This window comes from Episyrphus balteatus, chromosome 1, assembly GCF_945859705.1.
Source record: "Episyrphus balteatus chromosome 1, idEpiBalt1.1, whole genome shotgun sequence".
In the NCBI taxonomy this organism is placed as follows: Eukaryota; Metazoa; Arthropoda; class Insecta; order Diptera; family Syrphidae; genus Episyrphus; species Episyrphus balteatus.
This window is the reverse complement of record NC_079134.1, coordinates 59,619,840-59,908,197: the sequence shown is the minus strand read 5'-3', so window position 1 is coordinate 59,908,197 and position 288,358 is coordinate 59,619,840. Positions and strand designations below refer to the sequence as shown.

General features: G+C 33.9%; 8 protein-coding genes and 2 long non-coding RNA genes across 16 annotated transcripts in view; 4 read left to right on the top strand and 6 right to left on the bottom strand.

Annotated features, from left to right (window-relative positions):
* LOC129907745 (menin) overlaps positions 1-27,821 on the top strand; it is a 108,260-nt gene extending 80,439 nt beyond the window's left edge. For 2 of the 3 annotated variants that reach the window (XM_055984094.1, XM_055984095.1), the window contains 2 exons: positions 6,046-6,674; positions 27,091-27,821. In XM_055984094.1, coding sequence (XP_055840069.1) covers positions 6,046-6,674; positions 27,091-27,636 — 1,175 coding nt within the window. In that variant the 3' untranslated portion in view covers positions 27,637-27,821. The remainder of the gene's footprint in view (positions 1-6,045; positions 6,675-27,090) is intronic. The other variant, XM_055984096.1, reaches the window with a different exon arrangement.
* LOC129907750 (uncharacterized) lies at positions 14,617-16,380 on the bottom strand. Of its 2 annotated transcripts, none has more exons than XM_055984103.1 (2): positions 14,965-16,380; positions 14,617-14,921 (listed from the first exon to the last, which is right to left on the bottom strand). In XM_055984103.1, the coding sequence occupies exon 1, from the start codon at positions 16,238-16,240 to the stop codon at positions 15,197-15,199; it is 1,044 nt and encodes a 347-aa protein (XP_055840078.1). In that variant the 5' UTR covers positions 16,241-16,380; the 3' UTR covers positions 14,617-14,921; positions 14,965-15,196. The 2 variants fall into 2 exon arrangements, with proteins under 2 accessions (XP_055840078.1, XP_055840079.1); XM_055984104.1 differs by having other exon boundaries at positions 14,617-14,901.
* On the bottom strand, positions 16,514-18,281 carry LOC129907751 (uncharacterized). Its single transcript, XM_055984105.1, has 2 exons — positions 16,865-18,281; positions 16,514-16,801 (listed from the first exon to the last, which is right to left on the bottom strand). Exon 1 carries the CDS (start codon positions 18,138-18,140, stop codon positions 17,097-17,099), a length of 1,044 nt encoding a protein of 347 aa, XP_055840080.1. The 5' UTR covers positions 18,141-18,281; the 3' UTR covers positions 16,514-16,801; positions 16,865-17,096.
* LOC129907749 (uncharacterized) lies at positions 18,288-27,083 on the top strand. 3 transcript variants are annotated; one of them, XM_055984100.1, is made up of 2 exons: positions 18,288-19,693; positions 19,737-27,083. In XM_055984100.1, the coding sequence occupies exon 2, from the start codon at positions 19,920-19,922 to the stop codon at positions 20,970-20,972; it is 1,053 nt and encodes a 350-aa protein (XP_055840075.1). In that variant the 5' UTR covers positions 18,288-19,693; positions 19,737-19,919; the 3' UTR covers positions 20,973-27,083. The 3 variants fall into 2 exon arrangements, with proteins under 3 accessions (XP_055840076.1, XP_055840075.1, XP_055840077.1); XM_055984101.1 differs by having other exon boundaries at positions 19,757-27,083.
* A 122,308-nt stretch (positions 27,822-150,129) lies between the features above and the next one.
* On the top strand, positions 150,130-151,965 carry LOC129907756 (uncharacterized). The gene is made up of 3 exons (XR_008771144.1): positions 150,130-151,615; positions 151,664-151,793; positions 151,852-151,965. It is a non-coding gene; the product is annotated as an uncharacterized LOC129907756 (long non-coding RNA).
* A 96-nt stretch (positions 151,966-152,061) lies between these two features.
* Positions 152,062-154,442, bottom strand: LOC129907757 (uncharacterized). Of its 2 annotated transcripts, XR_008771146.1 has the most exons (6): positions 153,836-154,442; positions 153,179-153,745; positions 152,716-153,120; positions 152,498-152,659; positions 152,295-152,435; positions 152,062-152,191 (listed from the first exon to the last, which is right to left on the bottom strand). It is a non-coding gene; the product is annotated as an uncharacterized LOC129907757 (long non-coding RNA). The 2 variants fall into 2 exon arrangements; XR_008771145.1 differs by having other exon boundaries at positions 153,179-154,442.
* Positions 154,443-154,646: 204 nt separating this feature from the next.
* LOC129907748 (uncharacterized) lies at positions 154,647-156,826 on the top strand. The gene is made up of 5 exons (XM_055984098.1): positions 154,647-154,936; positions 154,994-155,393; positions 155,457-155,559; positions 155,618-156,153; positions 156,639-156,826. Exons 1-5 carry the CDS (start codon positions 154,751-154,753, stop codon positions 156,746-156,748), a joined length of 1,335 nt encoding a protein of 444 aa, XP_055840073.1. The 5' UTR covers positions 154,647-154,750; the 3' UTR covers positions 156,749-156,826.
* Positions 156,827-157,648: 822 nt separating this feature from the next.
* LOC129907753 (uncharacterized) lies at positions 157,649-165,790 on the bottom strand (the record flags this gene model as incomplete). The annotated part of the gene is made up of 2 exons (XM_055984107.1): positions 157,649-159,814; positions 162,011-165,790. A coding segment is annotated over one exon (1,434 nt), but the record flags the coding sequence as incomplete, so codon positions are not given.
* A 4,032-nt stretch (positions 165,791-169,822) lies between these two features.
* LOC129907747 (uncharacterized) lies at positions 169,823-280,296 on the bottom strand. The gene is made up of 3 exons (XM_055984097.1): positions 279,393-280,296; positions 230,717-231,050; positions 169,823-172,024 (listed from the first exon to the last, which is right to left on the bottom strand). The coding sequence occupies exons 1-3, from the start codon at positions 279,473-279,475 to the stop codon at positions 170,606-170,608; spliced, it is 1,836 nt and encodes a 611-aa protein (XP_055840072.1). The 5' UTR covers positions 279,476-280,296; the 3' UTR covers positions 169,823-170,605.
* On the bottom strand, positions 201,772-207,315 carry LOC129907752 (uncharacterized). The gene has a single exon (XM_055984106.1). The coding sequence runs from the start codon at positions 203,701-203,703 to the stop codon at positions 202,786-202,788; it is 918 nt and encodes a 305-aa protein (XP_055840081.1). The 5' UTR covers positions 203,704-207,315; the 3' UTR covers positions 201,772-202,785.
* Positions 280,297-288,358: the final 8,062 nt, after the last annotated feature.

The following is a 288,358-nucleotide window of genomic DNA, read 5'->3' as shown; positions in this document are numbered from 1 at the left end:
GGTATTTTTTGTTTATGGCCACCACGTTGGTAAATGACTTTAACACGCACACATTTATAGATTCACGACATTCACCACACATCCAACACGAGACAACGATAGATTGACGACATTCACCACACCTCGCAGCTTGTAGGCAAAAGTCAGTTGACCGCCGAGTTTCCAGTCTTGGTATTTTTTGTTTATGGAGTCGGCTCTCTAGGTATTCCTTCCTCTATGGCTGCAAAGTTACTCGTTGTGGGCCGCAAGTTTGACATGCATGCTTTAAATCGTTCGAAAACATCAAATAGAAGACTCTCGTTTTAAATTTTGTTTTTAGATCCGACCTCCGTTTTACGGCCATATTATTCACTAGTTTAAAAAATACATCTGGATGTAAACAATGTCAAATGTCAAAAATAAATCCAATTCCATAATATTCACTACTTAAATCCAATCTTAAATCCAATTTTCTCGTTAAATCCAAAAAAATTTAAACTGCTCTCTGGAGGTCCGTTTAACTTTATAAATCCAGATGTAAAATTCATTTTCACAGTGTTCAGTTGTTTTGTAAAGTATTTTGTGAAGGAAAAATAAAGATAAATGCAAATTATACAAAATTTATTGAATAATCACACAAGTTTTTTTTTAGTGAATAATATGAACAAAAAATTAAATCCTTGGATTTATGAAACTCAGATTTAATGGATTGGATTTAAAATTAACTTTAATCCAAACTAAATCCAGAGTGAATAATATGGCCGTTAAAGTAGATTTACGGCCATATTATTCACTAGTTTAAAAAATACATCTGGATGTAAAGAATGTCAAATGTCAAAAATAAATCCAAGTCCATAATATTCACTACTTACATTCAATCTTAAATCCAATTTTTTAAATCCAATCTCGTTAAATCCAAACAAATTTATACTGCTCTCTGGAGGTCTGTTTAACTTTATAAATCCAGATGTAAAATTCATTTTCACAGTGTTCAGTTGTTTTGTCAAGTATTTTGTGAAGGAATAATAGAGATAAATGCAAATTATACAAAAATTATTGAATAATCACATAATTTTTTTTGAGTGAATAATATGAACAAAAAATTAAATCCTTCGATTTATAAAATTCAGATTTAAGTGATTGGATTTAAAGTTAACTTCAATCCAATTTAAATCCAGAGTGAATAATATGGCCGTTAGAGTAAGGTTTAAATGTTTGAAAATTTGCGCTAAAGTATCTAAAATATAAGATCATAAGCCACCTCCTTCGTCCTCCATCTTTTGCGATCTGTATTTTCTCGAAGTATTTATGACAAAAGTCATGGAGCGATTATAATTATCAAAATTGGTAGTAAACAGTTTTGGGTGATTCTCTAAGAACAAATTGAAATTTTTATTTAGGACCAAAACTAACGGTACCTGCAATATAACGGAAATAGAAAAGTTATTTTGTTTTTCAATCTAACAATTTTGATTAAGATTTTTGTGTACAGTGGTACAAATAAGACCCAATATTTATTTGAAATAAAAAAAATTATATAAAAAATTATTTTTTTAAATGGTTCTAACGATTTTCAAAATTTTATTTGTAAAACAATTTCTCATATTTTTTCTTACATTTTTTTTTAAATTCCTTGAGAAATGTTCATGAAAAGCTTTGAAATAATAGCTTCTTTTGCCATAAGAGGAAGTACGTGCGACCCAGTGGTGCAATTATTTAATATGTTGGTGGGCATTTCTTTAGAATAGCTTTATAGTATAATCTGTAATAATATTACATTGCGAAAAACCCCTTAAATACGCTTAAAAAAATTTTAAAATTTCATCACAAGTGCCAACTGCGTCTCTACTGTAACTTGTATGAGTGAAACGGGACAGGTCATAAAATCCATTTTGTGCACATTTTTATATTTTTTTCAGAAATGGCTTGTTGATTAATTGATTGATATTTGGGGTGTAAGATGTACTGCGACCTGTAAGATCTATTGTACCCCCTTTTAAGCTATATGAGTTAGTACCTCATTTTATATCTCCTCCTCTAACCTAATTCCTTTCATGAAATTGACGATGACGATGGTAGCGACCCATGTGTTTAAATCTTTGGTGTATTAGTGCATTGCAACTACCAAGGATGTGATCTGGTGTTTCTTCTTTTTCGCTACAGAATCTACATGTTGCACTATTTACTAAGCCCAAAATATGTTGGTGCCTTCTTAACTTACAGTGGCCCGTGAGGAGCCCAGTGATTAACCTGAGATTTTTCCTACTAAAACTGATACATGATTTGAAACGCTCTCGGTTGTAGTTCCCGAGAAGCATTTTCGATTGTCTCAGTTTTGGTAGTTCTGCCCAGTTTTTTGCTCTCCTGGTCTCCTCGTCTAGTTTTATTTTATTTTTAATAGCATTTTCTCCTATTTCGCAATACTGTTCGGGTCACATTAAAGGGGAATTTGCCGGTTTTTGCTAAAGAGTCCGCCTCCTCGTTTCCCTGGACACCAACGTGCCCAGGTACCCAGTGGAGAGTGACTTTGTTTATTTTGCCAAGTTCGTTAAGTTTTCCTATACACTCCAATACTAGCTTGGAGTTGATTTCGTAGGATTTAGGGCAGCTTGACTATCAGACATAATGGCAATATTTTTGTTTCGGTGATTTAATTCGAGGTTTATTTCTGCACATTTTACAATGGCATTTACCTCAGATTGAAAGATACTTGGGGATTGACCCATAGGTACGGAGAGTTCGGTACTAGGCCCAAAGAGTTTCTTCAAACTTCCCACTGGCTAATATTACTATGTCATCAGCAAAACCGAGACATGTTATACCTAGGGAAGTTAGATTTTCTAGTAGTTCATCAACAACAATTTTTCAAAGCAAAGGTGAAAGAAACCGCCCCCCCCCCCCTCCCTGAGGACAGCCTCTTGTTGTGATGATAGTTTGTACATTAAGACCTGCCCTTACCTCAGCTGTTCTTGTGCTCAGCTTTTCATTGATCCATCTCACTACAGTGATAGGAACTTTCTTCCTTTCGAGAGCTTTGTTTACAGCGACATGTGAGGTGTTATCAAATGCTCCCTCTATGTCCAGAAAAGCACATAAAGCTGTTTCTTTTGCATCCAAAGCTCTTTGTATGGAATTTGTTAGCTCGAAAAGGGCAGTTTCCGTAGATTTTCCTGCCCTGTAACCGTTCTGGCGATGGTTAAGTGGCATATTTATTAAAACTTCTGATCTAATGAAGTTATCTATTACTTTCTCCAAAGTCTTAAGTAGAAATGATGTCAGGCTGATTGGCCTGAATGACTTTGGGTGGGTAGTATCTTTTTTCCCAGTTTTATGAATAAAAATTACTTTAGCTCTTCTCCACAGGCTTTGTACAAGCCCAAGTGCCATGCTACTACGAAGTACGCATGCCATGCTACGGCATCAGGTCTTCCGCCCCTTTTTGCAATAAAGCAGGGAATATACCATCGAGACCTGGTGACTTCAAAGGTTGAAAGGTGTATATCGCCCCGTCAATTCTTTTGCCTGAACAGATAGCTGTAGCTAACTTCCCGTCTGTTTTGTTAGGTTTGAAAGGTGTACTTTCTATAACATTTCCTGTCATTGGAAACGAGCGTGGGAAGTGAGTGTTAAGTAACAGAATTGACCTTTGTTCTTCATTTTCAGTAAAGCTACCATCATTGTATCTAAGCGCTAGCGACTTTATGGTTTTATCTTTCGCTAGAGCCTTGTGTAGTCTCGCTGCAGCTGGAGTAGTGGTAATATTTTCACAAAAACTCACAAAACTATTTCTTTTTGCTTTTCTGATTTCTTTGTTGTAAATTGTCAACTCTGCCGTATAACCCTCCCACTCAGCAGTTCTTTTTGCTTCATTGAACAGTTTACGTACCTTTGATCTTTGTTTCGACAGATTTTTGCTCCACCAAGGAGCATCTTTCTGACCTTTGATTGGTTTAATGGAACAACTGAGTTCAAATGCATTGATTGCTCCACTTAACTTTGTACTGCACTCTTATAAAGTTTCCAGTCGGTTTTCTTAGGGTTCCTTCCAGAGGTATTCTCTGTGAGAAGGCGTGTTATTAAGAATGTAATTATTCTATGATGAGATAGGGAAGGTTCATTGGATACTCTCCAACACATTATAAATATCTAGACATTTTTCAAATATAAAATCTAAAAGGTACTCACCCCTTTTGTTTATGTCGGTACTACCCCATGCTGTATGATGAGCATTTGCGTCGCAACCCACAAGCAATGGTAGTTTGTTACTTTTGCAGTAATCGACCAGCCGTTGTACCTCTGTCGGTGGAGTGTTGTCATCGTTACCTGGGAAGTAAGCCGCCGCTACAACAATCGTTTGAAGTATACCGTCACACTCAATTTGGGTCTGGATCGGTACCAGATCCCTCGTCATAAATTCTGAAAGACATATAAATTTTATATTATTTCTGGGCGAGTCGTGCCTCGTGTCCCATATTAAATCAGAGTTACTACTATTAAAACCTCTTACCTGACCCTTGTAGGTCCAGGGTTCTTGGATCAGTGCTAGTCCCAAATTATCCTTTGCAAACATTCCTACCAGGACGGCTGATGCCGCTTGTGCGTGGTGGAGGTTAATTTGGGCTAGCTTAGTGATCCCGCGTCTATTAATTTTTTGTTTAACAGATGGAGACCATTTCTCCCTCATCTGCTAACAGATGATTTTCTTCCTCCTCAGTAGGAACCGTCTGACCCTTGGTCCATGCCCTCTAACTCTTCGTCAAGACGAACCTTTTCCATACCCATTAGGTCCAGTGAATCTGCCTGGCTGCCGGATTGGAAGGATTGTTGGATGTTTTGGAGGGGTAGTAGTGAGTTTGTAAGAGGGGTTTCATTGGGTTGATCGGAATTTGTAGTAGGAAAACGGGTAGGACGTATAATGCTTTTAGGAATTGGGGCATCTGACATTTCTACCGCTTGGGTCCCTTCGGGTGCTAGGTTTTCAGGCTTATGCAAAGTAGTGGGCCCTGATGGTTTCTTTAGGCCTGATACACCAATTTTGCCGAATTTGTAGTGAAGTTCATGTTGAGCCTTCACTATAGCCTCGGCCGACTTGGCATCAATGCTGATCACCATCAGTTGCCCCTTTCCTTCTGCCGTGGTTTTAAGCACCTTCCAGGTCTGGATTGCCAGTCACTCATTTTGGGCTTGGGTAAGAGCCAATGACTTCCTGTCTTCTTAAGAAATAAATACAGCAAAAATTAAATATATGCAGCAAAGTTTTAGACCTACAAAAGAGTTCTCAGAATTGAATCTCTTACATTGATATTTGTCGATATAATAAGCTTAGATTTGTTCATATTCATAACTAGCGCTTTTCATGATTTTGCGACTACTATTAGCCCGGTAAAAATAGATTTTTTCAAGGAAAAATTTTGTAACAGGCTGATTTTTGGTTTACAGGGTTGTATTGTGGTGGCTAATAATCTGTGAAAAGTTCTGAAGTTTGCTCTGATAAGAGCATAGATAAATATTATTTTGAACTAACTTAGAGCTGAACTCATTCAGCCTTATCGTGAGTTTCACGTGGAAACTTTTTCACCTGGAATATTTTTGTTTACCCGGAATTTGAAATGATATTGCGAATTTCACTCCAAAGGAATTTACATGTACCGTCAAATTAGTTGCTTGTTCCCCAAAAAATTCAAAATACGTGGAGTGTACCGAACGTGAAACATTTTTCGCCTAGTACTCATAATAGAAGAAAAACCATTTCTGAAATATCACCTTTCCTGTGCTTTCCTGAATGTTTTCGTGAGCAATTGTTCATTATTAATATTTAAAAATACAATTACATATTGTGCACAATATGTAACAGGCTTATAGCCTGTTTTCACTACAGACTAAATGCGATAATTTAATAAGAAATTATTTCATTTGACATTCGAAATGAAATAATTTGCGAAATTATCTCATTTATGTTGTAGTGAAAACAGGCTATTACGATAAATTGGTGGAAAGCGCCCGTTATATTAAGATATCAAGGTTAAGATTGTTTTTAAATAATTACAAATTTGTTTTGTTTTTAAGGAAACCTTGGTGAACTAGAGGAAGTTAGTCCAACTATCGGAAGAAAAAGCTGTGAAGCATTATACATAGAGGCAATTCAATCGGCAAAAGTATTTTATAACAATCATCATGTGTATCCCTATACGTATCAAGGTACTTATTACTATCGCCTGGGCAAATACAGAGAAGCTTTTCGATCGTGGGCTAATGCTGGTGACGTTATACGATTGTACACTTACAGCTGTCGTGACGATGAAGAAATATATAAAGAGTTTGTTGATATTGCAAACGAAATGATACCGTATATAATCAAAACAGAGAGTTCGGGACATTCTGGAAGGTGTGTTTTGCGAGATTCGGAAGTTTTCGCTAATATTTTAAGGTTCTACGATGGAGTTTGTCAATGGGAGGAAGAAAGTTCAACACCTATATTGCATATAGGTTGGGCCAAGCCGCTTGTTAACACGATTTCAAAATTTGACTATGATATAAGATCACAAGTAGTGATAAATGTTTTGGATGAATGTGAAAATCCTAATTCGGAAGATATTAAACAAAACCTTACTTGTACCTATGCCATAAAAAGAAATACCTTACAAAATGAAAACAAGTTATTCGAAGGAAATAATAATTCAATCACATGCAGAGAAGTAAGAAATTCATTTAATATGTATCAATATTATTGTGTTTTATGTTTGACAGTGTGCGGTCAATGGCGCATACGCTTTAGTTAAACAAAACCTGAGTTTAAGTTAAAAAATAGGCAATTTAAAACCATTTATTAAATATAGACTGGATAAGAAAAATATACATTCATAGTACAGTCAAATTAGACAAAAAGATGGGTAAACTTCGCAATGAATGCTAATAGGCTATACTCTGTTCGATAAAAATTGGCAGTGCAGGGAAGATAGGGATATTTGCATCTCGTTCGCACTCTTTCTATCCATAAAAACCTTCCTCAAAAAAGCTCTAACAGGGTTGTCGAAATGAACATTTTGAATTTGAAAAAGCTGAAAGAAATATCTGCGGGGTTACCATTCTTCTTTTTTAGATTGATATTTCATTTCCTTTTTAATTATACATACACTGCGGTTCACATGAACAAAGGCACACATTTTAGAAAAGATAAAAGCATTTGGTACTGTGGTCAGGTAATCTAGCAGATTTTCGGTTTTGGATTTCCAAAAACAGAAACCGTTTGGCTACTAGTTGCGTTTTTCGCATTTCCTGACAAAACACTGTGTTTTGTTTGCCTCACTGAAATAAAGACAGGCTCTAAAATCTTGTAAAAATGATGAAAAAGCGTGGAAAAATTAGTTTTAATTAAAAGTGAAATTTTGTAAAAATTTGTGTATTTTAACAAAATCTGGGCGAAGAGCTACCATTAGATTCCGCAAAAAACGCAAAACTAGAAGCTAACATTAAAAATGCACTTCTATGCATAGTCGCTAATGGTATTTGTAAATACGCTACATATGTATGAGATCATTTTGAAAATAACGTAAACTAGTGATTAAATGTAAAAGTAAAATATGGGACACCTAAACAAAGAGCCAAGAGAAAAATAATTAAAAAAAAAAGCTACTCGCTCCATATACTTTGGTGTCAAAATCAAACGAAAAGTGGTGTTAGCTTGATGTCAGTGAGATGGTTTGTACATTCATTTGAAGATAAAAATGTGTACAATATTTAAAAAGCTTCAAAATGGTAAAATAAGGTAAAATAAAAAATTCATTATTTACGCTGGCATTTGAAGAAAATAAAAATGGGGTGATTAGTGGTTTTTGGATGGAAAACAAACCTATTAAAATGTTCCAGAACGATAAAATAGTCCTATTTCTTTGATTTCGAAAGAAGGTATATTTTTTGCATCAGCACCAGAGGTTGATAAAAAGTGTAATAGGGAACAGTACTTTTTTATGATATGCAACAATTAACTTTTAGTTACATATATGGCTCGAAAATAATCACAAACTTTGACAAACAAATAACATAAGAAGCTTTCGCTATGGTTAACACTATGGGTAAACAAACGTCATGAGCATTCCATAACGGAAATGCCAGTTTTAAAAGCTTGTAATTAATACTGTAATCAGTGGCGTAGATAGCTTTTTGCTAAGGGGGGGATAGATCTAGTTCGCAAATTTTTTTTTAAGTTTTAATAATGCTTCTTTGTATTGTTTTTATTCTCTTTAAATTGGAGAAAGTTCTTTCGGTAGTTGACGTAGAAACCAGCAGTGTAGCTAATATCTTTAATAAAATATAAATACCAGGACAACTTTTTTCGGTGCAGCTTTCGAGCGCTTTCAATGAGTTCATAGAGGAAGTATTTTTCTTTCAAAATTTTTTGTAAAAATTTCATATTTTTTCCAACTTGGCACTAGAACAAAAATTGTGACCAATATTTCTATAGTAAGTTGGAATAGGTGATCCCGTACATGATCGTATTTTTTTTATTAAAAAAACAAAACCGACTTCCATTGTCAAAACTGGGTTTTATGGGTTTTCTAATAGTACTGAACAGGCACCAGCTTTTCAATACCTACAAAAAGAATTATCAAAACTGGTTCACTCGGTCCAAAGTTATGAGGTGAAAAACACAAAAAAAAGTACAGACGAATTGAATAACTCCTCCTTTTTGGAAGTCGGTAAAACAGTTAGGAAATCCCGATTGTTTAAATAATATTTCCTTCTTGGATGAAAACTATAAGGAAATCTTATTGTTTTTGTTCTATTTTATGTGGTCTAGTTTTTGGTAAAACTCAACAGTTTCATTAAATTTTTTAGCTGCTTTGTCTATTTCAGACGAAGAATCCTTAGAAAGAACCGGAAACCCTTCTAGTGTGTTTTCATGGTTTGTACATTTTTCTCCAAGGCGCATTACATAGAAATCGAGAAAAAGATTGAAAACAGTAACACTAAAATATTCTTTACTGTACTTTGAACCGAAGGGTTCGAACGATTCTTTTGTCGCTTCACTATTCTCTTATGTTTAACGCCTATGTCAAGGATTTCTAATTTTTCCCATATACAAAAAACTTTCGAAAATGAGTCGTCTTCTGCCCGTTTAATTTTTAGTTGATCCCTTAAATCTTTAGCGAGCTCCATTGCTTGGACCAAGTCTAAATTCACTCTTTGAAATACCGACTTAATGGGGTTGGGTACGATTGACCGCATTTTAAAATCTTGTTCTTAAAACCTCGCATCTTAAAATCTCGTATTATGAAATCTTTTTTATCGAAATCTCGCAATTTCAAAATCTCGTTTACCAAAATCTCGCAACATTAAAATCTCGAAATTTATAATCTCGCATTGAAATAAAATATTTATTAATTCAATGCGAGATTATAAACCTACATGATATTGCTAGCTTAGGAAAGCCCAGAACCTCCCTCTTCTGTTTTTTCGTTTTGTTTTGAAGAGATAAATAGAAAAGGAAAAGGTTAGTGCACTGTCAGACGCCTATGCCAGTTTTTTAATAGTGTTCAGGGTCAACTGTTGAATGTTGGAGTCAAAAGGACTTAATGCATGTGAATTTGTTGTATTCGACCTTCTCTTTTCTTATAATCTTTTGCTTATACATTTTGCTGCCAAAAAAGCAATTTAAATTTAAGATACTTTACGCTCTTCTTTTAATGAGAGATTTTGATATAGAAAGAATTTAATGAACTCGCGAGATTATTTCTAAAATGCGAGATTTTAATATGCAGGATTTTGAAAATGCGAGATTTTGCTATGTGAGATGTTAAAAATGCGAAATTTTGCTTTGCGTGATTTTTGCAAAAATGCGAGATTTTGTTATAAGAGATTTTAGTTTGCGATCAATCGTACCGCTCCCGACTTAATGGCAACGAAAGTTGGTAAACCATATTTATAACATTTAAGCTAATCAAGAACTCGAAATCCATAGCGTTTTTTTTTTTCAAAGTGCGCTTCTTCAACTTATTTATTCATGACTGTTTATACTGCACAATTATCGATTCCAATGGGGGGGGATATATCCCCCTGATCCCCCCCCTATCTACGCCACTGACTGTAATTAAGTATGTTAACTGTTAATTTAAATTGGTTGCAAAACCAATTTTTGACCAACAAAAAGTCTCAAAAATGGTCCAAAACGGTTTGTTAAAATCCTTATAAATGGAGTTTTATTAATGGTATCGCCAAGATAAAGGTCTTAAAATTTAGGAAAAATTATATGGAATCAGGTTTAAAAAAAAAACATTAAATATGGATGCATGAAACAAGGTAGGCATTTTTAAAAACCTAAAATGTTTAAAAGGGGCAAATGTGTCAAATTTGCACTTAGTTTAAAAAAGGTAAAAGTTTAACCTTTAGGAAACATTTAATTTTATCTCTAAATATTGTGTAATAGTATCTCCTTACCAACATAGAAAGAAAATTATTTTTACGTTTAATTTATATTCAGATTCAACAAATCACTTTTTTATCTATAAAGTAATATTACTATATATACTATGTAGATACAACATCTAGTAGACAGTTTCATATCTCTATATCAATATTCCATAACAACTTTTTTCTAAGCCACTTCAAATTATAATAAAATTTAATTTTATCTTTGGGCTGAAAACTCTGAAGTCTAGAGCGCTGCTGTTAGTCACCTGGAAGGCTAATCAATTTTAAAACTATAAGAAAGACAATGGATATTGAATTTCTACATGATTCAGTTTAAAATTTCGTGTTTAGTCTAAATTGACTAAATACCCCTATGTGCGCCCGGTACGAGAATCTACGCAAAGAATCTTCTTCCTCAAATAAAATGGCTATGATTTTTAACACTCCATTTTAACCCTTTCGGACCCAGCGTTACTCTCATGTAACATATTCTTAAAAATTCGTAAAAAATATTCCATTAAATAATTGTTCATGTTTCGATGGCTTAGTTGAAAGATAATAATGCCTAGTTGCTGGATTATTACAAAAAGTTAATCAAATATCATACTTTTAATTTTTTTTAGCGAAAAAGGGACTGAAATTCACATTTTCTTTATATATGGTCATAATTTTGAAAAAAAAAAAGATGTAAAAAATGTTAATCCAGAAGTAGCATACATTACACTGCCCAACACACAAAAATTTTCCAGACCGTTGTTTATCAATTCTTACTAAATTTAGGGTGCTGATTTTGAAAATAACATTAGTTTTTTTCTAGTAGCTCTAGTTTTTAAATTATTCATACTTGAAAACGCATAGAAATTCATACAATTTTTTTTTGTTAAACATTTTTTTTTTTGTATTTTTATTTTACTAACTGAACCGAAATACATTACATTCGAAACAAATTTTTCCAACAAAACCTTAAGAACGCTTGTAATAATAAAATCTAAAAAAATAGTATGAAATTACCCCAAAAATGTGAAAAATTTAAATATCTATAACAATAGAGCTCCTAAAAAGCAACAAGTGTGATTTTTAGGCTTACTGAACCCAAATGCATTAGGTTCAATTAGAAAATTTCTGGAAAATGTTAACAAACAGTTAAAATAAACATAACTTTAAAATAAGTACGAAATAACCCCCAAAATGTGGAAAACTAAAATATTTCAAAAAATAGAGGTCCTAGAAAAAAATGAATGTGATTTTTAGGTTTATTGAACCCAAATACATTGAGTTTAATATAAATTTTTCTGGAAAATTTTAATAAAGGCTCAAAATAAGAAAAACTTAAAAATTAGTATGAATATTTCCCCAAATATTAAATATATTTCAAAAACTAGAGCTGCTAGAAAGAAACCAATATTATTTTTGAGCTTACTGAACCCAAATCTATAAAGTTTGATATAAATCTTTCTGGAAAATTTTAAAAAGTTGAGAATTGTTGGCTAGTGTTATTGTTCCATAAAAAGTTATTTTCTCAGTTGTCCGAATTTTTTGGTGGTCATAGGCAGTGCATGTTACTTACATGTAACATGAGAGTAACACATTAGTTTTACTATTTATTATTTTGGAAAATAACTTTTTGCTATTCATATTTCTTAGTTGTGATGTTTTTGACACGATAATACTGAAAAAATATTTTTTAATATTGATTTTCATAGCTTGGGTTCGAAAGGGTTAACTGATTTGCCAAACATTAAAAGAAATGCAAAAGCCAAAACACAACACTCATCAGAACTTTCTAAAAAGCTCTCAAGGCAAAAGCTCCTCAACAGAAACCCATTGAAAAAGTAAGAAAAAAATACGAAGTGAGTTACGAAGTTGAAAAAAGGCAACTCTGAAATCTGAATATGTTAAGTTTAATGAGGGTTGAAAAGCAACAGAGAATCAGGATCAGTGCATGCTCAAGTGTGTGCCAGGTCGTTGTGGGATGCCAACGAAAATGCATGGTAGTTTTAAAAAACTTTTTAAAGGAGTTTCCTTCAATTGGGTATGGTGTAAAAAATAGCACGCCACTGATTTTAAAAAAAGCTCTCCCATAAAACCTGTACTGCCAATTTTTATCGGACAGTGTATAATAGTTTCTTTTATATCATAAGTAGCTTAGCTAGATCTTGTTGTCTAAGAACGCTTGGTGCTAGAAGTGAAGTTCAGCATCGATCCCAATCCCAGCGCTTTTGCCTCGTAATAACGTAATGAAATTGTCCCGTGAATAAAAACAATATCTAACAAAAACTCTTATAGTCCAGTCAAAGCGTAATTTGACCTTGCGCACAGAGGCACTGTCAGTTTTTATTTCATGAATCGAAAGGCTTAAACCCAATTTCTCTCATTCTTTTTAGCGGATTTATTCACAAAAATGCATTTTTTGGGATATTTCACTGCTAAGCTAATATCTTTGCTCCAGTTTGTCGTAGACCAAAAAATGAACATACATTCTCTTTAAAAATTATTTCTATCTTCGTGACCTTCTTTAATATATAATATTAACTCCTATGTGGGCTTTAGGTCAAATTCATGTATCCTAATTTTTCTTCGACGTTTCGGTTGTGATTACAACCTTCTTCAGGAATCTATAATAAATATTCTTAGTCTATAATATAATAATTAAAAAGAAAATAAAAATCTATACTTACGATGTTAAGCTTAAAAAGTTTAAGATCTTTAAAATCTTTAATTTTATCTGGATTGGTTTTTTTGTTTTTGTAATATTTTAAAATTCAATTAATGAAGTCTTGATAAAGACGTTTCTATCAATCGAAATTTTAAAATAATGTAATCTAAATTTCACATTTGATAAGAAATTCAAAATTTTGAACTTCTAATCAAAAATGATCTTCAAAATTCAAGTCAAATATACCTAAATATTTAGCCTAAAATATTTCTATGCACAAACTGACTATAAATATTGCTCAACCCTTCGCAATCAGATCTCCTATTAACCGTATTATCTGTATTTAAAATATGTAACATTTCTAGTAACATACGTTTGCTATAGTGTTTTTCTGTCTGTATAATATCAACGTTATTGAAATCTGGTCTATGTCCTTCATCTATGCAATGCAAAGCTAATGCTGTCTTATGTGAATGTCCGCTATTAATATCTGATCTATGACCAGCTAAACGATTTTTAAGTTTTTGCATAGACGTTCCTACATAAACGGAAGGACAATTTATTATTCCATCACCTAAGCATTTTATCTTGTAGACAATATTTGATTTTTCATTTTTATTAAGTTCACCTTTTAAATTCGAAAACAATGAACTTCTTAGGATATTTGCCGATTTGAAAGCTATACGAACATTATCTTTATTTCTTATTGGAGCATTTAACATTCTATTGGAAAGATTTGGAATGTATACAATACTTTTGTATGAAAATGGAGTAACATTTGCTACTGAATTTATCTGAACCAATGGATTGAAATATTGATTCAGTAATGTTTTTATTATATTTAAAGGAAATGAATTGGAAAGTAACGTATCCATAATTATTTGTATGTTTTTTTGACGAAAGACAATGTCACTGATATCTAAAACTCTATTAACAAAATTTTTTGCTGTATTGATAATAACTTGTTTAGGCTGTTTAGAATTAAAATTAATAAGACGACCTGAAGATGTTGGTTTTTTGTACCAATCAAATATTAACCTATTATTTCTTCTTATTACTAACACATCCAGATATGGAAGTTTTCCATTATTTTCAAACTAAACTGTAAACTGAATTTTCGGATGAAACGAGTTTAAAGCAGTTAGAGTTGAATCAACATGACAAGATTTTAGGATGATAAAAATATCATCAACATATTTTGTAATTATTTTAGGCTTATAAGGAATTTTTTCAAAAACATTATCTAATAATGCTTCCATTACAATATCTGCTAATATTGGAGAAGCTGGACTTCCCATCGGAACTCCTTGTTTTTGTTGATAAAAAATTTTATCAAATTCTAAATAATTATTATCTATAACACAAAATCTTAAGATTTCTAAAAATTTTAATTTTGGAATTCTGGTATGATCTTTAATTTTATCCCAACTTTTTTCAACCAATTCTAGAACCAATGGGATAGGAATGTTAGTAAATAACGAAACAACGTCAAAAGAAACAAGAATATTAACAACATTGAAACATTTTTTGTTGAATTCTGAATAAATTCAGGAATTAAACCAAATTCCCTACATTTTAGAAGAAAAACTAAAGTATTTTTATGTTTAATATTACTTACCCCTATCTTGCTAAAACTTTTTAAATCTGAACATACTTGAAATCCGTATGTGTTTCTTACATATTCATAAAAATTCATTTTGAAAGTTTAAATACGGCGTGCCCTCCGTAATACAAATTATTTCTATCTTCGTGACCTTCTTTAATATATAATATTAACTCCTATGTGGGCTTTAGGTCAAATTCATTTATCCTAATTTTTCTTCGACGTTTCGGTTGTGATTACAACCTTCTTCAGGAATCTATAATAAATATTCTTAGTCTAAAATATAATAATTAAAAAGAAAATAAAAATCTATACTTACGATGTTAAGCTTAAAAAGTTTAAGATCTTTAAAATCTTTAATTTTATCTGGATTGGTTTTTTTGTTTTTGTAATATTTTAAAATTCAATTAATGAAGTCTTGATAAAGACGTTTCTATCAATCGAAATTTTAAAATAATGAAATCTAAATTTCACATTTGATAAGAAATTCAAAATTTTGAACTTCTAATCAAAAATGATCTTCAAAATTCAAGTCAAATATACCTAAATATTTAGCCTAAAATATTTCTATGCACAAACTGACTATAAATATTGCTCAACCCTTCGCAATCAGATCTCCTATTAACCGTATTATCTGTATTTAAAATATGTAACATTTCTAGTAACATACGTTTGCTATAGTGTTTTTCTGTCTGTATAATATCAACGTTATTGAAATCTGGTCTATGTCCTTCATCTATGCAATGCAAAGCTAATGCTGTCTTATGTGAATGTCCGCTATTAATATCTGATCTATGACCAGCTAAACGATTTTTAAGTTTTTGCATAGACGTTCCTACATAAGCGGAAGGACAATTTATTATTCCATCACCTAAGCATTTTATCTTGTAGACAATATTTGATTTTTCATTTTTATTAAGTTCACCTTTTAAATTCGAAAACAATGAACTTCTTAGGATATTTGCCGATTTGAAAGCTATACGAACATTATCTTTATTTCTTATTGGAGCATTTAACATTCTATTGGAAAGATTTGGAATGTATACAATACTTTTGTATGAAAATGGAGTAACATTTGCTACTGAATTTATCTGAACCAATGGATTGAAATATTGATTCAGTAATGTTTTTATTATATTTAAAGGAAATGAATTGGAAAGTAACGTATCCATAATTATTTGTATGTTTTTTTGACGAAAGACAATGTCACTGATATCTAAAACTCTATTAACAAAATTTTTTGCTGTATTGATAATAACTTGTTTAGGCTGTTTAGAATTAAAATTAATAAGACGACCTGAAGATGTTGGTTTTTTGTACCAATCAAATATTAACCTATTATTTCTTCTTATTACTAACACAGCCAGATATGGAAGTTTTCCATTATTTTCAAACTCAACTGTAAACTGAATTTTCGGATGAAACGAGTTTAAAGCAGTTAGAGTTGAATCAACATGACAAGATTTTAGGATGATAAAAATATCATCAACATATTTTGTAATTATTTTAGGCTTATAAGGAATTTTTTCAAAAACATTATCTAATAATGCTTCCATTACAATATCTGCTAATATTGGAGAAGCTGGACTTCCCATCGGAACTCCTTGTTTTTGTTGATAAAAAATTTTATCAAATTCTAAATAATTATTATCTATAACACAAAATCTTAAGATTTCTAAAAATTTTAATTTTGGAATTCTGGTATGATCTTTAATTTTATCCCAACTTTTTTCAACAAATTCTAGAACCAATGGGATAGGAATGTTAGTAAATAACGAAACAACGTCAAAAGAAACAAGAATATTAACAACATTGAAACATTTTTTGTTGAATTCTGAATAAATTCAGGAATTAAACCAAATTCCCTACATTTTAGAAGAAAAACTAAAGTATTTTTATGTTTAATATTACTTACCCCTATCTTGCTAAAACTTTTTAAATCTGAACATACTTGAAATCCGTATGTGTTTCTTACATATTCATAAAAATTCATTTTGAAAGTTTAAATACGGCGTGCCCTCCGTAATACAAATTATTTCTATCTTCGTGACCTTCTTTAATATATAATATTAACTCCTATGTGGGCTTTAGGTCAAATTCATTTATCCTAATTTTTCTTCGACGTTTCGGTTGTGATTACAACCTTCTTCAGGAATCTATAATAAATATTCTTAGTCCAAAATATAATAATTAAAAAGAAAATAAAAATCTATACTTACGATGTTAAGCTTAAAAAGTTTAAGATCTTTAAAATCTTTAATTTTATCTGGATTGGTTTTTTTGTTTTTGTAATATTTTAAAATTCAATTAATGAAGTCTTGATAAAGACGTTTCTATCAATCGAAATTTTAAAATAATGAAATCTAAATTTCACATTTGATAAGAAATTCAAAATTTTGAACTTCTAATCAAAAATGATCTTCAAAATTCAAGTCAAATATACCTAAATATTTAGCCTAAAATATTTCTATGCACAAACTGACTATAAATATTGCTCAACCCTTCGCAATCAGATCTCCTATTAACCGTATTATCTGTATTTAAAATATGTAACATTTCTAGTAACATACGTTTGCTATAGTGTTTTTCTGTCTGTATAATATCAACGTTATTGAAATCTGGTCTATGTCCTTCATCTATGCAATGCAAAGCTAATGCTGTCTTATGTGAATGTCCGCTATTAATATCTGATCTATGACCAGCTAAACGATTTTTAAGTTTTTGCATAGACGTTCCTACATAAACGGAAGGACAATTTATTATTCCATCACCTAAGCATTTTATCTTGTAGACAATATTTGATTTTTCATTTTTATTAAGTTCACCTTTTAAATTCGAAAACAATGAACTTCTTAGGATATTTGCCGATTTGAAAGCTATACGAACATTATCTTTATTTCTTATTGGAGCATTTAACATTCTATTGGAAAGATTTGGAATGTATACAATACTTTTGTATGAAAATGGAGTAACATTTGCTACTGAATTTATCTGAACCAATGGATTGAAATATTGATTCAGTAATGTTTTTATTATATTTAAAGGAAATGAATTGGAAAGTAACGTATCCATAATTATTTGTATGTTTTTTTGACGAAAGACAATGTCACTGATATCTAAAACTCTATTAACAAAATTTTTTGCTGTATTGATAATAACTTGTTTAGGCTGTTTAGAATTAAAATTAATAAGACGACCTGAAGATGTTGGTTTTTTGTACCAATCAAATATTAACCTATTATTTCTTCTTATTACTAACACATCCAGATATGGAAGTTTTCCATTATTTTCAAACTCAACTGTAAACTGAATTTTCGGATGAAACGAGTTTAAAGCAGTTAGAGTTGAATCAACATGACAAGATTTTAGGATGATAAAAATATCATCAACATATTTTGTAATTATTTTAGGCTTATAAGGAATTTTTTCAAAAACATTATCTAATAATGCTTCCATTACAATATCTGCTAATATTGGAGAAGCTGGACTTCCCATCGGAACTCCTTGTTTTTGTTGATAAAAAATTTTATCAAATTCTAAATAATTATTATCTATAACACAAAATCTTAAGATTTCTAAAAATTTTAATTTTGGAATTCTGGTATGATCTTTAATTTTATCCCAACTTTTTTCAACCAATTCTAGGGATAAAATTAAAGATCATACCAGAATTCCAAAATTAAAATTTTTAGAAATCTTAAGATTTTGTGTTATAGATAATAATTATTTAGAATTTGATAAAATTTTTTATCAACAAAAACAAGGAGTTCCGATGGGAAGTCCAGCTTCTCCAATATTAGCAGATATTGTAATGGAAGCATTATTAGATAATGTTTTTGAAAAAATTCCTTATAAGCCTAAAATAATTACAAAATATGTTGATGATATTTTTATCATCCTAAAATCTTGTCATGTTGATTCAACTCTAACTGCTTTAAACTCGTTTCATCCGAAAATTCAGTTTACAGTTGAGTTTGAAAATAATGGAAAACTTCCATATCTGGATGTGTTAGTAATAAGAAGAAATAATAGGTTAATATTTGATTGGTACAAAAAACCAACATCTTCAGGTCGTCTTATTAATTTTAATTCTAAACAGCCTAAACAAGTTATTATCAATACAGCAAAAAATTTTGTTAATAGAGTTTTAGATATCAGTGACATTGTCTTTCGTCAAAAAAACATACAAATAATTATGGATACGTTACTTTCCAATTCATTTCCTTTAAATATAATAAAAACATTACTGAATCAATATTTCAATCCATTGGTTCAGATAAATTCAGTAGCAAATGTTACTCCATTTTCATACAAAAGTATTGTATACATTCCAAATCTTTCCAATAGAATGTTAAATGCTCCAATAAGAAATAAAGATAATGTTCGTATAGCTTTCAAATCGGCAAATATCCTAAGAAGTTCATTGTTTTCGAATTTAAAAGGTGAACTTAATAAAAATGAAAAATCAAATATTGTCTACAAGATAAAATGCTTAGGTGATGGAATAATAAATTGTCCTTCCGCTTATGTAGGAACGTCTATGCAAAAACTTAAAAATCGTTTAGCTGGTCATAGATCAGATATTAATAGCGGACATTCACATAAGACAGCATTAGCTTTGCATTGCATAGATGAAGGACATAGACCAGATTTCAATAACGTTGATATTATACAGACAGAAAAACACTATAGCAAACGTATGTTACTAGAAATGTTACATATTTTAAATACAGATAATACGGTTAATAGGAGATCTGATTGCGAAGGGTTGAGCAATATTTATAGTCAGTTTGTGCATAGAAATATTTTAGGCTAAATATTTAGGTATATTTGACTTGAATTTTGAAGATCATTTTTGATTAGAAGTTCAAAATTTTGAATTTCTTATCAAATGTGAAATTTAGATTTCATTATTTTAAAATTTCGATTGATAGAAACGTCTTTATCAAGACTTCATTAATTGAATTTTAAAATATTACAAAAACAAAAAAACCAATCCAGATAAAATTAAAGATTTTAAAGATCTTAAACTTTTTAAGCTTAACATCGTAAGTATAGATTTTTATTTTCGTTTTAATTATTATATTTTAGACTAAGAATATTTATTATAGATTCCTGAAGAAGGTTGTAATCACAACCGAAACGTCGAAGAAAAATTAGGATAAATGAATTTGACCTAAAGCCCACATAGGAGTTAATATTATATATTAAAGAAGGTCACGAAGATAGAAATAATTTGTATTACGGAGGGCACGCCGTATTTAAACTTTCAAAATGAATTTTTATGAATATGTAAGAAACACATACGGATTTCAAGTATGTTCAGATTTAAAAAGTTTTAGCAAGATAGGGGTAAGTAATATTAAACATAAAAATACTTTAGTTTTTCTTCTAAAATGTAGGGAATTTGGTTTAATTCCTGAATTTATTCAGAATTCAACAAAAAATGTTTCAATGTTGTTCGATTTTGAGAATGGAGAATGTGATAGAGGTTTAAATAAAAAACTTTCTTCAACATCAAGAAAATATCATTCAAAATTACTCAATATTGCAATTTCATTGAAACAATCGCAAATCAAAAATCAAAATAGATTATTAGTTGTCTTAGAAAGTAAAATTAAACGCGTATTATTAGAAAATGAATACAGTTATTTCTTCAGGAGCCAAGAAATAACAAAAACCAAAATAAATGATAGTACAAAATTTTCCAAAAAGATAAAGCTTGAGTCATTAAAATTTAAAGCTAGACAAGAAATGAGGATCAATTTTAAAGAAAATTGGTTCGTCAATAAAACACAGGTAGAATTCCCAGAGGACACAAAATGGCTTTTATCTTTAGGACCAAAATTTGCGTTACCTATTAAAAAAGAAAACATACCAATATTTAAAATGATTGCCGATGGAGAAGAGTTAATAAAAAGTAAAGAACAAAATGAACAAGAACCTGCACGGTCATGTTTTACGCAAATATTACAGAATTATATGCGATTTGTATCAATTCCTTATTTGGATAAATATTTGAATAAAATATTTAGTGATACAAAAAAGTTCTTAAAACGACACCCAGAAATTTTGATTGTCCCAGCTGATAAAGGCAATGTTACGGTAGCTATGCTAAGAGAAAATTATTTTGATAAAATGAAAGATATGATGGCTGATAGGAATACTTATACAATTTTAAGAAACGACCCAACAAATAAAGTCCAAAATATTAATAACAACCATGTTAAATTCTTGTTCAGAAATAATTATATTAATGAATATGAAAAGAAATGTATGACGACTTATACAGGGGGTCAATTCCCGATCTGTGAAACTGTGAAGTGATAAAAATTATATCATTTCAATTTTCAAAACGTTTTTTCATTTTATCACTTCACAGGCAACCCTTTATGCGATTCTCAAACTCAATGTGTACTAAAAAGTACTAAATGAAAAAACTTTCATTTTTGAGGAAAATAGCTTATATGAACAAAAGTTTTCATAATAAACAAATTCGAATTAGCCTAGTGAGTAAGGCGGTTGCCTTTTACTCTACCGGCCTAGGTTCGAATCCGGGTGTAGTTGAAATTTTTAATTGTGTTTTTTATTTGTTTATTTGTTTTCACAAGAATATTGGGTTGTGATAAATAAATTTATCATGTGAAAAGATTTTGACATTTGTTTTATTTCTTTTCACAAATCAAGAATCGAATTTATTATGAAAACGTGATAAAACTTATCACTTCACATTTTCACAGATCGGGAATTGACCCCCAGCTAACAGTCCAAAAATTTACGGATTGCCAAAAATCCATAAACAGAATGTACCATTAAGGCCAATTTGTTCATCGCTAAAAGTCCCATGTTAGGAGTTGTCTAAATACATTGTTAAGGTTTTAAATAATATAACTGTTGACTCAAAATACAATGTTAAGAACGCATCATCGTTTATTTCAACTATTTCACCAATCATTTTAGAACAAGATAATATTCTTGTTTCTTTTGACGTTGTTTCGTTATTTACTAACATTCCTATCCCATTGGTTCTAGAATTGGTTGAAAAAAGTTGGGATAAAATTAAAGATCATACCAGAATTCCAAAATTAAAATTTTTAGAAATCTTAAGATTTTGTGTTATAGATAATAATTATTTAGAATTTGATAAAAATTTTTATCAACAAAAACAAGGAGTTCCGATGGGAAGTCCAGCTTCTCCAATATTAGCAGATATTGTAATGGAAGCATTATTAGATAATGTTTTTGAAAAAATTCCTTATAAGCCTAAAATAATTACAAAATATGTTGATGATATTTTTATCATCCTAAAATCTTGTCATGTTGATTCAACTCTAACTGCTTTAAACTCGTTTCATCCGAAAATTCAGTTTACAGTTGAGTTTGAAAATAATGGAAAACTTCCATATCTGGATGTGTTAGTAATAAGAAGAAATAATAGGTTAATATTTGATTGGTACAAAAAACCAACATCTTCAGGTCGTCTTATTAATTTTAATTCTAAACAGCCTAAACAAGTTATTATCAATACAGCAAAAAATTTTGTTAATAGAGTTTTAGATATCAGTGACATTGTCTTTCGTCAAAAAAACATACAAATAATTATGGATACGTTACTTTCCAATTCATTTCCTTTAAATATAATAAAAACATTACTGAATCAATATTTCAATCCATTGGTTCAGATAAATTCAGTAGCAAATGTTACTCCATTTTCATACAAAAGTATTGTATACATTCCAAATCTTTCCAATAGAATGTTAAATGCTCCAATAAGAAATAAAGATAATGTTCGTATAGCTTTCAAATCGGCAAATATCCTAAGAAGTTCATTGTTTTCGAATTTAAAAGGTGAACTTAATAAAAATGAAAAATCAAATATTGTCTACAAGATAAAATGCTTAGGTGATGGAATAATAAATTGTCCTTCCGTTTATGTAGGAACGTCTATGCAAAAACTTAAAAATCGTTTAGCTGGTCATAGATCAGATATTAATAGCGGACATTCACATAAGACAGCATTAGCTTTGCATTGCATAGATGAAGGACATAGACCAGATTTCAATAACGTTGATATTATACAGACAGAAAAACACTATAGCAAACGTATGTTACTAGAAATGTTACATATTTTAAATACAGATAATACGGTTAATAGGAGATCTGATTGCGAAGGGTTGAGCAATATTTATAGTCAGTTTGTGCATAGAAATGTTTTAGGCTAAATATTTAGGTATATTTGACTTGAATTTTGAAGATCATTTTTGATTAGAAGTTCAAAATTTTGAATTTCTTATCAAATGTGAAATTTAGATTTCATTATTTTAAAATTTCGATTGATAGAAACGTCTTTATCAAGACTTCATTATTTGAATTTTAAAATATTACAAAAACAAAAAAACCAATCCAGATAAAATTAAAGATTTTAAAAATCTTAAACTTTTTAAGCTTAACATCGTAAGTATAGATTTTTATTTTCTTTTTAATTATTATATTTTAGACTAAGAATATTTATTATAGATTCCTGAAGAAGGTTGTAATCACAACCGAAACGTCGAAGAAAAATTAGGATAAATGAATTTGACCTAAAGCCCACATAGGAGTTAATAATACATTCTCTTTCTTATAATATTTTCTATCGTTTAAATGTCATTTCATTTTATTAAGAGGGGTGTCCCGTCACATAAACGGCTCAACGCGTTGCAACGTTTTTAATTTGGTGGATAACTTTCGCATTTGTAAAGATAATCGAATGAAATAAATTTTATTATTTAGTTAATAAACAAGGCTTAAAATATTTGATCTTATAATTTCTAAATTTGAGCAATTGTAATTTAGAGAGCATAAAAAGCGACGTGTAAATTCACAAACGCATCAATGCAGAGCAGCGTTGCCGCGAAGAAAAAAGCAGAGAGGGCCATTTCGGAATTTTTTGAGGGCCATTTTACAAAAGTGTGGGCCAAAATATCTACAATTTATTTAAAATTGTGTTCATTTTTTTTTTGTTTGTTTAATGCATTAATGGCATGTTTTTTGTTCAGTTAAATGACAGTAGAAAAGAGTCTGCCACATATAGATATTTTTATTGCTTTTTTTAAGTCTAAGTGCTTTGTTATAGTTTACCCTACTATTCTGCTTCGAAACATAGATTTATGATAACATTGACTATTTTTTTAATTTAATATCAAAATTCGGGTGCGAATTTTTGCGATTAACAAAATAATTTGCAAATGAAATTTTCACTTTTAGTAAAAATCATTCATACGCCCTACGTTTTTATTTACTGGTTGTTAACATTTTTAAGAAATTTTTTAATTGAACTTAATGCATTTGGATTCACTAAGCCTAAAAATCACAATGGTTCCTTTCTAGAAGCTCTAATACTTTAGATATTTTAATTTTTCACATTTTGGGTGTATGAAATTTCATACTATTTTTTCAGTTTTTCTTATCACAAGCGTTCTTAAAGTTTTGGTGGAAAAAAATCATTTCATTGCATAAATAATAATTTTTAGCAAAAATAAATTGTTTTACTTTAAAAAATAATTTTGTCCAGGTTTGTGATCAAAATACTCCTATGCGTGAGAAAAATCAAATTACTAAAGGAGATAAATTAATGAATTGAGTATACAAATACATACCTATTTATTTGTAGTGGAAACATATTGTAGTTTCGATGCAAAGTGATGATTTATATTTAATTTTGTAAAGCCTTCTAATTATTACTAAGCACGATATGAAGATAAATCTACTAAAATTTGGATTCGTGGGCCATTTCTGATTGGCCCGGGCAAAGGGCCAAATTATAAAATAGGGGGCCAAATGGCCCGATCGGGCACTTTGTGGCAACGCTGCTGCAGAGATGATTTGCGGTCATTCCTGTAGCACGTTCATAAACGCAAATAAATAGCATTACTTAAAATGTCAATCGTTCATTATTGCAAATTTGGATAAACTGATGCGCAAATATCAAACAATAAAGCATCATGAATTTTCTTGATAAGTTGTTGATGCCGACGCGATTTGGAGTAAAAATGGAAGAAAAGGACAATGAAAAGTACATAATTAAATTCAAAATTGTTTATAAATTAAAAATTTGATGAAATTTTGGGAATAATATTTTAACAGCGCACAAACTAAAATACTAATAGAAAATTCAATTATGAAGGTGAATTTATGGCAGGCAGAAAATCGAAGTCATTATTGTGGAGGAAAGTTCTTTGAGAGATTAAATGTGTGGCTCCAGATTTTAATTACAACAAAGAGTTTTACATTTCTATCATTAACCAAAAATTGTTTTTAAACGAAAAACTTTTTGTCAATCAGCATCGCATCGTCATCAGCTGAGCAACGATCAGCATCGCAAAAAAGCAGTGATGCGTAATCACTAGCAAAAAATTTGACGTTAGTAAATTTACCCGACAATTTTGGTCGTTGTTTTAGTACGACCTATTTATTTTGTGTTTGTCTCTTAATCAGACTAAAAATTTTATTTTTCTTAATACTATTTTGGATTGAGATTGAATCAATCTAAGGAGTAAAGCTATTTTGAAAAACTAATGGCGTTTTTAATTGGCAATCCGGAATTATTCTTCGATTCGGAATCCCTATTGAACAGTTTTTTTTATTTCGAAGAATCTGAAGTTTGGTGTAAATGTATTGGTTGAGTTTGAAATGTGTCACATACAGGGTGTCCCAAAAGTAATGGATCAAACGAAATATGCTGATAGGCCAACTTTAGGGCTCTCAGAATTTGGTAACTTGTTCATCCCAAATCCTTACGGTTTTCGATTTAATGCAGTTTTTGTCAAATTTCGAAAAATCTCGACTTGGCAACAGTATTTTGCTTCCTCCGCTCATAATTGATTTTTGTTTTTTACAATTCCTTCACTAAAACATTGCCAAATAATAAGAAATAATTAATTTATCAAAATATTTTTTGTTTCATATGCCATTTTGCTGCAAATTAATTAACAGTTCCATGTTTTATAAAAACTCAATTTTGTAGTTTTATTTCAGAGCATCATCCCGAAAAAAAATTGTATGGTGTGACACTGGTTTATTACTTTAAAAACTTGCCGTGTTATTGCAGTTTTCAAAAATGTATACAAGTTTCCAAAGATGAAATTAGAACGAAAGTTATTACAATTTGAATGCAAAAAAACAATCGTTTTCAGAGCAAAATAACAAACAAAAAGCGAGGCTTTTATTCAAAAAGAAATAAACAAACAACAGCCGAGAAAATGTGTTTATTTTTCTTTGTTATTTTGCTCTGAAAAGCCCTGTTTTGTTGCATTTAAATTGTAATATCTTTAGTTCTAACTTCTACTTTGAAAACTTTTATACATTTTTGAAAACTGCAATAACACGCCAAGTTTTTAAAGCAATATACCAGTGTCACACCATACAAATTTTTTTCAATGTGTTATTCTGAAATAAAAGTATGAAATTGAGTTTTTATAAAACATGGAACTGTTAATAAATTTGCATCAAAATGGCATATGAAATAAAAAATATTTTGATTAATTAGTTATTTCTTATTATTTGGCAATGTTTTAGTGAAAGAATTGTAAAAAACAAAAATCAATTATGAGCGGAGGAAGCAAAATACTGTTGCCAAGTCGGGATTTTTCGAAATTTCACAAAAACTGCATTAAATCGAAAACCGTAAGAATTTGGGATGAACAAGTTACCAAATTCTGAGAGCCCTAAAGTTGGCCTATCAGCATATTTCGTTTGATCCATTACTTTTGGGACACCCTGTATATGTGTATTCGCGCTAAATTTAATTTGTTTTTTTGGTCAAGTGTGACATCTGACATTTAAACCTATGAATGTGTGAGTGATTCTGCTTCTGATTCTATTTTTAAAACCAGAAGAGAAATTCTCTTTATTTCAGAATCAGAACTGTCAGTATTGCCCAATTGAAAGCATTCAGATTGCTTCTTTTTGCTTCCAGATTGCCAATTAAAAACGCCATAAAACTTTATTTTGTATAGAAAAAATTAATTATTTTTCTTGACCTTGCAATGTTTGGACAGGTGTAACTTCTGCATGCATCAATATAATTCATAAAAATAAAAAGTTTTAAGAAGCTCAACTCAAATATTACTACCTTGATTAAAAAAAAATCTTAGTTTTTGAGAATTTTAGGGAAAAAGAAGTAAAATGAAGAACAAAATTTTTCTTTCTAAAAAAAATATTTAAATTATGATTTCTGAAAAAGTAAATATAAAAACTCCTTTTTAACATTTTTTTCTTTGTTTGATACCTTAAAACTTAATATTTTTTTTTGAAAAAAATCAAGGTAGTTTTGAGTATTATTTTTCCTAACATTTGTTTTCTTCGGCGGAGGGAATTAGTTTAAATTCGAACACATATTTTAATATTACTCTTCTAGGCAAAAGTACCTAATAGTTTTTATTTTTGTAATTTATTCTTCTATTAGAAATCGATCATAGCTGATTGTAAGGATGATGCAAAGTCAGAAATACCTACAACTTTAGCGGATCTTACAGCTGCTTGCGGGGAAAAAATTCTTAATCCAGATTTCCTTCTTCAAGGAGGTGGGCAATTATTTACTACTGATAATCCTAAGCACATTGGAGCACGTATCGACACAACCCAAACTGATGATGTCACAACTACACAAAATAAACCTAAACAAGTACCTCTTGCATTACCCAAACTTATATTACCTCTTCCTTTATCGTCATCTCCACAACATATTCTACAGTACGACGATGATTATGAGTTTATGCCCAAGAACCCTGTAATATTTCTACACAGCCAGAAGATGAAAGGCATCAAAGATTTACTCTTAAATGAGAAACTTAACACCCATGCAATTTCTTTACAAGTCACAGCTCATTCCGTTGTCTACAAGAAAGCCCGTGGGGCCGAGAAATCAAATTTCAACGTTGGATGTCAAGTCAGTGCTCAATCAACAGAATCTTATGCCGGCACAAGACCGAAAAGAGCACGAAGAGAATAAGTAAACTCAAAACACACCTATTTACTAATCCTAAATTCTAAAAAAAATATATAATAATGATTGCTTATTTATCTGTTCACTCTTTTCTATAAGAAAAGAGGAATTGCATCTATTTTGTTATAAGAGCTTTAAGCTTAAAAATAGCGTTTAAATCAATAATAAATGTGTATTGTACCATTACAAAAGATATGTTGTTTAAAACTTATGCCTTCGTTTAAAATCCAAGGTTTGTTAACCTTTTATATCATTGAAAGTCTATCGTTATATATTTAGAAAACATATGTATTAAATATGTATTTTTTTAAAACTTTTATTTTTACATTAACTTGATTGCGTTACCTAAAACTTATTTTATGTAATTTCTTTAGGGTATGTATTCATTTGAATTTATAAAGCTTAACTTCATGATGTCGAATCGAGTTTAAAATTGTTTTTTTTTTTTACTTTCTAAAGTAAAGAGAATTGATAACATGAACAATGAACATGTAAAATTTAATTGAGTGTGAATTGTTTAAAAAAAGCATCATATAGCAATGAGTAGACTACAATATATTAAATTTTATTGTAAATATATACCTACTATGTACTTAATTTATGTAGTATTTTTTGATAAATATGATCACTTTCTTTAACCGAATCCCGTTTTTGTATGTTTTTTTTAGCTTTCTAAAATAAGAAAATAATTGATAATTATGAGCAAAACAAAAATCCCAAACTAATGAACAATGGACTTGTAAAATTGTATTGAGTGTCATTTATTATATGGCTGGCTTTATAGAAAAATGTGCAGCTGAGAAAAAAACCTACAACGACAACCACTTTAATTTTTTTTTCTATTTTAAAATTTAATCGTTTGAAAAATACTTCCTTTGTCCTTTTTATATTTTATTGTAAAGAATTTATTGATATAAAAAACATAATATAGTACAGGTTAAATAGTACATAAAATCAAGAAATAAAAAAAAAAATTGTTACACTCATGAAACTTGACAAAAAGTTTGCTTTTGGGATAAGAACTTAGTACAAAAAAGTCTATAAAAAAAAGTTGGGTGGAAGGTTGTTTTTTTCGCGGACAAGAGGGAGGGGGTGAAGGTCAAAATATACTGAAAAAAATTGTTTGTCGAATATCATCATATGACACATGTTTTCAAGGTATTTTTTGATGCTGACATAAAAATAAAGTCAATACGATTGCTCTAAGAAAAGTTATAGCCGATTGAAAACAAGGGTGCTTGTTTTTTGACTTCAACAGGTAAAATATAACCGAAATCCGTGGGAAAAACATGCTACACTGATGAAATTCGGGATGAAGGTATACAACTTGCGTGTGCGATCGAGAACAAACAACAACATTTAACAACATCCATCAAACCCATTGTAATCCCGTGACCACGAAGTTTGAAAGTTCTATAAAAACGTCGGGGCGAAGAAATAAAATTAAATATTTCTTATAAATACGCGGTGAGTTTCGTAAAATTTAATTAAACTTAAAATGATTGATACCCGCGAAAAGCATAACTTAAAATCTTATATATTAAAGTTTGTTATAAAAGTCAACGTTGTAAAGTAATAAACTGGAACCACAAATTATGGCAATACTTCACGAAGATTTTTCGAAAATCAAATTTGGCTGCAGATATCTAATATGGTGTTTCTTAATTTCATTTATATCAAGTGAAAAAGTTGTTCGAAGGAGGTGGTTGTTCTTGTAGATGAAATAGGATTGCAACGTCGCGTCGCACAATGGGACGACCCATAGCAATAAATAAAAAATACAACTTTTTTAGCGCTACTTTTGATTTTTATTAATTGTTTAGTCTTCCTAAATATATGAGCAATCGACGGGTTAACATTGGTATTTTTCTCGGATTATTTTTTGAAATAAAAAATATTCGTGTGGTTATAAATCAATTCAACAATGGTTAATAATAGTAATGAAGATATCTTCATTAAAAATGGTTTATAAAAAAGTGGATTTTTTTTGTGGTTGTGTTTTTTTATGTCCATTTTTAGTGAATTTGTTTGTGCCTAAAAAAAACATCGTTCTTAACTTTAATAAGTATTTTCTAAAAATGGTCGAAAATGGGTCTTGGGTTCTTTTTTGTTTTATAATCAGCAATGTGTTCTTAAACTAAATCACGAAAAAAATCCTGCTCCAACTTGCAATTCTCTATGAAATTGAAATTTTATGGGATCAACTGCGTTCATCAAAAATGGTGACTTATTCAAAATATGGCTCGATTGTGAAAATTTCAAACTTTTCGAACAAAATTAGGCAGTTATTTGGATTGGAGTAGCTTAATGAAGGAGAAAATGCGAAATTTAAAGAAATTTCGAGGCTTGAGAACTTCAGACAAAAAATGGGACCTCTGGTGGACCAAACCTGGGTATGGCACAAAAATGATGCCAATACTTGTTGCGTGTCTAGGTATTGGCCACGGGGGCATCTCTTGGTGTCGGAAAAGAACTGTGGTACGCTTGCTCTTCGCTCGGCTAAGCTCGAAGGATTGGGGTTGGTTCTTGTGCTTTTCCAAACACCACCTACTCAGCAATCAAAATCTCATACCTGTTAAAAGGGATAGGTAAATAGGGAAGTAGATATAAGGATTTGGAATAAAAAGTTAAAGGAAGCGCACAGACTTAAATACCTATGCCACTTTATTGGTGAAAGGGTGAAGTCAATGTAGGATCTTGGTTGATAAAAAAAATACAAAAATCTAAATTTTCTTACTCTAACCCTAACGACAATCCCTTAGTTCTATATGTTTATATCAAATGTAGATATAATCCCTAAACTAAACTATAAATAATCCTAATCTAAATTCCTAAATAGATAATTTTTAAGAATCTGTAAGAATCTGTAACTAAAGGTAAGTGTATGTAGGTATGTAATCTAAAGGTAAGTAAGTCCGTAAAAATATGTATGTAAGCTAATGTATCGTCATGTCCCTAGGTAAGTATGTAGAAAGTATCTATGTAAGTACGTCATTGTCAAAGTCGCCCTATAAGTCTCGTATACTAAGTCAACCCATTGCTGCTTGATGAAATATGTTTTTTTCTTCCCACAGTTTATTCCCCCAAAACGCCAAAATTATCTCCCGTTGATCATCGCTGGCCCAGCCGAGCCCATCTCACACACCCTTGTTCAAATTTTAACACTCCATTATTAGATCATTAATAATTCAATAATTTTGATTCAAAATTTATTAATATTTTACCCATTTCTTATGCTATTATTATATAAATTCAGTTTTTATATATATATTTAATGAAATTATAAAAAAAAAGTAAAGAAAATCAAAAAAAGGTATATTTAAAAACTATAAATAAATCTTTCAAAATCTTCGTTTATATATTTTTAGTCAGAAGATAAATATTTTACTTTAAATCAATAAAGTAATTTAATTTCATTTTTTATAGCTGGATCAACTTTTGTGATCCAGAGTGTATTATTCTCTTTTCACTACAAAATTTTATCTTTTTAATATGACTAAGACAAATTTTTATTTTTAAAGTGGTTCAATTTTTTTTGCACCAGAGTGTATTTGTTCCTTTCCTTAACCATATATATATATATTAGGGTGCTTCTTAAAAATCAATTTTCGAAATTTTAATTAGACACCCTTTAATTTTGTTCTTCCTGCCTTAAATACAAATTGGGTAAAATTTGGTCCAGTTTAAACACGTCGCTACCACAATTCATAGTTTTGAAAAATACACCAAATAAAAAATACAGTGGAATAAAAATGAAGTTTAAATTTGAATTTGACATTTTTTTGTGTTATTCTGTAGAATAGAGTTAGTGATCTTTCTTAATTGAAAAATTCAATGATTTTATCTGATTGCTTATGAGCCTAAAATCTTTATTCGACAGACAGTTAAGTGACTGTTTATTAAAAGATTGAAAAATCGGGTCTTAAGCGTACTTTGTATTGTGACAAAAAAAAATTTGTTGAAATTGATTTTTTTTTTTTTCTTAAATTTTTATTGAATGGTAGCGACCCTTAAATTTTAATATTAAAATCGGAAAAAAATACAATTTACTATGCTTATATGGTAGAACATAATGCAGGGGTGTCCCATTAAAAAATCGAGTAAAAGATTTTTTCGACCATATAAGAAGCACCCTAATATACATATACATATATACATTTCAAATTAAAATGTAATATAAAAAAATCACTTACATTTCATGTCCCTCGTAGTTCTGCCGGCAGGGCGTTTCGAAGATACATTCTAGTTGTAAGTATTTTCTTATGAACGCAGTGCAATATTGTGCATTGTTTATTTATTATTCATCAAACAGAGATATAGTACTCTTTTTAGACTAAAAACTAAAACAACAATAGTAAAATTTAATTATAAAAATAAATAACAATTATTTATGTAAAAAAAAAAAAAAAAAATTCATAAAAATAATTAACAAATTAATAAATTACGAATTGATTATGCTTAAAACATATAGCTTGGAAGTATTTCTTGAACGACTTCTAAAAATATCGATCCTTAAACATACAGCATTAGTTTCCCTGATGCAACGAGAAATTGGCTCATTTAGGCCATAATTTGTTCTATGAAAATATTCGTAAAACAGATTTGATTCCCGAACATTTCTTTGAGGAACACGAAAGTGAATAAAATTTAATAAGTGGGGACATTTAATGTGATAGGTTAAAATATCTCTGACAAACATAACAGAGAAGCAAGCACGACGACTTTCTAGAGTTTTTATGTCAAATAATAAGCATCTAGTATTGTAAGTATTGTAAAGTTTCGCTGAACTTTTTCAATTCTATTACAAGAGTTTCTATAAAATGGATTCCAAACTATACTAGAGAATTCCAAAACAGATCTAACTAGAAAGTTGAAAAGTGACTTGAGTGCATAACGATCTTTGAATTCTCTTGTATTTCTCTTCAATAATCCAAGCATTTGGTTACCCTTACTAACCATATAATCTATATGTGGTAAAAATGAAAGTTTCACATCTAAAATGACACCAAGATCTTTTTTACGCTCAACTCTCTCAAGAATTACATGATTAAAGGGCCCAACCCATAGAATCCGTTGCGTCCGTTGCGTCCGTTCCGTCGAAGTTTTCAACTTTCAACTTATGGGAAGCGACCCATAAGCGACGGATCGGACGGAGACGGACGGATTCGACGGAAGAAGTTGCCCAACTTTCTACTTTTTCGTCCGTCGTATGCCTTGACATTAGGTGTGTTTTTATTACCACCGGTCTTAACTGGACAAAAAAAAACGCCTCGGGGCTTAACCTGAAATCTTGGCAGCACTGTATATTGAATGTTCCGAAAACAGCAGACACAACAAAAATTTAGAATTGTCATATTTTTCGCTTTCGTCATTTTTTTGTATTTTTCGTGTATGTTTTACAAAGAGATACAAAAATGTGTGCTAGCAAAACTATTTTAATACTTTTTGTCCTTCCAAACGTGAGTTTTCACGTTTTTAAACAAATTCTAAACAATTTATGAAAAAATTAGTTTGGTAGCACAGATTTAAAACTCTTCAAAAAGTTAAGCCCAGAGAAATCTCCGGGCTAAACAACTAAGCCCAAGGGGCTAAGGTGTTGTTGTATTTAACATGTAAATTGCTTAGCCCAGACTGCGTTTTTTTTGTCTAGCTAAGACCGGTTGTAATAAAAAACACACCTATTGGTTGTCAACAATAGATCTGTTCAATTTTCTGTTTTAGAGTGCACACCGGGGAATTTCAGAACTAAGAACTGTGTTCTTTCCTTCTCCGATTTTATGTATTGTGAACTTTAATTGTATATTTGTAAAGAAAATGTAATAAAAGTAACATTTAATGATATTGTAACGATGAATTACTGAACTACTTTTAAGATAAAAGTCTGAACACACTACCTACTACTGCAAAGGTAGAAATGTGTAATTAAGAAAAATATCTCACTGAACACATCTAAAAATATCCCACTGAACACATCTAAAAATATCTCACTGAACACATCTAAAAATATCCCACTAGACTGGAAGTATGAAGTGCCCCTTCCTGGAAAGGAAGTTTCGAGAGGCAGGGACGAGAGCCTTCGAGGACGTTCTCGAGTCTCGAGATTCCGGTATAAAAGGGCAACGTAGTCACCGACCGGGGACAGTTTAATCTTGAAAGTGAAAGAGTACAGTACAAAGTGAAATAAAGTGTTGCGAATTGTTAGTAGTAAATAAAGTGATTTAAAAGTGTGTTTGTTTGAGCGAATAATAAAAGTAAATTGAGTTGAAATAAAGTGTGTTCTTATTTGAACGGAAATATAAGTGGAAATTAAATAAGTTTTATTGTGAACCCGGAATAAAACATTACATTGGTGTCAGAAAAGTGGAATAAAACTTATTTATTTGTGCGAATCAGATAATTTCGCGAATAAAATAAAAAGTGCGCGTGTGTTTTAACAATAAACAAAGTGTAAAACATTTTGAAATAAGTAAAAGTGCTCGCGTTTTGAAAAGTTAAAATGGGTAAAACACTAAATCAGTTAAGTTTGACTGAGTTGAAGGTGGAATTGACTAAGCGAAGTCTTCCTACTGCTGGATCGAAAAATGATCTCATTATTCGTCTACAGGATTATTTAACCCAGAAAAACGAAGATTTGGATACATTTCAATTCGAGGTTGAAATGATAGAAGAACGAGTAAGTACTAGTTCCGATATGTCATCCATGATGGCTGTTCTCCTTGCAAAATTTGAAGAACAGAAAGAACAAATTGAGACACAACGCAAGGAACAGAGAGAACAATTAGAAAAACAACAGAGTAGTGTTCTCGAAAAAATTGAGACACAACGCAAAGAACAGAGAGAACAAATGGAACAACAACGCACAGAGCAAAAGAACCTTCTAGATGAACAGAAAAACCTCATCGAAGGTAAGTTTGATGCTATCGAGAACAAGTTCATTGCTCTTGATGCTTCCATCAAAGGTGTTGAAAAACAATCTCAAGAAAAGTTCGAGAAAGTTGAAGAAAAACTCGAAAAAGTAGAAATAAAATTCGATGACAAATTGAAAGGAATGGAAGTGAAAATGCAAAGTTTTACCGAAGAACTTGACAAGGTTCGAAAAATTAAGGTGCGAGAAAGTTCTGGTGAGTATTTAAAGAAGAAGGAAATGCATCCACCAACCTTTGATGGACAAAGTTCTTGGTCGATCTACAAGAAACAGTTTGAGGCAGCTGCCACAACAAATGGCTGGGATGACGAAGACAAATGTATAGCGCTGACTCTTGCCCTTAGAGGTCCTGCTGCTGAGTTGTTACAAACGTTACCACCAGAAAAGAATGGTAACTTTAACGCTCTTGTCCAGGTCATTGAAAAACGCTTTGGAGATGGCCATATGCAGGAAGTCTTCCGCGTCCAACTCAATACAAGAGTCCAGAAAAGAAGAGCAACAACTTCAAGCAGATATTGAAAGGTTGGCTCATCTGGCATATCCGACAGCAGGAGACGACATTATCAATCAGTTTGCGACAGAAGCCTTTGTACGTGCTGTATCTGGTATAAATCTTCAGCGAGCAATTCGAACAGCTGGAAAACGTTCCCTTCCTGAAGCATTACCGTTTGCACTGACTATGGAAGCAGCAGAACAGGCTTCTCAAGGCGTTCATCGGGTAAGAGAAGTTGCAGTAGAGGAATGCTCTTGTCAAAAACTCGCATTCCAAAGAAACCAGCGAGACGGAGCTGCTCGATGCTGGAACTGTAACAAAACAGGACATCTCCAGCGGCAGTTCAGGTTGCCACCAAGAAGAACTGCTTGCCAACACTGTGGAAACAGGAATATTGCCCAACAACAGGTAAGCGATACAACTAACACTCATGCTCAGATTGATTCCCATTCGGGGAAACGAGTAAGAACCAACTTCGAGGGCAGAAGCTGGTTTCTGGTATCGATGGCCCCAGAACCACAATTCAAGTCTCACAGACTAAACGCGACACCAAAAGTCTGACAGTGGAGGCGACCATAAACAACAAACAACACGTGGCTACAATTGACACCGGTGCCACCGCCTCCATTGTACGAATAACACCAACAGCTACCGTCTGAATTCCGCCACAGGAGAAGCAGCAAGAGTGTACGGAGAAGTTCGTCTTACGATCCGTGTAGCTGAACTAGAGTTTTCACATGTGTTTTTGGTGGCAGATATATGTGACGAGTGCATCATTGGAATCGACTTCATGAAGGAGCATGGAATCATTTTGGATATAGGTAATCAAGTCCTGAAATACAGAAATGTACAGATTTCAATGGTCTATGGCAACGAAAACTCGACAACAATTAGAACTGTCATCAAAGAAGACATGTGCCTGCCTCCTTCTTCAGAAGTTTTTGTGTGGACCAAGTTAAAGGGGAACTTTGGAAGCCATCGATACCTCATGGTTGAACCAGAAGTTGAGCAAAGTTCCCAAAACATCATCATCGGGAAGACTCTTGTGGCACCAAAGAACAACATGGTACCTGTACGGATACTTAACATCAAACCGTACCCAATCAAGCTTAAGAAAGGAGAAGTTGTTGGGCAATGTGAATCTGTGGCCGCAATAACTAAGATCAACGAGGTGGATACACAGATGACTATGAACTCGGAGAAACTAAAGAAACAAATTCTCAATTCAGACAACCTGAGTCAACATCAGCTTAATGTTGCGGGAAGGCTTCTTCATGAGTATGCTGATATCTTCACCATAGCGAAATTCTCATTTTTGCAGATGACATGAAAATTTATAAAAGTATCAAATCGGTTAATGATCGGAGGCTTCTGCAAGAGGACATTAATCATTTTTCTTTATGGTGTAGTAAGAATAGCTTAGTTTTGAATCCAATAAAATGTCAGACAATGACTTTTTCCAAAAAACGTGCTCCTAGTTTGTATGAATATAAAATATCCCAACACAAATTACAGCGTGTTCAGAGCTTTAAAGACCTAGGGGTTAATTTTAGTTATAACCTTGATTTTTCCGACCATATCAACGTCATCGTGAATAAGGCCTTCTCTATGCTAGGTTTTGTGAAGCGTTGGTCAAAAGAATTTCAAGATCCTTATGTGACTCTTTCCCTCTACAATTGTTTAGTACGCCCCTACCTTGAGTACGCATCGCAAGTCTGGACTCCTTTTTACGAGACCCATAATGTAAGACTGGAATCAGTACAACGTAATTTCATTCGTTTCGCCTTAAAAGGACTGCCATGGTCTGATCCTTATAATCTTCCTCCTTATGAACATTGGATTAATCTCCTTCAGATTCAAACTTTGGCTCAAAGGAGGGTTAACAATGACATAATCTTCATTCACCAGTTAATCACAGGCGTAATTGATGCACCAAATTTACTTAATTCTGTTGGTTTTAACTATCGAGGGGGTGCTTATAGCCTCCGATGCTTGGATTTAATGAATATTCCACCACACCGAACAAATTATGGCTTGCATGAACCTTTAACACGCATGTGTAAACTTCTAAATTTAAATTCAAACCTTTTTGATTTAAACTTTAATAAAAATAGATTAAAAACTGATGATCGGATTGGCATCCGTGAAACAGTACTGTAACTCTAGCCATGAAACACTTGGTGGTAGCACCTTCAAGATGTTGTTGTTCAAAGATTATAATGGAATTGACGGAACAAAAAGCAGTCAATGCAAAGTATGGAAACATACGAAAAAACTATTACTTTTTTGCCCAATTAAGTACTAAAAAATTTTGCAAGGCTCTAATTCAATGAACCGTAGTGTAAAAAAATGCACTACGATGTTTCGGCAAGTTATCTTAAAAGTTGGTGTGTTCAATTCTCTTTTCAAAATGGTAGGTATAACATTGTTGAGAATATTCCATAAATAACCGAGATCAAATTTTTTTTCTTGAGAAATCCCACTTTTAATAGGAACCTTTCAGAATACAAAAACTTAAATATGGAAAAATTACTAATGATACAAAACTAGTTTTTTTGGGCGTAGGCACCATAAGGAGAATATCAAAAGACCCTTGAACACAAAAAACTATTTTGGTATCATTAGTGCATAGAAAGTTCCTCACTCGCATCTTGGGCCAATCGTTTACGAGCTTAATCTTTTTTCCTATATGATTTTTCGTCAGTAATGGTGCTTTAAACAGACTTTAGGCTAGTAGTTTAGCTTCCAGCACATGTTTTTATGCCATAGCGATAGCGCTAACAGAAACTTGTAGTTAATTTTTTGGTTATTGGAGCCTTTTAAAGAATGATACTTTGACAATTAGCTAATTTGTCAATTACTTCGCTAAGACCTGATTCTTTTTAGATTACGTGTTTCAAGCTAATGTTACTATTTTGGATGTTGCTGTATTGCTTACTATTTCAACAGGGTATTCCACGATATCTCGGATGCACTGGGTAAGTTTTTTCCTCTTAGTAAAGTTTGTTAAATTGAACTTCGTGAACTTTTCATTTTGACAACTTTTGCAAATGCCAATTTAGGCTTAAAGAAGAATAACACTTAAAAAAAAATCCTTTACCTACCGAAAAAATAAAGACAGTGCTATTTAAATGTTCGGGCATAAACTAGAGTGTTTCAATAAATGCCTTATAAAAAGTTGAAAACCTTGGATATGATAACTAGGGTTCCCAAACGTACTATAATATATAGTATAGTACTATATTTGCGTTTTACGTACTATATACGGTTAAAGAAATATATAGTACGCAAAAATACTATATTTTAATGAGGTGAACGAAATCAATAATACAAAAAAAGTTGACTCCCTCTTAGTCGAACTTTCACGGGACTTGAAAATCGGTTCGAGTTAGAGGGAAATTCGAGGCAAGGCGAAAATGTTCGACTTAGAGGGAAATTCGACTTAGAGGGAGTTCGACTTAGAGGGCGTTGACTGTATTTCTTATGTTGATTGAGCTTTAATGCTTTATATTGTCCATGTATCTGAAATCGCCTAAACCTAGCCTACTAAGACCGTGTATCGACTGAGTTAGTATTTGGGTTAAAGTTTTCATCTCCTTTAAAATTGTAGCCTTCTCTTCATTAGGATACATTTAAACTTATTTTATTCACTACGCTAGTGTCAAAATTTAACCAAGGTTCAAATTTTAAAGCAATAACACCTCCTAAATGTTTTTTACTTGCTCTATAGGGCAAGTATTGGTTTCGTGTAGAAAAAAAAAATCGAGGTTTTAAGGGGGGAATTCCATAGCATTTTAATGGAAGATGGTTGACTAATTGTTGTATAACTTTTGCAGTTTATAAGATAATCTTATGAAACGTACTTTTTTGAAAAGGTAATAAACGTACAAATATTTTTGCATCATTTTAATTTTAGAAACATTTCTTGTGCGATTTTTATAAGGGTCGAAAATGATTTTTTTCCTGCAAATTTAGATTGAATCAGAATTTTGGTTGGGGCATCGCTTTTTATAAACTTTTTATTTTTTTTTTTTTGTTTTATAATGATTAAATGTGTTTTCATGCAATGCGTGAAACAGATTTTTTTTTTTTTTTTTTTTTGTTAGAAAAAAAGCTTCGTTAATTTGTTGTAATTTCATGTTTTTTTACTCACTCTTCTTAGAATAACTTTACCGTTTATTGGTGTTTTTAGATGAAACAAAAAGAAAACAATAAAGTGAAATTAGGAGAATCCAATAAAATTTCTAAAATTTAATTTGAAGTTAGTTCGAACGGTTAATTTGAAGGAAAGGTGTCAAAATGCACTTTTTTAGCATTTTAGTCGTGGGGCAAAGCGTGATTATTTTTTAAAATTTTTTTGTATTTTTTAATGAGAAGTTAATAAAGTTGTCCATGCAACCCGTAGGTAAATCATCCTAATAAGTTCGAATAAAAGCAGAAATATACTTTCTCTGATGTATTTCACATATAAATGCAATGTTTCAAGCAGATCCCCTGAATGGTTTAAGAGATATACTTCAGTTAAGTGTTCGACATCAATGGTGAGGTTTTGAAAATGATTTTGTGTAAGAAAAAAATAGGGGAAGCATTTGCAAAAACTAAGAAAATTGAGACCTGTTTATTGATTTTATTATAAAAGGAAATTGTTAGTTTTAAGTAAATATGATACATTTTGATAATTTATTAATAAAATAGTGAAAAAGTTTTTTTTTAATTATATTTTTTAGTGTCCGGATACTAAAACTAAAATTTAAGACTTTTTTTAGTTCCCGGACACAGTGTCCGGATACTGAAAATATGAGGGAAAAGGAAAAATCGTTTTTTTAGGCTCAAAAATTGTAGTTTGGAACATATTTTGGGTTTTAATGCAAGAGAATTGCATTTTTCTCTCAATGTTTCAGTATTCGGACAGGGTTTCCTTAGTTAAAATATGTGTGTCCGGATACTGAAAAACTGGATTCAGTTTCCGGACACCCTTGTTTTTAGTGTAATTTTAAGTGTTTTTGTACTTTTAAATTTGTTATCTTATAAGGAATGAATTAAAAAAAACATACCAAGGACCATAGAGGATACAAGGATTTATATAAATCCAATTCTAGCTTTGAGAGAAGCTGAAAACATTAGTAGGCAAGGAACAGCAGTTTTTAGACAAGAAAGCATTTTAAAATGGTTTGAATAGCTCTAAAATTATTTGAAAAGTGATGGCCAGGAACATATTTCCATTTATGACTCGAGTATGATATTGAATGGCGATGAAACCAGGGGTCGAATCACGGCACACGATTACGATCATACCTACGTTAATATTTTGACTATTTCTGTCTCTATTTAATTAGTAGAAAAAAAGAGGTACACATAGCTCCCATACGTTAACGAGCATGTGCCGTAATTCGACCCCAGCTTTTGTCTCTACCCAAATACTAGCAAAATTATATCACGGAAAAAATCATAACTTCTGGTATATTTAATCATAATATAGTTAAATATATTAGAAATTAGTAAAATGTACCAGAAATAAAGTTAAATATACCAGAAGTAAAGTTATCCCTTCGTTATTTTCTCTGTATAGCCTCCTTAGGCTACATAAATATTTATCAGACCACTACTGGATGAGGAGCGAAACCTTTTTTGATTATGTTGCAAACTGCGGACACAAACGCTTGCTTGATGACAAAGTGGAACATCCTGTGAAGGACATAAGTCACATTTAACACTAAAGTTGAGTGAATTTTGTTCCAAAAATCTAGTTATTTTGTACGCATTGCCACCGAAGACAACCCACATCATCCTGTCGGCTGACGTTAGTGTCTTTAAATCCCCCTAATCTGATTGGGAGATAACAGTTCATGATTAGGGTGCAAAAAATGTAGGCCAAGCACTTCCAAACTGAATTTTTCACCACTTTTAAATGAAGCAAAAATGAAAAATATGGCTATGGTGGTAACAATGTGATGTTATTGAGAAATGATGACCCCTTCAGTAATTATGAATTCTGGAAATATTCGTTCCGTGCTTCAATCTATCTCTAAGCCTACCAATTTTGACAATTCCTTCGATTCCGAACTCGTTTTAACATAAAGGTACCTAAGTCCTTATTTATAATAGTTTTAACGAAAAGTTTGCCAAGAAAAGTAGATTGTTACCCTTAGGTATTATAAGAACAATTTTTCGTTTGTTTTGTAGTTACCCAATGAAAAAAGTACCTACCTATCTATAGGATTTTTTTTAAACTGAAATGAATTATTATTAATTCTTTTAACAAATATATATGCTGTTAGTGTGTCCTTTTTGTTAATTGATTAGTGATAACTTTTATTAAAAACAATTTTAACCTTAAAAAGTACCTACCAAATAGTTTTCTTTCAACAATTAATTTTTTTAATAAACTTTTTTGTATATTAAAGTTATATGTTCATATTTTTTTCAAAAACAAAAGATGTTTTATTTCATAAAAAAGAAAAAAGAACCATAAATTCATATAAAATTATCGTGTCCGGATACTAAAATAAATTTGTCCGGAAACTAAATTTTGCGTCCGGACACTAGTGCAAATCGAACTTTTTTTATTATGTATTTTTATTTTTAATTACTAAAATGTTTTATTTAAAAATTATGTGAATGTAACATTATTACAAAAATGCAAAACTTTTAGAAACTACCAAAATATTTGCTAAAGCTTGAAAAACAATAAAACTATTCGACGTCAAAGTTCAAAAGTACCTTAACTGTCCGGATACTAGTGCCTTTACCCTATGTATGTGCATTTCCATGTCAGCCGGCACGCGCGAGTGCGAGACAAAAAATTTCTCAACGAAGAAAAACTCAAAAGTGAGCAAGAACCTGAAAATCAATCCTTCTGCGCATCTACTCATATTTTTATACAAACTACACAAAGGATACTGTCAAGTATATTATATCAATGCACCCATATAACACATCCTCTACCTGCTTCTCCGCTGAACAACTATAATTATTATTATAATGCAAAAAATTTCTCTGATACACAAAAAACTCAAATGCCATCCACAACAGCAACATGGAAACAAGTTTCTTTTTCATTTCAAAAATAAATAGATATACACTCCAGAAATCTTTCATGAAAATATTGAATTTCAAACCAGTTTTCGTCCACAAACACCATATCTATATAAAGATCTATGTATACCTACATCCACTTGCATGTCACCCCGCAAGCGTGAGTGTGATGGCGATCTCACAAAGAGACAATGAATGAAAACCATAACCAACATCCTGAGAGTAAAAAACCAGAGAATTCGATGGCGAGAGAGCGAAACACATTCACTAATACACACAAATGCTTTTACATGAGATTTGACTTTGCTGAAAAAGGGAACCCAGTCTTAATCAAAACCAACATTACGATGATGGAGAAGATCAAAAAAGTGGTTTTCGTCATGCCGTCCGTCGGTCTGTGCGTGTGTGCGTCTGTGCGTCCATCTGTACATCGAGCTAGGGCCTAAACGGGTGCTTGAAACTTGGTACAGATGATTTTTACGTAATTCCCTAGGTCCGTTTTTTTTATTTTTTTAATATCTCCAATTTAACGCATATCTCCCATATAACGTTTTCGAGGTATTTCAAATTTCTCGAAAACGGCTCTAACGATTTCGATTAAATTTGGTGTGCGCAGTACTCTTATTGATTCCAACAAAACTGCGTTTTTAGTTTTTCTCAAAAAATGCCAAGAGCGGAAATATGGCGTTGCCGTTTTTCAAAAATTGACATGTTTTTTAAGTTCATATATTTCATCAAAGCATAAGTCAATTTTTTCAAAATTTACAGACATCATAGGTATTGAAGTGTAAAATGTAAAAAAAAATTTTAAAAAAAAATTAAAAAAAAAGTTTTTCAAAAAAATTTTAAAAAAATTGAATTTTTTTAACTTTCGATTTTTTTTTTTGTTTTTATTTTTTTTTCTTCACAAAATCTTAAATTTCCAATAGATATTTAAGATAAAGATGCTTTGAACTACAAGAGCAAGTACGTGCGACCCAGTCGTGCATTTTATTTTAAATATCATTTCATTTTTGATACTAAGGCGTTCACAAAAAGAATGTTTTCAATGATGAACTCAAAACCGCGGAAATTGAAATATTGAATGTGGAAAACCTTATGATAATTTTTTGTCTACAAAAAAAACTACAACTACAAAAAGTTTTTTTTTTGGTTTTACAAATATTAATATGCAACAACTTCTTTATTTTCTTATAAATACTATATTTGTTTAAAAAGTAAGTACTATATTCTTTTACGGTTTTTCCTCAAAATACTTTAATCGTCCCCGAAAATGTAGGGAACCCTAATGATAACTGAGGTCCCGCCGAGTACAAAATATAATTTTAAACTTTTTTGCAAAGCAGCACTTTAAAAATATTTAACATTTTATGAAAATTGTATAAGCACTGCAATTTTTTGTTCACAACTGTAGCTAGGAGTGACACTTTTTGAATTTTGGAAAAACAAATTTCCACAACCACGCCCCCTCCGCCACCTTAAGCATCACCGAAAAACCATATAAATCTGGCACTTTTTTCACTTTTATGCCCATAACTTTCTTCTGGTTGCATTTTATTGAAAAAAAGTTGTTGGTAGAAAACAGAATTTCCTACGAAAATGACCTTGGTAGTATTTTTATGCAACCAAAAACAACGAAGTTATGAAGGTTCCAAGAACATACAAAATTTTGGATTTTGCAATATTTTCAGTTTCTTGTCACTTAACAGTGCTATAACTCTTTAACAATTGACTTTCACCCAAAAGTCTTCATAATCAATCTTATAGCTAATTTAATTACCTAAAATAAAATGCAAACCACTATGATTTTGTGAATCCAAATAACCGAGTTAGGGCTAAAATAGTAAAAAAGTATTTTTGATAGTTTTCGACACTTTTTGAATTATCCATTAAATGAAGGATTTGTATCGCACAAAAGGTCGGGTGGTTCTTATTTTATATTTAATCAGGTTTTAATGGTAGATTGAAAAAAATTCATAGCCACGCCCCCTCCGCCCCCTTAACCATACTCCAAAAACCAATTCAGCATTTTTTCAGTTTTATGCCCATTGCTTTCTTCTGGTCATTTAAATGTGAAAAATTAATATGCAAAATTGTAGAACACAAAATTTTCTACAACTTGCGATTTTCCGATTTTCTTTATTTTCAGTTGCTTACCTGTTTACAGCGCTATAACTTCCTAATTTTTTATTTTTAGCCAAAAATCCTTTTGTAGGGAATTCATTTTCATGAATACAACTTTTATCTTTTGATAAGAACCAGGTAATAGTAAGTGTTTACGCAACCTTAAATTAAAACCTTAAAAAACGATATTTGGCATCGCCAAATCTTGTCATCACCAACAAGTTTTTTTTTGTGCCAGTTGGCTGCCAGTTGGCTGAGAAAACAAAAACCAACAAGAAAAAGAAGAATTCCTCGATCAACCCCCATTTCTGTTACTTATCAGCAGCAGCATCAGCACAAGCGGCAACAGGTTGCATATCAGTTTGTCTTTCCAGACAAACAGTAAGTATTTTTATTTAATAAAAGTCATATTTCTTAAAAACCTAGTATAATATCTCATGCGCTTATAAAGCGGTGGGCTATGAGTGGACGAAGGTTAAAGAATTGGGGTATGAGGGGCAGGGGTAGCAGGTGGGGAAATATAGGAGTAATAGGTGGAGTTGAAGATGGTGAATTATGAGAAAAGTTGGCTTCGTTGAATTTTTCTTCAAATTGATCGATGATATCTGATCTTCTTCCACGTCATCTTCATAAAAAATTCATGTGGACGATTTTGACAGGATTGTCCACAGCAAAACTTACAGAATGTGAACATTTAAGTCCCTCTTTCCTGCTTCTGTCAGCTCCCATGCATCTAGGCAAACAGGTATTTGCATGACACAGCTTTCATCAATTTTTGGGGAGCAGGATCTTGCACAGCTTTAATGGGTTGCAATACGTGGCATCCTCTCGTCCAGCCCCATTCCAGAGGATTTTTCTCAATACCCATCCACGCCATGATCTGGTGATAGGTCCGGAGGAAATGAAAGTGTGCTGCATCTGTTGTAGGCGGTAGTTTGCACAAATTTAGTTTTGTTGAACTGCTCATAAATTTGAAATATCGAAGAGAGCTTAGAGATTGACCACTGTCCTCTCCATATAAAGCCAACAAGATATGTTCTTCCGCCTCCGATATTTTCTGAACTCTGGCATTTGGGTCCTTAATTTCTCTGCAGCTTCAATTGCAGAGGGGTTTTTGAAACATTTTGCAAAATTTGTTTTTTTCCGAAACCAAAGATTTTTGAGGTGGTGTCACATTCACTTATGGCATGAATGAGTAAAACGTTCTCCATAGAATTGAATGTGAAAAATGAGAATTCATCAGATAAATTGATCCTCCCAGGTTTTCCATGGTACACGTTCTCGACCCTAGGTATAGTAAATCGATGTCTTCCTCAAAAATCTTTGAAGCTCTATGGTACCTGCTTTAGATACTAATTCTGGCGCAACTGGAAGAACGCATATCCGTACGTTCGAGTTGAATCAGGGGTGGTTGTGGTTGAATGATAGTAGAAACTTCAAGTAGCTGCGCCTCGTGGTGACTTGATGAAAAGCCAAGGGATGTAATCATATCAATGACAAGCTTAGGACCTTCCTATACATATACACTTATTCCAGTTAGAAGGGGGTAAAGGAAGGATCGGGGACGAGCAGCAGCTATAACAGCATGGGATTAGGCCAAACATTTCCTTTTCCATTTATCCAAAGGGCCACTCTTATTCTTCAGTATTACAGTTTCAAAAAATAGATACAGTACTCATCTGTACTGTAAACTTAAGACCGAATGACTTCCAAAACTGTGCCTGCAGCTGCTTTGACTACTCTCAAGCTTTTAACCTTCTCCATACTTCTTAGGCAAACAGGATTTGACTGTTCTATTATCAATTTTATAATCACCCGTATTGTGATTTACAACTGTCAATCGATTGTTGATAAATACTGAAATTTGGGATTTTTAAACCAAAATTATAGGAAAACTGGTCAACTGGAATTTTGTAATTAGATTTCTTTATAACGACTAGGACCATTCTCTGCTTTCAAAACTTTTTTTAATTAAGTAATAAGATATTAAAATTTAATTTGTATCAACTATCGATTGATGGTTGGATATTAGGGTGGTCCTTATTTTATTCTTTATAGAAAAGTAAAATAATCATCTAGACTTAAAGATAAATTTATCAACTACTCCAATTTTCTTTATTCGGACTTTATACTTAGAACTGAAGATAATCTTAAATCTAATCCACAAAATTTTTGGAAATATGTTAATCGTAAAAGAAAATGTGATGGTTACCCAACTAATATGTGCTACCAAAATGCAGAAAGTCATTACCCAGAGGACATTGCAAATATGTTTGCCGAATATTTCCAGTCTGCTTTTGAAAAATCTTCTTCTTGTGATACTTATAATACCTCTACTGTTAATGAGTTTTCACATCTTAGTAATATTATCTTTTCTATTTGTGAGGCAACTATCTTAGAATATATTAAAAAATTAGACGATTGTTTAAATCCTGGTCCTGATGGTTTTCCCGCTTTTAAGTTAAAAAAATGTGCAATATATATGTCGTATCCGTTGTTTTTACTTTTTAACCAGTCTATAATTACCTGTAAATTCCCGACACTTTGGAAAAATGCATTCCTTGTTCCAACTCATAAGAAAGGTAAAAAAAATTTAGTTCTAAATTATAGGCCAATAGCTAAACTATCTGCTATACCCAAAATGTTTGAATCTATTATTTGTGATGTTTTGTCTTTTCACTGTTCCTCCGTTTTATGTGACAACCAACATGGCTTTGTTTAAAAGAGATCCACTATTACAAATTTGTTACACGGTTAAAAATTCTGTAGTATTTTTTAATACTTTTTGGGTTAAATATAGGTCTACACCAGAAATGTATTAAAATTTAATACAAGACAAATATTAAAATTTTTTAGTTAATAAAAAATGTATTAAAATGTAATATAGTTGTATTAAAAAATAATACAGTTTATATTAGAATTTAATACCAAATGTATTAAATTTCAATTATTGTATATTAAAATTTAATCTTTTCATATTAATTTCTAATAAGAATTTTATTAAAAGATAATACAAAAATATTTCAATTCAATACCAAATGTATTTAAAGTTAATAATAAGTTTTCTTTTCCTAAATTCATTACTCAAAATAAATATTAATCATAAATAATATAATAATGGTGATATTATTGTCTCTATTTTATATGTTTCACAAACTATGGCATGTAAAATCTTATTGCCGATCAAAATTCATCTGCAATGTATGTATTTTGCTTCGAAAAAACACAAAGCGCCTTCAAATTAGAACAAATTGACAAATATTAATTATATTTTTTTTTAGAAAAGGTACCTCAAACAATGAATTTTTTTCGTTTTTAAAATGGCTGCTGCTGACCACTGTACACAAAAAAAGGTAATATATTCCAAATCTTATTTCTTTTATTTACCGACGAAAAACGCACAAAAACTGAAAAACCACGGACACCACTAATTTGTTAACAATTATTCACCATTTTCCGCGAAGAAACACAAAGAAATTGGTTATTTTTTAATTTATAATTTTTTCAAATGACATTTTATAAATTAAAACAAAAACAAATTTCCTGTTTACCGCGATTAAAATATAAAAATTAAAGGCCGACCTTACAGATTGTTGGCCATTTTTGATAAACAACGTTCGGAATATATTACCTTATTATGTGTACTGTGACTGCTGACGTTTGATTAAAATTTAATATTCTCGTATTACAAATTAATACTTTTTATATTAGTTTTTAATAAATTTTTATTATATTTTAATACAATTATATTAAAATGTAGAATAATTATATTAAAATGTAATACAATATACTCAAATATAATACAAAAATATTAAAATCTATAAAACAGCGCTATTAAAATTCAATACAAGATTAGAATTTAACCCACGAAGGTTATTTTCTAATAAAATTTTTGTATTACAAGTAGTAAACTTAATACTTAAATATGGAAATTTAATACAAAAAAGATTAAAAATAATTTTAATATTTTGGAAGTATTAAAATGTAATATTTTTTGTATTGAAAATTGCTTTAATACAAGAGCTGTATTAAAAAATACTCCAGAATTTTTAACTGTATACAGTTTACTACATACTGTATTGACGCGTTTGAAAAAAAACAACAAGTTGACTGTATTTTCACTGACTTCAGCAAAGCATTTGACAAACTAAGCCACAATATAGTAAATTAACATTTACTGACCATTTTGACTACATTATTAAAAAAGCTAACACTCTTGGTTTTATCAAAAGATTTACTCGGGAATTTCGTGACCCTTACGTTTTAAAAACTCTTTATGTCTCATTCGTAAGATCCATTTTAGAATATGGTTGCGTTATATAGGCGCCATATTATGCGGTTCATATAAATAGATTGGAGTCCGTTCAAAAAAGATTTATGAGATTTTGCTTAAGATTTCTACCATGGTCAAATCGAATTAACTTGCCACCTTACGCTCAACGTATTAATCTAATAAATCTTCCATTTCTTACCAGTACAGAGCGTATCTACAATTTTGTTTTATTGTCGGGATAATAAATGGATCGATTTCAGCTCCATCGATCCTCTGTCGATTAAATTTCATTGCTAGTCAGTATAGCTTGAGAAGGCAGTTGCCAATTTCTAACATTTTCAGTAGATCAAACTACGGTGCTAATAGCCCTTTAAATCTTTTAATCAATATTTACAATAAAAATTCAAATATAAATAACTCCAGCATTGAAAATATAAAATCACTTAACTTTAAAAAAATATTCTTTATTCAAAATAACCCATAATGTACATTATATGTAAGTTTTTCTTTTAGTTTTTTAATAATATAATACCTATATATGTAATTTTAATTTTAAGAAAATGTACTTATGTATATCGTTAGTATTTAACGAATAAACTTGATAAACTTATCGAAAATTGAGTGCGACGCACGCCCCCTAGATTGGTTCCAAATCAGGAAAAAAAAATACCCTATTTATTTCAAATTTGTATCTCTGACCCTTCCGAGACGATATTATGTGTCCAGAGTTGGGTAAATGGCGAATTTTTGATATAAACTTCTTAATGAAATATGGTCAGGAAGAGCTAGGAATACAAATTTGAAAAAATTAGGGCTTTTTTTCCTGATTTGGAACCATTCTAGGGGGCGTCCCCAATTTTTTATTCCTAAGGACCACCCTATTGTATATAGGAATAAGGCTGAACATCCTTCAATCGTACTTGTCAACTCATCAACTCATGTATGAAACTTCATAAAACTGAAAAAATGCAGAATTGGTTTGTGGAGTATGGTTAAGGGGGCGGAGGGGGCGTGGCTATGATTTTTTTTTTCAATCTACCATTAAAACCTGATTAAATATAAAATAAGAACCACCCGACCTTTTGTGCGATACAAATCCTTCATTTAATGGATAATTCAAAAAGTGTCGAAAACTATCAAAAATACTTTTTTACTATCTTAGCCCTAACTCGGTTATTTGATTCACAAAATCATAGTGGTTTACATTTTATTTTAGGTAATTAAATTGTCTATAAGATTCATTATGAATACTTTTGCGTAAAAGTCAATTGTTAAAGAGTTATAGCACTGTTAAGTGACAAGAAACTGAAAATATTGCAAAATCCAAAATTTTGTATGTTCTTGGAACCTTCATAACTTCGTTGTTTTTGGTTGCATAAAAATACTACCAAGGTCATTTTCGTAGGAAATTCTGTTTTCTACCAACAACTTTTTTTCAATATTTTTCACAATTCGTTTATGACATTTTTATTAAGTGAAAATTAATTTAATTTTTCCATCCCCCTTTCACCCATGTTGTTTACATTTTATTCTGAGAAATTTCAAGGCCCAACTATAGCCCCGTTCAATTGGAGGTGGTAGTTTACTCACATGGGGCGCATTCACAAACCTAGCGGCTACGTAGTCGAATTTCAGCTAACTTTTTGAATGCGAATTTGCACTACAAAGCTAGGTGACAGATGCAATAAAAAAATGTGTTTTGAGTGGTTTAAATAGCTTTTTTTCTTTGAAATTCCTCAATTTCTTGATTTATATTCACATACTGCACAATTAACATTATTTTATATGCTTTTTTCATCAATTCCACCAAATTTAAAATGCAAATGGAATTTGTTTCCGTCAAACAGCTGACTGAGAAATGTTAGCTAACTTTGAAGTCGAAAATTTTTACACAACGTCGCACAGTGTGGTAATTCGCCAATCTGACTGGACAAAATAGAAAAAAAAAAGTTTAGCCACATGATTTTAAATCATGAGTTGAGCTTCTCAATACAATGGGTAACTGTAATTCATGTTTGGTTTTTTGGTTCCCATCTCGGATTAGCGTAAGCTAAGCTTGAAAGTTGGTTCTTGTCAACAGTTGGATGGAGATAATACAAAGTATTCTATTTTTCGCTTGAGTTTGGTTGACGATTAAAAACGCTGTGGTAGTTTTTTTGTTGTAATTGTTAATCTACATTTGGAGGTAAAGTATTATAATTTTTATTTATTAATTACATATTTGCAACTATTAAAAAAAAAATTCTGTAAGAAGGCTAGGAAGTGCAAAAAAAAAAAAATATCTTTGTTTTTCAATTAGAGGTAAAGTTAATTTTTCCGCATTTTTCCGGTCTGAAATTAATTAATTAATGTATTGTGGAGTGTTGTCATTGAGATTAGCTATTTTTACATGTCTCGCGTTTTCTCGACCGCCATACAACTTTTTTCACTTTTCAAAATGAAGTCAAGATTTTCAAAAAAACAAATTTTCGAAAAATGTGTCAAAACTGCCAAATAAGATCGAAAAGACAGTTTTTTTTATCTTTTAATGAGCAGGTATCATCTTTGGAACATTTTTGACAATAAAGAAATATTAAAAACATATATAAAAGTTTTGTGCTTCAAGTTAAGCGAAAAAAAAAAAAAAACAAAAAAGGTGGAAGACACTTTGGACCGCTTTTTAAACATGAATTTCATTTTGCTTGACCAATATTAGGTGGTAACTAATTAAACAAAATCAGTAGATAGTGAAACAAAGAAGAAAAGAATTTTTAAAAATAAAAAAACGGGAAAAATTTAACAAACGGAAGGTTAAAAGTGCACCTATCCATTAGAAATAGTTAAAATCAGTAGAACCGCTCTCCGCAAAATTGAAAAAGCATATTCCAATAAAACCGTAAAGGATTTATCGAAATTTTCTTTGAGTGAAGGATCAAAATGTATAAAAGATTAAGTTCTGATCCTCTGGAACCACTAAACCACTGGAATTTTCAACTAATGAGGCATTATCATTGATGAATGATGCTTTTCTGTCGGAACACATAAAACAAGTTAAATGCAAAAAGCAAGCAAGTGTAAAAGGCCAGAAATAGGGTCACGAAGAAATTTAGAGAATTATTATCTTGAAAAACATAGAAGGTAATATAAACACAGCTGTTTTTAATAGGCTCTTATGTTTCAAGTTTGCATCGCACAAAAAGGAGTTACTTTTTTAAATTATCTGCAGATATTTTTAAAGGTGATGTCATTTTTTATGATTGTGAAGCATATTTAATTAAAATCATTGCTAAAATTTTAATTTAAAGCATGATATTGAGAAAATAAATCATATATGTCACCTGTCAAAAACGTGTGTAAAAGTTCTATTTCTTAATAAAAACTAATTATTCTGCCTCTCTTTTTTCGTGAATAGCAATAGAGTTTTTATTTATTGAGATTTTTCAAGCGTTTTTTAAAATAATTAAGTATATCCAATCATAGAATATGTTTACGGAAACATAAATACTATAAAAATGCATTTTCTTCATCACTATTTTGACCCACTTTTTGCAGAAATTATAGATTTCTTTTTAAAAAATCTTTCTTTTTTATAGAATTTTATCTATTCACACTCATTTGTTTAAAACTGTTTAGAAAAAAAGTCGATTTAAAGCGAGTTATTAATTTTGTCCAGCTAGATTCGTGATTGGCCACACTGTGCGTCGGAGGGGAAATTTTAACTAATTTTTTAATTCTTTTCAGCCAATCAGAACGAGTCGACTACTTAGCACCTAGGTTTGTGAATGCGCCCATGGTATAAGAAGACAAGGTATGATCATTAAAGTCACCATTTTACAAAATGGAGTAATAAGTTTTTGACGTTTAATATGGCAAAGGCAAAAGCAACAACAATTTCCAAGACAAATTTGTTTACAACAACAATTTCAATGGGCAACTGTCAAAAACTTAAGAAGCCATTTTTAAGTTTAAGCAGTTCTCGATACAGAGTTTTTTCTAATGATCATACCTTCTCTTTTTATACCATGGTTTACTCATGAGTAGATCTAGTACTAGAATTAACACATGATCTTCTACTCGAGGAGATAGGAATGTGTAGTTGTAGTACTAGATTTCTACTCACGAGTAAACTACCACCTCCAATGGAACAGGGCTAATAGCGAGCAATCCGCTATTAGCGTTCAGTTTGTTTTCTTACGTAAACTCACTTTCCTTTCTCAATTTACGTCCGCAAATTTGACATTTCTTAAAAAAGAAAAATTCTTAAAAAAGAAAAAACTTTTAATGAAAGTTAAGTGAATTCATTTTTGTGTTGCACAAAACATTTATAAGTTTTGTTATTTTATCAAATAAATTTATTTAAAATATTATAAAAAAGATTCAGTGTGATAAATTTCTGCCCAACACCGCAAAAAGAATGTGAGATGGCTCCAAACGAAGCACCAAATAGGATTACGACTTTGTTTATCATTGGTCAATTCTCTGGTACACCAAAATAAATTATTATACAAAATAAACCTAAATCAATTCAAAATGTGTTTTTTCTATTTATTTTTACATACAATTTTTAAGTCTGAAAGAAAATGAAACATGAATTCTCGAAACCAAAAACAACTTGACATAATAATGCTTCCGTTCTGTTAAAACAATTATGGGTAAACGGATGCATTTTACAATCGGAAAGAAACGGTTCCTTCGGTTTTGACATTAGCTTCCGTCCCCGTCCGTCTTTTATAGTTGGGTCTTTACTCATGCCGTGCGCAGTGCCGGTTAAAGCACTACCCGCACCCCTGAGCAAGATTGCAAGTGGCGCCTCTCAAAAAAAAATTCATTTTAAAACAATTTTTTAAAATCACGAAAAAAAGCAATAGCTAATCTGCTAATATGCTTACTTCTCATATACTTGTTAATGCATTTATGTAACAATGTGCAGTTTATTAAAGTACATAAACTTAACTTAAAAAAAAATTAAACATTCATGTCATGTAGGCTCAATTGACAAGTTTAATACATTCCCCGCGTTAAACGCAGGCCACCTGAACTTAAGGTCTGAATTTTCAGAGGCTCTGATTGGTCAGATGTCATAAGAAGTAAGGTGGCATTTAGTTACGTTTTTTGACATTTAGTGACGATTTTCAGGTGGAAATTTTTATCTGAAAAGTCAGATGGGTGTGTTTGTGTTGGTGAAGTTGGTAAACGTACCAAATGTGCTACTCAGCAAAATTCATGTGATATTACAATGCAAGTTAAGGAGTCATAATTACACAGAATTGGTAATTGAAATCGTGCCGAAGATGTAGAAATCGCAAACAGCCTACTAAGCACGTTCACGGGATCATATTGCACCTTATCCAGAATCCCGATGAGATCACCATCAACATATGGTTTCGTAGTTTTAAGATGTAATTAGTCATAAGTAAGAACAAAGGAAATCTTTGTATAAATAGTACTCTCCAGAGTATTAAGACTTTATGTTCATTTTGGTGCTCAATCAGTATTGTTCAATTTGTGTATCTTTAAGTTTAGAAATAAAATCTTTTTTAAAACTTACTTTGTGTAGTATATAATTTAATTGGCGACCGTGACAGGACGATCAGTTTTTTTGTGAAACCTGAAAATATCAAGTAAGGGAAAAAGCTATCGTCTTCGTGAGTGACAGTGAAAGTGTTACTACGAACATTCAAAAAATAAGTACCTTTCAAGAAAAGGGAAAAAATTAAATAAAAAGTATCCTTATTCAAAAAGGAGAAAAATCAAAAAGTATCCTTAATCGAAAGGAGAAAAAATATTTACAAATAAGAAAAAAAGGTGAAGAAATTAAATAGTGAAAAAGTGAAAGAAAAATTAAATTTGTCCATGTATTAAAAAAATATTTAAATGGAAAAACTACCCAGTGATGAGAAAGTGAAAGAGCTCATAGTGCGGATTAAGAAAATTAAAAAAGTATTCAAGGAATACAAATAAGACGTTGAAAACGACAACGTCTAGTGGAAAATAAATAAAATAAATAAATAAATAAATAAATAAGAGCATTTAAAAATAAAAACAAAAACGTTTAGTGAAAATTAAAGAAAAAAAGATCTATGTGTTAGTGATAAATAAATAAAAAAACAAACAAAAATTATAATAAAATAAACAAAGTGCAAAGTGAAATATATTCAGGCCCGACTAAATAAATGAACAATTAGTCATCAGATCATCAGTTCAAACCCAGCAGCAGCCGAGTACAGACAACGTTTCCATCAAGCAGCAGTAGCAACATAATATTATAAGTAAGTAAGTATACGTTTAAGAATTTAATTAAAAATATAAATTATTAAATTATGAATTAACATTTTTTTTTATATATGTATATAAAAAATTATTTGTGAAACGCATCTGAAAATATATAAAAACTGGACGACTTATTACAGAAATTTAACGATTTAAATCTAAGACAAAGACAATCAGAAAACGAAGAAAACAAAATGCCTGTAACACAGGAAGTGCAGGACTTGGTGTCTCGACTATTAGCTGAACAAACAGTTTCCCTACGTGCGGAAATTAATAACTTAAAAACGACTTTAGAGACTGTAACAAACACAAATTTAGTGACTGAATACAAAAAACAGACGATAACAGACGGTGTAGAGTGTAACGAGACATTCGACGTCATAAAATCTTTGCCTGAGTTTTCAGGACAAAATATCAATGCATATGTAAGTTGGCGGGAAGCCGCACACAACTCAATGTCATTATACATAAAAGGCAGCAGAAAATATTTCGCCGCCTTAACTATATTTAGAAATAAAATTACACATAACGCTAATGACATATTGACGAACCACGGTACTGTATTAAATTTCGACGCGATTATATCACGTCTCGACTTCGCTTACGCGGACAAAAGACCAGCTCACGTTATAGAGCAAGAGTTAAGTGTATTACGACAGGGTAATACAAGTTTGATAGATTATTATAATCTAGTAAACGTAAAACTAACGCTTCTTATAAATAAGACCATAATGTCTCATGGTAACGAATCTTCCTTAACGAAGGAATTAAATGACAATGCTCTCCGAGCATTTATAACAGGATTAAATCCTCCCTTATCCATCATATTATTCTCTCTTTCTCCTGACGATCTACCTTGCGCTTTAGCGAAAGCACAAGAGCTAGAATCAAACAACGTACGAACACAATTTGCTCTACAATTCAGCAGAGCTCATGCTAGTTCACATTCGACTGAACATAAAGCTCAGAACACTTTAAGATTTCCTCCACGGAATCAAAATAATAATAATCATCATAGAAAACCGGAACCTATGGATTTAGGCAGTTCTGCCCATAGGCCAATAACTTGGCACGACCAACGAAGATTTGAGAATCAAAAACATAATTATAATCCTTTTAACCAAAATAATAATGATAACTTCCAAAATAAAAACAACCAGTCTCGATGGCAAAAACCAACGTTTAACACGTTCAACAACCCCCAAAGACCGATATTTAAACGCGAACGTAACGACAGTCTGCAACAAAGTTTGCAAAAACCTCCACAAAAGATGGAACGGATAAACAATCTAAATGAGGAAAAAGACACTTTTTTAGATCAGCACACGGACTACCCCATATACGACGAGTAATTAATAATAAACGAATTAAAATTCTAATAGATACCGGAGCTAGTTGTAATTACTGTAAAGCAGGTATCCTTGATTATAAACAAAAATTAATAATAAAAAAGAAGAAGAAGAAGTATTTTTACGAAGCTAGAATCTTCGACCAAATAATAAGAATATACGAAATAAAAGACTTAGAATACGACATTCTAATAGGTAGTAAAACGTTAAGACAGGTAGGAGCAAATATAGATTACGCTAATGATTTGCTCGTAATAAATAATAAAAGAGAAAAACTCTTTTATGAAGATTTTCCCAATTTGCATAATATTACGAATTTAAATATAGAAGATTTGAGATCAAAGGTTATCTCATACATACAGAGGGAACATAAAAATATAAATACAAATTTACCATTCAGAACAGATGTAGTTGCTGAAATAAGAACTACAACGGATAAAGCGATATGGTCAAAACAATACCCATATCCTCTCAGTGTGAATAATTTTGTCTATAAAGAAATTGAGAAATTATTAAAGAATGGAATAATTCGCCCAAGTAAATCGCCATATAACAGTCCAGTTTGGGTCGTTCCCAAAAAAGGATTTAATGAAGATGGTACACCGAAACATAGAATGGTGATTGATTTAAAAAAAATAAATGAAAATACTACATCTGACAGGTATCCAATTCCAGATACAAATGTCATATTGAGTAATTTAGGTAAAGCCAAATATTTTAGTTCTATTGATTTAGAATTAGGGTTTCATCAAATAAAGATGCAAACTCAAGACATGGAAAAAACGAGCTTCAGTATAAGTAATGGTAAATACGAATATTTAAGATTACCATTTGGTTTGAAAAATGCACCGAGTATTTTTCAGAGAGCTATGGATGACATACTACGTCCATATATAGGAAAGTTCTGCCATGTCTATATAGATGACATCATCATATTTTCAAATACATTACAGGAACATACCAAACACATATTTACGGTAATTAATACGCTTAAAGAAGCACATATGAAGATATCTTTAGAGAAAAGCACATTTTATAACGATCAGATTGAGTTTTTAGGTTATGTGGTAGCACATAATATCATTAAGACTAACCCTAATAAAGTAAAAACGATTAGCGAATATCCATTACCAACTACCTTAAGGCAGTTACATAGTTTCATAGGAATGATTGGATATTATAGAAAGTTTTTAAAAAATTACGCTCAGATTTCAAAACCACTAACAATGTATTTGTCAAGTGAAAACGGTCAAGTTTCCACGCACGTTGCAAAGAAAACGGTAGTAAATCTAGATGAGAGTGCAATTCAAGCTTTCAAAACATTGAAGGAACACCTTCGATCCCAGGTTGAGCTAAATCAACCAGATTATACGAACAAATTTGTTCTGACAACAGATGCGTCTGACGATGCAGTAGGAGCGGTATTATCACAAGATAATAAACCAATAACTTTCATTAGTAAAACATTAGATCCAACTGAAAGATCATATGCAACAAATGAAAAAGAACTATATGTCATAGTTTTTGCTTTAAAGAATTTAAGAAATTACCTATACGGTGTGACAAATTTAGAGATCCATACAGATCATCAACCCCTAACGTTTGCGATTTCAAAACGAAATCCTAATTCTAAAATGAAGCGTTGGCATAATTTTGTAGAAGAATATGCACCTAAAATAATTTACAAACCAGGAGCTACAAATGTAGTAGCAGATGCTCTTTCGAGACAAAATTTAAATCACCTAACGGATAGTTCTTCATCCGGTGCTACCCAGCATTCTGCAGAAAGCAGTGATAACGAAGAAATAAAAGAAACAACAAAGCCATTAAATCAGTTTAAACAACAAATTTTATTAAGCAAAAATCGCTTTACAATACATGAACAAGTACGAAACTTTAGTAGAACAAGACATATTATTGAATACGATACGTTAGACAATTTGAAGACAATATTAAAGGAATTTATTCAACCAGGAGTAGTAGCAATCTACTGCACACCAGAAGATCTATATGCAACAAAGAGAATGTTAAAAGAAACATTTAATAATACATTTTTGTACACAAAAATATTCCCTAACGACATAGTAAATAGAGACGGTCAAGCAATGATGATCGAGCAAACTCATACCAGAGCTCATAGAAATCATAAAGAAAATGTTAAACAAATTTATAGTTCATATTATTGGCCACAAATGAAGAAAGAATTTAAGGAATTTGTACGAAATTGCGAGATATGTAATAAGAATGAATACGACAGACACCCACAAAAAATACAAATTGGAGAGGCTCCAATTCCAAAGAAGGAGGGGGAACATGTACACCTCGACATATTTTTTGCTCAGAATTTAAAATGTATGACTTGTATCGATTCATACTCAAAATTTTTATATATTAAAAATATCGAAGATAAAACAAAACTAGACGAGAAAGTATTAGAGATACTTCAGGCTTTCCCTGAAGCAAAGCATATTACAGTTGACAACGAACCAGGTTTTTCCACACCCCAATTCAAAACCCTAATGCAAAGATTAGGAATAATTATTTATTATTGCGATCCCCATCACAGTTCCACGAATGGACAAGTTGAAAGAGTTCATTCAACTTTAATCGAAATAGCTAGATGTCTAAAACAGGAATTTAGTTTAATAAGTGACTTAGAGTCAATATTTAGAGCAGCCCACCAATATAATAAAACGATACATTCAGTGACAAACGAAAAACCTTACGAAATATTGTATAACAAGAAAACACATGAAAATATACCAAATAGACTTTCAGAAGCACAAGGAAAAATGCTTCAGACCCATAACAAAAAGAGGAATACCAAAGAATATAGACCAAACCAAACAGCTTACGAGAAAATAGCAGGTTGTAGGAATAAGCTTTTACCTAGATATAAAAAACAGAAAGTTAAAGAAGACTTAGGAAGGAATATAGTTATTCACAAAAATAATAGAATTATACATAAGGATAATATTAAAACTTAAAAACTTAGTTTTTATTAAAGACATACAACAAATAATAAATCACGAACACGAAACTATAACATTGACTGACCTTATGGACATATCAAAATTTAAAATATTACAAAATAAAGATGCGATAGTTATATATATGTATAAAATACCCAATAATCCAAAGAAATTGTAAACTTTATGAAACTAGAGCTATAAGTAAGAAGGGTGGTAAATTGGAAATAAATAAAGAAATAATCAAATGTAATAATACATTTTTAAATGTTGAAAATTGTAAAATGGAATTAAGAAATACATTTTGTAAATTGACTTGGAAAAAATCTTGTTTGTCTAAAATTTTGAATAAAGAAAATGGAAATTGTACTAAAATTAAAGAAAAGAATAAAAATATAGAAATAATTAAAGATGGTGCCATTTTGTTGTCAGGTAACCATACTGTAGATAACAACTCTATAGAAGGAGTTTATTTAATAATTTTCGAAAACAAAACTATTATAGATAACATAACATACGAAAATCCAACTTCAAAAATTTGGAATTACATAAGAACGACTCATATTAACAATTATATAATTACAAAATATATGGATTCAGACAATAAAGATCTGAAATTTGAAAATATAAATTTAATGTCGAAATTAACAAAACATATTGAAAACCATCCATTTTCCATATTTCTATTAGTCATAATTATTGTCACAACATGTGTTATTTTAAATAAGTATATTAAATTACTATATCTTAAGAAACTTAGTAAAAGAAGAAACCAAGATGAGATCATGTTCGACAATATAAACAAACGAGTCATACTTCTGACGAAACGTCTTGAAGAAGAAGCGGGACGTTCTTCCTAAAGAAAGAGGGGAGTTAAGGAGTCATAATTACACAGAATTGGTAATTGAAATCGTGCCGAAGATGTAGAAATCGCAAACAGCCTACTAAGCACGTTCACGGGATCATATTGCACCTTATCCAGAATCCCGATGAGATCACCATCAACATATGGTTTCGTAGTTTTAAGATGTAATTAGTCATAAGTAAGAACAAAGGAAATCTTTGTATAAATAGTACTCTCCAGAGTATTAAGACTTTATGTTCATTTTGGTGCTCAATCAGTATTGTTCAATTTGTGTATCTTTAAGTTTAGAAATAAAATCTTTTTTAAAACTTACTCCGTGTAGTATATAATTTAATTTGCATATGTAATTGATATAATTTTGTGTTTTTCCTCCGCATGTTTATGTGCAAAAATGGAATAATGAAAATAAATGAGGAAATAAAAAAAAACTAATGAAGTTGGGGACCAAAGGAACATTAAACATACATAAGTGGATAGCATAGCAGAAAGGGGTGTTATGAACCCAACTACGTAATTTTTACAAATATGTACTGAAGTGACCCCACTGAAAATATTAATTAATAACTCTGTTTTTACAATCACTTGAACTATTTTTATTATCCTAGAAAAAAAATGTTCTTTTTTTAAAGTCAATCCAAGTAGAGAAAAAAAGTAGTCCTTCCTTCGTTAATGTCCCCTGAAATTCAGATGGTTTTTTGCGTTCAATGTCAAAAAAATCTGAACTTATGTTCAGATGGTGCCTTGAACCCGGCGATGACGCAGAAGCATAACGGCGCGAACGAGAGTCACTTTCGTCAGATTTCCTATTACTGAATTCGTTGGTGCACAGTGTGCACTTTTACATATTGTAATGTTTTACACCGAGTTCACAATAAAACTTATTTCGTTTATTTAATTTCCACGTATCTTTCCGTTCAAATGAAAACACACTATATTTATTGTATCCGGTCGGTGTCTAGGTTGCCCTTTTATACCGGAATTTCGAGATTCGAGAACGTCTTCGAAGGCATCTCGAAACTTCCTTTCCAGGAGGGGCGCTTCATACTTTCAGTCTAGTGGGATATTTTGGGATATTCAGCCTTCAAGGGATATTCAGCAGTCTTCGGGATGTGTTCAGAGGGTAGGTAGTCTCTTAATTATTAAAAGTAAGTTCACATTTCTACCTTTGGTGTAGTAGGTATTGTGTTCAGACATTTATCTTAAAAGTAGTTCAGTAATTCCTTATTACATTGCCCCCCCCCCTCTTGGGATTGTTCGTCCCAAACAACTTCATTGCTTCTTTCACCATTATAACGATGTAAACGGTCACAATGAACTACCTTTAGTTTGCCTCTTACCCCTCTCTGCATACGGTAAACCACGTCGTTTGATTTGAGATCAAAGGTTATCTCATACATACAGAGGGAACATAAAAATATAAATACAAATTTACCATTCAGAACAGATGTAGTTGCTGAAATAAGAACTACAACGGATAAAGCGATATGGTCAAAGCAATACCCATATCCTCTCAGTGTGAATAATTTTGTCAATAAAGAAATTGAGAAATTATTAAAGAATGGAATAATTCGCCCAAGTAAATCGCCATATAGCAGTCCAGTTTGGGTCGTTCCCAAAAAAGGATTTAATGAAGATGGTACACCGAAACATAGAATGGTGATTGATTTAAAAAAAATAAATGAAAATACTACATCTGACAGGTATCCAATTCCAGATACAAATGTCATATTGAGTAATTTAGGTAAAGCCAAATATTTTAGTTCTATTGATTTAGAATTAGGGTTTCATCAAATAAAGATGCAAACTCAAGACATGGAAAAAACGAGCTTCAGTATAAGTAATGGTAAATACGAATATTTAAGATTACCATTTGGTTTGAAAAATGCACCGAGTATTTTTCAGAGAGCTATGGATGACATACTACGTCCATATATAGGAAAGTTCTGCCATGTCTATATAGATGACATCATCATATTTTCAAATACATTACAGGAACATACCAAACACATATTTACGGTAATTAATACGCTTAAAGAAGCACATATGAAGATATCTTTAGAGAAAAGCACATTTTATAACGATCAGATTGAGTTTTTAGGTTATGTGGTAGCACATAATATCATTAAGACTAACCCTAATAAAGTAAAAACGATTAGCGAATATCCATTACCAACTACCTTAAGGCAGTTACAGAGTTTCATAGGAATGATTGGATATTATAGAAAGTTTATAAAAAATTACGCTCAGATTTCAAAACCACTAACAAAGTATTTGTCAAGTGAAAACGGTCAAGTTTCCACGCACGTTGCAAAGAAAACGGTAGTAAATCTAGATGAGAGTGCAATTCAAGCTTTCAAAACATTGAAGGAACACCTTCGATCCCAGGTTGAGCTAAATCAACCAGATTATACGAACAAATTTGTTCTGACAACAGATGCGTCTGACGATGCAGTAGGAGCGGTATTATCACAAGATAATAAACCAATAACTTTCATTAGTAAAACATTAGATCCAACTGAAAGATCATATGCAACAAATGAAAAAGAACTATATGTCATAGTTTTTGCTTTAAAGAATTTAAGAAATTACCTATACGGTGTGACAAATTTAGAGATCCATACAGATCATCAACCCCTAACGTTTGCGATTTCAAAACGAAATCCTAATTCTAAAATGAAGCGTTGGCATAATTTTGTAGAAGAATATGCACCTAAAATAATTTACAAACCAGGAGCTACAAATGTAGTAGCAGATGCTCTTTCGAGACAAAATTTAAATCACCTAACGGATAGTTCTTCATCCGGTGCTACCCAGCATTCTGCAGAAAGCAGTGATAACGAAGAAATAAAAGAAACAACAAAGCCATTAAATCAGTTTAAACAACAAATTTTATTAAGCAAAAATCGCTTTACAATACATGAACAAGTATGAAACTTTAGTAGAACAAGACATATTATTGAATACGATACGTTAGACAATTTGAAGACAATATTAAAGGAATTTATTCAACCAGGAGTAGTAGCAATCTACTGCACACCAGAAGATCTATATGCAACAAAGAGAATGTTAAAAGAAACATTTAATAATACATTTTTGTACACAAAAATATTCCCTAACGACATAGTAAATAGAGACGATCAAGCAATGATGATCGAGCAAACTCATACCAGAGCTCATAGAAATCATAAAGAAAATGTTAAACAAATTTATAGTTCATATTATTGGCCACAAATGAAGAAAGAATTTAAGGAATTTGTACGAAATTGCGAGATATGTAATAAGAATGAATACGACAGACACCCACAAAAAATACAAATTGGAGAGGCTCCAATTCCAAAGAAGGAGGGGGAACATGTACACCTCGACATATTTTTGCTCAGAATTTAAAATTTATGACTTGTATCGATTCATACTCAAAATTTTTATATATTAAAAATATCGAAGATAAAACAAAACTAGACGAGAAAGTATTAGAGATACTTCAGGCTTTCCCTGAAGCAAAGCATATTACAGTTGACAACGAACCAGGTTTTTCCACACCCCAATTCAAAACCCTAATGCAAAGATTAGGAATAATTATTTATTATTGCGATCCCCATCACAGTTCCACGAATGGACAAGTTGAAAGAGTTCATTCAACTTTAATCGAAATAGCTAGATGTCTAAAACAGGAATTTAGTTTAATAAGTGACTTAGAGTCAATATTTAGAGCAGCCCACCAATATAATAAAACGATACATTCAGTGACAAACGAAAAACCTTACGAAATATTGTATAACAAGAAAACACATGAAAATATACCAAATAGACTTTCAGAAGCACAAGGAAAAATGCTTCAGACCCATAACAAAAAGAGGAATACCAAAGAATATAGACCAAACCAAACAGCTTACGAGAAAATAGCAGGTTGTAGGAATAAGCTTTTACCTAGATATAAAAAACAGAAAGTTAAAGAAGACTTAGGAAGGAATATAGTTATTCACAAAAATAATAGAATTATACATAAGGATAATATTAAAACTTAAAAACTTAATTTTTATTAAAGACATACAACAAATAATAAATCACGAACACGAAACTATAACATTGACTGACCTTATGGACATATCAAAATTTAAAATATTACAAAATAAAGATGCGATAGTTATATATATGTATAAAATACCCAATAATCCAAAGAAATTGTAAACTTTATGAAACTAGAGCTATAAGTAAGAAGGGTGGTAAATTGGAAATAAATAAAGAAATAATCAAATGTAATAATACATTTTTAAATGTTGAAAATTGTAAAATGGAATTAAGAAATACATTTTGTAAATTGACTTGGAAAAAATCTTGTTTGTCTAAAATTTTGAATAAAGAAAATGGAAATTGTACTAAAATTAAAGAAAAGAATAAAAATATAGAAATAATTAAAGATGGTGCCATTTTGTTGTCAGGTAACCATACTGTAGATAACAACTCTATAGAAGGAGTTTATTTAATAATTTTCGAAAACAAAACTATTATAGATAACATAACATACGAAAATCCAACTTCAAAAATTTGGAATTACATAAGAACGACTCATATTAACAATTATATAATTACAAAATATATGGATTCAGACAATAAAGATCTGAAATTTGAAAATATAAATTTAATGTCGAAATTAACAAAACATATTGAAAACCATCCATTTTCCATATTTCTATTAGTCATAATTATTGTCACAACATGTGTTATTTTAAATAAGTATATTAAATTACTATATCTTAAGAAACTTAGTAAAAGAAGAAACCAAGATGAGATCATGTTCGACAATATAAACAAACGAGTCATACTTCTGACGAAACGTCTTGAAGAAGAAGCGGGACGTTCTTCCTAAAGAAAGAGGGGAGTTAAGGAGTCATAATTACACAGAATTGGTAATTGAAATCGTGCCGAAGATGTAGAAATCGCAAACAGCCTACTAAGCACGTTCACGGGATCATATTGCACCTTATCCAGAATCCCGATGAGATCACCATCAACATATGGTTTCGTAGTTTTAAGATGTAATTAGTCATAAGTAAGAACAAAGGAAATCTTTGTATAAATAGTACTCTCCAGAGTATTAAGACTTTATGTTCATTTTGGTGCTCAATCAGTATTGTTCAATTTGTGTATATTTAAGTTTAGAAATAAAATCTTTTTTAAAACTTACTCCGTGTAGTATATAATTTAATTTGCATATGTAATTGATATAATTTTGTGTTTTTCCTCCGCATGTTTATGTGCAAAAATGGAATAATGAAAATAAATGAGGAAATAAAAAAAAACTAATGAAGTTGGGGACCAAAGGAACATTAAACATACATAAGTGGATAGCATAGCAGAAAGGGGTGTTATGAACCCAACTACGTAATTTTTACAAATATGTACTGAAGTGACCCCACTGAAAATATTAATTAATAACTCTGTTTTTACAATCACTTGAACTATTTTTATTATCCTAGAAAAAAAATGTTCTTTTTTTAAAGTCAATCCAAGTAGAGAAAAAAAGTAGTCCTTCCTTCGTTAATGTCCCCTGAAATTCAGATGGTTTTTTGCGTTCAATGTCAAAAAAATCTGAACTTATGTTCAGATGGTGCCTTGAACCCGGCGATGACGCAGAAGCATAACGGCGCGAACGAGAGTCACTTTCGTCAGATTTCCTATTACTGAATTCGTTGGTGCACAGTGTGCACTTTTACATATTGTAATGTTTTACACCGAGTTCACAATAAAACTTATTTCGTTTATTTAATTTCCACGTATCTTTCCGTTCAAATGAAAACACACTATATTTATTGTATCCGGTCGGTGTCTAGGTTGCCCTTTTATACCGGAATTTCGAGATTCGAGAACGTCTTCGAAGGCATCTCGAAACTTCCTTTCCAGGAGGGGCGCTTCATACTTTCAGTCTAGTGGGATATTTTGGGATATTCAGCCTTCAAGGGATATTCAGCAGTCTTCGGGATGTGTTCAGAGGGTAGGTAGTCTCTTAATTATTAAAAGTAAGTTCACATTTCTACCTTTGGTGTAGTAGGTATTGTGTTCAGACATTTATCTTAAAAGTAGTTCAGTAATTCCTTATTACATTGCCCCCCCCCCCCCTCTTGGGATTGTTCGTCCCAAACAACTTCATTGCTTCTTTCACCATTATAACGATGTAAACGGTCACAATGAACTACCTTTAGTTTGCCTCTTACCCCTCTCTGCATACGGTAAACCACGTCGTTTGATTTGAGATCAAAGGTTATCTCATACATACAGAGGGAACATAAAAATATAAATACAAATTTACCATTCAGAACAGATGTAGTTGCTGAAATAAGAACTACAACGGATAAAGCGATATGGTCAAAGCAATACCCATATCCTCTCAGTGTGAATAATTTTGTCAATAAAGAAATTGAGAAATTATTAAAGAATGGAATAATTCGCCCAAGTAAATCGCCATATAACAGTCCAGTTTGGGTCGTTCCCAAAAAAGGATTTAATGAAGATGGTACACCGAAACATAGAAAGGTGATTGATTTAAAAAAAATAAATGAAAATACTACATCTGACAGGTATCCAATTCCAGATACAAATGTCATATTGAGTAATTTAGGTAAAGCCAAATATTTTAGTTCTATTGATTTAGAATTAGGGTTTCATCAAATAAAGATGCAAACTCAAGACATGGAAAAAACGAGCTTCAGTATAAGTAATGGTAAATACGAATATTTAAGATTACCATTTGGTTTGAAAAATGCACCGAGTATTTTTCAGAGAGCTATGTATGACATACTACGTCCATATATAGGAAAGTTCTGCCATGTCTATATAGATGACATCATCATATTTTCAAATACATTACAGGAACATACCAAACACATATTTACGGTAATTAATACGCTTAAAGAAGCACATATGAAGATATCTTTAGAGAAAAGCACATTTTATAACGATCAGATTGAGTTTTTAGGTTATGTGGTAGCACATAATATCATTAAGACTAACCCTAATAAAGTAAAAACGATTAGCGAATATCCATTACCAACTACCTTAAGGCAGTTACAGAGTTTCATAGGAATGATTGGATATTATAGAAAGTTTATAAAAAATTACGCTCAGATTTCAAAACCACTAACAAAGTATTTGTCAAGTGAAAACGGTCAAGTTTCCACGCACGTTGCAAAGAAAACGGTAGTAAATCTAGATGAGAGTGCAATTCAAGCTTTCAAAACATTGAAGGAACACCTTCGATCCCAGGTTGAGCTAAATCAACCAGATTATACGAACAAATTTGTTCTGACAACAGATGCGTCTGACGATGCAGTAGGAGCGGTATTATCACAAGATAATAAACCAATAACTTTCATTAGTAAAACATTATATCCAACTGAAAGATCATATGCAACAAATGAAAAAGAACTATATGTCATAGTTTTTGCTTTAAAGAATTTAAGAAATTACCTATACGGTGTGACAAATTTAGAGATCCATACAGATCATCAACCCCTAACGTTTGCGATTTCAAAACGAAATCCTAATTCTAAAATGAAGCGTTGGCATAATTTTGTAGAAGAATATGCACCTAAAATAATTTACAAACCAGGAGCTACAAATGTAGTAGCAGATGCTCTTTCGAGACAAAATTTAAATCACCTAACGGATAGTTCTTCATCCGGTGCTACCCAGCATTCTGCAGAAAGCAGTGATAACGAAGAAATAAAAGAAACAACAAAGCCATTAAATCAGTTTAAACAACAAATTTTATTAAGCAAAAATCGCTTTACAATACATGAACAAGTACGAAACTTTAGTAGAACAAGACATATTATTGAATACGATACGTTAGACAATTTGAAGACAATATTAAAGGAATTTATTCAACCAGGAGTAGTAGCAATCTACTGCACATCAGAAGATCTATATGCAACAAAGAGAATGTTAAAAGAAACATTTAATAATACATTTTTGTACACAAAAATATTCCCTAACGACATAGTAAATAGAGACGATCAAGCAATGATGATCGAGCAAACTCATACCAGAGCTCATAGAAATCATAAAGAAAATGTTAAACAAATTTATAGTTCATATTATTGGCCACAAATGAAGAAAGAATTTAAGGAATTTGTACGAAATTGCGAGATATGTAATAAGAATGAATACGACAGACACCCACAAAAAATACAAATTGGAGAGGCTCCAATTCCAAAGAAGGAGGGGGAACATGTACACCTCGACATATTTTTGCTCAGAATTTAAAATTTATGACTTGTATCGATTCATACTCAAAATTTTTATATATTAAAAATATCGAAGATAAAACAAAACTAGACGAGAAAGTATTAGAGATACTTCAGGCTTTCCCTGAAGCAAAGCATATTACAGTTGACAACGAACCAGGTTTTTCCACACCCCAATTCAAAACCCTAATGCAAAGATTAGGAATAATTATTTATTATTGCGATCCCCATCACAGTTCCACGAATGGACAAGTTGAAAGAGTTCATTCAACTTTAATCGAAATAGCTAGATGTCTAAAACAGGAATTTAGTTTAATAAGTGACTTAGAGTCAATATTTAGAGCAGCCCACCAATATAATAAAACGATACATTCAGTGACAAACAAAAAACCTTACGAAATATTGTATAACAAGAAAACACATGAAAATATACCAAATAGACTTTCAGAAGCACAAGGAAAAATGCTTCAGACCCATAACAAAAAGAGGAATACCAAAGAATATAGACCAAACCAAACAGCTTACGAGAAAATAGCAGGTTGTATGAATAAGCTTTTACTTAGATATAAAAAACAGAAAGTTAAAGAAGACTTAGGAAGGAATATAGTTATTCACAAAAATAATAGAATTATACATAAGGATAATATTAAAACTTAAAAACTTAATTTTTATTAAAGACATACAACAAATAATAAATCACGAACACGAAACTATAACATTGACTGACCTTATGGACATATCAAAATTTAAAATATTACAAAATAAAGATGCGATAGTTATATATATGTATAAAATACCCAATAATCCAAAGAAATTGTAAACTTTATGAAACTAGAGCTATAAGTAAGAAGGGTGGTAAATTGGAAATAAATAAAGAAATAATCAAATGTAATAATACATTTTTAAATGTTGAAAATTGTAAAATGGAATTAAGAAATACATTTTGTAAATTGACTTGGAAAAAATCTTGTTTGTCTAAAATTTTGAATAAAGAAAATGGAAATTGTACTAAAATTAAAGAAAAGAATAAAAATATAGAAATAATTAAAGATGGTGCCATTTTGTTGTCAGGTAACCATACTGTAGATAACAACTCTATAGAAGGAGTTTATTTAATAATTTTCGAAAACAAAACTATTATAGATAACATAACATACGAAAATCCAACTTCAAAAATTTGGAATTACATAAGAACGACTCATATTAACAATTATATAATTACAAAATATATGGATTCAGACAATAAAGATCTGAAATTTGAAAATATAAATTTAATGTCGAAATTAACAAAACATATTGAAAACCATCCATTTTCCATATTTCTATTAGTCATAATTATTGTCACAACATGTGTTATTTTAAATAAGTATATTAAATTACTATATCTTAAGAAACTTAGTAAAAGAAGAAACCAAGATGAGATCATGTTCGACAATATAAACAAACGAGTCATACTTCTGACGAAACGTCTTGAAGAAGAAGCGGGACGTTCTTCCTAAAGAAAGAGGGGAGTTAAGGAGTCATAATTACACAGAATTGGTAATTGAAATCGTGCCGAAGATGTAGAAATCGCAAACAGCCTACTAAGCACGTTCACGGGATCATATTGCACCTTATCCAGAATCCCGATGAGATCACCATCAACATATGGTTTCGTAGTTTTAAGATGTAATTAGTCATAAGTAAGAACAAAGGAAATCTTTGTATAAATAGTCCAGAGTATTAAGACTTTATGTTCATTTTGGTGCTCAATCAGTATTGTTCAATTTGTGTATCTTTAAGTTTAGAAATAAAATCTTTTTTAAAACTTACTCCGTGTAGTATATAATTTAATTTGCATATGTAATTGATATAATTTTGTGTTTTTCCTCCGCATGTTTATGTGCAAAAATGGAATAATGAAAATAAATGAGGAAATAAAAAAAAACTAATGAAGTTGGGGACCAAAGGAACATTAAACATACATAAGTGGATAGCATAGCAGAAAGGGGTGTTATGAACCCAACTACGTAATTTTTACAAATATGTACTGAAGTGACCCCACTGAAAATATTAATTAATAACTCTGTTTTTACAATCACTTGAACTATTTTTATTATCCTAGAAAAAAAATGTTCTTTTTTTAAAGTCAATCCAAGTAGAGAAAAAAAGTAGTCCTTCCTTCGTTAATGTCCCCTGAAATTCAGATGGTTTTTTGCGTTCAATGTCAAAAAAATCTGAACTTATGTTCAGATGGTGCCTTGAACCCGGCGATGACGCAGAAGCATAACGGCGCGAACGAGAGTCACTTTCGTCAGATTTCCTATTACTGAATTCGTTGGTGCACAGTGTGCACTTTTACATATTGTAATGTTTTACACCGAGTTCACAATAAAACTTATTTCGTTTATTTAATTTCCACGTATCTTTCCGTTCAAATGAAAACACACTATATTTATTGTATCCGGTCGGTGTCTAGGTTGCCCTTTTATACCGGAATTTCGAGATTCGAGAACGTCTTCGAAGGCATCTCGAAACTTCCTTTCCAGGAGGGGCGCTTCATACTTTCAGTCTAGTGGGATATTTTGGGATATTCAGCCTTCAAGGGATATTCAGCAGTCTTCGGGATGTGTTCAGAGGGTAGGTAGTCTCTTAATTATTAAAAGTAAGTTCACATTTCTACCTTTGGTGTAGTAGGTATTGTGTTCAGACATTTATCTTAAAAGTAGTTCAGTAATTCCTTATTACATTGCCCCCCCCCCTCTTGGGATTGTTCGTCCCAAACAACTTCATTGCTTCTTTCACCATTATAACGATGTAAACGGTCACAATGAACTACCTTTAGTTTGCCTCTTACCCCTCTCTGCATACGGTAAACCACGTCGTTTGATTTGAGATCAAAGGTTATCTCATACATACAGAGGGAACATAAAAATATAAATACAAATTTACCATTCAGAACAGATGTAGTTGCTGAAATAAGAACTACAACGGATAAAGCGATATGGTCAAAGCAATACCCATATCCTCTCAGTGTGAATAATTTTGTCAATAAAGAAATTGAGAAATTATTAAAGAATGGAATAATTCGCCCAAGTAAATCGCCATATAACAGTCCAGTTTGGGTCGTTCCCAAAAAAGGATTTAATGAAGATGGTACACCGAAACATAGAATGGTGATTGATTTAAAAAAAAATAAATGAAAATACTACATCTGACAGGTATCCAATTCCAGATACAAATGTCATATTGAGTAATTTAGGTAAAGCCAAATATTTTAGTTCTATTGATTTAGAATTAGGGTTTCATCAAATAAAGATGCAAACTCAAGACATGGAAAAAACGAGCTTCAGTATAAGTAATGGTAAATACGAATATTTAAGATTACCATTTGGTTTGAAAAATGCACCGAGTATTTTTCAGAGAGCTATGGATGACATACTACGTCCATATATAGGAAAGTTCTGCCATGTCTATATAGATGACATTATCATATTTTCAAATACATTACAGGAACATACCAAACACATACTTACGGTAATTAATACGCTTAAAGAAGCACATATGAAGATATCTTTAGAGAAAAGCACATTTTATAACGATCAGATTGAGTTTTTAGGTTATGTGGTAGCACATAATATCATTAAGACTAACCCTAATAAAGTAAAAACGATTAGCGAATATCCATTACCAACTACCTTAAGGCAGTTACAGAGTTTCATAGGAATGATTGGATATTATAGAAAGTTTATAAAAAATTACGCTCAGATTTCAAAACCACTAACAAAGTATTTGTCAAGTGAAAACGGTCAAGTTTCCACGCACGTTGCAAAGAAAACGGTAGTAAATCTAGATGAGAGTGCAATTCAAGCTTTCAAAACATTGAAGGAACACCTTCGATCCCAGGTTGAGCTAAATCAACCAGATCATACGAACAAATTTGTTCTGACAACAGATGCGTCTGACGATGCAGTAGGAGCGGTATTATCACAAGATAATAAACCAATAACTTTCATTAGTAAAACATTAGATCCAACTGAAAGATCATATGCAACAAATGAAAAAGAACTATATGTCATAGTTTTTGCTTTAAAGAATTTAAGAAATTACCTATACGGTGTGACAAATTTAGAGATCCATACAGATCATCAACCCCTAACGTTTGCGATTTCAAAACGAAATCCTAATTCTAAAATGAAGCGTTGGCATAATTTTGTAGAAGAATATGCACCTAAAATAATTTACAAACCAGGAGCTACAAATGTAGTAGCAGATGCTCTTTCGAGACAAAATTTAAATCACCTAACGGATAGTTCTTCATCCGGTGCTACCCAGCATTCTGCAGAAAGCAGTGATAACGAAGAAATAAAAGAAACAACAAAGCCATTAAATCAGTTTAAACAACAAATTTTATTAAGCAAAAATCGCTTTACAATACATGAACAAGTACGAAACTTTAGTAGAACAAGACATATTATTGAATACGATACGTTAGACAATTTGAAGACAATATTAAAGGAATTTATTCAACCAGGAGTAGTAGCAATCTACTGCACACCAGAAGATCTATATGCAACAAAGAGAATGTTAAAAGAAACATTTAATAATACATTTTTGTACACAAAAATATTCCCTAACGACATAGTAAATAGAGACGATCAAGCAATGATGATCGAGCAAACTCATACCAGAGCTCATAGAAATCATAAAGAAAATGTTAAACAAATTTATAGTTCATATTATTGGCCACAAATGAAGAAAGAATTTAAGGAATTTGTACGAAATTGCGAGATATGTAATAAGAATGAATACGACAGACACCCACAAAAAATACAAATTGGAGAGGCTCCAATTCCAAAGAAGGAGGGGGAACATGTACACCTCGACATATTTTTGCTCAGAATTTAAAATTTATGACTTGTATCGATTCATACTCAAAATTTTTATATATTAAAAATATCGAAGATAAAACAAAACTAGACGAGAAAGTATTAGAGATACTTCAGGCTTTCCCTGAAGCAAAGCATATTACAGTTGACAACGAACCAGGTTTTTCCACACCCCAATTCAAAACCCTAATGCAAAGATTAGGAATAATTATTTATTATTGCGATCCCCATCACAGTTCCACGAATGGACAAGTTGAAAGAGTTCATTCAACTTTAATCGAAATAGCTAGATGTCTAAAACAGGAATTTAGTTTAATAAGTGACTTAGAGTCAATATTTAGAGCAGCCCACCAATATAATAAAACGATACATTCAGTGACAAACGAAAAACCTTACGAAATATTGTATAACAAGAAAACACATGAAAATATACCAAATAGACTTTCAGAAGCACAAGGAAAAATGCTTCAGACCCATAACAAAAAGAGGAATACCAAAGAATATAGACCAAACCAAACAGCTTACGAGAAAATAGCAGGTTGTAGGAATAAGCTTTTACCTAGATATAAAAAACAGAGCTATAAGTAAGAAGGGTGGTAAATTGGAAATAAATAAAGAAATAATCAAATGTAATAATACATTTTTAAATGTTGAAAATTGTAAAATGGAATTAAGAAATACATTTTGTAAATTGACTTGGAAAAAATCTTGTTTGTCTAAAATTTTGAATAAAGAAAATGGAAATTGTACTAAAATTAAAGAAAAGAATAAAAATATAGAAATAATTAAAGATGGTGCCATTTTGTTGTCAGGTAACCATACTGTAGATAACAACTCTATAGAAGGAGTTTATTTAATAATTTTCGAAAACAAAACTATTATAGATAACATAACATACGAAAATCCAACTTCAAAAATTTGGAATTACATAAGAACGACTCATATTAACAATTATATAATTACAAAATATATGGATTCAGACAATAAAGATCTGAAATTTGAAAATATAAATTTAATGTCGAAATTAACAAAACATATTGAAAACCATCCATTTTCCATATTTCTATTAGTCATAATTATTGTCACAACATGTGTTATTTTAAATAAGTATATTAAATTACTATATCTTAAGAAACTTAGTAAAAGAAGAAACCAAGATGAGATCATGTTCGACAATATAAACAAACGAGTCATACTTCTGACGAAACGTCTTGAAGAAGAAGCGGGACGTTCTTCCTAAAGAAAGAGGGGAGTTAAGGAGTCATAATTACACAGAATTGGTAATTGAAATCGTGCCGAAGATGTAGAAATCGCAAACAGCCTACTAAGCACGTTCACGGGATCATATTGCACCTTATCCAGAATCCCGATGAGATCACCATCAACATATGGTTTCGTAGTTTTAAGATGTAATTAGTCATAAGTAAGAACAAAGGAAATCTTTGTATAAATAGTCCAGAGTATTAAGACTTTATGTTCATTTTGGTGCTCAATCAGTATTGTTCAATTTGTGTATCTTTAAGTTTAGAAATAAAATCTTTTTTAAAACTTACTCCGTGTAGTATATAATTTAATTTGCATATGTAATTGATATAATTTTGTGTTTTTCCTCCGCATGTTTATGTGCAAAAATGGAATAATGAAAATAAATGAGGAAATAAAAAAAAACTAATGAAGTTGGGGACCAAAGGAACATTAAACATACATAAGTGGATAGCATAGCAGAAAGGGGTGTTATGAACCCAACTACGTAATTTTTACAAATATGTACTGAAGTGACCCCACTGAAAATATTAATTAATAACTCTGTTTTTACAATCACTTGAACTATTTTTATTATCCTAGAAAAAAAATGTTCTTTTTTTAAAGTCAATCCAAGTAGAGAAAAAAAGTAGTCCTTCCTTCGTTAATGTCCCCTGAAATTCAGATGGTTTTTTGCGTTCAATGTCAAAAAAATCTGAACTTATGTTCAGATGGTGCCTTGAACCCGGCGATGACGCAGAAGCATAACGGCGCGAACGAGAGTCACTTTCGTCAGATTTCCTATTACTGAATTCGTTGGTGCACAGTGTGCACTTTTACATATTGTAATGTTTTACACCGAGTTCACAATAAAACTTATTTCGTTTATTTAATTTCCACGTATCTTTCCGTTCAAATGAAAACACACTATATTTATTGTATCCGGTCGGTGTCTAGGTTGCCCTTTTATACCGGAATTTCGAGATTCGAGAACGTCTTCGAAGGCATCTCGAAACTTCCTTTCCAGGAGGGGCGCTTCATACTTTCAGTCTAGTGGGATATTTTGGGATATTCAGCCTTCAAGGGATATTCAGCAGTCTTCGGGATGTGTTCAGAGGGTAGGTAGTCTCTTAATTATTAAAAGTAAGTTCACATTTCTACCTTTGGTGTAGTAGGTATTGTGTTCAGACATTTATCTTAAAAGTAGTTCAGTAATTCCTTATTACATTGCCCCCCCCCCCTCTTGGGATTGTTCGTCCCAAACAACTTCATTGCTTCTTTCACCATTATAACGATGTAAACGGTCACAATGAACTACCTTTAGTTTGCCTCTTACCCCTCTCTGCATACGGTAAACCACGTCGTTTGATTTGAGATCAAAGGTTATCTCATACATACAGAGGGAACATAAAAATATAAATACAAATTTACCATTCAGAACAGATGTAGTTGCTGAAATAAGAACTACAACGGATAAAGCGATATGGTCAAAGCAATACCCATATCCTCTCAGTGTGAATAATTTTGTCAATAAAGAAATTGAGAAATTATTAAAGAATGGAATAATTCGCCCAAGTAAATCGCCATATAACAGTCCAGTTTGGGTCGTTCCCAAAAAAGGATTTAATGAAGATGGTACACCGAAACATAGAATGGTGATTGATTTAAAAAAAATAAATGAAAATACTACATCTGACAGGTATCCAATTCCAGATACAAATGTCATATTGAGTAATTTAGGTAAAGCCAAATATTTTAGTTCTATTGATTTAGAATTAGGGTTTCATCAAATAAAGATGCAAACTCAAGACATGGAAAAAACGAGCTTCAGTATAAGTAATGGTAAATACGAATATTTAAGATTACCATTTGGTTTGAAAAATGCACCGAGTATTTTTCAGAGAGCTATGGATGACATACTACGTCCATATATAGGAAAGTTCTGCCATGTCTATATAGATGACATTATCATATTTTCAAATACATTACAGGAACATACCAAACACATATTTACGGTAATTAATACGCTTAAAGAAGCACATATGAAGATATCTTTAGAGAAAAGCACATTTTATAACGATCAGATTGAGTTTTTAGGTTATGTGGTAGCACATAATATCATTAAGACTAACCCTAATAAAGTAAAAACGATTAGCGAATATCCATTACCAACTACCTTAAGGCATTTACAGAGTTTCATAGGAATGATTGGATATTATAGAAAGTTTATAAAAAATTACGCTCAGATTTCAAAACCACTAACAAAGTATTTGTCAAGTGAAAACGGTCAAGTTTCCACGCACGTTGCAAAGAAAACGGTAGTAAATCTAGATGAGAGTGCAATTCAAGCTTTCAAAACATTGAAGGAACACCTTCGATCCCAGGTTGAGCTAAATCAACCAGATTATACGAACAAATTTGTTCTGACAACAGATGCGTCTGACGATGCAGTAGGAGCGGTATTATCACAAGATAATAAACCAATAACTTTCATTAGTAAAACATTAGATCCAACTGAAAGATCATATGCAACAAATGAAAAAGAACTATATGTCATAGTTTTTGCTTTAAAGAATTTAAGAAATTACCTATACGGTGTGACAAATTTAGAGATCCATACAGATCATCAACCCCTAACGTTTGCGATTTCAAAACGAAATCCTAATTCTAAAATGAAGCGTTGGCATAATTTTGTAGAATTAAAATAATTTACAAACCAGGAGCTACAAATGTAGTAGCAGATGCTCTTTCGAGACAAAATTTAAATCACCTAACGGATAGTTCTTCATCCGGTGCTACCCAGCAATCTGCAGAAAGCAGTGATAACGAAGAAATAAAAGAAACAACAAAGCCATTAAATCAGTTTAAACAACAAATTTTATTAAGCAAAAATCGCTTTACAATACATGAACAAGTACGAAACTTTAGTAGAACAAGACATATTATTGAAAACGATAAGTTAGACAATTTGAAGACAATATTAAAGGAATTTATTCAACCAGGAGTAGTAGCAATCTACTGCACACCAGAAGATCTATATGCAACAAAGAGAATGTTAAAAGAAACATTTAATAATACATTTTTGTACACAAAAATATTCCCTAACGACATAGTAAATAGAGACGATCAAGCAATGATGATCGAGCATACCAGAGCTCATAGAAATCATAAAGAAAATGTTAAACAAATTTATAGTTCATATTATTGGCCACAAATGAAGAAAGAATTTAAGGAATTTGTACGAAATTGCGAGATATGTAATAAGAATGAATACGACAGACACCCACAAAAAATACAAATTGGAGAGGCTCCAATTCCAAAGAAGGAGGGGGAACATGTACACCTCGACATATTTTTGCTCAGAATTTAAAATTTATGACTTGTATCGATTCATACTCAAAATTTTTATATATTAAAAATATCGAAGATAAAACAAAACTAGACGAGAAAGTATTAGAGATACTTCAGGCTTTCCCTGAAGCAAAGCATATTACAGTTGACAACGAACCAGGTTTTTCCACACCCCAATTCAAAACCCTAATGCAAAGATTAGGAATAATTATTTATTATTGCGATCCCCATCACAGTTCCACGAATGGACAAGTTGAAAGAGTTCATTCAACTTTAATCGAAATAGCTAGATGTCTAAAACAGGAATTTAGTTTAATAAGTGACTTAGAGTCAATATTTAGAGCAGCCCACCAATATAATAAAACGATACATTCAGTGACAAACGAAAAACCTTACGAAATATTGTATAACAAGAAAACACATGAAAATATACCAAATAGACTTTCAGAAGCACAAGGAAAAATGCTTCAGACCCATAACAAAAAGAGGAATACCAAAGAATATAGACCAAACCAAACAGCTTACGAGAAAATAGCAGGTTGTAGGAATAAGCTTTTACCTAGATATAAAAAACAGAAAGTTAAAGAAGACTTAGGAAGGAATATAGTTATTCACAAAAATAATAGAATTATACATAAGGATAATATTAAAACTTAAAAACTTAATTTTTATTAAAGACATACAACAAATAATAAATCACGAACACGAAACTATAACATTGACTGACCTTATGGACATATCAAAATTTAAAATATTACAAAATAAAGATGCGATAGTTATATATATGTATAAAATACCCAATAATCCAAAGAAATTGTAAACTTTATGAAACTAGAGCTATAAGTAAGAAGGGTGGTAAATTGGAAATAAATAAAGAAATAATCAAATGTAATAATACATTTTTAAATGTTGAAAATTGTAAAATGGAATTAAGAAATACATTTTGTAAATTGACTTGGAAAAATCTTGTTTGTCTAAAATTTTGAATAAAGAAAATGGAAATTGTACTAAAATTAAAGAAAAGAATAAGAATATAGAAATAATTAAAGATGGTGCCATTTTGTTGTCAGGTAACCATACTGTAGATAACAACTCTATAGAAGGAGTTTATTTAATAATTTTCGAAAACAAAACTATTATAGATAACATAACATACGAAAATCCAACTTCAAAAATTTGGAATTACATAAGAACGACTCATATTAACAATTATATAATTACAAAATATATGGATTCAGACAATAAAGATCTGAAATTTGAAAATATAAATTTAATGTCGAAATTAACAAAACATATTGAAAACCATCCATTTTCCATATTTCTATTAGTCATAATTATTGTCACAACATGTGTTATTTTAAATAAGTATATTAAATTACTATATCTTAAGAAACTTAGTAAAAGAAGAAACCAAGATGAGATCATGTTCGACAATATAAACAAACGAGTCATACTTCTGACGAAACGTCTTGAAGAAGAAGCGGGACGTTCTTCCTAAAGAAAGAGGGGAGTTAAGGAGTCATAATTACACAGAATTGGTAATTGAAATCGTGCCGAAGATGTAGAAATCGCAAACAGCCTACTAAGCACGTTCACGGGATCATATTGCACCTTATCCAGAATCCCGATGAGATCACCATCAACATATGGTTTCGTAGTTTTAAGATGTAATTAGTCATAAGTAAGAACAAAGGAAATCTTTGTATAAATAGTCCAGAGTATTAAGACTTTATGTTCATTTTGGTGCTCAATCAGTATTGTTCAATTTGTGTATCTTTAAGTTTAGAAATAAAATCTTTTTTAAAACTTACTCCGTGTAGTATATAATTTAATTTGCATATGTAATTGATATAATTTTGTGTTTTTCCTCCGCATGTTTATGTGCAAAAATGGAATAATGAAAATAAATGAGGAAATAAAAAAAAACTAATGAAGTTGGGGACCAAAGGAACATTAAACATACATAAGTGGATAGCATAGCAGAAAGGGGTGTTATGAACCCAACTACGTAATTTTTACAAATATGTACTGAAGTGACCCCACTGAAAATATTAATTAATAACTCTGTTTTTACAATCACTTGAACTATTTTTATTATCCTAGAAAAAAAATGTTCTTTTTTTAAAGTCAATCCAAGTAGAGAAAAAAAGTAGTCCTTCCTTCGTTAATGTCCCCTGAAATTCAGATGGTTTTTTGCGTTCAATGTCAAAAAAATCTGAACTTATGTTCAGATGGTGCCTTGAACCCGGCGATGACGCAGAAGCATAACGGCGCGAACGAGAGTCACTTTCGTCAGATTTCCTATTACTGAATTCGTTGGTGCACAGTGTGCACTTTTACATATTGTAATGTTTTACACCGAGTTCACAATAAAACTTATTTCGTTTATTTAATTTCCACGTATCTTTCCGTTCAAATGAAAACACACTATATTTATTGTATCCGGTCGGTGTCTAGGTTGCCCTTTTATACCGGAATTTCGAGATTCGAGAACGTCTTCGAAGGCATCTCGAAACTTCCTTTCCAGGAGGGGCGCTTCATACTTTCAGTCTAGTGGGATATTTTGGGATATTCAGCCTTCAAGGGATATTCAGCAGTCTTCGGGATGTGTTCAGAGGGTAGGTAGTCTCTTAATTATTAAAAGTAAGTTCACATTTCTACCTTTGGTGTAGTAGGTATTGTGTTCAGACATTTATCTTAAAAGTAGTTCAGTAATTCCTTATTACATTGCCCCCCCCCCCTCTTGGGATTGTTCGTCCCAAACAACTTCATTGCTTCTTTCACCATTATAACGATGTAAACGGTCACAATGAACTACCTTTAGTTTGCCTCTTACCCCTCTCTGCATACGGTAAACCACGTCGTTTGATTTGAGATCAAAGGTTATCTCATACATACAGAGGGAACATAAAAATATAAATACAAATTTACCATTCAGAACAGATGTAGTTGCTGAAATAAGAACTACAACGGATAAAGCGATATGGTCAAAGCAATACCCATATCCTCTCAGTGTGAATAATTTTGTCAATAAAGAAATTGAGAAATTATTAAAGAATGGAATAATTCGCCCAAGTAAATCGCCATATAACAGTCCAGTTTGGGTCGTTCCCAAAAAAGGATTTAATGAAGATGGTACACCGAAACATAGAATGGTGATTGATTTAAAAAAAATAAATGAAAATACTACATCTGACAGGTATCCAATTCCAGATACAAATGTCATATTGAGTAATTTAGGTAAAGCCAAATATTTTAGTTCTATTGATTTAGAATTAGGGTTTCATCAAATAAAGATGCAAACTCAAGACATGGAAAAAACGAGCTTCAGTATAAGTAATGGTAAATACGAATATTTAAGATTACCATTTGGTTTGAAAAATGCACCGAGTATTTTTCAGAGAGCTATGGATGACATACTACGTCCATATATAGGAAAGTTCTGCCATGTCTATATAGATGACATTATCATATTTTCAAATACATTACAGGAACATACCAAACACATATTTACGGTAATTAATACGCTTAAAGAAGCACATATGAAGATATCTTTAGAGAAAAGCACATTTTATAACGATCAGATTGAGTTTTTAGGTTATGTGGTAGCACATAATATCATTAAGACTAACCCTAATAAAGTAAAAACGATTAGCGAATATCCATTACCAACTACCTTAAGGCATTTACAGAGTTTCATAGGAATGATTGGATATTATAGAAAGTTTATAAAAAATTACGCTCAGATTTCAAAACCACTAACAAAGTATTTGTCAAGTGAAAACGGTCAAGTTTCCACGCACGTTGCAAAGAAAACGGTAGTAAATCTAGATGAGAGTGCAATTCAAGCTTTCAAAACATTGAAGGAACACCTTCGATCCCAGGTTGAGCTAAATCAACCAGATTATACGAACAAATTTGTTCTGACAACAGATGCGTCTGACGATGCAGTAGGAGCGGTATTATCACAAGATAATAAACCAATAACTTTCATTAGTAAAACATTAGATCCAACTGAAAGATCATATGCAACAAATGAAAAAGAACTATATGTCATAGTTTTTGCTTTAAAGAATTTAAGAAATTACCTATACGGTGTGACAAATTTAGAGATCCATACAGATCATCAACCCCTAACGTTTGCGATTTCAAAACGAAATCCTAATTCTAAAATGAAGCGTTGGCATAATTTTGTAGAATTAAAATAATTTACAAACCAGGAGCTACAAATGTAGTAGCAGATGCTCTTTCGAGACAAAATTTAAATCACCTAACGGATAGTTCTTCATCCGGTGCTACCCAGCAATCTGCAGAAAGCAGTGATAACGAAGAAATAAAAGAAACAACAAAGCCATTAAATCAGTTTAAACAACAAATTTTATTAAGCAAAAATCGCTTTACAATACATGAACAAGTACGAAACTTTAGTAGAACAAGACATATTATTGAAAACGATAAGTTAGACAATTTGAAGACAATATTAAAGGAATTTATTCAACCAGGAGTAGTAGCAATCTACTGCACACCAGAAGATCTATATGCAACAAAGAGAATGTTAAAAGAAACATTTAATAATACATTTTTGTACACAAAAATATTCCCTAACGACATAGTAAATAGAGACGATCAAGCAATGATGATCGAGCATACCAGAGCTCATAGAAATCATAAAGAAAATGTTAAACAAATTTATAGTTCATATTATTGGCCACAAATGAAGAAAGAATTTAAGGAATTTGTACGAAATTGCGAGATATGTAATAAGAATGAATACGACAGACACCCACAAAAAATACAAATTGGAGAGGCTCCAATTCCAAAGAAGGAGGGGGAACATGTACACCTCGACATATTTTTGCTCAGAATTTAAAATTTATGACTTGTATCGATTCATACTCAAAATTTTTATATATTAAAAATATCGAAGATAAAACAAAACTAGACGAGAAAGTATTAGAGATACTTCAGGCTTTCCCTGAAGCAAAGCATATTACAGTTGACAACGAACCAGGTTTTTCCACACCCCAATTCAAAACCCTAATGCAAAGATTAGGAATAATTATTTATTATTGCGATCCCCATCACAGTTCCACGAATGGACAAGTTGAAAGAGTTCATTCAACTTTAATCGAAATAGCTAGATGTCTAAAACAGGAATTTAGTTTAATAAGTGACTTAGAGTCAATATTTAGAGCAGCCCACCAATATAATAAAACGATACATTCAGTGACAAACGAAAAACCTTACGAAATATTGTATAACAAGAAAACACATGAAAATATACCAAATAGACTTTCAGAAGCACAAGGAAAAATGCTTCAGACCCATAACAAAAAGAGGAATACCAAAGAATATAGACCAAACCAAACAGCTTACGAGAAAATAGCAGGTTGTAGGAATAAGCTTTTACCTAGATATAAAAAACAGAAAGTTAAAGAAGACTTAGGAAGGAATATAGTTATTCACAAAAATAATAGAATTATACATAAGGATAATATTAAAACTTAAAAACTTAATTTTTATTAAAGACATACAACAAATAATAAATCACGAACACGAAACTATAACATTGACTGACCTTATGGACATATCAAAATTTAAAATATTACAAAATAAAGATGCGATAGTTATATATATGTATAAAATACCCAATAATCCAAAGAAATTGTAAACTTTATGAAACTAGAGCTATAAGTAAGAAGGGTGGTAAATTGGAAATAAATAAAGAAATAATCAAATGTAATAATACATTTTTAAATGTTGAAAATTGTAAAATGGAATTAAGAAATACATTTTGTAAATTGACTTGGAAAAATCTTGTTTGTCTAAAATTTTGAATAAAGAAAATGGAAATTGTACTAAAATTAAAGAAAAGAATAAGAATATAGAAATAATTAAAGATGGTGCCATTTTGTTGTCAGGTAACCATACTGTAGATAACAACTCTATAGAAGGAGTTTATTTAATAATTTTCGAAAACAAAACTATTATAGATAACATAACATACGAAAATCCAACTTCAAAAATTTGGAATTACATAAGAACGACTCATATTAACAATTATATAATTACAAAATATATGGATTCAGACAATAAAGATCTGAAATTTGAAAATATAAATTTAATGTCGAAATTAACAAAACATATTGAAAACCATCCATTTTCCATATTTCTATTAGTCATAATTATTGTCACAACATGTGTTATTTTAAATAAGTATATTAAATTACTATATCTTAAGAAACTTAGTAAAAGAAGAAACCAAGATGAGATCATGTTCGACAATATAAACAAACGAGTCATACTTCTGACGAAACGTCTTGAAGAAGAAGCGGGACGTTCTTCCTAAAGAAAGAGGGGAGTTAAGGAGTCATAATTACACAGAATTGGTAATTGAAATCGTGCCGAAGATGTAGAAATCGCAAACAGCCTACTAAGCACGTTCACGGGATCATATTGCACCTTATCCAGAATCCCGATGAGATCACCATCAACATATGGTTTCGTAGTTTTAAGATGTAATTAGTCATAAGTAAGAACAAAGGAAATCTTTGTATAAATAGTACTCTCCAGAGTATTAAGACTTTATGTTCATTTTGGTGCTCAATCAGTATTGTTCAATTTGTGTATCTTTAAGTTTAGAAATAAAATCTTTTTTAAAACTTACTCCGTGTAGTATATAATTTAATTTGCATATGTAATTGATATAATTTTGTGTTTTTCCTCCGCATGTTTATGTGCAAAAATGGAATAATGAAAATAAATGAGGAAATAAAAAAAAACTAATGAAGTTGGGGACCAAAGGAACATTAAACATACATAAGTGGATAGCATAGCAGAAAGGGGTGTTATGAACCCAACTACGTAATTTTTACAAATATGTACTGAAGTGACCCCACTGAAAATATTAATTAATAACTCTGTTTTTACAATCACTTGAACTATTTTTATTATCCTAGAAAAAAAATGTTCTTTTTTTAAAGTCAATCCAAGTAGAGAAAAAAAGTAGTCCTTCCTTCGTTAATGTCCCCTGAAATTCAGATGGTTTTTTGCGTTCAATGTCAAAAAAATCTGAACTTATGTTCAGATGGTGCCTTGAACCCGGCGATGACGCAGAAGCATAACGGCGCGAACGAGAGTCACTTTCGTCAGATTTCCTATTACTGAATTCGTTGGTGCACAGTGTGCACTTTTACATATTGTAATGTTTTACACCGAGTTCACAATAAAACTTATTTCGTTTATTTAATTTCCACGTATCTTTCCGTTCAAATGAAAACACACTATATTTATTGTATCCGGTCGGTGTCTAGGATGCCCTTTTATACCGGAATTTCGAGATTCGAGAACGTCTTCGAAGGCATCTCGAAACTTCCTTTCCAGGAGGGGCGCTTCATACTTTCAGTCTAGTGGGATATTTTGGGATATTCAGCCTTCAAGGGATATTCAGCAGTCTTCGGGATGTGTTCAGAGGGTAGGTAGTCTCTTAATTATTAAAAGTAAGTTCAGTATTGTGTTCAGACATTTATCTTAAAAGTAGTTCAGTTATTCCTTATTACATTGCCCCCCCCCCTCTTGGGATTGTTCGTCCCAAACAACTTCATTGCTTCTTTCACCATTATAACGATGTAAACGGTCACAATGAACTACCTTTAGTTTGCCTCTTACCCCTCTCTGCATACGGTAAACCACGTCGTTTGATTTGAGATCAAAGGTTATCTCATACATACAGAGGGAACATAAAAATATAAATACAAATTTACCATTCAGAACAGATGTAGTTGCTGAAATAAGAACTACAACGGATAAAGCGATATGGTCAAAGCAATACCCATATCCTCTCAGTGTGAATAATTTTGTCAATAAAGAAATTGAGAAATTATTAAAGAATGGAATAATTCGCCCAAGTAAATCGCCATATAACAGTCCAGTTTGGGTCGTTCCCAAAAAAGGATTTAATGAAGATGGTACACCGAAACATAGAATGGTGATTGATTTAAAAAAAATAAATGAAAATACTACATCTGACAGGTATCCAATTCCAGATACAAATGTCATATTGAGTAATTTAGGTAAAGCCAAATATTTTAGTTCTATTGATTTAGAATTAGGGTTTCATCAAATAAAGATGCAAACTCAAGACATGGAAAAAACGAGCTTCAGTATAAGTAATGGTAAATACGAATATTTAAGATTACCATTTGGTTTGAAAAATGCACCGAGTATTTTTCAGAGAGCTATGGATGACATACTACGTCCATATATAGGAAAGTTCTGCCATGTCTATATAGATGACATCATCATATTTTCAAATACATTACAGGAACATACCAAACACATATTTACGGTAATTAATACGCTTAAAGAAGCACATATGAAGATATCTTTAGAGAAAAGCACATTTTATAACGATCAGATTGAGTTTTTAGGTTATGTGGTAGCACATAATATCATTAAGACTAACCCTAATAAAGTAAAAACGATTAGCGAATATCCATTACCAACTACCTTAAGGCAGTTACAGAGTTTCATAGGAATGATTGGATATTATAGAAAGTTTATAAAAAATTACGCTCAGATTTCAAAACCACTAACAAAGTATTTGTCAAGTGAAAACGGTCAAGTTTCCACGCACGTTGCAAAGAAAACGGTAGTAAATCTAGATGAGAGTGCAATTCAAGCTTTCAAAACATTGAAGGAACACCTTCGATCCCAGGTTGAGCTAAATCAACCAGATTATACGAACAAATTTGTTCTGACAACAGATGCGTCTGACGATGCAGTAGGAGCGGTATTATCACAAGATAATAAACCAATAACTTTCATTAGTAAAACATTAGATCCAACTGAAAGATCATATGCAACAAATGAAAAAGAACTATATGTCATAGTTTTTGCTTTAAAGAATTTAAGAAATTACCTATACGGTGTGACAAATTTAGAGATCCATACAGATCATCAACCCCTAACGTTTGCGATTTCAAAACGAAATCCTAATTCTAAAATGAAGCGTTGGCATAATTTTGTAGAAGAATATGCACCTAAAATAATTTACAAACCAGGAGCTACAAATGTAGTAGCAGATGCTCTTTCGAGACAAAATTTAAATCACCTAACGGATAGTTCTTCATCCGGTGCTACCCAGCATTCTGCAGAAAGCAGTGATAACGAAGAAATAAAAGAAACAACAAAGCCATTAAATCAGTTTAAACAACAAATTTTATTAAGCAAAAATCGCTTTACAATACATGAACAAGTACGAAACTTTAGTAGAACAAGACATATTATTGAATACGATACGTTAGACAATTTGAAGACAATATTAAAGGAATTTATTCAACCAGGAGTAGTAGCAATCTACTGCACACCAGAAGATCTATATGCAACAAAGAGAATGTTAAAAGAAACATTTAATAATACATTTTTGTACACAAAAATATTCCCTAACGACATAGTAAATAGAGACGATCAAGCAATGATGATCGAGCAAACTCATACCAGAGCTCATAGAAATCATAAAGAAAATGTTAAACAAATTTATAGTTCATATTATTGGCCACAAATGAAGAAAGAATTTAAGGAATTTGTACGAAATTGCGAGATATGTAATAAGAATGAATACGACAGACACCCACAAAAAATACAAATTGGAGAGGCTCCAATTCCAAAGAAGGAGGGGGAACATGTACACCTCGACATATTTTTTGCTCAGAATTTAAAATGTATGACTTGTATCGATTCATACTCAAAATTTTTATATATTAAAAATATCGAAGATAAAACAAAACTAGACGAGAAAGTATTAGAGATACTTCAGGCTTTCCCTGAAGCAAAGCATATTACAGTTGACAACGAACCAGGTTTTTCCACACCCCAATTCAAAACCCTAATGCAAAGATTAGGAATAATTATTTATTATTGCGATCCCCATCACAGTTCCACGAATGGACAAGTTGAAAGAGTTCATTCAACTTTAATCGAAATAGCTAGATGTCTAAAACAGGAATTTAGTTTAATAAGTGACTTAGAGTCAATATTTAGAGCAGCCCACCAATATAATAAAACGATACATTCAGTGACAAACGAAAAACCTTACGAAATATTGTATAACAAGAAAACACATGAAAATATACCAAATAGACTTTCAGAAGCACAAGGAAAAATGCTTCAGACCCATAACAAAAAGAGGAATACCAAAGAATATAGACCAAACCAAACAGCTTACGAGAAAATAGCAGGTTGTAGGAATAAGCTTTTACCTAGATATAAAAAACAGAAAGTTAAAGAAGACTTAGGAAGGAATATAGTTATTCACAAAAATAATAGAATTATACATAAGGATAATATTAAAACTTAAAAACTTAATTTTTATTAAAGACATACAACAAATAATAAATCACGAACACGAAACTATAACATTGACTGACCTTATGGACATATCAAAATTTAAAATATTACAAAATAAAGATGCGATAGTTATATATATGTATAAAATACCCAATAATCCAAAGAAATTGTAAACTTTATGAAACTAGAGCTATAAGTAAGAAGGGTGGTAAATTGGAAATAAATAAAGAAATAATCAAATGTAATAATACATTTTTAAATGTTGAAAATTGTAAAATGGAATTAAGAAATACATTTTGTAAATTGACTTGGAAAAAATCTTGTTTGTCTAAAATTTTGAATAAAGAAAATGGAAATTGTACTAAAATTAAAGAAAAGAATAAAAATATAGAAATAATTAAAGATGGTGCCATTTTGTTGTCAGGTAACCATACTGTAGATAACAACTCTATAGAAGGAGTTTATTTAATAATTTTCGAAAACAAAACTATTATAGATAACATAACATACGAAAATCCAACTTCAAAAATTTGGAATTACATAAGAACGACTCATATTAACAATTATATAATTACAAAATATATGGATTCAGACAATAAAGATCTGAAATTTGAAAATATAAATTTAATGTCGAAATTAACAAAACATATTGAAAACCATCCATTTTCCATATTTCTATTAGTCATAATTATTGTCACAACATGTGTTATTTTAAATAAGTATATTAAATTACTATATCTTAAGAAACTTAGTAAAAGAAGAAACCAAGATGAGATCATGTTCGACAATATAAACAAACGAGTCATACTTCTGACGAAACGTCTTGAAGAAGAAGCGGGACGTTCTTCCTAAAGAAAGAGGGGAGATAAGGAGTCATAATTACACAGAATTGGTAATTGAAATCGTGCCGAAGATGTAGAAATCGCAAACAGCCTACTAAGCACGTTCACGGGATCATATTGCACCTTATCCAGAATCCCGATGAGATCACCATCAACATATGGTTTCGTAGTTTTAAGATGTAATTAGTCATAAGTAAGAACAAAGGAAATCTTTGTATAAATAGTACTCTCCAGAGTATTAAGACTTTATGTTCATTTTGGTGCTCAATCAGTATTGTTCAATTTGTGTATCTTTAAGTTTAGAAATAAAATCTTTTTTAAAACTTACTCCGTGTAGTATATAATTTAATTTGCATATGTAATTGATATAATTTTGTGTTTTTCCTCCGCATGTTTATGTGCAAAAATGGAATAATGAAAATAAATGAGGAAATAAAAAAAAACTAATGAAGTTGGGGACCAAAGGAACATTAAACATACATAAGTGGATAGCATAGCAGAAAGGGGTGTTATGAACCCAACTACGTAATTTTTACAAATATGTACTGAAGTGACCCCACTGAAAATATTAATTAATAACTCTGTTTTTACAATCACTTGAACTATTTTTATTATCCTAGAAAAAAAATGTTCTTTTTTTAAAGTCAATCCAAGTAGAGAAAAAAAGTAGTCCTTCCTTCGTTAATGTCCCCTGAAATTCAGATGGTTTTTTGCGTTCAATGTCAAAAAAATCTGAACTTATGTTCAGATGGCGCCTTGAACCCGGCAATGACGCAGAAGCATAACGGCGCGAACGAGAGTCACTTTCGTCAGATTTCCTATTACTGAATTCGTTGGTGCACAGTGTGCAATTTTACATATTGTAATGTTTTACACCGAGTTCACAATAAAACTTATTTCGTTTATTTAATTTCCACGTATCTTTCCGTTCAAATGAAAACACACTATATTTATTGTATCCGGTCGGTGTCTAGGTTGCCCTTTTATACCGGAATTTCGAGATTCGAGAACGTCTTCGAAGGCATCTCGAAACTTCCTTTCCAGGAGGGGCGCTTCATACTTTCAGTCTAGTGGGATATTTTGGGATATTCAGCCTTCAAGGGATATTCAGCAGTCTTCGGGATGTGTTCAGAGGGTAGGTAGTCTCTTAATTATTAAAAGTAAGTTCACATTTTTACCTTTGGTGTAGTAGGTATTGTGTTCAGACATTTATCTTAAAAGTAGTTCAGTAATTCCTTATTACATTGCCCCCCCCCCCCCCCCTCTTGGGATTGTTCGTCCCAAACAACTTCATTGCTTCTTTCACCATTATAACGATGTAAACGGTCACAATGAACTACCTTTAGTTTGTCTCTTACCCCTCTCTGCATACGGTAAAAAAACGTCGTTGATTCTGGTTATTACTGTGTAAGGGCCTTCCCAGTTTTGTTGTAGCTTCGGTGATAGTCCCTTTTGTCGGTAGGGATTGTAAAACCACACAAGTTCTCCTTCTTGAAACCCTTTTGCTGTCGCTCGTGAATCATATCTTGTTTTCATCCTGTCACTAGACGCTTTTATATTTGTCCTTGTCCGTTGGTGAATGTCAGCCAGTGTTCCTTTCAGGTTATCTACATACTCATCTATTTTATGTGGCTCGTTTGGAACACATCCGAATTTTAGCTCACTTGGAAGGCGTATTGTTGACCCAAATAAGAATTCCGATGGTGTATGTCCACTAGAACTATGTGTTGCACTTCTATAAGCCATCAAGAATAATGGAATATGTCGATACCAGTCTCGTTGATTATTATCATTGACTACTTTTGCCAGGTTCTTTAAGTGCCCTGTTAAATCGCTCAACCATCCCATCCGATTGTGGATGAAGCGGTGTTGTTCTCGTCTTCTTGATGCCAAGGAGTGAGCAAACCTCTTGAAAGATCTTAGATTCGAAGTTCCTTCCTTGGTTGGAATGAAGTTCCATGGGTACTCCGAACCTGCTCACCCAATGAAAGAAAATCTTATCGTTCCTGGTTTGGGATAGCAAATGCATCAGGCCACTTGCTGATGTAATCCATCACTACGAGTATGTACCGGTTCCCGTTTTTGGTTTCGGGAAAAGGACCTGCCACGTCTATTGCTATTCTCTCGAAAGGTGTACCCACATTGTACTGCTGCATCTGGCTTTGGATTTTTTTAGCTGGTCCTTTGCTAGCGGCACAAGTATCACATTTTCGGCACCACTTTTCAACGTCTTCTCTCATACGTAACCATTAGAATTGTTGTCGTAGCTTTTCCAGCGTTTTGTTGATGCCTAAATGGCCTCCAGAAGTTTCATTGTGCATCTCTCGAAGAACATCATTAACCTTTGACTGAGGTACGACTAGCTGCATTACATAGGATTTACCATCTGCGGATTCCCATTTACGCCTGAGTAGCCCTTCTTGCACATGAAGCGAGTCCCATTGTGCCCAATATGCTTTGAGAGTGGGGCTTCGGTCCGAGATGTCGGCCCATTCTGGTTTCTCTTGATGTTCCTTCCATGCAAGGATGGGTTCGATGTCCGAATCTTCCTGTTGGGCCATCCGCTCTCGTTCTTCTAGCAACGACAACTTCCTTTTCTTCTAGCCGTGTGCAATGCTTGCAGTCTTGCTCGCACGGGCGCACAGTGGTGCCATTCTGCGTTTTTGGCGTCAAAATTCATTTGCACGGCCATTTCTGGACGAAAAGTCATGAAATTTCTTACACTGAATGATTATAGTATGGAGAATACCCAAAGGCTGCCAACGCCGCTATTTCATGCATTTTTTTTAAATTTATCACAATTTTGAGATCTCTTCTATTTATGTTTCATAAGAAAATTGAAAATTTTGGGGTTATATGGTTGCCAACTATGTTTTTAGGTAAATATAAGAAAACATGATATAATGAAAAATTTCAATGTTCAATAAAACTGAAAATTTATTTTTTCCGTAAACTTAAATATACTTTCCAAATAGATTTTAGCGTTTTAAATTCAAATCGAGAGTCAAAAAAAATCTATGACGTCACGTTTCGAAGATAAAAATTAATTTTGATCTGCTTATATCTCGAAAACGTGACGTCAAAGATTTATTTTGACTCTGGATTTGAATTTAAAACGCTAAAATCTATTTGAAAAGTATATTAAAGCTTACGGAAAAAATAAATTCTCAGTTTTATTGAACATTGAAACTTTTCATTATATCATGTTTTCTTATATTTACTTAAAAACATAGTTGGCAACCATATAACCCCAATATTTTCAATTTTCTTATGAAACATAAATAGAAGAGATCTCAAAATTAAGAAAAAATGCATGAAATAGCGTAATTAGAGGTCTTAAAGTGTGTTTTACTAAATTGGCATTTTTTGGACTTTATTCTCAAGTTTTTTGATTTTTTTGTAGAGAAAATGAATCTATGAGTTCTAAATCTTAAATCTAACACCTTTTTGACATGAATTTAGCCCAATTTATAGCTTATATACTGTTTTGAAAATGAAAATTCTATTTTAACGCTCATTCTCTCCGCCATTTTGGAGCCGCCATTTTGAATAAAAAAAAGTTGGCAGCCTTTTCGTTTTCTCCATACTATAATCACTCAGTGTACCAAATGTCATGACTTTTCGTCCAGAAATGGCCGTGCAAATGAATTTTGTCGCCAAAAACGTCAAATGGCACCACTGTGGGGCGCCGAGATAATGCGTCTGCATTTGAATGCAGCTTTCCTCTTCGATGTTGAATCTGAAATTGATATGTCTGAAGTATCTCGATCGGTCTTGCTACTTGACCCTCTGGATTTTTGAAGTTCAAAAGCCAATTTAGTGCACCATGATCTGTGCGAAGAAGGAACTTCTGTCCATAGATGTACTTATGGAAGTGCTCTGTTGCCAATACTAGAGCTAGAAGTTCCCTTCTGGTCTGAAATAGGCAACGACCTTTTCTTCTCCGTCATGAACTTGCGATAAAACAGCACCAACTCCAACATTGAATTGTTTACCTGGAGTCGGATAGGCCAGCACAGGAGCTTCACACAACCGCAGCTTCAGTTCCTGAAAGCTTTTCTCACACTCACCTGACCATTTAATGGGTTTACCTTTCTCCGTAAGTTGGTGCAAGCTTTTGGCGATTCTCGCAAAATCCTTCACAAATCGTCGATAGTACGTTGCCAGACCGAGGAAACTCCGAAGTTGATGCTTGTCCTGAGGGGTTGGCCAGTTCTTCACAGTGTCAACTTTTTCAGGATCAGTCTTCACTCCTTGGGATGAGATGATATGCCCCAAATATTTAACCTCGGTCTTGAAAAGTGCACATTTCTTTGGATTCAACTTAAGATGTGCTTCTCGTAGCCTCTGAAATACAGCCTTTAGGTTTTCACAATGGTCATCAAATGTTTTTCCGTAAACGATGACATCATCCAAATAGACTAGGCAAGATTTCCATGTTAATCCATTTAAAACACACTCCATTAAACGCTCAAAAGTAGCTGGAGCATTACACAGCCCAAACGGCATGACATTAAACTACGACAGACCATTTCCTGTGGAGAAAGCCGTTTTTCCCGATCTTCTGGATGGATTTCTACCTGCCAGTAACCACTCCTGAGGTCCAAAGTTGAAAACCATTGTGCTCCTTCCATTGTCTTTCTGGGTGAAGAGAAGATATCAGCATATTCGTGTAGAAGCCTTCCAGCAACATTAACCTGATGTTGACTCAAGTTGTCTGATTTGAGTTTTTAGTTTCTCCGAGTTCACAGTCATCCGTGTGTCCGCCTCGTTGATCTTAGTTATTGCGGACACAGATTCACATTGCCCAACAACTTCTCTTTTCTTAAGCTTGATTGGGTACGGTTTGATGTTAAGTATCCGTACAGGTACCATGTTGTTCTTTGGTGCCACAAGAGTCTTCCCGATGATGATGTTTTGGGCACTTTGCTCAACTTCTGGCTCGACCATAAGGTATCAATGTCTTCCAAATTTCCCCTTTAGTTTCGTCCACACAAAAACTTCTGAAGAAGGAGGTAGACACATGTCTTGTCTTGCCATAGACCATTGGAATCTCTAAATTTCTGTATTTCAGGACTTGATAACCGATATCCAAAATGATTCCATGCTCCTTCATGATGCACTCGTCACATATATCTGCCACCAAAAACACATGTGAAAACTCTAGTTCTGCCATACGGATCGTAAGACGAACTTCACCGTACACCCTTGCTGCTTCTCCTATGGCGGTCCTCAGACGGTAGCTGTTGGTGTTATGTAGCCATGTCATCTTCACCAAGTCTCTTCGTACAATAGAGGCGGTGGCACCGGTGTCAATTGTAGCCACGTGTTGTTTGTTCTTTATGGTCGCCTTCACTGTCAGACTTTTGTTGTCTCGTTTAATTTGTGAGACTTGAATTGTGGTTTTGGGGCCATCGATACCAGTAACAAGCTTCTGGGATTCAAGTTGAGGATGAGTGTTTGTTGTATCGCTTACCTGTTGTTGGGCAATATTCCTGTTTCCACAGTGTTGGCAAGGAGTTCTTCTTGGTGGCAACCTGCACTGCCGCTGGAGATGTCCTGTCTTGTTACAGTTCCAGCATCGAGCAGCTTCGTCTCGCTGGTTTCTTTGGAATGCGAGTTTTTGACAAGAGCATTCCTCCACTGTAACTTCTCTTACCCGATGAACGCCTTGAGAAGCCTGTTCTGCTGCTTCCATAGTTAGTGCGAACGCTAATGCTTCTGGTAGGGAACGTTTTCCGGCTGTTCGAATTGCTCGCTGAAGATTTATATCAGATACAGCACGAACAAAGGCTTCTGTCGCAAACTGATTGATAATGTCGTCTCCTGCTGTCGGATATGCCAGATGAGCTAACCTTTCAATATCAGCTTGGAGTTGTAGCAGAGTTTCTCCTCTTTTCTGGACTCTTGTATTGAGTTGGACGCGGAAAAAATCCTTGTATCAAACCCTCCTAGTGGGTGCCGGGCTGTAATGATCACCACAGTTTATATCTTGTGCGTTTTTGGAAAGATGGGGATCAGCTAAGGTCAGGTTGCATAGCTGTGTTGTTCTCCTCAATAGATAAACAACCAGAAATGCAATTTTACCATCGATACAAGGTTCCCAATTTTCAGTGGTTTGGTGAGCGCTGTCATAATCCGTGCCGAAGAAATGGAAGGCTGATGGATAAGCCAGTCGAGAACGAGCTCTTTCGGATGCCTTGGCAGGATCCGTCATAATTTTTGCCTTGCCCCGGTAATCGGCTCTGCCGGGGTTGACCTTTCCTTTCCGACCTTCAATTAAAAACTCAAATTTAAAAATGGACAAAAATGACAAAACAGACTGTACGACTTCCGAGATGGAAGATGAACTTCTGGCCTCGAGCCAGGAGATTTGTTCAGATAATGCTGGAGGCACTAGCATTTCTGAGCAACCTTCAAAAACTGGAAGTGCAGGCGGTGCCAGCAGTACCCCTGTACTTCGACCCGCAATAAACCAAATAAAGCCTTCGGGTAGCAGAGCCAGCCAAAGCCATGCTACCCGGCGTAAGAGAAGATCAGCAAGTTCGCATCGGAGAGCGCACGAAAACGATGCTGCTGATAAGGTCAAATATGGGAAGATTGTTGAGGAGTACAACAATCTTCTCATTAAGCCAAAAAAGTCGGTTAAGAGAATTAGATCGCCTGAGGAAGCTTATCCTCCTCAGAAAAAGTCTAAAGCAAACGGCACCAACAAGACAGCAGATGAGAGCATCGCAATCGCGCACTTTAAGTGAGATTGTCAGAGACGATCTTCAAGTGGCGGTTGTAGATGAGCCACTGACAACAGAGCTCTGATGTCAGTGTGGAACTCCATCGAGGCTAAGCTTTCTGAGATGGTCTTTCTATATACCTTATCTGCAACTGAGGGACCCTACCCAAGTTTCGACTCTGGTGAGATGCTTATTGGATACAGGGTAATCAAGTGCGAGGATGTGTTCTCTAGGGATTTCCTTATTAAAAGTGTAGCTGAGGTCAGCAACAAATGGGATGGCTTGAAGCTCAAGCTTATCCCAGCTAAGGAAATTCCAAGACAACCACTGGCTCGCATTTGGCTGCCCCTCATGAGCATCAAGCCAAGCGGACCGGAGCTGATCCGCAGTCTCCAGAAAATAAACCCGCTGATTCGTATGCATGACTGGGTAGTCATTAAGACTGAAGAGCCGCAGAAGAACAGCGCGTCTATTATTCAAGAGCCCTGGGTTAATGGCCTCCGAGTAAGGGGCCTCCAAGACAGCCAATACGACCTTTTTTACAAGCCCGTCAGTTCGAACCAAGGTAAGCCAAGAACTTGTATTTTAGCTAAAAAACACTTAAAAGCTTTTTTGTGTCCTAATCTTAGCACCTCTGATTTGACCGTTGTCAAATTGGAGGGTTCAAATACTGAGGGTTTACTCTTGGCCTCTGCGTCGACCAGCAGTCACCGCCGGAGGAAGTACGCAGGCTGACAACTCAAGCCAGTACCATGAAGACAAGCCTACTCATCGGGTGTGACGCAAATTCACGTCATACTCTGTGGGGTAGTTCTGAGATCAATGAACGAGGTGAGTCTTTATTTGATTATATCATTGAAAATAACCTTTCTCTCTGCAATAGAGGTACTACTCCAACCTTCACTTTCCCGAGTTCGGGAAATTATGAAGGATGGGATAATGTACTAGACATTACCATTATAAACAACTACTCCAATCTACAGGTAGAAAACTGGAGAGCATCCCCTTTAAAATCCTTTTCAGATCATAGTTGGATTCTCTTCCAACTCAAATTTGAAACTTAAACCCCACCCCCTTATAGAAATCCCAAAAGATTTGACTGGAAGAATTTCGGTCAAGTTTTTAGTGCAAAACTACGCAGTATACCCAATCTGAGCACAGATACGGTTGAAGATCTTGAATCAAAGGTTATAACCTTTGAAAGATCGATGATCACTGCCTTTAAAGTCTCGTGTCCATTGAGACATAGCAGCAAAACATTTCCTCCTTGGTGGAATGAAGACTTGTCTAATCTGAGGAAGATGACTAGAACAATCTTCAACATCTGCCACAAATACAAATTTTATCAACCCTATAAAGATTGCTTAAAAGTCTATAAGCGTACTATAACTTTAGCCAAAAATGAAAGCTTGGAGGAATACTGTCATTCCATAGAAGATATTAAGGATTCCGCCAGGTTAAGCAAGGTTTTATCGAAAGAACATTCTAACCCCTCGTTCCTTAAAAAGCCTGACGGATCCTGGACAATATCTCCAGCTGAATCCTTGGAACTACTAATGACTACTCACTTTCCGGGGTGTGTGGATAGCACCTCTGAAGTGAACATAAATCCCACCTTGCTATCAGTTACGACAGAGCGAGTAAACTCCTTGATAACAAGAGAAAATATAGCTTGGGCTATTAATACTTTCTCTCCGTATAAATCCCCAGGCCCTGATGGTATTCTGCCTATTATGCTGCAAAATCAGCAAGAGATAGCAGTTCCATATCTTGAAAAAATCTTTAAAGGCTGCCTTCTTCTTAATCATCCAAGTCTTGGAGACAAGTTAGCGTGGTTTTCATACCCAAAGTGGGCAAAAGAGGACATGAATCCGCGAAGGATTTCCGGCCAATAAGTTGAACATCTTTCTTACTTAAAGCCTTAGAAAGAATCTTGGAAACTCATATTAGAGACATTTTCAAAAGATGTTCCTTAGCTAGTTCGCAGCACGCTTATATGAGGGGCAAATTTACGGAAACAGCCCTCCATGAAAACGTTCTCTTGCACCTTTTACCCATAGACCTTCATATAAAATACCAGGTTTCTTGTAGCGTTTTAAGGCTAAAAGAAACAGGCTGTTGGAAGGCAAAACCTTTTGGTCACAGTGACACAGCAAATTGAATACAATCGGATATGCTTCTGACACCCACGGACTACTGCACTCCTATTTTGAATACTGTAATGAATTGCAAGGTCAGCTTCCCGTCTAGATCAGACTGGGAAGAAGGCTTTGTGACGAGAGACTTCGACACCTGCATTTTCACTGATGGCTCAAAAATGGATTGTGGGGTCGGTGCGGGTGTCTACTATGAATCCCTCAATATCTCAAAATCCTTTCGACTACCAAACTTTGCCAGTGTATTCCAAGCGGAATTGCTGGCAATTAAAGAAGCTTGCAAATTACTTAGCCTATATCCAAATCAAAACCAGAGCATAGCTATACTAACAGATAGTCAGGCAGCTATAAAAGCAATTGCTTCGGTCACGACATCCTCCAAATTAGTTCAACAGTGCAGAGAGGAGCTCTCATTGCTGAGTGGAAGCCTCACAATCACTCTCATCTGGATCCCAGGTTACAGTGGTTTTGAAGGCAATGAAAAGGCGGATGAACTGGCCAGGCAAGGATCGGCCCTTCATGAGTCTCTAGCAGAAATAGTTAACATCCCCATGGGAGTCATGAAGGGCGATATCTTCTTAAAATACCTAACAAAAGCCAACATATCCAGAAAAATCTGGTCCACCTATAATAAATCCAAAACATATGACCTAATCTCTAGACCCAGAAAAGAAATTAGCAGGATCGTTGCGTTAGTACGGGACATTGGCCGATAGGAGAACACGCAGCAAAGCTGGGTATTCCTTACAACACCTTTTGTCGCAGTTGTTTGAATCAGCAGGAAAAAGAAACGGTATTCCACTTCCTATACCAATGTCCTGCCCTTGCTAGAAGTAGAATGCTCTCTCTGGGCAGTGAATTTTTCAACGATATAAATAACATCTCAGAATTAAAGATCAAAGACTTGATCTCATTCCTCAATGCAACGAAGTGGTTTTAGGCTAGCCTAAACACTCGTATGTATTGAAATCACTTTATTCCAATTAACCCATTTATAACTCATAGGTTTCGCAAGTTTTGGAATCAAAACGGCGCATTTTGCGCTAATTGGGTCATCAAGCTAGGCTGCTTATGACCGCCATCTCTACCTACCTACCTACCTTATTTATTGTTAAAACACACGCGCACTTTCTATTTTATTCGCGAAATTATCTGATTCACACAAATAAATAAGTTTTATTCCACTTTTCTGATACCAATGTAAAGCTTTATTCCGGGTTCACAATAAAACTTATTTAATTTACACTTATATTTCCGTTCAAATAAGAACACACTTTAATTCAACTCAATTTACTTTTATTATTCGCTCAAACAAACACACTTTTAAATCACTTTATTTACTACTAACAATTCGCAACACTTTATTTCACTTTGTACTGTACTCTTTCACTTTCAAGATTAAACTGTGTCCGGTCGGCAGTGTTGTCACTTTACTGCAATTGCAGTAGATCTACTGCATTTTTTTCCAAAAATAAATCTACTGCTTTTAAAAAAAATCTACTGCACTTTTAGTTTTGAGAACAAAAATTTCACTTCAGCAAATGTAAACCAAAAAATATTTTTTTTATTCAGGCATTGAATGCAGCCATTCTCAAATTTTTGAACGCACCCTTTTCTTTCTTTTTATGCATACGGCTTATGGCTACCGGCTTTGTTATGAATGATTGTCAGCTATGAATGACATAAACCTGTTGCTTCTTTCATTGTTGGTTTTTTGTTTGTTTATCTTATTTTGTTTGTAAGAAGAAACTTTGATAAAATGGATAAATATTTAATTAAATCTAGTCGAAAAAGGTATTATAATATTTAGATTCTTGAGATTAAAAAAACAAACTAGTTTATTTTAATGTATTTATTAGTGATACACAAAAAAACGCCCTGCAGAGGAAGAAAATCAAAGTGTTTCACAAAAAAAAACGACCTGCAGAGGAAGGAAATCAATGTGTTGACCAAGATCCTGGTCCAAGCACAAGTTTGTAAGTTTATTTTTTTCAAGTATTCTTTAGATATTGTAGTTTGCAGCAGACAGATTTTCTTGTTCAGATTTATAAAATGAAGTTTTTTTTTTAATGGCAGAGTTGACGTTGAGGATCAAGAAATTTCAAGCTCTTTCCCACAAAAAATAAGAAAATACCAGCAAAAATACAAACCGGTATGGGAGTCTGAGTTTTCATGGCTAACAGTTGTTTCAGGAAATAGTTTTTGCAAGATATGTTTCAAGACTTTAGATAATAACAAAACCAATCTAGAAAGACACAGTTCATCCAAAATTCATCTTCAAAAATGAAAAGCACAACAAAGTCTACTCCAATTTCAGAAATGTTGCGGGAAACAAATTCTCAAAATTCCAATACAAACAAGTTAGCAGCAGAAATATCTTGCGTAATGTATTGCATCAGATACAATTTGCCATTTAGTTTAATGGACTCAATCCCTGCTCTATTACGCACCGTTTGTAAGGATTCTTCCATTGCGAAAGAAGTAAAGTGCGGGCGTACAAAGGCCACTGCTAAGGTTAATTCTGTGATTGGGCCTTTTGCCCAAGAAAAAATCAGTGCTTTGTTAAGAAATTATAAATTTTCAATTATAAACGACGGATGTCTCTAGTTCAAAGTGTTTAGTGATTGTTACTCGTTATTATGATTTTACTAAAAATTCAGTTTTCGACAAATTTTTTGGGTTAATAGAGCTCACTGAATCTAATGCAAAAGAAATATTTTCAAGTTTAAAAATATTTTTTGAAAACAAAAATATTCCTTTCAAAAACATAATGGGATTAGCAACCGATAATGCATCAGTGATGAGGGGAAACATTAGTGGAGTAAAAGCGAGGCTAGAAGAACAAAATATAGATTTATTTAATATAGGTTGCACATGCCATTCATTGCACTTATGTGCGTCGGCAGCATGTAAAAAATTACCAATATTTATTGAAAAAGCATAAAAGATATCTATAATCATTTTTCGCATAGCCCCAAGCGTATCGGAGCTTATAAAGAGTTCCAAACATATTTCGATATTAAAAATAACAAAATTTTAAATGTTTCAAATACTCGATGGTTGTCGATGGAGAGTGTTGTCGATCGGCTATTACAGCAATGGACTCCACTGCAACATTATTTTAATCTTATTCATTTTGAAAATCCTAATTCTTATAGTGTTATTACAAACTTTTTATTAGATGGTACAAATAAACTATACCTCCTCTTTCTTTCATATGTGTTGCGCTTAATAAATCAAAAAAATAAAATATTTCAAGCTGAATATACGCTTATTCACAAACTTGACCAACATATCAAAGAGCTTTATTTCGATATTTTAAAAAATTTTATATGTATGGAGGCAATTAATATTGATACTGAAATAGATTTAGAAAACACTACTCACTATCTTTCCTCTTCAGATATGTGTTTCGGAATCGAGTTCCAGATGTATATCAGTTCAAATGATTTTGAGAAAACCAAAATTGATGAAATAAAAAAATATTTGGTGCAGTTCTATAAAGAAATTTGTGGTCAAATTAATAAACGATTTGATTTCAAAGATGCTAAATTAAAACTGCTAAAGCATTTGGATGGAAAAGTCGTTGTTGAGGGTACAATGACCTCAATTTTGGCAATATTAAATGCTTTTCCATTTTACAATGGCAATATTGAAGAACTTAATATAGCTTGGAGGAGTTTAATAGGAAACAAATTTCTTTTAAATAAATATTATGATGCTTTTGACATCACAGCATTTTGGCTCAAGCTTTCAAATGAAGAAAACGCAGTAGGGGAAAAAATGTATAGGGAATTAAGCACATATATGCTTACTTTGTGTTCATTACCACACAGCAGCGCCACTGCAGAGCGAAAATTTTCCACCGTTAGTCTATGCAAGGAATTGGATGATTCTAAAAAAGATTGTTGGGAGCCATCAGATTCAGTGGCAGTGGGGCTTATTGATTATTTCAACAAGTTTGCATTCGCAGATGGTGAATATAAAATAAAAAATTGAAATGAATTGTTCCTTTCATGTACCTTTTATTACTTTTTTATTAATGTTTTTGCTATGCTTTGAAGAGAATTAAATGTTTATTTTAAGTTTTTGTTTATCTTTTGTTTATTTATTACCTTTTATTAATGTTTATGTTATGCTTTGAAAAGAATTTACTATTTATTTTATTTATTTTATTAATTTTTTGTTTATAAATCCTTGTTTTAAATAAAATACAAATCTACTGCAATAAAATTGAATCTACTGCATTTTTTTTGTAAGTCTACTGCGGATTTTTTTTCGAACAGTGGCAACGCTGCCGGTCGGTGTCTACGCTGCCGTTTTATACCGGAATTTCGAGATTCGAGAATGTCGAGAATTTCGAGATTCGAGAATGTCTTCGAAGGTTCTCGTCTTTGCTTCTCGAAACTTCCTTTCCAGGAGGGGCGCTTCATACTTCCAGTCTAATGGGATATTTTGGGATGTGTTCAGAGGGTAGGTAGTTTCTTAATTATTAAAGGTCCGTTCACATTTCTACCTTTGCGGTAGTAGGTAGTGTGTTCAGACTTTTATCTTAAAAGTAGTTCGGTAATTCATCGTTACAATATGTATCAAGGTTTTGACGAAAGGATGAAAAATCACAGATATATTTAAGGGACAAACTCTTATCGACTGTTTAAATCCTGCAACAAAATCTTCAACATGAAGCAAGCAACCTGGAGTTCACTAGTTAGCTGTTCACTAGTTTACTGAAGTCAGAAGGAGAAACTGCTGGGACACACGGAGTCTAAATTTCTCGTAAGACGGCATCTGAAGACATCAAAATGCCCCCTTGAAATTAAATTATAATGGAATGGCAGAACGTCTCATGTGCAGCTTTGAAGATACTGGTAGACGCTTGACAGAACAAGATTGTTTGAAGATTTATTTGTTTTGAGTTTCACACGTTGAGATACCTTTGAAAAAGTAATTTAGCAACATCCAACATCATCAAAATAATTCGAATCCTGCCAAAACACCACTGCCGAGTTCCTACAACGATATTGCTACAGGCCTGCATAACCCACTCATCACTTAAATTGACACATTTGCAATGATTTCAATGGCGGGAGTATGGTGAATGATGAATGAATAATTCCCAAACGAAAAAGCAAAACACAAAACACAACATTCCATTCTGAATATAAGAAACGAACTGTTTTATTGAAGTAAATTTAAACTACATTCCAGTTATCTCTTATGTCTAACTTACTTCTACAGATAAGAATATTTACATAGATAACAAACTGGATAACGGCGGTGTGAAACAGAGAAATATTTGTTTGTAACATGATCCACACAGATGTGAGTCATAAACATAATCTGTGTGAATCATGTATACAAAGGATCTATGCCATATACCGTCGCCATCCACTTTGAACCTAAATATGTACATAACATCCCTATGGTCATAAAATATTATCTATATTTAAACGTTAGTAGGGTAAACTACACAGTGACCGACACCCTTGCCAGTTACCGACACCTGGCACAGTTTTTCCGTTTTCTTAAGGTTTTGTTAGGGTGTAGCGTACGAAAACTATTTTAACGCGTTCAGGCATGTATATTCCATCAGAAAACACTTTACTTCATAGTTGGTAGTGATTGGTTTTGTTATAATTAAAGGGGCAAGTTTCGAACCTCTGTGAAAAGCATGAAACTTGAGAATTTCTTAAGAAAGACGTAAGTACAAATCATTGTTTAAACAATATATCTGTATATGGTACAAAAATTAAAATTGAATATTTTGTTAGAGAATTGCTTTGTAGATCTATTTCAATTTAAGTTATTACAAAAATAATAACATAATTTAATTTTACGTGGGGTGTTCATAACTAGAATGTAATGTTCAACGAAATTCAGTGACCGACACTGGTGTCCATAACTGGCTCAATTAGACACGTTTGATGATATTAGTTATGGACACCGTTCTTTTTCTGCAGAATAGCAGTATAAAAGATCTCGCCGAATAGGCTCAATTATTTTCAAACCACTTTTTGTCTGCTCCTAAGGCCTAGTTTACAGTTCACCGAGTAAAAAAACCAAAAGTTTCAAAGAATCGCGTAGCGCTTTTAAATAAGTTTATAAAGTGGGTTTCCTTTCGACTATGTAAAATTACTTTAAAAAAGTGTGAAAGGAATCTGAAAACGATTCATTCGATTTATGCAAGGTGTGTGTATTGTTTGACAATCATTTTCATGCACACGTTAAAAACTTAGACCTTGTTTGCCTATTTGTATTTCCCTTGAGTTCACACATACCTACTAGCTTTTAATTTACAAAGAAAACTTCTACCTTCAAGTTTGAGGTCAAATCTTCTTTGTGTTCCTAAATCTTTCTTTTTAATTTTAAGGCATGTTACGTTTTGTCTGGGTACTTATTCTGGTTCTGTGAAAAAATGAAATGATAAAATTTTCACCATCGGAGTTTTCATTCGACTTTTCATTTTATCATTCCATTTTTATGCTACCCATCCCTACATTTTTCTACTGATCAAATAGATACGGCAATAGTCAAAACGTTAACGTATGATCGTAAAATTATAATTTTTGATGTATTCTATGGCAACTTTTAATTTTCTTGTTAAAAAAAGGATGTATTTCCTTTTTCCATCAAAATTTGTGTCTTGATATATGTAGGTAGGTACATACATAGTTCAACGGTTGTTTGTATTGCTCGACTGCTTATCTTTTTATTTGGGCTCAAGCTCCTTTTTTTTTGTTCTCATGGCAGGTACGTATTGTTCTTTTCACAGAAAATTTTTCGATGAGAAAATTATTTTCATGTGATAGAATTTTGACTTTAATTTCCATGTTTCCACTGAATCAGAATCGATGAAAACTATTTTCATCAAACTTTTTACAGAACCAGAATAGCCCACCTAAAGTAGAACAGAGAACAGGGGTCAAATCACGGCACACGGTTGTTAACGTATGAACGCTATCAGTTCCTACCTTTTTCTTTTACCGTGATTCGACCCCAGGTATTGAAAATTAAGTTTTGTTATAAGTTGAACTGTAAGCTAGGTTTGAACAGTATTTTCAAGTACTTGAATGTTCGTCGGCATCGACATTTCAGGCTATTATTTAAAAAGGCCAAAACAGAAGCAAAACAAAGACGAAGATCTGCAAAGTGCGTTAAATGTAGTTGAATGCTTAGCTGCATTTACATTCTCAGTTTTATCGCCGGTGTACGATGTTCCTTCTTGAACTAACACCGTACAACGAGAGAATGTCAGTAATAAAACCGTCTTGTTGTTTGGTTCTAATTCAAAAACGGACATCTTACACACCGGCGATAAAACCAAAAGTGTAAATGTAGCTTAGATATGGGTGTCCATAAATAAAAAAATCGGGTGTCCACTACTGAAAAAATGGTGTCGGTAACTAAAAAACCGGTAAGGTATTACATTTTTAATTTTGATATTTTTAAGGAATTACTAAATTATTTATGCTTTCATTATACTTAAAAACGATTTCTTATAGTTAAATTAACCATTTAAATAATTAAAATTGAAGCAGTGTAGGGAAAGTTATGAATTTTCAAACACAAATTATCCCTTAAGGGTGTCGGTCACTGGGTACGTTACCCTACAATGATGTATAAAAATATTTTTGCTTATTTTAATCTTATGTTCATGAGACTGCAGAACATCGCATGAAGTTTTAATTTTTGTTTCTTTGTTAACTTATAATTGTATGGAATTTAACCTTTCATTCTACATCAAAATATTTCTATTTGGAAGACTTCGAAATTTTAATAAAGTTCCACTAGATATTATAACGATGAATTACTGAACTACTTTTAAGATAAATGTCTGAACACACTACCTAATACACCAAAGGTAGAAATGTGAACTTACCTTTAATAATTAAGAAACTACCTACCCTCTGAACACATCCCAAAATATCCCACTTAACTGGAAGTATGAAGCGCCCCTCCTGGAAAGGAAGTTTCGAGAAGCCTTCGAAGACATTCTCGAATCTCGAAATTCCGGTATAAAAGGGCAGCGTAGACACCGACCGGGCACAGTTTGATTTTGAAAGTGAAAGGTACAATACAAAGTGAAATAAAGTGTTGGAAATTGTTAGTAGTAAAGTGATTTAAAAGTGCGTTTGTTTGAGCGAATAATAAAAATAAATTGAGTTATAATAAAGTGTGTTTTAATTTGAACGGAAAGATACGTGGAAATTAAATAAACGAAATAAGTTTTATTGTGAGCCCGGAATAAAACATTACAATGGTGTCAGTAAAGTGGAATAAAACTTTTTTATTTGTGTGAATCAGATAATTTCGCGAATAAAATAAAAAGTGCGCGTGTTTTAACAATAAACAAAGTGTAAAACATTTTGAAATAAGTTAAAGTGCTCGCGTTTTAAAAAGTTAAAATGGGTAAAACATTAAATCAGTTAAGTTTGACCGAGCTTAAGGCGGAACTAACTAAGCGAGGTCTTCCTTCCGCTGGATCGAAAAATGACCTCATTATTCGGCTTATTGATTTCGAGAAGAAGTTCACTGCTCTTGACGAGAGTGTCGAAGAGAACAAAGAAAAGCTGTTAGCAATGGACACTAAGTTCGAAGAGAAATTACAAGACATTACTAAAGAGTTGGACAAGGTTAGAAAAGTTAAGGCTCGAGAAAGTTCTGGTGAGTATTCAAAGAAGAAGGAAATGCACCCACCAACCTTTGATGGACAAAGTTCTTGGTCCATCTACAAGAAACAGTTTGACGCAGCTGCCACAACAAATGGCTGGGATGACGAAGACAAATGTATAGCGCTGACTCTTGCTCTTAGAGGTCCTGCTGCTGAGTTGTTCCACCAGAAAAGAATGGTAACTTTAACGCTCTTGTTCAGGTCATTGAAAAACATTTTGGAGATGGCCATATGCAAGAAGTCTTCCGCGTCCAGGTAGGTAGGTAGAGATGGCTTTCATAAGCAGACTAGCTTGATGACCCAATTAGCGCAAAATGCGCCGTTTTGATACCAAAACTTGCGAAACCTATGAGTTATAAATGGGTTAATTGGAATAAAGTGATTTCAATACATACGAGTGTTTAGGCTAGCCTAAAACCACTTCGTTGCATTGAGGAATGAGATCAAGTCTTTGATCTTTAATTCTGAGATGTTATTTATATCGTTAAAAAATTCACTGTCCAGAGAGAGCACTCTACTTCTAGCAAGGGCAGGACATTGGCATAGGAAGTGGAATACCGTTTCTTTTTCCTGCTGATTCAAACAACTGCGACAAAAGGTGTTGTAAGGAATACCCAGCTTTGCTGCGTGTTCTCCTATCGGCCAATGTCCCGTTCATACCGCAACGATCCTGCTAATTTCTTTTCTGGGTCTAGAGACTAGGTCATATGTTTTGTGGGCCAGATTTTTCTGGATATGACGCAGCTAGTCAAGTTGTGCCACCTATTGTTGGCTTTTGTTAGGTATTTTAAGAAGATATCGCCCTTCATGACTCCCATGGGGATGTTAACTATTTCTGCTAGATACTCATGAAGGGCCGATCCTTGCCTGGCCAGTTCATCCGCCTTTTCATTGCCTTCAAAACCACTGTAACCTGGGATCCAGATGAGAGTGATTGTGAGGTTTCCACTCAGCAATGAGAGTTGCTCTCTGCACTGTTGAACTAATTTGGAGGATGTCGTGACCGAAGCAATTGCTTTTATAGCTGCCTGCCTATCTGTTAGTATAGCTATGCTTTGGTTTTGATTTGGATATAGGCTAAGTAATTTGCAAGCTTCTTTAATTGCCAGCAATTCCGCTTGGAATACACTGGCAAAATTTGGTAGTCGAAAGGATTTTGAGATATTGAGGGATTCATAGTAGACACCCGCACCGACCCCACAATCCATTTTTGAGCCATCAGTGAAAATGCAGGTGTCGAAGTCTCTCGTCACAAAGCCCTCTTCCCAGTCTGATCTAGACGGGAAGCTGACCTTGCAATTCATTACAGTATTAAAAATAGGAGTGCAGTAGTCCGTGGGTGTCAGAAGCATATCCGATTGTATTCAATTTGCTGTGTCACTGTGACCAAAAGGTTTTGCCTTCCAACAGCCTGTTTCTTTTAGCCTTAAAACGCTACAAGAAACCTGGTATTTTATATGAAGGTCTATGGGTAAAAGGTGCAAGAGAACGTTTAGGGCCTCAGTAGGGCACGACCGGAGGGCTCCAGTCGTCCCTACGCTTGCTGTTCTTTGGATTTTCTTAAGTTTGTTGATGTTATATGCTTTATTTAGTGCAGGCCACCAAACAATGGCGCCTTAAGTAAGAATGGGTCGTACCACCGCTGTGTAAGTCCATAGAATCATTTTTGATTTAAGACCCCATTTTTTCCCAAAGGTTTTACTACAGGCATAGAAAGCAATGCTCGCCTTCTTAACCCGCTCTTCTATATTTAGCTTCCAGCTCAGTTTAGTGTCCAAAATTACACCAAAATATTTTGCGCTAGAAGAAAGTGATAAGATTTGGCAGTTAAGCTGAGGTAGAGGGAAGACAGGGATTTTGGTTTAAGTTGTAAAAAGCATCAGTTCCGTTTTACTTTGATTAACTCCTAGGCCACAGCTTGTAGCCCAGTTGCTAACTTTTCTCAAAGCCGTGTCAGTGATCTCGCTGATCACGGGTAAAAATTTTCCTGATACAAGTACAACCAGATCATCCGCATATGCCACTGCCTTCACTCCACTTCTCTCAAGCTTCACGAGGATATTGTTCATAACAAGGAGCCATAAAAGGGGGGAGAGAACGCCACCCTGAGGCGTACCCCTGTTGACTCAATTAAAACAGTTTGAATTTCCTAAACTTGCTTGAATTCTTCTCTCTTTTAGCATTGAAATAATCCAACTTCTGATGTAGTCTTCTACTTCAAAAGTCACTAGGGCCTCGAGAATAGATTCGGTTAGGACATTGTTAAAAGCTCCCTCTACATCTAAGAAGGTAGCTAGGGCATATTCTTTAAAGTGGACCGAGTTCTCAATTGTTCTAACGACTTCATGGAGGGCTGTTTCCGTAGATTTGCCCCTCATATAAGCGTGCTGCGAACTAGCTAAGGGACATCTTTTGAAAATGTCTCTAATATGAGTTTCCAAGATTCTTTATGAGGTTTTAAGTAAGAAAGATATTAAACTTATTGGCCGGAAATCCTTCGCGGATTCATGTCCTCTTTTGCCCACTTTGGGTATAAAAACCACGCTAACTTGTCTCCAAGACTTGGGCACATGATTAAGAAGAAGGCAACCTTTAAAGATTTTTCAAGCCATGGAACTGCTCTCTTGCTAATTTTGCAGCATAATAGGCAGAATACCATCAGGGCCTGGGGATTTATACGGAGAGAAAGTGTTAATAGCCCAAGCTATATTTTCTCTTGTTATCAAGGAGTTTACTCGCTCTGTCGTAACTGATAGCAAGGTGGGATTTATGTTCACTACAGAGGTGCTATCCACACATCCCGGAAAGTGAGTAGTCATTTGTAGTTCCAAGGATTCAGCTGGAGATATTGTCCAGGATCCGTCAGGCTTTTTAAGAAACGAGGGATTAGAGTGTTCTTTCGATAAAACCTTGCTTAACCTGGCGGAATCCTTAATATCTTCTATGGAATGACAGTATTCCTCCCAGCTTTCTTTTTTGGCTAAAGCTATAGTACGCTTATAGACTTTTAAGCAATCTTTATAGGGTTGATAAAATTTGTATTTGTGGCAGATGTTGAAGATTGTTCTAGTCATCTTCCTCAGATTAGACGAGTCTTCATTCCACCAAGGAGGAAATGTTTTGCTGCTATGTCTCAATGGACACGAGACTTTAAGAGTGGGTGTCCCCGAATGACGAACTCAGACTTCATGTAAATGAGTTTGTGTGTATTAGTGACCTTTCTTAGCCATACATCTCTCACGTTCAACGTCATCTCAAATCAGTTCTCTCTCGGTATCTTTATTTGCATTCTCTTTCCCTTTCTAGAGTACCAAAGTCATAAAATTAAAGTCTATTTAGGTAGAAAAAACAAATCAGCATCAAGGAAATAGCAAAAATAAGGGTTGCAAGCCTTGCAAGTGTATATTGCGGTTTTGCTTTGCGCAACCGAATTCACTTGTGTTTTCGTTTTCCGTTGGTTTTACTCTATGTGCAAGAGTCATGGTAGGTATATTTATGAAGAAAAAAATGGTATGATATTCAGTGCTGAATTTTTCTATCTTTCTGCGCATCTATGTACCTACATCACTTGGTATTCTATATAACTTTTGCAATTATTCGTAGGCGCAGGAATCTGATCGACTTTTTTTTTCTTTGTTATAGTATTCAGTGATGATATTTATTTTAGTAGTTTAAAAACAAATTTTTTCAACATTTTTTTTTTTTGGCAAATAAAACGTTTATTTTTTAAAACTATTAGGTACATATTTTATTTGAATGTTTTTAACTTTTTCTTTCGAATTTGTACATAGATTTATATATTATATTACACTGTGCAAGTCGAAATTCTTGACAGGCGCGCGAATAACTGTTTCGCCATATTTCGGACCCGAGAAATCCATTGGCATCATTAGTTTTTCGATTTATCGGTACGACTTCGAACAAAATTTTTTTTGAAAGTTTTTTCAATTATTTTGAGAATTTTCTACTGTTTTTAGTCATTTTTCCATCAAAAACATTGTTTATATTGCTAATAATTCTGCTCAAACGTTATTTGCTACCAATAGAAAAACATTGTAAGCAGTTTTGAACAATTTATTTGAAAGTTTAGTGATTATTTTTGAAAAAATTAAAAAAAAAAACGAAATTTTTTATATTGCTATCGTTTTTTCACTGTTTTTGTTCTCTTTTGCAAAAATAAATAGCATGTTTTCCATTAAAAATTAATTTAACTGTTAATTTAGTGTTGGTTAAACTTTGACATATATCGATAGCATCGATAACAAAAAAATATCGAGTATATCGATACTTTACAAAACTATCGATAGTTTCAATACTTATATTTATATATTATACCACAAGGCTAGCGATATTATCGATAGTTTTTTCTTAAAATTATCGATACAATCGACAATGGAAACTATCGATATCTACCAAACACTATGTTAATTCGTTGTTTACATCCAATGTCAAACGAAAACTTAGCTTGTAGTTCAAATTGTGTTTAATTAATTTCAAAGCTATCGATAATATCGGTAGCCTTGTGGTAAAATAATTTGGAAGTATTGAAACTATCGATAGTTTTGTGAAGTATCGATATACTCGATATTTTTTTGTTATCGATGCTATCGATAGTATGTCAAAGTTTAACCAACACTAAATTAAAAGTTATAATAATTTTTAATGGAAAACATGCTATGTATTTGTGCAAAAGAGAACGAAAACAGCGAAAAAACGATAACAATGTAAAAAATTCCGATTTTTTTTTTTTAATTTAAAAAAAAATCAATAAACTTTCAAATAAATTGTTCAAAATTGTTAAGAATGTAGCAAATAACGTTTGAGCAGAATTATTAGCAATATAAACATTGTTTTTGATTGAAAAATGACTAAAAACAGTGGAAAAATCTCAAAATAATTGAAAAAAACTTTCAAAAAAAAATTTGTTCGAAGTCGTACCGATAAATCGAAAAACTAATGATGCCAATGGATTTCTCGGGTCCGAAATAGGGCGAAACAGTTAATCGCGCGCCTGTCTCAAAAAATTTTTTCAAAAAACTTGCACAGTGTTATTAATTCATATTATTGTTATTCATATATATATGTATATTTTTCTCTTCAATTAAGTTAGATAAAATAAATAAATAAATATTTTTTGTTTTTACAGATGTACGAAATTATAATAATAATTTTTTGGATTTTAATTAGTTTTGGTATAAAAACAATACATTTTATTTCATTATTAAAAGTAGGTACAAGATACTCAATAGTTTATTTAGAAAGGTGATAAACATAACAAATTCCTTATAACTAAAAAAACAAAAAACAATTTAAATGTTAGACTGCTTTAGATATAATATTACTGAATATTGAAAATTAATTTGAAGGTATGGAACGAAAAAAGAAAATAGTGTTACAGATTTAGAAAAATACGCATAGTTTTGAAAAGTAATAATATTCTAATAGAAAGTAGATCGTTTGCTGTTATATTACGTATTCCATACCCTCATACTTCTTGGAATCCGTGGATCACATAATTCCAATAAAAAATGATTATTATAAAAATTTAGTAGTTTTTTTTTTATTTTGTCTTCACAAAATGAGTTGTATTTTTATATAAACAAAATCGCATGATGTCCATACACCAAAAAAACAATGGGATCGTTTTGTAATGTGCAGTTGTCCTTGCACTTGATAAAAATAATCGTCGTTTTTTTTTAGTTCAAAAATTTCTCCGCTTTTCTGAAGATATTTTAGTTTTTTCTTTTCAACTGCATCGCTTATAGTCAAGTTTTTGACTGATGATAGGCATTTGACTTCACAGATGCCATCTTCGCCTACTAAGCCGTCAGGTGTTGCTCCAAGGTAGTGAAACTCATCATCAATAAAAAATCCGCATTTTCGTACTTTGATTTTTATCACTTCTTCTAGTTTTTGGATTGCTTTGTTCTCGTTTTGAAGGCCCCATAACATGTTGCAATTTGATACGCGAGTGTACAAAATATGCTTAATAATATTGTGGTAGCTGGCTAAACTTTTTACTTTGCATATTTTGCCGAAATTGGAGGCAGTAACCATCTGATGTCTAACATCAAACCACTTCTCATCAAGGGATTGATTACGCGTTTCAACTCCAGTTTCTCTTTTTCTTGAATAATTGCTCTCAATCATTTGAAGTTTTTTTTGCTTTTCTAAGAGCAATTCTTCACTTGTTTTATCTGGGATCTCGGATGTCATTTCAACGTTTCCATAATACGAGTCGGCGCCACTTTTTTTTCTTTTTCTTGCAATGTTCTTAGTTTTGTTGATGTTAGAAGCTAGCTTCGGATTTGACTTAAAACTTGCTTCTAGGAGTATTGGTGCTTTCATTTTGTGTCTTGGTAAACTCTGTGAATGGCCTCTTAGAGTTAAATTGAACCACTGCTTGTTTGCTTGTTTTTCATAAGATAATATGTTCTAATTATATGTTTGTTTTTAGTAACTACCTTACCTACATACATATATGTAGTTATGTACTAAAATAATGTACATTTGGCACACAAAAACAAAACAACTAGATATAGTATATAACTCCTAACGCCTATTTAAAAAAAAAAAACATTTTAAAGTTTTTGACTGGTCATATTTCTCATAAGTTTGTTTTGAAAAATTATACAAATGAAGTAATTGAGAAGCAGAATAGTTGTGCGCGATTTCACAGAAAAAGACAATTTCATCTATAAAGTCAAATTCGAAAATTTAGATTTTTGTATTATAATGCGAATAACATTACAGACTGCCTGTCTTTCCAAATTTTTTTTTCATAGAAAAAAATATATCCATACAGTTGCTCAGAAGAATACCTAACATGCAACATCATAAATTTATGAAAGAGATAAATAAACCAGTTTAAAAAAAAACAAGAATACAAAAAAGAACTCGTTTATCCTATTCCATATACCTACCACGCAACACCAGATACCATACATTGCAAACGTGCGAGAGATCCATTTCCTGTATCCTCTCATTTTCGCGAAAAAAAATACAACAACACTTTGCATGCACTTAGCCTGGCTGGCGCCAGTCCTTTTTTATGGAAAAACCTATGTACAAACAATATGTAGAATGCAGATACCTAAGTTCATCTTATTCTTTATACCACCAAACAACCACTCGACAGAGCGAGTGCGAGAGATCATGTAGAAACAAAATAGAAGATAATAAAGAGAGAGATACAACTAGCGCCAGCGGAATTTGTTTGAACTACAAATTCCAATACATACGCATTCCATGAATTTCTGAGGAAAAAAATGGGAAGTAGACTCTTTTTCAAAAATTAATTGTAAGAAAACTATTATAGCAATTCTTATTTTCTAACTTGATATTGATAGAAAAAATAATGAAAAAAATTTAAAAAAATATAAAAAAAAATCTAAAAATTCTGGTTTCATAGTACAGTTTATTGTTTTTGGGACTATTTAAAAAGCGATTGGAGGGTTACAAAATAATATTTTCCAACAAAATATAATTTTACTCCATAGTCCATAAACTAAGCTTTTAAATAAAATAAAAATCAAAACCATACTTTGAAAAACAAAGAAATTAAACCACTTTTTTTTTTAAAAAAGTTAAGAAAAAATGACTTTTTAATATTTTTTTGTTGTTTGAGACCTTAAAACTTAATATAAATTTCTTAAACTAATCAATGTGTTAGTATTTGAGTTAAGGTACTTATTTCTTTTTATTTCGATGAACTTTATCAATAATTGCAGAAGTTATACATGTTCAAACATTGTAACATAAGGAAAAATAGCTTCAGTTTCGATTAATTTTTTTCTATGAAAAATACATTTTTAGTTTTTCAAAATAGTTTTACTCCGTAGTTTGATTCAACCTCAATCCAAAATAGAAATAAAAAAAATAAAAATTTTAGTCTAACTAAGAAACAAACCAATGTCTTTCAGGTCGTTCTAAAACAACGAAAATTTTATCATGTTTTGTTCTCTCTTAATTACAAGTGCACAAATTTGGAAATAGTGGGGATGAAGATATTTAGCCTTGTTTATTATCTAAATAATAAAATTTATTTTATTCAATTATCTTTAAAAATGTAAAAGTTATTCACCGATTTGTAAACGATAACCCGATTTTTACGTGGTCCACTCAGCCTTAAAGGCAGTGATCATCGATCTTTCAAAGGTTATAACCTTTGATTCAAGATCTTCAACCGTATCTGTGCTCAGATTGGGTATACTGCGTAGTTTTGCACTAAAAACTTGACCGAAATTCTTCCAGTCAAATCTTTTGGGATTTCTATAAGGGGGTGGGGTTTAAGTTTCAAATTTGAGTTGGAAGAGAATCCAACTATGATCTGAAAAGGATTTTAAAGGGGATGCTCTCCAGTTTTCTACCTGTAGATTGGAGTAGTTGTTTATAATGGTAATGTCTAGTACATTATCCCATCCTTCATAATTTCCCGAACTCGGGAAAGTGAAGGTTGGAGTAGTACCTCTATTGCAGAGAGAAAGGTTATTTTCAATGATATAATCAAATAAAGACTCACCTCGTTCATTGATCTCAGAACTACCTCACAGAGTATGACGTGCATTTGCGTCACACCCGATGAGTAGGCTTGTCTTCATGGTACTGGCTTGAGTTGTCAGCCTGCGTACTTCCTCCGGCGGTGACTGCTGGTCGACGCAGAGGCCAAGAGTAAACCCTCAGTATTTGAACCCTCCAATTTGACAACGGTCAAATCAGAGGTGCTAAGATTAGGACACAAAAAAGCTTTTAAGTGTTTTTTAGCTAAAATACAAGTTCTTGGCTTACCTTGGTTCGAATTGACGGGCTTGTAAAAAAGGTCGTATTGGCTGTCTTGGAGGCCCCTTACTCGGAGGCCATTAACCCAGGGCTCTTGAATAATGCCCACATCAAAGTTTTCCTCCCTCAGGAAAACTCTCAGGTTATCTGAAGCACATATAGAGTGCTTCAGATTAACCTGAATGACGCGCAGCATGTTTTTAATATGGAATACATTCTACACAGTCAGTTACCAGCTCCTTGCCGGAGAACCCTGCCTCTTTGGGGATATCGTCATCCTCGACAGTATCCTCAACTAGGTTAGGGTCCGTTTACTGACTCTACAGAATCTTTATCTTGGCATTCCTAATACCAAAACGTAGCAGATCCTCAGAAGGTAAGACGCGCTGTTCTTTTGCGGCTCTTCAGTCTTAATGACTACCCAGTCATGCATACGAATCAGCGGGTTTATTTTCTGGAGACTGCGGATCAGCTCCGGTCCGCTTGGCTTGATGCTCATGAGGGAGTTTCCTTAGCTGGGATAAGCTTGAGCTTCAAGCCATCCCATTTGTTGCTGACCTCAGCTACACTTTTAATAAGGAAATCCCTAGAGAACACATCCTCGCACTTGATTACCCTGTATCCAATAAGCATCTCACCAGAGTCGAAACTTGGGTAGGGTCCCTCAGTTGCAGATAAGGTATATAGAAAGACCATCTCAGAAAGCTTAGCCTCGATGGAGTTCCACACTGACATCAGAGCTCTGTTGTCAGTGGCTCATCTACAACCGCCACTTGAAGATCGTCTCTGACAATCTCACTTAAAATGCGCGATTGCGATGCTCTCATCTGCTGTCTTGTTGGTGCCGTTTGCTTTAGTCTTTTTCTGAGGAGGATAAGCCTCCTCAGGCGATCTAATTCTCTTAACCGACTTTTTTGGCTTAATGAGAAGATTGTTGTACTCCTCAACAATCTTTTCATATTTGATCTTATCAGCAGCATCGTTTTCGTGCGGAGTTCCAGCTTCCTCATTTAAAGCAATCTTGCTTAGAATGAAGGATGCCTTATTGAAATCCGCTCTCCGATGCGAACTTGCTGATCTTCTCTTACGCCGGGTAGCATGGCTTTGGCTGGCTCTGCTACCCGAAGGCTTTATTTGGTTTATTGCGGGTCGAAGTATAGGGGTACCGCTGGCACCGCCTGCACTTCCAGTTTTTGAAGGTCGTCAGAAATGCTAGTGCCTCCAGCATTATCTGAACAAATCTCCTGGCTCGAGGCCAGAAGTTCATCTTCCATCTCGGAAGTCGTACAGTCTGTTTTGTCATTTTTGTCCATTTTTAAATTTGAGTTTTTAATTGAAGGTCGGAAAGGAAAGGTCAACCCCGGCAGAGCCTATTACCGGGGCAAAGCAAAAATTATGACGGATCCTGCCAAGGCATCCAAAAGAGCTCGTTCTCGACTGGCTTATCCCCCAGCCTTCCATTTCTTCGGCACGGATTATGACAGCGCTCACTCCACCACTGAAAATTGGGAACCTATGTACAATAAACAAAGTGTAAAACATTTTGAAATAAGTAAAAGTGCTCGCGTTTTGAAAAGTTAAAATGGGTAAAACACTAAATCAGTTAAGTTTGACTGAGCTGAAGGCGGAATTAACTAAGCGAGGTCTTCCTACTGCTGGATCAAAAAATGATCTCATTATTCGTCTACAGGATTATTTAACCCAGAAAAACGAAGATTTGGATACATTTCAATTCTAGTTCCGATATGTCATCCATGATGGCTGTTCTCCTGGCAAAATTTGAAGAACAGAAAGATCAAATGGAACAACAACGTAAAGAACAAAAGGATGAACAGAAGAATCTTCTCGAAAAAATTGAGGCACAACGTACCGAGCAAAGGAGTGAACAACAGAATCTTCTCGAAAAATTTGAAACCCAAAAGAACCTTCTAGATGAACAGAAAAACCTCATCGAAGGTAAGCTTGATGCTATCGAGAACAAGTTCGTTGCTCTTGATGCTTCCATCAAAGGTGTTAAAAAACAATCTCAAGAAAAGTTCGAGAAAGTTGAAGAAAAACTCGAGAAAGTAGAAATAAAACTCGATGACAAATTGAAAGGTATTGAAGTTAAAATGCAAAGTTTTACCGAAGAACTTGACAAGGTTCGAAAAATTAAGGTGCGAGAAAGTTCTGGTGAGTATTTAAAGAAGAAAGAAATGCATCCACCAACCTTTGATGGACAAAGTTCTTGGTCGATCTACAAGAAACAGTTTGAGGCAGCTGCCACAACAAATGGCTGTGATGACTCTTGCTCTTAGAGGTCCTGCAGCTGAGTTGTTACAAACTTTACCACCAGAAAAGAATGGTAACTTTAACGCTCTTGTCCAGGTCATTGAAAAGCGCTTTGGAGATGGCCATATGCAGGAGGTCTTCCGCGTCCAACTCAATATAAGAGTCCAGAAAAGAGGAGAACTCTGCAACAACTCCAAGCTGATATTGAAAGGTTAGCTCATCTTGCATATCCGACAGCAGGAGACGACATTATCAATCAGTTTGCGACAGAAGCCTTTGTTCGTGCTGTATCTGATATAAATCTTCAGCGAGCGATACGAACAGCTGGAAAACGTTCCCTTCCTGAAGCATAAGCGTTCGCACTAACTATGGGAGCAGCAGAACAGGCTTCTCAAGGCGTTCATCGGGTAAGAGAAGTTGCAGTGGAGGAATGCTCTTGTCAAAAACTCGCATTCCAAAGAAACCAGCGAGACGGAGCTGCTCGATGCTGGAACTGTAACAAAACAGGACATCTCCAGCGGCAGTTCAGGTTGCCACCAAGAAGAACTCCTTGCCAACACTGTGGAAACAGGAATATTGCCCAACAACAGGTAAGCGATACAACCAACACTCATGCTCAGCTTGATTCCCATTCGGGAAACGAGTTAGAACCAACTTCGAGGGGCAGAAGCTGGTTTCTGGTATCGATGGCCCCAGAACCACAATTCAAGTCTCACAGACTAAACGAGACAACAAAAGTCTGACAGTGGAGGCGACCATAAACAACAAACAACACGTGGCTACAATTGACACCGGTGCTACCGCCTCTATTGTACGAAGAGACTTGGTGAAGATGACATGGCTACATAACACCAACAGCTACCGTCTGAAGACCGCCACAGGAGAAGCAGCAAGAGTGTACGGAGAAGTTCTTGAGGTCCGTATAGCAGAACTAAAGTTTTCACATGTGTTTTTTGTGGCAGATATATGTGACGAGTGCATCATTGGAATCGACTTTATGAAGGAGCATGGAGTCATTTTGGATATCGGTAATCAAGTCCTGAAATACAGAAATTTAGAGATTCCAATGGTCTATGGCAGCGAAAACTCGACAACAATTAGAACTGTCATCAAAGAAGACATGTGCCTGCCTCCTTCTTCAGAAGTTTTTGTGTGGACGAAACTAAAGGGGATTATTGGAAGCCATCGATACCTTATGTTTGAGCCAGAAGTTGAGCAAAGTTCCCAAAACGTCATCATCGGGAAGACTCTTATGGCACCAAAGAACAACATGGTACTTGTACGGATACTTAACATCAAACCGTACCCAATAAAGCTTAAGAAAGGAGAAGTTGTTGGGCAATGTGAATATGTGGCCGCAATAACTAAGATCAACGAGGCGGACACACAGATGACCATGAACTCGGAGAAACTAAAGAAACAAATTCTCAAATCAGACAACTTGAGTCAACATCAGCTTAATGTTGCGGGAAGTCTTCTTCATGAATATGCTGATATCTTCTCTTACCCACCGGGCAATACAACCGAACACAACTGGTGCAGCATCGAATCGATACAGGAGATGCTAGGCCGATTCGTCAACCAGCAAGACGTCTCCCCTTGGCCAAACAAGGTGAAGTTGAAGAAATGATATCGACAATGAAGAAAGATGGGCTGATCGAAAATTCCAAAAGCCCTTGGGCATCACCGGTAGTTCTCGTCAAAAAGAAAGATGGAAGCACTCGATTTTGTGTCGACTACCGCAGGCTGAGTGATGTGACGAAGAAAGACAGCTACCCACTGCCAAGAATCAGCGATACTCTAGATGCAATGGAAGGAGCACAATGGTTTTCGACTTTGGACTTGAAGAGTGGCTACTGGCAGGTAGAAATCCATCCAGAAGATCAGGAAAAGATGGCTTTCTCCATAAGAAATGGTCTGTGGTAGTTTAATGTCATTCCGTTTGGGCTATGTAATGCCCCAGCTACTTTTGAGCGCTTGATGGAGTGCGTTTTGAATGGATTAACCTGGATGATGTCATCGTTTACGGAAAAACATTTGATGACCATTGTGAAAACCTAAAGGCTGTATTTCAGAGGCTACGAGAAGCACATCTTAAGTTGAATCCAAAGAAATGTGCACTTTTCAAGACCGAGGTTAAATATTTGGGGCATATCATCTCATCTCAAGGAGTGAAGACTGATCCTGAAAAAGTTGACACTGTGAAGAACTGGCCAACCCCTCAGGACAAGCATCAACTTCGGAGGCAACGTACTATCGACGATTTGTGAAGGATTTTGCGAGAATCGCCAAAAGCTTGCACCAACTTACGGAGAAAGGTAAACCCATTAAATGGTCAGGTGAGTGTGAGAAAAGCTTTCAGGAACTGAAGCTGCGGTTGTGTGAAGCTCCTGTGCTGGCCTATCCGACTCCAGGTAAACAATTCAATGTTGGAGTTGGTGCTGTTTTATCGCAAGTTCATGACGGAGAAGAAAAGGTCGTTGCCTATTTCAGCAAGGTACTCTCGAAGCAAGAAAGAAACTATTGCGTGACCAGAAGGGAACTTCTAGCTCTAGTATTGGCAACAGAGCACTTCCATAAGTACATCTATGGACAGAAGTTCCTTCTTCGCACAGATCATGGTGCACTAAATTGGCTTTTGAACTTCAAAAATCCAGAGGGTCAAGTAGCAAGATGGATCGAGATACTTCAGACGTATCAATGTCAGATTCAACATCGAAGAGGAAAGCTGCATTCAAATGCAGACGCATTATCTCGGCGCCCGTGCAAGCAAGACTGCAAGCATTGCACACGACTAGAAGAAAAGGAAGTTGTCGCTGTTAGAATAACGAGAGCTGATCCCATTTGCGGCTGGAGTAATGAAGAACTCAGAATGGCCCAACAGGAAGATTCGGACATCGAACCCATCCTTGCATGGAAGGAACATCAAGAGAAACCAGAATGGGCCGACATCTCCGACCGAAGCCCCACTCTAAAAGCATATTGGGCACAATGGGACTCACTTCATGTGCAAGAAGGGCTACGTTGGAATCCACAGATGGCAAATACTATGTAATGCAGCTAGTCGTACCTCAGTTAAAGGTAGATGATGTTCTCCGAGAGATGCACGGTGGAACTTCTGGAGGCCATTTAGGCATCAACAAGGCGCTGGAAAAGTTACGAAAGCAATTCTACTCAACGTATGAGGGAAGACGTTGAAAAGTGGTGCCGAAAATGTGATACTTGTGCCGCTAGCAAAGGACCAGCTAGAAAAATCCAAAGCAAGATGCAGCATTACAATGTGGATGCACCTTTGGGGGAATTGCAATAGACGTAGCAGGTCCTTTTCCCGAAACCAACAACGGAAATCGGTACATCCTTGTAATGATGGACTACTTCAGCAAATGGCCTGAGGCATTTGCCATTCCAAACCAGGAAACCAAAACAGTTGTGGATAAGATTGTCTTTCATTGGGTGAGCAGGTTCGGAGTACCCATGGAACTTCATTCCAACCAAGGAAGGAACTTCGAATCTAAGATCTTTCAAGAGGTTTGCTCACTCCTTGGCATCAAGAAGACGCGAACAACAATCTGATGGGATGGTTGAGCGATTTAACAGGACACTTAAGGATCACCTGTCAAAAGTAGTCAATGATAACCAACGAGACTGGGACCGACATATTCCATTATTCTTGATGGCTTATAGAAGTGCAACACATAATTCTACTGGACATACACCATCGGAAGTCCTATTTGGCTCAACAATACGCCTGCAAAGTGAGATAAAATTTGGATGTGTTCCAAACGAGCCACATGAAATGGATGAGTACGTAGATAACCTGAAAGGAACACTGGCTGACATTCACCAACGGACAAGGACAAATATAAAAGCGTCTAGTGAAAAGATGAAAACAAGATATGACGCACGAGCGACAGCAACAGGGTTTCAAGAAGGAGAACTTGTGTGGTTTTACAATCCCCACCGACAAAAGGGGCTATCACCGAAGCTACAACAAAACTGGGAAGGCCCTTACACAGTAATTAAACAAAAACATTTGATGACCATTGTGAAAACCTAAAGGCTGTATTTCAGAGGCTACGAGAAGCACATCTTAAGTTGAATCCAAAGAAATGTGCACTTTTCAAGACCGAGGTTAAATATTTGGGGCATATCATCTCATCCCAAGGAGTGAAGACTGATCCTGAAAAGGTTGACACTGTGAAGAACTGGCCAACCCCTCAGGACAAGCATCAACTTCGGAGTTTCCTCGGTCTGGCAACGTACAATCGACGATTTGCGAGAATCGCCAAAAGCTTGCACCAACTTACGGAGAAGGGTAAACCCTTTAAATGGTCAGGTGAGTGTGAGAAAAGCTTTCAGGAACTGAAGCTGCGGTTATGTGAAGCTCCTGTGCTGGCCTATCCGACTCCAGGCAAACAATTCATCATTGACGCAGATGCAAGTAATGTTGGAGTTGGTGCTGTTTTATCGCAAGTTCATGACGGAGAAGAAAAGGTCGTTGCCTATTTCAGCAAGGTACTCTCGAAACAAGAAAGAAACTATTGCGTGACTAGAAGGGAACTTCTAGCTCTAGTATTGGCAACAAAGCACTTCCATAAGTACATCTATGGACAGAAGTTCCTTCTTCGCACAGATCATGGTGCACTAAATTGGCTTTTGAACTTCAAAACTCCAGAGGGTCAAGTAGCAAGATGGATCGAGATACTTCAGACGTATCAATGTCAGATTCAACATCGAAGAGGAAAGCTGCATTCAAATGCAGACGCATTATCTCGGCGCCCGTGCAAGCAAGACTGCAAGCATTGCACACGACTAGAAGAAAAGGAAGTTGTCGCTGTTAGAAGAACGAGAGCTGATCCCATTTGCGGCTGGAGTAATGAAGAACTCAGAATGGCCCAACAGGAAGATTCGGACATCGAACCCATCCTTGCATGGAAGGAACATCAAGAGAAACCAGAATGGGCCGACATCTCCGACCGAAGCCCCACTCTAAAAGCATATTGGGCACAATTGGACTCACTTCATGTGCAAGAAGGGCTACGTTGGAATCCGCAGATGGTAAATCCTATGTAATGCAGCTAGTAGATGATGTTCTCCGAGAGATGCACGGTGGAACTTCTGGAGGCCATTTAGACATCAACAAGACGCTGGAAAAGCTACGACAGCAATTCTACTCAACGTATGAGGGAAGACGTTGAAAAGTGGTGCCGAAAATGTGATACTTGTGCCGCTAGCAAAGGACCAGCTAGAAAAATCCAAAGCAAGATGCAGCATTACAATGTGGGTGCACCTTTGGGGGAATTGCAATAGACGTAGCAGGTCCTTTTCCCGAAACCAACAACGGAAATCGGTACATCCTTGTAATGATGGACTACTTCAGCAAATGGCCTGAGGCATTTGCCATTCCAAACCAGGAAACCAAAACAGTTGTGGATAAGATTGTCTTTCATTGGGTGAGCAGGTTCGGAGTACCCATGGAACTTCATTCCAACCAAGGAAGGAACTTCGAATCTAAGATCTTTCAAGAGGTTTGCTCACTCCTTGGCATCAAGAAGACGCGAACAACAATCTGATGGGATGGTTGAGCGATTTAACAGGACACTTAAGGAACACCTGTCAAAAGTAGTCAATGATAACCAACGAGACTGGGACCGACATATTCCATTATTCTTGATGGCTTATAGAAGGGCAACACATAATTCTACTGGACATACACCATCGGAAGTCCTATTTGGCTCAACAATACGCCTGCCAAGTGAGATAAAATTTGGATGTGTTCCAAACGAGCCACATGAAATGGATGAGTACGTAGATAACCTGAAAGGAACACTGGCTGACATTCACCAACGGACAAGGACAAATATAAAAGCGTCTAGTAAAAAGATGAAAACAAGATATGACGCACGAGCGACAGCAACAGGGTTTCAAGAAGGAGAACTTGTGTGGTTTTACAATCCCCACCGAAAAAAGGGGCTATCACCGAAGCTACAACAAAACTGGGAAGGCCCTTACACAGTAATTACCAGAATTAACGACGTGGTTTACCGTATACAAAGAGGGGTAAGAGGCAAACTAAAGGCAGTTCATTGTGACCGTTTACATCGTTATAATGGTGAAAGAAGCAATGGAGTTGTTCGGGACGAACAATCCTAAGAGGGGGCCAATGTAACGATGAATTACCGAACTACTTTTAACATAAAAGTCTGAACAAACTACCTACTACTGCAAAGGTAGAAATGTGAACGAACCTTTAATAATTAAGAAACTACCTACCCTCTGAACACATGCCAAAATATCCCACTAGACTGGAAGTATGAAGCGCCCCTCCTGGAAAGGAAGTTTCGAGAAGCAAAGACGAGAACCTTCGAAGACATTCTCGAATCTCGAAATTCGCGACATTCTCGAATCTCGAAATTCGCGACATTCTCGAATCTCGAAATTCCGGTATAAAAGGGCAGCGTAGACACCGACCGGACACAGTTTAATCTTGAAAGTGAAAGAGTACAGTACAAAGTGAAATAAAGTGTTGCGAATTGTTAGTAGTAAATTAAGTGATTTAAAAGTGTGTTTGTTTGAGCGAATAATAAAAGTAAATTGAGTTGAAATAAAGTGTGTTCTTAATTGAACGGAAATATAAGTGTAAATTAAATAAGTTTTATTGTGAACCCGGAATAAAACTTTAGAATATATACCGAATACGGTTGTTCAAGAATAGTTTTATTGCATTAAATAGGTGTAGATCGAAGGTCATGAATTAATTACTTGAGTGGTTATATGTACTTCCTTTCCTTGTAATCGCATGTATCTTCCAGGTAAAGTGAATTAATTTGAATTCTTACATTAATTTTTGTTACGACATACAATGGAAAAATTAATAGATTTTAATTTAAACTTGTACTTTAGACTCAACGAATGAACATTATAATGTTAGAATGTACTTATGTTATAAAAAGTTTGATTACTCTTGGCATTGATATGCTTTTCTTTATAAATTTGATAGAAAGTATTCCCTAGGAAAAGGACGAGCAACGTAAATTGAATTTGTCGAAATCCCATTGCTTGTCCTTGCGTCTAGTTCTTGATAACGGCCAATTTTGCCAAAGATCTTTTTTGATACCCTGTCACTTTCCCAGCGCATAGGTATATATTTTCCTTTTTGGAATTTGTGAATTTTTATAAAAAATAAACAACAAAGTGCAGTTTATTCTTGATGAAATGCTCTTTTTAAGACAATTGAATTTTGTTCTTTTAAATTTTGAATAAGTTTGAAAATATCTGTTTCTTTTAAATTTCGAAACAAATTCGAAATGTCTGCTTTAATTCATTAGATTCATAGGACCTGGAAAGAGAAATTTATTAAAATATCTTTTTAAATAGAGATTAACCTTTGATAAATTTAATTTCTCCAATTGTTTCGATTCCTGAAAGGTTCCTTGCTCATTGTTAAATACTTTGCAGATAAGAACATATTCGAAGAATTCTGAACCACTCAGAATCTTTCTTCGTTCTAATTTAGAACTTGTCAAATTTCAATGTAATGCCGATTCAGAATCACTCCGAATTGATTTTAGTCCTTTATCACCAGGTATTTCATTAAATTCACTGCTTTTTATGTCAGGTTCAACAATTACTGGACCACTTACTAATCTATCATTTTCTAAATTTGAATGTGTAGGAATAGAAGTCATGTCATTTAATAATATGTCCACTTCTGTTTTACCAGAACTTAATTCATTGCGAAATGGTAAGTTTTTTGATTACCCTTTGATCACTCAGGATCACATCGCGTTTCTCTTCATGAGAATCAATTTTGTTATAAATTATTGAGTTTTCTATCACTCTGGAAACGCTAAGAACCCCACTTCCATTTTCTTCTTTGAAATTGTATTGTCATGGAGTAAGGTGCTGTGATTGCCGAGACAAATTTCACAGCCACGCTCGTGACAATCCTTACTTGAATGTTTAACTTTTAAACATTTAGAGTACAATTTGTAAGTCACAATTGTTCTCTATTTTTCCCTCATACTCAAACTATTAAATTTAGGGCATTGATGTGTGGAATGAAAGGATTTACATCCCATAATGCAATTCAAAATTGAATTTACAGATGCCTTTATAATAGGCTTCTTAAAATTATGACCTGTTATAACTGGCCTTTAAATTGGAGTTTCCTCTAAGGGAATCCGTTTTGTGTGAGTTAAGGCAACATATCTACTCCTATATGTATTAATATTAAGATTAATAGATATTATCCATTATGTAATTAAGCTATTCATATTTCGTACTATTTAATTAACCTATTAAAATTCTTAAGACAAAGAAAGTAAACAATCATAAATAAAAATTGTCATGCCATACCAAAAATCCACTTTAATTCACTTTGTATGAAGTATAAACATAAAGATCAAAAACCTAATGTAAATAAAATATTCTTTGTCATAAATGCAACATAAGCATAAAATATAAATATCAAGATCAAAAACCAAACGAAAATAAAATCTTTGTATTCTAATATTTAATATTTAAAATATAGAATACCTATATTATTCTCTCAATAAATATATACATATAAATATATCATATTCATTAAATACTTGTTAAAATAAGTGACTAGTGAGTGTGGGAAATTTTTTCCATTCTACGTTTATTAAATTTTCTTTTTGTTTCTTTTCTCTCTAAACATTTCGCTAAATATTCCCTTTAATTTATTATTATATATTAGGTATACGAAAAAAAAAAACATAGATTTTTTTTTTTTTTTTAAATTTTGTATCCTTGCTAATTAAATAAATACAAAATACATAATGTCTCTCACTGCCGAAGCAGTTACAGACCTCGTAACGAGGATAGCAACAGCACTAACTGTTCAAATGAAAGAGGAACTTCAGAATTCAATTTCTGAACTCTCAAATCAATTCACTGCTTATAGCCAACCCATTGTTGAAGAATATAAGGATATCGAAATTAATGATCGAGTACAATGCGATATAGGTCTAGATGTGGTAAAAACCGTACCCGAATTGAGTGGGTTTTCAAAAAAATATCCTTCTTGGAGGCAATCCTCCATTGCAGCAATAAAACCATTCGAAAAATATAATGGCTCGAATTGCTATTACCAAGCTGTCGCTATTTTAAGAAATAATATAGTCGGAGATGCAGATGCGGTTCTGACATCGTTCGACACCCTTTTGAATTTCGAGGCTATTTTAACAAGGCTTGATCACACCTACTGTGACAAGAGGCCACTTTATTTATTAGAGCAAGAGCTCTCCACCCTTAGACAAGGAAGATTATCCATTAATGAATATTATGACAAAGTTTCAAAACAATTAACCCTCATTACAAACAAAGCTATCATGGAATTTAGTACTAATAAGGAAGCTTTGAAAACCATGAACGAGAAATATAGAAGCGATGCTCTTCGTGTTTTTATTTCTGGACTTAATCGTCCTATAGGAAATATATTATTTTCCAGTCGTCCAGCCGACCTCCCAAGTGCTTTAGTGTTAGCACAGGAGCTGGGTATGAATCAGCAACGTTATGCAATGCGAATGCTTTTGCTGAAAGAGGAAATAAACATCCTCAAATTCGTTCAACTGAACCTCAATTCCAATCGAACCAACCACAATTTCGGTTCAATCAACCTCAACTACGCACTACGCAACCTCAATATAGGTACCAAAATAACAATAATAATTCTCAGGTACAGCAAAGAGGTGAACCAATGGATATAGATCCAACTTCGTCTAAATTCAGACAAAATCCAAGGCCAAGTACCTCTGCAACGAACCCTTCGATATATCCTCTATAAATGGCACAACTCGCATTGAAAAGAAGTGCTACATAGATATTTTCGGTATAATATCCGAATTTTACATACTGCCTAATCTTGAAAGCTTCGAAGCAAATTAGGTTATGATTTATTAAAAAGCATTGGTGGAAGACTAGATACCGTTTCAAATAAAATAATATACAATAAAGGAGTTGAAACCCTCCATTTCTTTGCTTGTGCGCAAGTCAATAATCTTTTATCGGAAATAAAAGATATTCCTGAAGCAGTTCGATCTGACTTTCGAAATATTACTAATGAAAATATGCTTGTTTTCGCAGACACAAATGAGGCTCTGACCTACAATACTAATGTTGTAGCAAGAATCCGGACAACCACTAGAGAACCTATTTTTTCAAGGAGTTATCCTTACCATATGTCCGCAAGGGAATTCATGAATAACGAAGTCCAATCCTTACTTAAGGATGGCATTATACGTAAAAGTCGCTCACCATATAACAACCCAATATGGGTAGTAAATAAAAAAGGAGTAGACGAAAACGGGAGGCAAAAATTAAGACTTGTCATAGACTTCCGAAAATTAAATAAACACACAATAGCAGATCGTTATCCTATTCCGGACACATCTGTCATTCTTTCTAATTTGGGGAAATCAAATTATTTTAGTACCCTCGATTTAAAATCAGGATTTTACCAAATCCTTCTTTCTGAGAAAGATCGTGCAAGAACAGCTTTTTCAGTAAATAATGGGAAATACGAATTTTGTCGTCTTCCATTCGGGCTTAAAAATGCCCCCAGCATCTTTCAGCGTACAATAGATGATGTTCTTCGAGAGGACATTGGCATTCGTTGTCATGTATATATTGACGACATAATTATTTTCTCTTCAGATGCGGAGACACATGTCAAAGATATTGAATGTGTAATAAAAAAGTTACTACGCGCAAACATGAAAGTTAATTTGGAAAAAACCAAATTCTTTAAAACAAGTGTCGAGTTTTTAGGATTTATTGTTTCCAAAGATGGTCTTAAAACAACTACAGAAAAAGTTCAAGCCATAGCAGAATACGTACTTCCAAAAACGCTCCGATCTCTACGTTCCTTCCTAGGGCTATCAGGCTATTATAGGAGATTTATAAAGGATTATGCAAAAATAGCAAAGCCACTTACTCAGATGTTAAGAGGCGAAAACGGTAATATTAATGCGAATAAATCAAAAAATACTCCAATTACTTTATCTAATGAAGCCAAACAGGCATTCAATAAATTAAAAGAAATATTAATATCTGAGGATGTCACCTTACTATTCCCAGATTTTAATCTTCCATTCGAATTAACCACGGATGCTTCATCCGTAGCTATAGGAGCAGTTCTGTCACAAAAAGGCAAACCGATTACTTTCATATCGAGAACTTTATCGGAAACTGAACAGGGATTTGCAACTAACGAAAGAGAAATGCTTTCAATTGTGTGGGCACTTCAAAATTTGAGAAACTACCTTTACGGTGTAAGTAACCTTCATATTTACACCGATCATCAACCTCTAACCTTTTCAATATCCGACAAAAATCCCAACATGAAACTTAAACGTTGGAGAAACTTCATAGAAGAATTTGCACCCATAATACATTATAAACCGGGTCATGAAAATAAAGTAGCAGACGCATTGTCCAGACAATATATTTTGAATTTATCTGACAATCCCCAAACGGATTCAAGTAATTACTGTACAAATCACAGTGAAATTTCATATACCCAGTACATTCGTACTGTAGTACAACCTATAAACAGTTTTAAAAATCAAATAATATGAACGCAATCAAATGAAACTGATGTATTAACCTTCACCCCATTCCAAGGGTATCGTCGTCATGATATTCGTTTCAAAGATTTTCAATCATTATTTCCTATACTACAAAATGTTATTAATCCTGACATTGTAAATGGAATTCAATGCCAATGTTTCTAATTGGGAAAGGTTCAAAATGAAATTATTGAACTATTTCCTGCCGTTCGTTTCAAACATACGAAAAAAAGAGTCATAGACCTACCGAACGAAAACGATCAACTGGAAGCCATTGCCATGGAGCATAATAGAGCTTACCGTTCAGCAAAGGAAAATTTACTTCAATTACTAGATGGGTATTTATTTAAAAATATATAACATGGTAAACAATTTTGCCAAAAACTGCAAAATTTGTGCTAAATCAAAATATGAAAGGCACCCAAAAAAACAAGTCATGGAGTCTACACCAATCCCAAACAAACCTGGTGATATACTGCATATTGATATCTTCAACACAGACGGTAATTATTTTCTTACGTGTGTTGACAAATTTTCAAAATACGCTATCGTTGAACCAATTGCTTCAAGATCACTTGTGGATATAAAAATACCTCTTCTCAAAATTTTAGGATCGTTCAGAAACACAAGATTGTTGATTTCTGACAATGAGCCAACTTTCCGCTCTCAAACAGTACAATCAATCTTAAAAAATAATTTTAATATAGAACATTTCACAGTACCGGCTATGCATAGTCACAGTAATGGTCAAGTTGAAAGTTTCCATTCAACTTTAAGTGAAATAGCTAGGACTGCTAAACTGCAGTATAATTTAAATGATGTAAAAAAAATCATTCAAACCTCGGTATACAAGTATAATAATACAATCCACACGGTCACCAAACGAAGACCGTTTGACCTCATATTCTCTTTAGGAGATACTGAAAGAAAGGAAGTTTACGAATTACTTCGCCAAGCACAAATCAAACAAAATGAACTGCAAAACAAAAACCGAACTTGTAGGAATTTTGAACCAGGTCAGGAAATCTTTGTCAAGATAGATAAAAGAAGAGGTAAAAAACTTACTAGCAGATATATAAAAAAACGGAAAGGTAATACTGTAACGATGAATTACTGAACTACTTTTAAGATAAAAGTCTGAACACACTACCTACTACTGCAAAGGTAGAAATGTGAACGGACCTTTAGTAATTAAGAAAAATATCTCACTGAACACATCTAAAAATATCCCACTGAACGCATCTAAAAATATCTCACTGAACACATCTCAAAATATCCCACACTGAACACATCTCAAAATATCCCACTAGACTGGAAGTATGAAGTGCCCTTCCTGGAAAGGAAGTTTCGAGAGACAGGGACGAGAGCCTTCGAGGACGTTCTCGAGTCTCGAGATTCCGGTATAAAAGGCAGCGTAGACACCGACCGGAGACAGTTTAATCTTGAAAGTGAAAGAGTACAGTACAAAGTGAAATAAAGTGTTGCGAATTGTTAGTAGTAAATAAAGTGATTTAAAAGTGTGTTTGTTTGAGCGAATAATAAAAGTAAATTGAGTTGAAATAAAGTGTGTTCTTATTTGAACGGAAATATAAGTGTAAATTAAATAAGTTTTATTGTGAACCCGGAATAAAACATTACATTGGTGTCAGAAAAGTGGAATAAAACTTATTTATTTGTGCGAATCAGATAATTTCGCGAATAAAATAAAAAGTGCGCGTGTGTTTTAACAATAAACAAAGTGTAAAACATTTTGAAATAAGTAAAAGCGCTCGCGTTTTGAAAAGTTAAAATGGGTAAAACACTAAATCAGTTAAGTTTGACTGAGTTGAAGGCGGAATTGACTAAGCGAAGTCTTCCTACTGCTGGATCGAAAAATGATCTCATTATTCGTCTACAGGATTATTTAACCCAGAAAAACGAAGATTTGGATACATTTCAATTCGAAGTTGAAATGATAGAAGAACGAGTAAGTACTAGTTCCGATATGTCATCCATGATGGCTGTTCTCCTTGCAAAATTTGAAGAACAGAAAGAACAAATTGAGACACAACGCAAGGAACAGAGAGAACAATTAGAAAAACAACAGAGTAGTGTTCTCGAAAAAATTGAGACACAACGCAAAGAACAGAGAGAACAATTAGAAAAACAACAGAGTAGTGTTCTCGAAAAAATTGAGACACAACGCAAAGAACAGAGAGAACAAATGGAACAACAACGCACAGAGCAAAAGAACCTTCTAGATGAACAGAAAAACCTCATCGAAGGTAAGCTTGATGCTATCGAGAACAAGTTCATTGCTCTTGATGCTTCCATCAAAGGTGTTGAAAAACAATCTCAAGAAAAGTTCGAGAAAGTTGAAGAAAAACTCGAAAAAGTAGAAATAAAATTCGATGACAAATTGAAAGGAATGGAAGTGAAAATGCAAAGTTTTACCGAAGAACTTGACAGGGTTCGAAAAATTAAGGTGCGAGAAAGTTCTGGTGAGTATTTAAAGAAGAAGGAAATGCATCCACCAACCTTTGATGGACAAAGTTCTTGGTCGATCTACAAGAAACAGTTTGAGGCAGCTGCCACAACAAATGGCTGGGATGACGAAGACAAATGTATAGCGCTGACTCTTGCTCTTAGAGGTCCTGCTGCTGAGTTGTTACAAACGTTACCACCAGAAAAGAATGGTAACTTTAACGCTCTTGTCCAGGTCATTGAAAAACGCTTTGGAGATGGCCATATGCAGGAAGTCTTCCGCGTCCAACTCAATACAAGAGTCCAGAAAAGAGGAGAAACTCTGCAACAACTTCAAGCAGATATTGAAAGGTTGGCTCATCTGGCATATCCGACAGCAGGAGACGACATTATCAATCAGTTTGCGACAGAAGCCTTTGTACGTGCTGTATCTGATATAAATCTTCAGCGAGCAATTCGAACAGCTGGAAAACGTTCCCTTCCTGAAGCATTAGCGTTTGCACTGACTATGGAAGCAGCAGAACAGGCTTCTCAAGGCGTTCATCGGGTAAGAGAAGTTGCAGTGGAGGAATGCTCTTGTCAAAAACTCGCGTTCCAAAGAAACCAGCGAGACGGAGCTGCTCGATGCTGGAACTGTAACAAGACAGGACATCTCCAGCGGCAGTGCAGATTGCCACCAAGAAGAACTGCTTGCGAACACTGTGGAAACAGGAATATTGCCCAACAACAGGTAAGCGATACAACTGACACTCATGCTCATCTTGTTTCCCATTCGGGAAACGAGTAAGGACCAACTTCGAGGGGCAGAAGCTGGTTTCTGGTATCGATGGCCCCAGAACCACAATTCAAGTCTCACAGAGTAAACGAGACAACAAAAGTCTGACAGTGGAGGCGACCATAAACAACAAACAACACGTGGCTACAATTGACACCGGTGCCACCGCCTCTATTGTACGAAGAGACTTGGTGAAGATGACATGGCTACATAACACCAACAGCTACCGTCTGAAGACAGCCACAGGAGAAGCAGCAAGGGTGTACGGTGAAGTTCGTCTTACGATCCGTATGGCAGAACTAGAGTTTTCGCATGTGTTTTTGGTGCAGATATATGTGACGAGTGCATCATTGGAATCGACTTCATGAAGGACCATGAAATCATTTTGGATATAGGTAATCAAGTCCTGAAATACAGAAATGTGGAGATCCCAATGGTCTATGGCAACGAAAATTCAACAACAATTAGAACTGTCATCAAAGAAGACATGTGCCTGCCTCCTTCTTCAGAAGTTTTTGTGTGGACGAAACTAAAGGGGAATATTGGAAGCCATCGATACCTCATGGTTGAGCCAGAAGTTGAACAAAGTTCCCAAAACATCATCATCGGGAAGACTCTTGTGGCACCAAAGAACAACATGGTACCTGTACGGATACTTAACATCAAACCGTACCCAATCAAGCTTAAGAAAGGAGAAGTTGTTGGGCAATGTGAATCTGTGGCCGCAATTACTAAGATCAACGAGGTGGATACACAGATGACTATGAACTCGGAGAAACTAAAGAAACAAATTCTCAAATCAGACAACTTGAGTCAACATCAGCTTAATGTTGCGGGAAGTCTTCTTCACGAATATGCTGATATTTTCTCTTCACCCAGCGGGCAATACGGCCGGACACAACTGGTGCAGCATCGGATCGATACAGGAGATGCTAGGCCGATTCGTCAACCAGCAAGACGTCTCCCGTTGGCCAAACAAGGTGAAGTTGAAGAAATGATAACAACAATGAAGAAAGACGGGCTAATCGAAAATTCCAAAAGCCCTTGGGCATCACCGGTAGTTCTCGTCAAAAAGAAGGATGGAAGCACTCGATTTTGTGTCGACTACCGCAGGCTGAATGATGTGACGAAGAAAGACAGCTACCCACTGCCAAGAATCAGCGATACTCTAGATGCAATGGAAGGAGCACAATGGTTTTCGACTTTGGATTTGAAGAGTGGCTACTGGCAGGTAGAAATCCATCCAGAAGATCGGGAAAAGACGGCTTTCTCCACAGGAAATGGTCTGTGGCAGTTTAATGTCATGCCGTTTGGGCTATGCAATGCCCCAGCTACTTTTGAGCGCTTAATGGAGTGCGTTTTAAATGGATTAACCTGGAAATCTTGCCTATTCTATTTGGATGATGTCATCGTTTACGGGAAAACATTTGATGACCATTGTGAAAACCTAAAGGCTGTATTCCAAAGGCTACGAGAAGCACATCTTAAGTTGAATCCAAAGAAATGTGCACTTTTCAAGACCGAGGTTAAATATTTGGGGCATATCATCTCATCCCAAGGAGTGAAGACTGATCCTGAAAAGGTTGACACTGTGAAGAACTGGCCAACCCCTCAGGACAAGCATCAACTTCGGAGTTTCCTCGGTCTGGCAACGTACTATCGACGATTTGTGAAGGATTTTGCGAGAATCGCCAAAAGCTTGCACCAACTTACGGAGAAGGGTAAACCCTTTAAATGGTCAGGTGAGTGTGAGAAAAGCTTTCAGGAACTGAAGCTGCGGTTATGTGAAGCTCCTGTGCTGGCCTATCCAACTCCAGGCAAACAATTCATCATTGACGCAGATGCAAGTAATGTTGGAGTTGGTGCTGTTTTATCGCAAGTTCATGACGGAGAAGAAAAGGTCGTTGCCTATTTCAGCAAGGTACTCTCGAAACAAGAAAGAAACTATTGCGTGACCAGAAGGGAACTTCTAGCTCTAGTATTGGCAACAAAGCACTTCCATAAGTACATCTATGGACAGAAGTTCCTTCTTCGCACAGATCATGGTGCACTAAATTGGCTTTTGAACTTCAAAAATCCAGAGGATCAAGTAGCAAGATGGATCGAGATACTTCAGACGTATCAATGTCAGATTCAACATCGAAGAGGAAAACTGCATTCAAATGCAGACGCATTATCTCGACGCCCGTGCAAGCAAGACTGCAAACATTGCACACTACTAGAAGAAAAGGAAGATGTCGCTGTTCGAAGAACGAGAGCTGATCCCATTTGCGGCTGGAGTAATGAAGAACTCAGAATGGCCCAACAGGAAGATTCGGACATCGAACCCATCCTTGCATGGAAGGAACATCAAGAGAAACCAGAATGGGCCGACATCTCCGACCGAAGCCCCACTCTAAAAGCATATTGGGCACAATGGGACTCACTTCATGTGCAAGAAGGGCTACTCAGGCGTAAGTGGGAATCCGCAGATGGTAAATCCTATGTAATGCAGCTAGTCGTACCTCAGTCAAAGGTAAATGATGTTCTCCGAGAGATGCACGGTGGAATTTCTGGAGGCCATTTAGGCATCAACAAGACGCTGGAAAAGCTACGACAGCAATTCTACTGGTTACGTATGAGAGAAGACGTTGAAAAGTGGTGCCGGAAATGTGATACTTGTGCCGCTAGCAAAGGACCAGCTAGAAAAATACAAAGCAAGATGCAGCAGTACAATGTAGGTGCACCTTTTGAGAGAATTGCAATAGACGTAGCAGGTCCTTTTCCCGAAACCAACAACGGAAATCGATACATCCTTGTAGTGATGGACTACTTCAGCAAATGGCCTGAGGCATTTGCCATTCCAAACCAGGAAACCAAAACAGTTGTGGATAAGATTGTCTTTCATTGGGTGAGCAGGTTCGGAGTACCCATGGAACTTCATTCCGACCAAGGAAGGAACTTCGAATCTAAGATCTTTCAAGAGGTTTGCTCACTCCTTGGCATCAAGAAGACGCGAACAACAATCTGATGGGATGGTTGAGCGATTTAACAGGACACTTAAGGAACACCTGTCAAAAGTAGTCAATGATAATCAACGAGACTGGGACCGACATATTCCATTATTCTTGATGGCCTATAGAAGTGCAACACATAGTTCTACTGGACATACACCATCGGAAGTCCTATTTGGCTCAACAATACGCCTGCCAAGTGAAATAAAATTTGGAAGTGTTCCAAACGAGCCACATGAAATGGATGAGTACGTAGATAACCTGAAAGGAACACTGGCTGACATTCACCAACGGACAAGGACATATATAAAAGCGTCTAGTGACAGGATGAAAACAAGATATGACGCACGAGCGACAGCAACAGGGTTTCAAGAAGGAGAACTTGTGTGGTTTTACAATCCCCACCGACAAAAGGGACTATCACCGAAGCTACAACAAAACTGGGAAGGCCCTTACACAGTAATAACCAGAATTAACGACGTGGTTTACCGTATACAAAGAGGGGTAAGAGGCAAACTAAAGGTAGTTCATTGTGACCGTTTACATCGTTATAGTGGTGATAGAAGCAATGGAGTTGTTCGGGACGAACAATCCTAAGAGGGGGGCAATGTAACGATGAATTACTGAACTACTTTTAAGATAAAAGTCTGAACACACTACCTACTACTGCAAAGGTAGAAATGTGAACGGACCTTTAGTAATTAAGAAAAATATCTCACTGAACACATCTAAAAATATCCCACTGAACGCATCTAAAAATATCTCACTGAACACATCTCAAAATATCCCACACTGAACACATCTCAAAATATCCCACTAGACTGGAAGTATGAAGTGCCCTTCCTGGAAAGGAAGTTTCGAGAGACAGGGACGAGAGCCTTCGAGGACGTTCTCGAGTCTCGAGATTCCGGTATAAAAGGCAGCGTAGACACCAACCGGAGACAGTTTAATCTTGAAAGTGAAAGAGTACAGTACAAAGTGAAATAAAGTGTTGCGAATTGTTAGTAGTAAATAAAGTGATTTAAAAGTGTGTTTGTTTGAGCGAATAATAAAAGTAAATTGAGTTGAAATAAAGTGTGTTCTTATTTGAACGGAAATATAAGTGTAAATTAAATAAGTTTTATTGTGAATCCGGAATAAAACATTACAATACATAAAGATAACATTCGATAATTTTACATTTTTCAGATTCTTCTTAACAACTGCTACTTCCTTATGAGAAGAATGACAGCCCAACAACGACATCCGGAACCTAAGTACCTTTGCGCTTTGGATATACTGGCTGAGAACATAATTTCCATGGACAACGAAGAAGTTAACTTTTACGCCGACACCCAGTCGGCTTACTACCGTGGCTAACGCCAACCAAACCAACCCAACTCAACCAACCCCACAACTGGACATCCGGGTCTGAACACCCCGAGGACAACCTAGTCAGCAGACTTCAAATTAATTTTATCCATGTATAATATTTATTTATATTTTATAACTTAGTCATTGTATAAGGTTAGGCCCCCTCTGTGCCAACAAAATTTTGTATCTATCAATGAATCTTAGACATAAGTTAATTTTAAGTCAATTGTAAATAACAAGTTCAATAAAAACAAAATTGAAAAAAAAAAAAAAACTGCTACTTCCAATATAATGGACTACTCTTCCGCTCTATATATTCCGTTCAGGAAGGGAGAAGTAGCTATATTCGAAAATTACATATTGTAATGTTTTATTCCGGGTTCACAATAAAACTTATTTAATTTCCACTTATATTTCCGTTCAAATAAGAACACACTTTATTTCAACTCAATTTACTTTTATTATTCGCTCAAACAAACACACTTTTAAATCACTTTATTTACTACTAACAATTCGCAACACTTTATTTCACTTTGTACTGTACTCTTTCACTTTCAAGATTAAACTGTCCCCGGTCGGTGTCTACGTTGCCCTTTTATACCGGAATCTCGAGACTCGAGAACGTCCTCGAAGGCTCTCGTCCCTGCCTCTCGAAACTTCCTTTCCAGGAAGGGGCACTTCATACTTCCAGTCTAGTGGGATATTTTTAGATGTGTTCAGTGAGATATTTTTAGATGTGTTCAGTGGGATATTTTTAGATGTGTTCAGTGAGATATTTTTCTTAATTACTAAAGGTCCGTTCACATTTCTACCTTTGCAGTAGTAGGTAGTGTGTTCAGACTTTTATCTTAAAAGTAGTTCAGTAATTCATCGTTACATTGCCCCCCTCTTAGGATTGTTCGTCCCGAACAACTCCATTGCTTCTATCACCATTATAACGATGTAAACGGTCACAATGAACTACCTTTAGTTTGCCTCTTACCCCTCTTTGTATACGGTAAACCACGTCGTTAATTCTGGTTATTACTGTGTAAGGGCCTTCCCAGTTTTGTTGTAGCTTCGGTGATAGTCCCTTTTGTCGGTGGGGATTGTAAAACCACACAAGTTCTCCTTCTTGAAACCCTGTTGCTGTCGCTCGTGCGTCATATCTTGTTTTCATCCTGTCACTAGACGCTTTTATATATGTCCTTGTCCGTTGGTGAATGTCAGCCAGTGTTCCTTTCAGGTTATCTACGTACTCATCCATTTCATGTGGCTCGTTTGGAACACTTCCAAATTTTATTTCACTTGGCAGGCGTATTGTTGAGCCAAATAGGACTTCCGATGGTGTATGTCCAGTAGAACTATGTGTTGCACTTCTATAGGCCATCAAGAATAATGGAATATGTCGGTCCCAGTCTCGTTGATTATCATTGACTACTTTTGACAGGTGTTCCTTAAGTGTCCTGTTAAATCGCTCAACCATCCCATCAGATTGTGGATGAAGCGGTGTTGTTCGCGTCTTCTTGATGCCAAGGAGTGAGCAAACCTCTTGAAAGATCTTAGATTCGAAGTTCCTTCCTTGGTCGGAATGAAGTTCCATGGGTACTCCGAACCTGCTCACCCAATGAAAGACAATCTTATCCACAACTGTTTTGGTTTCCTGGTTTGGAATGGCAAATGCCTCAGGCCATTTGCTGAAGTAGTCCATCACTACAAGGATGTATCGATTTCCGTTGTTGGTTTCGGGAAAAGGACCTGCTACGTCTATTGCAATTCTCTCAAAAGGTGCACCTACATTGTACTGCTGCATCTTGCTTTGTATTTTTCTAGCTGGTCCTTTGCTAGCGGCACAAGTATCACATTTCCGGCACCACTTTTCAACGTCTTCTCTCATACGTAACCAGTAGAATTGCTGTCGTAGCTTTTCCAGCGTCTTGTTGATGCCTAAATGGCCTCCAGAAATTCCACCGTGCATCTCTCGGAGAACATCATTTACCTTTGACTGAGGTACGACTAGCTGCATTACATAGGATTTACCATCTGCGGATTCCCACTTACGCCTGAGTAGCCCTTCTTGCACATGAAGTGAGTCCCATTGTGCCCAATATGCTTTTAGAGTGGGGCTTCGGTCGGAGATGTCGGCCCATTCTGGTTTCTCTTGATGTTCCTTCCATGCAAGGATGGGTTCGATGTCCGAATCTTCTTGTTGGGCCATTCTGAGTTCTTCATTACTCCAGCCGCAAATGGGATCAGCTCTCGTTCTTCGAACAGCGACAACTTCCTTTTCTTCTAGTCGTGTGCAATGCTTGCAGTCTTGCTTGCACGGGCGCCGAGATAATGCGTCTGCATTTGAATGCAGCTTTCCTCTTCGATGTTGAATCTGACATTGATACGTCTGAAGTATCTCGATCCATCTTGCTACTTGACCCTCTGGATTTTTGAAGTTCAAAAGCCAATTTAGCGCACCATGATCTGTGCGAAGAAGGAACTTCTGTCCATAGATGTACTTATGGAAGTGCTTTGTTGCCAATACTAGAGCTAGAAGTTCCCTTCTGGTCACGCAATAATTTCTTTCTTGTTTCGAGAGTACCTTGCTGAAATAGGCAACGACCTTTTCTTCTCCGTCATGAACTTGCGATAAAACAGCACCAACTCCAACATTACTTGCATCTGCGTCAATGATGAATTGTTTGCCTGGAGTTGGATAGGCCAGCACAGGAGCTTCACATAACCGCAGCTTCAGTTCCTGAAAGCTTTTCTCACACTCACCTGACCATTTAAAGGGTTTACCCTTCTCCGTAAGTTGGTGCAAGCTTTTGGCGATTCTCGCAAAATCCTTCACAAATCGTCGATAGTACGTTGCCAGACCCAGGAAACTCCGAAGTTGATGCTTGTCCTGAGGGGTTGGCCAGTTCTTCACAGTGTCAACTTTTTCAGGATCAGTCTTCACTCCTTGGGATGAGATGATATGCCCCAAATATTTAACCTCGGTCTTGAAAAGTGCACATTTCTTTGGATTCAACTTAAGATGTGCTTCTCGTAGCCTCTGGAATACAGCCTTTAGGTTTTCACAATGGTCATCAAATGTTTTTCCGTAAACGATGACATCATCCAAATAGACTAGGCAAGATTTCCAGGTTAATCCATTCAAAACGCACTCCATCAAACGCTCAAAAGTAGCTGGGGCATTACATAGCCCAAACGGCATGACATTAAACTGCCACAGACCATTTCCTGTGGAGAAAGCCGTCTTTTCCCGATCTTCTGGATGGATTTCCACCTGCCAGTAGCCACTCTTCAAATCCAAAGTCGAAAACCATTGTGCTCCTTCCATTGCATCTAGAGTATCACTGATTCTTGGCAGTGGGTAGCTGTCTTTCTTCGTCACATCATTCAGCCTGCGATAGTCGACACAAAATCGAGTGCTTCCATCCTTCTTTTTGACGAGAACTACCGGTGATGCCCAAGGGCTTTTGGAATTTTCAATTAGCCCGTCTTTCTTCATTGTTGTTATCATTTCTTCAACTTCACCTTGTTTGGCCAAGGGGAGACGTCTTGCTGGTTGACGAATCGGCCTAGCATCTCCTGTATCGATTCGATGCTGCACCAGTTGTGTTCGGCCGTATTGCCCGCTGGGTGAAGAGAAGATATCAGCATATTCATGAAGAAGTCTTCCCGCAACATTAAGCTGATGTTGACTCAGGTTGTCTGAATTGAGAATTTGTTTCTTTAGTTTCTCCGAGTTCATAGTCATCTGTGTATCCACCTCGTTGATCTTAGTTATTGCGGCCACAGATTCACATTGCCCAACAACTTCTCCTTTCTTAAGCTTGATTGGGTACGGTTTGATGTTAAGTATCCGTACAGGTACCATGTTGTTCTTTGGTGCCACAAGAGTCTTCCCGATGATGATGTTTTCGGAACTTTGCTCAACTTCTGGTTCAACCATGAGGTATCGATGGCTTCCAAAGTTCCCCTTTAACTTGGTCCACACAAAAACTTCTGAAGAAGGAGGCAGGCACATGTCTTCTTTGATGACAGTTCTAATTGTTGTCGAGTTTTCGTTGCCATAGACCATTGGAATCTCTACATTTCTGTATTTCAGGACTTGATTACCGATATCCAAAATGATTCCATGCTCCTTCATGAAGTCGATTCCAATGATGCACTCGTCACATATATCTGCCACCAAAAACACATGTGAAAACTCTAGTTCAGCTACACGGATCGTAAGACGAACTTCTCCGTACACTCTTGCTGCTTCTCCTGTGGCGGTCTTCAGACGGTAGCTGTTGGTGTTATGTAGCCATGTCATCTTCACCAAGTCTCTTCGTACAATGGAGGCGGTGGCACCGGTGTCAATTATAGCCACGTGTTGTTTGCTGCTTATGGTCGCCTCCACTGTCAGACTTTTGTTGTCTCGTTTAGTCTGTGAGACTTGAATTGTGGTTCTGGGGCCATCGATACCAGAAACCAGCTTCTGCCCCTCGAAGTTGGTTCTCTCGTTTCCCGAATGGGAATCAAGTTGAGGATGAGCGTTGGTTGTATCGCTTACCTGTTGTTGGGCAATATTCCTGTTTCCACAGTGTTGGCAAGCAGTTCTTCTTGGTGGCAATCTGCACTGCCGCTGGAGATGTCCGGTCTTGTTACAGTTCCAGCATCGAGCAGCTCCGTCTCGCTGGTTTCTTTGGAACGCGAGTTTTTGACAAGAGCATTCCTCCACTGCAACTTCTCTTACCCGATGAACGCCTTGAGAAGCCTGTTCTGCTGCTTCCATAGTTAGTGCAAATGCTAATGCTTCAGGAAGGGAACGTTTTCCAGGTGTTCGTATCGCTCGCTGAAGATTTATGTCAAATACAGCACGAACAAAGGCTTCTGTCGCAAACTGATTGATAATGTCGTCTCCTGCTGTCGGATATGCCAGATGAGCTAACCTTTCAATATCAGCTTGGAGTTGTTGCAGAGTTTCTCCTCTTTTTTGGACTCTTGTATTGAGTTGGACGCGGAAGACCTCCTGCATATGCCCATCTCCAAAACGTTTTTCAATGACCTGGACAAGAGCTTTAAAGTTACCATTCTTTTCTGGTGGTAAAGTTTGCAACAACTCAGCAGCAGGACCTCTAAGAGCAAGAGTCAGCGCTATACATTTGTCTTCTTCATCCCAGCCATTAGTTGTGGCAGCTGCTTCAAACTGTTTCTTGTAGATTGACCAAGAACTTTGTCCATCAAAGGTTGGTGGATGCATTTCCTTTTTCTTTGGATACTCACCAGAACTTTCTCGGATCTTAATTTTCCGAACCTTGTCAAGTTCTTCAGTAATACTTTGCATTTTAACTTCCATTTTTTCAAATTTGTCATCCACTTTCTCGAACTTTACTTCTACTTTCTCGAGTTTTTCTTCAACTTTCTCGAACTTTTCTTGAGATTGCTTTTCAACGCATTTGATGGAAGCATCAAGAGCAACGAACTTGTTCTCAATCGCGTCAAGCTTACCTTGGATGATGTTTTTCTGTTCATCTAATTTTTCGAGAATATTTTTCTGTTCATCCTTCTGTTCATTACGTTGTTCTTCCAATTTGGCAAGGAGAACAGCCATCATGGACGACATATCGGAAGTATTACTTACTTGTTCTTCTGTCATTTCAATTTCGAATTGAAATGTATCCAAATTTTCGTTCTTCTGGGTTAAATAATCCTGCAGGCGAATAATGAGGTCATTTTTCGATCCAGCAGTAGGAAGACCTCGCTTAGTTAATTCCGCCTTCAACTCAGTCAAACTTAACTGATTTAGTGTTTTACCCATTTTAACTTTTTAAAACGCGAGCACTTTTACTTATTTCAAAATGTTTTACACTTTGTTTATTGTTAAAACACACGCGCACTTTTTATTTTATTCGCGAAATTATCTGATTCGCACAAATAAATAAGTTTTATCCCACTTCTGACACCAATGTAATGTTTTATTCCGGGTTCACAATAAAACTTATTTAATTTCCACTTATATTTCCGTTCAAATAAGAACACACTTTATTTCAACTCAATTTACTTTTATTATTCGCTCAAACAAACACACTTTTAAATCACTTTATTTACTACTAACAATTCGCAACACTTTATTTCACTTTGTACTGTACTCTTTCACTTTCAAGATTAAACTGTCCCCGGTCGGTGTCTACGTTGCCCTTTTATACCGGAATCTCGAGACTCGAGAACGTCCTCGAAGGCTCTCGTCCCTGCCTCTCGAAACTTCCTTTCCAGGAAGGGGCACTTCATACTTCCAGTCTAGTGGGATATTTTTAGATGTGTTCAGTGAGATATTTTTAGATGTGTTCAGTGGGATATTTTTAGATGTGTTCAGTGAGATATTTTTCTTAATTACTAAAGGTCCGTTCACATTTCTACCTTTGCAGTAGTAGGTAGTGTGTTCAGACTTTTATCTTAAAAGTAGTTCAGTAATTCATCGTTACAATATATTTAGCACTTACAGTAAATTTGGCAGATTTTGAAATTCTGGCAACTGATATTGAAAAACAAAAAAGACTTTTTAGCAACCTAGATATGGTAGCATCACTTGATGCTGATTTAAATGAAATTAATAAACTCATTTCTGCACTTCAACTTCATAGAAGAAATTCTGGATCAACTTTAAAATTTATTGCTGGTACACCCGATCATGATGATTTCGTTATCCTCAGTGAACGACAATCAAAGCTTATCAGTGCAGAAAACCAACAAGTTGAAATTAATACACAATTTATGGAAAAGATTAATGAATTAACCTCACAAATAAATACACTCAGTCGCAACTATTATACAAAAATTGATGATACTAGTAGCCCAGATTTATTCGAACTTATAACAATTCGAAATCAGAGAGCAATCACTCTTTTAAATAATATCGTTTACTCGGTTACATTCGCAAGATTGAATATTGTTAACACAATTATTTTAACAGATATAGAATTATGTAAAATAATAGAACTAGAAAGTCCATATAATGTGAACGACCTATTGCTAGCATCAGAAGTAAAGGTCTACTCAATTAAAAATATCTTGAAGTACTTAATAAAAGTACCAAAAATGTAAAATATATCCAGTTGTCCATAAAAATGTTATTATAGATTTAAGAAATAATCATGTATCATTGTGTAAATTTAGAAACAGCCCCCTAAAAAATTGTAAGAGATCATTGGAGACCACATACTATCAAAAAGACGAATCGGACGAATGTCTCAAGCAAATTATGAATAACAGCAGTGCTATCTGTCAGACAACCACAGCGCATCAAGTCGAGCCAATTGAACAGGTTGACGAAAACACTATCGTAATAAATGACCAGGCAGTCACCATAAATGAAGATGGCCACAATGTAACAGTGAAAGGAACATACTTGGTGAAGTATAAAAATGACATTTATATTAATTCAACTAAATACTCATCCACTCCAAATGATGCATCAATGAAGCCTGAAACACCAAAATTTTTCAATCTTAATGTCTCAAAACATTCAGAAATAATTACAACTCCTTTTCTCCAACAGATGCATTTAGTCAACCTGCAGAAAATAGAAAAGTTTGATTCTGCCATAGAAACTCAACAAACATATTGGGTTATCACATTAACGTTTATCCTCATAACGATTGTCATATTTATAATCGCCAGACGATTCAACAAACGTGTAATAAACACGACTCCAGCAATCGAGGACTTCAACGTCAACAATGCAGTCAACGTCATATTAAAACAAATTGAGTCCAACATGAAACAGATCCGGGACGTTCCTGTCTAAGAGGGGGGGTAGTTAAGGCAACATATCTACTCCTATATGTATTAATATTAAGATAAATAGATATTATCCATTATGTAATTAAGCTATTCATATTATATACTATTTAATTAACCTATTAAAATTCTTAAGACAAAGAAAGTAAACAATCATAAATAAAAATTGTCATGCCATAACAAAAATCCACTTTAATTCACTTTGTATGAAGTATAAACATAAAGATCAAAAACCAAATGTAAATAAAATATTCTTTGTCATAAATGCAACATAAGCATAAAATATAAATATCAAGATCAAAAACCAAACGAAAATAAAATCTTTGTCTTTATCATAAATGCAACATAAGCATAATAGATTTAATGTATCTTTTTCAACTTATAAACAAATCATACGCTTGCCTTCAGCATCCGAAAAATAACATTGTATTGAATTTCGATGCCGTCTGCATCCCTCATAAATTTAACTTCTTTTTAATGATGTACGATAAAATGAACTGTAAAAATGCTATTACCCCGTTTGTATGGCAAATTGAATCCGAATTGAATCAGGATCTAGGTCTATACAGGGGCGTACACTCCCTTGGGGCAAGCGGGGCGACGCCCCGGGGCCCCCGACCGACCTCAGGGCCCCCACTGGAGACAATGCAGAGAAGGAAACTGTTAGCATAAATTGAGTTACGAAGTAAATTGAAATGTATTTGAATCACTTCGGATACAAGGGAGACAAATTATGTCGTTCAGTGTAATGTATAATGCATTGGTAGCCACACAATATACATATGTATATTGATCTGATAAAAAATTATAATTTTATCTAAGGACCCCAAAAAATATTACTTGAAAAATCTTTGCAAACATTAAGGGCCCAATAAAAGCAAGAAACAACTTCAAGTCAGGGCCCTGCAGGGGCCCCAAATGCTTTTACTTCAGGACTTAAAAAAAAAATTAAATAAAATTTTTTTTTTTTAATTAAATTACATTTTTTGTTGATGGATTACTAAATATGACTTTATAAGGCCCCAAAAAATATGACTTCGGGGATCCAAAAATATTATAGTTGAGAGGCAATCAAATATTAATTTGGGGGCCCCAAAATCTTTTAGATACTAAGGAGAACAAAAATATTCATCAACAAAAATATTCATCAAATTTTCTGATGACATCACAAATATTATTTGAGGATCCTCAAAAGCTATTACTTCAGTGGTTCAAAACAACCAAATGGAAAATTAAATATCAATTTAGGGGCCTCTAAGCACTTAATTTTGAGGCCCCAAAAACAATTTCTCAGGGGCCCCAAAAGAAATAAACTATGTTTGATGATGGAAAATCAAATGTGAACACATTACTTCAGAACAGAGGCCCCAAGAACTATCAATTCTAAGCTTCAAAAATTTTTATTTTAGGGGCCGCTAAATATTTAATTTTGGGGGCCCCTAGAACAAGTTTTTACTACTTTTATGATAGAAATTTTAAGTAAGTATAGCAAAGTGCGTTACGAACATATTAATACATTAAAATAAACCTAAAAATAAATAAGCCATACAAAAAAAATGTATGGCGTATACGTACTTTTTTGTATCTAAGGGGCCCCCAAATATCAAAGGGGCCCCAAAATTAAGTCATGTCCCGGGGCCCCCACAACTCAACGTACGCCACTGGGTCTATATATACCTGAATCGAATTGAATCCGGATTTGTCGATCCGATCCGATTCGGGGAGCTGAATCGAATAGAAAACATGCATATATACCTAACGAATTGAATACTCGAGATATAATTTATGGTGGAAATTGTGTGTGTTTGTCTTCTTATTTGCAAATTCACTGTATGTATGTCTAATGATATCTAGTTTTACTTGCACATTGTTTTTGGTTAGATTTTTCTATTTTACTGCAAATATATTAAAAAGAAAAATTGTGTTTTCGATTCTATTTCAATTCGATTCCTCGATCTGGTACTTCCATATACCTGGATCGAAATTTCGATTCAGTTTCAATTCGATCTTTAAATCGGTCATACAAACGGGGTATATGTCAGCTTTGTCAGCTAAATCAAAGAGATTGAATAAGAAAAAGATACAATTGTAATTAGGTTTAAGATTTTAAAGTTTAGTTCCAAATACACCACGAAACTGAAAACATCTAGTTGTTCTTATTTAAAAAAAAGTTCTCTTTGACCAAGATAACTTTATTTGTGCTCTTCTACAATATGTAGATTATAAGCACATGGAGTTTCGAATGAAAATCTCCTGTTTTCTGCTTCATTTTGAAGCTTATTACCATAAACAAAAAATACCAAGACTGGAAACTCGGCGGTCAACTGACGTTTGCCTACAAGCTGCGAGGTGTGGTGAATGTCGTGAGCCTATCGTTGTGTTCGTGTCCAATGTGTGGTGAATGTCGTGAATCTATAAATGTGTGCGTGTTAACGTCATTTACCAACGTGGTGGCAATCACATATATTCACAGACAGCACTGTACACAAAAGACTTTTGGGGGGAAAGACGTACGAAAGTTTCCAGTCTTGGTATTTTTTGTTTATGCTTATTACATCTTCCCATGTTAAAGTCATTAGGTGTGTTTTTTATTAAAACCGGTCTTAACTAGACAAAAAAAAAAAAACGCAGTCTGGGCTAAGCAATTTACATGTTAAATACAACAACACCTTAGCCCCTTGGGCTTAGTTGTTTAGATTTCTCTGGGCTTAACTTTTTGAAGAGTTTTAAATGTGTGCTACCAAACTAATTTTTTCATAAATTGTTTAGAATTTGTTTAAAAACGTGAAAACTCACGTTTGGAAGGACAAAATGTATTAAAATAGTTTTGCTAGCATACATTTGTGTATCTCATTGTGAAACATACATGAAAAATACAAGAAAAAGACGAAAGCGAAAAATATGACAACTCTAAATTTTTGTTGTGTCTGCTATTTTCGGAACATTCAATATACAGTGCTGCCAAGATTTCAGGTTAAGCCCCGAGGCGTTTTTTTTGTCCAGTTAAGACCGGTGGTAATAAAAAACACACCTATTATCACTAATTCCTTATGGTGTATTCAGGCACGTAGCCAGGGGTGGCTTGGGTGGATGCTTAGCTTCGATAGCGTTTTTTGTACAGTTTAGCCCGTTCGCGGTCGTAATAAAAAAAAAAACACATATAAGTAGGCACTTCTATTACTTCTACATTTAAATAGGCTCGTGCCAAATTTCAATTTTTAAAAATCTATTTTGATAGTTAGTAACCTATTAGTAGGAGATCCGGCCATAGGACGACCTACCCTCATCGTTTTACCAGTTGAGAGTTATATTTTCTGAAAGGTAGTGTCTAAGGAAATAAATTGCACATGGGTTGCCAAGCGATATCCTGTCAAGGCATAGGGTTGCCAGGCCTTAAAGTTTATTTTTCCCTATTTTAGAATACGCCACCCTGCTTATATGGCAACCCAAAGAGTTATAAAAAATATATTATGTCATAGGAAATCTAATTTGAAAATTTTAATTTTCAGGATTTTTTAAAATTTGAAGTTTGAGTAGGGTAAACAAAGGTAAATTTAGAAAATGGGCAAAAATCTATTTTCTAAACAAAACGTAATAGAAATAAAATTGAAATTGGATTCGATAGATATTATAAAAACATAAAAGCCACACATACAAAAAAAAATGTAAAAACTCTACAACTCAAGATATGGTTTTTTTTAAGTCATGATACTCCAATTCGATATTTGAGAAATAATTCACCAAAAATCAGTATTAATTTTTTTTTTAATATTTTTTATTTGATAAGTTAGAAAAAATAAAACAACTCGACGCGTATTTGTCAAATTTTTAATTTAATTTACCGTTTTTGCGGGGGGATTTTTTGAAAAAGTCCTTATTTTCGTATTTCAATATGTTAAAGGAAAAAATCCCGTCATAGGACGACCTATCCACGTCATTATACCAGTTGAAAGCTATATTTTCCTAAGGGTAGTGTCTAAAGAAACAGTTTACACATGGGTTGCCTAACGATATCCTGTCAAGGCATAGGGTTGCCAGGCCTTAAAGTTTATTTTTCCGTATTTTTGAATACGTGACCCTGCTTATACCCAAAGCCAAAGAGTTATAAAAAAAATATTATGTCACAGGAAACTTTATTTTAATTTTCAGGATTTTTTAAAATTTGAAGTTTGAGTAGGGTAAACAAAGGTGAGTTTAGAAAATGGGCAAAAATCTATTTTCTAAACAAAACGTAATAGAAATAAAATTGAAATTGGATTCGATAGATATTATAAAAACATAAAAGCCACACATACAAAAAAAAATGTAAAAACTCTACAACTCAAGATATGGTCTTTTTTAAGTCATGATACTCCAATTCGATATTTGAGAAATAATTCACCAAAAATCAGTATTAATTTTTTTTTTAATATTTTTTATTTGATAAGTTAGAAAAAATAAAATAACTCGACGCGTATTTGTCAAATTTTTAATTTAATTTACCGTTTTTGCGGGGGGATTTTTTGAAAAAGTCTTTATTTTCGTATTTCAATATATTAAAGGAAAAAATCCCGTCATAGGACGACCTATCCACCTCGTTATACCAGTTGAAAGCTATATTTTCCTAAAAGTAGTGTCTAAAGAAACAGTTTGCACATGGGTTGTCTGGCGACATCCTGTCAAGGCATAGGGTTGCCACGCTTTAAAGTTCATATTTTGAGTTTTTTTGACAACGCCACCCTGCTTATATGGTAAGTGTTAGAGGTGTAAAAAAAATTTGTCAGAGAAAATTAAATTTAAAAATTTGAATATTCAGGATTTTTAGAAATTTGACATTTAAGAAGGGGAAACTGGGGTAAATTTAAAAAAAGGTCAAAAAGCTATATCCTTAACAAAGAGTGGTAGAAAAAAGATTGATACTGATATCGATAGATATTGTTAAATTATATAAGTCGCACATACAAACCAAAAATGTAAAAAATCTGCTACTCGAGATATGGACGTTTAAAAGTCAAAACCGTGAAATTCGATGTTTGAGAAATAATTCACCAAAAATCAGCACGAAAGGTATTTGAAATAATGTTTATGTTATTAGAGAGCATAAATAAAATAACTTGGCACGTATCTGTCAAATTTTTGATTTGAGTTAGTTTTTGGTTCCTGTGTATTTTTGAAGAATAACACCGAAACAGTGAATTGAATTGTAAAAATCTGCAATAAGTTAAAAACAAAACTAGTTTTTCTGTGAATGAAAAAAATTTTAACCACCCTAATGGAAAAAAAAAATTTTCATCGATAATTTGGTCAAAATAATATCAACGTTGAATTTTTTTGAATTCCACGAGCAACTGTAGAAGATAAAATTTTTTAGAGCCACCCTAATACGAAAAAAATTAATTTAAACTCATTGTATCAAAAAACAGAATTTAGAAATTTTCTGTGTCATTAAAATTTAAATTCTTCGAAAAATGAAAAAAGGAACATTTTTTGCACCACCCCAATTAATTTGTTTGCTTTTCAATTTTTTTTTAGAATAGGCACCTACATGTTAACGTTTTTTAACAATAAAAACATCGAATCAAGAGCAAAATAAACTTCTTCGGGAGATCTGCAGCCATATAATTTTGGCTGCGCAATATGCCCGACGGACGTTGACGACATACCTAAATGACGTTCATAACAACAGTACTGCAGTTGGGCTAAGTTAGTCCGATCGCAGATCTTACTTTATGAACACGACTAACGCAGGCCTAAGTTAGGCAGACGTTTATGAAAACACCCTATACCAAATTAAGTATTTTCTTAAATCGATAATTGGTATCAACCATGCAGATAGATAACCCAAAAATAAAAGATTTTCTCACAGAAAAACTAGTTTTGTTTTTAACTTTTTCGAATAAGACAAAACATTTTTGGATTCGGTTTTCTATTTTGAAAACAAAATTAGAACTTACATAGAACTTTGTTCTTTTTTTATGTTATAGCTTGGAAAACAGTTTTTTTTTTTCAAAAATCATTCCTGAAAACAGTTTTATTTAATAACAAAATGAATTAAAAATTTATTGGCTTTACAAGAAGTGATAGCACGTCGTTGTGAGTATAACCGTTGATTTTTAATAATGTTTTTTCCAAGCTAAGCCATGTTTTTGAAAAGTATTTACCTCTCCCGTCTAAACGAAGGGGAATAAAACTCTCCCTCCCCTCTACGAATTTTTTCTTGTCCCAATCCGACCTACATGCACTATCATTTTAGAACATACATACCTTGTTATTCAACGTACCTATGTACATGCCTACATATACAAAATACATAAATATAAAATTGCATTTTAACTTAACTAACTAAATAAATAACAATATATTGGCCGCGGGACGTCCACCTTCCATACAAATACTCCACTCTCCCTAATTGAAAAAAAAAAAATAATCGAGCCCACTCTTATAAATCTACTGCCACTTAATCAAACCTACTGCACTTCTTCAAATCAAATTACAAGCGTTTTAAGGAAATAATAAACCAATTCCTTTGTAATAAGTAGTATTGAAATGTACAAAATCTGCTCTTAACTCAGAACCAGCTCTAAAAAGCTGCAAAACACTAAGATTAACACTAGGTGTGTTTTTTATTACCACCGGTTTTAACTGGACAAAAAAAACGCCTCGGGGCTTAACCTAAAAACTTGGCAGCACTGCGTATTAAATGTTCCGAAATCAGCTGACTAGACAAATATACAGTTGAAAAGGAATTGTGAAACGTCAAACAAAAAAAAATTACAGCAGAAACAAACTAAAAAAAAAAACAAAAGAACAAATTCCGAAGATTCAACAATTAATCAGCAAATAGGTATTTTATTTCCACTCGAAACAAAATTATGTTAAAATGTTCATGAGCTTCGAAACAAACAACGTGAAACGTCCAACCGCCCTCAAACGCGAACAACATCAAAAGTCTAAACAACAAAAAGCTAGAGGCCGATCCGGCTTTGCAGTTAGACGAATTGATTTTCGAAAAGCTTGCACTTACAGACAATCTCTTGAAATAGCAATAGATTCCCCTACAACTCGTGTGCGGAAAGCAAAATCGTTCAAAGTCCTTCAGAAATCCTATGGAGTTAGAACAAATTTGATTTCCGCAGACGAACTGTTATCAAAAGATCGCATTACAACTCACTTCCTTGCATTCGAGATTTACGCTAGAAGGAATAAAATTCTTCTAATCAGCGCCAAACATCCACAACATCATTGAAGCAAATCGTGATTCAATTTCGTGGAGGGCGCAGAGGTTTGTATCTTTGTATATAAGAAGAAGCAATTAAACCATGAAATAAAGTTCCATTTCATTTACCTTTCTGTACTCCAATTGGAACGACAAGTAAAGTACTACAAGCCGTACAAGGCAACCAAAGATTGGCGATCAGTAAATTGGACAACGTAGGATCTTTCTTCATTTACTATTCTTAGTAAGTTACTCAACAAATATTGCAACTGTGTATTTAACTAATTGTAGATTCTTTTCAGTTGGAATGTAAGGTGTTTGTTCGATCGGCCGATCCAATGTTCCAACTATGTGGCCAAAGCCAAAAGCCGTTTAAACACAAAACGATCAGACAAGCTTTCTAAATCAAATCAAATATTTTTGAAATTTCTAATTAAATGATAATTTCACTTTTTATAAATACAAAATAATATGTCAATGCTACAAATACAGCTATAGCTGCTGCAGATCAAATCAGAGCAACTTAAATTGATTGTTGTTTTCTTTGATTTCTTGTGGGATTACTTTGCGTTCTCTTGGTTTTCGTTTTCTCTTCTAAAATTGCTCGTATCCTTCATTATATGGTTTGCAGTTTTCTTTGTTCTTAAAGACAAAATAAAAATAATTCTTTATTAATAGTATGTAACTAAAATATCTTATGTGGATCTAATTCTTAAAAAAATATTTTTTTAAAATTCATACTTACATTAGGTATATGTACCTTGTGACAAATGATAGAATTATGATTGCATGAAGTTGGTTTGGAATTCCAACATGGCCATTCGGCAATACAGGCAGCCATTAGGTACTTTTCACATTTTGGATGTGGTAATTGTTTGATCTTATACTAAAAAGTAGAGATTTAAAATATATGTAAGAACATTGGTAACACAACCCAAATTTACGCACATTATCAAACTTGTATTCAAAAATATTACTAGAGTCATTTTGAATGGAAAAGAGCAGCATGACAACAAGCTGAATATAAAATTTTGGCAACTTGTCGCAGACTTGATTGCATGATGGACAAAATCACCTTTGTGGAATTTTAGCTTATTTTGATGACGACACCTAAAATGAAATCTAAAAGGTAAGTAAGGTATTCAATAAAAAAGATAAGAATCAACCTGCAAGGTTCTATTCCAGTTGCTACAGCTCTCCGTTCTCTACTTCAATGCAGGTACTGCAATACAATTACTTCCAAATTGACATTAACCTGAGATTGCAGTGATAAAGTCCATTTGTGTTTCTTACAAGAGAGCAATTTTCCTCAAACATTATCTCAGGAAAGGCATAGATCATCACAGCAGTAGGAAATTTTAACTTTTAGTTTTTTTTTACAAAGAAGTAATAGACCGGGCGGCGGCTGCAGAAACGCTCAACTCATCGAGCTAAAGAAAAATTCACTTTTGTAGTAAAAGATGACTCTGAGTAACTTCGAAAACCAGAGGTCTTCCCGTCCGCATCCTGGCAGGATTGGCGTAGCAGGGTGAAATCGGGTGCATTTTTTAGGCACCCTTCAACTCATCGAGCTAAAGGAAATTTTATCAAGATAAATACAAATTAATAAATCTGAAAAGTAGAATAAACCTTTTGGATTCATGTCTGAGAACTTTCCGCGCGCTTTTAATTTCTTATCATTTGGCTTGCTGTTGGGTTTATGCTGCTGAGGATTGGAACTTGGAAGGACCGTCTGCGCCAGCTTGGAGACTAATAGGTATCCCTGGTTGTGGACTGCGGGGATAACCATAACCTGGATATGCTTCCTGGCTTACTAAGTCCATTGAGCGCTGTACACAGCTACATAATCTGGTGTCTTGGCAATTGCCCAGCAATTGCTTATGCTGTTGTTGTTGCGCTGCTTCACATAATTACTGTTGCTGAGACTGGACTTTGATTGTGGAGTCATTTCAGATGCTGCTGCAAGCGTTGTGTGATTAGCGGCTCGTTTTTTAGTTTTAATTTGGATTTCCATAAAAAATACAAATCCACCCCCAAAGAGCAATGGAAATGTTTCTTTGTCATAAAAACAAATTGTTTTTCTAGCAAACAGTGTTTTATGATTTTCATCGCAACCCACATGTTCATCTTCGATTGGTACCGACACGATGTAGACCAAGTGTAGCTGGACTGAATAGGGCGGTTCAATGTGCTCATCTTCAGCAAATTATTTTCGTCGTCAGATATAATGTATGTATGATGAATTTAAAAAAAGATTGTAAGATTGATGTAATAGGCAAGGCATACCTGATTGAAATTGAATATTAACAAAGACGTATAAGTTTAAGGGAATACATAGATGAAATTGTGCGATTAACTTCAGGTAATTAGTTTTTGAAGATTTTGTTTTCAGTTTAAAAAAATGTAATTCTTTTTTTAGTTGTTTTTTTTTTTTATTTTATTTTGTCATTTCAAACGTCAGTTTTGACGTTTCTAAACAAATTCTAAACAATTTATGGTTTGGTAGCACAGATTTAAAACTCTTCAAAAAGTTAAGCCCAAAGAATTCTCCGGGCTAAACAACTAAGCCCAAGGGGCTAAAGTGTTGTTGTATTTAACATGTAAATTGCTTAGCCCAGACTGCGTTTTTTTGTCCAGTTAAGACCGGTGGTAATAAAAAACACACCTATTATTTACCTTAATGTCATTGTTAGTTAGAATGTATAATATTAAGTAATAAAATTTGAAGCAAAATAAAACAGACACATACCAATATACTATAATTGTGTATAAAAAACAAATGTCTTTTATTTAAAATTTTATATAAAACAATGTACAAAAGAAATTTTGGCATTTTTAAAAATTACTTCACATAGAACAACATTAAAGCCTGGTACGCTGCACGCTGCTCGCGCTAAATTTTAGCTCCCATACAAATTATCGACAAATTTTAGCCGAGCTAAAATGAGTCCAATACAAATTATGGTGGGAACGGGTCGTTATACTATGTTTCCACTGATCCTAAATCCGAGATTTAGCTAAGTAGATTTAGAATAAATCTGGAAGTGTTTTCACTGGCCAAATCAGATTTATTTTGACATTTCTAAGATTTATTTTGACGTTGGTCTTTGACATTTCACAATTCACAAATCACAAAAGGAGATCATCAAAATTAAAACTTTGCAATATTTTTTTTAAACTTTTCGTGATTTTGATTTAAAAATGAATTTAGAATTATTATTATCCCATTTGCTAACCCTGCAAAGCAATGCTGCAGTGATAAGCAATGATCTCAATAGACGTATTCTTTTATACAGGAAAAAACGTCAACAATGTTTACTAAACATTTTACGAGCCTATAATAAAAAACAAGCATTACTGAAGACCAAGAGAATCGTTTGGACAAAAGTAAGTTGAATATCCTACACAATGGTTAACAGTCTTATTAAATTAAGAGTCTTTCAGACGCGTACTAGTAAATTTTGGAAAGAAGACATACCCAAAAACGACGACCAATTTTTCAAAGAAAACTTTCGAACTACAAGGGAAAATTTTGAAATTCTGTGTTTCCATCTTCGAAACTTAAAAAAAAATGACACCCAATTTAGGAAGTCCATACCACTTCCTAAAAGAATAGCGATAGCCTTGTATACACTCGGTTCCTCCGCAGAATACCGAAGCGTTGCAAATCTTTTCGGAGTGGGAAAGTGCACCGTCGGCAACATTTTACATGAATTCTGTGAGGAGGTTTGGAAGGTGCTACATCCAATCTATTTATCTGCATACCCACTCACTGAAGATAAAATAAAAGAAAACGTTGAGGGGTTTTCAAAGTTAGGCTTTCCGCAATGCTTCGGGGCTATAGGTTTGAAGATTCATTCATAATTAATTACTAAGTTTTTTCTGACAGCTAAACAATCATTTTCAGATGGTTGTCACATAGAGATTCGACCCGCCGCTGAAAATGCAATAGACTACTACAACTACAAGGGTTGGTATTCAACCGTATTACTAGCTGTTGTTGACTACAGGTTAAAACATTTCATTAAAAGTCTATTTTCTTTATTAACTTTTTGTAATGAAATTTAGATACAGATTTCTCTACATCAGTGTTGGCAGTCCCGGGCGTTGTAACGACTCTTCAATTTTCGAAAACTCATCCTTGAAAGTGCACCACCAGGATCCAATACTCAAGGCAATGTCAAAAAACTTATGCGATGTGAATGTACCACCAGTCGTCCTTATTGGAGATTCGGCTTTTAGATTTTCCGACATTTTGATGAAACCGTATCCATATAGTACGTCTCTGACACCAAGACAGAAAAATTTCAATTTTCATCTTTCCAAGAGTAGAAGAGTGGTTGAAAATGCTTTCGGTCACCTGAAAGCCAGATTTCGACGAATTGGAAAGGGGTTGGACAACCACATTGAGAACACAAATCTCATTATAAAATCCTGTTGTGTACTTCATAATTTTTTAAACTCGCATAGTGATGAAATTAATTCTCAGTGGTTGCAACGCTCAACGGAAGCTACAACAAGGGAACAACCAGAGTTCAATTCCATCATAAATGATACAAACCCAACTGCAAACAACATCAGGAATGCAATAAGTAATTACTTAGGTGAGTTTCGAAGTATACAAAATAAAATAAAACCAAGTTCGCAATTCATAAACAAATAATATATTTATTTTGTATATGCACATGCATTTAAGGCACTCTTCATCCTTAAAAAAAAAGATAATTTAAAAAAAAACTAAAGTAAAAAACTTAATTCAATTTAAAAAAAAACTTAAAGTAGTAAAAAAAAAAAAAACAAAACAAAAAAAAAACAATTCATAATTTAACAAAAACAACATAAATATTAAGCACAGCACAATTAATTCATATCACAATTTGAAATTAGTTTGATTGCATACGAGAAACTATTTCTCGTTGCACAACTTCACAGGCTGTTGCAATCCTTTCAAGGATTGCATTACTTTTTCGCTGCTCTTCCAGAATCTGCTCGTCAGTTTTTTGGATATTTTTTAAATTTTCTGAGACGATTGCATCCAGTTTGTTGCATTCCTTTTTGGTTTCTGACATTTTCCTTTTTTTTGTTACAGGTCTTGGCATGGATGAACTGGATGAGGGCCCTGGACCTTCTAATACTGATAGAAGAATTTCTTCTACGTCCTCAGTCTCATCAGAATCAGCAGCCTCCTCCAATGACTGAGAACAATGAGGCTCTTAAATGAGAAAACATTTATTCAATAATTTTTTTTAATAAAATAAAATAATATTGTTTTGCCTACCCGCAACGCTTTCTTCCACCAAATTGGATGTATTATGAATGGGAAGTCCTCCTAGAATGGAATGAATTTTAGAATATAAATTCCATTCCGATGGGGAACCACCAGACGGTCCAATAATTTTTTTTTCCTTTCTGCAAGTAAATATTTTCAAACGGCATTAAAAATCTACATAATATGGATTTCAGGAACGTATGGGACTTACTTGTAGCGATTGGTGAGGTTATGTATTTTTACTCTGATTTCTTCAGGGGAATGTTCTTTGATGGCGACAGCCATTTCTTTGAAAATGTGGGAGTTCTTACGGTTCCCACGGAGCTGGGCAATTTTGTCGGCCCAAATCTCCACCAACAATTCCTCCTCCTCTTGCCGCCACGTCTCTCTTTTTTGCTTTTTGGACAGCATCTGCAATTTTTAAATTATATTATATCAATTTTATAATTTATAAGTTAAATTTATATGAGTACTTACGTTTATAAACAATATTTATGTCCGGCTGTGTTTTTAAATTTAAATTTGATTTCGATTGTCAAGAAAAAAAAAAAAAAATGACATTTGACAATGAGTGCGTTCACAAAATTAGGTATGTTTCCTTCAATATTAGAGAATGGAATCATTCAGCCAAGTAGATTAGAAGAAGATTTATTTTAAATCTACTTTTTAGGAGATTTAAATTTGTATGGTAAATCACAGGATTTAGAAGTAGATTTAGCTCTAAATCTCGAAAAAGTGGATTTAGGCGTAGGTGGAAACGTAGTATTATTCTGTATTCCAAAATTCTGTATGACCCAAATTCTGTATCTGAAGAAAAAATTCTGTATGAACATAATTCTGTATGCCATTATTCTGCTTTTCTATTATCCTGTATTTCAAAATTCTGTAAATCCAAAATTCTGTTTTTCAAAATTCTGCAAATCCAATATTCTGCTTTTAAAAATTCTGGAATTCTAAATCTCTACATTAAAACATGTCCCTCAAGTAAGCAGAGCAAGTACCCCAAAATTATATCAAGTGCTCCCCTACTTTTGGAAAAACTTAATGTTCTGCTAACTCGATTTATAGTTAGCAGAGCAGTTATCAGAAAATGCCTTAAACTGTTAGTAAAAAATTCGGGTTATAATATTTAGGTGCCAAACAAAAATTCAAAAAAAAATTTTTTACAAAAATAATTTTTTTACAAAAAAAATTTTTTTTCTGCGATTTTCGAAAAATTTTTTTTTTTCAAATTATCTTGAATAATTAGGTGCTTAACTAATTTGAGTTAAGTACCCAATTTTTGAAAAAAATTTCCGAGATTTTCCATTTAAAAAAAAATATTTTCATTTTCCATGCAAATGCATGTTCTATTAACTTGAATTTGTTTTTTTTTTTTCAAAAAATTCCAATTTTTCGAAATAATTGGACATAAATAATTGAATGTTCGACTAATTTGAATTAAGCGCTCCATTTTCCGATGAATTTTCCGAGATTTTCATGTTCTGCTGGCTTGAACTTCATTTTTCTCAAAAAATTCAATTTTTTTTTCGACAAAATTCGATTGGAGTTATTAAGTGCATGACTAATTTGAGTTAAGTACCCTATTTTCCGAAATTTTTCATTAAAAAAAATATTTTCATTTTCCATGTTTTTTTTTAAGTTGATCTTTCTTCGTTATTAAACATAAAACCATTGACACACAATTTATCCTTTTCTTTATTAGGTTTTAATGATTTAATATTTTCCATTTTTCTGAATTCATTTTATATCACGATTAACGCATAACACTTAACTTAAGCTGTCGAACGCAAACTGCTTCAAGGTTCTGCATAGAAAATATCAAAAATCTGTACTCCAAAATTCTGAAAATGATAAAAGAAAAATTGTTTTGATAATGAAAAAAGTGGTGGGAACGGGTCGTTATTCTGTATTCCAAAATTCTGTATGACCCAGGTCGTTATTCTGTATTCCAAAATTCTGTATGACCCAAATTCTGTATCTGAAGAAAAAATTCTGTATGAACATAATTCTGTATGCCATTATTCTGCTTTTCTATTATCCTGTATTTCAAAATTCTGTAAATCCAAAATTCTGTTTTTCAAAATTCTGCAAATCCAATATTCTGCTTTTAAAAATTCTGGAATTCTAAATCTCTACATTAAAACATGTCCCTCAAGTAAGCAGAGCAAGTACCCCAAAATTATATCAAGTGCTCCCCTACTTTTGGAAAAACTTAATGTTCTGCTAACTCGATTTATAGTTAGCAGAGCAGTTAGCAGAAAATGCCTTAAACTGTTAGTAAAAAATTCGGGTTATAATATTTAGGTGCCAAACAAAAATTCAAAATAAAAAAAATTTTTTTTACAAAAATAATTTTTTTTCTGCGATTTTCGAAAAAAATTTTTTTTTTTCAAATTATCTTGAATAATTAAGTGCTTAACAAATTTGAGTTAAGTACCCAATTTTTGAAAAAATTTTCCGAGATTTTCCATTTAAAAAAAAATATTTTCATTTTCCATACAAATGCATGTTCTATTAGCTTGAATTTGTTTTTTTTTCAAAAAATTCCAATTTTTCGAAATAATTGGACATAAATAATTGAATGTTCGACTAATTTGAATTAAGCGCTCCATTTTCCGAGATTTTCATGTTCTGCTGGCTTGAACTTCATTTTTCTTAAAAAATTCAATTTTTTTTCGACAAAATTCGATTGGAGTTATTAAGTGCATGACTAATTTGAGTTAAGTACCCTATTTTCCGAAATTTTTCATAAAAAAAAAAATATTTTCATTTTCCATGTTTTTTTTTTAAGTTGATCTTTCTTCGTTATTAAACATAAAACCATTGACACACAATTTATCCTTTTCTTTATTAGGTTTTAATGATTTAATATTTTCCATTTTTCTGAATTCATTTTATATCACGATTAACGCATAACACTTAACTTAAGCTGTCGAACGCAAACTGCTTCAAGGTTCTGCATAGAAAATATCAAAAATCTGTACTCCAAAATTCTGAAAATGATAAAAGAAAAATTGTTTTGATAATGAAAAAAGTGCGCACTTTTTTCATTATCAAAACAATTTTTTTTATCATTTACAGAATTTTGGAGTACAGAATTTTGTAAATACAGAATTTTGAAATCCAGAATTTTGTGTTTACAGAATTTTAGAATACAGAATTATGAATTTACAGAATTTTAAAATACAGAATTTTGAATTTACAGAATTTTAAAATACAGAATTTTGGAATACAGAATTTAGGAATCCGAATTTTGACCCATACAGAATTTCGACCCCAACCCATTATCGATAACTTGTATGGGAATTTTATCTCGGCTAAAATTTAGCGCGAGCAGCGTACCAGGCTTAACACACAAAAAAAAAGTTTTGTGTACAAAGGCTTTTTAATATGCCCTGCCTAGATAGTACAGGTATAAAAGGCATTTAAAAAATAAAAAATTGTAGCACTCATGAAACATGGAAAAAAGTTTGCTTATGGGATGAGAAGCAAGGATAAAAAAGTCCATAAAAAAAAGTTGGGTGGAAGCGTGTTTTTTCGCTCAAAAAGATAGTGAAAAAAATTGTTGGTGAAATATCATCATGACACATGTTTTTAAGGTATTTTTTGATGCTGAATCTAATGGTACATACTTTGTATGCTTAATAAAAATAAAACAAAAAATCAATTAGTTTCTTTTTTTATGTGTCGCAGAGTTGAAAAAAAAGAACAAAAAGAAATAAAATACCTCAAAAATAATATAATAGCTATGTATATTTTGCACTTGTAACGAATATACAAGATGTCCCAAAATTAATAACACCCGATCATTAATGAAGCAGAATCGACGAGAAATCCTTGTCACCTTACCTTAGACAGGGTGTCCCAAAAGTAATGGATCAAACGAAATATGCTGATAGGCCAACTTTAGGGCTCTCAGAATTTTGTAACTTGTTCATCCCAAATCTTTACGGTTTTCGATTTAATGCAGTTTTTGTGAAATTTCGAAAAATCCCGACGTTGCAATTCAAATTGAATTATCTTTCGTTCTAATTTCAACTTTGGAAATTTGTATACATTTTTGAAAACTGCAATAACACGGCAAGTTTTCAAAATAATAAACCAGTTTCACACCATAAAAATTTTTTTCAGGGTGTTGCTATGAAATAAAAGTAAGAAATTGAGTTTTCATAAAACATGGAACTGTTAATTAATTTGCAGCAAAATGGCGTATGAAATAAAAAATATTTTGATTAATTAATTATTTCTTATTGTTAGGCAATGTTTTAGTGAAAGAATTGTAAAAAACAAAAATCAATTATGAGCAGAGGAAGCAAAATACTGTTGCAAAGTCGGGATTTTTCGAAATTTTACAAAAACTGCATTAAATTGAAAACCGTAAGGATTTGGGATGAACAAGTTACCAAATTCTGAGAGTCCTATATTATACAGGGTATAATTCTCTTGAAGTGGTAGAGCAGAGTGCCGACATTAGATACCAATTGCTTCATGCTTTTCTCGGATTATCTGTGTCAATTTGCTAGAACCAGCCGGCATACCATATCCTGTGATCGCTGTCTATCAAATAGACTACGGTTCCTTGGAAATGAGCAACAACGAAGTGTACGATGGCAATTTCGGGATGGAGCAAGGACCACTCGTCGTTGTTACTTCATTAATGTTCGGGTGTTCATATTATTCTCATTTCGCAGCCAAGTCATTAAATATGCTCAGCGAGTTCGATTTCGATGCGACTCTGACGAGAAAATTCTTGCCATAATAGTAGTTTTTCATTTAGCTCACTCGACGCTTATTCCTCGGACTGATTTTGAGCCAAGTAAATAAATAGCGTGTAAATAAATTCTCCAACATTTCTTTGGGTGCCCATTCGGCACAAAACAAAGCCATTCATGGACTTCTGGTCGCAGTAAACCTACTTGTAGTTCCCAAATATCTTTATCAGTTCATTTGTATTTCGTAGCCAAAGGATCTTGAATGAAGGACTTCCACCACTTCCACTTTTGTAGAATCTTTAAAGGATTTACGGCAGAATGTGCAGAGAACATGCAAGTAATGCTAGTCTCGCCGTTGTATTTGAGTGGTTATCTCTACAGCAGGCTTCCAAGACATCATCATCGGCTTCAAGTCATGAATATCTTTTAGGAAGAGACATGAAAAAAGAGAAAAGTAGAAGAACGAACCAAACTAACCATCAATATTATCCAGGAGTGTATTGATCCAAGATGTAGTTGACGCAGAAAGGTGCCATAATTTATTGTCCACGACAATATCCTCGCTGGCTCGCTTTTTTTGTTCAAAGAGAAAAAACAGGATTTTTTCTCGACTAATTCCATTTTGTTTATGAATTTTTGCTTATATGTGTAAAATATTAATTTATTTCACAAACTCAACGTTGAGTACTTGAGTAAAAGTACTTTTTTTATTTTAATCAATTTCAGCTGTCAAAATACTCACCTTTGAGCTATTTTTCTGTGGTTTAAATTAGGCTCTGTTCATATTTTTCATGGTAGGATTGGGGTGCGCTTATACTTTTTTTAAATTTATATAGTTTTTAACAATTAAATTCATAAATATTGTTGAATATTTATGCTAAAAGCAACAAAAAGTAATATTTAATATATTTTTAAAGAATTTTTTCTGAAAATTAAATTTTATTTCTCAATTTTTGAATTAAACGATTTTTTTGTTCAACCCAATTGCGCACTGAGCAAAACTCAACAGTTGAATGTGTTAGTGCAATTTAAAATGCACGGGGAAACTACAACATATAAGCACTGTGGAGTTTTTTCTCTTATTGCAGCTTGTAGGGTCGAAGAGAAATACCCCCCGAAGTCGGTTCTCTAGGTATTCCTTCCTCTATGGAAAAACTCTTGTATCTACCCTTCCGGTTGGAACACAAGGTGGCCCAATTTCTCAAAATAACTCTTTTATTGAGTACTACCAATTTGCTTTTATCAAAAAATGCACGATTGAGCTGTTTTTTAATGCTAAGCCGCCTCACTAATATCAATAAATTCCGAGGGAAATTTTTCATGATCATTTTCGTTTCCATGTTTAAAACATGGAAACATTTCCAGGGAAATTTTTATTCAGGATTGCCCCCATTATTTGGGCGAAACTCCTGATAGCTTTCAAGATCCGGGGAAACAAAAGTATTACGGGTGAAAGGATTATCGGACTAAATTCCTGATAGGGCTAGGTCCCTCTTTGAAAAAAAGCTTCCCATAACACCTCTTTCCATTTGCTTGCTGAGTATCATGTATAAAAATCAAGAGTGAGATTATAAGTAAAGTTACATTACTGTCAAAATAGCAGCGCCGTCGCCGAAATGAGTCTGGCAGTATTAAATTTTAAGTTTATTAACATTTTCTAAAACATAAATAAAAATCAGCAAAGAGAATTTAGGGAAGATAAGTACTAATTTTACCTACATTTACCTGTTACTTGTAAGCTAGCCGTTCGTCGGTGGCCCAAGCTAGTAGATACGAGTTTGCATGCACTCATAGCTTGTACTCACACTTACTAAGTTATTCTATGCATTTTATTTCTGATAGCATAAGTAACGTCTGGGGGCTCTGGGATCTTGGTCTAATATTGCTGTTCAGCACTATTATTTATTTTACTTCAGGTTTTGGAAATAAGTAAAATGAAATTCTGCTTTAATTCACACTAACTTAATTCACGGCATCAAGTATCTTGATTATTTCCATCCAAGTAAGGAAAAAGAAAAACTAAAACAACAACAATAAAACTTAGTTTGTACTTCTCAACAAAAAAAACAAATTTGTTAAAACTTTATTTAATTTTTGTATACCTTTTATATGTGATTTTTTTGCCTTAAAGATTCATTTATTTTACAATTCTCAAAATAAATATAATATTTTTAAAATACGTAAAAAAAACCTTCAATGCATACACCTTTTTTTTTGTTATTTTTAATGTTGTTAAATTAATTTTTATTTATTTTGTCTGAATCTTCAAAGTTTTAATGCAATTGGTAATTGATGTGATTTTTTCGATTTATTATTGGTATTGAATTGTATATACTGATGTTCTTGTAAGTTAAATTTAGACGAGTTTGAAATGAAGGACGATCTTAAGGAAGCTAAGTTATTACATTTGCTGTTTGACCAAGTAAAATTATAATTATTAGTATTTGAAGATATAATACTTATTGCCTCAGAAGGGATAAGCTTGATTAGATTGGTTCCGCATTTTCCACTGAAATGTTCACCCTCTCCGTCAACTAGTTGATATTTCTTATTTTGCAAATAAGTAGTATCATAAGTATTATTAAAAATTTTAAAATTATGTGTACCGTTGGCATTTTTATTGTTTCCATGTGAAATTTTCACATCATTGACTTTATTATTATTGATTTTGCTTGATATATTATTTCTAAAATTTTTTTTATTATATTTATTTATATTACTAATATTATTGCTAACGCCAGCTTTACTTCTAGTATCTTTTTTATTGGTGGTGGAACTCATCATGCTGTTGTTTTTCATATGACTTCTACTACTGCAATGCAATCAAGATATTTGCTTTGCAACTATGACACCCGGTCGACATTGTTTAAGTGATGCAGTTGTTATTGTGATATGTGATGGAGGTGTAGCAATGGGTATGGACGATGTCGCTGCTGACAAAGTGGGTTGTACTTTTACTATTGCCGTGGGTATTGCAGCACTATTCGCTGGGATAATGCCGCTCGTACTGTTAGAATTACTGTTGCTGATATTACTACTAGAAGACATGTTATTTGCTGTACTAATGACGTGAGTGGATGGACTTGCCAAGGATGATATCGATAGAGTATTATCTCCAGGGTTGGGAGTTAATGAAATTGATCTCCCTCTTACAATTGTCACGATGTTAGTTGCTCCAATTTTCGGATTCTTTATCTGTAGGAACGGACTCAACTCGGCTATTGTTTTGCGCTGCTGTTGCTGTTGATGATGTGGCTGAACAACAGTAGATACTAATTGCTTAGTAGTCAATGCTAAAGGAGATTCTTGTGATTTTTGTGCTTTTTTATGTTGCGCACCGCTTTCCCCAAATAGATGATCACCCTCAAGGTGTCTAATTGCTTCAACGATCGTCTCTAGGTTTTGTCGTGATCGTGTCAAGCCAATTGAATTTCCTCCTCCTTTTTTTTGCAGATCTCTTTCTGTGTTTACTTTCATGACAGTTTCATTTATTCGTTCAACTTCGACTTTTGGTTGGGCTTTGATTGCCGCTTGCAATATTGGTTGCAAGGCAGAAGTGTCGTATTTAACCTCGTCTTCTTGGGCTACAATTATTTCTTCGTGGATATTTTCATCACTTATGACTTCAGCGCAATCATCGTTTACGTCGTCAATAGACGAACATACTACAACCTCGGATGGTTCATTTTTGTCGTTAAGTGCTACGTAAGAAATTGTACCGTTTTCTTCCTGTATGTTGTCTGTATGTTCAATGACTTCATGGGCAATAAAATTGGCGTTATATAATTGCTTCTTAATCAAACGAAGCTCCTCTTCAATTACTGCTCGAAATCGCCTTTCCTTTTCCAATTGCTTCTTAAGGTCAAGTAACTCCTTGGCGCTATGCGTTATGTATGCATTTCCATGGGCCGCCTTTGCCAAACCTAAAGACACTACGCTTGTTGTATTAGTGCCAGTTTGTAGTAGAGTAGTTGGTTCTGGGGAAACTGAACCAAGACCTTCGTCAGAGGAATCAGAAATCGTTTGGAGTGACAGTACATTGTCAGTAAGCTTACGTTTTTTAATTGCGCAGCAACCATCATCGATGTTAGATCCGCCGCCGTTCCCACCACTTCCATATCCACTCAAAGACAATTCGTGTTGACCAAGTGTCCGTTTAAGTTGACTATTCTGTGCGAGAAGTTGAGTTTTTTGGTTCTCCAGATCACATATATACTGGGATGTTTGCTGAAGAATAGCCGCCTTTAAAAGAAAATAATAATTTTTTATTTAAAGTCTATTTAATCCGATAAGAGTAAGACTTTCTAAAATGTTTTTATTTGTATTTTCACGAAATTTAAAATAATTCTAGAAATAAAACAAGACTACAGATTGCACCTTTATGATTATGAATTATTCAGAATATAAAATTAATATACCTAGACAATTCGCTGTAAATTGATCTTTCGACATTAATTTTAAGTACTTTTAATCATTTAATAAATAAAGGTTTCCAGTAATTAGTCAAGTAAAGCTTTAGGGGTGATTTTTGGGTTTTATTCTTAAAAAATTATAAGAGCGTTGAATGTTAATATCTTCATTTTTATTCTTCTTACCTCTTCTAAAAAGAACTTGCTCTTAGAGCAAGTTCTTTTTATATTTTATATTTAAATTTTTCTTTTTATATTTAAATTTTTAAGACTTTTTATATAGAAATTTGGAAAATGTAGGTACAAAAAAAAATAAAACAAATAAAATTCGTTTAAAAAAAAATAAAATAAAATCTGAAATCAAATTGCTCACCAAAACAAGTACATATGCAGTTTTGATTGATATATTAAGATGCATTTTTAGAAAACAAATTTTCAAAATCGTTAGAGCCGTTTTTTTTAAAACTAATTTTTTATAAATAATTTTTGGGAAAAAAAGTTTTAAAATAAAATTGGTATGCCATTTTGTAGAAATCACTAATCAAAATCTAAAAACAAAATTTCAAAAAAAAAATTCAATGTCCCGTTTTCGAAACTTTGATTTTTCAAGGTTTATGAGAAAAAGAAAAATAAGCATATCACAAAGAAACGTAAACGTAGTCCTGAGACTCAAGAAATCAGAAAAGTTCTAAAACCGAAAATAACAAAAATTTGATTACAGGAACTAAAGAAGCGAATAATGTGGTAGCTGTTGTTAAATCAATATCTAACGCTAAAGGCAGCAAAAAATTACACCACCACCAATTATGATCTCAGGATTTCCAATTTTTAGAGATCATAGAAAAATAATAGAAAAATGTACTAATAAAGCTTGCAAATACACATCGTACAACAAAGACAACTGGAAAGTCACAGTCGAAGAAGCCGACGAGTATAGATCTGTCACTGAAGAACTGGGCAAACAATATGCAAATGGCAAATACAATGGCACTCATATGAGAACAAAGCTACATGGTCAATAAAAGTAGTAGCAAGAGGTCTTCATTCCTCGTGCTCTCCTGAGGAAGTAGTGGAAGATCTTGTACAAAAAGGCATCCAAACCCCTGATGCAGTCAATCTATTTAAGAATGATACAATTAAAAACTCCTCTGGAGAATCGACGACAGCAAACAAAGTCTCGAGGAGATTTTTAAAGTAAGATCAATCTTGGGCATAGCTGTTAAAATTGAACCACTCCGAAAATCTAAAGTTGTTCCGCAGTGCAAACGTTTGCCAAGCTTTTGGTCAAACCCAAAAATACTGCAACCGCGAGTTTGCTTGTGTAGAGTGCGAAGGAAAACATGAAACTAAAAATTGTACGATGAGCAAAGATCAGAAAGCAAAATGTGTGAACTGCTGGGTAATAACCCGGCAAGCTATAGAGGCTGCCCAGTTGCCAAAAAATTCCAAGAGTTTAGAAGCAAAAATACATCTGCTAGAGACAAACCCAGAAACACAGTAAATACCGATTTAACTGCTGAAAACAAGTTACCAAATTCTGAGAGTCCTATATTATACAGGGTATAATTCTCTTGAAGTGGTAGAGCAGAGTGCCGACATTAGATACCAATTGCTTCATGCTTTTCTCGGATTATCTGTGTCAATTTGCTAGAACCAGCCGGCATACCATATCCTGTGATCGCTGTCTATCAAATAGACTACGGTTCCTTGGAAATGAGCAACAACGAAGTGTACGATGGCAATTTCGGGATGGAGCAAGGACCACTCGTCGTTGTTACTTCATTAATGTTCGGGTGTTCATATTATTCTCATTTCGCAGCCAAGTCATTAAATATGCTCAGCGAGTTCGATTTCGATGCGACTCTGACGAGAAAATTCTTGCCATAATAGTAGTTTTTCATTTAGCTCACTCGACGCTTATTCCTCGGACTGATTTTGAGCCAAGTAAATAAATAGCGTGTAAATAAATTCTCCAACATTTCTTTGGGTGCCCATTCGGCACAAAACAAAGCCATTCATGGACTTCTGGTCGCAGTAAACCTACTTGTAGTTCCCAAATATCTTTATCAGTTCATTTGTATTTCGTAGCCAAAGGATCTTGAATGAAGGACTTCCACCACTTCCACTTTTGTAGAATCTTTAAAGGATTTACGGCAGAATGTGCAGAGAACATGCAAGTAATGCTAGTCTCGCCGTTGTATTTGAGTGGTTATCTCTACAGCAGGCTTCCAAGACATCATCATCGGCTTCAAGTCATGAATATCTTTTAGGAAGAGACATGAAAAAAGAGAAAAGTAGAAGAACGAACCAAACTAACCATCAATATTATCCAGGAGTGTATTGATCCAAGATGTAGTTGACGCAGAAAGGTGCCATAATTTATTGTCCACGACAATATCCTCGCTGGCTCGCTTTTTTTGTTCAAAGAGAAAAAACAGGATTTTTTCTCGACTAATTCCATTTTGTTTATGAATTTTTGCTTATATGTGTAAAATATTAATTTATTTCACAAACTCAACGTTGAGTACTTGAGTAAAAGTACTTTTTTTATTTTAATCAATTTCAGCTGTCAAAATACTCACCTTTGAGCTATTTTTCTGTGGTTTAAATTAGGCTCTGTTCATATTTTTCATGGTAGGATTGGGGTGCGCTTATACTTTTTTTAAATTTATATAGTTTTTAACAATTAAATTCATAAATATTGTTGAATATTTATGCTAAAAGCAACAAAAAGTAATATTTAATATATTTTTAAAGAATTTTTTCTGAAAATTAAATTTTATTTCTCAATTTTTGAATTAAACGATTTTTTTGTTCAACCCAATTGCGCACTGAGCAAAACTCAACAGTTGAATGTGTTAGTGCAATTTAAAATGCACGGGGAAACTACAACATATAAGCACTGTGGAGTTTTTTCTCTTATTGCAGCTTGTAGGGTCGAAGAGAAATACCCCCCGAAGTCGGTTCTCTAGGTATTCCTTCCTCTATGGAAAAACTCTTGTATCTACCCTTCCGGTTGGAACACAAGGTGGCCCAATTTCTCAAAATAACTCTTTTATTGAGTACTACCAATTTGCTTTTATCAAAAAATGCACGATTGAGCTGTTTTTTAATGCTAAGCCGCCTCACTAATATCAATAAATTCCGAGGGAAATTTTTCATGATCATTTTCGTTTCCATGTTTAAAACATGGAAACATTTCCAGGGAAATTTTTATTCAGGATTGCCCCCATTATTTGGGCGAAACTCCTGATAGCTTTCAAGATCCGGGGAAACAAAAGTATTACGGGTGAAAGGATTATCGGACTAAATTCCTGATAGGGCTAGGTCCCTCTTTGAAAAAAAGCTTCCCATAACACCTCTTTCCATTTGCTTGCTGAGTATCATGTATAAAAATCAAGAGTGAGATTATAAGTAAAGTTACATTACTGTCAAAATAGCAGCGCCGTCGCCGAAATGAGTCTGGCAGTATTAAATTTTAAGTTTATTAACATTTTCTAAAACATAAATAAAAATCAGCAAAGAGAATTTAGGGAAGATAAGTACTAATTTTACCTACATTTACCTGTTACTTGTAAGCTAGCCGTTCGTCGGTGGCCCAAGCTAGTAGATACGAGTTTGCATGCACTCATAGCTTGTACTCACACTTACTAAGTTATTCTATGCATTTTATTTCTGATAGCATAAGTAACGTCTGGGGGCTCTGGGATCTTGGTCTAATATTGCTGTTCAGCACTATTATTTATTTTACTTCAGGTTTTGGAAATAAGTAAAATGAAATTCTGCTTTAATTCACACTAACTTAATTCACGGCATCAAGTATCTTGATTATTTCCATCCAAGTAAGGAAAAAGAAAAACTAAAACAACAACAATAAAACTTAGTTTGTACTTCTCAACAAAAAAAACAAATTTGTTAAAACTTTATTTAATTTTTGTATACCTTTTATATGTGATTTTTTTGCCTTAAAGATTCATTTATTTTACAATTCTCAAAATAAATATAATATTTTTAAAATACGTAAAAAAAACCTTCAATGCATACACCTTTTTTTTTGTTATTTTTAATGTTGTTAAATTAATTTTTATTTATTTTGTCTGAATCTTCAAAGTTTTAATGCAATTGGTAATTGATGTGATTTTTTCGATTTATTATTGGTATTGAATTGTATATACTGATGTTCTTGTAAGTTAAATTTAGACGAGTTTGAAATGAAGGACGATCTTAAGGAAGCTAAGTTATTACATTTGCTGTTTGACCAAGTAAAATTATAATTATTAGTATTTGAAGATATAATACTTATTGCCTCAGAAGGGATAAGCTTGATTAGATTGGTTCCGCATTTTCCACTGAAATGTTCACCCTCTCCGTCAACTAGTTGATATTTCTTATTTTGCAAATAAGTAGTATCATAAGTATTATTAAAAATTTTAAAATTATGTGTACCGTTGGCATTTTTATTGTTTCCATGTGAAATTTTCACATCATTGACTTTATTATTATTGATTTTGCTTGATATATTATTTCTAAAATTTTTTTTATTATATTTATTTATATTACTAATATTATTGCTAACGCCAGCTTTACTTCTAGTATCTTTTTTATTGGTGGTGGAACTCATCATGCTGTTGTTTTTCATATGACTTCTACTACTGCAATGCAATCAAGATATTTGCTTTGCAACTATGACACCCGGTCGACATTGTTTAAGTGATGCAGTTGTTATTGTGATATGTGATGGAGGTGTAGCAATGGGTATGGACGATGTCGCTGCTGACAAAGTGGGTTGTACTTTTACTATTGCCGTGGGTATTGCAGCACTATTCGCTGGGATAATGCCGCTCGTACTGTTAGAATTACTGTTGCTGATATTACTACTAGAAGACATGTTATTTGCTGTACTAATGACGTGAGTGGATGGACTTGCCAAGGATGATATCGATAGAGTATTATCTCCAGGGTTGGGAGTTAATGAAATTGATCTCCCTCTTACAATTGTCACGATGTTAGTTGCTCCAATTTTCGGATTCTTTATCTGTAGGAACGGACTCAACTCGGCTATTGTTTTGCGCTGCTGTTGCTGTTGATGATGTGGCTGAACAACAGTAGATACTAATTGCTTAGTAGTCAATGCTAAAGGAGATTCTTGTGATTTTTGTGCTTTTTTATGTTGCGCACCGCTTTCCCCAAATAGATGATCACCCTCAAGGTGTCTAATTGCTTCAACGATCGTCTCTAGGTTTTGTCGTGATCGTGTCAAGCCAATTGAATTTCCTCCTCCTTTTTTTTGCAGATCTCTTTCTGTGTTTACTTTCATGACAGTTTCATTTATTCGTTCAACTTCGACTTTTGGTTGGGCTTTGATTGCCGCTTGCAATATTGGTTGCAAGGCAGAAGTGTCGTATTTAACCTCGTCTTCTTGGGCTACAATTATTTCTTCGTGGATATTTTCATCACTTATGACTTCAGCGCAATCATCGTTTACGTCGTCAATAGACGAACATACTACAACCTCGGATGGTTCATTTTTGTCGTTAAGTGCTACGTAAGAAATTGTACCGTTTTCTTCCTGTATGTTGTCTGTATGTTCAATGACTTCATGGGCAATAAAATTGGCGTTATATAATTGCTTCTTAATCAAACGAAGCTCCTCTTCAATTACTGCTCGAAATCGCCTTTCCTTTTCCAATTGCTTCTTAAGGTCAAGTAACTCCTTGGCGCTATGCGTTATGTATGCATTTCCATGGGCCGCCTTTGCCAAACCTAAAGACACTACGCTTGTTGTATTAGTGCCAGTTTGTAGTAGAGTAGTTGGTTCTGGGGAAACTGAACCAAGACCTTCGTCAGAGGAATCAGAAATCGTTTGGAGTGACAGTACATTGTCAGTAAGCTTACGTTTTTTAATTGCGCAGCAACCATCATCGATGTTAGATCCGCCGCCGTTCCCACCACTTCCATATCCACTCAAAGACAATTCGTGTTGACCAAGTGTCCGTTTAAGTTGACTATTCTGTGCGAGAAGTTGAGTTTTTTGGTTCTCCAGATCACATATATACTGGGATGTTTGCTGAAGAATAGCCGCCTTTAAAAGAAAATAATAATTTTTTATTTAAAGTCTATTTAATCCGATAAGAGTAAGACTTTCTAAAATGTTTTTATTTGTATTTTCACGAAATTTAAAATAATTCTAGAAATAAAACAAGACTACAGATTGCACCTTTATGATTATGAATTATTCAGAATATAAAATTAATATACCTAGACAATTCGCTGTAAATTGATCTTTCGACATTAATTTTAAGTACTTTTAATCATTTAATAAATAAAGGTTTCCAGTAATTAGTCAAGTAAAGCTTTAGGGGTGATTTTTGGGTTTTATTCTTAAAAAATTATAAGAGCGTTGAATGTTAATATCTTCATTTTTATTCTTCTTACCTCTTCTAAAAAGAACTTGCTCTTAGAGCAAGTTCTTTTTATATTTTATATTTAAATTTTTCTTTTTATATTTAAATTTTTAAGACTTTTTATATAGAAATTTGGAAAATGTAGGTACAAAAAAAAATAAAACAAATAAAATTCGTTTAAAAAAAAATAAAATAAAATCTGAAATCAAATTGCTCACCAAAACAAGTACATATGCAGTTTTGATTGATATATTAAGATGCATTTTTAGAAAACAAATTTTCAAAATCGTTAGAGCCGTTTTTTTTAAAACTAATTTTTTATAAATAATTTTTGGGAAAAAAAGTTTTAAAATAAAATTGGTATGCCATTTTGTAGAAATCACTAATCAAAATCTAAAAACAAAATTTCAAAAAAAAAATTCAATGTCCCGTTTTCGAAACTTTGATTTTTCAAGGTTTATGAGAAAAAGAAAAATAAGCATATCACAAAGAAACGTAAACGTAGTCCTGAGACTCAAGAAATCAGAAAAGTTCTAAAACCGAAAATAACAAAAATTTGATTACAGGAACTAAAGAAGCGAATAATGTGGTAGCTGTTGTTAAATCAATATCTAACGCTAAAGGCAGCAAAAAATTACACCACCACCAATTATGATCTCAGGATTTCCAATTTTTAGAGATCATAGAAAAATAATAGAAAAATGTACTAATAAAGCTTGCAAATACACATCGTACAACAAAGACAACTGGAAAGTCACAGTCGAAGAAGCCGACGAGTATAGATCTGTCACTGAAGAACTGGGCAAACAATATGCAAATGGCAAATACAATGGCACTCATATGAGAACAAAGCTACATGGTCAATAAAAGTAGTAGCAAGAGGTCTTCATTCCTCGTGCTCTCCTGAGGAAGTAGTGGAAGATCTTGTACAAAAAGGCATCCAAACCCCTGATGCAGTCAATCTATTTAAGAATGATACAATTAAAAACTCCTCTGGAGAATCGACGACAGCAAACAAAGTCTCGAGGAGATTTTTAAAGTAAGATCAATCTTGGGCATAGCTGTTAAAATTGAACCACTCCGAAAATCTAAAGTTGTTCCGCAGTGCAAACGTTTGCCAAGCTTTTGGTCAAACCCAAAAATACTGCAACCGCGAGTTTGCTTGTGTAGAGTGCGAAGGAAAACATGAAACTAAAAATTGTACGATGAGCAAAGATCAGAAAGCAAAATGTGTGAACTGCTGGGTAATAACCCGGCAAGCTATAGAGGCTGCCCAGTTGCCAAAAAATTCCAAGAGTTTAGAAGCAAAAATACATCTGCTAGAGACAAACCCAGAAACACAGTAAATACCGATTTAACTGCTGAAAACAATACTAAGACTGAACCGCCTAAAAAAGCTGTTCAAAGTAAAAGCGATGAAAATAAAGCCTATTCTCAGATTGTTAAAAATGTGCGGAAGAATGAAGAGACTTCCATAAAAGAAATGCTACAACTTATTCTTCAAAGAATTGATAAACAGGATTTGAATATCAAACAGCTAAGCGAAAAAGTCGCTCTTAAAAAACAATGATGAATAGAACACTTAAAATCGCTACATGGAATGCAAACGGTCTTATACAACATTTATCCGAATTAAAAATCTTTTTAGATCTAGAACATATCGATATTTCCTGGTGTCCGAACTCATTTCTCCAATTTTCAAAGTTTAGATAATGTAATAGAAAACTATTCATGTTACCACGCTCCACATCCAGCTGACAAGGCAAGAGGTGGATCGGCGATTCTTATAAAAGAAAGCTTAAAACATTATAAAGAAACCAAGTTTACTAATGAAAACATGCAAGTAACAACTATTAGTATTGGTATGAAAAAGAAAGAGTTTAAGATAGAAGATATATACTGCCCACCAAGGCGCTCCCCGACAGAAGATAACTATACAGATCTATTTAATCTTCTTGGGCATAACTTTCTTGTTGGTGGAGACTTCAATGCGAAACACACCCATTGGGGTTCAAGACTTATATCAACAAAAGGCAAAAGACTTTACCAAGCAGGCCGTTAATACAATTGCGAATTCTATTCCTCCAGATCGCCAACTTACTGGCCTTCCGATACTAACAAAATATTGACTTATTGACTTTTTCGTAGCTAAAGGAATCAAACGAAATCACATTAGTGTCGAAGGTAATTATGACCTGTCATCAGATCATACTCCAGTGATTCTATCACTAAGTGAATCGGAAGTAATAGAAAAAAGTAATCCAAAGCTTGTAAATAAGAAAACAAATTGGAGTGATTTTAGAGAAAGGCATTTAAGTTTTATAAATCTTAGATCACCCATAAATACAATCGAGCAAATTGAATATGAAGTGGAACAATTTATTGCTGATGTGCAACAGGCCGCTGAAGAAAGTACTCCAACATTTTCTATAAGAAGACAGAATGAAATAAAATATCCTTTAGAGATTAGAGAGTTGATATTAGAGAAAAGAAGAGCTCGAAGAAAATGGCAAAATACTAGATTTCCAGATGGTAAAACAACGTTTAACCGTCTAAGCAACAATCTTAAAAAACAAATTTATAAATTCAAAAATGATTCACTCAGTACATTCCTAAAGAATTTAACGACTTATGCTTCAACCGATTTTCCGCTATGGAAGGCAGCCAAGCGCCTGAAAAGACCTCAGTTACAAAACTCGCCCTTGAAATCTCAAGATGGGAAATGGATCGGTAACAGTTTGTTGATAAGATAGATGAAAGTGAAATACCAATTGTAAGACTAAAAGAAATAAAAAGTATGTGTTTACAACAACTATCAAATTAAAAATCACCAGGTTACGACCTAATTACTGCTCAGGTTATGAAAGAAATGCCATTGAAAGCCTTCATAAAACTCCAATATATAATAAATGCATGCCTTAAGCACCGGTATGTCCCACACTATTGGAAAATTGCTGAAGTAATTGTCATACCCAAGCAAGGTAAACCACCTACAGAAGTGACGTCCTACAGACCAATATCGCTTATACCAATTATGGCAAAAGTTTTTGAAAAACTGCTTCTGAAGAGACTTAGTAAAATCACAGAAGAAAGAAGATTAATCCCAAATCATCAGTTTGGCTTTAGAAATAAACATTCCACGATAGACCAAGTTCATAGAATAACGGATGTAATAGAAAAAGTTTCAGTTTCTCTCTCTCCCTTTGAAGTTGTCTTTTTCTTAGTGCCTGTGCTAATCTCTTTCTTAATTTTTTTTTTGTTTTCATTTAATTTATGTCTAAACAATTATTTTATATAATAGTTATTGTTTCCTCTTTTAACCCTTTCGGACCCAGCGTTACTCTCATGTAACATATTTTTAAAAATTCGTAAAAAATATTCCATTAGATATTTTTTTAGGTTTCGATGGCTTAATTGAAAGATAATAATGCCTAGTTACTGAATTATTACAAAAATTTAGTCAAATATCATACCTTTAATTTTTTTTTATCGAAAAAAGAACTCAAATTTACATTTTTTCTTTTTTTTTGCAAAAAAAAAATTTTTTTATATATGGTCATAATTTTGAAAAAAAGATATAAAAAAAGTTAATCCAGAAAGTGTTTTGCTTTTTGGCTTAGAAGAAGTAGAATATATTATTGTTCCATAAAAAATTATTTTCTCAGTTGTCCGACTTTTTTTGGTGGTCATAGGCAGTGCATGTTACTTACATGCAACATGAGAGTAACACATTAGTATTGCTATTTATTATTTTGGAAAATAACTTTTTGCTATTCATATTTCTTAGTTGTGATGTTTTTGATACGATAATACTGAAAAAAAATTTTTTAATATTGATTTTCATAGCTTGGGTTCGAAAGGGTTAAATTTATGTTTTGTGTTCAGACAATGTATTTCTTATTGTGTTTTTTAATTTAATTATGTTTCTTTGTTAAAAAGAATAGAATACACAAGTAATATAAAAGTTAAAATATAAAAAAAAAAAAAAATAAATAAATAAAACAAAAAAAAATCTAATCTATATGTGTGTCCATTTATGTTCTGTATCATATACATGGTGTTTACTTCCCCGTAAAGCTAAATTTCATTTTCTCTTATTTGTCTCTTCTTTTTGCTTTTTACAGTGTCTAACATCTTCCCCTCCCCCCTTCCCCGCCTTTTTCCTATTTCCTTACTCTACTTACCTTTCCTTACCCTCCTCCAAAGAAAATTCCCAAGTCAAGGTAGTTGGAATACGTGCCGAGGACTGAATGGTGCAGGGAACAAAACATGTGCATCGCGAACGTACTGTCCCTATGCGATACCGGGCGACCTCGCATAGTAACTAGCCTTACGTCTACATGGGAGCTCTGTAGATAGTTGACCTCATATTTCTCGCCATACTCGTGGGACCCAAATGGAAAAAAACAAAAACAAACAACAAAAAAACACAAACAAAAACAAAAATCTTTTGATTGACCAAATAATAACGGAGTCAGATGAAGAAGCTCTACTCCGCTCACCAGGAACTGATATGGATGTGGATTTCGTCGAACCACCCCCATATACAGGAGCCGTGCCCGTTCCCAATGCAAAGGGCAATCTAGATGCTCAGGCATCACAAGGTCCAAGCTCTACGATTGAGGGTAACGAACACGTCAAAAAGCCCCAGCAGAAAGACTATTTCACTGGGGCACAAAGACGTCGTATAGCTGCGCAGATAAGAGACGGCATTGAGCCCGAAGAAGCTAGGCGCATAGAAAAAGCCAGATACGCAAAAGTACTAGCGGACAAAAAGGCAGGCGTATCAGTGCAGGCAACAAATAAGGGCAAAAGGGAACGGTCGGCTGACAACTCCCCTGCGGGAGCAGCCTCGAAGAAGCATCGTGCTCACGAGAAGACCATTTTGAGCCCAAGCACTAGCAAAGACAAACCCAGCAGTGCCGCCAAAACTGAACGAAACCGTGGAAAAGCAGACGAACAATCGCGACCAAGCACATCAGGGAGCTCCTATCGGGACGCCACAGCCCAATGTAAGGTCGCGATTATGCACTTACTCCACCCATTACAAACACTTTCTGAGCGTGAAACCAAACTGGTGAGAAAAAGCGTTCTGGAAGAGATGGACAAAGCAGACAAAAACTGTCCAACAATCAAGTTTGTGGCCGTTTCGGACAGAGACGGATGGCTTTCTTTTACCTGCCACGACACAGAGACCAAGAAATGGCTCATGTCCACAGCAGGTAAAATAAAGCCATGGAAGGATGCAAAACTACGTGTGACTGAGGGCAACGATATACCCAAGCAACACGTTTGCGTCACATATGTCCCGGAAGATGATAACCTCACCAAGGACATATTTATAAATCGGCTTGGTAAACAAAACACCGGTTTAAACACTAAAGGCTGGAGAGTCCTCAGGATCATCAAGGAAAAAAGCGGCGGACATCACGTCACTTTCTCCGTCGATGATAAATCCAAGGACTCCATACTGAAGTCCAAATGCAAACTGTTCTTGAACTTCTCTCAGATCCAAATTAGGATCAAGGGAAGTTCAAGGCAGGAAGCCACCAGGACACAAGAGTCTAAGGGTCTTGTAAAACCACAGGAAGCCAACAAAGATGCTCCTGTAATCAGTGGGTCAATGGTAGAGGTTACCAACCCCAGGAAGTCTAAGACGTCTGAAGACTTATCTCAGACCGATGAGACCCCTGGAGATACCCCTTCCACTGCACCTAAAGCTGATGCTGGCGCCCCTGCCAGTAAACCCGACCAACAATAACCATGGGATTGAGGTGTATCCAAATAAATCTGCAACATGCGAAGGCTGCCTCGGCAGTACTAAGCCACAGATTTAACAAGGAACACCTCGATATAGCCTTTATCCAGGAACCTTATTTAGTGAAAGACCAGATAAAAGGCCTATCAGGTGAGCTAATTTATGATTCAAGTAGTGAAGGTAGACCTAGAGCTTGCATAATGATAAATAAATCTATAAAAACCATTCCTATTCCACAGCACACCAGCAAGGACATGGTTGCAGCTATCATCCAGCTGCACACCTCGGAGGGGAGGTCAGAAGCTATCATATGCTCAGCCTATCTCGCAGGGGATTCTGCCGACCTCAGCTTTACACCACTGCAAGATCTTATAGACTACTGTGGCAGAACAGGCCGGCAAATCATCATCAGTTGTGATGCCAATGCCCACCACACTGTGTGGGGCAGCTCCAACATAAACAAAAGGGGTGAGTACCTTTTAGAATTCATTTTCAAAAATAATCTTGAAATCTTAAACCATGGGAATAGCCCTACTTTTATGAACAGAATTAGGGAAGAAGTCCTTGACCTTACCCTATCCACTCCATTCATAGGTAATGCTATTCAAAACTGGCATGTTTCGACTGAAACATCAATGTCAGATCACAGGCAAATTTGCTTTGATATATGTATAGAACAAAAACCCTCCTTAACGTACAGACAACCGAGAGCGACGAACTGGGACGACTACTGCCTAGAAATATCGCAAACGATCAGGAACTGTCCAAACAGCATCAGAGACATCGACAGCCTCGAAATAAGCTGCAATAGTCTCAATGCAACAATCACCACTGCCTACCATAACGCATGCCCAGAGAAAACTAAATCAGGCACTCGAAAAACACCATGGTGGAATGCCAAGCTCTCTAAGCTAAGAACGGTGACCAGAAAACTATTTAACAAAGCCAAGCGCAACGGAGACTGGACTTCATACCGCACCTCACTAACCAACTACAATACAGAGATTAGAAGAGCCAAAAGAGAATCATGGAGAAAGTTCTGCAATGATCTATCTGACATACAAAGCAGTGCTCGCATCCACAGAATTCTTGCTAAGGAGCACACTAATCATATTGGCCTCTTAAAGAAAACAGATGGTACGTGTGCGGAAAATGGTCCAGATACGTTAAAAATCCTTACGGACACTCACTTTCCAAATTCTGTAGTCATACCCTCCGATCTTACCAGTTCTTCTCCCCAGTTCAGGATTACCAGACCAAACAGAGAAGACTGGAAAAGAGCAAGGGAACTATTCTATGAGGGAAACATAAAATGGGCGATAAATTCTTTCGACCCATATAAATCTCCCGGAGAAGATGGAATCTTTCCAGCACTCCTTCAGAAAGGAAATGAGTTAATTACACCTATGCTAATAAACATATTTAGAACAAGCTACGCATGGGGTTACCTACCAACAAGCTGGAAAGAAGTAACGGTCAAGTTCATTCCTAAATCAGGACGACGACCATCTGACCAAGCCAAATCTTTCAGACCAATTAGTCTCACCTCATTCTTCCTGAAGACAATGGAAAAAATACTAGACAGGCATATCAGGGACGGGCCACTGAAAACAACACCTCTTCACAACAACCAATATGCCTACCAGCCAGGAAAATCGACCACGCTTGCTCTTCAGGAATTAACAACGCGGATTGATAAATCCCTTAACGACAAAGAGACTGCGATAGGTTGCTTTCTAGACATTGAGGGTGCTTTCGATAACACTGATTATGCACAAATACAACGCTGCATCCTCAGCACAGGGGTAGATACTACCACATGCAGATGGATTCAACATATGCTTAGTCACAGAAAAATTAATGCCACACTGGGCAATGACAAGATCAGAATCACAGCTGCAAAAGGATGCCCTCAAGGCGGGGTTCTCTCCCCACTTCTGTGGTCCATTGTAGTTAATGAACTGATTGTCATACTCAGCAATGCAGGATTTTATGTTCAGGGCTATGCTGACGACATTGTGATTCTCATTAAAGGTAAATTCGAAGACACGATCTCGAATCTTCTACAAAGAGCACTCAATCTTGTCGCAAACTGGTGCCTAAAAGTTGGACTTAACGTCAACCCTAAAAAAAGTACCATAGTCGCCTTCACCAGAAAAAGAAACAAACACAAACTTATAAAGCCTACCCTATTCGGTGAAGCGATAGAATTCTCAAAGGAAGTTAAATATCTAGGGGTTACCCTAGACGAAAAACTCAACTGGAACTCTCATATACAGAAAACCATTGAAAAAGCCAGGACTGCCTTATGGACCAGCAAATGTCTAACTGGTAAAAACTGGGGTGCCAACCCCAAAATCTCTCGCTGGCTCTATACAGCCATTGCCAGACCAATTATAACATACGCTGCACCGGTCTGGTGGCATAAAACAAAACAAAAAACAGTACAAGCCAAGCTCAATAAACTACAAAGACTAGCTTGTATAAATATTACAGGAGCAATGAGAACAGCCCCCACAGCAGCGTTAGAAGTTATCACAGATCTACCACCACTCCATCTCCTACTAAAGAAAGAAGCCATGGTTAACGGCTACAGGCTCATCGCAGAAGATAACTCTAATTCCAAGATAATTCACTCTGATATTCTCACTGAATTAAATAGGGAAGAATTACTTAAAATATCGCTAGTAGACAATTGTCTCCCAAGATATAACTTCACCCAAAATTATAAGGTCACATTCCCCTCACGACATGAATGGGAACAGAACAGACCCATCTTCAATAGCGAATCTCATGTATGGTACACAGATGGCTCCAAAACAAATGAAGGTGTTGGGGCCGGAGTATTCGGAATGAACACCAAAACTTATCTGCATCAGAGCATGGACAGCTTCAATTCCGTATTCCAAGCAGAGATATTCGCAATTGAACTCTGCCTCAGAGAAAACTTAAACAGAGCTGTAATAAACAAAAGAATTTATATTCTCTCTGACAGCAAGGCCGCACTCCTAGCTCTTAGGAGCAATGAAGTCACCTCAAAGCTGGTATGGGACTGTATACAACTTCTACACCAGCTTGCCAGTACAAACAGAGTTCAACTCATTTGGATACCTGGTCACAGCGGTCACGTTGGGAATGAAATAGCAGACACACTAGCCAGAAAAGGTTCCGCATCTCCTTTCATGATGCCAAGACCATTCTGTGGCATACCAACTAGTACTGCAAAACATTACATAAATAAATGGCTAAGAGATATGGCTAATCATTACTGGACGCATACGGAAGGTAACAGACAAGCCAAAAAATTTATACCAAACATCTCCCACGCCAGAACGAAACAACTCCTCACACTCACCAGGAGTCAGATTCGCATAACCACAGGCTTCCTTACTGGACACTGCTCAGTAAAAAAACACCTCAAGACCATGGGCATTACACAAGACGATACCTGCAGAATGTGCAACGAAGACGAAGAAACAGCAGAACACATACTGTGTCACTATAATTGCTTAATCAATACACGTCGACGTCACCTCGGAGGGTATTATCTCGAAGCGGAAAACATTGCCGCTAGTTCACCCAAAAACATACTAAGTTTTCTAAACTCAGGATTTCTACGTGAACTTTAAAAAGAGGAAATCACAATAGGCCCATCAGAGGCCGCAGTGATAAGGCGAATTATTCCCACCTCTCACCCAAATCTTAATCTTAATCTTAAACATCTAACCATATACTATCCATCACTCTCTTTTCTTTTTAGTACCTACTAAATATTTTTAATTATCTTTTCTCTTGCCTCAATAATGTTATTTGTTTTATTTTTGTGTTAAATAATTTTGTGCCTTATAATAATTCTGGGGTGAGTGATTTTTTAAATAAACAATATATAGTTTATAAATTTTTAATAAAATAATAGTTAGTATTTTAACTTTCAATTGCCTCCTTTTTCATCATAATTAGGGTTACCACCTGCCATTTTTGATTGTTTTTAAGCTTTTTTTTTCTTTTTTCTCTATTTTTTTCATACAATATGGATTTAATAAGGTGTTTTTTTTTTTGTAATTCCATAATAACTGAGGCTTCAGATAGACTCACAAGAATGCAAACGATCGCTCTGCAAAAGTTTTCACTCTTGTGTAATCACTGCAAACATTCAAATATTTCTTTACAACTACAAAATTTAAATACTAATCTCGCTAGTGTCACAAATAATGTAGACAAGGTAAAATCTGTAGTGGATAATAACTCAGAAAGATTCTTTCGCGGCTTTTAATAAAAATTGATGAAAATTTGACTTTGATTAATAAAAATATAAATAATCACAATACATTTAATAACTCAACTAGTAACAAAATTTCAGAATCCGTTCTCAAACTTTCAAATGAAGTTGAGAATTTGTTAACAATAAGCAGTAATAATTTTGATGAAAGCAACAATCATTTCGCAACTTTGGAGAATGAGTTAAAAAGTACCAAAGATAGTTTAAATAAATTGATTAATATTGAAATTTCTTATTCCACGATTCCCAATACCAACCTAACCTCGGTTAATGCTCTAGAAAACCCTGTTTCAATGTCTATTCAGGAAGAAATGCAGTTTTATGTTCACAACAATAATCTTACAATAAACACTGAAAGTTTATCTAATAATCACATCAATGAAAAATCAATTCAAACTCAAAACCCAACTAATATCACTTTGCCTATTGCTAATACTAATTCTCCAGTAAACATATTTCAACCTAGAGTTGTACCCTGTCCCAAAAATATATTTATCTCTAAATTTGATATTTCAACATCTCATACAGACATTTTAGATCACATTAAGTCTGTCCTTATTAAAAATAACGTTTCTAATGACCTAAACTTAGTGAAATGTAAAAACATTACTAGGTCTAGTGGAAGAGTAGCATCATTTAAAGTCTCAGTTTCCGAACCTATGTTTAATTTGTTGATGCACCCTTCATCATGGCCTGATAACACTTTTATTCAAGAATTTGTTAACAAAAACATACAAGGGTCAAAAATCCATTTAAATGCAGCTTCAAAAAACTAATATGCTTGTCCCTTTATTATCAAAATGTAAGGGGACTTCGCTCCAAAGCTTCTGATGTATTCTTAAAGTCGCAAGAGCTTCCTTTTGATGTTTTTGTTTCAAGCGAAACTAATTTAACTAATGATTTTAATAGTAATGAATTTTTTTCATCAGACTATAATGTTTACCGCAAAGATGGTCAGTTAGAATTTAGTCCAATAAATGAAGCTAAAAAAAAGGGGTTACCCTACAAAAGGTCCGGTAGTTCTAAATTTTTGATATGTTGTTAGGTATGGTAAGTAGATAGAAAAACCAAATTTCCACAACCACGCCCCCTCCGCCCCCTTCAGCATCACCGAAAAACCATAGAAATCTGGCATTTTTTTCACTTTTATGCCCATAACTTTCTTCTGGTGCATTTTATTGAAAAAAAGTTGTTGGTAGACTTGTAGAAAACATAATTTTCTACAAAAATGATCTTGGTAGTATTTTTATACAACCAAAAACAACGAAGTTATGAAGCTTCCAAAAACATGTAAAATTTCGGATTTTGCAATAATTTCATTTTCTTGTCACTTAACAGTGCTATAACTCTTTAACAATTGACTTTTACGCAAAAGTCTTCATAACCAATCTTATAGACAATTTAATTACCTAAAATAAAATGTAAACCACTTTGATTTTGTAAATCAAATAACCGAGTTAGGGCTAAAATAGTAAAAAAGTATTTTTGATAGTTTTCGAAAATTTTTTAACTATCCATTAAATGAAGGATTTCTATCCCACAAAAAGTCGGGTGGTTCTTATTCTATATTTAATCAGGGTTTAATGTTAGATTGAAAAAAAAATTCATAGCCACGCCCCCTCCGCCCCCTTAACCATACTCCAAAAACCAATTCTGCATTTTTTCAGTTTTATGAAGTTTCATACATGAGTTGATGAGTTGACAAGTACGATCGAAGGAGGTTCAGCCTTATTGCTATATACAAAAGGGTGCTCCTTAGGAACAAAAAATTGGGGACGTCCCCTAGAATGGTTCCAAATCAGGAAAAATAAGTCCTAATTTTTTCAAATTTGTATTTCTAACCCTTCCTGACCATATTTAATTAAGAAGTTTATATCAAAAATCCGCCATTTACCCAACACTGGACACAGAATATCGCCCCTGCTATTGTAACTTCTTATCAAATAAGGACCGCCCTAATATACAACTATCAATCGATAGTTGATACAAATTTAATTTTAATATCTTATTACTTAATTAAAAAAAGTTTTTAAAGCAGATAATGGTCCTAGTCGTTATACAGAAATCTTATTACAAAATTCCAGTTAACCAGTTTTCCTATAATTTGGTTTAAAAATCCCAAATTTCAGTATTTATCAAAAATCGATTGACAGTTGTAAATCACAATATGGGTGATTATAAAATTGATAATAGCACAGTCAAATCCTGTTTTCCTAAGAAGTATGGAGAAGGTTGAGTGTATTCAAAGCAGCACAGTTTTGGAAGTCATTCGGTCTAATACAGATGAGTACCCATCCTCTATTTTTTGAAACTGTAATACTGAAGAATAAGAGTGGCCCTTTGGATAAATGGAAAAGGAAATGTTTGGCCTTATCCCATGCTTTTATAGCTGCTGCTCGTCCCCGATCCTTCCTTTTCCCCCCTTCCTAAGCTTCTCATTGATATGATTAAATCCCTTGGCTTTTCATCAAGTCACCACGAGGCGCAGCTACTTGAAGTTTCTACTATCATGCAACCACAACCACCCCTGATTCAACTCGAACGTACGGATGCTTTCTTCCAGTTGCGCCAGAATTAGTATCTAAAGCAGGTACCATAGAGCTTCAAAGATTTTTGAGGAAGACATCGACTTATTATACCTAGGGCCGATAACATGTACCTTCGAAAACCTGGGAGGATCAATTTATCTGATGAATTCTCATTTTTCACATTCAATTCTATGGAGAACGTCTTACTCATTCATGCCATAAGTGAATGTGACACCACCTCAAACATCTTTGTTTTCGGAAAAAAACAAATTTTGCAAAATGTTTCAAAAACCCCTCTGCACTTGAAGCTGCAGAGAAGTTAAGGGCCCAAATGCCAGAGTTCAGAAAGTATCGGAGGCGGAAGAACATATCTTGTTTATATTATATGGAGAGGACAGTGGTCAATCTCTAAGCTCTCTTCAAAATTTCAAATTTATGAGTAGTTCAACAAAACTTAATTTGTGCAAACTACCGCCTACAGCACACTCTCATTTCTTCCGGACTTATCACCAGATCATGGCGTGGATGGGTATTGAGAAAAATCTTCTGGAATGGGGCTGGACGAGAGGATGCCACGTATTGCAATCCATTAAAACTGTGCAAGATCCTGCTCCCCAAAAATTGATGAAAGCTGTGTCATGCAAATACCTATGTGCCTAGATGCATGGGAGCTGGCAGATGCAGGAAAGAGGGACTTAAATGTTCACATTCTGTAAGTTTTGCTGTGGACAATCCTGCCAAAATCGTCCACATGAATTTTTTATGAAGACGACGACGAAGAAGATCAGATATCATCGATCAATTTGAAGAAAAATTCAACGAAGCCAAATTTTCTCATAATTCACCATCTTCAACTCCACCTATTACTCCTATATTTCCCCACCTGCTACCCCTGCCCCTCATACCCCAATTCTTTTACCTTCGTCCACTCATAGCCCACAGCTTTATAAGCGCATGAGATATTAAACTAGGTTCTTATCAAAAGATAAAAGTTCTATTCATGGAAATGAATTCCCTACAAAAGAATTTTTGGCTAAAAATTAAAAATTAGGAAATTATAGCCCTGTAAACAGGTAAGAAACTGAAAAAAAAAGAAACTAAAAATAAATAAAATCGGAAATTGTTACTTTTTTGAAAAATTCTTAGTTTGGTGGATATTGGATGTGCAAGTTGTAGAAAATTTTGTGTTCAACAATTTTGCACATTTAAATGACCAGAAGGAAGCTACGGTCATAAAACTGAAAAAAATCAGAATTGGTGTTTGGAGTATGCTTAAGGGGGCGGAGGGGGCGTGGCTATGATTTTTTTTTCAATCTACCATTAAAACCTGATTAAATATAGAATAAGAACCACCCAACTTTTTGTGGGATACAAATCCTTCATTTAATGGATAGTTAAAAAATTTTCGAAAACTATCAAAAATACTTTTTTACTATTTTAGCCCTAACTCGGTTATTTGATTCACAAAATCAAAGTGGTTTACATTTTATTTTAGGTAATTAAATTGTCTATAAGATTGATTATGAAGACTTTTGCGTAAAAGTCAATTGTTAAAGAGTTATAGCACTGTTAAGTGACAAGAAACTGAAATTATTGCAAAATCCGAAATTTAACATGTTTTTGGAAGCTTCATAACTTCGTTGTTTTTGGTTGTATAAAAATACTACCAAGATCATTTTTGTAGAAAATTATTTTTCTACAAGTCTACCAACAACTTTTTTTCAATAAAATGCACCAGAAGAAAGTTATGGGCATAAAAGTGAAAAAAGTGCCAGATTTCTATGGTTTTTCAGTGATGCTGAAGGGGGCGGAGGGGGCGTGGTTGTGGAAATTTGGTTTTTCTATCTACTAACCATACCTAACAACATATCAAAAATTTAGAACTACCGGACCTTTTGTAGGGTAAAACTCCTTTATTTACTGGACTAATTAGGGAATAGGTCTGGAAGAGGGGTAACTGCCTCAATTAATTTCTTATCAAATTTTTTGTTTTTTTTTTTTTTCATAATTTACGCGCACTAAAGGGAGTTAATACCCTTAATATGTTAAACACAGTGTGAGCTTCAGGAAAATAGGGAGGGATTCAAAAGGAGAAACCGATGCACATAAGTTTTAAAGCTCTGAACATTAAGACTGGGTGTCCCCGAATGACGAACACAGACCTCATGTAAATGACCTTTCTTCGCCATACATCTCTAACGTTCAACGTCATCTCAACACAGTTCTCTCTCGGTGTCTTCATTTGCATTCTCTTTCCCTGTCTAAAGAACCAAAGCCATAAAATTGTAGTTATAGGCCAGTCATTATATACATTTGGAAATGCAAAATGACCGAGAAAGCTAAATTTTGGATATGTTGTAGAGGATGCTTAAAAAAGCTTAACTTGAAGTTTTCGACCAAGATTTCCTATGAGCTTTTTCCGCCATTTTGAAAAAAAGGATAAAATTGGTTTTTTAACAATAACTCGGCTATCTGACGAGATGCGAAAATTTTACTAGAAGCTTTTTTGTAGTTTTTAACGAGTTCTACAATTCATTCATACACATTTTTTGTGTATCATGAACCGTTTTCGAGATATCGATTAAAAAAGTCAAAAATTTAGGACATGCCATTTGTTTTTTGACAAAATCTATTTTTGGGTGATGAATATCGAAAAAATTATTAAAATAAAATTTGTAGACCACATTCAGACCTACAATGTCGTAGGACAAAAATTACGACTTCCAGCCGGCGGCAAAGTCGTTTAGGCCGCGCCCACCGCCAAGCAAGCCGTCCGTTCGGTTGTAAAAATACAATCATTCATGTTTTTTTTAATGTTTATATTATTATACATACAATTGTATGCATTTATTTAATAAATAATGAGAAGAAGATGGTAATGTTTTTTTTGTAACCGCAATTTTATTAACCAAAATTTTGTAAATACAGTATACCGGCTTTTTGTGTTGATGGGCATTTTGTAATTTGCTTCAATCTCTATATTATTTAGTTCATCAAAATTGCAATTAGATCAGTGCCAATAATTTTTGAAAATAAAAAAATTATTAGCAGCATATGGGTGGTTGGAAAATTTAGGATAAATGGTATATGAAAGCGGAAAAATAAATTGCCACCAAACTAATTGGGCTAAAGTGAGTGGGTGAATGCCTTGTTCGATTTCACTAGTCAAAAAGTTTTTTTTTTTTATAGAAATCAAAGTATATTTTTTTAATGATTTTTTATATGCTGAGCTTGAATCTTTAGTCAGAAAAATTCTATCACATCACGTTGAGATATTACCATGCCAATACATCACAAAAATAGTGTTTTGAACGTTCAAAATTCAATATCTCATAAACTTAGAACGTTAGAGCTATTTTAATGCTAGATTGAAATTAAGAAGGTCAAAGGCCATTAGAAAAGTATGATTTGGTTTCTATGGAAAATTATTTCTCGCCAATATTATTGTCATTTACGGAAAAATCGATCTTAAAAATCGTTTTTTTTTTGTTTTTTTTTCAATTTTTCTCAATATTTTCTAAATCAAAAGTAAAGTTTTTCCATACAACCTTAAATAAAAGGTTTTAATCTAAGTAACTGCATTCCAAGCTTTTCAAAGATCAAACACTTTTTGGATTGAAAAATAGGATATTTTTTCAAATTAAATTCGTCAAAAATTCAAACATTAATTTTTTGCTCAAAAAACATTTAAAAAAGATAGAAAACATAACAAAGTAATTTTTAACCAAGATTTGTTAAAATCAAACCATTTTGGTAAAATATAAAAATAAAAAATAAAAAAATCGTATTTTTTTGCATTTTTTCAATATTTTTGAGATTATATAAAAAAAAAATGGTTTGAGTAAAAGTTATTATACTTTTATTATCCAAAACTTTTGCATTTAACTTTTTTTGATAGGTCTACTTTTGATACAAATCGTAAAAAACCACGATTTTTGACACCAACCCCACTTTTTCGCCCACCCAACCTTTTCCACCAATTAGTTTGTGGGCAATTTATTTTTCCGCTTTCATATACCATTTATCCTAAATTTTCCAACCACCCATATGCTGCTAATAATTTTTTTATTTTCAAAAATTATTGGCACTGATCTAATTGCAATTTTGATGAACTAAATAATATAGAGATTGAAGCAAATTACAAAATGCACAATCAACACAAAAAGCCGGTATACTGTATTTACAAAATTTTGGTTAATAAAATTGCGGTTACAAAAAAACCTTACCATCTTCTTCTCATTATTTATTAAATAAATACATACATTTGTATGTATGTGTTACTGATATAATAATATAAACATTAAAAAAAACATGAATGATTTTTTTTTACAACCGAACGGGCGGGCGGCTTACTTGGCGGTGGGCGCGGCCTAAACGACTTTGAGGCCGGCTGGTATCGATATACTTGATATTTTTTTGTTATCGATGCTATCGATAGACTGTCGAAGTTTAACCAACACTAAATTAACAGTTAAATTAATTTTTAATGGAAAACATGCAATGTATTTGTGCAAAAGAGAACAAAAATAGCGAAAAAACGATAAAAAATGTAAAAAAATTCGTTTTTTTTTAATTTTTTCAAAAAAAATTACTAAATTTTCAAATAAATTGTTCAAAATAGTTTATAAATGTCTTTCTACTGGTAGCAAATAACGTTTGAGCAGAATTATTAGCAATATAAATATTGTTTTTGGTTGAAATATTACTAAAAAAAGTGAAAAATTCTCAAAATAATTGAAAATCTTTCAAAAAAAATTTTGTTCGAAGTCGTACCGATAAATCGAAAAACTAATGACGCCAATCGATTTCTCGGGTCCGAAATAGGGCGAAACAGTTATTCGCGCGCCTGTCAAGAATTTCGACTTGCACAGTGTTTTCAATGAAAAAAATAGTGAGCCCAGCATTAGGAAGGAAATTTAATCTTCTTTTTTCCTTTTGAGCAACGTTTATACCTATCTCAACAAAAAAAAAAATACAACTAAAAAACCAAAAAAACTCCAAATGAAGTAATTGAAAAACGGAACAGTTGTTGGACGATTTCATAGAAAAAGACAATTTCATCCATAATCGAATTCGAAAATTTGATTTTTGTATTATAATACGAATTACATTACAAACCGCCTCTGTCTTTCCAAATTTTTTGTTCATAGAAAAATAAATAAATTGTGCTCAGAAGCACAAAAAAGTACGAACTAACAATAGTACCTTTAACTTTATATATCAAACATGCAACACCATAAATGTATGAAAGAGATAAAAAAACCCAGTTTTGAAACAAGAATACAAAAAAACTCATTTATCCTATTCCATATACCACCACCACCACCAGATACCGTCGGGTTATTGCGAAAACTCACTAAGTAACATTTTACTGATTTTGAGATAATCGAGTTTTAATTTTTTAGATATGAAAAATTTATATGGAGAAGCAATAAAGTAGCAAGTTTTAAAAGTATTTCTGTTGTTCTGATGTTTTTGATGAGTAATTTAATCGAAACCTATGATCGAAACTCACAACTTTGCATTTTTAGATTAAAATCAATCAAAAGTGTACTTAGTGAGTTTTCGCAATAACCCGACGATACCAGATATTGCGACCGTGCGAGAGATCCATTATTCTCCTTTCTCATTTTCACGAAAAAAAAAAATACAACAACACTTTGCATGCGCGATTAGCTTGCCTGGCGCCATCCTTTTTTATGGACCAAACGAGTCGAGTATTGTTTACGAACATCGAGTACTTACTCGAAAAAAAAAAACGATCTCGAACAAACAGAATGAACACAACTCAAATATATTCGAGCTTTCCTGTTTACGAGTATGATGACTCGTAAGTAATCCTACATTTCAAACGAGTTCAAACGATCATTTTTCTGTTCGAGTAAAATCGAGTAAAATGATCGTGAACAAAATGTTTATGATCAATGTGATCGAAATTTCTCGAACTGGAAAGGAAATGTTCATAGTGTTCGAGGGTGGTTTTTCTTGTAGAATAAATAAAAGAGAATCAGTTTGGTACACAAAAGCAAGTTACATTTGTTTTATTTAAATTAATTAATTTGACAAGATCATGAAATGAAGAAAAACATATTAGAATAAAATTAAATTAAATACAGAAAAAAAAGAAAAATTAAATAAAACTTAATGCTAGATACAAAAAATTGAATAAATTAAATTAAGTTAAAAATTATGACACTTCTATTTATGAAAAAAAAATATTTAAATTGGATTTATCTTTAAGTTTGAATTCGAAATCATCAAATTATTTACAGTTTCTGGGTTCAACCTCGATCGAATTATAATTATAATTATAATTGTAATTATATTTCCAGCCTATGAAAATGCTCGTTCTGATGCTGCTGATGTTGCGGGAATACGATTCAAGATTTTATGTGCTTTATAAAGGTTTTTGAATTGGCCTTTATTTTCACACCACCATTGAAGAATATCCACAGGGCCTTTCGAATTAAACTGAATGTATCTTTCTATTTCAATATCAATAGAGTTTACGCTCGTTGTTGTATTTTCATTCATAAAATCCGAGAAAATATAACTGGCCCTGGAACTAGTTGTTGGTTGTTCGTCCAAAATATCTTCAGATGCCGCAGCAGTAGCAGGAACTATTGACTTTATGTAATCATGTATTTCAGTCTTTTCAGTTGGGGACAATAATTGCATTTTATTGCACTCTTCTTCTTCTTAGGGTGACCAGCGCCGTAAGGCGGCTACAATCCGCTGTGGATTTGGGCCTCAACCAACAAGCTTCGCCAGCCAGCTCTATCCTTAGCTCGCTGCTTCCAGTTGCGCACGCCAACTCCTTTACTACCTCGAAGTTATGGCTGTCGATGGTGACGTTTTGTCCAATGCGTCGGTCTTGTGTGTCCTTTTTTGACGACAGCATATACTTGGTTTTGCCCTCATTGACCCTTAAACCCATTTTTGCCGCTTCCGTTTCAATGCTTACAAAAGCGCCATTGACATCACGCTGAGTTCTTCCGATTATGTCAATATCGTCGGCATATGCAAGCAGCTGAACGGACTTTTGAAAGATTGTGCCTCTGGTGTTGACGTTTGAGTTCTGTATAATTCTTTCAAGAACGATGTTAAAAAAATCGCATGACAGTGCGTCGCCTTGTCTAAGACCTTTTTCGACATCAAATGCTTCGGTTAGGTCTTTACCGACTCTGACGGAGCAGCGTGCATTCTCCATCGTCATCCTGCACAGCCGGACGAGCTTTGCAGGGATGCCAAAACTAGACAAAGCTCTATACAATTCATCTCTGTATATACTGTCATACGCGGCTTTAAAATCGATGAACAGGTGGTGGGTATCGATTTGTTGTTCCTGGGTTTTTTCCAAGATCTGCCGTAATGTGAATATTTGATCGATGGTGGACTTTCCTGGTCTAAAGCCACACTGATAAGGACCTATCAGGTTGTTGACGAACGGCTTCAGACGTTCACATAGTACGGCAGAGAGGATCTTATATGCGATGTTAAGGAGGCTGATTCCTCTGTAGTTGGCGCAGGTTAGAGGGTCTCCTTTCTTAAGGATCGGGCACACGATGCTGAGATTCCATTCTGTGGGCATGCTTTCCTCCGACCATATTCGGCAGATGAGCTGGTGCATACTCCTAACCAGGTCATCTCCTGCTGCTTTAAATAGTTCGGCAGCAAGGCCGTCAGCTCCAGCGGCTTTGTTTGACTTAAGCTTGGATATGACTGCCTTCACTTCTTCCAGGTCGGGGGGACGGAAATTTTGGCCTTCATCGTCGATATTGAATGGTGCAATCTGTCTTTGGGCGGGGTTGGCTTCGTCATCGCCATTGTAGAGATTGCAGAAGTGATCTTTCCAAATTCTCAGCATCGCTTGCGTCTCTACTACGATGTTTCCCTGTTGGTCTTTACAGGCTTCAGTTCTAGGTTTATACCCCTGAGATGTTCTTTTTACCTTCTGGTAAAACTTACGAACTTCATTCCTGTTATAGCATCCCTCTATTTCCACGATCGCTTCTTTCTCGTGTTGCCTCTTTTTTCTCCTGAGAAGCCGATGTTCCTCTGTTCTTTTCCGCTTGTAGAGCTCATTGGCAGCTCTGGTCCTTCTGTGCAGCGCCGCTTTGTATGCTTTCTGTTTAGCTGCATGTGCTTGCCGGCATTCATCATCAAACCAGGGGTTTCGTTGTGGTGGCCTTGTGTAACCCAGCACTTCAGAGGCGGCATCTCTAATGGCTTCTTGGCAGTGCTGCCACTGGTTATCTATACTTGCTGCTGGCGGCGTAGGACTTCTTAAGAGGTTATTCGAGACGCGATCGGAATAGGACCTGGCAATCTCTTGCGATTGTAGTCGTCCGACGTTAAACTTCCTCACAGTATTTCCTTGTGTTGGCGATGGTCTGGAAATCCGCATCCGTACATTGGCTACAACCAGGTAGTGGTCAGAGTCAATGTTGGCTCCTCGGAACGTTCGGACGTCCATAATACTGGAGGAATGTCTAGCGTCGATCGCAATATGGTCAATCTGGTTGATGGTGGATTGATCTGGAGATTTCCATGTCCCTTTATGAATCTTGAGATGCGGGAAACGCGTACTTGCTATGACAACATTTTGCCCCGCAGCAAAGTCGACTAGCCTGAATCCGTTATCGGATGTGTTGTCGTGCAGGCTATGCTTTCCGACTGTGCTTCCAAAGATATCTTCTCTTCCTAGCTTTGCATTAAAATCACCCAGGACAATTTTAATGTCGTAGCTTGGGATTTGCTCGTAGGTTTTTTCGAGGAGCTCGTAGAAATTATCTTTGGTGGTATCGTCTTTCTCTTCCGTGGGGGCGTGAGCACATATCAGGCTTATGTTGGTGAATTTAGCCTTTATGCGGATCGTGGTGAGGCGCTCGTTGACACAGTTAAAACTCAGGACGTTCTGCCTGAGTCTGCCTCCGATGACAAATCCACATCCAAATGTGCCCTGTTGCCGGTTGCAGTCGCCGTAGTAGATATCGTGGGTCTTCAATTTTCTCTTGCCCGGCCCTTCCCATCGCATTTCTTGGATGGCAGTTATATCTGCCTTATAGCAGTCGAAGGCCTCCGCTAGTTGTTCGGCTGCACGAGGTCTGTTAAGGGACCTAACATTCCACGTGCAGATTCGAAATTCGTTGTCCTTATTTCGTTTGCTAGGGTCGTCATCAGTAAATCCGTCCGTTTCCGAGGCTTATCGTCGTTCCATAACTCCATCCTACTTCTGGTCGGGCAGTTACCCCGACGGCAGAAGCCCCCAACCTGGAGGGCCAGGCCCTTTGTGACTCCAAGGACGAGAGGTTGGCTAAGCCGCTCCTTATAGACCTGTGCTCTGAATATGTCTGAGTAGCTCATATAAGGTGTTCACCAAGTAGTTCGGCCTTACTGGAACTGGTGACGCTACCGTTGATTCTAAAAAAGAATTCTTCCGCTACCGTCATTTGTTGGAAGTGCCTTGGTGGGAACACTCCTTCGTTGGGGGGGTAATTAGTAGCAACAGCCTACTCCGCTTCGACCTGTCGACCATGGGAGGCCCTTCTGCGAAAACAAGTTTCGCGATCGCATAGCTCTAAGCTTCATAGTAGTAGTCACCGTAAGCCCATCCGCCACGACAAGGCTTACCCCCATGGGCATTTTATTGCACGGGGGATATAAAAATGTCGCACTTTTGAATGACATTTTAATTTCGGGATAAAACAAATTCACTAAATAATGTTTTACTTTGTATTTTAAATCACTTAAATTTTCTGAATTTTCCAAAATGTCAGTCCACAAATCTGTTGTTGCCGAAAAGTTTTTAATAAAACCGAGTTCTGTTTTGACTATTTCCACTAAATTGTCTTTAATATTTTTTATATTGTTGCTTATGGTTGTTCCAGTGGGAAGCATGTCTTTCACGTTAACATGTTCTCCGTATTTAGCACCGATTTTTATACACTCTTTAACAAATGCCTGCATTCCAGAGCCTTATACAGTAGAAAACGGTCTAATATCTTCAATACACAGCTTCACGGACACATCAAAAACTGCTTTCTTATCGGCCATCGACACAATCACTTCTTTGTTTATATTTGGCAAGGTTTCTAATACTAATACTTTGTTGTTCCATTGTTTTTTTATAAACCTATTATTTTTTCAAACGAACTCAGAAGATTACTATTTAAATATTGTTCTCGCAAGAAATCAGCTTTTGAACTAAAATATTTCATTCATAACTTTCCCTTTAACCCTTTCATGCTGATTTGTAATTTCCCCAATATACCTAGCCGAAAAAATAGTAATTTGTTTTAAAAACAATCATCCCAAATCGCATTACTATTGCATATTTTTTAGGAATATGTTTCTACTACGCACCTACCTTCACAAATTAACTGGGCATTCCCCACTACCAAATTTGTATTGTTACCTAACGATTAATTACTTTACAACTAGCGCCGGCGGAATTTGTTTGAACTACAAATTCCAATACATACGCATTCCATGAATTTCTGATGAAAAAAATGGAAAGTAGACTATTTTTCAAAAACTAATTGTAAGCAATTCTTGTTCTATAACTTGCTATTGATAGAAAATATAATGAAAAAAATAAAAAACATATAACAAAAAATCTAAAAATGTTGGTTTCTAAGTACAGCTTGTTGTTTTTGGGATTGCTTAAAAGCAACTGTAGGGTTACAAAACAATATTTTCAAACAAAATATAGTTTTACTCCATAGTCAATAAACTAAGCTTTTAAATAAAATAAAAATTAAAATTATACTTTGAAAAACAAAGAACTTAAACCACTTTTAAAAAAAAGTTAAGTAAAATGACTTTTTAACATTTTTTTGTTGTTTAAGACCTTAAAACTTAATATATATTTCTTAAACTAATCAATGTGTTAGTATTTGAGTTGAGTTTTATTTCGATGAATTTTATTAAAAATTGCAGAAATTACACATGTTCAAACATTGTAAGATAAGGAAAAATAGCTTCAGTTTCGATTAATTTTTTTCTACATATGAAAAATAAATTTTTAGTTTTTCAAAATACCTTTACTCCGTAGTTTGATTATTCAATCTCAATCCAAAATAGAAATAAAAAAATAAAAATTTTGGTCTAACTAAGAAACAAACCGATATCTTTCAGGTCGTTCTAAAACAACGAAAATTTTATCATGTTTTGTTCTCTCTTAATTACAGGTGCACAAATTGCACATTGTGGGGCTGAAGATATTTAGCCTTGTTTATTATCTAAATAATAAAATTTATTTCATTCAATTTACTTTATAATGTGAAAGTTATGCACCGATTTGTAAACGATAAGCCGATCTTTACGTGGTCCACTCAACCTTAAAATGGCAGGGAAAAACAGAGGCGGGTAATATATTCAACATTCGTGTGGTGCGGCTAAAGAAAAAATCTCTGTATTTGACGGTACGTCCGAAGTTGGGCTCAAGGGTAAACTGATCAGCATTCCTAGAAGTGCGAGTATTACGGTTAAATTGTTTCAGGGGAGGAATGCAACTAGCTATTTCATCTGAACATTGTTTATAAAAATAGTGATTAAACAAGGAGAGACATGTCACATTACGTCGCACATAGGGGTATTTACCTTCAAAAACCGCTCACGAGAATTTTGTTTGCTTAATGAAATTGTACTTGACTAAAACCACTAATTAACAGCAATAGAGCTTTTTTCTAATGAATTTAGGTATAAAAAAAAATTTTGGATACACTGAAAAAAAAAAAATTGTGAATTCTGATATTTTTCAATATCAATAAATATTTGATAGTTAAAATGTCACGGTTATATTTGTTTAATTGATAATAAAATATCAATTCGTCAAAAAATTTTTTTTTTTTACTTAAAACAGTCAATAGTTTTCACAAAACTAGGTTCACATAAAAGACGATAAAAGCTAGACGGGCAAAAACGGGCAGACGTTTTTTTTTGTTTTTGCTTTTTGACATCTTCCTCTTTAATATGATACCAAAAATGTTACCAAATAACACCGAATGATATAACAAAAGGTCCATTGAAAAAGCAGAAATTAAAAAAATAACTGTCTTTTTACTTACATTTAAAATAAATTAATTTAACAATAAATTAAATCTTCAAGTACAACAAATATATTTTTTAAATAAAGTACACACCTGCAACTGAAACTTCCAAAACAAAAATTTTATGTAAAACAATAGAAACAAAAAATAAATTTAACTATTGTCGATGTAATTTTTCACACAAAACAACTGAACCACATTAAAGGATTACAATCAATGACTTTCAACTGATGCTGTGGCTAAGTGCATGCATAAAAACAAAAAAAAATTATGGGACAATATTCCGTGGGTATTTAAGAATAGCCAAACGAAAAATCACTTCTCAACTCCACATTTAGCAAAAAAGTTATATGAGCGGGTTTTGGAGTTGAATACCCCTATGTGCGTCGGTGGCCTAGGGACGGAATTGTCTCAGTTATCGATCTATCATCTATCATTTTAAAAGCACGTTTTTGTATTCTGTCCAAGAAACTCAAATACGTTTAATCCAAATCGTTAATAAAAGAAATTAATTCGGTTTTCGAAATACCAAAATGGCGATTAAATATATCCATGCATTTTGGTGTTTTAGTCTCCAAGTTGTGGGTAGTATCGAGATTTTTTAAAACAAATAAATATAAATTAATAAAAAACAATTAATAACACGGTGTTACAAAAATGAGGTTTCAAAATATACGCGGGCGGAGACCTATCAGGTTTTGTAGAGCTAGTCGCACTGATTAAGAAACGGTATTTGAAAATCCCCTAACACCCCCAAAATCTGGGCAAAAAACGGTTTTTTGGACCTTCACCCATTGAAAAAATTCTAGCTTCGACAATTTTTTACCCATTTTCGATTTTTGAAAAATAAAAACAAATAAAAACAAAAAATATTTTGAAAAAAGAAAAATTTGATAAAATAATTTTTCAATTTTCTCAAAAATTAAAAGACATAGAAATATATAGTTGTCACTGTTCTTCAAGGAATCAATTGAGGCAGTTTTCTGTGTGAGTAATTTTTTTACTAAAATTCACAGTCTGGACAAAAATAGTATAAAATGAGTTTTAAAAAATTTTTGTTCGCCTATTTTTAACTTTGAAATCGATTATTTCAAAAACTGTTGGTTATATTATATTCATTTAAAAATTAACATCAAATGTACACTTTTTCCTTTCGGAAATGGTATCATTTATTACTGTTAGTGTTCCCGTTGTTTTTTAATATTTTTTTTTTATTTTGATAATTTTTTTTTAGAAAAATGCCTCTCCCACCTAAACGGGGGGAGATAGACCCCCCTCTCAAAGAAAAAAATGTTTGTATTGAGCTCCTCTACAAAAACCCGTTATCAAATCTTGGCGCCCAAGTTATCCTACTACGTGCCGAAACAACATTTTTGTTCTATACCTAAAAGATCGAATTTCTGTATCTGGGTTGAAATTGAAAAAAAATTTTTTCTAAGTCAATTTTGAAGTGATTTTCATAAAAAATACCTCGATTGATTGAGAAATAGATATAGTTTTAGAATATATTTTTTAAATAGCATGTTGTTTTGAAAACATATACTTTAAATTGATGCCGAAGTTGGGCAAATGACGAAAAAAATGGAATTTTTGAACTTTGACAGCTTATAAATTCTAAGTGGTTTAACCGAGTTACATGTTTTATACATTGTTGAAAAGGTATATTTATTTTCTGTCAGAAACTGTAAAAAAATCGAAAATGGGTAAAAAATTGTCGAAGCTAGAATTTTTTCAATGGGTGAAGGTCCAAAAATCCGTTTTTTGCCCGTAACTCCAGAATTTGGGGGTGTTAGGGGATTTTCAAATACCGTTTCGCAATCAGTGCGACTAGCTCTACAAAACCTGACAGGTCTCCCGCGTATATTTTGAGTGTTACACCGTGTAATTTCTTTTATTTTATTTAAAATTATTTAAAAAACAATTTTCACAACTTTATTTGTGAAGCGACACTGTAATCTTCTCCAAATTTTATGAAAAAGAAACGCACTTTTTAAACAATGAATGTTTTTTAATTTAAAGTTTTTTTATTATTTGTAAGTATAAAATGAATTGAGAAGAAACAAAATAATATATAATTTACAAAAGATTAAAAGGACTCGCTTCGCTACACTCTCGCTGTATAGATAAATTCGCTGTATTCGCTGCAGTTCGTATATTTGTCGTCTCATGTTGTTGTCTCTCTTTATTTATTATTGCAGCTTATTAACAGTGGGGTAGTTAACATTCGGCCATCCACATTAATAATCGCACTCGATTAATCTATCTCAAAGTCATCAAAACGAAATGGTCTCCTTTTAGTTCTTGTCGGTCGGCCTTCTGTTGATGTTGTCTGCGGTACCACATTCGACTTAACACTTTCTTCATCCCTTGATTGGACTTTATCTGATGCGAGTACTCGTTTCAAATCATCAACTGCCGCTATACCATCGTAGAATCTTTGTGACCTTTGCCTTTCAGGAATATCTTGAACTCGATATCTGTCTCCCGGTAAAACCTCTGTTACAACGTACGGACCCTTATATTTAGGCAGTAATTTCTGAGAATCTCCAGTAGCACCATAAGCTCCTTTAACCATGACAAAATCTCCAGGTACATACTTATTTGCTTCACACCTCTTACTATTATATAGCTTCTGTTTTTACGCTTGATTCTCTTTAATAACTTTAGTCATACTTTCTCGAACGTCTTGTATATTTTTAGATATCTGGCCGTTGTTAAACTCGACGTCTAAGGGACTTCCGTCAATACTTCTCGGATCATAATTAAATAGGACCTCAAACGGTGTCTTCTTTAAAGTTGCATGTATCGTGTTGTTTAAACTCCATTGTACAACTTTCACAAATTGATCCCAATCGGAGCCATCAGCTTTTTGACTCAAAGTTGCTAGCATCGGTGTAATACTGCGGTTCAATCTTTCGACTTGGCCGTTCGCCCTCGGTGTTGCTGTTGCATTTTTGACGTGTATAATATTTTTCTCGCTGCACATTTTCTCGAAGACGTTTCCAGTAAAGGAAGTACCCTGATCTGTAATAACGCGTGTCGGTGCTCCAAATGTGGTAATTACATCTTCAAAAACTTTAACAGTTGTATGTGCCTTGACATCTCGTACAGCTCTTAATATGCAAAATTTGGTAAAACCATCTATAATAGCCAAAACAAACTGGTTGCCTCTGGAACTTCTAATAAATGGACCAAGATGGTCCGCATGCAAAGTATGAAATGGTATCCCAATTTTATCAATTGAATGGAGGAACCCTTGTTTTTTACCACCTGGCTGTTTATGATAAAGACATTCGATACAAGATCCTATAAAACTTTTAACATACCTTCGCATTCTCGGAAACCAGTACTTCTCTTTAATCTTTCCAATTGTTTTGTCGAAAGCAACATGACCTAACTTATTATGGCTGTTTGTAACAATTTGAGCTCTGGCGCCTTTTGGAACATACCATTTCAACTCGTCATCTTCTTTCTTGAAAACTCGACCATCACTCAACTCGTACTCTTGATGAATTTGTTTTTCGGCTTTGTCCAAGTTAGTTGTCTTTTTAAGTACCTCAGCTATCTCGGAAATTCTCGGATCACTCTTTCGCAGCATGAGTAACCAATCGTATTCTTCTAGTATCGAATAAAGACAAACTGCAACGGTCTCAGTCTCTTCAGCTTCACAGAACGGATTACGGCTCAATGCATCAGCATGTTTCATTCTATCTCCAGGTCGGTGTTGAATATCAAACGTGAATTCCATGAGCTTCAACCACCATCTTCCTATTCGAGGAATCAGATGTTTTTTTTGTCATAGAACCACGAACAGCATTGCAGTCGGTAAAAATTACAAACTGTATACCGATTAAGTAGACTCTGAACTTTTCTAGTGTCCGAACCACCGCTAGCGCCTCGAGCTCTGTTGAATGATATTTACTTTCTTCTTTCGTTGTCTGTCTGCTACAGTATGCTACAGGGTGCATTTTACTATCGTGTTGGAGTTGTAGTAAAACACCCCCCCAAACCGTCTTTACACGAATCCGTGTGCACCTCTGTTTTCGCTGTTGGTGAATATAAACTCAAAACTGGTCGCTCGATTAACCTCCTTTTCAATAATTCGAAACTTGAATTCTCAATATCTGTCCAAGTCCACTTGGCATCTTTACGGGTGAGGAAAGTTAAGGGTTTGACAATCAGCGCATAATCTTTAGTAAAAGATCTAAAATAACTAGTTAAAACAATGAACTGTCTAATCTGGTGAACATTTTGGTGGAAACTCAGCTACACTTTCTATTTTAGTCGCATTAGGCTTAACAATCCCATTTCCAATCTCGTACCCAAGATACTCAACTGTATTGTACAAGAACTTGCACTTCGCTGGATTTAGTTTCAAATTCGCACGCCGCAAACAATCAAATATCTTTGTTAAATTCTTTATCGCCTCTTCTTCTGTTCAGCTGGACACAAAATATCATCGAAATAAGCTAGAGCAATTGTATACCTCAAGGGACCAAGGATGCTGTTGACAAGTCTCTGGAACGTCGGTGGGCCATTAGTCACCCCAAAAGGCATTCTAATGAACTCAAAGTGTCCGTCGGGAGTTACAAAAGCTGTTAAGTGACGAGACTCCTTATTGAAAGGTATCTGATAGTAGCCGCTCTTCATGTCAAGCATTGAAAAGATTTTTTTGTTACTCAAACTGTCTATCTGATCGTTCAGAACTGGAAGTGGGTATTTAATCTTCTTGGTCAGCTTATTCAGCGCACGATAGTCTATACGAACGCGCTTACTACCATTCTTCTTAGTGACAATCAGAATTGGGCTCGAATAGTTAGAAACGGAATCTTGTATTATTCCAGCAGCTTTCATTTCCTCAATCTCTCCTCTCAAAAACTCTCTTTCGCTATGACTCAATCTATAAGGACGATAAACTACAGGAACATCTGAACTCAGTTCTATCTCAAACTCTACTTCTTTTGTACAACCCAACTCTGTCATATTCAAAGCAAAACAATCTCGGTAGTCTTTCAAAATATTTATTAATTTTTCTCTGACATTCGTAGAAGCTGTGGGGTTAATGTCAATTGTTTCCAAAAACGACACGTCTACAACTGATAAAAGAGCAGTGTACTCACATTTTTCTGGATTTTCGACATCTTCATCGCAGACATCGGAATCTTCAACGCATCGTTTTCCTCTTGCAATAGTAACTCCTTTCTAAAAAACGATCTCATTTGCACTCATGTTGACAACTGGTATGTTAACTTCATCTTCAATGCTCACCACACAACTCGGAATCAAGAAACCTCCACGATTTGCACCTCCATTGATGAAAATATCTGTACGTTGTTCTATCTCGTCAGCACAAGCAGTTATAAAACCAATATAACCCGCAGGAATGACTGTTTTTTCTTTCGCCCATAGTTTCACTTCTTGTTTTGGTAAAGGTGGAACTACCAGGTCCTTGAAGCATTCCTCGTCTACGATCTGTCGCTCCTCAAAAACTCGAATGTTATTTCCTCGCTTTACAATGGTAATGTATTCGTTTTCGGTAAAAGGCTGTCCAATCAAAAGTGGAATCTGCAGAAATTCATCTGGAACAACATGAACTTTAACCTTGGCCTCGGCTTGGTCAACTTGAAGGCTAGCCTCGAACACTCCCAAAGACATGATCTTGCCATTACCAAAACCACAAATAATATCTGATGTTTTCTCGTATTGAATGTTGAGTTTCTTAGCATAAGAATCTCTGATCATAACACATTTGCTACCATTATCAATGTATGCTTTCATCTCATGTCCATTTAATTTTGCAGTTTAATAATATTTTAAATCTTTAGATGTACCTCACACATGAAACTTTGTAAGACGATTCACTCTTGCCGACATTTGATGTGACGTTTGGTGTACGAAAATCCGTTTTACTCTTTGGACAATTTTTCATCATATGTCCCGGATTGCCACAATGAATGCATTTAACCTCAACTTTGCATTCACTCTTATAATGCCCTGGAGTTAGGCAACGAAAGCATTTGATTTCATCTTTCGCTTTACCCTGAGTACAGAATTCGTCTTTGTGTCCACCTTTGCATTTAGAGCACCTCTCTGGAACCGAAGAATGACTTTTGTACTCGCCGCCTATTCTCTTCGTTGGAACAGATTCTGAAGCTGAAGGTCCCATCAGTTGGAAATGATTCTTGATGTCTCTAACAACTTCGTTGGTGTTAGTATGTGAACGACACAACAGAAATTGTTTCAACTCTCTGGATATGATACCATCGATAATTTGGGTTTTTATTTCTGTGAAACTCAGTTTCAAATCGTTACACATTCGCAATTTTTCAAAGAAATAATCTATGATATCTTCACCCTTTCGCTGCTTTCGCTCGAGTAGCAACTTCCATCTGTCGGCTGTATCCAAAGGACTTGTGAATGTACTCTCGAACTCAGATTTAAATTTAGCCCAAGTGGATATTGTTAAGGAATTGTACCAGCTCTTTGCAGCTCCAACTAAATGAAATCTGACGCACTCCAGACGAAATGCATCCGACCACCTATTGAGATCAGCCACTGCATCTACAGAAAGCAACCAATCACGCGCCTCACAATCATTTTTTTTTCCATTAAAGTTTTGAATGGATTTGTTGAAATCAGGCATGATTTGGTAGTTGACATCGTTGGTCTGATCTGCTCCCTGCTGGCTATTCTCTTTCAGCGCCTGCACCAGTAGTTTTACTAATTCCTTTGCACTCATTTTTGCTCTGGATGATAGTTGAAATTCAAAAATTCAGTTTCGAGACTCTGTCTCGATTGTATGACCCAATCGCACAATCGTTTTTTTTTTTTTTTTTTTTGTCTATCGGATGACGCAATCGCAATTTTCTAAGGCAATATCCCTCTTCTGAATGTAATCTTCTCCAAATTTTATGAAAAAGAAACGCACTTTTTAAACAATGAATGTTTTTTAATTTAAAGTTTTATTATTTGCAAGTATAAAATGAATTGAGAAGAAACAAAATAATATATAATTTACAAAAGATTAAAAGGACTCGCTTCGCTACACTCTCGCTGAATAGATAAATTCACTGTATCTTTATCTTCTTTTTCTCAATCTCCTTATTGCAGTTCGTATATTTGTCGTCTCATGTTGTTGTCTATCTTTATTTATTATTGCAGCTTATTAACAGTGGGGTAGTTAACAACACATTGTTTCAAATATAAATTCACCCTCCGTCAAAATATCCAAATGGCTAGTAAGTGATATGAAAAAATACCCATTACAAAGTTTTTCAGTGAACAATACTTTTGACTTCGTGGAAAAAATTAAGAACATCTTAATTGAAGAAGACGAAATCATGATTTCATTCGATGTCGAAGCTCTGTTTCCGAGTATTCCTATCCCTGAAGCTTTAACTGCCCTTCAAAAACACCTTGAAAAGTTTGAGATAGAGGAAAACAATAAACATGCATATTTAAAAACAGCTAAAATATGTATGTCTCAAAACTTTTTTCAGTTTAGGAATAACTTTTACATAATTGAAACTGGAACAAGTATGGGAAACCCTTTGTCCCCACTAATAGCGGAAGTTTTCATGTCGTCGTTCGAAACGACGTTATGTAGATGATGTTTTTGCGGTGATAAAAAGAGGTGAAATCGATTCGGTTTTAAACATCCTAAATTCAGAGTTCGATTCCATTAATTTCACCTTTGAATCTGAAAAAGACAAAAAACTAAATTTCTTAGACTTAACCCTGTCGAGAAAAAACGGACGAATTGAATTTGCCATATACAGGAAACCAACAACAACAAACAGATACATCACGAACGACTCATACTCCCCGATTCAACACAAACTCACTGCCTTTCATTCAATAGTCCATCGCCTATGTAAACTACCACTTTCAATTGCAAACTATACCACCGAATACAATTAGCATGTGCTTTAGACGCGAGTAGTCGCTTATTTTGTTGCTCCGGCTAAAAACAGTAAAATCTCCATTTTCCTTGCCTATTTTTTAAGAAACGCGAGTATTTTTTACTGCCAGTGTCGTTTATTATTGGTAATTCATACTAAAATATTCTGCCGCCTAAGTCATAATAATATATAATAAAAAAAGTGAAAATCTGAAAAAAAAAAAATAACTCTTTAAAATCTTCATCGAAAGTGTTTCCCCCACCATCTGTTATTATGAGCCACACTGGTGCTGTGACACGGTCACAAGATAAAAGTACACCTTCATCTGCCCATGTAACCAATGACATTTCACCGAAAAGTTCGAAAAATGACATCACATTACTTTCCCTCGATTCTTTTAAAAAACAATTGACAAAACAAATTCTTCTTCAACGCAACCTAACCGATGATCTAGAAAAAACCCGTTCTGGATTAGTCACCAAGATTGAAGAGATTAAAGTTAGCCTGGAGCAAAGATTTTCTCTAATTGAAGGTTCCATCTCTACATTAAGCTCTCGTGTCGATAGCATTGAGAGCCAGCTGAATAGTAAGTTGTATGAACAAAACACACACATACTTTCTCTTGAGAATCAGCTTACTCTTATGGCGAAGAAAGAGATAGCGTCTGATATGGTTTTGGTTGGTGTCCCAAAATTGCCAAATGAGAATCTAAAATCTATTTTTGAAGAGTTCTGCAAAACAATTAGCTGCAAGCCACCTCTCATAAACCAAGTTTTCCGCGCTGTCAAGAAAGAGTCAATCAACGTGAGTAATCCACACAACAAAACCATGAAAGAATCTCCTTCACCAATTATCATTAAACTCTCGAGCTGTTTTGAAAGAGATGTCGTCATGAAATCATCATCTAATTACCGCAAGATGAAAAACAAAGAACTACGCTTGAGTGACTTTGGAATATCATCTACTCAACGAGACACTAGCTGCTATTTAAACGAAAGCTTAATTAAACAATATCGTCTTCTCCTCCAAAGTGCAATTGGACTCAAGCGAAAACAACAACTCTTCTCCGCTTACACAAATCGTGGTAATGTTTACATTAAGAAGTTCCCCACCAGCGCAAGTCACTTAATAACATGCTTAGACGATCTACATTAGAGTGACCGCAACTCCCATAGAAAAAATTTTTTGTCGAATTTTTTTCGGGGGAACCCCATAAAATGTTCCGCCTTTGCAGATTTTTAGATAGCCAAAATTTCAGCTCGATTGGATAACTCTAAATGGTGCCGACACTCGCTCAAAATATCAAAAATCTCTGTTTTTTCACTGTTTTTCGAAGAAAATTAGCTCTAGCTCCCAGACAGATCGATTTATTTTCACTTTTTATATATTAAATTAAAGGTAGTGTTGTAACACATAATTCAGATGCTAAATTTGTTTAGTTTTACTAAAAAAGAAAAATATTGTCATCAATTTAAATTTTCAGTACACACCTCAAAAAGAGCTGAAGTGCAAACTCGATTTAAAATTAAACTTTTTTTTAACTGTTTTATTCTGCGGATTGGGATAGAATGGATGTTTCTCTATCTCTGGGCCCTCGGGTATCAAAAGTATGAGGTATAGTCGTGGGGTGAAAGAGCTATTAACAATGAAACTTTCTATGTTATTGGACCAATGTAAGGCATCTGATAGAAATGCTTCTCGCATAATTATAGCTACAATAGAAGCACTAGGGCAAAATCCAATTGACTTTGTAGTTTCAAAATCAGACTTACATTCAACAAGAAAAAACTTTTGCTTGGTTTAATGCCCCAAGAGCTTATCTGGCTCCTAAACAAGATCTTGATCTTTTGCGTAATCGCATTGAATACCGCAAGATAGACAAATATATTTCAGAGAAGGCTTTTGCTAAATTCTCAAACCATTTATGGTATTTGAGTTCAGAGCTGGCAGGTCTGGCGTTCTTTGACCTAACTTTACGAGATGGCGAAAAATTAGAAACGGCCAACATAATTTTGAAAACCAGTGAAACGGAAACCAACAGAATAGTAAATCCAAAGCTACAGACACATGAAGATGAACAATTTGTCACAGCAGGGTTAAAAAATATTGTGAACAAAGAAACATTGATCTTTTTCAGCCGATTGAAAATAGACACAAGTTTTCTCAAAGAACCTCCTAATCCTTGGCCGGAAAACCCGCATTTTAAAGAAGGCTTTAAAAAAGTGCAACCACTTAAAGTCGTAAATGACATGACAGAAAGAGGAGTCAAATTAATAACCGATTTTAATAACCTTTTAACTAAAGATGAGGAACAAAAACAATATGTACTTCAAGTAGTCAGTGAGTGCCGAAAATTGTATCCTGATGCTTCCAAAACTACTTTGTAAATCTCTTGATTAAATTTTTTTAGTATTTACTTCATTAATTATGTATAAGAAATGTAACACGATGTTATTTTTTTTTGTTTTTTAGGACGTGTGTGAATTGCGTAAAATAGTTAACATAGTGTAAAATTTTTGACACTATTGAGGTGAATACAAAATTTTCAGCTTTTAAAAATTTACTGGGCTCTGGGACCTAGTTAAATTTGAGTTAAACTTTTTTTGCAGATGGTTTTGTTTTGTTTTTTTTTTTTTTTATTAAAAAGGAGTTTCATAGCAGAAAAGAAGCAGAGAAAAATATTAAACAATAAGCCATACAGCTGAGATTTTTTTGTTCACCTCAATAGTGTCAAAAATTTTACACGGTGTTAACTATTTAACGCAATTTACACACAGCCTTAGAATTCTGTTAAATGTTTCGTTTTTTTTAAATAAAACAGTTTAAAAAAAGTTTAATTTTAAATTGAGTTTGCACTTCAGCTCTTTTTGAGGTAAGTACTGAAAATTTAAATTGATGACAAAATTTTTCTTTTTAAGTAAAACTAAACAAATTAAGCATCTGAATTATGTGTAGCAACACTACCTTTAATTTAATATATAAAAAGTGAAAATAACCCGATCTGTTTGGGAGCTAGAGCTAATTTTCTTCGAAAAACAGTGAAAAAACAAAGATTTTTGATACTTTGAACGAGTGTCGGCACCATTTAGAGTTATCCAATCGAGCTGAAATTTTGGCTATCTAAAAATCTGCAAAGGCGGAACATTTTATGGGGTTCCCCCGACCAAATTTCGAAAATCGATTTCTTGCGGTCACTCTAATCTACATACTGCTGCAGCTGCGACATCAAAAATTTAGCTTTATCTACTCTTATGATTTTTCATCTGTTTTACGTTTCTTTTTCTATTCTTTTGATTTTTGCAAATATAATTAAACATTTCTTTTAAATTTTTTTATTCTTGTGCATTATATGTAACTTACTTTTTCAATCAATTACTTTTATTTGCTTGTTTGTTTTATTAAATAATTATATCATAAATATATCAATACATTACATTTTCATCTCTTTAAAAATACTTTTTCTTTTTATATCCTATTTTCTTCCCTTTTTTTTCCCTATCCCTTTACATTTTCTTGTTTTATATATATTGTGCTTGACGTGTAGTTTAATTGCTCATTTTAAATTGTTGTGCTGATTTTAATTTATGAAACTAAAATGTATGTTGACCGTAGTATGAATGTAGGTCTAACTCGTACAATGTTGAATGTTTTATCGAATCGCCAAAGAGGTTTTAGAATATGTCACATCAATGCCCGCAGCCTTAACCATTCTAAACTTGATTATTTAAAATACTTATTTTGTAAATCCGCTGTTGATGTTATATGTATTGATGAGACATGGTTTAAACCGATCATCCCTGATGCTGTCTACGGAATTGAGGGGTATAATTTGTTTCGTAATGATAGGGTTACCAATACCATTGGTGGTGGTATTGCTATATACTGTAAAGCTTTACTTAAAGCAAAGGTTGTTGGTAAGTCTTTAAATACGAACGTTGAATATCTGATACTTGAAATTTTTGATTCTAACATCAAATGTCTGGTTGCGTGTGGTTACAATCCGCAAAGAGTTTGCTCACCTGAACCGTTTTTTTCTTATTTATCTGAAATTTCACCTCAATATAACAACGTTTTTGTTTGCGGAGATTTTAATCTTAACCTACTTGTTGTTGATTCATACTCTCACCAAATCAAAGATCTCATATGGTCAAATGGCCTATCGATTGTAAATACATCTGTTCCAACGTGCTTTAGGCCGAACTCACAGCCAAGTCTGGTCGATCTTTTCATTGTTTCCGACCCGGTCTCTGTTTTGCTTTACGATCAGATTTCTTTGGATGGAGTTTCCGAACATGATCTGCTTTTTTGTACCCTAAACATTGATTTCTCTCATTCTAACAATCCAACAACTTTTCAATATAAAGATTTAGCTTCGGTGGATCTCATTGCTCTCCAAGAGAAAGCTACTCAAACTTCGTGGCAGCTTTGTAGATCGTTTGCTGACCCAAATGAAAAGTTAGAATGTTTTCAGATGCTTATTGGATATCTTTATAATGAAACTGTGCCCACGAAGACTGTATTGATACGTAACAAAACATGCCCATGGTATACTGTGGACATAATTAATGTTATTAAAATAAGAAATCGCTTGTATTCAAAATGGAAACGCAATCCTTCTGCTAACAATTGGGATAGATACAAACAAGCCCGCAATCTGGCAACTCGTACTATTCGTCTTTCTAAGCAAAGATTTTACGCCTCAAAACTAAGTACTTCTTTACCTTCAAAAATTCTTTGGCGTAATCTTCGCGAATTAAGTCTGGCTGATAAATCTAACATAACCTGTGATATTGACTTAAATGAACTTAACAATTCATTTCTGTCTAGTGGAATCTCAACAAACACTTTTGATTTTGAAACGTTGCCAACATCTACTTTCGAATTCCAAGCCGAGTTCGAAACAGTTTCAGAGGTTGAAATTTTCAATACTACTATGGCGCTTCGATCAAATGCTGTTGGTGAAGATGGAGTTCCTCTGAAATTCATAAAAATGATATTGCCTTACATAGTTAGTCATATAACACACGTTATAAATTCATGTATAATGACTTCAACTTTCCCTTTGTCAAGGGTTATTCCCATAGCCAAAAAATCCACTGCAAACACAGCCAATGATTATCGTCCGATCAGTATTCTTCCCTCTCTATCTAAGGTTTTTGAGAAGGTTTTAGCAAGGCAAATACAAAATCATCTGTCTTTAAATTCCCTATTAAGTCCACTACAATCGGGATTCAGAGCTGGCCATAGTTGTTCCACCGCTTTCGTCTAGAATGTGTACCATCATTCTAGACGAAATTAGACGAGAATTTGACCAAAAATGTATAACCTTACTTTGCCTTCTTGACTTCTCAAAAGCCTTTGATAGAGTTAATCATTCCATTCTTTGTTGGAAAATGCGACATTACTTTGGCTTTAGTTAAAGGGCTGTAAGACTTATTGCCAGTTTTCTGAAGGATAGGTTTCAAAGAGTTGTGGTAGGGGACAATTGCTCTAACGTAAGGTCACTGGTTCAAGGTGTTCCTCAAGGCTCAATTCTCGGTCTCATTCTCTTCTGCCTCTATATAAATGACCTACCATCAGTCTGCAACTATGCCTCTATCCACCTCTATGCTGACGATGTACAACTGTACTATTCGAAACCCTTTTCTGAATTAGATGAGCTTGTTGGCAATCTGAATAAGGACTTATAATCTATCAACAAATGGGCTTTAATCAATGGGCTTACCTTAAACCCTACTAAATGCCAGGCAATTCCTATTTTTAACCGAACTTTTGAACTTTCTTCTGTACCTAACATTATTCTGTCAGATTCAAGGATAGAGCTGGTTGAAACTGTAACAAGTCTTGGCTTTGTCATCAATCGTAATTTGTCTTGTTACAATCATATTAACATGGTGGTTGGGAGAATTTATGCTTGTCTTCGGAGATTATGGATTTCCGCTAGTTTCACACCATTTGAAACCCGAAAAAGACTCGTTATAATGCTTATCATGCCCATTATTAATTATGCTGTAGTTTATAGCGATCTAGATTCTTTTTCAAGTCATAAGCTACAAGTTGCTTTCAATGATTCAGTTAGATACATTTATCAAGTACGTAGATACGACAGAATTTCCTTGATGGCGAGAAATACTTTAGGTTGCACTCTGGAACAGCATAGAATAATTAAAAACTGTCTATTTCTATTTAAATTAATTAGTACAAGAACGCCTGACTATCTGTACTCCAAGCTTCAATTTGCGCGGTCTGTTAGAACTTTCAATATTGTAACCCTAAGATACAACTATCTTAATTCATCTCGGCTATTTTTCATAAATGCGATCAAAATTTGGAATTCCTTGACTCAAAACATTAAGCGGATATCAAACTCTATAAAATTTAAAAATGAGCTGTTAAATTTGTATGCATCTCAATGAAAAAAAAAAAAAAAAAATAAATAAATCCTTTGACTTATCTTTCATTCTCTTGATTTTTCTCCTATCTTTTTTTTTCTACCCTTTATTTTCTTTTTCTTCTTTTATATAATTATAATTGTAATTGATTGAGTAAGATTAATTATTAATTAATATTTTTTTGTTTTCTTTGAATTGTAAATTTTATTTTCTTTGTAATATGTAATACTGTACTATAAAGACTTTGTCTTACTGTATACCACTTAAAATTTAATAAACTTAAACTTAAACAACTTATTGAAGGATATTGCTGCTATCAATGGATACAATCCATTTATTATAGATCAGTTGATAAATAAACACACTAAAAAACTTAAAAAATCAGAATTAACAACTCTATACAAACAAAATAAACAACTTCACGACAACAACAACACAGAAAGAGCATCGATGACGTATTTTCCACCAATCACAAATAAAATGCACACAAAATTAAAACAACAAAATATAGAATGCGTCTACTTAAATAAAAAATATGCTTGGTTCAACTAAGGACAAATCCCCGATTGTCAACAAATCGGGAATATATGAGATCAAATGTGGAGACTGCGATGCTGTTTACATCGGTCAAACAAAACGAAGCATTGGTGTCCGATTCAACGAACATTCGAATCATATAAAGTACAACAGACCCGAAAAATCCTCCGTCGCTGCTCACGCCCTCACCAACAACCACTTCAATGTTAGATTAGAAGATGTTAAGCTCATAAAGCACGTCACGAACAACCGCAGACTTGATGCCTATGAAAGTCTTTACATCAACAACAACAACAATGCCATGAATAGTGATAATGGCAATATTATGTCACCTTTGTTTAACCTAATCTAAATGTTCTCTTTTACTCTATTTGTTATATGTAAAGCTTTTCTTCAATTTTCTTCTTTTTTGCTTTGTACTTTCTTTCTTCTTTCTTTTTTATCAAATTAGTGTATTGCTGATGATGAACCACAGTTGGTTTGAAATGCATTCAATAAAAAATTAAAATATTATAAAAGAAAAATCTTTTTTGTTTTTTGTTTTATTTTTATATGTTTATTGTCAATAAGGTGTCCTATATTCTTGCTGAACAATTGTATTTCTTGCATCTTCGGAGAAAACCTAAACATTTCGCAGTGTTTTTGGCGACATCGAATATGTGGTCATTCCACAGAAGGTGGTTTGATACACTCATACCGAGAATGGAAAGTTTCACAGTTTCCTCGATGCAAGTGCCACTCTTTGATAGTGGCATAGGGGGAAGGTTCCGTTTTAATGATAGTAAGCAGCATTGTGTTTTTGAAGCATTAAATTTTACAAGATTTCTTATTCCCTATTGAACAATGCTGTCAAGAATCAGAATTTAATGAGCTTATCATATTTTGTCGTTGAAGTTCCACATCCGAACGACTTGGTTGTGAATCCTCAAACGAATACGAAAAACAAGGGTACTATCATCAGCGAAACAATTTAATGGATTAGAAGTTAAAGAGCAGATCATTAATGAAAATGAGGAAGAGAGTCGGAGACAAAACGGAGCCCTGGGGCACACCAGCGTTTATTTTGTGGATTTCAGACTTGAAACCATCCAATACGACTTGTATTGAACGGCCCGAAAGGTAATTTTTAATACAATGAAGAAGAGAATCATCGATACCAAATGCATGCATTTTCGATAAGAGAGCTTAATGCCAAACTCTATCAAATGCCTTTGATATATCTAGCGCAATAATCTTACTTTCTACAAAACGATGTAAAGATTTGTTCCACTGTTCGGTGAGATATACCATCAGATCACCAGTGGACCTATTGCTACGAAAGCCGTACTGCCGGTCATTAAGAAGCTTCCGTTCTTCGAGATATTTCTTAAGCTGGAAATTATTCAGCGTTTCCATGACCTTGGAAAGAAGGGACGTAAGTGCAATCGGTCGATAGTTGTAGGGTGAGGAGGATTCGCCTTTTTTAGGGACAAGCTGGACAAATGCTGTTTTCCATCCACTCGGAACGAGACCAGTAGAGAAGGACAGATGAAAAATCTTACGCAGTGGTCTTGCCAGCGTGGAAGAACACCTCTTCCGAACGATGGGAGGGGTACTATCCGGGCCAGCGGATTTGTGTATGTCAAGGTCTTTCAGGACTGTTGCCACTGTACGAGTGCGAAAGAAGATTCGTCCCATGAATCCGTTTATACACTCAAGTACTGGAGGAGTCATGACACTATCTGGCAGTGTAGAGTTGGCAGCGAACTGCCTTGCAAGAAGATTAACTTTCTCAACAGAGCTAACAAAGGGAGTGTCATTGAAGACAAGCGTTGGAACCGCAGATGACGTAGAGTTTTTAATGTTTTTAGCAAATGACAAAAAAATTTTACTCCCTGTGGGACATTGAAGTATTTTTTGTCTTAATTTTTGATCATGCAGGAATTTGGTTCGTCGGATATGACCTTTCTAGCCTGTTTGAACTTTTTCCGGTTTTCCTAAGTGGGATTGGCTTTATAACAACGGAAGCTTACCTCTTTAATCCTGATAACCTCTTTGCAGCTGGAGTCAAACCATGCATTCTCTTTCGGTTTGATTGTTTTAACCCTACTTGGGATAAAATTTCTCATTCCTGAGAGAATTAAATTTGTGGTCATAACTGCACTGGAATCAACGTCACTATCGAGGAAGCATAATGACCAGTTAAAGTTTTTAAAGAAACCGTAGAGTCCCTCCCAGTTGGTTCTCTTTGGTAATTTTTCTTTAACTGGATTTTTGAGACATGAGAAATTAGCAGATATGACACAATGATCTGGTTTGCCTAGAGGCGATAATACACTAACAGTGTATTTATCTGGGTCCGAGGTAAGAAACAAGTCTATAGTGTTTTCAGCTTAGCCCACAACGTCCGAAATTCGAGTTGGCTTCAACAAGTCGAGTTAGATTGTTTAACTCAGCGAAGATCTCAACATACCTTCCTTCGGATGTTGTCTGGCCAGAGTAACGAAGCCACGAAGAATTCTGTACATTGAAATCGCCCGTAATGACGATTTCAGTGTGAGGATACAGGGAAACAATCCTTTGGATGGAGTCGTACAGAGCTTCAAATTCGTTAGAAGTTGAATTACTGTCCAGGTTGGGACTTTGATAAATGAAACATGTATGAATGATGCGCTTATTATCCGTGAATTTTAACCACATGAAATTAAAATTTGTGTTTACACACAGGCCGTATTGTGGTTGAAGTTGATAAGCTACATCATTTCATATATATATGGCGAGACCGTGATGAGAAAAGAATAATGGCACCAAGCAATACCCATTTAGATTAAATTCAGAACAATCTGAATTTTCACTTATTTGGGTTTCACCTAATGCCAAAACAGCTGGCCTGTTTTGTACAGTGTAAATGTACACATCGCAGAAGTTAGATCTAAGCCCACGAATGTTGGCATAATCGACCCTGAATGTACCTACCATTTGAATATACCAAAACCTTTAAAAAACCTTATCCGACAATTAACTATATTGAACATGTTATATAAATTCCAATTTGAGCTTCAACAAAACAAATTATCACTCGTGTTATGCCTTAGTGACAATTTGTATCGATCCGCCCCTGGTTATTTATTAACATATACAATAATCTATCTGGAATCGAACTGATAACAATTGCGGCATTTTGAGAAGAGGTTCCACTCACAATACCACAATCGTTAAGCAAGTAAGACTGCAGAAAGATTGGGGGGGGAGAAGAAAAGAAAGGATTACTCGTATGCACTGAACACTATTTGAGCGGCGCGAGAGTTTGTTTTTTTTTTATAAGCCGTTGTATTATGTGGTTGATTTGATGCTGCAGTGGTTTTCTTCTTTGTCTATTGTTTTTGCACTTGATGTGTATTATATTTTTTTTTTATTGTAACACTATTATTGTAAAGCGAGCGTTTATTTTTGCAAAAAGGGCGTATGAGCCAAAAATCCAAAATTGAGTTAAGGGTATATTTGACATCCTGAAACAATGCCTCATTTATATGTTAACTAAAAACATCGCATTTAAAATTTTAAGTGGCTCAAAATAGTCAATGAAGATGGGGACAGAGATATTACTCCGCTGTATTCCCTAATAGAAAAATGCATTTTTTTTTCTAACTCTAAGAATTAATAAAAAAATTGTTATGCATTTGGGAATTGATATTATATTATTATTGTGTAAAATACAATATAAATATTTCCTACTATAAGTTGCTTAAAATCACTTTTGAAATTGTGCATATATACAATTCTCAACTCTTTCCTTTTTCAGTAAAATGCCTTTATTTCAAAACTACAAAAATGGATATGCGCCCTTTTTGCTTAGCACGGCAGTACTGTGGTGTTGTTGTTGCACATTCCATTTATGTTGGATTTGATTTTTTTTTTTTTACACTTCGCGATGTTTTTGTGGGATTTATATTATTTTTGATTTGTATTTATTTAATTATCTATTACTGAAAACCATATGCTTCTATGCCTTATATTTTCCGAAAAAATTGAAAATAAGAAAATTACCTTTTTATCGGATTTTCATTCTCCTGACTATTTTCGCCAATATTAACAGCTTTTTAACTTAAAAATATCATGCCTGGCCCGCTTCGCGGGTTCTCAGCATTTTAACTTCTGTCCCGCTCAGACAACTGCGTTGCTTCTCTTAGGCCATTTGAAATTGGTCCTAAGGATCTCACGGTTTTTTTTATAAAAATGGTAAAGGTATGAAGTTTAAGGCGTATTAAAGTGAGATGCATAAGGGGAGGCATCCTGCCCCCCTGCAACCCCCTTGCTTGGGCACACTAAAGGATTTGGGGTGGGGTCAAGGTTGGGTATGTACAAAGTTTCTTTTGGATTCGAGGAAACTTTTAAATTTTGAAAGAAAACGAATTCTTAGAAATAAATAAAAATGGTATAGGTATGAAGTCCAAGGCGTATACGAGTAAGATGCAATTCCCCTGCTTGGGCACACTATAGAATTGGTGGTGGGGTCAAGGTTGTGTATGTACAAAGTTCTTTTGGATTCGAGAAAACTTTTAATCCTTTCGAACCCAAGCTATGAAAATCAATATTCAAATATTGTTTGTTCTGTATTATCGTGTCGGAAACATCACAGCTAAGAAATATGAATAGCAAACATTTATTTTCCAAAATAATAAATAGCAAAACTAATGTGTTACTCTCATGTTACATGTTAGTAACATGCACAGTAGGGTGTGTCAAAATGCTAAAGTATGGAATTTTCAAATATAATAGCTTTTAAAAGTTGCATTACTTATCAAAAATAAATCCTGCGTTTACAATTTTGATTTTAATTAATATCTTTGGCTCGCTCAAAATATAGGAAGAAATCGAAGAAATTTGAATTTTTAGAGATTTTTTATATATGTTTTTTTTTTAATTGCGCCGTTTGAATACAAAAACAAATATATTAAATATAGGCGTGTTTTTTCTATAACTCAGTAGCTACTCATTTTTTTATTTTATTCGAAAAACAATAAAAACAAATACTTAATTGTGTAATTCTTATTATTGTTTTGCGAATAAAATCAAAAATTAATAGCTACTGAGTAATAGAAAAACACGCCTTATATATCTTTATAAGAAAAAACTTTTAAGCTTTTTGTTGGAATTGAACACTTGGTAAAGAAGCTGCGAAATAATATGCGAAGAAATAAAATCATTTCTTCATATAAAATCGTTTTTTTTTTTTCTTAACAACTTCAACAGATTTGAGCGAGCCAAAGACGAACGATATTACAATTTTTTTTTACATATTATTAAACCTTAGACCCTAATAAAACTTTTGACTACTATTACATTGCAAAATTAGGGTACTTTTTTTCGGCCAAACAAGTGACACACCCTAATGCACAGTCTATGACCACCAAAAAAGTCGGACAGCTGAGAAAATAATTTTTTTTTAGAATAACAATGTGGGCTACTTCTTCTAAGCCAAAAAACAAAACACTTCCTGGATTAACATTTTTTATATTTTTTTTTTTTTTTTTTCAAAATTATGACCATATATGTATAAAAGAATATATAAAAATAGAAACCTAAAAAATTATTTAATGGAATATTTTGTACGAATTTTTAAATATGCACGGTGTCCCAAAAGTCAACGTCGAAACGAAAACGGTAGATAGGGTAGGCGGTGACAGTTATCAGAAAAATAATAAAAGAAATCGCAGCCATATATTTTGTGAGTTATGGGCATTCGAAAAAAAAAATCGAAAAATGGTCACCCTGTGAGGGTCTTTCATGTGCTGTGACTACAAATCTTATGTCGAATTCCTTTCAATTTTTTTAATCGCCTCAAAAAAATCGAATTTTTGGTGTTAAAAAGGAACATGAAAACAGACCGAATTCTTTTTGCGATGATATGTGTGTCATTTGACAACAATTTTTACACGAACGTCAAGCTGAAATCAAAACAATTTCTGCAAAATAAAACCAGAGATTCCTTTGATCAATAATTTTGTTCATTTTCTTCGGTAATTTAAATTAATTTTAATCAGAATCAAACGGAAATTGCAGTTTTTATTATGATCTGAGTAAAAGTTAATTATTTTGGCCATATGCTGTGGTTTTACAGAAAAAAAATTTCCTGAAGACAATAACGGGAAGAAAAGTCACATAATACAGTCAAATAAGGAGAAAAAAGGGGTAAATCTCGGAATGAATGTTAGTAGAAATTTTTTTTGCTCAATATCTTCCTTTTGCCATTCTATAACATATCTCAAAAGTCTAGAAAAATCTCATGTCCGCTTGTCGCGATTTCAAGGTCAAATCGCGAAATGCAGATTTTCAAAATTAGCAAAAATAGGCTATGGTATTATATACACATATGATACATGATTTCAAGGTATTTTTTAATGCTGATTCCAAAAAATCTAAAATCAAGACAATCTGACGTCTCTGGACAAAGTTATACCTGTTTTTCATCTGTCAACTCATATTATTATAACAGTTGCAAACTTACTGCCGAAAAACCCTTTAAAGTTATGGTAGATGAATCAAATTTTGCATGAAGATTTTAGAATCCATCATTATTAAAAATCAAAACAATCCATTACAAAAAATATATATACCTACGAAATAATGGTATTTTTTGATGGAGGGGCAAATTTTAGGATATGCACTAAAAAAGATTCTTGTTCATCTTAGGAATAAGTGCTAATAGGCTAATTTTTTCATTTTAATCTTTGTTTGGATATTCTTTAACTACCCTCAAAAATCTAAAAAAAATCTCATGTCTGCAAGTCCTAATTTTCTTGGTTTGAAGATAAGGTGCAGATTTTAAAAAAATGAAAAACTACACTTCAGATATTTGTGTCAGATCAACATGAATAAGGTGCATTACTTTTCAGGGACGGTCAGGTTGACTTGTTTGTGAGTTTTGTTGGAATAAGTGTTAAAAAATACCTTTAAATCATGTCGCTTATGTTGGTATACATATAAAAATTTAAACTTTTCTTATTAATTTTTTAAAATCTGCACCTTATTTTCAAACCAAGAAAATTAGGACTTGCGGACATGAGATTTTTTTAGATTTTTGAGGGTAGTTAAAGAATATCCAAACAAAGATTAAAATGAAAAAATTAGCCTATTAGCACTTAATCCTTAGATGAACAAGAATCTTCTTTAGTGCATATCCTAAAATTTGCCCCTCCATCAAAAAATACCATTATTTCGTAGGTATATATGTTTTTTGTAATGGATTGTTTTGATTTTTAATAATGATGGATTCTAAAATCTTCATGCAAAATTTGGTTCATCTACCATAACTTTTAAGGGTTTTTCGGCAGTAAGTTTGCAACTGTTATAATAATATGAGTTGACAGATGAAAAACAGGTATAACTTTGTCCAGAGACGTCAGATTGTCTTGATTTTAGATTTTTTGGAATCAGCATTAAAAAATACCTTGAAATCATGTATCATATGTGTATATAATACCATAGCCTATTTTTGCTAATTTTGAAAATCTGCATTTCGCGATTTGACCTTGAAATCGCGACAAGCGGACATGAGATTTTTCTAGACTTTTGAGATATGTTATAGAATGGCAAAAGGAAGATATTGAGCAAAAAAAATTTCTACTAACATTCATTCCGAGGTTAAACCCTTATTTGACTGGATTAACAGTAATTTAACTTTTTCACAAGAAGTATGCCAGGAAAAAATATATTTTGATCGCATTGTTTTTTTTTAAATTTATTTCATATTTTTCCGCAATAAAAATACGATATTCGATTATAATTTCCTCTTTATTTGAAGTTGGTGTTCTCAAATAAACAAACAACACGAAGAAAACTTTCAGCTTGACGTTTGAGAAATGTCAAATGTTCCAAGTATGTGTGCAAATCCGTGTAAATCTCTCAAAAAAGAGGGATTAAAAAAATTCGAGTTCTGCTTCGTTTGAGGCGGATTTTTTTTCATGGAACAAGATTTTCAGAAAAAATTCGCTTCAAGATCAACGAAAATTCGATATTTTGAGAGTAATAAGCATTCGAAAAAAAAATCGAAAAATGGTCACTCTGTGACGGTCTTTCATGTGCTGTGACTACAAATCTTAAGTTTTCTCAATTTTTCTTTTGTTACGGAACCTCGAATAACCCTGCTTCCAAATGCATTCAAAAATTTTAACTCAGCTGCATCAGTTTTAAAGCAAATATTACTTTTTTGCCCAACTAAGTACTAAAAAATTTTGCAAGACTCTTATTCAATGAACCGTAGTGTAAAAAAATGCACTACGATGTTTCGGCAAGTTACCTTAAAAGTTCGTGTGTCCAATTCTTTTTTCAAAATGGTATAACATTGTTGAGAATATTCCAGAAATAACCCAGATACAATTTTTTTTCTTAAGAAATCCGACTTTTTATTAGGTAATTTTTCCATATTATTTAAGTTTTGTATTCTGAAAGGTTCTGCTGTGAAGTCCAAGGCGCATTAAAGTAAGATGGGTAGCCCCCCTGCTTGTGCACACTATAGGATTTGGGGTGGGGTCAAGGTTGTGTATGTACAAAGTTTCTTTTGGATTCGAGGAAACTTTTAAATTTTGAAAGAAAAAATGGTTTAGGCATGAAATCCAAGGCGTATCAAAGTAAGATGCTTGGGCACACTATAGGATTTGAAGTGGGGTCAAGGTTGGGTATGTACAAAGTTTCTTTTGAATTCGAAAAATCTTTTAAATTCTGAAGAAAATTTGCCTACACCCAAACTAGCACCCAGCCCAAATCCTATAATAGTGAGCCCAAGCAGGGGGGCATACTGCTTGCATGCATTATGTTTATGTAAACACGAAAATAGCTATGAAATACAAATCTGATAAAAAGATAGTGTTTTTAATTTTCAATTTTCTCAAAAACTGGAAGGCATAGAAGCATATGGTTTTCAGAATTTGATAAGAAATTAATTGAGGCAGTTTATTTCATCGATTGATTTCATATTATTTCATAAGTAAATTCACAGTTTTGGTAAAAATAGTATTTAATGTGTTTTTTTTTTAACTTTTTTTTTCCCAAATTTTGACTTTGAAGTTGATTATTTCAAGAAAAATTAATTTAAATAATTTGATTTAAAAATTGGAATTAAGTGTAGAATTCTGGCTTTTGAAAAAGGTTTCAATCATAACTGTAAGTGTTTCCGTTGTTTTTAAATATATTTTTTTGTATTTTACGTAATATTTTAGAAAATTGCACCTCCCGCCTAAACGGGGGGAGTTAGACCCCCCCTCCTATAGTAAAAAATGATTGTATTGAACTCCTCTACAAAATACCGTTATCAACTCTTGTCGCCTAAGTTATCGTACTCTTCCCGGTGACTGTGATTCTCAGCCATATATTTTGGCAGTTATGGGCATTCGAAAAAAATCGAACAAATGGTCACCCTGTGACCGTCTTTCATGTGCTGTGACTACAAATCTTAAGTTTTCTCAATTTTTTCTTTTGAAACAGAACCTTAAATAAGCGTGCTAACAAGTGCATTCAACTTTACACTACGGTTCATTGAAAAAGGGTCATGTAAAATGTTTGAGTACTTAGTTGGTCAAAAAAGTAATATTTGCTTTAAAACTGATGCAGCTGAGTTAAAATTTCTGAATGCTCTAGCAGGGTTATTCAAGGTTCCGTAACAAAAGAAAAAATTGAGAAAACTTAAGATTTGTAGTTGCAGCACATGAAAGACCGTCACAGGGTGACCATTTTTCGATTTTTTTTTTCGAATGCCCATTACTCTCAAAATATATGGCTACGATTTTTTTTTATTATTTTTCTGATAACAGTCACCACCTACCCTATCTACCGTTTTCGTTTCGACGTTGACTTTTGGGACACCCTGTATACATTGCGGAAAAATATGAAGTAGCTATAAAAAAACCGAAAAAAAAACATTTAAGTCTCATAAGTTTGGTGAAACCAGAATTGCGACCTCAAAATTTTTGAAACAAACTTGTCTAATTCGTTTGTCCACCGTTTGACCATGTTTGCCCACCCTTCAAAAAAATTTTAGAGCAAATTTTTTTTTTTATAGGATGTCTGAAAAAATGAAAAATCGTCTAAAACGCTCAATTTTTTTATGATAGACGTATAAAACCAACTGCAATCGTTTGTCCACCTCGAGTTGTATATACATAAGGCCGGTCCTTATTTGCTTTTTTTTCGAAAATTAATGAAGACATCCGCTCAATCGTCTCCAAATAAATAAATAAAAATCCTCTATTTTTTCAGATTTTTATCACCCTGTAAGAAGGTGAAATTCTAGTACTTGGACTTTGCGTCTGATTTTTGGATTTTTTCCATATCTCCTTTACGGCTTGACTTGATCAATTTGGTTCTAATTTTGCACAATTATACTAGCAATGATGCTTAGTAATATTGCATTCCAAGATATTTTTAAAAATATATTCTTGAACCACAAAAAAATCGACGAGGAAATCAATTTTTTTCGTACCTATAACTTGTAGTATACTTTTTTTTTTAAATTTCTCAAAAACGACTCAAGCTATTTTTCGCAAACTTCGTCAACACGTTTATAGACAATGTTTAATTAATGTTGCATACTAAAAACTTTCATTCGTGTTTTAGTTTCCTTGTAAATTTATATAGTTTTCTGATACTTTTTACAAGGAAATTAAAACACTAATGAAAATTTTTAGTATGCAACATTACTTAAACATTGTCTATTAACGTGTTGACGAAGTTTGCGAAAAATTGCTTGAGTCGTTTTTGATAAATCTAAAAAAAAGTATGCTACAAGTTATAGGTACGAAAAAAATCGATTTCCTCATCGATTTTTTTGTGGTTCAAGAATATATTTTTAAAAATATCATGGAATGCAATATTTATTTATTTAACATAACTAATTTACTAGTTTACAATAATTATACTTAATCTTATATGATTTTAATTGACTATAGAGAAAAATGTTAATTTAAACTTACTAGAATTTGCTATTCTTTTGTCAAACAAATTATAATAACTGTTGTAAAGTTAAAAAGTTTAAACATTTTATTTAGAGGTGAAAATTGTTCATAATTAGTACGACGGTTTGAAATAAGTATACTATCTGGTATGTTTTTTTAAGTTTCTTTGTGGAATATTGAAGTTGATACGAGACAGAAGGTGCAAAGAGTCTATATTACCATTGATTAATTTAACAATGAATACAAAACATAAATATGAACGTCTGTTCTCAAGACTGGGTAGTAGGGCGGAGTAAAACTGCACTTTTTTTCTTTTTTTCTTCTTCTACATACCAGGCACGGGTGCCATTAGTCATCAAAAAAGAGCATACAAAATCTCAGCCCGATCAAAAAATATCTTGAGGGTTCACAACGCCCTTGAAAATTTTCATGCTTGTTGGAAGTAATGTACTGGGAGCAATTTTCAAAAGAGATGGAGCAATGCGCCAAAAAGTTAGAGTGTGTAGGTTCGGTCGAAACAAGAAAAAAATCGTATGGGAGGCGGGTCTATTCCCCTTCGTTTAGCGGGGAGGGGCAATTTAAAAAAGAAATTATTTAATTTGAAACAAAAAAATATTAAAAATCAACGGTTATACTTACAATAACGTGCTATACCTTTCTGTAAAGCCAAAAACCTCGTCTTTTTCAAAAATGTTTAATATGTCCGTTTTTTTGCACAGTTTTTGAAAAATTAATTTTCGAAATCAAAATTTTGAAAAAAAAAATTTTCAAACTAATTTTTTTCAAAATTGTATGTAAATAAGTACTACTTAAGTTTTTAAAATTCGATGCTGTTATTTGTTTTTAAAGAAAAACAGAAAACCGCATCCAAAAACATCTTGTCATTTTCGAGAAATTAACAAAAAACCAAAACTACTTTTGTCTAAGAAACTTCTTTATTTTTTGTTTTTACGTGGCTGGATCATGGGGGTTGGGAGTGCTCGTCGCCCATGGATTCTTGCAGTAAGGATCTTAAGTCAATAAAATCGCAATTTTTTAATGAAAATTGAACAATAAATAATAATGTACATGTTTTTCGAATCAAAAAAACTGAGTAAAACAGTAAAAACTCAAAAAACTCCATAAATTAACCTCTATGGTGTTTTCATTTTTTTCAAGTGACTTGTGAACCCTCTAAAACTTCTTTGATCGGTCTGAAACTTTTTTGCCGTTATTCAAGTTCCAAATGGCACCCATCCTGGCTATGTAGAACAAAAAATAAGACAACTTTTTTTTTCACTCCACCCTACTGGGTAGATCAATGAGTTTCAGTCTATTGTTATAGGGTGGGAGATCATAAGGGTTAGTCCACCCAAGTCCTCTGAGCGCAAACCTTAGGAATCTTTTTTGCACTTGTTCCAGTCTATTTTTATGGCAGTCATAATGAGGCGACCAAACCTGGCAAGCATATTCTAGAATAGGCCGAACGAAAGATATAAAAAGTTGTTTTATAACGAAGGGATCGGAAAATTGTTTCGACTCTCTCTTTATCCATCCAAGAATTGAGTTAGCTTTATTAGTAATGGAGTTTATATGTTGAACAAATTCGAGTTTGCGATCAAATGTGACACCGAGAAACATCATTTTCACGAGAAATTGACACACCATTAAACAGATAATTAAACGAATTAAAAGAAAGTTTACTAGTAAAACACATAGTTTTACATTTATCGATGTTAAGACTCAAACAGTTACGAGTACACCAGTGGAAAAACGAATTAAGGTCACATTGGAGTTCTTCACAATCACGAGTATTTGAAATAGATTTAAAGATAGTCACATCATCGGCATAAATGAGACACTTTGAGTGTTTTAATACGGATGGTAAGTCATTAATAAACAGAATAAAAAGAATATTACCCAAATGGCTGCCCTGTGGAATTCCAGAATTGATCTTAAACTTGTTTGATTCGCAACCGTTGAAAAGTACAGAGTAAGATCTGTCAAGTAAATAAGATTTAATCCATCTTACAAAGTAATCGCTAAATCCCAATTTTCTCAATTTAAAAAGCAGAACTTTATGTGACAACTTGTCAAAGGCTTTACTGAAGTCAGTAAATACGCAGTCTACTTGTTTTTTATTTTTAAAGGAATCAATACAGTTTTCAGCCAATTCTATTAAAAAAGTTACTGTGGAGAGACCTTTTGTGAAACCATGCTGATTAGGAACAATAAGAGATTTAACATAAAAACATAAAGATTCACAAATAATAGCCTCAAAAAGCTTAGGTATCACAGATAATCTGGCAATAGGCCTATAATTTTTAATTTCGTCTTTTTTTCCTTTTTTATGCAGAGGGATTATAAAAGAATTTTTCCAAATAGACGGAAACACACGAGAAGAAATTGAAAAGTTGAAAAGAATAGACAAAGGTAATGACAAGTGACTTACACAGTTTTTCAAAATAGTAGAAGGTATACCATCAGGGCCTGGTATACAACTATCGTCAAGGTTAGATATGAACTTTACAATGTTGTCAGTATTAATGTTAAAGTTCATATCAGTCAAGTAAGTAAAAGATTTCAGTTGGTCAAAATTTTGAGCCATTTCGTCAGATTTATCACAGATTAAGGTATCACAATTTGAAGTATCACAGATAGGAGTATCACAGATAGGAGTATCACAGTTGAAAGCACTTTGAAAGAAATCAGAAAACAGTTGTGTTATAACCCGTGGGTCGTGACTTGTAATGTTATTGAGTTTGAGAACAGACGGATATGAACATGATTTTCTTTTGGAATTAATAAAGTTCCAAAAACACTTAGGATTCATTTTCAGATCTCTTTGCACCTTCTGAATGTAATTCGGATACTTCAAACTTGATTTTCTATTAAAATTATCTCTTGATTCACAGTAAAGTTTAAAGTTTATTTCAGTTGGAGATAGTTTATACATACGTAGACCATAATTTGTTTCTGCGTACCAATCTGGAACAAAAGATTTTGATTTTATTATCGCTATAGGAACTGAATTAAGAAAGCAATCAAATAAAATATTGTTAAATTCAAATACCATTAAGTTAACATAAAGACAATTATTTAAACGAGACCAGTCAATTTGTGACAACAATGAATTTAGTTTTATAAAATCAGTCTTTTTAAAATTGAAGGAGTAATAATTATTATTGTCAGATATTTCATTATTTAAACATTGAAAGTTACTATGAAGTGAACAGATTAATGATGGGTGATGGTCATCTTCAGGAACCAAAGGCTCAGTTGACTTTCTTAGCGTAATATCTTCTTCAATAGTAGTAAAAACGAGATCAAGCATTTTTCCATTTGAATTTAGAACATCTTTCAATTGAAAAAGTCCAAGTGAAGTAATACCGTCAATTTGTTTGGCGTCATCAGATCGAAGATTTCCAGTTGGTAGCATAAAGTTTGTGTCTTGAGAGCGTAACCAAGCGATATTTGGAAGGTTAAAATCTCCAAGACATAAGATTTCATCGTGATAATCCAATAACTCATATATAAAATTGAGAAATTCAAAAGCTTTAGAATAAACCTCTCGTGAGCTACCAGGAACAATGTATAATGCTATAACATAAAGGTTTTTTTCTTTAAATGATACTTTTACGCAGAGAAATTCTTTGTCAAGTGCAACAGGAACATTGATGGGTGAAGTTATTAAGGAAGATTTTACAGCTATAAGAATCCCACCTCCAACAGTATCGATGTTTGGATCAGAGTATCTGTCTCGTCTATATACGTTAAATGTTTCATCAAAAATTTCGGAGTCATTGATGCCGCTATGTAGCCAAGTTTCTGTGAGGCAAATAATATCATACGAGCAAACAGAAGATGAATAGTAGACCTTGTTGGTCTTAGTCCTGAGGCCTCTTACATTTTGATAAAATATGTCAATCAATAGCGACGAATTGTTTGTATTGTCGATGTTTTCTGAAAAGGGTTACGGTTACTAAGAGTATTTCTTTTATTAATAAATTCATGAACTATGATGTCTTCGGGCCAGTAATTCTTATTAACCAGGTGATTAAACATTTCCGGTGGAGCGTATAGCTTAAATGAAGCATAATCCATACTTTTAGTAGGCAATTGTTCAAGTTTAAGTTTCGCATTGTTGAAACACTTCTTAGGGTGACCAGCGCCGTAAGGCGGCTACAATCCGCTGTGGATTTGGACCTCAACCAACAAGCTTCGCCAGCTAGCTCTATCCTTAGCTCGCTGCTTCCAGTTGCGCACGCCAAGTTGATTGAGGTCCCCTTCCACTTGGTTGCGCCACCTCAGACGAGGTCTTCCTCTACTGCGCCGTCCCTCTGGGTTGGAGTCGAAAACTTTCCGGGCCGTTGAAACGTGAAATAATAAATCTCGATATGTCGTCACAGCTTGTGTTGGGATCAAAATTGGATAAGAAGATACATTTAAATCGTTCGGCTGCTTTGAATTGTACTTCTTTGTAGGAATCTTTATTTATGTTATTACCAGGAGCATTGATTGGCAGTGAATTTGTTGAAATTGAAAATGCTGGTGTTGGTGTTGGCAATGTTATTGTTGAAGTAAAAGAAGGTAGAGGTGCAGATGATTCAGACACAAAAGAAATTGGAGATTGAATTGAAGAAGTAGATGTGGTAGATGACATAGATATCGTAGGTAACGTAGAGATTAGAGTTGGTAGTGAAGTTGAAACGGAGGGTGAAGATTTAGGTGATGGTGGTGTAGACGACGATAGTGTAATAGATGTGGAAGATGTGTAGGAATAAGTACTTGAGGGTATTATAGATCACGAAGATGACAATGAAGTTGTTGATGTTGATGATGTTGGTGTTGTTGATGTTGCAATAGCTGAAGATTTTGATGGTGGATTAATAGCAGAAGTTGATGTTTTAATGGGCGATTCTGAAGGTAATGTTGGTTTCTTTGTCTGTTTATGTAAAGGTGTGAGAGCACCATTTGCTCTTTTTAAAAAATTTCTAGTAACGCGAACAGGAGCAGGGGGTACATTTATCTTCGGAGATGATAATGACCCAGTTTTCCTAATGTTGTCATTTTTGGATTTGGGTGGAATATCCTTAGTTGTAGATGGATGATAAAGCGATAGGTGCTCTTTAATAAAAGCAACCGCGTCAATAAGTTTATCAATTTTTATTTCCAAGGAATTAATATCTGCTCTCAAAATCCATATTGAAAGTTTATGTTTTTGGATTATAAAAATAATTTCTTGAAATTTTTTAAAAAATGTTTCTGTACAGGTATTTTTGATCCGGACTGTACGTTTACAAGTTGGTTGTGTTATTCGTTGATGTGGTGAAGTTGAAATAACAAAAGTTAAATTGGTTTGTGTATTTGGTAAAGGTGAAATTCGTTATGTGATGAAACGTCGGTAGAGTAGTGCAGCTTTCCACAGATGATCGTATTAATGTAGTTGTAAACAAAAAAAAAACAAGTAGGTGTCGTTTATATAATCTCTGTATTGAAGAACGGCAGAACATACACTAAAATTGAACTCACCGGGAGGGGAGACAAGAAATATGTTGAAAAAAAAATATCCGTTGAGAGAGAATTATAAACTTTTTATGATGATGATTATTTTAATAAATTTTAAATAAACAACTAAAACACTTATTATCTATGAAAAACTTGGTAACAATCAGATGTCTAGAAGTTAGATTAATAAGATAGCACAGATTTATTTAAAATCGAAAATTTTTTACATTAAAATAAATAAAAGAAAGCAGATCAAAACAATAACACAACCAGGCACTTAAAGGGCAGCGTTGCTAAGGATCATTGTTACTATAATTGTGCAAAATCAGAACAAAATCGATCAAGCCGTAAAGGAGATATATGGAAAAAATCAAAAAATCAGACGCAAAGTCCAAGTACTAGAATTTCACCTTAACCAGTAAGGGGTATAGATTCAAATCTGAAAAAAAAAATAGAGGATTTTTTTTTTATTTGGAGACGATTGAGCGGATGTCTTCATAAACTTTGTGTTAAGGACCACCATATATACATACCAATTATTATCGCTTTCCATTTAGGAGCATTTCAAAAAAACAAATTTTGCACTGAAAAATTGAAATTCCTCTTAAATCCCCTTTTACTTTTTTCGTAAAATTCAAACTGCTGTCGTTTGTCCACCTCGAGTTCTTTACGTATACCAAAAATAATCGTTTGTCCACCCTACGTTTAAAAGATATTCAAAAAAAAAAAAATTGTACTGAAAAGTTCAAAGCCCCCTTAAATCCCCAAAAATTACTCTTTTTCAAAATTTCTGTCGTTTGTTCACCTCGAGTTCTATTCGTATACCAAAAATCGTCGTTTGTCCTCCCTATGCACCGTGTGTAATTTTACATATCTAGTGGAACTTTATTAAAATTCGAAGTTTTCCGAATATAAAAATTTTGATGTATAATGATAGGTTAAATTCCATACAATGACATGTTAACAAAGAAACAAAAATTAAAACTGCATGCGGCGTTCTGCAGTGTCATGAACATAAGATTAAAACAAGCAAAAATATATTTAAAGTTAGTTGATTTTTTTGAGTGAAACTAATAGTTGTGTATTTTATTATTTATCAAAGCTAGCTGGAAAAACATTTTTTTAAATTATTTTTTGGTATTCTATTATGGTATTCTATTACCAAAAAAAAAATTTGTTGTTAAGTCTTAAAATGGAAGGAAATTTAATTTTGTTTCAAGACCTTATCCCTTTATTTCAATTATTTGTTCTGACCCCGTCAAGCGTTTTAAAAATGTATCCGCATGTATCTTTCGTGAAATGGTGCTTAGGACCTCGCTCAATATTCTATTTATCAGAATCCGTTAATGGTTTTTGTAAATAGCTGCGGCTATTTTTGTTCAGATTTATAGGCAAAAAACGTACATATTTTCGATTTTTTTCAAAAATCGTAAATCAGATTTTTGTGAATCGCAAAATACTTTTTTAGGCTCCTCATGATAATAGAAGACAAAAAGATTAAATAAAATTTTTCGATACTCGCTTCGTTTCAGAGATATAGATAGTTTTGATAAACAACTCTCAAAATCGATTGCTCGATGTCGGCTCTTCCCCATCTATTTTGTACATATGTACTCATATCGGACTTATAATTAGATATATATATCTGAAAATCAGTAAGGCACTTGTAGAAATACATATTTAATATAATTTAACTGGTTTTCATAGCAACAATTAAGTGTACTTGGAACCACGAATTAAGTTCTGCTAGACTGGCAAAATTGCACACTGTGCTACGTTTAGGAGATATTTAAAAAACAAAATTTTTACTGAAAGTCCCCTTAAATCCCCAAAAATTACTTTTTTTTCAAAATTTCAAATTTCTATCGTTTGTCCACATCGAGTTCTATACGTATACCAAAAATCGTAGTTTGTCCTCCCTACGTTTAGGAGATATTCAAAAAACAAAATTTGTAATAGTAGATATTTAAAAAACAAAATTTGTACTGAAAAATTCAAAGTCCCCTAAAATTACTCTTTTTCAAAATTTCAAATTTCTGTCGTTTTGCCAGTTCGAGTTCTATTCGTATACCAAAAATCGTCGTGGACAAACATGGTCAAGCGGTGGACAAATGAATAAGACAAGTTTGGTTCAAAAATTTTGAGGTCGCAGTTCTGGCTTCACGGAGCTAGTCTCATATGGTGCTTATAGTTAAACCCGATATTTAACTTGAAGGAATTTGAATAATTTTTTTACAAAACTTGTTTATAAAACCGTTCTATAAAACACTATATAATGTGCATCAAGATCTTATTTTTGGAAAAAATGTGTATAACGAGTTTTGCTTTTCATCGCTTCAAATATGAACGACATATTCCATTTTTATAATTCACAAAAAAAAAAATTGAACATAACACATAGATATTTTCAAATACATTTTCCTTTTAATTTTTGCTCTGATTTGATAAAAGTTTGATACGCAACTTTCGTACAAGTAACAAATTAAAAAATGTTTAGTTATACTTACTTTACTAAGTTTTTCTCCTTCATGTCTGGGTAGTAACGCTCTTAAATTTTGGAATCCAGCGTTAATGCTCTGCATGCGCCTTCTTTCATTACTATTCGCAATTTCTCTACGTATACGCTTCTCACTCTCCAAAATATTTTTGGATACAGAATTTTTGCCACCTCCAACATTTTGCTCAGTAACAGAACTGACGTTCATGTCGTTACGATGAGGTTGCGAAGATACAACGGTCGAAGATGCCAATCCATGCAAGGGATCACTTTTCTGATGAAGAGATTGTGTACAGTTAATTCGTTGTTGATAAAGTTCGCCTCCAGTGTCTTCAAATGTTAAACTGAAAAATATTTATCGATGTAAGATCCGGCAAAATAATGACATTATTATGTTTGTTATGTGGCACTCTACATACAAAATATTTGTTTAAATCTTTCAGTTATGCACTTTTAAAAAATGAAAGGTAAAATTAATAAATGTTGTTCATTATAATAATAGTTATGGTTAGTTGATTATAAAGACATATACCATTTTCTTTAATAGCTGCTTTTTATTATGACCATTAATCCATATAGATCATGACTACAATATAAAACGATCTGGATCAATATGATAGTCCAGACAAATTAGACAGTCAACCCAGAAATAAGTTTTAATAAGTTTAAATATCGAAATTTATTTGAAATTTTTTTTCGAACTTTTTTTTCAAAATTTTAACTTTGAAAATTAATTTTTCAAAAACTATGCAGTAAAATTGCTTGATTTAAAATTTTTGTAAAAGACTTGGTTTTTGGCTTTACAAAAAAGTATAACAACATATTGTAGGTATAGTCCTTAATTTTTAATAATTTTGTTTCCAAATTAAGTCAATTTTTTTTTAAATTGCCCCTCCCCGCTAAACGAGGGGGGATAGACCCCCCTCCCATACAATTTTTTTCTTGTCTCAACCCAACCTACACGCTCTAGCTTTTTGGCACATTACTCCTGAATCACCTCTTTGAAAGCTAATATCTTTTAAACGATGGCAGCTATGAAAAAAGCACATCTTAATATTTTTTATGGAAAACATCATGGGCTATAAAATAAATTTAAAATATATTTCAAAAACTGCATTTTAGAAGAGTTAAGTGTAAAAAACTGATATTTTTCATTTTTGGTCAAATAAAATTTTTTTTTTAATTACAGCTCTGGGGGATAAAAACTTAATTGAAATATGTAAAACAACACATAATCTCCACATGCTATGAAAATGTGTTTAGATAACACTGACCATTTGACGAAAATAGACAAAAAAAAAACGATATTTCTATATATACCTGTTTTGAGCGCACTACCCTTAAAACGATAAGTGTTACTAAAGCATATCTTCAGCTATTTTGTGGAAAGCCATACACGGTGGTCTTGAAAACGCGGCAGGTTTTATAAAAATGGACCCCAAAAGAAATGATGCAGGTTTTTTCAAAATGATCTCAGGATTCCAAATTTGTAAATTTCAAAATCGTACCTGATCCCTTTTTGAATTACAGGCATTATACATATACAGGGTGTCCCACAGTCACCGCCCCAAATGAAAACCATGGATTCCTGAGGTCATTTTAAGTCGAAAAACTTAAGAGGTAATTTTCTCGTTTTCGTCCCGTTTTCGAGTTACCACGGTTTTTATGATTTTTGCTCTCTTGTCCTTTAACTGGCCTTATCTTTGCCAAACTAAGTTTGATTTGAAAGATTTTTTTTACAACCAATCAAGAATTTATTACAGTTTAAGTTTGTCTCAAAACTTTTTTCTGCGGACAACCGTTTTTCCACAATTTTGCATCAAACACAATTTTCTTCTAATACAGTGAAATAAGGTGAAAAAAGGGTAAATCTCGGAATGAATGCTAATAGAATTTTTTTTTGCTCAATATCTTCGTTTTGGCATTCTATAACATACCTCAAAAGTCTAGAAAAATCTAATGTCCGCGAGTCGCGATTTTCAAGGTCAAAGCGCGAAAGGAGATTTTCAAAATTAGCAACAATAGACAATGGTATTATATCACATATGATACATGTGTGCGAGGTATTTTTTAATGCTGATGCCAAAAAATCTAAAATTAAGACAATCTGACGGCTCTGAAAAAAGTTATAACAGTTTTTCATCTGTCAACCCATATCTTATAACTTTAAACGAGCTAAAATTGTTTATATATATATGTATATATATAAATATATATAAAATTGGGATCTCGGAAACGGCTCTAACGATTTCGATGAAATTTTCAGGGTTTGTTCATCTAAGCGAGTAAAAAGTTTTGGAAGTATTTTTGGAAAAATCCGCCCACTGCCACGCCCACTTTTTTAACATATAAGTTTTTTCGGGAACGGCTCTAACGATTTCGATGAAATTTTCAGGGTTTGTTTATATAAGCGAGTAAAAAGTTTTGGAAGTTTTTTTTTGAAAAATCCGCCCACTTCCACGCCCACTTTTTTAACATAAGTTTTTTCGGAAACGGCTCTAATGATTTCGACGAAATTTTCAGGGTTTGTTCATCCAAGAAAGTAAAAAGTTTTGGAAGTTTTTTTTTTGGAAAAATCTGCCCACTGCCAAGCGCACTTTTTTAACATTTAAGTTTTTTTTCGGAAACGTCTCTAACGATTTCGATGACATTTTAAGGGTTTGTTTATCTAAGGGAGTTAAAAGTTTTGTAAGTATTTTTGGAAAAATCCGCCCACTGCCATGCCCACTTTTTTACCATAGAATTTTTTTTTAACTTTAAAGATTTCGATGAAATTTTGAGGTCCCCTAGACATTTTGGAAGTATTTTCTCTTATATTAGTTTTGTTTTCGCAGAGAGAGATTCAACGACTTCAATAAAATTTTGAGGGATGGTTCCATGTTTTACGCATTTTTCTTTTTGTTACAATAACTAAACAAAATTTTTTAGATCATGACTTTTTTGATCATTTATTCAGTTGGTTGGTTTTTGTTCTGAAAAACCCTGTTTTGTTGAAATCAAATTGTAATATTTTGTGATCTAACTGCAACTTAGGAAACTTTTATACTTTTTTGAAAACTACAATAACAGGGCAACTTTTTAAAATAATAAACCATTTTCACAGCGTAAAATTTTTTTTGCGGTGTTGGTCGCAAATAAAAGTTAGAAATAGATTTTTTATAAAACTTGAAACTGTTAGTTAACTTGCAGCGAAATATGGCGTATGGAATAAAAAATATTTTGATTAATTAATTGTTCCTAATTATTGGCAATGTTTTCGTAAAAGAATTAAAAAAAAAAATAAATATCAATAATGGGCGCAGGAAGCAAAATACTGTTGTCAAGTAAGGATTTTTCGAAATTTCACAAGAATTGCATTAAATTGAAACCCGTAAGGATTTGGGAGGAACAAGGTTCCAAATTCTGAGAGCCCTTAAGTTCCCCAATCAGCATATTTCGTTTGATCCATTTCTTTTGGGACACCCTATATAAGTAAAAAAAAGAAAGGAGTAAAGCATCCACTGATACTAGTTCATACTAGCTAGTTCACCCAAAAACATACTAAGTTTTCTAAACTCAGGATTTCTACGTGAACTCTAAAAAGAGGACATCACAATAGGCCCATCAGAGGCCGCAGTGATAAGGCGAATTATTCCCACCTCTCACCTTAATCTTAATCTTAATCCACTGATACAGAATAGAACAGAGACAGGGATAAAAATAGTATTTCTTCATACTAAGCTTTGCCGACAAGGCTACACAAAAAAAAAAGATTAACTTTATATTCGCCATCCAAAACTTTCTGACCCGTAAATTAAAATTTGAACAAAAAGGGATCTCATTGCTGTAAGCATTTTCGATAATGCAGATTCCTGTAACCCTTCTATTCATTGCTGATTGTATATTCAAACTTAAATAAACTGGATTATAAAGTGGGAATGTGGTGTTTTGTAACCCGCGAAAAAACTGGTCATTGCAAACTCAAACCCACTCCATAAAATTGCTGTTTACATTTGATTTTTTTTTCACTCAAAGTTATAACATTTAAGGATACCGAGCAAAGCTCGGTCACCCAGGTACTAATTAGTAATACTCTAGTCAAAGCGTCATTTGACCTTGCGCAGAGAGGCACTGTCAGTTTTTATTTCATGGATCGATAGGGGTATATTTAAAAGGCTTAAACCCAATTTCTCACCACCTGATCATTCTTATTAGCGGAGTTATTCGCAAAAATGCATTTTTTGGGATATTTTACTTCTAAGCTAATATCTTTGCTCCAGATTATCGTAGACCAAAACATAAACATACATTCTTTTCCTTATAATATTTTCTATCGTTGTATGTAATTTCATTGTATTTGAGTGAGTAAATACAAAATGGCAGCCAATTAAAGTCAAATTCTTGTTGTTAAAAAACACATTTTTGTCATTATTTCGAAAAAAGCTTATTTCATGATTGACATTTTTCTAATCTATTTTGTAGGCCTATTCATGTCCTGCATTTTACAGAAAAAATCAGCTCTTTATCACCAAAGATGGCCGAGCAATTGATAAATGAACGCATGCAAAACCGGTGCGAAAACACCCAAAAATATCGTTTTGTGGGAATAACTCGGTTTCAGAATGTCCTACGACAAAAAATAAAGCTATTTATTGTTCGTTACAACATTTTCTATCGATTTAGTGCACATTAGTTTTTTTGCAACAAATAAAAAATAAGTAATATTAAGTCCAAGACGTTTTTTTGTTTAGCAAACTGTATCTGAGTTTTCTGTGATAATTTTTCGGAAGTAATTGAAGAAATATGCGACGATAATAAAGACATTATAGTTGTAGGTGACTTTAATATCGACTGGTTCGATACAACATATACATACAGAAAAGAAATTTTTAAGAAAATAACAGATAATGCTTTCTACCAACTGGTAAGTGAACCAACAAGAATTACTAAAACATCTAAAACCCTAATAGATTACGTAGTCACTAACAACAATACTTTAGAAGCTAAAACAATCAAAGAACTGAAAATAAGTGATCATGAGACAATAAACATTAAATTAAAATAAAAAACAGTGTGAAAGTGAAAAGCAATCCTCATAAAATAAAAACGTTTAAATATAATAAAAATAACTTCAATCGGGATGTTTTTAATAGTCAAATTATAATTTCGACGTAAGTTATATCGATGTAAATCGACTATACGGAATTCTTAACGGAGCTCTAGGATGGTCTTCCCTTTATAAGTACTGCAAACACGCACTTACCTATCGAAATAGTTTTGATTTGTAAATCTCTGGTTACTGCAGTTCATTGCACCAAACAAAAATTGATATCTTTTGTGTTTCAAATCACGTTAAAATTGAAAATGTATTAAAATATTTGTGTTTCAAATCATCTCAAAATTGTTATCTTTTTGTGTTTCAAATCATATTAAAATTGTTAAAATCATATTAAAATTGTTAAAACGATATTATTTTATGAAATGCAAGATTAATTAATATAATAAATTAAATTGGATATTTGAATTTAGTGTTTCAAATCACGTTAAAATTGAAATTGTATTAAAATTTTTGTGTTTCAAATCATCTCAAAATTGGTATCTTTTGTGTTTCAAATCATATTAAAATTGTTAAAATGATATTATTTTATGTAATTCAAGAATAATAAATATTATAAACTTTATTGTTAAATTGGATTATTAAATTTTGTAAACCTATAAATAACACGGTGTTACAAAAATGAGGTTTCAAAAAATACGCGGGCGGAGACCTATCAGGTTTTGTAGAGCTAGTCGCACTGACTGATTACGAAACGGTATTTGAAAATCCCTTAACACCCCCAAAATTTGGAGTTACGGGTGAAAAACGATTTCAACTCAGATACAGATTTCAACTCAGATACAGAAATTCGAACTTTTAGGTATAGAACAAAAATGTTGTTTCGGCACGTAGTAGGATAACTTGGGCGCCAGGATTTAATAACGGGTTATTGTAGAGGAGCTCAATACAAACATTTTTTTCTTTGGGAGGGGGGTCTATCTCTCCCCGTTTAGTTGGGAGGGGCATTTTTCTAAAAAAAATTATCAAAATTAAAAAAAATTATTAAAAACAACGGCAACACTTACAGTAATAAATTATACCATTGCCGAAAGGAAAAATTGTACATTTGATTTAAATTTTTAAATCAATATAATATAACCAATAGATTTTGAAATAATCGATTTCAAAGTTAAAAATAGGCGAACAAAAATTTTTAAAAACTCATTTTATACTCAGCCCTATCGGCAATCTCACGTGAGAAATTTCCCCGGGAGTAGGTTTTCTCTCCCGGGAATTTTTCTCCTTATCGGCAATCTCCATCGGAATTTCGTTTTCGGGAAAGAAGTACAGCCAACTTAACAAAACAAAAAAACCTTCGAACGCATGTCTTCGAAAATTTTGACTACTCTGATTGATTTGATTGTATTTAGTGCACAAATACAATTAAAATGTTTAATAGTCAATATTTATATAATTTTTTTTTTTTGGTGTTGATTTGTGGATTTTTATTGAATAATTTTTTTTTATTTTTTGCCCAACTTATTACTTTGTTTGTTTCTTCAGATGGACATTTAATTAGCTTTGTGTTTGCAATTTTAATTAAAGAATCAATCAATAAAGTTTCTTAAGCTTTGTTTTTTTTTTTGACATGATAAACAAATAACTGAAATAAATTGAGGCATTCCACATAATTTGATCATTTCTTCGACCAAAGCAGCAAACTAATGCTCTCGGAATGGTCTCCTTTAGTTCCATGCTTTTTTTTAAGGTTTTCTTATATTTTATTTTTGTCTACTATTTTGCGTTATCCAGTTGCAATATCATTTGCTTTTTGTTGGATTAAGGAAGTAAATAATTTAATATTTTTAACAGAATATTTTGAAAGAAAAACACGTACATTTGGCTTCAAAAAATCTGTTCCCCATAAAAAATATGATAGAAATACTTCGGAGGAGAAACTTCATTCCCGATAGGTATTTTTGTGTGGGAATTTTTTCCTAGGAAATTTTTCCATTCAAAAAGTATTGCCGATACCGATTTTTCGGAATAGAGAAATTTTTCCAGGGAAATTGTATTGCCGATAAGCCCTATCGGCAATACAATTTCTATTTTTGTCCAGACTGTGAATTTTAGTAAAAAAAATTACTCACACAGAAAACTGCCTCAATTGTTTCCTTATCGAACAGTGAAAACTATATGTTTCTATGTCTTCTAGTTTATGAGAAAATTGAAAAATAAAAACAAATAAAAACAAAAAATATTTTGAAAAAAGAAAAATCTGATAAAATAATTTTTCAATTTTCTCAAAAACTAGAAGACATAGAAACATATAGTTTTCACTGTTCTTTTGGGAATTAATTGAAGCAGTTTTCTGTGTGAGTAATTTTTGTACTAAAATTCATAGTCTGGACAAAAATAGTATAAAATGAGTTTTTAAAATTTTTTTTTCGCCTATTTTTAACTTTGAAATCGATTATTTCAAAATCTTTTATTTATATTATATTTATTTTAAAATTAAAATCAAATGTACAATTTTTTCGGAAATGGTATCATTTATTACTATAAGTGTTGCCGTTGTTTTTTAATAATTTTTTTTAATTTTGATAATTTTTTTTTAGAAAAATGCCCCTCCCACCTAAACGGGGAGAGATAGACCCCCCTCCCAAAGAAAAAAATGTTTGTATTGAGGTCCTCTACAATAACCCGTTATTAAATCCTGGCGCCCAAGCTATCCTACTACGTGCCAAAACAACATTTTTGTTCTATACCTAAAAGTTCGAATTTCTGTATCTGGGTTGAAATCGTAAATTTTTTTTTTCTAAGCCAATTTTGAAGTGATTTTCACAAAAAATACCTCGATTGATTGAGAAATAGATATGGTTTTAGAATATATTTTTCAATAGCATGTTGTTTTGAAAACATATACTTTAAATTGATGCCGAAGTTGGGCAAATGACGGAAAAAATGGAATTTTTGAACTTTGACACGCTTAGATAGGTGTAATTTGGTGGCACGGAGCTACGGGCTTTTTCCATCACCGTAATTAGATCAGATCCAAACAGACGTTTGACCTCTTTCGTTAAGTTTTGCCCTGAGTTATTTGCTCCATTAGAAGGTGATGGTGTTGCTATTGATGTCTATTTTGGGGTCCTCACTTCTGGCTGAATCTGGAAATGGATTAGTTGACTGTGGAACTGGGTTTTTTCTTGAAATTGTTGCAAAACTGATGGCTGGCTTTGTAAAGGTGCAGGCTGACTTGGTGACGAATTCTTGTTGGGCCTTCTTTTGGGTGAGAGCTTGTTTTTTCTCTTCCTGTTTCTTCTTTAGTATTGGACATCCTCTGAAATTGGCTAAGTGTCAATCGGCTTTGCAGTTGGCGCACCAAACATCTTGGGTAGAGTTGTCCTTGCGTGGCAAATGGCTGTCCTTGCACTTAACGCAGACGTAATTCATTCCGCAGTTCACTGCCACATGTCCAAAGCGCTGGCAGTTCCTACACTGAACTATGTCATTGGCCTTGAAACGCTCCCAGTAAACTTTATGGTTCATGATGGTTGTCTTTGTGTAAACTTCTTCAACATCGCACGTCTTGCTAAGTTCTACAACAAAGCTGTTGAATTCTTTGTTGGAGGTCTTTCTTGATCTGTAGGGGGAAACTTTAATGATGGGCAGTCCTTCGATTTTAAGTTCCTCTTCAACTTCTTGGCACTGATGGTGAAGTGGATACCCTTCAGCAGCATCAATATTTTCCTGTCTTCTTTTGGGGTAAACGAGAGATTTTAGATTTTCATCATCTTTAAATAGCCCTTGATCTCATCGTGGTATTTCCTAGTTGTTGTGCTGATTATGGTGTTTTTCGTGCTGAGGTTCTTCAGGGTAAAACCAAGAAGTTTTCCTTTGGCAAACCTGCGTATTTCAGCAATGTTACCAGAGAAAACTATGATTGGTGGCATGGCATTCTTTTTTGTTGTCTGGCTTGGAACTGCTACTGGCTTTACTGGAATCGACATAGTTGGTGGATTTGATTTTGATGATGTGGTTGTGGTCGCTGTGGTAATCGGTGCCTCAATGGGTTGAACACTTTGCTCGAGTACTTCAACGGGGGTATCGCTTTTCTTACTTTAAGGGTCCTTCTTCTCTTGGTTTTTTCTTGGCCTCTTTTTTCTTTTCACTTCGGTGAATTCTGCTTCTGTCTTATCCATTTCATCGCCTGTCAGACAGATTATAAGTCCGTTGGATTCGGGTTCGTCCGTGTCTGTTTCGATGGTTGATTGGATGTTTGTATCTTCTTCTTGTTGGGGGTCCATTACTACTGGTGATGCAATAATAAATTGACTGATCTGGGGGATTACAGCCAGGACCCAGGTCATCGATAATTCGCGTAAGGAGAGCCTCTAGTGCAGCGAAGGCCGTTACGATGGTGAGTTTTTCCATTGTTCTTCTTAATCTGGTGATTATCCTTCATTCTTTTAATCCGTTGATTTATTAACACACACAATATTTTAAGAAAAACTTTGTGTAGGCTTAAGGTAATTAGTTTGTTTGGGATAATCCTTTTTATTACCACAGGGTAGTAAAACGGGTCCTTCGCAGTAATTACTTTTTGGCGGATTAACAAGCTTGGGGGAAAATCCTTTTGTCTGCTAACTTCTTGCAATTTCCTCCAGGTAGCTGGCAGGTAGTTTTGTGACTGCTGTCGGGGTGGTTTTTAAAAATTTTAATTTTTAATCCGCACACACGTCTGTTTCTACTGACTGCTCGTGTTGAACTGACTTTCAAGGTCATATATAAATATGATGTGCACCTCAGGCCTGCCAGATCAAGATTTTCTTACTTAGCATGCTTAAAGCTACTAAAATATAATGACCATTTTTTTGTTAATGAAACGCTTGTATTATCATTTTATATGATTTATTATTGCAAAAAAATGCATCAAGTCAGTTTTTTTAAATTTTTGTTATTTTGAAGAAAAATAAAAAAATGTAAAAAAATTTCTTTTAAATTAAAAAAAAAAAAAATGGTTAATACCGGAAATGGAACCTGACTTTCAGTCGAGCACCCTACCCTTACCTTTTAGTTCAGTCTTTTATAAAAATAATAGTGCCAAAAAGGAATTTTTTAAGTTTTACGTTGTAATTTTTTTTCTCCGTGTATCGTCATTTAAACTCGTATTACTCGAAAAGGGGAAAAAACTGCGCTATTATTTCGAAAGGTAGGACAGTATTCTTCATTTGATAACTGAAATTGTAGAGGACACTCGAAGGCAAACCAACTAAATCTCCAATTTAATGAAAATTAAGCTAAATAAAAATGATTTAAATTGCTTCGCTAACGACCCACATTAAAATTAGCCTTAATGTTATTTAACAATATAATTTATGTTTTTAGGAAGTATTAACCTTCTCGTTTAATATCCATAATAATCTAAAACTGTTCACAATTTTATAACACCCGCTATCACTATCGCAAGTTCACACGTTGTAACTGCAGCGATAAGAAAACTATACCATTTTTTATATACCGACTTTGAATGGCTATTAAGAAATGAAAAATGGGGTAACCGTCAAATTTTTTTTGGCTTTGGTTCGATGGGAGATTGTAGAATGTTGTTTAATCATTGGATTTTGAAATACTGACATTTACTTTTTTTATTTTGACCTATGGCGGTACCCACTGTGCACCCACGAATTTCCAGCCTTACAAGAGCTACCTTAGTCAAATGTGCCGCTAGCTCTCCTACTATAACGACAATCTAACAATCTAAAACCAAATATGTAATAGAAAAAGTTGATAAAATAAAATACCTTGGCATTATGATATATAGTAAACTTACTTTTGAGAGTCATATTGAATATTTGTAAAAAAAAAATTTCAAAAAAGATATGTTTTTTTAAAAAGAATTATAAGAGATGTAATTAAAGGTCTGTTCGTTTTTTTCCCGCTCCAGGGCACTCTGAGTCATGTCAATCAATTGTCAAAAAAATCAGAGTTCCTCGGGTTTTTTAACATCGAAGACCTCAGAGCTTTAGTTTCATCAGCTGATCTCTGTTTTGACAGTTTCTTATTTCATGAATTTTGTGAAAAATCTCATATTTACCAAACAAATTTTGTATCCACAAACGACAAATCACTTTTCGCACTCCAAACAATTTTTTTTTTCTTAAATGACAACAGCTGATTTGATTTTGATCTGATCTGAATTCCACGCTCTGACAAAATACCCAGAATTGTTCAGGGTGCGTTCAGAGCGAACAGCGAACACAGAGGAAATAACTCTGGTTGAAAAAGGAGCTACAAAAAACGCTTGACGGCGAATTCGGACCGACCCAGAGTGCCCTAGAGCTCACAACTAACAAACCTTATGTTAACAGCAATTAATATTTATAATGTCATTGTTAAACCACATTTTGAGTATTGTTCAACTATTTTTTTTTTTTGTAATGAAAATTCAATTGCCAGACTACAAAAATTGCAAAATAAAGCAATACGAAGCATTCGGAAATGTAATAAATATACGTCAATTAATTTTATGTTAGAAGCTTTAAAATTGCTTACCGTTAAACAAAGAATTGTTATGAATATGTTAATGTTTGTCTTTAAAATTAAAAATAATTTAATGCCAATATATTTGTCAAGATATGTTCACTGTTCAGTATGTTCGTGAAGTTCAACCATATGCACTTAGAATATGAATGATATAAGACTGCCTAATTTTATAACTACCAGAGCTCAAAATTCCCTTATATACAAAGGTTTTAAGATTTTCAATAAATTACCGAGTCATGTCAAATGTGAAACAAATATTAAAAGAATTAATAAAAGCATTGTGGAATTTGTAATTAAGTATTTATAAACATATTAAAATTATAAATTTGTTCATTGTTACTAAAGCCTAAATAGTAAATAAATATTTATCTACTCTAATCTTATCTAAAATTAAAATATCTAATTGAATTCAGAAATGTAATAAAAACTGAAATTTTGATATTATAACAATTTTTTCAGTTATAAACAAAAGTTCACAATTCATAATATCGAAGAAGTAAAGCATACAATTCTGAGTTCTGACATTCCCCGGTGTGCAATCAGAAAAGAAAATAACACATAATGGGCCATATTCATAAAAATTTACTAAAGTTATGACTTCTAAGTCCACAGTTTAAGCTATATAAGTTAAATGAACTTGGCTGCTATTCATAGATGTTTTCATTGCAATGTTTAACTAAACTCGGTTTATTGAAAAAATTTATTACAATTATACTTCAAATAATGACATTTGACATCATAAATGTCAGAATTGTTTTATGGGGGTTTCGTTTGGTAAAAAAAAAAAACAAATATGTTATATCTAAATCTGTCATATATACCTTTGGATAGAAAAAAAATTAATTTTTAACAAACAAAAACTCCATTAATATTGCTGCTACACTTAAATTATTGAAAAAAAAAGTATAAATGTGTCACTCTGGTAGAACATTTATTAGGTTAATATATTCAGATGGTGAACACTGGTGTTGTGATTGTGCCACATATTCAATTAATGTTTCGAAAATCCTGTTATATCAAAATCTTATTGTTTTGAAATATCCATCGAGATTTTGTTTGAAGAGAATTAATCGTGGGCACAAAGCCAAAACCACGAATCTGCTAAATTGTAGTTTTGAGAAAAACGGCTTCAAAGTTTTGGAAACACATGCAATCTTATGAAAACTCGTGCAACAAAAATTGGGATTGGGATCGACGCAGTGAATAGAAGGACCAATAACAAGTTAAATGACACATTAAAGTGAAAATGTCCAAAAATGCAGATTCGCTGTTTTGGCGTTGTGCCGACGTAATAATATTTGTTAGCTTTTCATTACAGAAAAAAATTTGATTTTACGTTTGCTCGTATTATTAACTGCTTAAACACAGCATTTCTTGTGTTTAAAGTTAGACCACAGGTTTAGTCCTTAACATAGGTCTAAATTTTTGTATGAATAGGTTAAACTCTGGACTTTCAAAGTAATAGCTTAGAAGGAGCTTAGTGTACAACTATGAATACGGCCCAATGTGTGTTCAACGACTCTATTCTGGACTGTTCCAGACAGAAAGGAACTGCAGTTCATTGAGGTTTTTCTGTTCTGAATAGTTCTAGTTTCCCTTTTCATTGACGCTGTCTTGCTTTTGAGTAGGAACAGGTTAGAACAGATTCGTGATTTGGTTGTGCGAATATTTCTCGTGTCCTCGTGGTTTTTGCATCTAATAATTTAAAAAAAAATAATTTTTAAAATGTTTTTCACAGTAAAAACACAAACAAAATGAAAATATAAACGAGAAACGAAAAACTAAAAATTCACACAATTTACAATTTGTTGTTTTTTTTTTTTTATTTTTGACAACTGAATTTAAGCACAGATAAGATAATATACAGATATCTTGTCTGCTCAGAAAAATATGAATCATTTTTTTTCCTTACCAGACAAGCCTTACCAGACAAGGAGCTTTCAAAAATAAAGATGAAAAGGCTCTTTTTCAATTGGACATTTTTTTCTCACTCATGAAACTTTTTCTTCTTCTTTTTTTTCCAATGAATACACAAACAAAGTTAGGTAGATTGAACAAAAAAAAGTAAACAAACCTTATTTTTTATAATGTATGAGAGTTGGTGTAGGTTATGTATCTTGTTCTTTTTTGTGTGCGGATTTTGGTGTGTAAAAAGAAAGAAAGGGGTGATAATGTCGCGTTTTTTTGTAAATGTTAGATGTCCGGTATGGAAAATATGGAAAATAGATACTGTTTGCGGCAGAATTAAGTATTAAATTTGTTCTTAATTGTTCTACTACTAAATACATAATCTTGACTAAAAGATGTCGCTGTAAATCGATAACTATATACCCCCACTCAATTTATACCAATTTCGCTTCTTATAATCTATACCAAAATACCTACTTTGTAACTTTGTAACTTCCTCTTTTTGTAATAACCATCGGCGAAGTAAGTTGTACGATCAATAAATATCTTCATATTTGGAAAGAGTTGAAACCACGTTTTATTTCTTATCGCATTCATCAACCTTTGATTAATTTACGCTATATATACGAACATTTGGTCCAGCCGAGCCTGATAAGAACAACTTCTACATCTTACCAAGGTCTTCACGAGAACATTTTTCCAGAAGAAAATAAACGTTTCAACTCTAATCTGACTTTCGTCTGTGGAAGATACCTGCAAACATATTGCAAAAATCTCTACGAGATCCTACAAAAAGAAGAAATCAATATAATCTTAGTTTTAAACGATTTAAAACTAAACCATCAAGAATCTGCGATTCAAATATAAAAGATCTCCGTCTTATCAATTTCGATCATTCAACATTGTATAAACGATCGCAATTACACGTCATCTACTGTAAAGGAAATTCACCTGAAATTCACAAAAAAAAAAACGAAAGCATTTTGCCAGATAATAAAAAACTCCCATGCAAAATAGCAATTCATCACGAGCACGTGCTAAAAAGTGCACATAAAAAGAAATTAAAACTTTCAAGATCAAGGTCACCAACACCTAAGTCCATCATCCACATTGGGAGAGAATCATCAAGCCCTTCATACACAATCATCTCTAAAACCTACGAATTCGCCGCACAAGAGAGAGTTAGAACAAGAAAGCAGTCAAATATTCGCCCTAAAAGCTAGAAGACATCAATCAAGCTGACCTCTGTCATCTCATACTCATCAGTTAACTTTTAACCACAGGTGCGTACGTATATATATATTTGCAGAAAGTAAGTGCAAGAATTTATATTTTTTACACTATTTAGCTATTTCTTGATAAAAAAAAAAAAAAATTATCGTATAATTCTATTAGAAATAGAGAAGTGAAAGAGCCATAAGGTTGTGAATTATTAGATTTCGGGTTTTTATAAAAAAAAAAAAAATTGTTACTATTAAAAATATACCTACAAAAAAAAAAAAACCAAAAGTAACGGTTTCATTTCTCCCGTTGTATCTTAACATCAAGTGCCGTGATACAGTTTTGTTGTACAGTAGGTACTTAGGACGCGTTCTTTCGTAGGCTACTATTCGGTTTAATTAAAAAAAAAAAAAAAAACATTACCTACATATTAAAAAAAAAAAAAAAAAAAGGATTTGTGTTGCGTGTTCCTTTGCGCCATTTATTGGATAATTCGTTTCTATTTTCTTTGGGTGAGTCTCTTACTTTATTTTGTAACTTATTTTACGTCATTCTATTTTCTTTGGGATAGTCTCTCTAGTTTTTGTTAATTATTTTACGTCATTTTTTTTCTGTATTATTCTTCAATAACAAAATGACAGTTCTCGATGACTTCATCGTTGCAACCGATGAATTAGTTGTTTTTCAAACTTGCTACGAGGAAATTATTTTGAGTGATCAAACTGAAAGTTCGTTAGAAGCATTCAAAACTGAATTAAACTCTCTTTGGCTACAAATTAAAAATTGTTATAGGCTATGTGTCCAGGCTGTTACAGATAACGACAATGCTAACGAAAATGAAGATTACTCCGAAACGTTGAAAGGAAAATATAAATCTTCCTCCAATACATATATTTATTGCCTAGCGGAAATTATAGAGGGAATTAAAAAACTAAAAATAATTAAAAACGATAGTGCTTCAACTCCGCCTTCAAATTCAAATCATGATTCATCTTCTGGTCCATGCATTAAAGTTCCAGCATGTGACTCTCAAATATTTTCGGGTGATTATTTGACATGGCCGTCCTTTCGGGACATGTTTACGGCAGTCTATGTCAAACACCCAAAGCTTTGTCCTGTACAAAAACTTTTCCACCTACGTGCAAAAACAACTGGTCATGCATTGAATATAGTTTCTAAGTTTCCACTTACGGACGATAATTTCGACTTAGCTTGGGCTGCTCTGGCAGACCAATATGAAAATAAAAGAATTTTGGTCAACAACCAACTTAAAAATCTATTTAATTTGCCCTCGACCACTTGTGAGTCTAGCCGGCACATTAAAAATATTCAACGTGAAATAAACGACGCGATTTCAATTCTCAAAAGTCTAAAAATATCCACAGAATCTTGGGACCCAATTTTTGTTTATTTGTGTTCTAGTAGGCTACCGGAATTGACCTTATCCCTATGGGAACAAACTGTCAAGAAACCATGTGAAATTCCTAAATGGGAGGACATGAATGAATTTTTAACAAATCGCTACCGCGTACTAGAAACCGTATCAGATTTAAGGTATGTTGGGAATTCGAATCCTTCTTCCTCAAATTCTAAGACTACAAAACCTTTACAATCAAAAAAGCAACAACATCATAAAGCGTTTCACATGAAACCAAATCCTAATCCACAATGCAAGCTCTGTAAGTCTTATCATCATCTACGATTTTGTGCGAAATTCAAAAAAATGCCAGTGGAAGAAAGATCTTCCACCGTAAAATCTTTTCACTATTGTGCAAATTGTTTGTCACCAACTCACTTAGCTGCTACTTGTCAAAGTAAATTCTCGTGCATGCAATGCTTTCAAAGGCATCATACTTTACTGCATAACAACACCCTATCCTCAGCTCATAACTCTGCTCCACATATAAATAGTTCTTCAAATACAAAATCTAACTCCATTTCCCATACACCAGAAGTTTTTTATCCATCTTCCAGCTCTCAACAAAATCAAACCCCATCAATACAGTCCACTGCTAGCCCTTTAAAAATCCAAACTTATGTTTCTCGACATAACAACAAAATACTTTTGGCCACAGCTCTTGTTGAGGTTAATCATTTAGGTAATAGATTTACGCTTCGCGCTTTAATAGATCCTGCATCCGAAGTATCTTTTATTACTGAGCGTGCCCAGAAAAGGCTAAATCTTCCTACAAAGCCGATTCAAGCTACGATATCTGGTGTGAGCGACGTCGTTACGGCCACATCTTCTAAATTATGTTCCTTAGTTCTTTGTTCTAAATACGACACCAAAACTATATCTGCTACAGCATATGTTTTAAAACGTCTCACCGGTGATCTACCTTCTTGTGATATTCATCCCATTGACATCGATCCTGTAGATTTTCAACTAGCAGATCCGTTCTTTTATCAAAAATCATCAATTGACCTAGTTCTTGGTGCTGATTTATATCCGTTGATCATAAAGGAAGGTGTAAAGAATCAGGTTTTCGGATCTCTTCTCGGTCAAAATACTATTTTTGGTTGGATCCTTTCAGGACCAATACAAACGACAGATTTTAAATGTTTTTCGACAACTATAACTAGTCTCAACGAGATATCTCTAGATCAATTACTCTCGGAATTTTGGAAAGTGGAAGAAGTTCCTGAGCCAAAACATCTTTCCGCATCTGAGCAATACTGCGAAGATTTTTATTCAGCTACAACTAGCAGGGACTCTAACGGTCGCTACGTTGTCAAACTCCCTTTCAAACAACCAACTCCAGTTCTTGGTTGGTCTAGAGACATTGCTCTTAAGCAATACCAACGCAATGAAATCAGTTTGTCTAAGAAACCTGAAATTCAATCACAATATAATAACGTGCTTCAGGAGTATATTAATATGCAACATATGCACAGGGTTACATCCAATGACTTGTATCGTAATCGTCAAATATCTTCGTTTTATCTACCCCATCATGCGGTGCTTAAACCTGACAGCATTACTACTAAACTGCGAGTAGTATTTAATGCATCTAATTCTACGAGTAATGGCGTCAGTCTTAACGACATTTTGTATCCAGGTCCGGTACTGCAATCGGATTTAATGACACTTATCCTTCGATGGCGATTCTTCCGTTACGTTTTCAATGCGGACATCGAGAAGATGTACCGTCAAATTAAGGTACATCCTGAACATACCTCCTTTCAACGTATATTGTATAGAGATTCCAACAACGATGAGATAACGGATTATGAGCTTAACACAGTTACATTTGGTGTAAATTGTGCTCCGTACCTCGCTTTGAGAACATTAAAACAACTCGCTTATGACGTCAAAGATTTATTTCCACTTGCTTCTTCGGTTTTACAAACCGACTTTTACGTTGACGACGTCCTGTCAGGAGCGCATGAAATTGAAACAGCTTTGAAAATTCAGGGGGAACTAATATCAGCTTTACGTTCAGCAGGGTTTACGCTCCGCAAATGGACAGCTAACTCGACTCGTCTTATAGATCATTTTCCTCCAACTGATCTATACAACCAAGAACTCCTCAAGTTTGAGGATGAAAGTTTTTCTAAAACCCTTGGTATTCAATGGAATGCTCAAACAGATTCCTTTCATTTCTTTGTGCAAAGGTTTGAATATGGAACAACTAAGCGTGCTGTAATTTCAACTATATCTCGCTTATTTGATCCAGCAGGATGGTTGTCACCGATAATCGTTACCGCTAAAATGATAATGCAGCAGATTTGGAAGGATGGCACGACTTGGGACCGAAGTGTTAAGCCCCTAACGTGTCAGCGCTGGAGAGCATTTTTCGATACAATGAATGACATTGAATCAATCCGAATACCGAGATGGATTCAATACAATCCTTATTCAACTTCGATACAAATTCATGGTTTCTGTGATGCGTCCGAAGGTGCATACGCTGCCACTCTTTATATTCGTACACAGAACGACATTCTTTGTTGGTCAAGTCACCTTCTTTGCGCCAAAAGCAAACCGGCTCCTGTCAAAAGCCTTACACTCCCACGATTGGAACTGTGCGGAGCTTTACTTCTCTCTAAACTTGTTTCAAAGGTTCTTCCTCAGCTGAACTGCAAAGACTTTCAACTTTTTCTTTGGACGGATAGCTCCATTGTTTTATGTTGGCTCGAAAAACCTTCTTGTACATGGGCTACCTTCGTTGGTAACAGAGTTTCCATAATACAAGAAAGTACTTCCAACGCAACATGGATGCACGTTCGTTCTTCCGACAACCCAGCTGACCTTGCTACTCGAGGGTTGACTCCTATGCAACTCAAAGAAAGTAGTCTTTGGTGGACAGGTCCATCATGGCTCAGCCAGGCTGAACAGTTTTGGCCTAGAACCCTCTTTTCGTGTCCGAAAGAAACAGATTTAGAAAAAAGGCCGATTAAAATGAACCACACTAGTGTGAAAGAATTCAATGTCGAAAAAATCATCAACAAATTCTCTTCGTTACCAAAGGCATTAAATGTAGTGGCGTATATTCTTCGCTTTTTCTATCGAACCCATCCAAAATATAAAAAGGATTTTAACCAAAAATCCAAAGTTTTAACATACGACGAAACTTTACGCTCTAAAAATCTTATTCTAAGATTAACCCAATATATGTACTTTCCCGCTGAGTACTCTATACTGTCTCAAAATGAACAAATTCCACTTGGAAGCAGTTTAGCTAACCTCAACCCAATGTTAGACTCAAATAAAATTCTTCGAGTGAATGGCAGACTGGCACATTCATCACTTTCTTTCAATGAAAGGTATCCAATTATTTTACCTTATAATGCACACATTACTACTCTTATCGTTCAGTTTATCCACAAAGTTTCACTTCACGGTGAGAATCTACTAGTGTTACGCCTAACTCGTTGTGAATATTGGATTCCCAGATTAAAAAATTTAGTTAAAAAACTTATTCGACTTTGCAAGGTTTGCACAATTCATAGAAAAGAAATGCGACAGCAGATCATGGCAGCTCTTCCACCAGAACGCACACAAATTTCATTGCCTTTCATTAACACTGGGCTAGATTTTGCTGGTCCATTCACGCTTAAAACGTTTTCTGGTAGGAAATGCAATTTAACAAAAGGGTATGTCTGTTTATTTATATGCTTCTCCACGAAAGCCATCCATTTAGAAGCTACTAGTGACCTTTCAAGCCAATCTTTCTTAGCCGCTTTAAGTCGTTTTATTGCACGTCGCGGTACACCGAAGACAATTTTCTCCGATAATGGTACCAATCTCGTCGGTGCTAGCAAAATCATTGAAAATTCTTTCAAATTATTTAAGCGATCTCTTCCATCAATCGCTTCCGAACTTTATAATGACAGGAAATTGGAATGGAAGTTCATTCCTCCCGGTGCACCTCATATGGGCGGTTTGTGGGAGGCTGGAGTTAAAAGCTTCAAGAAACATTTTCGAAAGATTGCTGCAGACCACAACTATACCTTTGAAGAGTTTTCTACACTCCTTGCTAAGATTGAGGCTTGCTTAAATTCTAGGCCGATCTCTCCAATGTCCGATAACGCCAGCAACATTCTACCCCTTACACCAGGCCATTTTCTTCGTGGTGGCCCTCTTCTGGCTCCGCCAGAACCAGATCTTACCGACACCTCCCTAAGCTATATTAACAGATGGACAAAATTACAAGTTCTTCACCAAAAGTTCTGCGCGAGATGGAAGAATGAGTACTTATTAGAGCTTCAAAAACGTCATAAATGGAAGCATCCTAAGGAAAATTTAAAAGAGAATGATTTAGTTGTAATTAAAAATGAAAATTTGCCCCCAAATGAATGGCGCTTAGGTCGCATCATAAGAGTCTACCCGGGACCTGATAACCGTGTTCGCGTTGCCGATGTTAGGACACAACATGGAGTAGTGACCCGTCCTATCGTTAAATTATGCGTGTTAACCACTGATTTATAAACTAATTCAAAGCCTTAATTTTCAAACATTTATCTTTTCTAATATCGTTAGTTATATCTCAAAATTTCAAAGCTTCAAGTTAAAGCTTAAATTTCTTGCACTTATTTAAGAATATATTAATATATATACGTTCGCATTCTAAATATTGTTAATTTGTTTATTATTATTTGTACCAATTTCAAACCTAAACTATAACTCTGTTCAAATTTCAGTTAATTTTTCAATTGTACTATAAGAATTTATTTTGTATTTATGTATGTATATTTAAGTTAAAGGAGCGTATTTGCATCATGCGTTGCTGCAAGGCGGCCGGAATGTTTACGGCAGAATTAAGTATTAAATTTGTTCTTAATTGTTCTACTACTAAATACATAATCTTGACTAAAAGATGTCGCTGTAAATCGATAACTATATACCCCCACTCAATTTATACCAATTTCGCTTCTTATAATCTATACCAAAATACCTACTTTGTAACTTTGTAACTTCCTCTTTTTGTAATAACCATCGGCGAAGTAAGTTGTACGATCAATAAATATCTTCATATTTGGAAAGAGTTGAAACCACGTTTTATTTCTTATCGCATTCATCAACCTTTGATTAATTTACGCTATATATACGAACATTTGGTCCAGCCGAGCCTGATAAGAACAACTTCTACATCTTACCAAGGTCTTCACGAGAACATTTTTCCAGAAGAAAATAAACGTTTCAACTCTAATCTGACTTTCGTCTGTGGAAGATACCTGCAAACATATTGCAAAAATCTCTACGAGATCCTACAAAAAGAAGAAATCAATATAATCTTAGTTTTAAACGATTTAAAACTAAACCATCAAGAATCTGCGATTCAAATATAAAAGATCTCCGTCTTATCAATTTCGATCATTCAACATTGTATAAACGATCGCAATTACACGTCATCTACTGTAAAGGAAATTCACCTGAAATTCACAAAAAAAAAAACGAAAGCATTTTGCCAGATAATAAAAAACTCCCATGCAAAATAGCAATTCATCACGAGCACGTGCTAAAAAGTGCACATAAAAAGAAATTAAAACTTTCAAGATCAAGGTCACCAACACCTAAGTCCATCATAAACATTGGGAGAGAATCATCAAGCCCTTCATACACAATCATCTCTAAAACCTACGAATTCGCCGCACAAGAGAGAGTTAGAACAAGAAAGCAGTCAAATATTCGCCCTAAAAGCTAGAAGACATCAATCAAGCTGACCTCTGTCATCTCATACTCATCAGTTAACTTTTAACCACAGGTGCGTACGTATATATATATTTGCAGAAAGTAAGTGCAAGAATTTATATTTTTTACACTATTTAGCTATTTCTTGATAAAAAAAAAAAAAAATTATCGTATAATTCTATTAGAAATAGAGAAGTGAAAGAGCCATAAGGTTGTGAATTATTAGATTTCGGGTTTTTATAAAAAAAAAAAAAATTGTTACTATTAAAAATATACCTACAAAAAAAAAAAAACCAAAAGTAACGGTTTCATTTCTCCCGTTGTATCTTAACATCAAGTGCCGTGATACAGTTTTGTTGTACAGTAGGTACTTAGGACGCGTTCTTTCGTAGGCTACTATTCGGTTTAATTAAAAAAAAAAAAAAAAACATTACCTACATATTAAAAAAAAAAAAAAAAAAAGGATTTGTGTTGCGTGTTCCTTTGCGCCATTTATTGGATAATTCGTTTCTATTTTCTTTGGGTGAGTCTCTTACTTTATTTTGTAACTTATTTTACGTCATTCTATTTTCTTTGGGATAGTCTCTCTAGTTTTTGTTAATTATTTTACGTCATTTTTTTTCTGTATTATTCTTCAATAACAAAATGACAGTTCTCGATGACTTCATCGTTGCAACCGATGAATTAGTTGTTTTTCAAACTTGCTACGAGGAAATTATTTTGAGTGATCAAACTGAAAGTTCGTTAGAAGCATTCAAAACTGAATTAAACTCTCTTTGGCTACAAATTAAAAATTGTTATAGGCTATGTGTCCAGGCTGTTACAGATAACGACAATGCTAACGAAAATGAAGATTACTCCGAAACGTTGAAAGGAAAATATAAATCTTCCTCCAATACATATATTTATTGCCTAGCGGAAATTATAGAGGGAATTAAAAAACTAAAAATAATTAAAAACGATAGTGCTTCAACTCCGCCTTCAAATTCAAATCATGATTCATCTTCTGGTCCATGCATTAAAGTTCCAGCATGTGACTCTCAAATATTTTCGGGTGATTATTTGACATGGCCGTCCTTTCGGGACATGTTTACGGCAGTCTATGTCAAACACCCAAAGCTTTGTCCTGTACAAAAACTTTTCCACCTACGTGCAAAAACAACTGGTCATGCATTGAATATAGTTTCTAAGTTTCCACTTACGGACGATAATTTCGACTTAGCTTGGGCTGCTCTGGCAGACCAATATGAAAATAAAAGAATTTTGGTCAACAACCAACTTAAAAATCTATTTAATTTGCCCTCGACCACTTGTGAGTCTAGCCGGCACATTAAAAATATTCAACGTGAAATAAACGACGCGATTTCAATTCTCAAAAGTCTAAAAATATCCACAGAATCTTGGGACCCAATTTTTGTTTATTTGTGTTCTAGTAGGCTACCGGAATTGACCTTATCCCTATGGGAACAAACTGTCAAGAAACCATGTGAAATTCCTAAATGGGAGGACATGAATGAATTTTTAACAAATCGCTACCGCGTACTAGAAACCGTATCAGATTTAAGGTATGTTGGGAATTCGAATCCTTCTTCCTCAAATTCTAAGACTACAAAACCTTTACAATCAAAAAAGCAACAACATCATAAAGCGTTTCACATGAAACCAAATCCTAATCCACAATGCAAGCTCTGTAAGTCTTATCATCATCTACGATTTTGTGCGAAATTCAAAAAAATGCCAGTGGAAGAAAGATCTTCCACCGTAAAATCTTTTCACTATTGTGCAAATTGTTTGTCACCAACTCACTTAGCTGCTACTTGTCAAAGTAAATTCTCGTGCATGCAATGCTTTCAAAGGCATCATACTTTACTGCATAACAACACCCTATCCTCAGCTCATAACTCTGCTCCACATATAAATAGTTCTTCAAATACAAAATCTAACTCCATTTCCCATACACCAGAAGTTTTTTATCCATCTTCCAGCTCTCAACAAAATCAAACCCCATCAATACAGTCCACTGCTAGCCCTTTAAAAATCCAAACTTATGTTTCTCGACATAACAACAAAATACTTTTGGCCACAGCTCTTGTTGAGGTTAATCATTTAGGTAATAGATTTACGCTTCGCGCTTTAATAGATCCTGCATCCGAAGTATCTTTTATTACTGAGCGTGCCCAGAAAAGGCTAAATCTTCCTACAAAGCCGATTCAAGCTACGATATCTGGTGTGAGCGACGTCGTTACGGCCACATCTTCTAAATTATGTTCCTTAGTTCTTTGTTCTAAATACGACACCAAAACTATATCTGCTACAGCATATGTTTTAAAACGTCTCACCGGTGATCTACCTTCTTGTGATATTCATCCCATTGACATCGATCCTGTAGATTTTCAACTAGCAGATCCGTTCTTTTATCAAAAATCATCAATTGACCTAGTTCTTGGTGCTGATTTATATCCGTTGATCATAAAGGAAGGTGTAAAGAATCAGGTTTTCGGATCTCTTCTCGGTCAAAATACTATTTTTGGTTGGATCCTTTCAGGACCAATACAAACGACAGATTTTAAATGTTTTTCGACAACTATAACTAGTCTCAACGAGATATCTCTAGATCAATTACTCTCGGAATTTTGGAAAGTGGAAGAAGTTCCTGAGCCAAAACATCTTTCCGCATCTGAGCAATACTGCGAAGATTTTTATTCAGCTACAACTAGCAGGGACTCTAACGGTCGCTACGTTGTCAAACTCCCTTTCAAACAACCAACTCCAGTTCTTGGTTGGTCTAGAGACATTGCTCTTAAGCAATACCAACGCAATGAAATCAGTTTGTCTAAGAAACCTGAAATTCAATCACAATATAATAACGTGCTTCAGGAGTATATTAATATGCAACATATGCACAGGGTTACATCCAATGACTTGTATCGTAATCGTCAAATATCTTCGTTTTATCTACCCCATCATGCGGTGCTTAAACCTGACAGCATTACTACTAAACTGCGAGTAGTATTTAATGCATCTAATTCTACGAGTAATGGCGTCAGTCTTAACGACATTTTGTATCCAGGTCCGGTACTGCAATCGGATTTAATGACACTTATCCTTCGATGGCGATTCTTCCGTTACGTTTTCAATGCGGACATCGAGAAGATGTACCGTCAAATTAAGGTACATCCTGAACATACCTCCTTTCAACGTATATTGTATAGAGATTCCAACAACGATGAGATAACGGATTATGAGCTTAACACAGTTACATTTGGTGTAAATTGTGCTCCGTACCTCGCTTTGAGAACATTAAAACAACTCGCTTATGACGTCAAAGATTTATTTCCACTTGCTTCTTCGGTTTTACAAACCGACTTTTACGTTGACGACGTCCTGTCAGGAGCGCATGAAATTGAAACAGCTTTGAAAATTCAGGGGGAACTAATATCAGCTTTACGTTCAGCAGGGTTTACGCTCCGCAAATGGACAGCTAACTCGACTCGTCTTATAGATCATTTTCCTCCAACTGATCTATACAACCAAGAACTCCTCAAGTTTGAGGATGAAAGTTTTTCTAAAACCCTTGGTATTCAATGGAATGCTCAAACAGATTCCTTTCATTTCTTTGTGCAAAGGTTTGAATATGGAACAACTAAGCGTGCTGTAATTTCAACTATATCTCGCTTATTTGATCCAGCAGGATGGTTGTCACCGATAATCGTTACCGCTAAAATGATAATGCAGCAGATTTGGAAGGATGGCACGACTTGGGACCGAAGTGTTAAGCCCCTAACGTGTCAGCGCTGGAGAGCATTTTTCGATACAATGAATGACATTGAATCAATCCGAATACCGAGATGGATTCAATACAATCCTTATTCAACTTCGATACAAATTCATGGTTTCTGTGATGCGTCCGAAGGTGCATACGCTGCCACTCTTTATATTCGTACACAGAACGACATTCTTTGTTGGTCAAGTCACCTTCTTTGCGCCAAAAGCAAACCGGCTCCTGTCAAAAGCCTTACACTCCCACGATTGGAACTGTGCGGAGCTTTACTTCTCTCTAAACTTGTTTCAAAGGTTCTTCCTCAGCTGAACTGCAAAGACTTTCAACTTTTTCTTTGGACGGATAGCTCCATTGTTTTATGTTGGCTCGAAAAACCTTCTTGTACATGGGCTACCTTCGTTGGTAACAGAGTTTCCATAATACAAGAAAGTACTTCCAACGCAACATGGATGCACGTTCGTTCTTCCGACAACCCAGCTGACCTTGCTACTCGAGGGTTGACTCCTATGCAACTCAAAGAAAGTAGTCTTTGGTGGACAGGTCCATCATGGCTCAGCCAGGCTGAACAGTTTTGGCCTAGAACCCTCTTTTCGTGTCCGAAAGAAACAGATTTAGAAAAAAGGCCGATTAAAATGAACCACACTAGTGTGAAAGAATTCAATGTCGAAAAAATCATCAACAAATTCTCTTCGTTACCAAAGGCATTAAATGTAGTGGCGTATATTCTTCGCTTTTTCTATCGAACCCATCCAAAATATAAAAAGGATTTTAACCAAAAATCCAAAGTTTTAACATACGACGAAACTTTACGCTCTAAAAATCTTATTCTAAGATTAACCCAATATATGTACTTTCCCGCTGAGTACTCTATACTGTCTCAAAATGAACAAATTCCACTTGGAAGCAGTTTAGCTAACCTCAACCCAATGTTAGACTCAAATAAAATTCTTCGAGTGAATGGCAGACTGGCACATTCATCACTTTCTTTCAATGAAAGGTATCCAATTATTTTACCTTATAATGCACACATTACTACTCTTATCGTTCAGTTTATCCACAAAGTTTCACTTCACGGTGAGAATCTACTAGTGTTACGCCTAACTCGTTGTGAATATTGGATTCCCAGATTAAAAAATTTAGTTAAAAAACTTATTCGACTTTGCAAGGTTTGCACAATTCATAGAAAAGAAATGCGACAGCAGATCATGGCAGCTCTTCCACCAGAACGCACACAAATTTCATTGCCTTTCATTAACACTGGGCTAGATTTTGCTGGTCCATTCACGCTTAAAACGTTTTCTGGTAGGAAATGCAATTTAACAAAAGGGTATGTCTGTTTATTTATATGCTTCTCCACGAAAGCCATCCATTTAGAAGCTACTAGTGACCTTTCAAGCCAATCTTTCTTAGCCGCTTTAAGTCGTTTTATTGCACGTCGCGGTACACCGAAGACAATTTTCTCCGATAATGGTACCAATCTCGTCGGTGCTAGCAAAATCATTGAAAATTCTTTCAAATTATTTAAGCGATCTCTTCCATCAATCGCTTCCGAACTTTATAATGACAGGAAATTGGAATGGAAGTTCATTCCTCCCGGTGCACCTCATATGGGCGGTTTGTGGGAGGCTGGAGTTAAAAGCTTCAAGAAACATTTTCGAAAGATTGCTGCAGACCACAACTATACCTTTGAAGAGTTTTCTACACTCCTTGCTAAGATTGAGGCTTGCTTAAATTCTAGGCCGATCTCTCCAATGTCCGATAACGCCAGCAACATTCTACCCCTTACACCAGGCCATTTTCTTCGTGGTGGCCCTCTTCTGGCTCCGCCAGAACCAGATCTTACCGACACCTCCCTAAGCTATATTAACAGATGGACAAAATTACAAGTTCTTCACCAAAAGTTCTGCGCGAGATGGAAGAATGAGTACTTATTAGAGCTTCAAAAACGTCATAAATGGAAGCATCCTAAGGAAAATTTAAAAGAGAATGATTTAGTTGTAATTAAAAATGAAAATTTGCCCCCAAATGAATGGCGCTTAGGTCGCATCATAAGAGTCTACCCGGGACCTGATAACCGTGTTCGCGTTGCCGATGTTAGGACACAACATGGAGTAGTGACCCGTCCTATCGTTAAATTATGCGTGTTAACCACTGATTTATAAACTAATTCAAAGCCTTAATTTTCAAACATTTATCTTTTCTAATATCGTTAGTTATATCTCAAAATTTCAAAGCTTCAAGTTATAGCTTAAATTTCTTGCACTTATTTAAGAATATATTAATATATATACGTTCGCATTCTAAATATTGTTAATTTGTTTATTATTATTTGTACCAATTTCAAACCTAAACTATAACTCTGTTCAAATTTCAGTTAATTTTTCAATTGTACTATAAGAATTTATTTTGTATTTATGTATGTATATTTAAGTTAAAGGAGCGTATTTGCATCATGCGTTGCTGCAAGGCGGCCGGAATGTTTACGGCAGAATTAAGTATTAAATTTGTTCTTAATTGTTCTACTACTAAATACATAATCTTGACTAAAAGATGTCGCTGTAAATCGATAACTATATACCCCCACTCAATTTATACCAATTTCGCTTCTTATAATCTATACCAAAATACCTACTTTGTAACTTTGTAACTTCCTCTTTTTGTAATAACCATCGGCGAAGTAAGTTGTACGATCAATAAATATCTTCATATTTGGAAAGAGTTGAAACCACGTTTTATTTCTTATCGCATTCATCAACCTTTGATTAATTTACGCTATATATACGAACAGATACTTTTTCTTGTGTGTTGAGATGTGAGTTTTGTGTATGCGCAGTGCGCATTGCGCACATGCATTAGTTTCTCTTTTTTGTCTTTTGTTGTATTACGCGCCTCTTTCAAGAATTCAAGGAATTTGCAGATCGGAATTTTAGTTGGAATGTGAATACTATACGATCAAGTCCTGCGAGTTAGTTAGTTCTTCTGATAATTTATCCTATTTTCGTGACCTTTTTTCAATCAAAATGATGATCCTAAGTGGGCTGTAGGTCTGTCTTGGTAATTTAAATATATTTCGTCGACGTTTCGGGCGTGATTACACCCTTCTTCAGGACTCTAAAAAATTTTATTCTAAAAATACTGAACAAATTAAAATTAAAATCTATACTTACAATATTTTAAAATAATAAATTTCAAGATGTTTCTTAAAATTTGTGGTGGTTAGTTTTCTGGTAGGTATATGTAGGTATCTCTTTTATATTTTTGTAAATATTTCAAAATTCAAAAATTGAAGCCTTGAAAAAGACGTTTCAATTAATCGAATTTCAAAATAATGAAATCTAAATTTCACATTTGATAAGAAAATCAAAATTTGACTTTCAAAATCAAAAACGATCTTCAGAAATCAGGTCAAATATAAAATTTAGCCTAAAATATTTCTATGAACAAACTGGCTATATATACTGCTTAGTCCTTCGCAATCTGATCGCCTATTAACAGTATTATTAGTATTTAAAATATGCAACATTTCCAATAACATACGTTTACTATAGTGTTTTTCTGTCTCTAAAATGTCAACTAATAATACTGTTAATAGGCGATCAGATTGCGAAGGACTAAGCAGTATATATAGCCAGTTTGTTCATAGAAATATTTTAGGCTAAATTTTATATTTGACCTGATTTCTGAAGATCGTTTTTGATTTTGAAAGTCAAATTTTGATTATTAATGTTTTGAACGAAATAAAGAACGTAACATCAAAACTATTAGCAAAAGATGGAGAGGTCATTGTAATTTTTGATGAAATGAGCTTACAAAAAAATCTGACCTACAATAAATTCAAAGATGAAATTGAAGGTTTTGTGGATTATGGAAATAACCAAAGGTCAGATGATTTTGCTAAATCTGCATGTGTGTTCATGATTCGCAGTGTCTGTGGCAATTTTAAGCAGGTGTTATATCATGTTGTTTGTCCAAGCAATATCCCTATGAAGCAACTTGAGATTGAGGTATATAATTGTCTTGACATAAATTTAAATGTGAGAGCTATATGTGCGATCAAGGGCCTACAAATCGTAGTTTATTTAACAATTTAAAACTTGATGAAAAAAAAATTCAGTTTTACATACCTACGAAGAAAAAAAAAATATATGGAATGTACGATATTCCACACCAATCAAAAGCATACGAAAAAATTTATTAAAATACAATTTTTCAACTTCTGATGGAATTGTAAGTTGGAAAGTAATTAAATACCTTAACAATGTCCGAAACTTACTTCAGCACATATCGACCCAACAAAACATAGCTCTTCAATTGATTTTAGCTCAAAAAGAGGTATAGGTAGGAACATATATTTTAAAATATGTTTAGAAAAGTATAGTATGTATTTCAACTTATGAGCAATTTTTTCTCGTTTAAGCTATGCCTTAAGAAAAAAAGTACTCAATAGGAAACACATTGGACAAAAGTAACGTCAAGAAAAACATAAAAATGGTGTTCTATACTTCTTCTTCTTTTTAATAATGTCCTTCTTAAATTAATTACACGTACAAAATACGTTCAGGAACTGTATGAGTTTCAATATTAAAGACAGAAAGGTACACTTCTTATACTCATACAATGTATGAGTATAAGAATTGCAGCTTTCTGTCTTTAATGTCATTCTTTTTAAATAACAAAAAAATAACAATTCTGTTTTTCAACCTTAAAAAAAACACGTGCGCAATTCACACGTGGTAGAAGTGGAACGTTCAAAAATTTAGATTGTTACCTTTTTATTGGTTTAGATCAAAAGATATAACATGTTCAAAAAAGAACATCTTTTTACCGTTTTCTCTGGATTGTGAATATAAAATTAATACAAATATAGTCCTAGTTATTATCTATCTATGGTTAAAATTTCATTTATCTATCTATTTAAATAAAAAAGATATATCTAAATAAAAAACCGTTAAAACGGTTCCCCCCTTATTTGGTCAAAAATAATTTTAGATCTCGTACGTCGTACATACGTGCGCTGCGCATAACCAATACCTAAAAATAAAAAATTACTCAAAACTACCCCTAAAAATAGGTGTTTTTCAAAAATTCATATTTCAAAACGCAACGCTTCAGAAAAATATTAGTAGGTTTAAGACGCCTGATTTTTTTTTTCATTAATTTCATTAACTTTCTTAACCTTTAAAAAAGAAAATGTAATCGCTGTGGCTCTAGAAATTTTAAGAAAAGATAAATAAATAAAAAAAGGAGCGGAAATAAATACACGCTTAGCCCAGCTAGCCTTAACATATCCTTGATCTTGAAGATCGGATTATAAGAACTCGAGCTGTAAAGCCAATCATATCCCTTGAATTTTTTCTATTTACAAAAACAACGGAAAATGTATTTTTTTTTCGGCATGTGGATGTGCCTTTAAACGACCAACTCTTCTGCACCTGCACTCAGCGCAACACCACCAAATAGAACACGAAAAAAAAAACCATAACAAACCCATTTTTTTCCATTTGTGAAGAATGATCATGTGCGTATTATGTGAGTGTGTGTGGTGTAGGTATTGAGAGAGAAAAAGAAAATAAAATAAATATCTTTAGTTCTTTCTTTGTCTTTTCATTCATAGGAAAGAAGAGGTTTTTTTCAAGAAAGAAGATGAGCGAGATGATTTTGCGAGAGAGATGCTTTTGGAAAAGCTTTTTTTTTTGGTCAATTTCAGTTTCATATATCATTTCTCTCCATATGAATAAGACATCTGTATAATTTATTATCTGTGCTTTAAGGGGTATCTAGTTGTAAGTGCGAAAAATCGTGCTTATTGGTGATTTTCTTGTGAAAAGGCTTTGTGTTAAATATATACATACAATAGATGTACATATAGCGAATTTAATGTATTTTAAGAATTCGCGTTGTATTAACAAAAATACTGAGTTCCGTTATTTTTGTAGTGGACTTTCACAAAAAGGTGTCTGGTGGTGAGGAAGATATCTCTAATCCAAGTTGTTTAAAATAAGAAAAACCAAAAGATTCGTTTTTAGAATAGATGAATACAGGTATAATGAACGAAGGAATAGTCAAAATTTTGACTTCCCAAAGAAAAAAAATCGTTTTCTACCAAGAAAATTTACACTTTAAAGTGGGCTCCGTGAAGCCAGAACTGCGACCTCAAAATTTTTGAACCAAATTTGTCTAATTCGTTTGTCCACCGTTTGTCCATGTTTGTCCACCCAAAATTTTCGTTTGTCCACCCTTCAAAAAAATTTTAGAGCAAATTCTTTTTTTTATAGGAAGTCTGAAAAATGAAAAATCGTCTAAAACGACGTATAAAACCAACTGCAATCGTTTGTCCACCTCGAGTTCTATGTACACACCAAATATTATCGTTTTTCCACCCCCCGTTTAGGAGCAATTCCAAAAACAAATTTTGCACTGAAAAATTGAAATTCCCCTAAAATCCCCAAAAATCAATTTTCATCAAAAATTCAAACTGCTGTCGTTTGTCCACCTCGAGTTCTTTACGTATACCAAAAATCATCGTTTGTCCACCCTCCGTTTAGGAGATATTCCAAAAAGAATTTTTTTATAGCAACTCAAAAAAAAGTACGCATACACCACAGTGTACCTGTACTGAAAATTAAAAAGTCCTCAAAAATTATTATTTTTTGAAAATTCAAACGGCAATCGTTTGTCCACCTCGAGAAATGGATACAAACAAAAAATCATCGTTTGTCCACCCCCCGTTTAGGTGATATTCAAAAAACAAATTTTGTACTGAAAAATTCAAAGTCCCATAAAATCTCCAAAAATTGACTTTTTTCAAAATTTCAAATTTCTGTCGTTTGTCCACCTCGAGTTCTACACGTATACTAAAAATCGTCGTTTGTCCACCCTACGTTTAAAAGATATTCAAAAAACAAAATTTGTACTGAAAATTTCAAAGTCCCAAAAAATCTCCAAAAATTGACTTTTTTCAAAATTTCAAATTTCTGTGGTTTGTCCACCTCGAGTTCTAAACGTATGCCAAAAATCGTCGTTTGTCCACCCTACGTTTAGAAGATATTAAAAAAACAAATTTTGTACGGAGAAATCGAAAAAAAATGTTACGCATACACCAGAGTGAAAATTTCAAAATCCTCAAAAATTACTTTTTTTCAAAAATTCAAACGGCAATCGTTTGTCCACCTCGAAAAATGGATACAAACAAAAAATCGTCGTTTGTCCACCCTACGTTTAGAAGATATTCAAAAAACAAAATTTGTACTGAAAATTTCAAAGTCCCAAAAAATCTCCAAAAATTGACTTTTTTCAAAATTTCAAATTTCTGTCGTTTGTCCACCTCGAGTTCTACACGTATACTAAAAATCGTCGTTTGTCCACCCTACGTTTAAAAGATATTCAAAAAACAAAATTTGTACTGAAAATTTCAAAGTCCCAAAAAATCTCCAAAAATTGACTTTTTTCAAAATTTCAAATTTCTGTCGTTTGTCCACCTCGAAAAATGGATACAAACAAAAAATCGTCGTTTTTCCACCCTACGTTTAGAAGATATTCAAAATACAAAATTTGTACTGAAAATTTCAAAGTCCCAAAAAATCTCCAAAAATTGACTTTTTTCAAAATTTCAAATTTCTGTCGTTTGTCCACCTCGAGTTCTACACGTATACTAAAAATCGTCGTTTGTCCACCCTACGTTTAAAAGATATTCAAAAAACAAAATTTGTACTGAAAATTTCAAAGTCCCAAAAAATCTCCAAAAATTGACTTTTTTCAAAATTTCAAATTTCTGTCGTTTGTCCACCTCGAGTTCTACACGTATACTAAAAATCGTCGTTTGTCCACCCTACGTTTAGAAGATTGCCGTTTGAATTTTTGAAAAAAAGTAATTTTTGAGGATTTTTGAAATTTTCACTCTGGTGTATGCGTAACATTTTTTTTCGATTTCTTAGTACAAAATTTGTTTTTTTAATATCTTCTAAACGTAGGGTGGACAAACGACGATTTTTGGCATACGTTTAGAACTCGAGGTGGACAAACGACAGAAATTTGAAATTTTGAAAAAAGTCAATTTTTGGAGATTTTTTGGGACTTTGAAATTTTCAGTACAAATTTTGTTTTTTGAATATCTTCTAAACGTAGGGTGGACAAACGACGATTTTTTATTTGTATCCATTTTTCGAGGTGGACAAACGATTGCCGTTTGAATTTTTGAAAAAAAGTAATTTTTGAGGATTTTGAAATTTTCACTCTGGTGTATGCGTAATATTTTTTTTCGATTTCTCAGTACAAAATTTGTTTTTTTAATATCTTCTAAACGTAGGGTGGACAAACGACGATTTTTGGCATACGTTTAGAACTCGAGGTGGACAAACGACAGAAAGGAGAGTGGGCATTTTGGCCCATCGGTGTAACACATTGAGACATACATCAAATAAAAGGTCTCGATGAGTGTATTATTTGTTTGTATGGGCACAAGTCTGTATCTCGTGCAGGGAAAGTGCATTGGTGCATTTTATTTTCAAAAATGTATGTAATAAAATTCATAAAAGTATACATTTTGACTAGACGTTCGATAAAATTGTTTCAAAAACATTACAAAACTGTGTTGGAAGTTCAATTGGGCTATTCCATCACCAGTTTTCACCCATGACGCAATGCATTTTTCGTTTTTTAGAACACTTTTGTTTGGGACGTGGCTCATTTGTTTAGATGCTCTATTGACTAGATTCAAAAACATAATAACAACGGTGTTCTGTTGGACTAATCCATCTACTGCTTTAATTTAAAAAAAAATGCATTTATGGTTTTTATAGATTGAAATGCAATAACAAAAAATGTTTGAGTAAGTATATGATCTTCTGTACTTTGAAGTCGTGTGCGAAACTACCTTGTTGGTTTAAAATAATTTAAATATACGAAGGTTGTGACTAATTTTTCAAAAATGCAACTCAAACTACAAGTTACATATATTACTCATAAAATGTTGGTAGGTATTATGAATTTAATCCACAAACCATACGACATGGATTTAGTCGTTTCTCCACCTTTTTTTGTTCTAAAAACACAAACATTTAAAATAACCTTGAATACATTTTTGAACATAAAATGCACCACTGCACCTTCCACGAGATAGAGTTTATTGTCTATTCAAAGAAATATCAGTAACTTTCATTTGATGTATGTAATTTTCAATGTGTTACATTTATCTTTGAACATAAAATGCACCAATGCACTTTTTCTGCACGAAGTATAGACTTTTGTCCATACAAAGAACAAATGCGCTCATTGAGATCTTTCATCTGATGTTTGTCTCAATGTGTTACACCAATGAGCCACGTCCCATACAAAAGTGCTCTAGAAACCGAAAAATGCATTGCGTCATGGGTGAAAACTGGTGATGGATTAGCCTAATTGAACTTCCAACACAGTTATGTTATGTTTTTGAATCAATTTAATCGAGCATCAAGTCAAAATGTATACTTTTCTGAATTTTATTACATACATTTTTGAGCATAAAATGCATCACTGCAATTTCCCTGCACGAGATACAGACTTGTGCCCATATAAACAAATAATACACTCATCGAGACCTTTCATTTGACGTATGTCACAATGTATTACACCGATGGGCCACGTCCCATACAAAAGTGCCCAGTCTCCTTTGAAATTTTGAAAAAAGTCAATTTTTGGAGATTTTTTGGGACTTTGAAATTTTCAGTACAAATTTTGTTTTTTGAATATCTTTTAAACGTAGGGTGGACAAACGACGATTTTTAGTATACGTGTAGAACTCGAGGTGGACAAACGACAGAAATTTGAAATTTTGAAAAAAGTCAATTTTTGGAGATTTTTTGGGACTTTGAAATTTTCAGTACAAATTTTGTTTTTTGAATATCTTTTAAACGTAGGGTGGACAAACGACGATTTTTAGTATACGTGTAGAACTCGAGGTGGACAAACGACAGAAATTTGAAATTTTGAAAAAAGTCAATTTTTGGAGATTTTTTGGGACTTTGAAATTTTCAGTACAAATTTTGTTTTTTGAATATCTTTTAAACGTAGGGTGGACAAACGACGATTTTTGGCATACGTTTAGAACTCGAGGTGGACAAACGACAGAAATTTGAAATTTTGAAAAATGTCAATTTTTGGAGATTTTTTGGGACTTTGAAATTTTCAGTACAAATTTTGTTTTTTGAATATCTTCTAAACGTAGGGTGGACAAACGACGATTTTTTGTTTGTATCCATTTTTCGAGGTGGACAAACGATTGCCGTTTGAATTTTTGAAAAAAAGTAATTTTTGAGGATTTTGAAATTTTCACTCTGGTGTATGCGTAATATTTTTTTTCGATTTCTCAGTACAAAATTTGTTTTTTTAATATCTTCTAAACGTAGGGTGGACAAACGACGATTTTTAGCATACGTGTAGAACTCGAGGTGGACAAACGACAGAAATTTGAAATTTTGAAAAAAGTCAATTTTTGGAGATTTTTTGGGACTTTGAAATTTTCAGTACAAATTTTGTTTTTTGAATATCTTTTAAACGTAGGGTGGACAAACGACGATTTTTGGCATACGTTTAGAACTCGAGGTGGACAAACGACAGAAATTTGAAATTTTGAAAAATGTCAATTTTTGGAGATTTTTTGGGACTTTGAAATTTTCAGTACAAATTTTGTTTTTTGAATATCTTCTAAACGTAGGGTGGACAAACGACGATTTTTTGTTTGTATCCATTTTTCGAGGTGGACAAACGATTGCCGTTTGAATTTTTGAAAAAAAGTAATTTTTGAGGATTTTGAAATTTTCACTCTGGTGTATGCGTAATATTTTTTTTCGATTTCTCAGTACAAAATTTGTTTTTTTAATATCTTCTAAACGTAGGGTGGACAAACAACGATTTTTGGCATACGTTTAGAACTCGAGGTGGACAAACGACAGAAATTTGAAATTTTGAAAAAAGTCAATTTTTGGAGATTTTTTGGGACTTTGAAATTTTCAGTACAAATTTTGTTTTTTGAATATCTTTTAAACGTAGGGTGGACAAACGACGATTTTTAGTATACGTGTAGAACTCGAGGTGGACAAACGACAGAAATTTGAAATTTTGAAAAAAGTCAATTTTTGGAGATTTTATGGGACTTTGAATTTTTCAGTACAAAATTTGTTTTTTGAATATCACCTAAACGGGGGGTGGACAAACGATGATTTTTTGTTTGTATCCATTTCTCGAGGTGGACGAGGTGGACCGTTTGAATTTTCAAAAAATAATAATTTTTGAGGACTTTTTAATTTTTAGTACAGGTACACTGTGGTGTATGCGTACTTTTTTTGAGTTGCTATAAAAAAATTCTTTTTGGAATATCTCCTAAACGGAGGGTGGACAAACGATGATTTTTGGTATACGTAAAGAACTCGAGTTGGACAAACGACAGCAGTTTGAATTTTTGATGAAAATTGATTTTTGGGGATTTTAGGGGAATTTCAATTTTTCAGTGCAAAATTTATTTTTGGAATTGCTCCTAAACGGGGGGTGGAAAAACGATAATATTTGGTGTGTACATAGAACTCGAGGTGGACAAACGATTGCAGTTGGTTTTATACGTCTATCTCAAAATTTGAGCGTTTTAGACGATTTTTCATTTTTCAGACTTCCTATAAAAAAAAAGAATTTGCTCTAAAATTTTTTTGAAGGGTGGACAAACGAAAATTTTGGGTGGACAAACATGGACAAACGGTGGACAAACGAATTAGACAAATTTGGTTCAAAAATTTTGAGGTCGCAGTTCTGGCTTCACGGAGCCTTAAAGTGGCTTAAAAATGTCTAGCCGAACGGCCCTGCCGTTTAGGAGAAATTTTCCTCACCGACTTTGAAAACATCGTTTCGAGGAAAACTCGTTTAAAAATTTTGGCAACCATGTAAACTAACTTAAAAATTCAACACAAATACGCTTATTTCTTCGAATCTAATTGCCGTATTAATGTGACATTTTCGGACAATATTCTTTTTTACATGTACATTCAGAATATGCAAAAAAATAATTGTTGTTGCAATTTCTTTATCAAGCGATGTACATCCCCCAATGACCGATCTGCCACACGATCGGTGGCAGAATGAAATTCATTCATCAAAGTTATTTATTAAAAGTATTTACATTACAACCAATACCATTGATTACCATTGGTACACTTCCTTCATAAACTACTCCTTTTTCTATTATATTTCTGAAAGAGCTTTCAGGATTAATGCTTTTTTCAAGCTTTTAGAATGAACAAAATCAAATGTGTTGTCGTGGTGCTGGTGGCTGTTTGTTTTTCATTTTGTGTATGTAGGAAAACAGTTAAGGCCCAACTATAATCGACATAAAGGCCCAACTATAATAGGCATATGCGCGCATGGGCTTATGTCAAAATGGCATGAGTGAGTTGTCGAACACACACAATTCTTATGGGATAGCCATAATGCGCATATGCGCGCTTCGTTAACTTTCGTTAAACATATGCCGTGCGCTCTGAAGCGCACGACATGAGTAAATTTCTTAAAATAAAATGTAAACAACATGTATGCAAGGGGGATGGAAAAATTAAATTAATTTTCTCTGAATAAAAATGTGAACGAACTGTGAATTGAATAAAAACAGTTTTAAAAATATTGTTGTGTAATTCAACGCGTTTTTTCTTTTTACAAAAATTAACTGTCGTATTAATCAATCGCGAACGGACGTGTATATTTTGTGTGCTTAAAATAAAGCAAATTTAAAGAAAAGTACAGTGAAAATATACAATACATTGGGTTTTATCTGTAGATTTTTTGATTCTGCATAAGATAAACCCAATGTGAATGTGTAATTTGAATTAAATTGTGAAAATATTAATAAAATAAATTTCATAAATTATTAAAATTGCCGAATTTTTAATCAAACATCGAACCTAGTTTGAGTGACAATTGAACAAAGAAAAAAAAAAATCATCAAAACAAAGAAAATAAATAAACATGAATTCAAGTGGTGTGTGTGCAGAATGCAAAAAAACTAACAGGGGCAATAAAACAGAGGCAGTGTTAGTTTCATGCAGAGGGGGGTGTGGATCTGTGTACCATCCCAAATGCATAAACTTAGCCGAATATGATATTGCCAAAACAATTGAACCCAAACCATATTTGGTAATATTGTGTGAATTGTGCCGCGATAAGCTTGTCTCTCTTAGACACATTGAAGAACACATAAAAGAAATAAAAGCTAATTTCGATCAACTAGGTGTCAAAGGACCCCGCACATTTTGTATGGGAAGTGGCCCTCGTTGAAATAGTATGTTGTTCTCTTGAAGCCCCTGATCAAAAGTTGCTATGGGCAGAAAGTAAAAAAATGGACAGTTTTTAAGATAACGGGATTTTTCCGACGACTATCTCAAACCTTTTATAAGGGATAGTAACTCTCTATTTTGTGTTTTTGGGCTATATTTAGTAGAATCCATAGGTTTTTAGGGTCGCTGAAACCGAATCCGAAGTCCATTTTGTCCCATCACGTCAGGTTTTCAAGATAACGTCAAAAAATGTCATAGCCTAACAAAAAAATTATTTTTTGATCTGGGAGTGCACCTATGTTAATTATATGTTTTTCGGTTCGCTGAAGCCAGATTCGAAGTCTATTTTTCCCTATCAAGTCAGGTTTCCGAGATAACCTAAAAAAAGGAACGAACACATTTTTTTAGGTTATCTCGGAAACCTGACTTGATAGAGCAAATAAGACTTCGAATCTGGCTTCAGCGAACCGAAAAACATATAATTAACATAGTCGCACTCCCAGATCAAAAAATATTTTTTTTGTTAGGCTATGACATTTTTTGAGGTTATCTTGAAAACCTGACGTGATGGGACAAAATGGACTTCGGATTCGGTTTCAGCGACCCTAAAAACCTATGGATTCCACTAAATATAGCCCAAAACACAAAATAGAGAGTTACTATCCCTTATAAAAGGTTTGAGATAGTCGTCGGAAAAATCCCGTTATCTTAAAAACTGTCCATTTTTTTACTTTCTGCCCATAGGAACTTTTGATCAGGGGCTCCAAGAGAACAACATACTAAAATTTCAGACAGTTTCACCGAGGGCCACTTCCCATACAAAATGTGCGGGGTCCTTTGAAAAAGTATTGAACAGTGACTCAAAAGATAATAGTGAAAATAAAATTATATCAACAATTAAAAAAACAATTAATGAAAATTTAAACAGTGATAAAAAATCATATGCTAGTGCTGTAAAAAAGAGTACCATAATTATAAAACCAAAGGAGCACCAGAATGCAGAGAAAACCAAATCGGAAGTGAAATCTAGTGTTAACCCAGGAACATCTTCAATACAAGTGTCGGGAATTAAAAAAGTTGATAAGGGTGCAATTGTGGTCTCATGCGAGAATGATGAATCGATGAAAAGAGTGAGAGATAAAGTTGAAGAGAACCTGGGACAGAAATATGATGTGAATGAGTTAAAAAGAAATAATCCAAGAGTGCAAATTTTTAATTTATCTGAGAAAATGGACGAAAATGAATTGATTAATTGTTTGAAAAACCAGAATGAAATTTTGAAAGATGTTAACTTAGTGTGTAAAGCCATGTGGAAAAAACCAAATAAAAATTCTTATACAGCAGTGATTGAATTGGATAGCAAGAGTTTTAATGAAGTAATGAAAGCTGGTAAACTAAGTGTTGGATGGGATAAATGTTTAGTGAAAGAATCATTTTATGTTAAGAGATGTTTTAAATGTCTGGGATTTAATCATAACAGTAAGGATTGCAAAGCTGAGAGTAAGTTATGTGCTAAATGTGGTGGATGTCATATCTTTTCTGATTGCAAGGCTGAATGTTTGAAATGTGTGAATTGCGTACGAATGAATGAAGAACTTAAATTGAATTTGAAAACAAATCACAGTGCGTTTGATAATGAGTGTGAAGTATATAAGCGTAAGCTTAAAGTGTTGCAGAGTAGATCTTTGTAGCAAACAAAACCAATTTCAACAAAAAATTTAACATTTTATTATTTGAATATTCAAAGTTTACTGGCGAATAAAAGTGAATTGGAACTTTTAGTACACAGTTATCAGCCTGATGTTATTATACTATCAGAAACTTGCATAACTAGTGAAATTGATGAATCGGAAATTGGTATTGTTGGGTACAAAAAAGTGGCTTGTTATTCACACTCAAGATACACAGGAGGTGTGCTTATTTATATTAAAAAAGGACTTCGTTCACAAGTTATAGACATTTTAAACTTTTCAAGTGTGTGGTGTATACAAATGTTGATGTGGATAAATGATGAGAAATGGATGGTAGCAGTGTTTTATAGATCCCCTAGTACTTCAAAAACAGACTTTCTTACATTTTTTTCGGATTGGTGTTTACGTTCAATTAAGAGTGATGATAATGTTTTAATGGTGGGTGATTTCAATATTGACCTTCTGACGAAAGATCTTTACGGAGAAAAAATGTTAGAAATTCTAACTGATCAAGGCCTCTGTCAGATTGTTAAACAACCGACCAGAATAACTGATCAATCATCTACTTTAATAGACTACGTTATTACAAATAATGATCTGAAGTCAAGAGTTAAATATGCGATACATGCAGTTGATAAAATTACGGATCATGAAACTATAACTATTGAACTGCAAATTAAAAAGAAACCGGAAATTAAAAGAAGCGAGTATAAGGTTTTACGATACACAAAAGAACATTTTGATTCATGTCTTAACGAAGAATGTTTTCAGGATGTATTTTTAAAAAATGACTTGAATGATTTGTCATATACTTTCAGTGAAAAACTTAAAAAATGTTGTGAAATGTTAACGGTTACAAAGCTAAGTCCCCAATCTGAAGACAGTGAATGGTTTAATTTAGAACTACAGAGATTAAAAAGTGAAAAAATTAGAGCTTATAAAATAGCGGTTTTAAACAAAACAAATGAAAATTGGTTGAGGTACAAGAATCTACGTAATAAATATAAAAATGAAATTCGAAGTGCAAAGAGTGACTACATCATTTCCAAAATATCTGCTAAGGAGGGTAATCAAATTGAAATGTGGAAAATTCTGAAAAATATGGTTTTGCAGAATAAAAAATCAAACAACATTGATTTTGTACGTTTTGGTGATGAAATTGCAATGCAATCCAGTGAAATAGCGAACAAGTTTAATAATTACTTTGTTGATAGTATTCTTGAAATAAATGCCTCGATACCATATATTCCCTTTGTCCCACCTGATATAAATATAAATTCTGTTTTTACTTTCAGTTTTTGTAATGAAAGATCTCTTTACACTTTAATAAATAAATTAAATAACAAGAAAGATATGTGTAGACTAAACAAAGATATGATTCTTCAGTCGATTGAAATTATCGGTCCGGTACTTATGAAAATAATAAATACATCCCTGTTGACTGGTACATTTCCTGAAAGTTGGAAAGAATCATTGATTATCCCTGTTGAAAAAGTGAATAATACGAACAAGTGTGAAGAATTCAGACCAATAAATATGTTGCCATTGTGTGAAAAATTATTAGAAAAATTTGTTGCAGAACAGTTTCAAAATTATTTAGAATGTAATAATCTGTTGATACAGGAACAATCTGGATTTAGAAGTGGACACTCATGTGAAACAGCGATTAATTGTGTTGTGTGGAACTGGAAGAGGAAGATTGACTGTGGACATTCGATAGTGGCTGTGTTTCTTGATTTGAAAAGAGCGTTTGAAACGATTGATAGGCAAATATTACTGAGCAAATTACGTTTATATGGTGTATGTCATCGTGAATGGAAATGGTTTGAATCTTATCTTACCAATAGAAGTCAAAGAACTAGTGTGAATGGTGTGACATCGGATGCAAAAGTAAACAATTTGGGAGTGCCGCAAGGTTCTGTTTTGGGAGTGTTCTTGTTTCTTTTGTATATAAATGTTTGAAATATTGCAGCATGAAACTTTTTGCGGATGATAGTCTGATTTATATTTGTGGTAAAAATAGTGAAGATATGTGTGAGAAATTGAATGATGACTTAAAAAGAATTGATGTATGGCTGAAAATGAACAAGCTTAAAGTGAATGTAACGAAAACTAAATATATGAAGTTTGGAATGAATGAAGATATTGATGTGAAAATGGATAGTGAGTCTTTAATTTGTGTTGAAAGCATTAAGTATTTGGGTTCATAGATAGAAAGTTGAATCTAAAAGAACATGCTAGTCATGTATGTGCAAAAATCTCAAAGAAAATTTATTTTTTAAGCAGAATACGTAAACACTTAACATTCAATGCTGCGATTCTCATTTATAACGCGATAATTTTGCCACACTTTAATTATTGTTCAATCTTATTATATGGTTCGAATGCAGACGTGAAACTAAGACTTCAAAGACTGCAAATTAAAGGTATGAGAATAATCCTAAGAATGAATGTATATACTCCAATTCGTGTTTTACTTGAATGCTTGTGTTGGATGAATGTGAAGCAGAAATTGACGTTTGACGCTATGATTTTTATTTTTAAAATACGAAATGGTATGTTACCAACATCAGACCACAGCGTTGTAGGTTAAGTAATACCCAAAGTTCAGTCTTCTATGATGGCATTAACTATTTTAATAACTTACCAAGTGGAGTGAAGAGTGAAAATAATTTAAATGCATTCAAAAAAAAATTGTGTGAATTTATTAAAATTGATATAAACTAGTACAAATAATACACGTAAGATCATAAGTATATGAAATATTAACAATTTATAGTATATTTAAAAGTTTTTTAACTAATCTCGTTTTTAATTACCTCTTCTAGTGCTAGGGACTAATAGAGCCCAATCTTATTTATAAGATGGGTACTCTTGGCTTTAGCCAGGATGGTATGCGGAAACTCTATTATTATTATTATTATTATTATTATTATTATTATTATTATTATTATAATTATGGAAAAGAAAAATGTAAATTGTGGCAGAAGGCTATGTGCGCGTATGTTCATTATGGCTACTCCTCATGTTTTCAGAAGAAGGACGAAGCAGTTCGTTCGAATTGAGACATAAGCCAATGCGCGCATATGCCTATTAAAGCTGAAACACAATCACGCTTCAGGGCGTCACTTCGTTGCGTTACGTTGAGAAATCCTCAAAGCGCGCTTCTGTCACTTTGACTTTGAACAGCTGATTGCAACATAAAATCTGCTGTCAAATAAAAAAAAACACAGTCACTCACAAAATTATTGGGCCAAGTCTTTATCTTGATTTAATTGTGGAAAAATGAAAAAGGATATTAATTTGTTTAAAAAATGCATAGAAATTTGTTTATTCTTTAATCCTATAGTTATAAAAACAAAACCAATCAAAATATATTGTTTTTAACAATAAAACTCGAGTCTAAAACATCATTAAATTTTTTTGTTTTTAATACGTAAATTGTTTTGATTTAAAATATCTCGATGTCGTTTTTTTGTGCAAAATCTATAAAGAGAAATTAAAAAACACACATAGTTTTGCAATAATTTATTTTTTTTTATTCACATTTGGCGCAATAATAATGTGGGCGACTGTAACTATGTTTGTTAAATGTCAGAAAGCGAGCAAAAGTTCAGTCTGGTTGAACTTTTGCTCGCTTTCTTACGTTTCCTTACGTTTGTCAAAAAAAGCGTACGTAAGAAAAGCGTCATTGTGTGAGGATACACAGATTTCCTATAGTTGAACTTTTCGCAGTTGTCAAAATCGACGGCAAAGCGTGATTGTGTTTCAGCTTTTATAGTTGGGCCTTAAGCTAGCTTATGCGCGCATAAGCAAACGTGCAAATACATACACGCTCTATTGAATAGGTAGCCATAATCGAGTCTAGCTCCGTTTCGTTGACTTAAGCAAATATAAGCAAGAGCGATCTCAGTCGCTCGGTGCATAAGCGAATCTGACATGTATGTTCAAATACACACGAAAAATAAACAGAGACAGTGTGCATGTGAATTATTTCAAAATAAAGAGGGTGTACGTGTAGATTGAGAACAAAATATTCTGTGGTTCGTGTGGTTGATTGTTGGTTCAAGCCTGGTACGCTGTTCGCGCTAAATTTTAGCCGAGATAAAATTCCCATACAAGTTATCGATAATTTGTATGGGATAGATTTTAGCTCGGCTAAAATTTTTCGATAATTTGTATGGGAGCTAAAATTTAGCGCTAGCTGCGTACTGGGCCTGATTGTTGGTTGATGGCTCTATTCACTTAAGTCAGTTATGGATATGCGCGCTAATTTTGCAAACATAATCAAATTTTCGTTTGATTTTTGACATTCGCTTATGCGTGTTATAGTTGGCCCTTTAATGTCAACTTTAGAACATGCATTTTAACATTTTAAGCCTGGTACGCTGCTCGCGCTAAATTTTAGCTCCTATACAAATTATCGAAAAATTTTAGCCGAGCTAAAATGAGTCCCATACAAATTATCGATAACTTGTATGGAAATTTTATCTTGGCTAAAATTTAGTGCGAGCAGCGTAAGAAACTTTAAGCCTGGTCAGGCTGTGTCTTAAATGAGTGAATTTTTTGTTTTGTTATTTTGTTGCAAAAAGAAAATTTTTTTCGTTTTTTTTTTTTAATTTTACCGACAATAGGGTAACGCTGGTACCTTTTCGAAACATTTTTTTTTTTGGATAAAACGGCATCGCTGTGTGAGCTTTTTGATGTGATAGACATATCCAGAAGGGGTGAAGCAGAGTGAGATGCAAATGTCCTATCTTATCTTAACTGCCAATTTTTATCGGACAGAGTATAGATATAACCTGTCCTGTTCTGATTAAAAAAATCCTCCCCTTCAAGCAAGAAAACGGAGTTCAGAAAAGACACTCCGACCGAGAAAAACGGGGTTGCACTCACACACTTGCAACTTTTGTGTATGAACACAAAGTCGAAGGAGAAAACGTGGTGAAAAAACCAATACATATAAAATCGGCTCCGCGGTGATTATAATTTCCATACTAATTTGAGCCGCCTTCGGACCCGTTTCGGAGCCAAAGTCGGACTCAGCTCCGCCTGAGGCGGAGCGGATTCGGACCGAGTTTGGACTTGTTTGCTTGAAGGGTCGTTGAACACAACTATTCACTCCTACTTATGTTATCGATAACAACGCTTATTTTCCCATTATTGTGACTTGGGAAATAGCTTTCCACGCCATCTACCTCTTGGAGCGGAAATCTCAAAATGATATAGATTTTTTTTCGATTTGAAATTTATTTTACGAATTAATTTTATATGTACGAGTATCAATGTTATGATTATAAAATGATAATAATATGTGTTTATATCTAAATCAGGTTTAAAATATACCAAAAAGAATAATAATTCCTATGTAATTTGTCTCCAAAATAGGAAGCAAATCGCAGGAAAACAACAACAAATAGTACAAAAAATAAAGAAACTATTTTGGTTTAATTTTCTTTAAAAATTGTTGAAAATAAAAAAAAATGACCTTATTTAGATATAAACACATATTATTATCATTTTACTATCATAACATTGATACTCGTACATATAAAATTAATTCGTAAAATAAATGTTTTTCGAGGTATTTTTTGTTTTTTTCTTATTTAAATTACATTGAACGGCAAATCGGAAAATAATCTATATAACTTTGAGATTTTCGGCGCTGTCCACCAGGTGCCGTGATGCCAAGTGTCAATAAATAAAGTTGCTTGCTGTACTGATCTATTTTTGACAACTGATGTCAAAGGATCTGCCCGATTGAAAAGTTTGGCTACCTTTTCCCTCGCCAACGTTCGATCCGTCGTTCACGGATCGGTTGTCAAGGGCCCACTCCATAAAATCCGTCGCATCCGTTACGTTGCGAGATTCAACTAGCATCCGTCGTTTCCGTCATGTACGGGTCGGTACTCATAAGAACATGTGTCGGATGTTATGTGTTGGCCCTTTTTGGATTTTTACACTAGTCAGCAAGTGTTCAATCAGCTCTGTTTTATCTAATATGGTTACAACACAAACGTATCCCAAATCAAATATCAAAAATTGTAAAATAAGAACAACGATAACAGCTTAAAATTGTTTACATCAAAAAACATCAGACGGATTCTATGGGTTTGGGGTTTGCAAAGATAACATGTCAATTGGTTCTCGAATGTGTTTCAAAAACAAATCTGAACGCTCAGAACAAGTTCAATTTTAAGTAGGTATATTCAAGAACGTTTAACATGTTCGAGCTCTGTTCTGAGCTTCGTTCTGAAAGAAAAAAAAACATAATTTTTTATCCGGTACTTACATTTTTAAATATTTTTTTTATAAATTACAAAAACAGCACGCAGCTGCCGATAAGAATTAAATCCAACAACGGTTAGAATAGTTTTTGATATCCTTGTTTTCTTGATCTGGATATAAAATTTTTGTTGAATGTTGATTTTTAAAAATGCTACTGCGGATAGCTTCGCTTAAATACATTCATGTTTATGAAAATCAATAAAAAAATGCCATTCATTCACCATAGTAGATATACACACACAGACATACATTAGGGTGTCCCTTATATTGAAAATGGCTGAATTTAAATGCGCATAGGGGCTCAAAAGTTTTGCAATAAATAGAAAAAAATATTCCCAAAGTTTCAAGTCCCTATCCTTATGCTAACTGGACGCGACTCAATTTTTAATGTTTCCATACAAAATATCGATAAATTACACGTAGTTTTGAAGTGGTTTACTTAAAAATGCCACAAAACTGTAAAAGTTGCTAGAAAATTTTGAAAATTTGCAAATATCTTCCGAACTATATGGAGTGTACGAAAAAATATTTTTTTTTTTAAATAATGCTGAGCCAGTAAAAAGTATGTTACCGTCAATATCACTGTTTTTATGATATTTGCGCTTAATGTTTTACTTACTAAGCGTTGTTTACAAAAAAAAAAATATTTTTTAATATTTTTTTCGTACACTAGTTCGGAAGATATTTGCAAATTTTCAAAATTTTCTAAAACCTTTCACAATTTTACCAAATTTTTAAGTAAACCACTTCAAACTACCTGTAATTCATCGATATTTTGTATGGAAACATTAAAAATTAAGTCGCGTCCAGTTAGCATAAATATAGGGACTTAAAACTTTGGGAATATTTTTTTCTATTTATTGCGAAACTTTTGAGCCCCTATGCGCATTTAAATTCAGCCGTTTTCAATATATGGGACACCCAAACATACATATCTACGTACAAGTTACAGCGAACCTATGAGAATACAGTGGAATCTCGCTAACTTGAACACATACGAAACCAAGCTTGTTCAAGTTATTGGATTGTTTAAGTGACTGGAACATATAAAAAAGTCTTCGTTTTGTATGAATTCAATTTGTTATTAATAAATTAATGTAAATGACGCAAACCAAAATTACAAACGTAGTAACCTTTATTGAGGAAATTCAAATTTCTGTTGAAAAACAATTTATTTATTCAAGTTATAGAGCTTCAAATATTTTAATTGTTCAACTTATAGAATCAGCAATAAAAAAGTTCAAAAAAATAGCATGTTCAAGTTATTGGATTGTTCAAGTTATCGTATGTTTAAGTTAGCGAGAGTCCACTGTATAAGCAAATCTAAAGAAGAATAAATGTAAAAATGTAAAATTTTCAAAAATGCAACCCTTAGAATTAATATTTAGAAGAAATTTAACCTCCTGAAATTATTTTTTAAAATCTAGCTATTTAGATAAAATATAATAAAAGAAAATAGTAAACATGCTTAAAGTTACAGCGAGCTGTAACCCGAAATAAATTTAAAACGAAAAAAAAATATATATATACAACATGCCAAAGCAAAGGTGTGAATGTGGAGGTGGCAAAAACATAGCAATGTGGGAAATATGGAATTCTTTTTACTTTTCTTTTGCCTAGATTTAATTGGTCTCTAAAAAAATCAATAAAGTTCAATACAGCGAACACAAAATTAATGTACTTCGATCAACTAACAAAAATAATACTTTTTTATAATTGTACATAATTATAACTGACTTATATTTCAAACAAAGCAATAAATTCTCAAAAATGAGTTGCTAATAGAGCAAACAAAATGAATAATTCTTACTTGAGGTCTTCATCCAAATCGTCGCTGTTATACTCGTTGGTATCCACAATTATTTCTTCAGACTTTATAACCACGGAGGACATTATGTCAGTGTCTAAGCTTCCGCTTGTTTTTCTATTAAAATAATTTTTTTCTTAAGATACACTTTCACCAAAATAGGGCGGCGGTCGAGGATAACTCACATCAGGTTGCCTCACGTGTTATTTTTCTTATTTTATTTTAATATAGTATATTTCAGTTTTCAAACTAAATATCTTAATCACTTATTTGTTTAATTCACATCGTGTAGGCATATTATTTAGAATTCATTTCATAGCATAACATAATTCAAACAAAAGATACCACTTGCAAAAAAAATTATCTCAATCGAATAGAAAAAAGTATATCCTCAAGAATCAGCTGCTACAAATTTTATAGTTTCAAACGCAAAAAAAAATTTTCATTGATTGTAGAATTTCGTATTACTATGTACAAAATAAATTATATTAATTAATGGTGCAATTAAAAAACATTTCTTAATATTTATCTATTTAGTTTTTGTTTTTTTAAGTTGAAAAATATTTTATACCCATACCGCCCGGTAAATAAAATGTCGCACTTCATCAAGCAGAATACACAATGAAATCCAAGAACTTTTCACAAAATACATGAGTGGCGGGAAACAGCTGAGAAAGAAATGAGAAATGACGCTACACTATGTACGGCTACGCAATTAATTTTATTCGAATTTTCTCCGAAATACTCAAATAAAAGTATTAAAAATGTAATAACACGATTAAATTTAATTTTAAGACTAATTATTTTTAGCGTTGAGTTGGCAAATATTTAAACTAATTATTTTATAACAAAAGTACTACTTTTGTCTCGCGACACATAAAAAAGCTAAATGCCCCAACCATGGTTGCAACCATTGACACATTTCACAGGTCCACTCCACCATTGTATATATGTATATGGAAATATATATACAATGCACTCCACAGGGATGCAAACGATACATCGATTCAAAACATCGATGTTTTTGTGAAAAACATCGATGTATGTATACATTGATGTTTCTTAAAGCCTGGGCCCATGTTCTGTAACTTTTATCACTGGCGATAAAATATTTGAATGGCTTTAAAATCCATTAAATCATATCAAAATAAAAGAAATTTTGTTCCAGATCATAATTTCTTAATTCATACATTCTGAATTTGAAAGAAATTTTGCTTTATTTAAGCCTGGTACGCTGCTCGCGCTAAATTTTAGCTGATATAAAATTCCCATACAAGTTATCGATAACTTGTATGGGATCCATTTTATCTCGGCTAAAAATTTTCGATAATTTGTATGGGAGCTAAAATTTAGCGCGAGCAGCGTACCAGGCTTTATGGAAGAAAATGGATTTTGGAGACATTGAAAAACGTTTATCGCCAGTGATAAAGTTACAGAATAGGGGCCCTGGTACGCTGCTCGCGCTAAATTTTAGCTGAGATAAAATTCCCATAGAAGTTATCGATAACTTGTATGGGATCTATTTTATCTCGGCTAAAAATTTTCGATAATTTGTATGGGAGCTTAAATTTAGCGCGAGCAGCGTACCAGGCTTGAGATGAAATTCCCATACAAGTTATCGATAACTTGTATGGGATCCATTTATCTCGGCTAAAAATTTTCGATAACATTCGCGCTAAATTTTAGCTCCCATACAAATTATCGAAAAATCTTATCTGAGCTAAAGCCAGGTACGCTACTCGCGCTAAATTTTAGCTCCCATACAAATTATCGAAAATTTTTAGCCGAGATAAAATGGATCCCATACAAGTTATCGATAACTTGTATGGGAATTTTTTATCAGCTAAAATTTAGCGCGAGCAGCGTACCAGGCTTTAAGCCTGGAGGTATGATCATTAGAAAAAACTCAGTATCGAGAACTGTCAAAAATTATGGCTACTTAAGGTTTTGACAGCCCAGTCCATTGAAATTGTTGTTGTAAACAAATTTGTCTTGGAAATTGTTGTTGCTTTTGACTTTGCCAAATGCCAAACGTCAAAACCTTACTACCCCATTTTGTAAGATGGCGTCTCTAATGATCATACCTTGTCTTTTTATACCATGGCTCGCGCTAAATTTTAGCCGAGATAAAATTCCCATACAAGTTATCGATAACTTTTATGGGATCCATTTTATCTCGGCTAAATTTAGCGCGAGCAGCGTACCAGGCTTGAAGCCTGGTACGCTGCTCGCGCTAAATTTTAGCTGAGATAAAATTCTCATACAAGTTATCGATAACTTGTATGGGATCCATTTATCGGGGCTAAAAATGTTCGATAACATTCGCGCTAAATTTTAGCTCCCATACAAATTATCGAAAAATTTTATCTGAAGCCTGGTATGCTGCTCGCGCTAAATTTTAGCTGAGATAAAATTCCCATACAAGTTATCGATAACTTGTATGGGATCCATTTTATCTCGGGATGTATGGGAATTTTATCTCAGCTAAAATTTAGCGCGAGCAGCGTACCAGGCTTGAGTGACAAAATTTAAATTGGTACAACTAATTAACGACAAATTAGCGGCAAATTCCCTCATACTGAGTTTTTCAAAAAAACCTTTTCTAGAGATGGTGTTTCGCTAAGTTGATATCAAGTTAGCGAAACAACACATTTCCTTATGAAATTATGGAGCTGCAAAATCGAAATTATCACAAATAAAATTAACGACTAATTAATAGCAAATTATGACATACTCAAATGTTCAAAAAGACCTTTATTAACGGCCATATTATTCACTCTGGATTTAGTTTAGATTTTAAATCCAATCCATTAAATCTGAATTTTGTAAATCCAAGGATTTAATTTTTTGTTCATATTATTCACTCAAAAAAAAAAATTTTTGTATAATTTCCATTTATCTTTATTTTTCCTTCACAAAATTCTTGAAAAAACAAGTGAACACTGTGTTAAAGTTCAATGTTAAAGTTCTTTCGATGACGTTTTATTGAAACAACCGTTTAGTTTAATGGTTACAATCGGACTCTCTGCAGTTCCATAGACCAACCTGGAACTTCTTTAAGAACTTCCAAAATGCATTACTCAGCTTTGACCTACTGAGTTGCATTCTGGAAGTTGGCTTGGCCCACTGAGCGTTGCGTCACATTAAGTGTGACACACAACTGCCATTCTGCATAATTAGTATGCAGTAGGAACAGTGGGTTAGGTTGTAAGGTAATGTGGGCATAACATTCCTCCCCCCTTAGGAAGCTCAAGCCAGGTCTCTGGAACTGGAGTGTTTTTCTTTATTTAATTCTTACAGCTTAATTCTAACAACAATTTACTATTAATTCCTACCGGCTGCGCCAATGTTAAAGTTCTTCCGATGACGTTTTATTGAAACAACCCTTCAAGCAAGAAAACGGAGTCCAGAAAAGACAGTCCGACCTCCGACCGCGAAAAGCGGGGTTGCACTCACACACTTGCAACTTTTTGTGTATGAACACAAATTGAACGAGAATAGTGGTGAAAAATGAGAAAAGGAAAAGAAAGACAAGGCCAACAAGAGCCAAAGCGTCATTTTGTTATTTTTTGTTGAAGTGTTTGGTCGCGTCATGTCTCGTGTCGTTGTTTGTATAATGTTAGTTTATTAATTATTATAAACAATTTTATTAAATTATAAACAATATGGAAAACAAAAAAGGTATGTTTTATATATCGCTCAAAGTGTTTGGGTTAAAATGTTGTTTCTTCTTGTGTTGTAGATGTAATCTCTAATGATGAAGAAAAATCTAGAAGGTAAAACATGCGATTGGGTATCTAAAAAAACACCAACAACAGCAGCAGCATCAAATGAAATAAAATGAAAAAAAATGTATTGTATTTTATATTGTATTTATTGTGAAAATTTCGTTTGCCAAAATAAAATAAAAAATAAAACAGTTTCAGTGAAAAAAAAAATAAATCTTGTTTTTTTTTTGGTCGCAAATGCGAAATGTCATCCCTTTTCTTATTCCTCTTTCTGGTAGGTTTTCGCTGCTCCGGCTCAGGTCCGCCTTCGGCTCCGTTTTCTCGGAATGGAGATTTTCACCACACCAATACATATGCAATCGACTTCGCGGTGATTATAATTTCCATACTAATTTGAGCCGCCTTCGGACCAGTTTCTGAACCGAAGTCGGACTCAGCTCCGCCTCAGGCGGAGCGGATTCGGACCGAGGTCGGACCTGTTTGCTTGAAGGGAACCGTTTAGATTAATGGTAACAATCGGACTCTCTGCAGTTCCATAGACCAACCTGGAACTTCTTTAAGAACTTCCAAAATGCATTACTCAGCTTTGACCTACTGAGTTGCATTCTGGAAGTTGGCTTGGCCCACTGAGCGTTGCGTCACATTAAGTGTGACACACAACTGCCATTCTGCATAATTAGTATGCAGTAGGAACAGTGGGTTAGGTTGTAAGGTAATGTGGGCATAACATTCCTCCCCCCTTAGGAAGCTCAAGCCAGGTCTCTGGAACTGGAGTGTTTTTCTTTATTTAATTCTTACAGCTTAATTCTAACAACAATTTACAATTAATTCTTTTTTTTGTTTATTTAAAAAAGGTTAAATAAAATCTTTTTTTTTTTTTTTTTAACAGTGCTTATGTTGTATCTTTTTTTTATCTTTTAATTTCAATACAACTAACATGTTTGTATTTCTCTTTCTGTAAATTTCTTTTTTTTTATTTAATTAATTAGTTAATATTTTGAATTAATTTAAATTTATATTTTTGCTCGGTCAGTTTGTTCAAGTTTGGTGTTGTTTAACGGCTTGCTGCGGAGTCGATGATTGTCGTTTCCATGTAGGTACTGAATTATTAGCCTTGACTTCAGTCTGCTTCAACTCGGGAGAACCAATTGCCATTTCTATATCTCATCTCGCACAAGATGCAATTGCTTAAGCTTCTAACACATTTTTATTATTGAAGTATAACAACAATTCTGGGTTGATGATGTTGAAGTATAAACATCTTCGAAGGGTATTGATTTATTTTATCGAAGTTGAATGTTTCCAGAAGGTATTTTAAGCAGGACCGGGATCGCCGACATCAGCATTGTTGCCTATTAGGTGACTGTTGTGCAGTTCGACATGTAATCTCGGCTTTGAGTTAAACTACATTTCAACTAATACGGTTGAGCTTGCCATGTAGTATGTTGATGCTTGTAACTACTTCAATTCGAGTAAAATATCCCTTAGATCTTACAGCTTCCTGGCATGGGTGAAACATCATTGTGGTTAAATGTTATAGCTTTTATGTGAGCAATAGTGTGTGTTTGAGGCAGAGATAAAGATAGGCGGTTCCCCTCCCCACCTGGAACTCGATTTTGTATCTCTAGTACTGGCAGAACATTTTATGTACATTGTACAGTCCACAGCACCTTTCCCAAACATAAACTTGACCATTATTTTAAATTAGTTTTTATATAAAAATTTCACTTCAAATTTAGAACTAGTTTACGTACGTAATAGTTTTTTATTTAATATCTTTTTTTTATAAAATTTAATACGGAACTTTTATTTTTTTTTTTAATTACACTATTTTCACATTTCATAATATTTTTGCTTTTTTTTTTAAATATTTTTTTTTAGTACTTTTTACGTTATAGTTTCATAAAAATTTAATATTTGAATTTGATGTTTTTTTATAAAATTTAATACTTTTTTTATATATATATTCTTTCTTTTCAAATTTATACTATTGTAATGTTTTATTCCGGGTTCACAATAAAACTTATTTAATTTCCACTTATATTTCCGTTCAAATAAGAACACACTTTATTTCAACTCAATTTACTTTTATTATTCGCTCAAACAAACACACTTTTAAATCACTTTATTTACTACTAACAATTCGCAACACTTTATTTCACTTTGTACTGTACTCTTTCACTTTCAAGATTAAACTGTCCCCGGTCGGTGTCTACGCTGCCTTTTATACCGGAATCTCGAGACTCGAGAACGTCCTCGAAGGCTCTCGTCCCTGTCTCTCGAAACTTCCTTTCCAGGAAGGGCACTTCATACTTCCAGTCTAGTGGGATATTTTGAGATGTGTTCAGTGTGGGATATTTTGAGATGTCTTCAGTGAGATGTGTTCAGTGGGATATTTTTAGATGTGTTCAGTGAGATATTTTTCTTAATTACTAAAGGTCCGTTCACATTTCTACCTTTGCAGTAGTAGGTAGTGTGTTCAGACTTTTATCTTAAAAGTAGTTCAGTAATTCATCGTTACATTGCCCCCCTCTTAGGATTGTTCGTCCCGAACAACTCCATTGCTTCTATCACCATTATAACGATGTAAACGGTCACAATGAACTACCTTTAGTTTGCCTCTTACCCCTCTTTGTATACGGTAAACCACGTCGTTAATTCTGGTTATTACTGTGTAAGGGCCTTCCCAGTTTTGTTGTAGCTTCGGTGATAGTCCCTTTTGTCGGTGGGGATTGTAAAACCACACAAGTTCTCCTTCTTGAAACCCTGTTGCTGTCGCTCGTGCGTCATATCTTGTTTTCATCCTGTCACTAGACGCTTTTATATTTGTCCTTGTCCGTTGGTGAATGTTAGCCAGTGTTCCTTTCAGGTTATCTACGTACTCATCCATTTCATGTGGCTCGTTTGGAACACTTCCAAATTTTATCTCACTTGGCAGACGTATTGTTGAGCCAAATAGGACTTCCGATGGTGTATGTCCAGTAGAACTATGTGTTGCACTTCTATAAGCCATCAAGAATAATGGAATATGTCGGTCCCAGTCTCGTTGATTATCATTGACTACTTTTGACAGGTGTTCCTTAAGTGTCCTGTTAAATCGCTCAACCATCCCATCAGATTGTGGATGAAGCGGTGTTGTTCGCGTCTTCTTGATGCCAAGGAGTGAGCAAACCTCTTGAAAAATCTTAGATTCGAAGTTCCTTCCTTGGTCGGAATGAAGTTCCATGGGTACTCCGAACCTGCTCACCCAATGAAAGACAATCTTATCCACAACTGTTTTGGTTTCCTGGTTTGGAATGGCAAATGCCTCAGGCCATTTGCTGAAGTAGTCCATCACTACAAGGATGTATCGATTTCCGTTGTTGGTTTCGGGAAAAGGACCTGCTACGTCTATTGCAATTCTCTCAAAAGGTGCACCTACATTGTACTGCTGCATCTTGCTTTGTATTTTTCTAGCTGGTCCTTTGCTAGCGGCACAAGTATCACATTTCCGGCACCACTTTTCAACGTCTTCTCTCATACGTAACCAGTAGAATTGCTGTCGTAGCTTTTCCAGCGTCTTGTTGATGCCTAAATGGCCTCCAGAAATTCCACCGTGCATCTCTCGGAGAACATCATTTACCTTTGACTGAGGTACGACTAGCTGCATTACATAGGATTTACCATCTGCGGATTCCCACTTACGCCTGAGTAGCCCTTCTTGCACATGAAGTGAGTCCCATTGTGCCCAATATGCTTTTAGAGTGGGGCTTCGGTCGGAGATGTCGGCCCATTCTGGTTTCTCTTGATGTTCCTTCCATGCAAGGATGGGTTCGATGTCCGAATCTTCCTGTTGGGCCATTCTGAGTTCTTCATTACTCCAGCCGCAAATGGGATCAGCTCTCGTTCTTCTAACAGCGACAACTTCCTTTTCTTCTAGTAGTGTGCAATGTTTGCAGTCTTGCTTGCACGGGCGTCGAGATAATGCGTCTGCATTTGAATGCAGTTTTCCTCTTCGATGTTGAATCTGACATTGATACGTCTGAAGTATCTCGATCCATCTTGCTACTTGACCCTCTGGATTTTTGAAGTTCAAAAGCCAATTTAGTGCACCATGATCTGTGCGAAGAAGGAACTTCTGTCCATAGATGTACTTATGGAAGTGCTTTGTTGACAATACTAGAGCTAGAAGTTCCCTTCTGGTCACGCAATAGTTTCTTTCTTGTTTCGAGAGTACCTTGCTGAAATAGGCAACGACCTTTTCTTCTCCGTCATGAACTTGCGATAAAACAGCACCAACTCCAACATTACTTGCATCTGCGTCAATGATGAATTGTTTGCCTGGAGTTGGATAGGCCAGCACAGGAGCTTCACATAACCGCAGCTTCAGTTCCTGAAAGCTTTTCTCACACTCACCTGACCATTTAAAGGGTTTATCCTTCTCCGTAAGTTGGTGCAAGCTTTTGGCGATTCTCGCAAAATCCTTCACAAATCGTCGATAGTACGTTGCCAGTCCGAGGAAACTCCGAAGTTGATGCTTGTCCTGAGGGGTTGGCCAGTTCTTCACAGTGTCAACCTTTTCAGGATCAGTCTTCACTCCTTGGGATGAGATGATATGCCCCAAATATTTAACCTCGGTCTTGAAAAGTGCACATTTCTTTGGATTCAACTTAAGATGTGCTTCTCGTAGCCTTTGGAATACAGCCTTTAGGTTTTCACAATGGTCATCAAATGTTTTCCCGTAAACGATGACATCATCCAAATAGACTAGGCAAGATTTCCAGGTTAATCCATTTAAAACGCACTCCATTAAGCGCTCAAAAGTAGCTGGGGCATTGCATAGCCCAAACGGCATGACATTAAACTGCCACAGACCATTTCCTGTGGAGAAAGCCGTCTTCTCCCGATCTTCTGGATGGATTTCTACCTGCCAGCAGCCACTCTTCAAATCCAAAGTCGAAAACCATTGTGCTCCTTCCATTGCATCTAGAGTATCGCTGATTCTTGGCAGTGGGTAGCTGTCTTTCTTCGTCACATCATTCAGCCTGCGGTAGTCGACACAAAATCGAGTGCTTCCATCCTTCTTTTTGACGAGAACTACCGGTGATGCCCAAGGGCTTTTGGAATTTTCGATTAGCCCGTCTTTCTTCATTGTTGTTATCATTTCTTCAACTTCACCTTGTTTGGCCAACGGGAGACGTCTTGCTGGTTGACGAATCGGCCTAGCATCTCCTGTATCGATCCGATGCTGCACCAGTTGTG

What these genes read in the sequence shown, in the direction of transcription:
- LOC129907749 (XM_055984101.1), top strand. Translation starts at nt 19,920, where the DNA reads ATGAATTTTTATGAATATGTAAGAAACACATACGGATTTCAAGTATGT.
- LOC129907751 (XM_055984105.1), bottom strand. Translation starts at nt 18,140, where the DNA reads ATGGGAAGTCCAGCTTCTCCAATATTAGCAGATATTGTAATGGAAGCA.
- LOC129907747 (XM_055984097.1), bottom strand. Translation starts at nt 279,475, where the DNA reads ATGTCCTCCGTGGTTATAAAGTCTGAAGAAATAATTGTGGATACCAAC. An exon ending in GATTTGGATGAAGACCTCAA is followed by an intron (nt 231,051 to 279,392) that starts GTAAGAATTATT and finishes AATATTTTTCAG; the next exon opens with TTTAACATTTGAAGACACTG. An exon ending in AAGGAGAAAAACTTAGTAAA is followed by an intron (nt 172,025 to 230,716) that starts GTAAGTATAACT and finishes TTTCTTTTAAAG; the next exon opens with GCGGCTATTCTTCAGCAAAC.
- LOC129907752 (XM_055984106.1), bottom strand. Translation starts at nt 203,703, where the DNA reads ATGAGTGCAAAGGAATTAGTAAAACTACTGGTGCAGGCGCTGAAAGAG.
- LOC129907748 (XM_055984098.1), top strand. Translation starts at nt 154,751, where the DNA reads ATGAATTTAGAATTATTATTATCCCATTTGCTAACCCTGCAAAGCAAT. An exon ending in AGAGAATCGTTTGGACAAAA is followed by an intron (nt 154,937 to 154,993) that starts GTAAGTTGAATA and finishes AGAGTCTTTCAG; the next exon opens with ACGCGTACTAGTAAATTTTG. An exon ending in TGCAATAAGTAATTACTTAG is followed by an intron (nt 156,154 to 156,638) that starts GTGAGTTTCGAA and finishes TTTTTGTTACAG; the next exon opens with GTCTTGGCATGGATGAACTG.
- LOC129907750 (XM_055984103.1), bottom strand. Translation starts at nt 16,240, where the DNA reads ATGGGAAGTCCAGCTTCTCCAATATTAGCAGATATTGTAATGGAAGCA.